Source organism: Leucoraja erinacea, chromosome 5 (assembly GCF_028641065.1).
Source record: "Leucoraja erinacea ecotype New England chromosome 5, Leri_hhj_1, whole genome shotgun sequence".
In the NCBI taxonomy this organism is placed as follows: Eukaryota; Metazoa; Chordata; class Chondrichthyes; order Rajiformes; family Rajidae; genus Leucoraja; species Leucoraja erinaceus.
The window spans coordinates 46,172,701-46,435,747 of record NC_073381.1 but is presented as its reverse complement, the minus strand read 5'-3'; the positions used below and the strand labels follow the sequence as shown (position 1 = coordinate 46,435,747).

General features: G+C 42.8%; 1 protein-coding gene and 1 non-coding gene across 2 annotated transcripts; both read right to left on the bottom strand.

Moving 5' to 3' along the window:
- Positions 1-91,903: 91,903 nt before the first annotated feature.
- On the bottom strand, positions 91,904-236,075 carry ift172 (intraflagellar transport 172). The gene is made up of 48 exons (XM_055635509.1): positions 235,558-236,075; positions 230,380-230,523; positions 226,819-226,931; positions 213,577-213,616; positions 211,209-211,274; positions 206,383-206,462; positions 205,844-205,931; positions 205,343-205,557; positions 204,612-204,735; positions 204,220-204,315; positions 192,918-193,079; positions 191,754-191,807; positions 190,471-190,574; positions 184,706-184,791; positions 182,173-182,285; positions 181,078-181,245; positions 178,341-178,477; positions 175,372-175,479; positions 172,172-172,256; positions 165,519-165,611; positions 160,774-160,851; positions 157,292-157,540; positions 154,921-154,999; positions 153,616-153,736; positions 153,304-153,448; positions 144,823-144,912; positions 143,933-144,030; positions 142,650-142,785; positions 140,609-140,725; positions 135,913-136,055; positions 128,207-128,300; positions 124,438-124,502; positions 124,171-124,351; positions 122,772-122,881; positions 121,060-121,189; positions 118,469-118,567; positions 116,321-116,430; positions 115,919-115,982; positions 114,095-114,181; positions 111,485-111,601; positions 108,238-108,348; positions 105,173-105,292; positions 104,607-104,702; positions 97,386-97,445; positions 96,141-96,239; positions 93,312-93,465; positions 92,607-92,698; positions 91,904-92,154 (listed from the first exon to the last, which is right to left on the bottom strand). Exons 1-48 carry the CDS (start codon positions 235,594-235,596, stop codon positions 92,065-92,067), a joined length of 5,250 nt encoding a protein of 1,749 aa, XP_055491484.1. The 5' UTR covers positions 235,597-236,075; the 3' UTR covers positions 91,904-92,064.
- Positions 236,076-236,311: 236 nt separating this feature from the next.
- Positions 236,312-236,383, bottom strand: trnaa-ugc (transfer RNA alanine (anticodon UGC)). Its single transcript has one exon. It is a non-coding gene; the product is annotated as a tRNA-Ala (tRNA).
- Between the last annotated feature and the right edge of the window lie 26,664 nt (positions 236,384-263,047).

Here is a 263,047-nt window from a genome sequence, read left to right as displayed (position 1 = left end):
AAATGCAGGAGAAGGGAAAGTTCTGATATACCATTGCCAAGAAATTATATTGAGTGGTGTTGTTTTTTTCAGTTCCGCATGAATAAATTCCAGTATTTCTTTTGAGTAAAATATAAATATACAACCTTTTTGCACAAATTGCACAGATTGTAAATTTGATGCAGCACCGCTGGTCACGGTATGCATTAACACACAAAAAAATGTTTGGTGCATGAGATCTGAGCAAATTAACTTCATTCATTGTGCAAATTTGGCAGCAAATATTGGGTCACATTTGACTGACCTAGAAGGATCATTGACGTCCAATAGAGAATATGTTTTTGTAGGATTTCTCTGCATTATTTTAAAGGGCTACCCTGTCATTTCATATTTGATTCTGCTGTCTGCCCCTGAGTCAGCTGGCTGAACATTCAGGGGGCTGCCACAAGCTAACAGATCGACTTTTTGTGAGATGCACTACTGATTTTCACTTATTACTTCTTGCCCTGGATGCTCTGTGATGCATTTCTATGTAATGTCCTTGATGTTCTGAGATAGTTCCACTAGATGTTCTGGGGAGTTTGAGATGACGGATCGGTGCCTGAGGTAGGAAAGATATCTCTCCTACCTCTTCATCAAGAAGAGCTTGTCTATATCATTCCCGCTCCACAAGAGTCTTCAGAAAACTATTCTCTAATCTCTAGCTCTTTCAAAAGCAATATATCCAGTTCATCCAATATAACATAATAATGTTGACGATCTGTGGACAGGACTTCGGCAAGCATTTTAACTGGATTGTTCTTCCCATAACAGGCAAGGTTACTGTCACTCTGACCTTTAGGGATCATTCCAAGCAGTAGCAGCTGGTCTTGTAGTACATTCATTTTACTTGAGCAGAGACCACAAGGCTTCCCAAAAGCTTAGAGACTGGTCAATTAATTCATGTGATGCTTTAGATTCCCCTCAGGAACATGGATTTGTAAATGAATCACAATGGCTGACATGTTTTGAACATTCAACTTATGTCAGACAATGGAAAACAATAGTCTGGTGGTTATTGCCATCTATACAGATAATTCATCTCATGAATTTTTACAGTCGACATTGTTTGCCCAATTTCAGTTGCCATAGCATATTGAGAGGTAGATCTTGGGGAACAGTGGGAATCTCTTTACCTCTCAGGTTCTCCTATCCATGCACCTGCTGGTTCAAACAGAGCATCTTTATAACCATTGCATGGACTACCAGCAGTCTTATGGAGAATTATACCAGGGTGCTCAAGATTTAAAGTCAGTGTTTTGCAGCAACACCTCATCTTAGTCTTCAGAAAGAATAGATCATTTATAATTTGCTGAATCCTTGGTAAACTCACCTGAATGTCTTCAGCAGGAGGTTCAGGAGGTTGGGACTGGACAGTAGGAGGAGAATCAGGCAGAGGAAATAACCAAAGAAGAAGATGGAGGTCAGTTAGTCAGTCATGAAGCAAGGAAGAGGCACCTTCTTTTGCTTTGTTGTCAAAATCAATAATTGCCAAGGGATGCTTAAGAAAGAACTGCAGATGCTGGAAAAATCGAAGGAAGTCAGAAACTCAGCAGGTGAGGCAGCATCTATGGGGAGGAGGAATAGACGACGTTTCAGGTTGAGACCCTTCTTCAGACTGATATTGGGGGGGCGGGAAAAAGAAAGGAAGAGGCAGAGACAGGAGGCTTGAGGGAGAGCTGGGAAGGGGAGGGGAAGGAGGGAGAAAGCAAGGACTATCTAAAATTAGAGAAGTCAATGGTCATACCAGTGTAAACTACCCAAGCGAAATATAAGGTGCTGTTCCTCCAATTTGGGCTGGGCCTCACTCTGGCAATGGAGGAGGCCCAGGACAGAAAGGTCAGATTTGGAATGGGAGGGGGAGTTGAAGTGCTGTGCCACCAGAAGATCAGGTTGGTTAGTGCAAACTGAGCAGAGGTGTTGGGTGATGCAATCACCAAGCCGATGTAGATAAGTTGACACCTGCAACAGTGGATGCAGTAGATGAGGTTGGAGGAGTTGCAGGTGAACTTCTGCCTCACCTGGAAAGATTGCTTGGGTCCTTGGATGGAGTCGAGGGGGGAGGTAAAGTGTATCATTTCCTGTGGTTGCAAGGGAAAGTACCCGGGGAGGGGGTGGTTTGGATGGGAATGGATGAATTGACCAGGGAGTTACGGAGGGAATGGTCTCTTCGGAAAGCAGAATGGGGAGGAAATGGGAAGATGTGGCCAGTGGTGGGATCCCGTTGGAGGATTATATGTTCTTCAGGAGCCTGCATCATTTAGAAGTGAGAAGTTAATTTATCATTTGATAACACTGGTGAAATCGTACTGAGCAATGTCTTACTTGGAAACGGAAATATTTGAATGGAATTGGCAGAGTTCTTTTGTGGCCTTGTATTTAGATCTCTTAACGTGCAATGACACAGATAGGGACAAGTTTAAAAGATTGTTCTTGGGAAATAGAATAGAATGATACCATATGATGTCCAGTGGTTTGCGCTCTCATCTTTATTCCTTTCACAGTTGAAGAACAAGGTTTTGATCATGTCAAAGCACTGTCCTTGTGATGCAGTGTTTAAGCAAAAACATTTATTTGGCATATGATTTATGCTACCTTCTTTTTTCTGACCAGAATCTCGATAATCCTCAACACGGGTGCTCCACAAGGATGCGTTCTCAGCCTCCTTCTTTACTCCTTTTACACCGATGACTGTGCCGCCATGTACAAATCTAATTCAATTTACAAATTCGCAAGCGACACCACCATTGTGAGCCAGATATCAAATAATGATGAGACGGAGTACAGGAAGGAGATTGAGAACCTCGTGTCCTGGTGTTGAGACAAGAAGGAAGTGAAGCGGTACACATATCCAAATTTGCATTGACGGTGCCGAAGTAGAGATGGTTGAAAACTTCAAATTCCTCTGAGTCAATATCACCAACAACTTATCTTGGACCACTCATATTGAAGCAATGATCAAGAAAGCACACCAATGTCTCTACTTCCTTAGAAGGCTTCGGATGTTCGGCATGTCCTCAACAACCCTCACCAACATCTACAGATGCGCCATAGAAAGCATTTTATCAGGATGCATCACAACTTGGTTTGGGAACAGCTCCATCCAAGACTGCAAGAAATTGCAGCAAATTGTGGATGCAGCCCAGACCATCACACAAACTAACCTCCCACCCATTAATTTCAGCAGCATAATCAAGGATGCGTTGCATCCTGCCCACCCCCACTTCTCCCCTCTCCCATTGGGCAAAAGGTATAGAAATGTGAAAACGCACACCTACGTATTCAGGAACAGTTTGTTCCCAACTGTTATCAGGCAACTGAATCATCCTACCACAACTCAAGAGCAATCCTGAACTACTGTCTACTTCATTGGTGACCCTTGCACTATCTTTAATCAGACTTTACTGGCTTCATCTTGCACTAAACGTGATTCCCTTATCATGGAACTGGACACTGTTTCCGCTGACTGGTTCGCACAAGCAACAAAAGCTTTTCAATGTATGTGACTACACGTGACAATAAACTAAAACTAAACTGAACTGAAAGTGAACTTTAGTGAACCATTATTGGACCTACACTAATTGTCTTACAGGATTAGAACTGGAGGCAGATTTTTGTGGTCCCTTGCAGTTACTTGAAGTTATATGATACTTTATATGACTTGTATTGTGATAGAATGGATAGGAGCAATGTGGGATGGAGCAGAGGATATTTTGGGCATTTGTTAAAAAGAATACATACTCTCAGAATATGACACTTTCTTTGTTATTGGACATCATGTGGATGATCTCGGTTCTCCTCCATGAATTAATGTACTGAACAAATAAAAGAAGAAGAAAGCAAATTCCTTTGAGCGTCCCACAATGTTCCCAGTTTTCCATTGCATTCAAGGTTCTATTTCTTTAATCTCAGGTGCAGCTCTGCCATTTACACCTGACTGCAGGAATGGCTGCCATCTTCCAACTTTGTGATTTAAGGAGATGCACTTAGACACTCTTGTTCCTTTGGAGTCTGCAGCAAGGAAAATGTAATTGCCATAAAGAAAACTTGTGGTTCTGAGAGTTACACTAGTCAATTTTTCAAAGGTAACAGATCGACCTCAGAGCCTACATATAGGTGTTTCTCAAATATCCTTTCCAGCTAAAACCAGTGACTTGATAACTCAGTCATTACTGAAAAATGCAAGAAATTCTGCTCACCATATATCCCTCAACCTTCACTTGGAAGCAAGCAGTTGGTCATCCACTCCTCGGCTTTTCTTATCCTGTATGATTAATACAGGCCACATCTGAACATTAGCATCAGGGGATGAGCAACTCCTCAATCCTACTCCACCATGCAATAAAAACATAACTGATCTGTTTGTCCTTAGCGCCACTTAACTATATTCTCCAAAACCCCTGACTGTTATCTGTAACATCAGTACTACTTGCAATTTCTCCTGTTGAATTTATTTGGGCAAATACATAGTTTTATCAGTTTTGGATGATGGGAGAAATGCTCAGAGAAACAAGGGGCTGATAAAGAAGTTGGAATACACAATCTGCCCGATCCTCATCGTCCTCTTCATCGTGATTGATATAGACAACAACTAAAAAAACCTTCCTTTTTGCTCCTCATCGATTTTATAATCCTTGCCATCCTCATCCTCCTTCTGCATTCTCCTGTTGCTCTGGCAGATCGTACAGATTCACTGAATTGTTTGGTACAGAAGGATGTCATTCAGTCCACTGTGTCTTTGACAGTTCCTTATGGAGCAATCCAGTCTATCACATTTTTTTTCTTTCACCAAAGCCCAGAATCTAAGTATTAGTTCTTGATTTTATTGAAAAGGTTAAAAAAATGCAAAATTACTATGTACTTCACAAATATGGCAGTGGAGATATTTGGACACCAGCCAGGCACCATAACAGTATTGTGATTACTTTGCTATCTTCCAAGTTAACAGCAGAGTGCCTCCCCACTGACACCATGGACTACCAGAAGGTAATTGCATAAAGGTTGGGAACCCCCTCTGCAGCCTGCTTCTGCCAGGAACGATGGACTAGTCAGCCTGCAATAACCAATAGACTGCTGCATCTTTCCCACAGCTTCCTTCTGTTACTGCTCCTCTTCATCCCCCATTATAATACAATACTGATTTTAACCACTGAGAATTTCATTCCAAATGTACTTTGTGATTTTTTTTAAGAGGCAGTGACAGCAGTTTGGTTCTGCGCTGTGTCCAACTCAATTTGAAGCTGTCAATAAAAATCACGGAGAAACTCACATCCAAACACTATGGCGATAAAAAACTTTGAGATGACTCATCAAGTAATAATATGTTGTTTAATTTACGATGTTTAACATATGGCCAGGTTGCTCTGTTCTTGCTGATTATCATAATGATATTGTTCCTGCTCAAGAACACCTAACTTAATTCCACATACACAACAAATGGTTGAAGCTGTTTGTATCTCCAAAGCTTGCTGGTATATCTTCCGCATCCATTGCCTATCTTCACTGTAATTTCCTAGTGAGTCCTGTTTTCTTCTCTCAAGCAGCAACATCTAGAATGTAAGCCTGTCGTGTCGTAGGCTCATCAGATGGTTAAATATAGATCAATCATTTGATTAGAATAATTTATCTTCCACTTTAGGATTTCCTACTTAGCAATAGTGTTTGCATTAGGAAATAATTAAATGATCCCTTACACATGAAAAGGCATTTTAATATTTTTGAAAAATTAAAATGGCTGTTGAATTTGCTTCTCATTGACATGTTTAGAAACTATGCAAGACTGGGCAGAGCAGGTGTTCATTTCAAATTTCATATGGCACTCCATCTAGTGATCCAGCTGAGAACTGATTATAGCCAGCCATGGGAACTAAGTTAGGGTGCCAGATTTAGGTGAACCTGTTTCTATTTGTTCAAAAAAAAAGGCTCTATATTCAGCTTCCAGTGATTTGTAATTCAAAAGATAAATGTTTCTTACATAAATTCACTCATAACCTCTTGTCTGAACTTGCTTTGCTCAAACTGCATTTGAAAAGAACAATTTATGACCAAATAACATTTTCCTTGAATCCCAAGTTGTCCAAGCTTGTTTCACGCAACACCCAGAGCAGAAAATACGTTTTCAATTTTCAACAAATAACAGTAGTTTGAAAATTAGATAATGGCATTGCAGTTGGAACATCAGCCAATTATTTGTCACAGAGTATACCAATACTTAAGCATAAAATAAAGCACCATTTTGTGCCAGATTCCTTGTGTTTCCTGGGATCTCTGTAGAATGAGTGCACAATTAATGAAGCCTTACACCCTTTGGTATCCAAGACATCGAATCCAAACCGCAACGATCTTTATTTTCAGTAAAATGGCCCTACTGGGTATGAATAAATGATTGCATTCTTGCATTCTATTCATTTGAGTTCTCGTTGTATCACCGTTTAATCACAAATCCGAGGGCAATCGTGTCTTGTTGACTTTTATCTTCAAGAAATAGATTGAGAGTTGCTTCATCTATTGTTGCTTGGAAACCTTAAAAGAGGTTCATACCATCTGTGTATGTTGGTTCAAGACCAGATCCATGTGGTGAAGTGGTGGTTTTCTAAAGCATTGTGTCAACTAGACCTCCTGTGATTACTTAAGCAGACTGCTTTCTAAAAGTAAGCCTTTTTTTTAAAATGTGGTTTAGTTCCATTTGTATTTATCTTAATCAGTTTTATTTCTTCTGTTCTTTTATTTTGGAGTGTAGATATCACAAAAGGCTTTTGGTCTTTGTGCCTAAATAAAATTGCCTAAACGTTAATGCCTTAATGCATTAGGCCCTGTCCTAATAATTCTTAAACGACGGTGGCAGGCAACATTCTTGAACTGCTATGGTTGTTCTGGCGTACTCTCGTAATCCAGCTGGACAGGAAGTTCTAGGTTGTTGGCCAATTCCAGGTGATGAAGGAATTACAATTTTCAAAATAAACTAGTGTGTTATTTGGAGGGAAGCCTGCAATTTGAGATGTTTCCATGCTCCTCATGCCTTGTCTTTCTTGGTGGAGACAGTACAGGTGCACAACCTTTTATCCGACGATCCAAATAACGAAAACCTCCGAATAGCGGACATTTTTTCGGTCCTTGAAGAAAGGTCCTTGAAAACGTTCACCGAGGGCGGCCCGCAGAGGTGACAGCGGAACCTCCGGTCGGTCCTCGAAGAAAGGGGAACTAAATCCCCATTCATAAAAGAGGTGAGGGTATATTGCGCGGGAGGGTTAATAATTGACAATATGCTGCTGCCTGCCCGCTGAGTTAAAAAGTTCCCACTGTAGACACGATACACAGTGTATCGTGAGTCTTGCGTGGGAACTTTTAAACTCAGCGTGCAGGCAGCAGCAAATTGTCGCTCCCTTCAGTTTCACCCCACCTACACCCCTCTGCTTCCCGGCCATGTGTGTGACCCCTTCCCTCCCCTCTCCAGCTCCCCGCTCATTGCACCGGCGCGGGGGCTTTGTACTGTCTTCACGACGGCGATGGCTGCAGGTCAGTGCAGTCACCAGAGACGTCAGGACCAATTGGACGTCGACCACCAGGCCCACCGCAAGCACAGAGATCCCAGAGACCCACAGCCAGCAGCAGCCCAGCCCAGCCCCGCTCCAACTTCTTCTGCCGGGATCAAGGCGCAAACTCGCGACCTTGCGGATATGAGCCGAGCACTCTACCACTGAGCCAGCCATTAAAATCTACGCAAAAAAATTTCCATTCCGAAGACCGACAAATTCTGAATTACGAAAGGTGTCTGGTCCCAAGGCTTTCGGATAAAAGGTTGTGCACCTGTATCTATAAGAGTTAGTACATCTTTAAAGAATGACTGTATTGCGTAGAAGAATTTTCAAGGCATTGTTTTTGGTTGGAAGCTTTCAATAATGGATATGTTGTTGCAACTATTTATTTGTCATTTGTCTTTGCAGCAGCAACAAAGTGCTTACAGACATGAAAGGCTTACATTCAGGATGTTGCTGCATGAGAGAAGAAAACAGGACTGGATGCGGTAGATATACCAGCAAGCTTTGGTGATACAAACAGCTTCAACCATTTGCTGTACATGTGGAATTAAGTTAGGTGTTCCTGAGCGGGAACAATATCATTATGATCCTCAGCAAGAACAGAGCAACCTAGCCATGTGTAAAAAAAATGAAAGGCAATATTCTTGCTTGCAATAGAGCCAGAGGCAATGGCATGTTTATTGGTGTAGAATTGAACTATGACAAATTCTCTTATGCAAATGTTTAAAAAGAATTGAAAAATAACTACCTACAGAAATTTGCATATTCAATCGCAAGGGCAAATAACAGGGGTGATAATGCACATCCCTGTCTATTGCCCCTGGATAGCTGAAATTTAGGAGAGAGTATATGGTTAGTCAGTATTCTGGCAGTCGGCTTATCATATAACAATTTTATCCATGAAATAAAATTTTCTCCCATCTGAAATGTATGCAGTACAGGTGCACAACCTTTTATCCGAAGATCCAAATAACGAAAACCTCCGAATAGCGACATTTTTTCAGTCCTTGAAGAAAGGTCCTTGAAAACGTTCACCGAGGGCGGCCCGCAGAGGTGACAGCGGAACCTCTGGTCGGTCCTCAAAGAAAGGGGAACTAAAGCCCCATTCATAAAAGAGAAGGTGAGGGTATATTGCGCGGGAGGGTTAATAATTGACAATCTGCTGCTGCCTGCTCGCTGAGGTTAAAAAGTTCCCACGGTAGACTCACGATACACAGTGTATCGTGAGTCTTGCGTGGGAACTTTTTTAACTCAGCGGGCAGCAGCAAATTGTCGCTCCCTTCAGTTTCACCCCACCTACACCCCTCTGCTTCCCAGCCATGTGTGTGACCCCTTCCCTCCCCTCTCCAGCTCCCCGCGCATTGCACCGGCGCGGGGGTTTTGCACTGTCTTCACGTCGGAGCTAGTGCCAGTCACCGGAGACGTCAGGACCAACGGGACACTGGCCCCCAGGCCCACTGCAAGCACGGAGATCCCAGAGACCCACAGCCAGCAGCAGCCCAGCCCCGCTCCAACTACAGAGGAACACGCTCTCCGCTGTCCCCGTAGGGACAGAAGCTGATGGCTCGGGCTGTGACGTCTCCGGCCACCCCCCTGTACAGGAGCTGAGACTAGGAACTGTGGGGTTGTTTGCAGTTGCAGAGGGAGGGGGCAAGGGCGGTAAAGTTCCCAGTCTCAGCTCCATTCCAGGGGGGTGACCGGAGACGTCAGGACCAACGGGACACCGACTGCAAGCACGGAGATCCCATAGACTCACAGCCAGCAGCAACTCTAGCCCAGCCCCGCTCCAACTCCAGAGGAACCCGGGTTGCGGATGAGGGGGCGCAGCTCGGGCTGTGGGCGAACTGCTACTTGGCGCTGTAGCGGCGCATCGGGGAGCGGGTTCCTGTTGGTCCTGACGTCTCCGGCCGTCCCTCTGGACAGGAGCTGAGAGACGTCAGGACCACCAGAAGCCGCTCCCCGATGGGCCGCTACAGCGACAAGTGGCAGTTCGCCCACAGCCCGAGCTGCGCCCCCTCATCGGGACACCGACCCCCAGGCCCACTGCAAGCACGGAGATCCCAGAGACTCACAGCCAGCAACAACTCTAGCCCAGCCCCGCTCCAACTCCAGAGGAACCCGGGTTGCGGATGAGGGGGCGCAGCTCGGGCTGTGGGCGAACTGCCACTTGTCGCCGTAGCGGCCCATCGGGGAGCGGATTCCTCTGGAGTTGGAGGGACAGGGAGACACAGCGGCTTTTGAGAATGGTGGGCAATCACTTCCAAAGCTCTGCCCACACAGTCAGTACACCTCTCCTACACTTGTCTCCCGCACTAAGATCATCTCGCAGAGAATGATCCCAGCCTAACCCTCCCTATTCTCTCCTATTCTGCAAGAAAAACCTACATTGAAGACTCAAACTCGCGATCGAGTAACTGCCAGGATCGAGGCGCAAACTCGCGACCTTACGGATACGAGCCGAGCACTCTACCACTGAGCCAGCCGTTAAAATCTACGCTAAAAATCTTCCATTCCGAAAACCGAAAAATTCTGAATTACGAAAAGTGTCTGGTCCCAAGGCTTTCGGATGAAAGGTTGTGCACCTGTACTGTGAAAAGATACTTCCATTCTACTTGGTCAAATGCTTTTTCTGCATCTAATGAAATAATTGATAAGTCTTCTTCTTTAATTCTGTGAGTACATTATGTTAAAAAAGCGTCTCAAATTATTAAACGAATGTCTCTTGGGTATAAACCCCATTTGATCCGAATTTATTAATTTATTAACGTATATACTTAATCTTCTTGCCAAAGTTTTCGCTAATATTTTCTGATCTGTATTTAATAGGGCGATTGCTCTGTATGATCCCGGGTCTTCTAGATCTTTATCTTTTTTGGGTATGTGTGAAAGTTTTCTCAGCTAGTGTTTGTGGAAATGTCTGTTCTTTAAATGCATATGTATAAAGATTGTATAAACGCGGGGAAATTACCTCGTAAAATCTTTTATAAAATTCATTACTAAACCCGTCTGGTCCTGGTGTTTTACCGTTCTTCAGTGAATTGGTTGTCTCTTCTATTTCTTTAATTGAGATCTGTGCTCTTAATTCCTCTTGTTCCAGCGGATTAAGTGTTGGAAGTTTACAGTTGTCAAGAAAGTTTGTATTTTTTCTGCTTTCTGTTAATGTTTAGGATGTGTATAAGTTTTGATAACATTGGGCAAATCTTTCATTAATGTCTTTTGGAAGCATTAAAAATTCATCTTTATCTGATTTGATTTTTAGGATAGTATGGTCCTTTTCAACTTTTCTCAGCTGGCGTGCTAAAAGCTTGTGTGGTTTGTCGCCAAATTCGAAATCTACCTGTTTTGTCATTTGAAATAATTTAATAACTCTTGCAGATAGAATTTGGTTTAGCTTAAATTTTAATATTGCTATCTTGTTGTGTTTATCTATAGTCGGATCTATCGCATTTTCTAAATCAAGTTGTCTGATCTGTACTTCTAATTGAAATTGTTCCATACTATTCTTTTTATTTTGATATGCTTGATAATGAAATGATAGAACCTCTAATAAAAGCCTTAAAAGATTCCCATAATAGGGAGGGCGAGATATCTGGGGTATCATTGGTCTCAAAAAAGAGTTCCATCTGTTGTTTTAAGTATTTACAACAATCCGGATTATTTAGTATTTGAGGATTAAACCTCCAGAACAATTTTTTATTAAACATTCCTTCTAGTTTTAAAGAGAAGGTTAGCAGTTAATGATCGGAAATAGTACTATTATGGTATTTAGGGATAGCTGTGAAGGGTATTAATTTAGTGTCCACTAGAAAGTAGTCAATACATGTATAGGTTTTATGTACTAATGAGTAGAAGGATTATTCTCTTCCAGAAGGGTTTGCAATTCTCCATACGTCTGTTATATTTGTATTTTTTATATACGTATTTAAAAGTTCACTGGATTTTGATTTTGTATTATGTCTCTTTTATTGAGCAGATTTATCGAGGTATTCATCCAAAATGCAATTGAAATCTCCCTCAATTATCACGTTTTGCTGGGTGGACTCTGAAATTATATTCAAGATTTTATTAAAATATTGTGGGTTGTCAAAGTTAGGAGCATAAATATTTACCATGGTAAGTGGGGTAGAATGTATCTCCCCAGAGACTATGACATCTGTCTTGATGGAGCTCCAATCCCTGAGTGTGCTCTCTGAACTCGATGTGCTACATCAACTTTAGGTCTTTCAGACAGCTTGAATACTTGTTGAAATAAGTTGGCAGTGAAAACCCGAGGGTCTTTTCCAGTTTCCTTCCCTTCGTTCACTCCAACAATTTATTAAGTTTTGTCGTCTGGACCGGGCTTAGAGATCGAGTCATTTGTCAGTCATTCTGGCCAGTTGCCCAGAAACTCAGTCTAGGTCTTCCTTCATTCTTTGCATCGTATCAGACATGTCCGTAGTTGTAGCTTCCAGATCTTTAATAGCTTTGTTTTGCTCTGTTGAAGTAAGGAGAACAGGCTCCAACTTTTTACTGAGATCTTCTTCAACCTGTTTGATTTCTTCTTGTAAATCAGTATTTACTTCTTCAATACGACCTTGTAGAATACCGATCTTTTCTCAAATATCATTGTTCCCGGCATCCATTCTTGTTTCTAACTTTCACAGCTGAGTGGACAGCTGGGAAAGCCACTTAGTCAAAATCTCACCAAAGTCCTTTGCCACAGCTTGTCTTAAAGATTGTTCTTGTTCTTTTACGTTTCTTCAATAGTAGCAATAAATCTTTGTCCTTCATATTCCTCCTCAGATTCTTCAGGGGTTGTTTTCTCTGACTCTTGAGCGACCCGCAGTTTGGTTTTTGATCTTGTCTGAGGTACCGCCGATAAAGTCCGTTTTTGCATTTAAAAGTACCGGTATCCCGTCAATTTGCAGCGATTTCTGATGATGTCACTTACACGATATCAGGTATTTCCCGGTGAGTGTTTTTAAATCGGTCCCGTTTTTCTTTTCAGGCTTTTTAGTGCTTTTCAGGAGCTAAAGCGGACACGTGCTTCCTACTCCATGGCGCCACCGGAAGTCTTCGTCTAATTTTCAACTGTTAGTTTTTGAAAGTGGAAGAACCAACTTTCTATTTAACAATGTGAAAGTATAAACCACAAAGCATGTTTATTAGAATTACAATAAAATCATTATCACTCAGAAGAAAAACATTTTTAAATTACATTAATAGCTGAAATATTTTGTTTAGCAGTTTAGATGGTGTACAGATCCTTATGGGTGATTCTTCGAGAGATTCTTCAGTGAACCTTACACAGGGAGGAGGAAGAGGAAAGGAGGTGTGAATAAAGAGCTGTACATGCAAGCATCGGCAAACTTGTCTTCCCTCATGTACTGCAGAGGTGATGGTTGAGCTGAGTAGCATCCTGCAATAAGACCTGTTGCCAATTGAAGTCAGTGTAGGTGTATTGACATTGTCACTGCACCCCTAAACCTTCTGCTGTCTGGCTCCAGTCAGCCTGCCAAGGAGTATGTTAGCAACATCAGTCAGTTTGCAGTACATGGCTGCATTAACAAGGTGACGAATGCCTCAAGCAAACACATTCATCACTTTCTTATGGACATCCAGAATCACATAAACAGTTCACAGGAATTTCACTGACTGCAGGTGAAACTGACTAAGGAAGCAATGTGCCTATGCCATTCTGCAAGTTTCACATTTTCTATTTTCACTCCACAGGACAGATTTAACAAATTGCAATGCCTTCTACTCTATAAACATGTAACTTGCATGTGATCATCAATCACACTTTAAGCTTATATATTGCATCAACAATGCATCCTACACTGCTTATACCAGCCCAACATTGTTAGTAGACAATAGACAAGGTGGAGGAGTAGGCCATTCGGCCCTTTGAGCCAGCACCGCTATTCAATGTGATCATGGCTGATAATCTCCATTCAGTACCCCGTTCCTGCCTTCACCCCATATCCCCTGACTCCGCTATCTTTAAGAGCCCTATCTAGCTCTCTCTTCAAAGTATCCAGAGAACCGGCCTCCACACGAGGCAGAGAATTCCACAGACTCACAACTCTCTGTTAACAATTGTTAAAGACCAGCAACCTATCTATCCCAAGCACATTTGATTCACATCCCCTCTCCGGAAATCATGCTTTGCTGTGGAAATTTGCTCTGTGCATCATTCAACACCTTCACCAAGCAGACATTCAACAAGTTTATATAGTTGGCAGATTATCAATATGGTCCAAGAACACCAGACTTTTAATGTGGTTTCCCTGACATACACAACAGGTTGAAAACTGCAGTTGTTATATTCCACAGCTTATTCACACAGCTTGGCCATTTTCTCAATGGAAAAGCTAAACCAAGAGCAGAATGCAGAATTCACCAGGGTCACAATGCATGGTTGGACTGTCCAGTGGCATTCTGATACACCACGTCCATAAATGCAGCATTAATTTCATACTGACGTGTGGCATCAGGCAAGACACTGATAATTGATGTTACAGTCATAAAGAGGCATAGAGTTGGACAACAGGCCCTTTGGCCTAACTTGCCCATGCCGACCAACATGTCCCATCTACACTCTTGCCTGCGTTTGGCCCATATCCTATCCAGTTGTATAAATTGTTGGCTAGGTTTCGCTTAGAGTATTGCATTTGCAGTTCCAGACACCACTTATAAGAAGGATGTGATTCAACTAGATGGGGTACAAGTAAGATTCACAAGAGTGTTACCTCAAATGGAAGGCATGAGTTATCCGGAGAGATTGACCAGGTTAGGTCTATTTTCACTGGAATAAAATAATCTGCGAAGTTACATGATTTTAGTATGTAAAATTATGATGCATAGATAGGGTAGGAGTCTCTAAAATGTAAACGAGATGTGAGAGTCAATTTTTTCACACAAAAATAGTTGGAATCTAAAATGAACCGCCAGAGGAGATGGTGGAAGCAGGAATAGTAACAACATTTAAGCGGCATCTGGATGAATGAGGGAGATGGAATTAATGCAGGCAAGTGGGATTAGTATAGATAGGCCAGATGGTCAGCATAACCATGGTGGGCCAAAGGGCCTGTTTCTATGCTATGCAACTATATCACTTTATGACAAGTATCACCAATTTACTCAGAATATGCACGAGTTATGCTAGGAAGATTAACTGGAAGATATTTACATATACATGCGAAGGAGGCCAGATGTTACATTGTTATCTTCCCAGTTGCAATGCAACGTGCCCGCAGCTCATTTTGGGAATACCAGGCAGGTAGTGGGTTTTCAGACACAAGTTCCTGATGCATAATCCTGACATATGAATCACCATGCCAGGGGCATAAACTCAGACATTATGCCCTTATGTAGAATCCACAGCATATAGTAAATAATCGCAGTATGAAAAAGCTGCAGCCTGTCAACATTTGTGTCCTTATCCTGTGCATGCTGTAAAGATGGTTGATATTACACTGAATGTGTCATGCATCCTGTACATTAATCTAAAACTAAAGAGCTGCTCAGAGCTGTGATTCAAACATGAAAGATATGCGTCATTTGCATTTTGCTTCATGCATAAATTAATGAGCCATGGAACTATATGCAAATCAGAGCTATTTATGTTTTATCATCTATGTTAGAATCACATAGTTGCTGGTCTTTTGGGAAGAAACACAGAACGACCGCTTCATCAAGGCCAGCAAGTGAGCAGTTTGCTAGTTTCAATTTTTATTTCACCACTGTCCTACAGACAGGGAGGATTAAGTGCCAGTGCTAATGTTATCACAGTGCAGTCACTGACCTCCACACCCTCCCCAGGGGCAGGCTCTAGCTAAACCAGCTGCTTTCCAGGCCTTGGGCTTCATTATAACCACATCACTGGACATCAGCTTGTACAAATGAGGCATGAAATGGAGATGTTCTTTCATTATATCTTTGAAGCTATCAGGTCTGTGCATTCAGAAACCAGAGCACAAGGTTACACAGCATCCCAAGTTCAGACAATGTAGATGTGGGCACAATAGTTGACATTTTTAGGATATCAGGAGCCAGAAGGTAGGTTAGCGCAGGAAACCACGCCTCTGATTCCATGCTTTGGAAATCTCACCTCCAGTTTCATATCAGAGCACGTTCACTTAGAAGGACCATTGGGCACTGAGAATCATAGAGATAAAGCATTGAAATAGGTCATTGAAACAGTGCCATGTGTCCATCACCCATTCATATATACATCAATACATTGGAAAAACTAGCAAAGAAAAAGGAGACAAGACATGCCATCCACCTTTATCTTCATGTTCCACTGATAAAGCCTGACTACTGTTGAACATGTGTCTTTTTAGCACTAATGAATAGGGAAAACCTGTGTCTATTAAAATGGGAATGTGAATTGATGGAAGTGAAAGTTAATGTTTAACTATAGAAATGTGCAATCGGACTCAGAGCTCCCATGGATTTTGAAGCAACAGCAACAAAGAGAAGCAGGAGAAAACACTGATTGGCTCTAGCCTGAGTGGGAGGAGAGTTAGAAGTGAGACGGAGGGGGAAAACAGTTGAAAACTGAGGAATTTGGTTTGTAAATTGGTAAATTAGGCAATCAGTCAAAATAAGCAACACGGCTCTTAGGGAGCGGCCTTGTGAGGGAAGTGCCCTGTGAGAAAAGTGTGAGAATTTGGCTCAAGAGTCTTGTGAGTAAAGTGCGAGTCTTTGGCTCGAGAGTCTACGGCGAGGAGGCTACGCAAAACGCTGGAGAGGGAGACGAAAGAAGGAGATGTCAGGCAAGCTGATTCTGTGTGATGCTTGCAGTATGTGGGAAGTCAAGGACACTACTGGTGCCTCTGGCTGCTACAATTGTGAGAAATGCATCCAGGTACAGCTCCTGAAGGACCGTGTTGGGGAAGTGGAGAAGCAAATGGATGACCTCAGGTTCATCCGAGAAACGGAGTCATTCCTCGACAAGTCCTACGGTAAGATTGTTACACCTAAGGTACTGGAAGAGAGAAGGTGGGTGACGGTGAGAAAGGGAGGGAAGCATGGAATGCAAACGTCCCCGGGAGTTGTACCTCTTGTGAAAAGGTTCACCCACCTAGAAGCTGTCGGGACAGAAGACATTATTACACTGAGCAGCGGACTGGCTTGCGAAGCAAATAGGGCTGTTGAGCCAAAACCAAAGAGGTCAACGTCAGGCAACGCCATTGTAGTGGGGGACTCCATTGTGAGAGGTACGGACGGGTTTCTGCGGCAACAGACGGGATTCGAGGATGGTGTGCTGCCTTCCTGGTGCCAGGATCCAGGATGTCATGGACAGAGTGCAGAAAATCCTCAAAGGCGAAGGTGAACAGCTGGAAGTGGTAGTGCATGTCGGCACAAACGATGTCGGAAAGAAGGGGATGAATATTCTGCAGCGTGACTTTAGAGAGCTCGGAAAAATGCTGAAAAGCAGGACCTCCAGGGTTGTTATCTCCGGTTTGCTTCCAGTTCCTCATGCTGGCGAGAGCAGGAACAGGGAGATACGGGACCTGAATGTGTGGCTGAGGAACTGGTGCAGGGGGCAGGGATTTAGATTCTTAGATCACTGGGATCTGTTTTGGAGTAAGGGGGAACTGTACAAAAGGGACAGATTGCATCTTAACAGGTGGGGGACCAGCATTCTGGCAGGCAGGTTTGCCACTACTACACAGGTGGTTTTAAACTGAATAAGGGGGGTGGGGAGTCAAATGGGATAGTCGAGGATGGAGTTAAAGGGAAAGAGAGTAAAGGGATGGTTAATGACCCCAGAATTAACGGGAAAGGAAGCTCACAAAGGGATAGGAGAGTATGGCCAAGTGTAATAGGGATCGATGTGAAAGGTGAGATGCGTAAGGAATTAAAAGTATTGTATATGAATGCGCGAAGTATAAGAAGTAAAGTAGATGAGCTTGAGGCTCAGTTAGAGGTTGGTAGATATGACATTGTGGGGATTACTGAGACGTGGCTGCAGGAGGATCGAGCCTGGTAACAATATTCAGGGTTATACATCCTATAGAAAGGGCCGGCGGGGGTAACTCTGCTGGTGAGGGATGGAATTCAGTCCCTTTTGAGGGAAGACATTGGGACTGACGAGGTAGAGTCACTGTGGATTGAGTTGAGGAATTGTAAAGGCAAGAAGACACTAATTGGTGTTATTTACAGACCCCCAAATAGTAGCCCGGATGTAGGGTGTAAGTTGCAGCAGGAGTTAAAACTGGCATGTAACAAAGGTAATGCCACTGTGGTGATGGGGGATTTCAATATGCAGGTAGACTGGGAAAATCAGGTTGGTTCAGGACCCCAAGAAAGAGAGTTTGTAGAATGCCTCCAAGATAGATTCTTAGAGCAGCTTGTAATGGAGCCGACCAGATAAAAGGCAATTCTGGATTTAGTGTTGTCCAATGAACCAAATATGATAAGAGAACTCGAGGTAAAGGAACCCCGTCGAGGTAGTGATCATAATATGATTAGTTTTAATCTGCAATTTGAGAAGGAGAACGTTAAATCGGAAGTGTCAGTGATGCAGTTGAACAAAGGGGACTATGAAGGCATGAGAGGGGAGCTGGCCAAAGTAGACTGGAAAGGGATCCTAGCAGGAATGATGATGGAACGGCAATGGCAGGAATTTCTGGGCATAATCCAGAAGACGCAGGATAATTTCATTCCAAAAAGGAAGAAAGATTCTAAGGGGAGTAGGAGGCAACCGTGACAGACAAGCGAAGTTAGGGATAGAATAAAACTAAAAGAAAAGATGTATAACACAGCAAAGAGTAGCCGGAAGCCAGAGGATTGGGAAACTTTCATAGGACAACAGAAGGAAACAAAACGGGCAATACGGGCTGAAAAGATGAAGTATGAGGGGAAGCTGGCCAGGAATATAAAGAAGGGCAGTAAAAGCTTCTTTAGATATGTTAAGGGAAAAAGAGTAGCAGTCAAATGTGGGTCCCTTGAAGGCAGACACGGGTGAAATTATTATGGGCAACAAGGAAATGGCAGAAGAGTTGAATAGGTACTTCGGATCTGTCTTCACTAAGGAAGACACAAACAATCTCCCAGATGTACTGGAGGACAGAGGATCTAAGGGGTAGAGGAACTGAAGGAAATTTTCATTAGACGAGAAATACTGTTGGGTAGGCTAATGGGACTGAAGGATGATAAATCCCCCGGACCTCATGGTTTGCATCCCAGGGTTCTCAGGGAGGTGGCTCTAGAAATAGTGGACGCATTGGTGATCATTTTCCAATGTTCAATAGATTCAGGATCAGTTCCTGGGGATTGGAGGATAGCTAATGTTATCCCACTTTTTAAGAAAGGAGCGAGAGAGAAAACGGGGAATTACAGAGCAGTTAGCCTGACTTTGGTGGTGGGAAAGATGCTGGAGTCAATTATTAAAGAGGTAATAATGGGACATTTGGATAGCAGTAAAAGGATTAGTCCAAGTCAACATGGATTTATGAAAGGGAAATCATGCTTGACTAATCTTCTGGAATTTTTTGAGGATGTGACAAGTAAAATGGATGAAGGGGTGCCAGTGGATGTAGTGTATCTAGACTTTCAGAAATACTTTGATAAGGTCCCGCCTGGGAGACTGGTGACTAAAATTAGAACACATGGTATTGGGGGTAGGGTGTTGACATGGATAGAAAATTGGTTGGCAGACCGGAAGCAAAGAGTAGGAGTGAACGGGTCCTTTTCAGAATGGCAGGCAGTGGTGAGTGGAGTGCCGCAAGGCTCGTTGTTGGGGCCGCAACTGTTTACCATATATATTAATGATTTGGAAGAGGGAATTAGGAGCAACACCAGCAAGTTTGCAGATGACACAAAGCTCGGTGGCAGTGTGAACTGTGAAGTGGATGTTAGGAGGTTGCAGGGTGACCTGGACATGTTGAGTGAGTGGGCAAATGCGTGGCAGATGCAGTATAATATAGATAAATGTGAGGTTATCCACTTTGGTGGCAAAAACAAAGGGGCAGATTATTATCTCAATGGGGTTAGTTAAGGGTGTCCTGGGTGTCCTTGTACACTGGTCACTGAAAGTTGGCATGCAGGTACAGCAGGCAGTGAAGAAATCTAATGGAATGTTGGCCTTCATAACAAGAGGATTTCAATATAGGAGTAAAGAGGTTCTTCTGCAGTTTTATAGGGCTCTGGTGAGATCACATTTGGTGTATTGCGTACAGTTTTGGTCTCCATATTTGAGGAAGGCCATCCTTGTGATTGAGGCAGTGCAGCGTAGGTTCACGAGATTGATCCCTGGGATGGCGGGGCTGTCATATAAAGAAAGATTGAAAAGACTAGGCTTGTATTCATTGAAGTTTAGAAGGATAAGGGGGGATCTTATAGAAACATATAAAATTATAAAAGGACTAGACAAGCTAGATGCAGGAAAAATGTTTCCAGTGTAGGGTGAGTCCAGAACCAGGAGCCACAGTCTTAGAATAAAGGGGCGGCCATTTAAGGCTGAGGTGAGAAAAAAACGTTTTCACCCAGAGAGTTGTGAATTTGTGGAATTCCCTGCCACAGAGGGCAGAGGAGGCCAAGTCACTGGGTGGATTTTAGAGAGAGTTAGATAGAGCTCTAGGGGCTAGTGGAGTCAAGGGATATGGGGAGAAGGCAGGCACGGGTTATTGATAGTGGACGATCAGCCATGATCACAATGAATGGCGGTGCTGGTTCTGGAGAATAACAGTCTATATTTTTCATCAATTTCAATTGGGTGGGGTGGGGATGTGGAGAAGAGACAGATGTAGTTAAGTCTTCATGGCTTGCATTAGTTGCTTATCATTTATGTCCAATGAAGCAGAAAGATACACAGTATCAAAGACGTCATGCTACTTACGCGCTCGGCTTGATTAAACAGCCTACGTTTCTTTCCAAAACACCAGCAACAATATGATTTAAAATGGATAGTAAAACATAAATAGCTCTAATTTCATATACAGTAGGTACAGCATTCTGTCAATAGTTCCTGAACCTGATGTTTGACCTTATTAATTAAAAGAAATCAATCCTGATAAGAGCAATTAATAATTTAACAATTGGAAGGAAGTTTTAGGGACAAATTGGTGCTTGGTGCTTGTTCAGGACATAATGAATCACCATTCTCTGGCTCTCAATGACAATTGCACACCATCAGCAGGTCCAGACTGGCACGTAGCCACAGCTATAATAGAAATTAAGGTGACGTTGCATTCAAGAAGAACTTAAAGAACATAAAGTCAAAAGACTAACACCCACTTCTGAAGTGGACATTGCTCTAGAGAATTATTAAGAAAATTGTTCTGGCAACATTTTACCCTGTTCCAGGGTTTCGATGTTTCAAACATGATCGAAAGGGAGGCAAAAGAGGTGGTAGAGTTGCACTACTGTTCAACTCATCTGCCATTTCCTTGTTCCCCATAATAAATTCACCCTTTCAGTCTTCAAGGGTCTAACTTTGGTCTTAACTAATTTTTCCTCTTCAAATACCTAAAGAAGCTTTTTATTATCCTCTTCTATATTCTTGGCTAACTTACCTTCGTATCTCATCTTTTCTCCCCGTATTGCCTTTTTAATTATCTTCTGTTGCTCTTTAAACGTTACCCAATCCTCTGGCTTCATGCTCATCTTCGCTATGTTGTACTTCTTCTCTTTTATTTTTATACTGTCCATGACGTCCCTTGTCAGGCACAGTCTTCTCTTACTTCCCTTGGAATCTTCCTTCCTCTTTGGAATGAACTGATCCTGCACCTTCTGTATTATTCCCAGAAATATCTGTCATTGTTGTTCCACTGTCATCCCTGCTAGGGTATCTTTCCAGTCAACTTTGGCCAGCTCCTCCCTCATGGTTCCATAGTATCCTTTGGTCATATTTTACCAATACCTGTACCTTGAGAAGCCTGCTGTAGGTGATCTCTCGGGAGCATATAAAAGGCCGGGGATCACCATTCCCCAGTAGACACTGAATTTTGTACCAGATCTGATGATCTCACCTTCTTACAGTTTTCTCAATCAAAAGCTCTGTTACTACATTGAATGTGGGGCAATGAATTCCTTCTTTGTTGCCTGCATTGAAAGAGAGGTGGTTTGTGAGATATGAGAACCGGTCTCGTTTTCCTACATCTTATGAACGTTCATTATTGGGCAGCTGGATGGACCAACAAGTGGAGTAATTGTAATTGGATGAGTGCATGGTCCATCCTCTCATTAGTTTTGTTGAAAGGGATCGAAAATAGCATGGAAAATCTTATGCATTCTGCAGTTTGAAAACTGATTGAGGTGTAGGTGACTTTGATTCTGGAGTACAGTCTCCGTTGGTTGAACAACTTGCAATGAGTTCTGACGATTAGCTCTATGGGAGTTTTGCTGGGGGTGAGGTGCAACTTTGCAGAAGAAACACTGAGGAATATTTTGGGGAAACTGTTCTAATTTCACTGTCTTTGCTGAGATTGGTTTTGTTTTAGATGTGTTGGAAAGTATCACAGCTTGCAAGTCATCATGGAGCAAATATAAGATGGAGATGAATTTCTGTGGCTATACCATTACAGATCAATGACTTACCATGCAGATCAATGATTAACAGATTGTGTGGAATAATGAATGACCTGTTCTGAAAAATATATTCCCTTACAGAGCAATGGTTTACCCAATGATGAACCCACAGAGCAATGGTTTATAAATGACTAACTGAATGGAACATTATTCACTAACCATATAGAATACTATACCGACTTCTGATCAACTGAATGTAAACAAGGTTGATTGACCCATCAAGCAGAGCGTTGATGAACGGTTACATGAAACACCAAAGGACCAACCATATAGATCACAGACTGTTCAACAACATGGACAGACAATCTACCCATTGTATGAAAGAGCAAATTCAATGACTTCTCAGAGCACAATCAATCGTAAAGAACAATATTTGACCATGTCTATGGATGATTGGCTGCTAAATGGAAAGGTGATTTACCCGTCCCACAGACCAATGATTAATGGAATCTAGGGAAGCCACACTACATGGAACACTGCATAACCACTGTTAGAATCTGTCATTGGCCAAACTCTTTAAATAATATTGTCACAAATCATGTTCCTCAAAAACTAATCAAGGGCCGTATGTGTCCTCCTTGGTTTTCGGCAAAACTGAAATGTCTCTGCAGTAAGAAAGAGAAGTTTTATATCCGTGCCAAAAAAAGGGGGTACAAAATTGGACTGGGACAATTTTACTAGCGTGCAAAAGCAAGTCGATTGTGCAATTAGGAGTGCTCATAGACAATATGTTTCCTCTATTCTTGGGGGAGAGCAACCCAAGGCTTTTTGGAGATATGTGAAATCCAGACGGACAGACAACACTGGTGTCCAGATGCTTAAAGTGAACAACTGTCTGATCACTGAGGACCAGGCGAAAGCAGAAGCTCTTGCAAACCAATTTCAACACATTTTCACCCGGGAAGATGTGGAGCCTTCATCATTTCCAGTCCTTCCGCCCAGCCCGTATGCTGATATGCCTGCTATTAAAATTGAGGTTGAAGGTGTCAAGAAGTTATTGCTCAACATTAATACCACAAAAGCAATTGGACCAGATCAGATACAGAATCAAGCCCTCAAGATCGCAGCCGAAGAACTGGCTCCAGTTTTGCAGATCATTTTTCAACAATCGCTTGACTCGGGCGATGTTCCGCTGGATTGGAGGAAGGCCAACATCACTCCTCTCTTTAAGAAGGGTTCAACCACCAACCCAGCAAATTATTGTCCTGTTTCACTAACAAGTACTTGCTGCCAATTGCTGGAGCATATCATTGATAGTAATCTGATGCGTCACGTGAGCAAACATTATATTCTTGCCGACAACCAACATGCATTTAGGAGGCATAGATCATGCGAGTCTCAACTTATACTGACGACAAATGACCTGGCCAAGCACCTTGACAGTAACGTCATCATGGATTTAATTGTGCTGGACTTTTCTAAAGCATTTGATGTCATCCCACACCAGAGACTGCTTCGGAAGCTTGACTTCTATGGTATTCGTTCCAACACGAAACGATGGATTTCCAGTTTCCTGACAAAACGTCTTCAGCGTGTGTGTGTGAACGGAAAGTGCTCCAATTGGCATCTGATGTTGAGAAGGTGCAGGATCAGTTCATTCCTAGGAGGAAGAAAGATTCCAAGGGGAGAAAGTGACGACCATGGCTGACAAGGGACGTCAGGGACAGTACAAAAATTAAAGTGAAGAAGTACAACATAGCAAAGATGAGCGGAAAGCAAGAGGATTGGGTAATTTTTAAAGAACAACAGAAGATAACCAAAAAGACCATACAGGGAGAAAAGATGAGGTACGAAGGTAAGCTAACCATGAATATAAAGCAGGATAGTAAAAGCTGCTGATGGTATGTGAAGAGGAAAAAATTAGTTAAGACCAAGGTTGGACCCTTGAAGACCGAAAAAGGTGAATTTATTATGGGGAATAAGGAAATGGCAGATGAGTTGAACAGGTACTTTGTATCTGTCTTCACTAAGGAGGACACAAACAATCTTCCTGATATAGTAGTGGCCAGAGGATCTGGGGTGGCAGAGGAACTGAAGGAAATACACATTAGGCAGGAAATGGTGTTGGATAGATTGATGGGACTGAAGGCTTATAAATCCCCACGGCCTGATGGTCTGCATCCCAGGGTACTTAAGGAAGTGGCCCTAGAAATCATGGATGCATTGATGATAATTTTCCAATGTTCTATAGACTCAGGATCAGTTCCTGTGGATTGGAGGATAGCTAATGTTATCCCACTTTTCAAGAAAGGCGGGAGAGAGAAAACGGGGAATTATAGACCAGTTAGCCTGACATCGGTGGTGGGGAAGATGCTGGAGTCAAATATAAAAGATGAGCTAGCCAATACATTTGCATAGTAGTAACAGGATCGGTCCGAGTCCGCATGGATTTACGAAGGGGAAATCATGCTTGACTAATCTTCTGGAATTTTTTGAAGATGTAACTAGGAAAATAGGCAAGGGAGAGCCAGTGGATGTAGTGTACCTGGACTTTCAGAAAGCATTTGATAAGGTCCCACATAGGAGATTAGTGGGCAAAATGGTATTGGGGGTAGAGTGCTGACATGGATAGAGAAGTGGTTGGCAGACAGGAAACAAAGAGTAGGGATTAACGGGTCCCTTTCAGAATGATAGGCAGTGACTAGTGAGGTACCGCAAGGCTCAGTGCTGGGACCGCAGCTATTTACAATATACATCAATGATTTGGATGAAGGGATTCAAAGTAACATTAGCAAATTTGCAGATGACACAAAGCTGTGTGGCAGTGTGAACTGTGAAGAGAATACTATGAGAATGCAGGGTGAGTTGGACAGGTTGGGTGAGTGGGCAGATGCATGGCAGATGAAGTTTAATGCGGATAAATGTGAGGTTATCCACTTTGGTAGCAAAAACAGGAAGTCAGATTACTATCTAAATGGCATCAAGTTGGGAAAAGGGGAAGTACACCAGGATCTGGGGGTCCTTGTACATCAGTCTATGAAAGCAAGCATGCAGGTACAGCAGGCAGTGAAGAAAGCGAATGGCATGTTGGCCTTTATAACAAGAGGAATCGGATATAGGAGCAAAGAGATCCTTCTGCAGTTGTACAGAGCCCTAGTGAGACCACACCTGGAGTATTGTGTGCAGTTTTGGTCCCCTAATTTGAGGAAGGACATTCTTGCTATTGAGGGAGTGCAGCATAGGTTTACAAGGTTAATTCCCGGGATGGCGGGACTGTCATATGCTCAGAGAATGGAGCAGCTGGGCTTGTACACTCTGGAGGTTAGAAGAATGAGCGGGGATCTCATTGAAACATATAAGATTGTTAAGGGCTTGGACACGCTAGAGGCAGGAAACATGTTCCCGATGTTGGGGGAGCCCAGCACCAGGGGCCACAGTTTAAGAATAAGTAAGAGTAAGCCATTTAGAACGGAGACGAGGAACACTTTTTCTCACAGAGAGTGGTGAATCTGTGGAATTCTCTGCATTGGAGAGAGGTTCTCTTAATGCTTTCAAGGGAGAGCTACATAGGGCTCTTAAAAATAGCGGAGTCGGAGGATATGGGGAGACGGCAGGAACGGGATACTGATTGGGGATGATCAGCCATGATCACGTTGAATGGCGGTGCTGGCTCGAGGGGCTGAATGGCCTACTCCTGCACCTATTGTCTATTGTCTATTGTCTATTGTCAAACACACAGACCAATGAGTAACTAACTTTACTGTGCATTTAGAGCAACAGTTGATCTATCATACACACTGACTATTCAATTATGGAAATGTAATTGAGCTACTGTAAGGTCAACAAAATACACCTGATTGACTAACCATATGGTATGATAATTGACAAAATGGACAGACTTTTGACTGACCAACTGTATGCAATGCTGTTTAACTGGCCATGGGCACAATGACTGATGAACCATGCAGAGCACTGTTTGGTTTACATCTGATTATTGAAAGATAAACCATTCAGGCCAATATTTGTGCAATAAACTAAATAGTTTAAGCAATGATGAACTGTCTATTTGAGCAGCACAGATTTATGACTGATCTAACCAATGGAGCACCAATGAAACTTTTCAGAACGCTGATCGTGCCACTGTATAAATTGACGACTGGCCAACTATGCAAGGTGAACATTGGTCTGGAGCGCTGATTCACGGTCCATGTAGAGTCTGATTCTTTGGAACACTGATTAACCCATCCCATCAAGTGCAGATGAACTGACAAATGGAGCGATGATTAACTGACCACATGAAACAATGATAGGTCATCCATATAGACTTCCAAGAACCGACCTACTGATCTGGAGAGTCATAATTGACTATGTATTGAGCTTGGAGTGACCAGCTGAGATATAATTAGAAACATAGAAACATAGAAAATAGATGCAGGAGGAGGCCATTTGGCCCTTCGAACCAGCACCACCATTTATTGTGATCATGGCTGATCGTCCCCAATCAATAACCCGTGCCTGCCTTCTCCCCATATTCCTTGATTCCACTAACCACTAGAACTCTATCTAACTCTCTTAAATCCATCCAGTGATTTGGCCTCCACTGCCCTCTGTGGCAGGGAATTCCATAAATTCACAACTCTCTGGGTGAAAACGTTTTTTCTCACCGCAGTCTTAAATGGCCTCCCCTTTATTCTAAGACTGTGTCTCCTGGTTCTGGACTCGCCCAACATTGGGAACATTTTTCCTGCATCTAGCTTGTCCAGTCCTTTTATAATTTTATATGTTTCTATAAGATTCCCCCTCATCCTTCTAAACTCCAGTGAACACAAGACTAGTCTTTTCATTCTTTCCTCATATGACAGTCCCGCCATCCCAGGGATCAATCTCGTGAACCTACGCTGCACTGCCTCAATCAAAAGGATGTCCTTCCTCAAATTAGGAGACAAAAACTGTACGCATACTCCAGATGTGGTTTTACCAGAGCCCTATACAACTGCAAAAGAACCTCTCTATTCCTATACTGAAATCCTCTTGTTATGAAGGCCAACATTCCATTAGCTTTCTTCACTGCCTGCTGTACCTGCATGCCAAATTTCAGTGACCGGTGTACAAGGACACCCAGGTCTTACTGTACCTCCCCCTTACCTAACCTAACCCCATTGAGATAATAATCTGCCCCCTTGTTTTTGCCACCAAAGTGGATAACCTCACATTTATCTATATTATACTGCATCTGCCACGCATATGCCCACTCACTCAACCTGTCCAGGTCACCCTGCAACCTCCTAGCATCCTCTTCACAGTTCACACTGCCACCCAGCTTTGTGTCATCCGCAAACTTGCTAGTGTTGCTCCTAATTCCCTCTTCCAAATCATTAATAAATATGGTAAACAGTTGCGGCCCCAACACCGAGCCTTGTGGCACTCCACTCGCCACTGCCCGCCATTCTGAAAAGGACCTGTTTACTCCTACTCTTTGCTTCCTGTCTGTCAACCAATTTTCTATCCACATCAATACTGAACCCCCAATGCCATGTGCTCTAATTTTAGTCACCAATCTCCCGTGCGGGACCTTATCAAAGGCTTTCTGAAAATCTAGATACACTACATCCACTGGCACCCCTTCATCCATTTTATTTGTCACATCCTCAAAAAATTCCAGAAAATTAATTAAGCAAGATGTTCCTTTCATAAATCCATGCTGACTTGGACTAATCCTTTTACTGCTATCCAAATGCCCCATTATTATTAGTGAATGCACCCTATGCCCAGAGTAGGGGAAATCAAGAGCTAGTAAGCATAGGTTTAAGGTGAGAGAGGAAAGATTGAATAGGACCCTGAGTGGCGAATGTATTCACACATTGTGTTGTGGGTATATGAAACTTGCCACCACTAGAGGAAGTGATTGAGGCAGGTTTAAATGGTATTTACAAAGGGACTAACATAGGGACTAGCATAGATGGGGTATCTTGGTCAGCATGGACAAGTTGGCTGAAGAGCCTTTTTCCATTCTCTATGACTCTATGACAAATTGGACTAGGTTTGTACCTTTTCTTACATTCTAAACATTAATTCCCTTAATACTGGATGCATTTGGTGACAAACGCAAAATGTTCCTCTCTCAGGCCACTGTGACAGCAATTCTCAAGCCCACAACCTCTGCCGCCACAAAGGACAAGGGCAGTAGGTTATGGAAATGTCCAATCCTGACTTGGAAATCTAATGTCATCCATTCAATGTCACCGGGTCTAAATCTCTTCTCTCTAAAGGATGTCATTACAACAGCTGGTCCCAGCATCCTCGCCATCCTCAACAGCTCTCTGGCCACTGGCACTGTACCTACCTGCTTCAAGCACGCGGTGGTCCAACCACTCCTGAAAAAAACTGACCTCGACCCCACCTTGCCAAGCAACTACAGACCCATTTCTAAACTGCCTTTCCTCTCAAAAGCCCTTGAAAAGGTAATTTTAAGTCAACTTATACCTTACCTTCACCAAAACACTATCTTGGAAACTTTCCAATCAGGTTTCAGGGCTCACCATAGCACAGAGTTTGCCTTGTTGAATGTACACAATGACCTACTACTCACCGTTGACTCGGCGACTGTGCAATCCTGCTCCTTCTTGACCTCAGTGCAGCATTTGATACTGTCGTCCACACCATCCTAATTGACCGTCTCCGGTATGGGGTTGGTATTGATGGCACTGCCCTGAGCTGGTTCATCTCCTACCTCAAAGGTAGGGGTTTCTCGACTAACATAGGCAACTCATTCTCCTCCCCAGCTAATCTCTGCTGTGGGGTTCCACAAGGTTCCATCCTTGGCCCCATTCTCTTCTCCCTGTATATGCTCCCCTTAGGCCGTCATTGAAAGGCACGGCATTTCCTTCTACTGCTATGCAGACGATACCCAACTCTACTTATCAAATTCGCGGATGACACCACGGTGGTGGGGCTCATCTCTGGGGGAGATGAGTACACCTACAGGGATGAGAGGACTGTGTGGAGAGGGTGGCGGATTTCCGCTTCCTGGGAATCCATATTGAGGAGGACCTGGCATGGAGCGTGAACACCACTGCGCTGCTGAAAAAGGTCCAGCAGAGACTGCACTTCCTGAGGGTGCTCAGGAAGAACAACATCACCCAGAGACTGCTGCTGGCCTTTTATCGGTGCTCCATTGAGAGCATCCTAATATACTGTGTATACGTGTGGTACACCAGCTGCACAGCGGCTAAGAGGAAAGTGCTCCAGAGGGCTATTGACAACGCCCAGAAGATTGTCCACTGCCCTCTTCTCACCTTGGAGGACCTACACAGTTCCCACTGTCTCAAGAAATCCCAGAACATTATAAAGGAAATTTCCCACCACGGATACTCCCTGTTTGAACTGTTGCCATAAGGCAGACGGTACAGATCAATGAGGACAAGGACAAACAGACTCAAAAACAGTTTTTATCCCACAGCAATAACTACACTTAATATAGCCACCAAATGAGCGCAGGTGCGCTACATACCAAAGGGATTGTGCAATCGACAGAAGAATGTATGGTTGTGCGTTTATGCTTGGTTTTTTCATGTTATTTATTTTAGTTGTTTATTTCAGATATTTCTCTTTTACGTATCATTAGCTTTTAGATAATGTGTGAATGGTGCACTGACTGGTTGGCATTTTTAATTTTGTTGTACATGTTTACATGTTATAATGACAATAAAGAACCTATACTATAACCTATTCTATCTCCCCCTGAAGCCCGAAAACCAATCAAATCTGTTTAACCTTACCCACTGCCCCGAGGATATAAAGTGTTGGATGGCCCAGGACATCCTCCAACTAAACGAGAGTAAGTCTGAGGTCATCCTTCTCGGCCCCTCGGACTCAATCAAAATGATAGCAGGCAGCCTTGGAAGCCTTACCCCACTACTCGAACCTCACGTCAAAAACCTTGGCGTGATATTTGACTCAGCACTGAAATTTGACAAACAAGTCAATGCCGTGGTAAAAGCTAGCTTCTTTCAGCTTCGGACGAGAGCTAAAATAAAAAAATTCCTCCAGTTTGATGACCTGGAAAAGATCATCCACACATACATCTCCTCCTGCCTAGATTACTGCAACTCCCTTTACACTGGCATCAGCCGATCTTCCCTGTCCCGCCTGCAACTGGTCCAAAACGCCGCAGCGAGACTCCTGACGGGCACTCAAAAAAGGGACCACATCACCCCGATCCTGGTCTCTCTCCACTGGCTCCCTGTGCAGTTCCGTATAAACTTCAAGATCCTCCTCCATGTCTACAAAGCCCTCAATGGGCTTGCCCCCACCTACATAAAAAGTCTTCTCACCCACCACTCCATCTCCAGGCCCCTCAGATCGGCCGACTTGGGGTTGCTGAATATCCCACGGTCTAGGCATAAGCTCAGGGGCGACCGCACCTTTACGGTTGCAGCCACTAGGCTGTGGAACAGCATCCCCTTTCCCATCAGAACTGCCCCCTCCATCGACTCTTTTAAGTCAAGACTAAAGACTTATCTATACTCCCAAGCCTTTCCTGACGTCCTCTGAGTGAGGGCTACATGTATATATGTATGTGGTTTATTTTGTTGTGCTATTCTTATAACAAATGTAAAGCACTTTGGCCAACGAGAGTTGTTTTTTAAATGTGCTATATAAATAAATGTGACTTGACTTGATTTGACTCTCCAAATGCATCTTCACTAGGATTGCAATGGTTCAAATAGGTGGTTCACCATCAAATCTGAAGGACCCTTAAGCTTGGGCAGTAAATGCTGGTTTTCCAGTGAAGCTAAGGACACAAGAAAGTGTGCTGCATTAACATAGATGAACTCTGCTTATAACAATGAGCTGCCTTGACAGATGCAAACACAAATTCGGACATATACATACATATACAGTCCGATGCAACAGCTGACATTTATAGCCAGCTGCTCTTAAAGCAACCCGTACATTGAAAATAGCGCCAAAACCTGGCGATTCTTGTATAATGTGTCAGTGGACTATTTCTATAAACTTTGTACTTAATCTAAGATTGTACTTACAAATAATATTACTTTACTGAACTGTATGCAGAAGGAATTTCACTCTACATTGGTATATGTGACAAGAAAGAACCATTGAACTGTCGAGATACGAAACAGTGAGTGATACGTTCTGCACTTCAATGGATGTTTTACATTTTCAAAAATGTGTTGTGTAATCAGAACAAAGTGCCACATTGACAGATGTAATACAGGGACAGAGATGTACTCCCCTGGCAGCAATATGTTGCACTGATGGATATGATCCACATTTTCAGAAATACGCTGCATTCAGAGAGATGTGCTGCATCATCTGAGATATGCTGCATTTTCAGTGTCATTCTGCAATATCAGAAGTACCTGCATAATGGGTGGCTAGAAAGACACATTTGCTGTGTTGTATTGTCAGAGATGTGCTGCATTGTCAGAAATGTTCAGCATATTTAAAAGTGTGCTACATTTCAACAGATGTGGTGCACTGAAAGGAATGTTCCCCATTGATGGAGGTGTGGTGTGGTGAGGTGTGGTGCACTGAAAGGGATGTGTAGCATTTGGAAACAAGATCTGCAGATTCAGAGGAGTTCTGTATTTTCTGGGAATCTCTACATTGTCAACGTTGTGTTGCATTAACAGAGATATATTTTAAGACATTTGCAACCGTGAAAAGGATATGGAGTACTTGAGGATGTGGTCTGTATTTCCAGAAATGTTCTGCGTTATCAGGGCTCTATAGCATTGGCAGAGATTTTCTTCATTTTCATGAATATTCTGTAGCGTTAGCGATATTCCGCATTACATTTAGATGTGTTACATTTACAGGGATATTCTGGACAAACAGCAATGTGTAGCATTTTCAGAGATGTGATGCTGTAATAGATATATTCTATCATTGCATTTGAATCACTGACGGACATTTTTGCATTTACAGAAACGTTTTTTGCCAGGTATGTCCAGCATTGATAGAATGTGCAGAGAAGACAAGGGATCGCTGAGGTGTCATATGTCCTGTCTTGAAAAAGTTTTGCATTTTTAAAGATTTGCTGCATTGTGATGTGTTGCATTTTATTTGATTTGCTGAATTTTCAGTGAATTCCTGCAGTGACAGCAATGTGCTGCATGAATGGGTGTTTTGCTTTTTCAGTCATCTACAGTATTATAAGAAATGTGCTGCAGTAACAGAGATTTACTGCCCTGGCAGAAATGTGCTGCATTATCAACGGTGTGCTGCTGAGACCAGGATATATGTTATACTCAGGATGGTGTTGTGTTATTAGAAAAGATCGACAGTGACAGAAATGTGCTGCATTGATAGAGACGATAGATATACTGCCGTGACAAAGATATGTAGACTAGATAGCTAAGCGCCGCATAATCAGAGGTGTGTTACAGTGGTAGAGTTGCTCTGGATTGAGATAGGTATTCTATATTCACAGAGATGTGCCACATAAATAGTGATATACTGCAGTGTCAGGAATATCTTGTAAAGCTGCAGATGTACACCGTTTACACGGGAGTTCTGTGGTGCTTCAGATATACTGCACTCTCGGGGACATGCTCCACTGATGGTCATACAAGAAATGTTCCGCATTAACAAGACATGTGCTGCAGTGTCAGTGATGGGCTGCACCAACAGGATTGATCCATATTTTTAGAGATGTTCTGCAATGCAGATATATCCTGCATTGTCAGAGATTTACCATACTATCACAGATTTGCTGTGCTGACAGACGTTTTCTGCATTTCCAGATATGTTCTACATTTTGAGTATACACTAGAGCAGCAGATATGTCCTGCATTTTAAGTGCAGACACTCTGCAGTTTCAGATATACTGCTTTATCAGAGATGTACTGTAGTGACAAGTGACAAGGGTCTCCAGCAGTGAAAGTGTGTTGCATTGATAGAGTAGAAACATTCAGGGTGGCATTCAAAACCTTGAGACAAGCATTGGGAGAACACTGGGGCCCTGTGCAAGCAACAGAGGAAGCAGACTACCTCACAAACCATCCACCTGCCTGCCCTATCTTCCCTATTGTGCAAGAGTTTGCCGTTCCCGCATCGATCTCATCAACCACCTCAGAGTCGACAAAATCCGTGGCAGCGAGTCATCCTCTTTCATTTTCAGGGATCTGCTGATTTATCAGATACATGCTGCGGAGACTGAGATGAGGTATCGTTATAATGATATTTTGCATTTTTTTTGTAAATGCTAAATTATTAGAAGTATGTTGCAGTGACCGAAATATGCGGCATTAACAAAAATATCCAGCCTTGTCTGAAAATTGATGCATTGGAACAAGTAAGCATGTTTATCAGATCTGACAGAGATGTGCTGCCATGACAATGGTGTACTACAGTTATAGGAATGTACTGCAGTGACAGGGAAATATTGCAGTGGCAAAAATGCACTGCAGTGACAGGGCAGTGCTGTAGTGAAAGGGATGCACTGCAGTGTCAGTGGTTTATTGCAGTGTCAGAGGTGTATTACAGTGACAGTAGTGTACTGCAGTGACAGGAATGCACTGCAATGAGCGGTGTATTGCTGTGACATGGATGCCAATGCATTAACAGTGATGTACTGCAGCGACACAAATGTACTGTAGTGACCAAATGTACTGCAGTGACTGTGGTGCATTGCAGTGACAGGAATGTACTACATTGTCAGTGGTGTATCACAGTGCCAAGGATGTGCTGCATTATCAGTTAAAGCTGCAGCAATCTCTGCATTTAATGTTTTTTATTCAGTGTTCTGTTGCTATGTTAAGGGCCTGTCCCACTTACGCCACCTTTACAGGCGACTGCCGACACCCATAATAGGTCGCCAAAATTTTCAACATACAGGCGACCTCTCACGACCATACAGGCGACCTCTGGCGACATGTCGCGGGTGACCTCTCACGCCCATAGGAGACCTCTCATGACCATGCAGCCTGTATTGTCATGAGAGGTCTCCTATGGTCATGAGAGGTCTCTAAAGGGTCATAGCATATTTCTGGTTGCCGCTGTATTTTCAACATGTTGAAAATTTCGCCTATCACAGGTGCCGGCAGTCGCCTGTAAAGGTCGCATAAGTGGGACAGTGTAGCGGCACCTGCTGGTGCGTGCCAATATCGAACCCTGCGGTCGGAAGCTGCGCGCACGTGACCCAGGAAGGGTTGAGGATTTTGCGCGGTTTTCCAGTACCCGCATTCAGTTGTTCGACGGCCACCATTGCGGTCAGTCGCGTGATCGGTGAATTTGTTTCGTAATAAATATTGTTCAAGAAAACCGATCGTCGTCTCTTCATCCACTAATTTGGTGACCCCGACGAGTCTAACGCTGTTAGACCCAAACGTGCAGGAGGATTATTTTCCCGCCGACTCAGCCAGCGCCCAGCAGGACTTACCTGGGTTCAGACTGCCAATTTTTTGGCCCGATCAGCCGCAAGTTTGGTTTGCCCACGTGGAGGCACAGTTCCACCTACATTGGATCGGCGCCATTGAGACTATGTATTTCCATGCTGTGGGGGCCCTCCCACAGGAGTCGGCTTTGAGATTGCTGCCATATCTGAAGGATCCGCCGGCAACCTATGAGGGCCTGAAGGCAATTTAGTTGCACACCTTTGGGCTCAGCCGCCGAGACAGGGCAGCGAAGATCCCGCACATGGAAGGGATCAGTGATCGGCGCGCTTCCACTATCATGGCGACGATGTTGGCCCTGATGGACGGGCATCGGCCGTGCTTGCTGTTCGAGCAAGCCTTCCTGGAGCAGATGCCAGATGAGGTCCGGTTGTTGCTCGCGGGAGTCAATTTCAGCGACTCCCAGCAGCTTGCGGAGTGAGCTGACGAGTTGTGGACATCCGGGCAGCGGGAGGTTTGTTCCTTTACCCACCCGGTAGCCACCGCTAGGGTGCAGCTCAGAAGACATCAGGAGGAAGGCCAGTCATTGGCCACCTCCGAGGATCTGCCACAGCCGACGGACACGTACAGCAGACGGCGTTGGTGTTATTATCACCTTTGTTACGGTGCAGAAGCCCGACGATGCCGAAGCCCCTGCTCGTTTCAGGGAAATGCCTCGGCCGATCACCTGTAGAGGCAACCGCATTAGGCCTAAACGAACGCATCTACGTCCGTGACCTACACTCTGGCCGCCATTTCCTCATCGACTCCGATGCCATCGCCCGCATCCTGCCACTGACCTCCCGAGATACCCGCGTGGGTAATGTAGGACCCGTTTCTCTCGGCCGTTAACAGAAGCGACATACGAACATATGGTACGCGGACCCATGACTTGGATTTTGACTCCCACCAGTACAGGTGGAGGTTTACCGTTGCTGACGTCCCTTCTCGTAGATGTGCAGGGCGGTCGGATGGTCCCGTTGTCGGACCTACATAATAGGTGAGTCGCGTAACCCATTAATGCCCCAACAGCAACCTGGCGAAGTAGCGGAGGTACAAGAGTCTTTTATAGTGGATGCATTAGTGATAATTTTTCAAAACTCGTTAGATTCTGGAGTAGGTCCTGAGGATTGGAGGGTAGCTAATGTAACCCCACTTTTTAAAAAGGGAGGGAGAGAGAAAATGGGGAATTACAGACCAGTTGGTCTAACATCGGTAGTGGGGAAACTGATAGAGTCAGTGATTAAAGATGGGATAGCAGCACATTTGGAAAGTGGTGAAATCATTGGACAAAGTCAGCATGGATTTACGAAAGGTAAATCATGTCTGACGAATCTTATAGAATTTTTCAAGGATGTAACTAGTAGAGTGGATAAGGGAGAACCAGTGGATGTGTTATATCTGGACTTTCAGAAGGCTTTCGACAAGGTCCCACATAAGAGATTAGTATACAAACTTTAAGAAAGCGAATGGTATGTTAGCATTCATAGCAAAAAGGAATTGAGTATAGGAGCAGGGAGGTTCTACTGCAGTTGTGCAGGGACTTGGTGAGACCACACCTGGAGTATTGCGTACAGTTTTGGTCTCCTAATCTGAGGAAAGACATTCTTGCCATAGAGGAGTACAAAGAAGGTTCACCAGACTGATTCCTGGGATGTCAGGACTTTCATATGAAGAAAGACTGGATAGAATCGGCTTGTACTCGCTAGAATTTAGAAGATTGAGGGGGGATCTTATAGAAACTTACAAACATTTTTAAGCGGTTGGGCAGGCTAGATGCAGGAAGATTGTACCCGATGTTGGGGAAGTCCAGGCCAAGGGGTCACAGTTTAAGGATAAAGGGGAAATCCTTTAGGACCGAGATGAGAAAAAGATTTTTCACGCAGAGAGTGGTGAATCTCTGGAACTCTCTGGCACAGAAGGTAGTTGAGGCCAGTTCTTTGGCTAGATTTAAGAGGGAGTTAGATGTGGCCCTTGTGGCTAAAGGGATCGGGGGGTATGGAGAGAAGGCAGGTACAGGATACTGAGTTGGATGATCAGCCATGATCATATTGAATAGCGGTGCAGGCTCGAAGGGCCGAATGGCCTACTCCTGCACCTATTTTCCTCGTTTCTATGTTTCTATGTTTTGCAGCTTTGTTCCCCGAGCTGCTCATGCCATGGTTCGATGGGGCCGCGCCTCGTCAAGGCATGGTTCACCATATTCCCACTGAGGGCCCACCGGTTCACGCGCGCGCGCCGCCTCCTGCCCGACAAGCTGCGCATTGCCCGTGACGAATTCCAGCTGGTGAAAGACATGGGCATTGTACGATGATCAGATAGCCCTTGGGCTTCCCCGCTCCACATGGTGCACATGGAGACCTTGCGGTGATCACAGGCGTTTGAATGCTGTGACCACGGCAGACCGGTACCCAGCACCCCACATTCATGACTTCTCAGCGCACTTGGAAGGCGCAACTTTCTATTCGAAGGTTGACCTCGTCTGGGGTTATAACCAGATCCCAGTCCATCCCGAAGACGTCCCTAAGATAGCCACCCCGTTCAGCCTTTTCGAGTGGCTATGAATGCCATTTGGCCTGAAGAACGCTGCTCAAGCGTTCCAACGGCTCATGGATCAGGTCGGGCGGGGTTTACCATTCATGTTCATCTACCTGGATGATATCCTGGTGGCCAGCAGTTCGCATGCGGAGCAAGTTAAGCACCTTCACCTTTTGTTTGAACGGTTACGTGAACACGGCTTGGTGATTAACCCTGCGAAGTGCCAGTTCAGATTCTGCTCCATTTCTTTCTTAGGGCACAAGGTCACCCCCCAAGGGCACCCAGCCGCTGCCCGAGAAAGTCGACGCCATCCGCCGTTTCCCCCGGCCGCTGATGGTCAAGGGCCTTCAAGAATTCATCGGGATGGTGAATTTTTACCACCAATTCGTACTGTCCGCAGCTGCGATCATGTGGCCATTGTTCCAGTGCCTTGTGGGTAAACCGCGGGATCTGGTTTGGTCGGACGCAGCGGACGTGGCTTTCGAAGGAGCTAAGGCTGTGTTAGCGAATGCCACCATGCTGGTGCACCCGAGGGCGTCTGCTCCCACAGCTCTCACCGTCAACGCTTCAGATGTCACGGTGGGCGCTGTTCTGGAGCAGCAGGTCGGCAACCGCTGGCAGCCGCTGGCATTTTTCAGCCAGCAGCTTCGGCCCCCGGAATGTAAGTACAGCGCATTCGACAGGGAACTCCTCGCGCTCTACCTAGCGATCAGGCATTTCCGCTATTTCCTCGAGGGCCGCGCGTTCAATGCCTTCACGTACCACAAGCCGCTCACATTCGGGTTAGGCAAAATAACCAACCCGTGGTCTGCCGGGCAACAGTGGCACCTCGCCTACTTATCCGAATTCAAGTCTGACATTCGGCATGTGGCGGGGAAGCTGAATGTCATGGCCGACGTGTTGTCCCGTCCAGCCATTCCAGCAGTTTCGGCTCTGGACCTGAGGGTGGACTACGTCGAGCTGGTGGTGAACCAGCAGGCCGACGCTGGCATGGCGAATTACCGTAACGCTGATTTAGGCCTTAAGCTGGCCAAGGTACCCTTGCGGAGCCACAGGCGTGCGGGTCCTTTGCGATGTCTCCTCGGGTAAGGCCTGTCCGGTTATCCTGGCTGATTGGAGGCAGCGGATTTTTGACACTGTTCATAGTCTGGCCCACACGGCCATTCGTGCCACTTCCGCCCTGGTAGCGTCCAAGTTTGTCTGGTCCGGTTTACGGAAGCAGGTGGCTGCCTGGGCTCGTGCTTGTATCTGCCAGCCAGTTCAGGATTTCACTGTGCCTGATGGCAGGTATCTGCATATCCATGTTGACCTGGTCGGACCATTGCCGTGTTCGCGCGGGGCCACGCACCTGCTTACTATAGTGGATAGGTTTACCAGCTAGGCGGAGGTAAACCCGTAGTCAGATACCTCCGCTGAGGCTTGCGCCCGGGCCATCGTTTATCCCTAGATCGCTCGTTTCAGGGTCCCGTCCGACATCACCACCAACCATGGGGCTCAGTTTACCTCGTCCCTGTGGTGCGGTTTGGCGCAACTATGTGGCGCGCCTACACCAGACAACTGCTTATCATCCGGAGGTGAATGGTTTGGTTGAGCGTTTCCACAGGCACCTTAAGGGGGCGTTGAAGACTCGGCTCACTGGCCCCAATTGGGTTGACCAGTTGCCCTGGGTCCTTCTAGGCATCAGAACCACGCCTAAGGAGGACCTGGACGCCTCCTCAGCCGAGCTCGTCTATGGCTCGGCTTTGCGGGTACCTGGGGATTTTCTGCCAGCCAACCGAGATCAGGTGGTTCTGGTTTCGGCGGTACTGGCCAACCTTCGTGAGCGGGGGGCGCGCGTAGGTCCAGGTTCCCACCTCCAGACATGTGTCAGCTTTGGTGCATATATTAGTGTCCTTGCAGGATTGTGCATAAGTTTTCCTTCATAGAGACGGTTACCACTCGCCGTTACAGCGGGTTTACGAAGGGCCGTTCAAGGTGCTGAAGACTGGTACCTTGACGTTCACGTTGGACGTAGGTGGCACGGAGATGTTTGTCTCCGTCAGTCGCCTTAAGCCTGCACACGTGGACAAGGACAGCCCGGCGACAGTGGTCACTCCGCGGCGTAGGGGTCGTCCACCGGCCGTTTTGTCGTCTTCTGCCCCTGTTGTTCCCGGTTTTGTTTCACCGGTCCCCGTTGTTACGCCCGCCCCTTGTTCATGGTTGTCGCGTCCCCCCCGGTTCTGTTTTGCTGGTCCTTGCTGTTATGCCCGTCCCACGTTTGAGGTCTACGCGTTCAGGCCGTACGGTTCGGCTACCGGTGCGTTTCCGTACCTCGGTTTCTGGGGGGGAGGCATGTAGCGGCACCTGCTGGCGCATGCCAATATCGAACTCTGCGGTCGGAAGCTGCGCGCACGTGACCCGTGAGGGGTTGAGGTTTTCGCACGGTTTTCCAGTACCCCGCGTTCAGTTGTTCGACAACCACCATTGTGGCCAGTCACGTGTATTAGACCCGTAGCATCCGTGAACTTGTTTCAGAATAAATATTGTTCAAGAAAACCGATCGTCGTCTCTTCATCCACTAAAACAGGCCCTTTAGAGATACACTGCATGACCATGTTGAGCAACATTTTCAAGGATGTGTTGTAGGGGGGCAGATTTTTCTGCTTTGTCAGGGATTTGCAGCACAACACATCTCTGCAAATGCACATTTTATCAGAAAATGTAATAGATCTCAAATAATGCAATGTATCTGTAATTAAATAATTTTTCTGAAAGTACACAATATACATATTACCAAAGATCATAGCTATATGATCTTTGCATATTACTGCAGCACATTCTGTCAATGCAGTACATCTGAAAATGTAGAATGCTGACATGTGCTGCAGAGAAATGGATCTGCTTCTGTTAATAGCAAATACATGTTGCTTTACACTGGCATGCTTCAGAGTCAGACATGTCTGTTGCAACGACAAAGATGTGTAGCTGAAACAGAGATGTTGAGATGTTGTGCTTTGTCACAGAAGTGCTGCCGCAGCAGAGACATGCTGCAGTGACGTGCTGCACTGATGTGCTACTGTGACTGATTTGCAGGACTGACAAAAATATTTTTCAGTTTTAGCTGTGAGTTTCAATGAGCCAAGCCATGAGCCAAGATGTGCAGCACTGGTAGAGATCTATGACATTTTACAACAGGTTCTGCATTGGCTAAGGTGTGCTGCATTGTTAGAGATTTACTGCAATTACATTGTTTATGACAAAGACATGTAAGATATGTGGTGCACTGGTAGACTTTTAATACATTTTCACAAATGTTCTACATTTTCAGGCAATGACAGTTTTATGTCTTGCAGTTTATGAAACAGTCTGCAATTCCAGACATATTACATTGTCATTTTCAGCTAAAATCTGCTTTTACAGAAATGTGCCGCATCACGGGTCATATTGTACAGTTACAGAGATTGCTACAGTAACAGGGACATACTGCATTGCTGGATATGTCTACAGGCAATGCCTGCATTATCAAAGAAGCACAGCTGTGACAGATTTTCTGCAGTGACTGATGGGGAAGAGTGTGAGATGTGTGTGTTATTAGTGATGTGCTGCAATGATAGTCACGAGCAGTGGCCAAGGTGTTCTATTTTGATGGGATGTGCTGCATTGAAAGCGACATTCTACATTGACAGATACTTTTTTGCATTTTCCAGCATGATGCCATGAGAGGTGTTTTGAATCCATGGAGCTATTCTGCAATAACGGTACCATGATGCACAGGCAAGGGCCTTCTGCATTTTTCGATGTTTAACACTTTTAGAAATATTCTGAATTTTCAGAGGGGTTGGCATTGATAGAGGAATGCTGTGTTGACAAGAGCACACTTGTTAAAAATGTATTGCTCTTTTTGAGATATGGTTCAGTGCTGGAGGTGGTTCGTATTTACAGGAATGTATTGCAGTGTAGGAGATGTATCACAATGAGGGAGACGTACTGTTTATACAGATGTTTAATAAATTATCAGATATATTCTGCATTTACAAGGATGTATTGCATTATTGTACAGTTGCAGAGATTGCTGCAGTAACAGGGGCATGCTGCATTGCTGGATATGTCTACTGCCAATGCAGGGCAAAAGCTTGCGGGGAATGGAAAAACTGAATCTAAAAACTTCTTTAGATATGTAAAAAGGAAAAGATTAGTGAAGACAAATGTAGCTCCCTCACAACCAGAGACAGGTGAATTTATAATGGGAAACAAGGAAATGGCAGAACAGTTAAATGAGTACTTTGGTTCTGTCTTCACTAAGGAAGACACAAACAATATCCCAAACCAAGTATCTTGGCATCAAATTGCAGAATGATCTGCGTTGGAATGGTCAGACTCATCATGCAACGGTGAAAGCAACAGGTGTCCTAACCTTTCTGAGGCGTAACTTTTATCATTGTTCAATGTCTGTCAAGGAGAAGCTATACTTTACCCTCATTAGACCTAATTTGGACTACGCAGTTGCAGCATGGGACCCATACACAAATAAAAACATTTCTTCCATCGAACGTGTCCAAAGACAGGCAGCTCGATTTGTTACAGTTTAAGGATAAAGGGGAAATCTTTTAGGACCGAGATGAGGAAAACTTTTTTCACACAGAGAGTGGTGAATCTCTGGAATTCTCTGCCGCAGAAGGTAGTTGAGGCCAGTTCATTGGCTATATTTAAGAGGGAGTTAGATATGGCACTTGTGGCTAAAGGGATCAGAGGGTATGGAGAGAAGGCAGGAACAGGATACTGAGTTGGATGATCAGCCATGATCGTGTTGAATGGCGGTGCAGGCTCGAAGGGCCAAATGGCCTACTCCTGCACCTATTTTCTATGTTTCTATGTTTCTATGTTACTAACACCTATGAGAGAGAAGCGAGTGTCACCAAACTTCTGAATTCTCTGGGGTGGAACCCTCTCCAAGACAGACGTGAAGCTCACTGTTTGACCTGTTTTTTTCAAAAGGTTAAATGGTCAGCTCGAGATAGATTACAAGACCTACACCAAGCCCAAACCAATTAGGAGCAGACGAGGGCATTCGATCCAATTTATGATCCCAGCTACAAAGACAGATGTGTACAGCAATTCGTTCTTCCCCCGCACAATTAAAGCATGGAATAATCTCCACCCTACTATAGTTACCCAACCAGATGCAACTAAATTTAAAGTAGCTCTTTCTTCCCAATAACCCTTCCTGCCTTGTCCTCCCTTCACCACCTCCAGTTTAAATTCCCTTTGGAATATTTTGGAGGACCAAGAAACCAAGAACGAAGAACCAAGAAATACTGGGGGTCTGAGGATCTAGTGGGAGGGAAGAACTGAAGGGAATCCATATTAGTCAGGAAATGGTGTTAGGTAAATTGTTGGGACTGAAGGCAGATAAATCCCCAGGGCCTGATGGTCTGCATCCCCGAGTTCTCAAGAAGATGGCCCTAGAAATCGTGGATGCATTGGTAATCATTTTCCAATGTTCTCTCGACTCTGGATCAGTTCCAATGGACTGGAGGGTAGCTAATGTAACTCCACTTTTTAAGAAAGGAGGGAGAGAGAAAACGGTGAATTATAGACAACTTAGCTTTATATCGGTAGTGGGGAAGATGCTTAAGTTAATTGTTAAAGATGTTAGAGCAGCGCATTTGGAAAGCAGTAACAGGATTGGTCAAAGTCAGCATGGTGTTTTGATGGGGAAATCATGCTTGACTAATCTTCAGGAATCTTTTGAGGATGTGACAAGTAATATGGATGAAGGGGTGCCAGTGGATGTAGTATATCTAGACTTTCAGAAAGCCTTTGGAATAGAAAACTAGAATGGATAAGGGAGAACCTAGGATGTGGTGTATCTGGACTTTCAAAAAGACTTTGACAAGGCCCCGCACAAGAGATTAGTGTGTAAAATTAGAGCACATGGTATTGGGAGGGTGGGGGGGGGGTGGGGGTTATTATTGACATGGATAGAAAACTGGTTGGCAGACAGGAAGCAAAGAGTAGGAATTAACGGGTTCTTTTCAGAATGGCAGGCAGTGACTTGTGGGGTGCCGCAAGGCTCGGTGCTGGGACCCCAGTAATTTACAATATATATTAAAGATTTAGACAAGGGAATTAAATGTGGCATCTCCAAGTTTGCGGATGACACAAAGCTGGGTAGCAGTGTGAGCTGTGATGAGGATGTTTTGAGGCTGCAAGGTGACTTGGATAGGTTGGGTGAGTGGGAAGATGCATGGCAGATGCAGTATAATGTGGATAAATGTGAGGTTCTCCACTTTGGTGGCAAGAACAGGAAGGCAGATTGGTGTCAGATTCGGAAAAGCGGAGGTGCAACGAGACCTGGGTGTTGATAGAATGGGTTAACTGGGGCTGTACTCACTGGAGTTTAGAAGGATGAGAGGGAATCATATAGAAACATATAAAATTCTTAAAGGATTGGACAGGCTAGATGCAGGAAAAATGTCCCCGATGTTGGGGGAGACCAGAACCAGGGGTCACAGTTTAGAATAAGGGGTAGGCCATTTAGATCTGAGATGAGGACAAACTTTTCACTAAGTGAGCTGTGAATCTGTGGAATTCTCTGCCACAGAAAGCATTAGAAGCCAATTCAATGAACATTTTCAAGAGAGAGTTAGATTTAGCTCTCAGGGTTAACGGAATCAAGGGGTATGGGGAAAAGCAGGAACGGGATACTGATTTTGGATGACCAGCCATGATCATATTGAATGGCGGTGCTGGCTCGAAGGGCCGAATGGCTTACTCATGCACTTATTTTCTATGTTTCTATGTTTCTATGTATCATGCATGCTGCAGGCACTACTGGTCTTTAAATGTAATAATTATATTTTGCTGTAAAAACAACTGAAAGTAACAAATTCACCTAATGGGTAAATTCCCTTGAATAAAAATCGATGACCAGCAATACATAGCAGATTCATCATTATGTTACATGAGAGAACAGGTGAATGTTTGAGGTTTAGATCCTTCAGCAGAATTCTTGGTTCAGTTATTGTGACGCCTGGGGCAGATGGCTACACTTTTCACATCAAAGAGGTGGGAACAGGTTTAAATACAGTAAATGTGCTGAAACAATGAAACTTAGAAAAACAGGTGTAGGAGTAGGCCATTCAGCCCTTCGAGCCAGCACCGCCATACAATATGATCATGGCTGATCATCTAAAATCAGTACCCGTTCCTGCTTTACCCCCATCCCTTGGTTCCTTTAGCCCTAAGAGCTAAATCTAACTCTCTCTTGAAAACATCCAGTTAATTGGCCTCCACTGCCTTCTGTGGCAAAAAACACAGATTCACAACTCTCTAATTGAAGAAGCTTTTCCTCATCTCAGTCCTAAATGGCCTACACCTTATTCTTAAACTGTAACCCCTGGTTCTGGACATTTGTCCTGCTTCTAGCCTGTCCAATCCTTTAAGAATTTTATATGTTTTTATAAGATTCCCTCTCATCCTAAATTCCAGTGCATACAAGCCCAGTCGACCCATTCTTTAATCATATATCAGTCCCGCCATCCCGGGAATAAACCTAGTGAACCTACACTACATTCCATCAATAGCAATAATGTCCTTCCTCAAATTAGGAGACCAAAATTGCACACAATACTCCAGGTGCAGTCTCACCACGGCCCTGTACAGCTGCAGTAGAACCTCCTTGCTCCTAAACTCAAATTCTTTCGCAATGAAGGCCAACATGCCTTTAGGTTTCTTCACTGCCTGTAGCACCTGCATGGTTACTTCCAGTGACTGATGTACAAGGACGCCTAGGTCTCGTTGCACATCCAGGCAACATCCGGGATGTCTCAAATGCCAACAGAAATGTTAGACTTTAGCCATTAATAAGCTCTGGATACTGTGGTACTCCTTCAAGTTCAAGTTCAAGTTCAAGTGAGTTTATTGTCATGTGTCCCTGTATAGGACAATTAAATTCTTGCTTTGCTTCAGCACACAGAACATAGTAGGCATTTACTACAAAACAGATCAATGTGTCAATATACCATGATATAAATATATACACACATGAATAAATAAACTGGAAAAGTGCAAATAACAGAAAGTGGTTATTAATAATCAGAGTTGTTGCAGTCTTCAGACTCCTGTACCTTCTACCTGAAGGTAGCAGGGAGATGAGTGTGTGGCCAGGATGGTGTGGGTCTTTGATGATACTGCCAGCCTTTTTGAGGCAGCGACTGCGATAAATCCCCTCGATGGAAGGAAGGTCAGAGCCGATGATGGACTGGGCAGTGTTTACTACTTTTTGTAGTCTTTTCCTCTCCAGGGCGCTCAAATTGCCGAACCAAGCCACGATGCAACCGGTCAGCATGCTCTCTACTGTGCATCTGTAGAAGTTAGAGAGAGTCTCCCTTGACAAACCGACTCTCCGTAATCTTCTCAGGAAGTAGAGGCGCTGATGAGCTTTCTTGATAATTGCATTAGTGTTCTCGGACCAGGAAAGATCTTCAGAGATGTGCACGCCCAGGAATTTGAAGCTCCTGACCCTTTCAACCATTCAGCGTTGGTATAAATGGAGCTGTGGGTCCCCCTCCTACTCCTTCCAAAGTCCTTATAAGAATTCGTTAAATCACTTTGGTCCACATGTGCTGCCAAAGTTCCCACTTTATTAGTCAGGATCAACAATGGTTTTACCAGTGTGATCTGAGTAAGGAAAAATTTAATCTAACCACCAAAAGAGGAACATCGAATGAGATTGACCATTCAATCAATACCCTGCCACATTTAACATTTCACTGGTGCCATTTGAAAGTAAAAAAGAGTGCGTATAAAATGGGTGACAGGTTTCAGGATATCTTCAGGGTCGCTGAAGATAACCCTCATAACATTTAAAATATTGCAATTTAAATCATAAGATGTTATAAACATTATATCTGTCTTGCTGTGCCTATTGTTTTCCTCTATTTGCTCCATCTTCCTTCCATTACCTGCTGCTTCTCTTATTATAGCTTTTCCTCATACTCATGTTCTTCTTTACTTAATTTAATTTAGAAAATCTAAACTTAATTATATTTCTTTAGCATACCTAAGTTGTGATTCATGTCATTGAAATGTCAACACCTATTTATTGAAATTCAGCTAATTAAGTGCAAAGACATTAAAATCGAACCTAAATATTTTCTTAATGGTCAAAATCACCATTTTATTTAGGTGACATCTCCCACAGTGCTAGGGAGGTCATCTTATTACTCAGCTGCACCAGTGCTGATCATCTGTAAGTGGTACCTGAAGTGTTAATGTTCCTGATACTCTGCTGAAATGCGCTTTTAAGACCTCAGCGTTAAGAAAACAGCAGCTAACTTTTTTTATTAATTTTGATAATGTTACTTGATTAGACATTTTGATGTTTGATTTGTGGCCATGAAAATTCTACTGCACCATAATTTAATTAGCTTTACCGTGGTATGGCAAGGAAAATAGCTATTAGAGAATCACAGGATAAAACTGCAATCCAAATCTTTTTTTTAAATCTCTAATTCAATTATATCTTAATGTACCAGTAGTTCAATTATCCTGGAATTCATTTTGATAATGAAAAACTTATCCAATCTGACCAAATTATATATTTTCTTATTTTAATTGTTCTTGATATTTCCCCAGCCTTCATTTTCCTCTTCACACCCATGATCTTAAACAGCAATCCACAGTGAGACCCAATATATTGTCTGAAGAATCAAAGACACTGGAGAAAGATGGGATCAGAATTTCCAATGCAGTTACTGCAATCTTTTACCAATACCTAGCAAGTAAAAACTTCTGGTTCACATATAAGCACATTTAATTGAGCAGAAATATTCAATGTCAAAGCAGACTAAGCAACAAATATAAAAACATAATTTGCTATTACCTTTTCTAAGTTTTGAACGAGCAGAGAGAGAGAGTGGGTGGTAATACTGCACAATGCTGCAAGCAGCTCGATAAAGCTAAACTGTTTTCATATTAACGGTTGGACAAGTGAAAACCATTTTCTACCAGCACTTCATAAATAGTAAAGATGCTCTTGAATAAAATTAAAGATGTAATCTTTATGTTATAGATTTGTTTGCTGCTTGGACATATCTCCAAATTCCATTTTGTATCAGAAATAGAGTTTACAGTTATCTGTGATATTGAAATCACATCTCTTTATTGGTTCACAGAATTTTTAAGCTTCCAAAAACCTATTCCTGAGAATTTAATGTCTGATGACAGTAATGACCTAACAGTTTCTTCAGGACTTCAAAACAGACACAGCATTTACTGTATAATAAAAGCCTCTTAATTACTGAAAGCCTAATCACAACAAATAAAAATAGAGTTCTGTTGTGATTAGGCTTTCAGTAATTAAGTAAACCTTCAGTAACCCTCTCCACTACTGGAATAGCCTGAGCAATGTTCCAATTGTGTTTGCAACATAAATTTAAAATATTTTTTTTTTTCCCTCTAGGTCTATTTATATGCATTAAGGCTATGAATTTCAATCAAATTGACATATCCATTGTAACTTTCCATTCTGTTAACATTGATTCTGTATTTTTTAAATCTCAAGATAGCAAAGACTTGGAAGAGTCGTTTTGTAAATACTATCGGCTCTCTCCATGAGGCAGGCTCTCCAACAAATGATTTCTGAAGGAGGCAACCACAGTATTGGGACTTGGAGAAAAAAGAACCACCATGAATACCAACACGAACCAGCATCTAAAACAGATTCCAGGAATGTTTTAAAAACGTAGCTGGACAATTGATTCCTGGAGAATGGAAGTGATGTTCCGTTGGCAATGAGGCCTCCATCATAGTTATGGTGTCCGCCAATGGCCAGGCACTAGATGATCGAGGTGTCATAGCAAAAGATGGAAGGACGAGCATTTCTGAGTCTAGTATTAGGGTTGTTAAAATGTATTTCGTTTGAAAAGCAGGGTAGGTGATGGTAACCCGAAAATCAGAATGTCACCAAGCTGCAGGGATAAACCTGTATTGTATTAATTTTCCAAATCGAACGAGTATACATCATGGAAGTGCAGTGGATATGTAGGTCAACACAAAGAGATAGAGCAGAATCCAGAAAGCTAGCCATCTGGTGCCCGCTGCAAGTCAGTCGTGTTTAGAGAAAGCCACGCGTGAGGCAGGCGACAAGAATGATCTTCTCAGTCCCGCCCCGGACACGGGGAACCTTGCCTGACCTCGGCCCCCCCGACACCGCGCACAATGGCAATCCTTCTCGCACACAAGATCTTGTGAAATAAAAAAAACACACAGAAAGTGAAAACTAAAGCAGAGCCAACAAAGGGGCAAGGGCATGGTAAATAGTAGGAAATTATCCCTATTGAATAGATCCTCCCAGATTAAACTGAGGAGGGGCTGTTGATGAAACGCATAGAAAGGGCGAGGAGACGGTGTCTGATTTTAAAGGAGATGAGCACAGATGCGAAGCCATATGGAACAGTGAGCTGTGCTGAATCCGATTTGTAGAGTTTTGAAATGTAATTTCTTAATATGCTGATGAAAGCTGTATGTGCATGGTCCGAGCTGCCTTATTCCACACAGAAGGAGCTTACAGCAGTAACCCCCATCACATTGAGACTGACAAGCACTTTAACCCACAACATTGCAACAATGCTCATCCCTCCCGGACAACACAAAGATTATATTTGCAATATTTTCATTGCCACACCTCAAGGAGATGGGGAATGAGAGAGGGGGTCTAGTGGCTCCGCCCTTCGCTTACCCTCTGTTGCCCCGGCCCGTCTTGTCCGCCCAAGAAGCATTTCCTCCTTTTTGAAGAAAGGCCCCGACCCGAAACGTCGCCTATCCGTGTTTCCCCCAGAGATGCTGCCCGACTCGCTGTTACTCCAGCACTCTGTGTCTTTTTTAATATTTCTTCCACGTTAGCCCACTGCCTGGCCGTGTGGTTTGGCGGCGGAGTGATGGCACCTACAAGCTGGTCCTTAAACACATTGAGGGGTCACCCGACCCCCTCCGACCCTCCGCCTGCCCTGGACCACCGTGGATGCAGCATCAAGCGCCAAGTGCCCAATGGCCTTGCTCTGTGATAAACGGAGCAGAGGGCTGGCTGTATGAGTGAGATGGATGGACAGGAGATCTGGGGTCACCGTAGATGCACGGTTAAATGTTTGAGGACTCGTCAAGTTCACAATTAGATTTGTAAACATTTTGTTATTAAACTGGAGGGGGGGGGGGCTCGTTCTCCACTATTTTGACACAACTGTAACGATTGAGAGGGGTAAAAGTGGCGCAGTGTTGAAATCATGAACGTTGTCCATTCTCTGCCCCGTGGCATATCTCCACACTTCGAAGATATGGTTTATATGTTTGGAAGGGGCGAATGCTGCAGAAACGTGTATCTTCGTTTTTTCATGTAACGGTTGCACCAGCTAAAACTACCATCATGCAATTGAAGATAGATAAGTATTGCTTCTAAATTAAAACGTCGGGGTTGGCGAGTGTATGTGCTACTTCGGGAGGCCAGTAAACCCCTTGGATTCATCTCGTTACCAATTTTTTTTCCAGCATCCGGATTGCCCATGGTTCAACAGAGAGCGCGATGCAATAAATGGTCAAAACATATTACTGGCAAATCACAGCTATCTCGGCTAAATGCATCTGCGAGGGACAATCCATATAAATAGGAAGAAAGGGAAATCATCGCATACATCAGTTTTATCATTCAGTAATGAATAATAAAAGGCGCGCCTGCGTGGCGCACCCTTGTTTGGTTCTTCACTCTGGTTAAATGTTCGCTTAATAAGAGCTTTAGAAAATCATCTTTCTTTCACAATATGGGCAAAGCGGTTTTATTTCTGGCAGTGGTTAATGGTGTCCTCGTGTTAGATCTCTTTAATTCAAGGACATCCTCCAATACATCGTTGAGAGCCGAGGGCACACGGGGCAGATGACGCGTGGGTCCCATCATGTAATCGGCTTGTGTCGAACCCAAATCAGCAGATGGGAAGTTTGCTGAATAATCCTTAAAGAAAGTAGATCAAGTGCACACAGAATAACTGGATGGGCTAGGACACTAACCACGATTAGAGCGGCTTATGATAAATTGAGGAGGCTGCAATCCTTCCCTCCCAGAGCTGCCCACGTTGGTGAAACTGACAACGGCGGCGCTCTGCGGCATCTCAGCACCATGGGTCGCTGGGCTTTTAGATGGCTCTCTCTCCCTCTTTACCTCTCTGCGTTGGCTGTATTCTCTTTTCAAGAGCTGCTGATCGTCTATTTCCGTGTAGGAGGAATAGCATTTACACTTGTGGGTGTATTGCTGGACTGTGTGTGCGGGTCACCCGCTCACTGTCTCCCCCCGACAGATTGCTTTCAGTCAGCTGTTCGGATTTGGATATTAAGCGCACACGGCTTTGTATGTTGTGGGACTCGCAGGATGTGGATGTGCTTTGTTGCCTCTCCCCACCCCTATAAACCTCCAGTTCCCTGGGCCCTGGCTCCATGTAAAGCGGAGCAAGCAGTAAGTTTGATGTGCGTTTTTTTGTGTGTGAGGAGAGGGAGAGGGAGAGAGAGAGAGAGAGAGAGAGAGAGAGAGAGAGAGAGAGAGAGAGAGAGAGAGAGAGAGAGAGATGAGAGAGAGAGAGAGAGAGAGAGCGAGAGGGAGAGCTCTATTTGATCATTAACATTTTAGCTTATGCAAGACTTGACAAAAAAAGCTGAGGAGCAGATGGGCCGTTTTGCACACTTGGGACCCGGGCAGACTGCGCAAATCTAGCACGGTTTCTTGGCCTTCCCTCTGGTGCCGGCTAACCATACAGAATGGCTCAAGGTCGGGAAAGGCGATTTTTGCCCATTAACCGTGGATTCTTTTTGCCAGCCCTTTTTTTTGTAGGCACCGCCATTGATGTGTACTTGGTGGTCCAGGGCGGACATGTTTTGGGGGAGATCGCCCAGGAGGTAAAGCAGATCATGAAGAAATTGCAATGCTTTGTGTGGAGCGGGCAGCTTTTTTCCCATTGTTGCCATTTTGCTCTTTGCAGTAGATGGAGATCGGGCCCGACTCTCCGTGTTCACGGCGGACCTTGATTTAATGTTATACAATTAAGGCACGCGGTGAATGCCAAGAGAGGATCCGCTTATCGTCCAGAGGAGATTTAAGCAGAAACCAACCCGACACAGCCTCTGGTGAGAACGAATTTACGTTTAGAAAAGGGTCTGCATGCTGCGCTCTCGGTTAGAAGTATTAGCCCCGTGGATCTTATTCATAGACCCTGGTCTAGGAAACATAATGCACCTGCTTCGCGGGCAGTGGCTCAATAGATCTGGTTTACTGGAGGGGGAAGGGGGAACTGTACCTTGTCACTACTCACAATATCCTTTTTGTGTGAGAAAAACCAAGTTAACGGACGAGCTGTTGCTATTTAAGATGCTGGCGCTATTTGAATTGGAAATTGTTTCTGAATTACAAATAAATTCATTCATGTTCTACCTTGTGCCGTTGACTAAGGTAATTGCCTCTTTTTGTAAACGTTTTTTGCTAGACAATTGTGTTTGTATTCAGCCGTGCGGTGGCCACGAACTCTGATTCCATCTCAGCCCACAACCCCGCGAGAAACTGCCCAGAAACTCTTAATGATGGACCATTTATTTTACTGTTATATGTTGAGCTGTGAAAAGCTCGCAGACACCTATAATCTAATGCACAATGTAAATTTTAATGGAACACTCCATTTGCTTAAAGAAGGCGACTGATTAAAATGAATATTTTTATTATCATTCTCTATCAACCTGCCATCTTAATCTAGAAATAATTCATATTGTACTGTTATTTATTTTTGTCTTCTCAGCAGCGAATGCATTCAGAGCAAATGTCAGTAAAATAAATCCAGCAGCGCTCAGTTACCGACACACGACAGCGGGTCGGTAAATTCCGGGCACTCTCACTCTCATACAGTTCATTGGCTTCAGAAGATTGAGTTAATATACGTTATATACAAAACAAATCCGAAGTACCCCCCACACCAAAACCCCCCCCCCCCCCCCCCCCCCCCCCCCCCCATCCATCCATCTCACCTGCTTCAGGCGAGGCAGAACGAAACTGAAGCGACCAAGGAACAACAACTAAGTTTGGTGGGTCACTAAATAATTCACTGATAAATCATGTGATGGACATGATTGTGTTATCTGCAGAAGATGATGTTCACCAACATACAGACATTACGGCAATCATCCTATCCGAGGGCTCCGATATAATGTTTTGAATTCAGCCTGTTATTTCTTGGGTCATCCACATCGCTATCTTTTTATTGCTGATACATAAAGCATCATGTCCAGAGTGTAGAGATTGTAATTTCTATAATGAAATTGTTATTTATGTTAATGTTGACATTCTGGCTGAATTGAGCACATTCTGGCTCTAATAATCGTATGTGTGTTGTCAATTCCCTGACATCAAATGAGAAAACTGGTATCTGTAATAATTTTTCACAGGAAGATTGAAACAAATACTTCAGTGTGGTTTCAGAGATGCTTGATTCCAATCTGCCATCCGCACGGTTCTGAATTAGCTCAGGCAAATATGCGCTTTAAATGTTGGAAATCATTTGGAAACCATAGCTAAAGGTTTTTATGGATTCATTTTTATTTCTTAAAAATATATATTTGCGATCCCTTAAATTTTGTAGGGCTCATTTTACCAAAGGCGAAATTTGGATAAGCCTTTGCGAGCAGAATCAATTAAAACAACCCCCTTTTGTTGGTAAACACCTTTTAGAATGATGTCAATGTAGCGAGCTTTGGGCACATCGATCGAACGTCTGGAACTTTCAAGGTGTGAACTGCAGCAATGATATTGAATTGCATTGTAACAGTGTGCAATAGTTGAGGATAAACAGATCTAAAGCATTGCAGTTTCTCATATAATTTATGCTCCTGGTTTTGTGCATCGTCTCATTTTGGATAAGAACGATTTAGGTTTGGACTCTTTTTATGCATCACCACGACATGTTTTCTGTATGTTATACATGTATTAGGTAAGTATTTAAGTAGCTCTACATTCCAATCGTTGACACGTTATACAGGAACTCTTGACGAATCTAGTTGTTTTGCAGTTTATTTTTTTAATTTCCGTTTAAGTTGGATTCCAGCAAGTTCGGATCAGACGTTGTATTTCAGATTGAATGCAATATTCATTAACCCGCAACACCATAGATACACTATTAGTCACTGCATCATTTGTACTACTGGGTTTGATATTTTTTAAATACGTTCATTTTGGGGGAAGACAATTATGGTTGTTATGGATGAACTGTGATAATGCAACCAGACAAAACTACCGGAATTATATTGCTATTGGATAGGATCGACACAAAATATTCGTTTACCCCGTGCTCACAAATAATAAAAAAAACTAATATTTTTCCTCCTCTTTAATTCAGTTCACCTTTTTCTTGAATCTAAAGGTTCAATTCATTTGAAACCAATGGCTTGCAGCAAATTTAATAAATGGCTTCAAAGCAAATTTGAAATGCCACACCGAATAACACAATTGGCCCATTAATAATCTCAGACTCTCCAATCCAGTATTTTGAAATACATATGAAAATGTTGGATTCGACTAACAGTTGTGAAGCTTAGCAAAGGCGGAAGGCAGAACATACCTACCTCATCTTAATGTGACTCGTTTTTCGGTATGAAAAACAGAATCGCGAAATTATTCCACTCTGGTTATGTAATGTAGCGTCTATTACAACGTAAATCAATGAATACATTGCCAGAATCTAGAATTTCAAATTATTTGCGAAGTATAGCACCATTTTATTTAATGCTCATCAGAGGGACAGTACATAAAATCAAATAGCTGAAAATACCAAATTGCGCAGAGTGATTCAATCTAAGCAAGTTTTCACCGGTTTTGTGTGGTCCACAATATTCGCCGTGGCAAAAAATGATTCTGTCATTTAAATCTCATCCAGTTCGAAGCCAATGTTGGTAATAACTCATATTTGAATTGGTACCAATTGGCAACATGTTGGGTTTAAATTGAGACACAATGTACTTCAGATGCTGGAACCTTGAGCAGCACACGACGTGCTGGAGGAACTCTGCGGGTCAGGCAGCATCTGTGGAGGAAATGGACAGACAACGTTTCGGATCCGAGCCATTCTTCAGACTGGTTTAAATGTTGTTAAGCATCGACAAAGCATGTGACATTACCATCTACCCCACCCCCACCCACCAGCTTTATTCTCCGTTCGCTTATTTCAATTTTCCCCCCGGGCATAATCATATATTTCGTGCCACAATAAAAACTTACACGAATATTAAAGTACTTTGAAACATTTGCTTTTCTCTACCTCATGCAAAACACAATCACATTTAAATCTAACGAGACACAGCACAACCAGTTTGGCTATTTTCGTCAAAAAGATTTTGCTTGATAAACTCTAAGAAATGAACTATTAGTTTTTCTGCAAGAAGAAATTCATTGAAACCATTTTTTACGTCTAGTTTATATGCAGCAGCTCATAAAAGTAGCAAGGAACAGAACTTAACTGTTGCAATATGGTTGGAAGTAAGCAATTGTTGGTCCTAAATTAAGGTTAACAGTCGACATTTTACCAAAATATTTTGACCTACAAGTCAATTTTATTTCAAACAAATTTATCAGAAAATAAAGACCAAAGCAAAGTAATTAATTCCATTAAATAAAAATCTCAAACGAGAATTAACGAATTGAAACATTAGGACTCAAAATGGAAATACCTTGGTATCATATTGATAGTTATTTGACTGTACCAGATGAATTGTCAATAAGTCCATCTTTGCATGGATTGGGGAGTTAATACTACTAAAAATGTTATCCACCTCACCAGGAGATAATTGTCAGCGTTGTGAGAGGATTAACCCTTTTAATAGCTGGTGTTTATCTGTAGGTTTAAACACTTAGTTATCCTTAAGCAACATATTTTTTCTCTGCAATCACTGGGGGTGGTGAAAAAATACAATTACATTATATTCAGGGATATAACTGAACTCTGGGGTGTGATTAGATTTCTGTGTTCTAATATGTTTTTTTATTTCTATATAAACGTTGAACATTGAACCATTATAAAACCTTGCTTTTTTTTCACACTGGCACACTGGCACACTGGCACACATTACAGTTTCAAACACCCCAGAAATAAAGAAACAGCGAGTATTTTAAGCCTAATAAACATATGGAAGTATTTGCAGACAATTTCATGTAATATGCAATCAGTTTAGCTGTCATTTCATGTGCTCACGAACATAGGAAGCTAATGGTTCCATAATTATAGGCTGTTGCTATGCCCTTTACAGCTTGAATTCAATGGTTGATACATTGTAAAGGAAGTCCAAGTTATATTTTATGCTAAACTGAAAGTCTGAAAATTACATTTTGAAAGCCAAAATATCAATATGCCCGTGAACATCAACCATCAATAAACTGAAGGGTGGTGAAATTAACAACATTGAGACAACTGAGCTGATATCGTTTGAATACAATTTCTGTAAAACAAAATGGTCTGCTTGCTACATTTCTAAGATAACATGAGACTAATAATGAAGATTAATAATGTGAAAAATAAACATCATAATTTTATAAACTTGGTTTAGATTTTTATCAAAAGCTACAGTCTGTGGTGTTTATTTAATATTCTGTCATTAGCTGAGCACTGTTTACATGTTTAAGAATTTATATCATGAAACAACGAGATGTGAAGGAATCAGGTTAACCACCAATTCGTCTACATTGTAATTGTTTTGACTTCACAGCATTACTTCCAAGTCTTTCTTGAATTTGTGACTTTGTGACTTTGTGAGTGCTTTTTATTTATGGTGATCAGGTGATAAAACAAAAGACTATGTGCTCATTTTCAATATGCAATGGATGTATTTTAGTTCAAATATTAAGTTACAACACAGAATTCCGTAACATGCAGCAAATTTATTTAACACACAATCTGATGAAACCATACCATACCAAAATGTAAAATTATAAAAATGAAGAAATTACGTGTCATTTCTTCGTTCAATATATTCACCTTCTGTTCTCGTCATTCATTTTGTCACATTCTTCTTCAAATTTATATCGTATTTCAGAACAAAATTAAATGATTCCAGAAATGTATAGAAGGACAGTCAAAATTAAAATAGAAAGTTATTTTTTCACTTCTAATAACTGGTCGTATTTGCAAAAAATAATTGTTTTTCTTTTTCGGATGGCACAATTGATGCAAACTCACAGCACATACAGAATTGTTACTGATTTTCTTTATTTGAATTTTTTTAAACTTCTACATATTATGTTCTAAATTTGGACATATTTGTCTTTCTCTATTGCTGCTCCTTTTATTTTCCTCTATTATTGTTTGCTTGGATGTCTCTTGAAATTAAACACGCTTTGTGCATTTGATGAAAATCACATTATAAATTACTTCCTCTGAATAGATTTTGGACTAATATGAGAGTTCAGACCACAGCTAAATCCCTAAGGCTTCTGCTACAATCCTGCTTCTAAATGTAAAATAAATATATGGCACTGGAATTTATTACTGAGAATTTTTTAAAGCAAATAATAATCACTGGTAAATACATTTCCATTTCCTGTTGCGATAATACTTGTTCCAGTATTGGTCACAATTGTGCAGATCTACAAATTTGACATGATCTTTCATTCAATTAAAGAAACATTTTGGTTCGATATTGCAATTTAAAATCACAATATTTATTGATTAAACCATGATCCTGGTAAAAATTGCTTTCGCTTATGAAAGAAGGACACAAATTTTAATTACAAAATGGAAAATCCCTTCTTAATTGCTGCCAATAATTATTGACCCAAAATATTGCTTATATAAATAATCTTGAACAAAGATGCCCCCCATCTAAATTTCTATTACTCAATTTGATCATATGAATATACTATTACATTTCATCTAAAGACATCAACCCATTAGGATTCTAATAATCATCATCCAAATAATCATCAGTATTCATAGAAAAATGACTCCAACATTGATTTACGTTTTAGCATTTAAATGTCTGAGGAGAATAATACGGTTTTGTTAGTTAATAATTTCTGCAGTTACTTGGTAACAAAATAACCATCTTATGCTCCAGACCATCAAACCCTCTGGTTATGTGGTAGCTTTCTTCAGAGCCAATTGATATATTTTTAGATTTAAAAGGTGCAAATTAGCTTTTAAAACTATGCACATAAAGATGAATCAAGTTAGTCAGCTGACATTTTAACTTCTTAGTTATCAGAAATGCCTTTTACATTGTGATGCTTTCCACCAATCTTTCAAAATTGACACAAGGAGAGATCACTGGACTCAATAGAAACATATTTTACCTGAGAAGGATCCAGGATTGCATTGGTGGAATTTGAGAAAAGGTGCAACAATTATCAAAAGTACTCCTAGATTAAAGTGAAAAAGAAAATATTCATTGGTTAACTGTGACATAAATTAAACCTCTGACCCAACTTGATCAATTAACCCAGCACCGACCAGGGATAGAACTAATTTGTACAATATCCAATTAGAGAGTTTATCCATGAAATATCAACCTCAATTGGGATATCAAAACCTTATTCCAGCTCTGATTAGAAGTCATTGATTTGTAACATTAATTTATTTCTCAACAGATGCTGTCTGGCTTGTTAAGTATTTCTGGCACTCTCTAATTTTATTGAAGCCTAAACGACATTGTATTGTTAATCATTTTCAGCTTCCCTTTTCTTTTCTACATGTAAGCATCAGCATGACTTAGTATAAATATGAGTTGCCAATTATTGTTTTAACCAATACAAATAGCTAACTGGAGATATAGGGAACTGCAGATATGAACAATGCAAAAGATCTGATTTTAAGAATGAGAAATAATTAAATAAATAACACTACAATGCAAAAGCACAGAGTGATTTTTAAGATTTATGGATTTTTTTTCAGTTCCCCCATAAAATAACTTGAAAATTACTGTTTTTAACAATTAGAGAACAGGCAATAGACAGCAATTGGACCCTAGTTATGAGCATGTTATTCGTCAAGACTGACAAGTGTACACATTTCTGAAACTGTTCTTTCCTATAAAGTTACTAACATACTCAAAATGCCTACATTTATTTATTTAAAAATAACTGTTTATCAGCATTTAAAGAGTTACAGCTCCACACTGGAGGACTGTCAAAAATAAACACTGCAAAGAGAATCAAAGTATCCTTTCACATATCTTAATTCTAACTTTCTGGTGTTTACTGGGTATGAAAATATCCTGTTTCTGATGCAATCCCAAACTAGTATAAATAAGTTCTGCTTTTTTTTTGCACGCCCAGTTATAAACTCCTTATACAGGAGAATGCAGAAAAGGGATGACAGGAGGCATCTGATTTCCAGGTGGATTCAAAGACACAGGTTGATGTAATTGGAATAAGATAGTGGCCCAAATACTGTTTTCAAAATACTGGTGAGACTAATTGTTGTTGTCATTATATGTGAAAAGCCCTCAGCAAAATTAGGGAGGAGTAGATGCACCAATCAAGAAGTTGCTGTCAAAGACATACTGCCCTGCTATTAGCTTTGCAAAACAACATCTTGCTATCTGACTCATCACTGCACCATACTGAAATACATCACGATCATGTGCATACATTGCCAATACTGTACCATGTTAAATCACCACTAAAAGTGAACTAAACATTTTCAAATTAAAGTAACTTTATAACAATGTGGTAAATGCCAATTATGCAGTCAACTTCTCTAGCATTGAAAATGTATTATTACTAGCATGGACTCTCAGAATTTTCAGTTTTAATTGTTGAGAACTTTTCATAAATTGCTTTTAATGTTTTTTCTATTTTTTCCCTGAAGATCATGGTTTCCTTTTCTTTTGTTTTTTTTTTTCAATCTACCCATTTTGACATTAATATCTACTGTAATTTACTGTTCCTTGTTCAGACCCTCTACTGCTCATGTCATGATTGATTAAGGAGATACATAATTGCTTGAACCGTTCACTTAGATCCTAGAATCACTGTGAAGAGTACTATGTTATTTCCAACCAGCACATCCAGCAACTTGCCATGCACATTTTTCAGAGATAAAATTATTATTGGCAAGTTCAACAAATGGGCGCCATCGTTCATTGCCTGTTTATAGATTATTTTTTTTAGGGTTCAAAAATAGAATATTAGTGAACCTGGCAGAGTTGGAATCACATACCTATCAATCACCTCTGCTAGCCATTGCAAATTGGTGTAAATGACTGAGATTGATGTTATGCACATTGTTTGTACAACTATTCTCCACTCACTGGATTTTTCTGTAATATATCCTTTCTTTTCTTGGGAGAAGTTGCTTTAGTTTCTGCTGCAAATTCTATTTCTTCTGCTCTTCAAGAGACCTCTTTTTGTGTAGATTGACTTAGAATACTCTGCAATCAATGGTGTTCTATCAACCCCGACATACAGCTCCCTGCCTGTACCATGGTGGTTGCCCAGTGAGTGAATACAAAACAGAATGGATTATGCTGCAAGATTTGTCTCATGCAGGATTGGGTCAAAAATAAATCGAAAGTAACAAATCGATGCGTGCATAGCGCAGATCAATTTCAACAAGGAAAGCAAACACCTCTGCATCATCTTAAACTGTTTTGCATCCATTGAGAAATCTCTATTGAAGAGGATAGAGGCAGATGCTTGCCATAGATCAGAAACATCATTATTCATTTCAGTGCAGGCCAGATGCAGGGTATTCTTCAACCTGTGACTTACGCATTGGCCATTATGGAGTCTCTCCCATCTAAACACACACAGTGATATATACTCAGTTTTGTGGATGGGAACAAAGCATCATCAACATCAACATCAACATCAACAGCATCATCCAGAACACAAATGCCCGGTTCACCATTCCCACAGCATATACCGGCCGGTACACTATGTTGCTGCACTGCCTTTACATCAGTACGTGTTTACACTGAATCTACAACAAATTTGATTCAATTAGGACCTTCATTATGATAAAAAAACATAAACAATATTTGCCACCGAGCACATTACCAAAAGCTCAGTCACTGATAAGTTTTAAGTATCTTAATTCAAGAGATAGGGGGAGGAGTTTATGCTGTGAGCTCATCACCCGATCATACAATTAAGAATGGAGATGCACAGTAGATCAGAAATGGTGAAGATAGAGAAGATTACTGAAATAGAAAAGGTTCCAGGGATTTGAAAGATAAAAGGCATTTTTTAATTGAAGAGTTGCTGGATTAGGAGCTAATATTGGTTGACCAGTACAGGGCAGTGGGATGAAAGTGACTAAATGTGAGTTACGTTATGTGAAGCAGAAATTGGAATGTTTCCTGGTGCAGGGAGAGGGGAGATGTAAGGCTGACCATCAGGTCAGGGAAAGATAGCTCAGACATTACAAGGGCTTGGTGGAAGTAGTCAGAGAGAAGAACTGAGGTAGGAGCATTGATTATAAAGATGGAAGTAGATAGTTTTGGTGATGGGATGCTATGTTTAAGATCCACCTTGGGGTCAAGTTTCACCACAAGGTTCCAAGAGAACTGCACAATGTCACAGCTTGTAGAACTGCTGCCTCATAGACCAAGGTTCGATCCTGACTATGAGTGTTGTTGCCTGTATGGAGTTTGTGCGTTCTCCCTGTGACTTCATGCAACAGAATGGTCTCTGTGCAGGCAAGGTGGTACAGATGGGAGCAGGGGGTGATAGTGCTTTATTACATTGCAGTTCTGACCTGATTGTGGATGTTGCAGACCAATAGATCCCCCCCCCCCCCCCCCCCCCCCCCCCCCCACTGTTTTGGGGGCAGTGTCCACTCTGGGTGGGGCAATATCCACTCTGCTTCATTGCAGGAAAGTTATTTGCAGGCATCTCTCCCCAAATCCTCTACTATGGCAGAAGGAATTATATCCTCACTTTCCCAGGATCACTCTTTGAACCCACCCCCCCCCCCCCCTCTTTCCATATGCATTATCTTTGGCAATAAATTGAAAACACATTTCATTTCCCATGAATGCTTGAATTCCAGCTCTACATTATCAACACCTCTCAACCCTTCAACCATATTCATTTTGCCAGACTGGTTGTCCACCAAGCAGTAATGGATGAGTAGTTATCTTTTCCTACTAAATATAACAAAACTAACTAATTTTCGAAACACTATTTCCTTTTCACAAATCAATGTGTCTCTGTCCAATCCTATTGTTATTTTCTAAGTGTTCAGGCACCCTTTCCATAATAGGATTCCAACATTTATCCTGCCAGTAATGTTCAGTCCAGATAATCTGAATTTTCCAATTGTTTTTTCCCGTCCTTCCTTAAATAGGAGTTATATTTGTTATCTTCACACATCATTTCCATAGCCACATCTTTCAAAATCCCACTGTGTGGGTCAACAGGTCAATAGACAATAGGTGCAGTGGTAGGTCATTCGGCCCTTCACCATTCGTCGTGATCATGACTGATCATCCACAATCAGTACCCTGTTCCTGCCTTCTCCCCATATCCCTTGACAGAAAAATTATCTTTAAGAGCTCTATCTAATTCTCTATTGAAAGCATCCAGAGAATCCACTGCCTCCACTGCCTTCTGAAGCAGAGAATTCCACAGATACTCTGGGTGAAAAAGCTTTTCCTCATCTCCGTTTTCAATGGCCTACCCCTTGTTCGTAAACCGTGGCACCTGGTTCTGCACTTTGCCAACATCAGGAACATGTTTCCTACCTCTAGCGTGTCCAAACCCTTAATAATCTTATATGTTTCAATAAGATCTCCTCTCATCCCAAATTCCAATGTATATAAGCCCAGTCACTCCATTCTTTCAACATATAACAGTTCAGCCATCCCGGGAATTAACTTTGTTAACGGTGACACAACTAAGGCCATCCACCTGCTGCCTTGATGCTTTACCTACCAACTTCTTTAAGAATGTTTTTGACTGCCTAGCAATAGACATACTGCAAATAGTTAACAGCTCTCTTCAATCAGGCAATTTCCCAAAAGCCTTGAAAACTGCAGTTATTAAACCTCTTTTAAAAAAGCGGAGCCTAGATGCCTCTATTATTAACAACTATAGACCAATATCAAACCTATCTTTCATAAGTAAAATCATTGAGAAAGTTGTCCTCCTGCAACTTAATCACTTCCTGGCTTCAACTGGCTGCTATGACAACTTTCAGTCAGGATTTCAACCTCTTCATAGCACCGAGACCGCCCTTATTAAAGTTGTAAACGACATCCGTCTAAACACAGACTCTGGCAAAGTTTCAATATTAATGCTATTAGACCTCAGTGCTGCATTCAACACTGTTGATCACTCAATACTTTTGGACAGGTTGGAAAAATGGGTGGGGCTTTCAGGCACAGTCTTAAGTTGGTTCACGTCATATTTACAAGATAGGAACTATTTTGTTTCCATTGGTGACTTTGTATCAGAACCAACCAACGTGACGTGTGGAGTCCCGCAAGGTTCAATCTTAGGGCCCTCTTTATTCAACATCTACATGCTCCCACTAGGGCAAATCATGCGAAATAATAATATTGGCCACCACTTCTATGCCGATGACACTCAAATCTATGTAGTGCTATCACCAAATGACTATCGCCACATAGATCTGCTGTGCCAGTGCATTGAGCAAGTCAAAGACTGGATGTGCCAAAATTTTCTCCAACTAAATAAGGACAAAACGGAGATAATTGTTTTTGGTGCTAAAAAAGAAAGGCTTAGAGTAACCCAACACCTACACTCTCTGACCCTGAAAGCGTCAAACAAAGCCAGAAATCTTGGGGTCATTATGGATTCAGATTTAAATTTCGACAGTCACATCAAATCAGTAACAAAATCGGCCTACTATCACCTCAAAAACGTAGCAAGATTAAGAGGACTCATGTCAGCTCAAGACTTAGAAAAACTTGTACATGCCTTTATTAATAGCAGGCTAGATTATTGTAACTTGCAGGTCTTCCTAAAAAAACTGTCAGGCAGCTACAGCTTGTTCAGAACGCTGTTGCTAGAGTTCTAACAAAGACCAAAACATTTGAACACATTACACCAATTCTTTAATCCTTACATTGGCTCCCTGTATGTCAGGGAATTGATTTTAAAATCCTGCTGCTCACCTATCAATCACTACATGGTTTAGGACCAAAGTATATCACTGACATGCTTCCACTATATAAGCCTTCTAGACCGCTAAGATCTTCTGAAACCAATCTGTTAGTGATTCCCAGAGTAAATACAAAACATAGGAAAGCAGGATTTAGTTACTATGCAACAAATAGCTGGAATAAACTTCCTGAAGATTTAAGACTTGCCTCAACTTTGACCACTTTTAAAACAAGACTGAAAACTTTTATGTTTACTTTAGCTTTCAGCTAAATCTTAACTACATTGCACTTTTAACTTTTGCACTTTTTATAATGCATTTTTAATTTTGCTTTTCTTTTCTTTTAGTTCTATTTTATTTCATTTTATTATTTCATTTTACTGTATGACATGTTTTTATGTGAAGCACTTTGAGTCTGCCTCGTGTATGAAATGTGCTATATAAATAAAGTTGCCTTGCCTTGCCTTGCCTTTGTGAACCAACGCACTCCCTCAATAGCAAGAATGTCCTTCCTCAAATTTGGAGACCAAAACTGCACACAATACTCCAGGTGTGGTCTCACCAGGGCCCTGTACAACTGCAGAAGGACCTCTTTGCTCCTATACCCAACTCCTCTTGTTATGAAGGCCAACATGCCATTCGGTATCTTCACTGCCTGCTGTAACTGCATGCTTACTTTCAGTGACTGATGAACAAGGACCCCCAGATCCCGTTGTACTTCCCCTTTTCCTAATTTGACAACATTTAGATAATAATCTGCCTTCCTGTTCTTGCCACCAAAGTGTATAACCTCATATTTATCCACATTAAACTGCATCTGCCATGCATCTGCCCACTCACCCAACCTGTCCAAGTCCCCCTGCATTCTCATAGCATCCTCCTCACAGTTCACACTGTCACTCAGCTTTGTGTCATCTGCAAATTTGTTAATGTTACTTTAAATTCCTTCATCTAAATCATTAATGTTTATTGTAAATAGCTGCGGTCCCAGCACAGAGCCTTCCGGTACCCCACTGGTCACTGCCTGCCATTCTGAAAGGGACATGTTAATCCCTACACTTTGTTTCCTGTCTGCCAACCAATTTTCTATCCATGTCAGTACCCAATACCATGTGTTCTAATTTTGCCATGTGGGACCTTATCAACAGCTTTCTGAAAGTACAGGTACATGACATCCACTGGCTCTCCCTTGTCTATTTTCCTAGTCACATCCTCAAAAAATTCCAGAAGATTAGTCAAGCATGATTTCCACTTCGTAAATCAATTTTTTGGGGGTAAAGGTCCTGGGGATTTATTATCTTTTCATTCCATTATTTCTCCCAAATTGGTTTTACACTTTTATTTTGAACTCTTCATTTGCCACAGACCAATGGTCCTCCAGTTATCCTCTAGTTTTGCTTGGAGGTTTTCCTTTTTGTTTTAAAGGGATTAAAAAAAAATGTCACATAAAGAATTTCAGACAAACCAACTACTGTTACACATTATGTGTTCTCCCATGGTTCACTAGTGACTCCAGGGCTGGGTTAACAATTGGATTCTGGAGTCAAAAGCCTGTCAGAAGAAAGTGGAGATATTTTCACATTATTTATGAATTATGTGAACAACAAGCCCCGTGGTTATTTGCCTTCATTCCTGCTTTCTGTTTCCAAAGCAGCTTTTTTATCCAATTAATTCTTACCCTACAGCTTTGATTATCCATTGTTGTCTTCATAGACTTCACAAGTACTTTCTTCAAATCCAAATCCATTGGATTACACAGAAATAAACAATTTGTTTGAACCAGATCGTAACATTTATATTCCACTCAAGCCACCTATTTTCCTTCAGCCAAATCTGCTTGTGTGATCCTCTTGCTTCCTCCTTCAGATACGTGTACAGCCTCCTCTTAAAAGCATCTCAATTTCACTTCAAACCATGCCTTGTGCTAGCATGTTGCACACCCTCACCATTTTTTGGAGCTTATTTAGCAGAAGTGTAACTCCAATAAATGAGTTAATTGAAGAATTTGCAGAGAATTTGTCAGAAATTCTTTCAGAGAACAATCCCAGAAAATAAAGATGAAAAAAGTGAGGCTGCAATCACTGACTCGGTCAGAATCATAAGGTTTCAGTTGTTGAACCATCTGTAGGTCACATTGCATACACATTATCAACTAAGACATACACTACTGGTTTCTATAGTTGGGTTCAGTCACAGAGTAATTCAGCGCGGAAACAGACCATTCAGCCCAACTTGTCTATGCCGACCAAGATGTCCCATCTAAGCTAGTCCCATTTTCCATCTTTGGCCCATATCCCCTAAACCTTCCATATCCATATACCTGTCCAAGAGTCTTGTTGTAACCCCTCCGCATTGTGCTGGAGAAAGTTTATAAAAATGATTGATTTTATTCAATACTTAGAAAAGTATAGGAACCTTTGGTATATAGTATATCTATTTTTTGGCTTCAAGGCTGCTTTTAGAGAAGAACATTTTGGTCAATATGAGAAATTCCAATTATGATCACTCTAACTAAATTGAATAATTTTGGTACTTTGCTACTTAATGATTTTCCATGCAGAAGAAAGGACAGAGTTTGAAAACAGTAAATTGGAGAACCTCCAATCTTGCCATTAATCATGAAAAAACATATTGATATCAGGTAAATGCAAAATAAACCACAGAAATAATTACAATTTGTGTCACTTTGCTTCCTGCAGGGAAATCTATGATTTTCCATTTGCAGTATTTGGAGCATTAGAACATAAGCAATTGGAAGCGGAGAAAGCCATGAGGACATTGCAATCTTCCCCGTCATTCAGTTAGATCATGGCTGACTGACCCGGTACTTCGTTAACTCGGCAAATCTACATATCCTAATTCCGTGTGTTCAACTTTTATCATCCTCAACTTTGAGTGCAATTAACACCTAAAGTTTCATAGCTCTTGATTACAAAGATTCTCCACAGATGCTGCCTTATGTCCTGCACATTCCAGCACATTGAAGAAGCTACAGATTTTATTTTTTCCAACATCTATAAAAATATTTGGAAATCTCCAGTGTATACAATGTTTTTTTTTTTCAGGTTCAGTGTTGAGATAAATTTCATTTAAGTTAACAGCTCCAAAAATTACAACTTGATTCTTGATTATTTTCCACACACAATTTAGAGCAGAGTGGGGAGATACATTCCAAAACTTTCTATAAATCGCATTAAAAATGTTGAGGCAACATGTAGGCAAAGGGAAAATAAAAAAAGCACCACATCTCTTCATAGCTCAGTTCTCCAGGATCTCATCCCAAGTTTTTCTGTGCAGGGCTTTGACAGTTACCTTGTGACCAGGATTGAATGCTGCACTCAAGCTGTGGGTTGACCAGAGCATAAAAAAACCTCAATCATCGTGGTGCTTTGAGATTTGAACTCCATAGTTGTGGCACAATAAAATATATTTTATAACTTTGAGCTGCTGTTATTGGTCTGTGTCGAATTTCAGATATGCTAGCAAATTATTATTTTTTTAAATGCAGACATTAAAAACCTGATTTAAAACGGAAGATGCTTGAAATACTCAACAGGTCAGGCAGCATCTGAGGAAAGGAAACATATTCTCTCAACGTTCTGCGACCTGAAACATTAACTGTGTTTCCCGCTCCAATAGATGATGCCTGGCCTCCTGCGTTTTTCAGAATTTTCTGCACTTAAGATGGTAATTGAACTGCTCAAACGACACCACGTTCAGATGGTGCACCACCAGACCACTGTTGGTGCACCAGACCACTGTTGGTGCACCAGACCACTGATGGTGCACCAGACCACTGTTGGTGCACCAGACCACTGTTGGTGCACCAGACCACTGTTGGTGCACCAGACCACTGTTGGTGCACCAGACCACTGTTGGTGCACCAGACCACTGTTGGTGCACCAGACCACTGTTGGTGCACCAGACCACTGTTGGTGCACCAGACCACTGTTGGTGCACCAGACCACTGTTGGTGCACCAGACCACTGTTGGTGCATCAGACCACTGTTGGTGCATCAGACCACTGTTGGTGCACCAGACCACTGTTGGTGCACCAGACCACTGTTGGTGCACCAGACCACTGTGTACAGCTAGTAATCACATTTCTTCTTTGTCTTCCAGTTTTCCAGATTTTCCCCCCTTCAATTAGCCTGATTCTGAGAAATATTTGGTCATATCTCAATCCTCAGTTTACCTGCTGAGTTACTTTATTGTCAATGATGAGTCCAAGAAACTGGATGAACTCAAGGGTCAAGGGATGTTGAGGTCCAAGTCCAAAGCTCCCAGAAAGTAGCAACAAAGTAAATAGAATGGTAAAGAAGCTAGCGAACATGTTTGCCTTCACTGGTTGGCCATTGAGTACAAGAGCCGTGTGTAGCCTGGTGAAACTTTGGTTTGGCTGCATTTGGAGTACTGTGTGTAATTCTGGTCCCTCCATTACAGGAAGGACGAGGAGACTTTGGAGAGAGTGCAGAAGAGGTTTATCAAGATGTTGTCTGGGTTAAAGGATATTAGCTACGAGGAGCTTTGGATACTGATGGAAGAGATATAAATTGAATAGGTAATTAGAATTTTTTTTTCAGGGTAGAAATATCAAATATCAGAGATCATAGCTCCCCTATATATCGGCGAGGCCAAGTGCAGGCTCAGCTATTGTTTTGCTGAACACTTCCGCTCAGTTTGCCTAGGCCTACGCAATCTCCCAGTTGCTAAACACTTTAACTTCCCTCCCATTCTCACACTGTCCTTTCTGCCTTGGCCTCCTCCACTTTCAGAGAGGCCCAATGCAAATTGAAGGAACAGCACCTCATATTTCACTTGGGCAGCTTCAACCCAGCCATATGAATATTAATTTCTCTAACTCCGTGGCCCTTGATTTCCCTCTCTCTCACTCCTTCCCCCAACCTAGATCTCCGACTAGTTTCACTATCCTGATTAATTTTACTGATTGGATGCCTCCTAGGCATGTTCGCCTCAGCCAATAATGTACCATTCTACATTTCCTTATCATCGTCTGCTTTGATCTGTTGTTGTGAAAACATATCTCGAGACGCCCTCTTCCCCGACTTTCAGTCTGAAGAAGGGTCTTGATCCGAACATCACCCATTCCACTCTCCAGAGATGCTGTCCATCTTCAACGTAGCTTCTAGGTGAGACAAGTTCAAACGAGATGTTCGAGGCAAGCTTTTTATATTATTTTCCACACACAATTTAGAGCAGAGTGGGTAGGGACATAATAACTCTGAAGAAGGGTTCCGCCCCAAAACATCCCACACGTCTGTGGTGATGAAGTGCTTAGAGAGGTTGGTTATGGTGGATATCAACTCCTACGTCAACAAGAACCTCGACACACTACAGTTTGCCTACCGTCACAACAGGTTAACGGAGGATGCGATCTCACTGGCTCTCCACGCTGCACTGGACCACTTGGACAATAAAAACACTTACGTCTGCAACAACCAGGTTCAGGAATAGCTACTTCCCCACAGCCATCAGGCTATTAAACCTGGCTCGAACAAAACTCTGATTATTAATAACCCATTTTCTGTTATTTGCACTTTATCAGTTTATTTATTCATGTGTGTATATATTTATATTATGGTATATGGACACACTTATCTGTTTTGTAGTAAATGCCTACTATGTTCTGTGTGCTGAAGCAAAGCAAGAATTTCATTGTCCTATACAGGGACACATGACAATAAACTCACTTGAACTTGAACTTGAATGTCAGGCTTTTGTTTATAGACAACAGCTCGGCGTTCAATACCATCATCCCCTCCAAGCTAGTTACCACGCGGAGACCTGGGGTGGAGGGTATTGCATCGAGGAGTTCCCCGTGCAACCTGTTTCTCTCGCGGTTCACAGACACGCCAGCCGCCTGCCATTTTTTGCGGGCTAAAGAGCCTGTGAGGCTGCAGCCCCTTTTCCACCATCTAAAAGGGCTGCTTCTTGCCTTCTGGCTGCATTTCTCACCCACCATCCTCATCTTTGGACACCCTGTGCGTAGGGGAGAGGGTAGGGCTGAAGATGTCCTGGTTGGGTTGCTCCTGGGCCTGGCCAAGCTGGCCATCCGCGAGTCATGGCGCCAGGTGGAGGCGGCGCCCGGGCTCTACCCGGGCCAGCTGCCTGCCCCTTTTCCGGGGTTACGTCCATGCCCGGCTGGGATTAGAAAGGACTACGCGCCCTGTCCACAGGGCACCCTGAGGGAGTTCAGGGACCGCTGGGCACCGCAGGGGTTGAATGTATCCTCAACAAGGATTGTATCATACTTGTATAATAGTTTATTATAATATATTTTTTGTATTGTATTATCTCCACTGGGGGCGCTGCCCTGGCAGCAGCCTTACCTACAGCCTGTCTGTAAATATTTTTTAAATTTTTTAGATTCCAAAAAAAAAAAAGGGGGAAAAAAGCTAGTTTTCTACGCGGGGGAGGGGGGGGGTAAGGAGAGTATTGCATCGAGGAGTCCCCGTGCAACCTGTTTCTCTCGTGGTTCATAGACACGCCAGCTGCCTGCCATTTTTTGCGGGCTAAAGAGCCTGTGAGGCTGCAGCCCCTATTCCACCATCTAAAGGGGATGCTTCTTGCCTTCTGGCTGCATTTCTCACCCACCATCCTCATCTTTGGACACCCTGTGTGTCGGGGAGAGAGTAGGGCTGAAGATGTCCTGTTTGGGTTGCTCCTGGGCCTGGCCAAGTTGGCCATCCATAAGTCATGGTGCCAGGTGGAAGAGGGCCCGAGCCGTCTGCCTGTCCGAGCCGTCTGCCTGCCCGAGCCAACTACCTGCCCCAGCCGTCTGCACCCGTCGAGGCGTCTGCGGCCCCCTTTCCGGGGTACTCGTAGGACGGGGGGCTGGTGTCTGAGAACGACGCTACGCGCTGTCCAGCCCAGGCACCCTGGGGGTCCTGGACATCGGGCCGCCCGTAGCTGCAACGCGGAGGGCTTGGGGGGGGGGAACAGTGGAGGATGAGACTGACCTTCCCACACAGGAACTTTGGTTCTGTAGTTTGTATAGTGTGTTGAATCCTTTATTTTTATTGTATGGCATATGGGAATTCATTTCACTGTTCTGGCACATGTGACAATTAAATTTATCTTGTATCTTGTATCTTGGTGGTGGATTCTCTTTAGGTTTTATTGTATTGTATATAATGTTTTAATATTTTTTGATTAAACATTTTTTTATAGCTGGTTGCCACGCGGGGACCTGGGGTGGAGGGTACTGCGCCGAGGAGTCCCTGCAACCTGTTTTTCTCACGGTTCACAGACTCTCCAGCCGCCTGCCACTTTTGCAGGCTGGAAGAGTCTGTGTACCACGTGTATATGGAGTGTGGGAGGTTGCAGCCCCTGTTCCATTATCTAAAGGGGCTGCCCCTTGCCTTCTGGCTGCACTTCTCACCCACGTAGCACAGACAGGACTGATGGAGACTGTGCACGCGTCTGTACTAGAGTGAGTCGCTTGATGATGCACCAATCCATCACGTACAGCTCCTGTCCACTGACCACTAAAGGCCATTTCACACTGGCGCCGTATAGACTTCGCCAAATATGACGTCGCTAAATATGCTAAATATACGTTGCTAAATATGCCATACGTGTATAATAAAATTACGAATATGAAATTAAACACAAAAATGACTCAAAAATGCATTTACATATGATTAGCCAATTTATCACAATTTCTCTCGGAACCCCTAGTGACGCTCTCGTGGAACCCTAGCGTTACGGGGAACCACGGTTGAGAAACGTTGGGTTAGAGTATAGAGAGTGTGTTTAGAATTTAGAGTGTAGAGATATAGCGTGGAAACAGGTCCTTTGCCTACGGGATCCGCACTGACCAACGATCACCTATACACTAGTTCTATCCTCCACACTCGGGACAATTCATCGAAAAACCTGCGCATCTTTGGAATGTGAGAGAAAATCCACGTGGTCACAGGGACATCGTAAAAACTCCATACAATCAGCACCCGTAGTCAGGATCGAACCTGGGTCTCTGGCGCTGTAAGACAGCAACTGTGCTGCGCCACTGTGACCGTGTTCTCGTCCCAGATGTCTGGGTAACCTTTATATGTATTACCAACAGCACTGATGTCTGCGGAAGGGCTGAGGACAATCAATCCTTGATATTTGCTGCTCATCTGGAAATCCTGGCCACCACCAGTAGCAGAACTGCAGTATAAACTCAGCATCAAATGAGTTCACTGGTTCACAAGCAGATGTTACATTTCCATATAAATCCAAAAGCTCCTTTGTAAACCAAATGAGATAATCCTGCCATTCAACTGTTCAAGGTATAAATCAGTCATCATTAATCTTCCTGAGTGTTTCAGATGCATTATTGAGACTATTTTAAGAACTGTATCCTGGATGATTTATTACTGGTAATAATTTCATTTATATCTGTACTTGCGCATGCATATAATGTATATTTTTGATCACATGTTACAGGTTGAAAAACATCACTCAACAAATTATATTTTAAATGCACAGCAAAAATGCAGAAAACTAAACGGTAGAAAAAAGTGAGGATAAATAATATAGGAGAAATAAAAGAATGAAAAGGTATATATTTACAATTGCTAAAATATTATGTTATGCTTAAGATAGCATACAAAAAATAACTTGAAACATCCAGGAAAATCTTTCCTTGTTGTTTTCTATGTGCAGTGAGATTTGGCAAAAGTTCTTGGTAATTTTATTACGTACGCTGCAGCAGTCAAATCTTACCACGATTTTGACACTTGTTTTGGGAAGGAAATTTTAAAATACACTCGACCAAATGCAGACACGTTGGGTCAGCTTCCCCAACGCAATATTCCACCACTCACGTAAAGCCCCCAACTGCACAGGAGCGGCTCATTTCCTCTTATCCCCCAGCACCCCACCCCCCCTCCTCTTCACCCTCCCTCTTCTTTCCCCTCTCCTCCTCCCCTTCCCCAATTCCTATCTCACCTCTCTCCCTGAAGCTGAAGCATGCTGGCCTCAGCATCCCAGTCCTGACATCATTTTACAGGTGTATGGTGGCGAGCGTCCTCACATCGTGTATCACAGTGTGGTACGGAAACTGCTCTGCTGCTGACTGGAAGGCGTTGCAGAGGGTGGTCAAATGTGCCCAAAAAAATCACAACTAACTGCCTGCCTCCCTGCCATTGAGGACATTTACATCAGCAGGTGCAAGAGCAGAGCCTCAAACATCATCACCCACCCGGCAAATAGACTCTTTGCCCACCTCCCCTCAGGGAGAAGGCTGCGCAGCACAAAGGCCAGGCCAACAAGGCTTAAAGCCAGCTTCTTTCCTGAGGCCGTGAGACTTTTAAACTCCCTACCTCACTGACTGAACCCTCACTACCTCAGTGAACTGTCTGCTGCTACTGCTGCTGCAATGGGCATTATTGCTGTCTTTTAACCATGTTGCTTTTATACTTTTTACTATTTATTCATAGGCTCATTATTATTTAGATTATATTGTGGAAGGTTTTTATATGTTAAAATTTATTGATGTCTTTACTGCAATTTATTGATGTCTTACTGCACTATTATGCTGCTCGGACCTGAGTACAAATTTCATTCATGATTCATGTGGAAGCATGTTTTTATCGAATGACAATAAATATTTTTCTTCTTATAACCATATAACAATTACAGCACGGAAACAGGCCATCTCGACCCTTCTAGTCCGTGCCGAACACATAATCTCCTCTAGTCCCATATACCTGCGCTCAGACCATAACCCTCCATTCCCTTCCCATCCATATAACTATCCAATTTATTTTTAAATGATAAAAACAAACCTGCCTCCACCACCTTCACTGGAAGCTCATTCCACACCGCCACCACTCTCTGAGTAAAGAAGTTCCCCCTAATGTTACCCCTAAACTTCAGTCCATTAATTCTCAAGTCATGTCCCCTTGTTTGAATCTTCCCTACTCTCAGTGGGAAAAGCTTTTCCACATCAACTCTGTAAATTCTTCTTCCCCCTACCCTCAGTCACTCCCTCCCTCCCTCCATAACTCCTCTCCCTACCCTGCCCCCTCCTATCCTTCTATCCCCCACTCCTCACCTCCCCCTATCCTCCCACTATCCTTCCTCACCTCCCTCACTGCCCTCCTCTCCCTCTATTCCCCACTCCCTACCTCCCCTCCTCTCCTTCTATTCCCCCTCCTCCCCCACTCTCTCTCCTCCCCTCACCAGGGTCTTTCCCTATCCTCCTCTCCTCCCCAATCCCTCCCTCATCTCTCCCTCCCTCTCCTTTCTCCTACTTTCAGTCACTCCCTTCCTCCCTCCATATAAAGCAGCAACTGAAGTTCCTTCCTCCACAGGTCATTCATTGTTAGCTGTGGTTTTGATCCCATTGACTTGACGATTGGACCAGTTTGCAGTGTGTGTGTGTGTGTGTGTGTGTGTGTGTGTGTGTGTGTGTGTGTGTGTGTGTGTGTGTGTGTGTGTGTGTGTGTGTGTGTGTGTGTGTGTGTGTGTGTGTGTGTGTGTGTGTGTGTGTGTGTGTGTGTGTGTGTGTGTGTGTGTGTGTGTGTGTGTGTGTGTGTGTGTGTGTGTGTGTGTGTGTGTGTGTGTGTGTGTGTGTGTGTGTGTGTGTGTGTGTGTGTGTGTGTGTGTGTGTGTGTGTGTGTGTGTGTGTGTGTGTGTGTGTGTGTGTGTGTGTGTGTGTGTGTGTGTGTGTGTGTGTGTGTGAGTTAACTAAAACTCCGCGCAAACTGCTAGGCCACCCTGCATCCCGACTCTGCCTCCCTCCCTCTGCCCACTCCCGCTCAGCCGCCGCTCGGCCCATCCCTGCCCTGCCTGCCTTGCCCGCCCGCTGGTGCCACTCGGCCCGTCCCCACCCTGCCATGAGGATGAGTTACTGCAGCAGCGGTGGCGCAGGAGACGGACGATCGCAGCCATTCACCCGGGGGGCAGGTAGACGGGCCCACCATTGCCGCAGAGGGCGGGTGGGGGAGAGGGGTGAGTGAGGGAGAGTGAGACGGGACCTGGGCCTCCACTGAAACAACCCCCCCCCCCCCCCCCCCCCCCCCCCAGCCGCCACCGGTGATGGGGGAGACGGTAGACAAGTTACTGTGAGGAGGGGAGAGGAGTTTGTGAGTGAGGCAGGACAGGTCTCGGTGCGGGAAGGACGTCGCCTTCCCGGCCGTGGTGTTGACTGACAGGAGAGGAGACCAATCTGCGTGGCGCTGACTGACAGGAGAAGAGACCAATCAGCGCATGCGCGGTTTTTAAGATTTTTAAACCTTAATAACTTTTAAAATATACGATCAATAGGAACAAAACTTGTTGCACTTACAGCACAGGAGGATGGTGAGTAAGGTGGCAACAAATTGCAGCACTATCATGTACGTTTTAGCGCAAATAGAAAAACCACGCAAACTGGAAGAGCACAAGATCTGAGTTTTTGTTATGTATAGATTCTAGAAGGCTTTAGTCCCTATCCTGTTTGTTCTATGTAAAATGGACATAAAAAGGAACAATTTGATGGTTTAACATCTTGCAGCTAGTCTGGAACCACCAACAACTACAAAAACTCACAATGCGCAGCTAAAAATAGTCATGTATTTACCACAGAAGAGACGGCAGAATCTGGAATCTTGAGCAAAAAGCCAAACTGCTGGAGGAATTCAGTGGATCAAGCGGCATATGTAAAGGAAAATAGACCATACACAATAGACAATAGGTGCAGGAGTAGGCCATTCGGCCCTTCGAGCCAGCACCACCATTCAATGTGATCATGACTGATCATCCACAATCAGTACCCCGTTGCTGCCTTCTCCCCATATCTCCTGACTCCGCTATCTTTAAGAGCCCTATCAAGCTCTCTCTTGAAAGTATCCAGAGAACCGGCCTCCAATGCCCTCTAAGGCAGAGAATTCCACAGACTCACAACTCTCTGTGTGAAAAAGTGTTTCCACATCTCCATTCTAAATGCCTTACCCCTTATTCTTAAACTGTGCCCCCTGGTTCTGGACTCCCCCCACATCGGGAACATGTTTCCTGCCTCAAGCGAGTCCAACCCTTGATAATCTTATATGTTTCAATAAGAACCCCTCTCATCCTTCTAAATTCCAGAGTGTACAAGCCCGGCCGCTCCATTCTCTCAGCATATGACGGTCCCGCCATCCCGGGAATTAACCTTGTGAACCTACACTGCACTCCCTCAATAGACAGACAACATTTCACTTCAGGACCCTTCTTCAGACTGATGCAGTAAGACAAGAATGCTGGAAAAGAAATCTGGGAGTAGGACAAAGTTGAAAACAATGTTGATTCTTCTGTGGTGTTCTGTGCAGATTCTGGAATCTTGAGCAACATAAAACAAACTAATGTAGGAATTCAACGGATTAGGCAGCATCTGTAGAGGGAATGGACAGATGACATTTTGGGTCAGGACCCTTAATTTCTACTTTAGCACTTTAAAATATTTGTCTCTAGTTTTGCATTTCTGGTATATTATTTATCTTCATAAATATGGGAGTCTCCCCACCTGAAACGTTGTCAATTTTCCTCCACGGATGCTGTCTAATCTATTAAAACCGTCTCCCACTCAGAAACTGGCAGCACTGAACAGAACAGATTCTGGACTGCAAAATTTATCCATTGTGGAAATACAAACATGGAAACCATCTGTTCTGGCCAGAATGAGGAAACCCCTACAGTACCGTTACTAGATTTTGATTTGTATGAGATAGTCCAGATTTGGGGTGGGTCCTCTGAAAACCTTTAAACTTTAGCCTTATATCAAAAATTATTAGTTGAAGCAAAACACTATTCGTTTAATTGCTTGTCTGAAGTCCCGACCCGAGATGTCATCCATCCTTTTTCTCCAGAGATGCTTTGCAACGCGCTGAGTTACTCCAGCATTTTGTGTCGATCCTTGGTATAAACCAGCATCTTCAGTTCCTTGTTTCTAACAATTGCTCAATATACCTTGATGTTGTTTTATTGGCTTATATTTATTCAATTATCAAATAATTCTCATCAGTGGAGGAAACAATTTACAACTAAGGTATCCACCCTAACAATTCATTTGCCATCCCGCCCCCTCTGTAGTTCAGACGTGAATAAAGATGACAGCTTTACAAACAGGCGACAATGCAAGCTGAACTCTCCCTTCATTATTTAACAACATATCACCAACCACAGCTGCTTATGCTGCAAATTGGGTGTTAAGGGGAAGGATATCAAAGAAATTGAAAAGGGAAAAGATTGGCAGTTCTCGTGAAATTAAATATTAATTTCAGGATCACCTGACATTTAGTAAGTATAAAACTTGAAAAATGGAGTAATGGATAAACATTGTCCATTTGGGCAAAGTAAAAAGCTGCCACTACATCTATTTGCTGATGCACCATCACTGAAATAATTCTTATGTATTCTCATTCTTTATTATTTATACGTCTGCTCTTTCTGCCATGAGCATTCAGTTCATCAGTTCCAAGATCAGTGGGAGATGTGGTGCAAATCATGGTGTACATTTGCCATCAAAATAGGAAGACTGCAAATCTAATGAGAATTCTGTAAAGGTTATAGTTTAGTTGCAAATGCATCCATACTACTCATGTTTGATCTATCAACTGTGAAATTGTATTTGCGACTGAAATTCATATTGATAGTATATCATTGCCCTGGAGTGAAGTACAAAATGTGAAATACAAAACACAATAGGCAATACACATATGGTGTCTATCATGTATAACTGCATTTCATGCCCCTCTTCTCTGGAATTCCTGTGGAAGTTACATGCATTTATCATTAAAAGGACCTCTGACTCACAATTGAATGCACGATCCCAATGTGTGATTGACTCCTGACACTTCCCATGACAGAGGACGTGCACCCAACTGGAGCTCATTTTAATGATCATAGTGGACAGCCTTTTGGCTACCTGTGCTCTTTATTAGTTTATTGCCTTTGTAGAAGCTCCAATGTTTTGCATTGCAGCACCAGGTAAGTTACACTGTGGCTGAAATGGGGCCTGGTTCACGTTCTGGAACTGAAGCTGGCTTAAGCTTCAAATGAATAACGCATGCTTTCCTCACACTGGCAGCTCTTCAACCGGGCAAGTCACATATCCCAACTATTACACGGAACAATCACTGTCACATATCCCTCCCTTTTGTACAAATTTACCCCCCATGGAGAGAGTGCATCCTTGTTGCAGTGGCCTTTGCAGCGCAGTGGTGATGGAAGACAGCAGCATCCACATATGACCACATTGGATTACAAGTGGATGCTCAAATCCCACATATGTTCTCTCAGGATGATAGGATTCTGCTTCAGTCACTCTTGCAGACTCTTTCAGCTGCTGGAGGTCTCTCCAGTAACGGGAATAAAAGCAGTCAGGCTACTGTGTCTGTGTAGCACTGGGACCTCAAAGCACTCAGAACAGGCAGCAGGAGGATGAAACCTAACATGTTTTGTTTTATAGATTTTGTTTGATTTTTTTTTTGTTTTGGGTTTCATGTTTCCATAATGACCAAGTAAATGGCATAATGGGCAGTAATAGCACTGTTCTGGAATGGAGGATATAATGCAGAAAGCCTTGGAAATTATACTGGGATTCAGTCCAATTAATATTGTCTTATGAAAGGAAAAGTATGTTTGATTAACCAACTACATTTATTTGGCTTGTAGAATATATCAGTGGTGTTTAGGGGTAATATGAGGGGGAACTTCTTTACGCAGAGAGTGGTAGCGGTGTGGAATGAGCTTCCAGTGGAAGTTGTGGAGGCAGGTTCATTGGTATCATTTAAAAATAAATTGGATAGGCATATGGATGAGAAGGGAATGGTGGGTTATGGTATGAGTGCAGGCAGGTGGGACTAAGGGGAAAAATAGTTGTTCGGCATGGACTTATAGGGCCGAGATGGCCTGTTTCCGTGCTGTAATTGTTATATGGTTATATGGTGTGGGGTGGGGAGAGGGGAAAGTGACACCAGTGGATATGATGTATTCGATGTGCTGTTGAATATGTTTGGGTTAAAGAATTTTGCTCAACTTTAATCGTGCTGTTGTCAATTCAGTATTGCACGTGGATTGACGATAGTCTGCCCACTGTCCACACTTTCTTTGTTGTGATAACACTCTTTACCAATATGGTGCCTCCTGCTCCAAATGTGCTTCCATGTTCTTGAATCATTTCACAGGTACCGTGCTCAAATAAAAATTGTCACTGAGCTGAGTTTTGCAGCCAGGATTCTCATGTGCTCCATGAACAGAAAGAACAAACATCAGGAAAGAGTAAATGTACAATTGTGTTTGACAGCGTGCCGAGAAACCCTAAGGTTGGTGCTTCATCACACGGCAGAAGGGCATACATTAAACATATTGATATGAAGGTTTACATGTCTAATTTTCTGCACTACATTTTGCATTTAAAATTTAATAAAAGAATGGATTTTGCATCGTCAACTAGTGCAAGCCTCATTTCCTTTACAAATACCGTGTGCCTACATGGTAAAATGTCCTGAAATCTTATGAGATTGTCTCCCACAGCATGGCTCTATTTTAAATAGTGCAAGATATAGGCAAAGAAACACAGCCCTTCAGCCCAACATGTGAATGAATGCTGCCCACTAACATCAATTTGGGCGAATCCGACAATAATCCTTTTTATAGGTTTTCCTCACTTTCTCCTCAACACCGCAGTCACTACGGCAGCCACTGTGTCGACAAACTACGCAAACCTACCACCTGGTCGACGTCAAGCTACGACAATCTATCGACAACCAGTGGACCCATTATGACATCCACACCTGCGACAATTTACAACCACACAGGGGACAACTTACGACAACCACAGTCAACCTACGTCCACCCACGACAAGCTATGTCAAGCAACGACCCTGTCGGCAACAACTGAAGACAATTCTGTCGCCGGTTGACATAGGTTGATGTAGGTAGTCGCCAATGGAATTCACCAAAGTCAGCACCTGGCGACAACGTCACCTGGCGACAACCTACGACAGCATCTACGACAGGAGAAGACAAGCTACGTCAAGCCCACAGTCGCCGAAATGTTTTGAACATTTCAAAATCCAGCGATGACCATTAAATCATTACGACTCTTTAGGCGACTTGAGGAGACTACTCACGACCATACAGGAGTCACCCCACGACCATGTGGTGACAGCCTAGTCAACTATAGTCGCCGAAAAAATTGCCTAAGTGGGACAGGGGCTTAACCTAGAAAACCTGTAATCTTTGGAGTGGACACTTGAACACTTAAGGTTGTATGATGTCTAGCTGTTTATCCAAAATGGAAGCACATTTCACTATTGTGTTAAACACATTTATGCCATGAAATATACCAAATAAGTGCAAAGAAATAATCATTGACGTCAGAAAAGAGATGTTCAGGAAATCATATAATAGTTCTCATTAGGGGGGGGGTCAGCCGTGAAGAGAGTTATCAGTTTCAAATACTTGGTGTTAACATCTTGGGTGGTCAGTAATGGACCCCGCACATGGATGTAGTGACAAAGAAGATATGCCATATCCTCTAGAGATGTACTGTAGGAAGTATCCTGATTGGTTGCATAATGGCCTAGTATGGCAATTCCAATGCATTGGAACGCAAGAGGCCACAAAGAGTGGTGGAATCATCCTGGTCCATCACAGGCATAGCCCTCCACATAATCAAAAGCAACTCCAAGACACAACGCCTCAATAAGGCCGCATCCACCATCATTGATCTCCACCATCTAGACATTGCTGCTACAACTGGGCAAGAGGTAGGGATGGCTTTAATCCCACACCAGCACGTTCCAGAACAGCTACTTTCTGACGGGTTACAAACCAACCTGCAAAATACTAATCCTACCTTGATGTAATGGACTTGTCCTTTTATTCTAATTGTGTTTTGCACTAATAGACAATAGACAATAGGTGCATGACTAGGTCATTCAGCCTTTCGAGCCAGCACAGCTTTTCAATGTGATCGTGGCTGACCATCCCCAATCAGTACCCCCGATCCTGCCTTCTCTCCATTTCCCCTGACTTCGCTATCTTTAAGAGCCCTATCTAGCTCTCTCTTGAAAGTATTCAGAGAACTGGCCTCCACCGCCCTCTGAGGCAGAGAATTTCAGTCACAACTCTCTGTGAAAAAATGTTTCCTCGTCTCCGTTCTAAATGGCTTACCCCTTATTCTTAAACTGCGGCCCCTGGATCTGGACTCCCCCAACATCGGGAACATGTTTCCTGCCTCTAGCGTGTCCAAACCCTTAATAATCTTATATGTTTCAATAAGATCTCCTCTCATCCTTCTAAACTCCAGAGTATACAAGCTCAGCCGCTCCATTCTCTCAGCATATGACAGTCCCGCCATCCCGGGAATTAACCTTGTAAACCTACGCTGCACTCCCTCAACAGCAAGAATGTCCTTCCTCAAATTAGGGGACCAAAACTGCACACAATACTCCAGGTGTGGTTTCACTAGGGCCCTATACAACTGCAGGAGGACCTCTTTTGCTCCGAAACTCAACTCTTCGTGTTATGAAGGCCCACATGCCATTCGCTTTCTTCACTGCCTGCTGTACCTGCATGCTTACTTTCATTGACTGATGAACAAGGACCCGCAGATCCCGTTGTACTTCCCCTTTTCCCAACTTGACACCATTTAGATAATAATCTGTTATTTGTCTTGTTATTTATTGCAGTCTTGTTATTTATTGGTCTTTTTTTTTTTACTCTCAGAATTTTCACATGTAATTATATATCTTTCATGCATGCTTTTCTGCATTTGTCCAAGTATGTGAAGCTGCTGCAAGGAAGATTTTTATTCCACCTATTCCTCACAGTTGTTGTGGATATAGCCATGATCCAATCAGTCAGGAGAGTTTCTATAGTGCATCTGTAGACGTTTGTTAGAGTATTCGGTGTCATGCAGAATTCCTTTAAACCTCTAAGAAAGAAGAAGTCAGGGGATATGGGGAGAAGGCAGGAACGGGGCGCTGATTGTGGATGATCAGCCATGATAACATTGAATACAATACAATACAATACAATTACAATACAATTTATTTGTTGTCATTTGAACCTCATTGAGGTTCAAACGAAATGTTGTTTCTGCAGTCACACACACAAGAAAAAGAACCAAGACACAACCCAATTTACACAAACATCCATCACAGCGCATCTGCTCCTCGCTGTGATGGAAGGCAAAGTCTTATCTCTCCCCTACACTCCTCATTTTCCTTCCGATGTCAGTCAACATCCCTGGTGGGCGATGGTAAATAAGTCCTACGGCCATTAAAGCCGCGCCGGGTGATGCAAGGCCGCGCTCCTGGTCTTGGTGTTGGAGCCCCCGGCGTGCGCTAGCAAGTCCTGCCGCCATTTAAAGCCGCGCCGGGCGATGATGCAAGGCCCCGCTCCAGGTAATTTTCAACCCCGCAAATCGGGCGGGAGAAGTCGCCGTTGCGGAAGCCCTGAAAAACGGTCTCCCACCAGGGACCCGTGGGCTCCCTGTGTTACTGTCCACCAGACCTGCGGCTGGAGCCTCCGAATCTCCGGGGTTGGGCCGCAGCAGCTCACCACCACCGCTCCTCCCGTTCCGAACTCGGCCAGCTCCGCGATGGTAAGTAGGTCCGCAGCTCAGCGACTGGAGCCCCAGGTCGTTACGTTTGGAGGCCGCTCCACAGTGCTAGGCCCCAACGACAACGGAGATCCGACAGAAAAAAGGTTGGGTTCTCCGCACAGGGAAAAGATTTTAAAAGTTCCCCCCCCCCCCGCCCCCCACACATATACCCAGTTAAAAAAATAAAATAAAAACTACATTCAAACGAGACAAAAAATAAAAAAAAGACAGACGGACTGCAGAGGCCACTACGACGTGAGGTGCTGGCTTGAAGGGCCGTATGGTCTACTCCTGCACCTATTGTCTAAGTGCAGGAGTCCCTTCTTTGTGATGACATTTGGGTAGAGAGGCCCAGGACAGGTTATCTGAGATGTTAAAGTTCAGAAATTTAAAGTTGCTAACTCTCTCTGCCGTCGACCAACTAATGAAAACTGCACATGGTCTCTGGACTTCTCCTTCTTTCTACAGCAACCACACACATTTCAGATGCAGGGTATCTGGACCTCTTATAGCTGTGGAAATACTTTTAATTTTCCATGCTGAAAGCTCATTTTCCACATGAGGGAGCTATAAGTCAGTGACATCAAGACAATAATATAAACATTAATTCTCCATGCATAATGTACAATGTATCTGTGTTGTGTATAATTTGAAATGTGTTTCCTTGAGGAATGGAAGGCAACAATAAATTAACGTTTGTGAAAGCCGTAGTTGTCCATGAAATTGAAGAGATGCTTTTGTTTTTTTTTAATGTTTTATTAGAAGTACAATAATTTACAGTAATACACACCACATATATCTTATTACATTTGTTGTATCCCTTCATTTTTTGAGCTTTAAGAAAGATAAAAATAAAAGAAGTAAGGAAAGTTAGAAAGAGTCGTGAAAGTGCAGGAAAGTGTTGAAAAAATAGAGCCCATTAGAGAGAGAGTTAGAGAAGAAAGTTAAGAAATAGACCCTAGAAAAGAAAGAAAGAAAAACAATCGCTCTATTATAAAAAACTCTGCATAAAGGGATATACCAACCATATTTTTCGTCCCCCGTTACCAGATCCTGGCACCATTTATTTTTTAATTTACTGTTGCACCTTATGCTTCTAGTAAGCTCATAAATGCAGACCACATCTTTTGGAAGTGGTCTGCTTTGCCTGCGAGGAGGAGTCTCATATCTTCCAGGTGTAATGTTACGAACACGTTTGAAATCCACATTTTTATTGTTGGTATAGGAGCGTTTTTCCAGAATTTGAGTATGCTTTTTTCCCGTTATTAGCCCGTAATTAAATAAATTCTTTTGAAACACGTTTAGTTCAGGGAACCTTCCGTTATTCCAAAAATAATCCATTCTGCTTTTGGTATCAGTTTTAGTTTAAATAATTTTGTGAAAATTTCAAATATTTTGTTCCAGAATTTTTGGATTTTTATACAAAAAACAAAAGAGTGCGCTATGGTAGCTTCTTGAGACTGACATTTATCACAAATGGGTGAGACGTTAGGGAGAAGTTTATTTATTTTGGTTTTTGGATAGTATAGTTTATGTAATGTTTTGAATTGAATTAGAGTGTGTCTTACGTTGATCGAGCATTTATGCACATATAGTGTTTATCCCAGCTCTCTTTTGAAATTTTTATAGCTAGTTCTTGTTCCCAGTCTCTTCTAATACCGTCAGTTGTAGGTATTTCTATATTTAAAATAGTTATATAAGTATGATATTAGGTTTGCTGATTCGGCCTTTGTCTTCATTGCTTTGTCCAGTAAGTCTGGAGGCATGTTATGATAGTCTTTTGTGTATTTTTTCAGATAGTCACACATTTGAAGATATTTAAAATATTGATTATTTCTCAAATTATATTTAAGTTGTAATTGTTGAAATGATAATAATTTTCCAAATTCATACGTCTCCGAACGTTTTGATTCCTATTCTTTCCCATTGTGTAAATGATTTATCTATGGTAGGTTTAAACGACGGATTATTGACTATTGGCGATAAAAGAGATAGATTTCTTAATTTTAGATTCTGTTTTATTTGTTTCCAAGAGATGCTTTTGTAATTGTAAAATTTACAGGAAATTCCTTTTTGCTTATTGATACTGTCGTGTTTGAAGGTAGACAAATCTCTGGGACCTGATCATATATAGCCGAGGACATTGCAGGAAACTAGAGAGGAAATTGCGGGAGCCCTGGTTGAAATTTATGAGTCGTCCTTAAGTACAGGAGAGGTGCCAGAGGATTGGAGGGTGGCAAATGTTGTGCCTCTTTACAAAAAGGGCTGCAGGGAAAATGCTGGGCTTAACATCTGTAGTTGCTAAGTTACTAGAGAGTATTCTGAGGGATAGGATATACAGGCATTTGGATGGGGCAAGGGCTGACAAGGGAGTCTGCATGATTTTGTACGTGAGAGGTCGTGTCTAACAAATCTGATTGTTTTGAAAATGTGAGCAAAAGGGTTGATGAGGGCATAGCTGTAGATGTTGTGTATATGGACTTCAGTAAGGCGTTTGACATGGTGCTGCATGGTAGGCCGCTCTGGAACGCTAGATCTCGTGGGATCCAAGGAGAGATATCTGAATGGATAGCAAATTGGTTCATGGAAGGAAGCAGAGAGTGATGATGGAAGGTTGCTTCTCAGAATGGAGGCCTGTGACTAGTGATGTGCCACAAGGTTCGGTGTTGGGCCCGTTAATGTTTGTCATCTACGTCAATGATTTGGATGAGAACATACAGGGCAAGATTAGCAAGTTCAGTGATGATACAAAAGTTTGTGGTTTTGCAGATAGTGAAGATGGTTGTGAATGATTGCCGCATGATCTGGATCGATTGGCCAGGTGGGCGGAGGAATGGTTGATGGAATATAATACAGAGAAGTGTGAGGTGTTGCATTTTGGGACGTCGAACAAGGGCAGGACCTACACAGTAAATGGTAGGCCTCTGGGTAGTGTTGTTGAATAGAGGGATCTAGGAGTACAGGTGCTTGGTTCCTTGAAGGTCAAGTCGCAGGTAGATAAGGTGGTCAAAAAGGCTTTTGGCACTTTGGCCTTCATCAGTCAGAGTATTGAGTATAGAAGTTGGGAGGTCATGTTGCAGTTGTATAAGACATTGGTGAGACCGCTAGTCGTGTTGGTGAGACTGCATTTAAAATATTGTGTTCAGTTCTGGGCACCAAGCTTGAAAGGGTTTAGAAAAGATTTACGAGGATGTTGCCAGGACTAGAGGGTGTGAGCTGTAGGGAGAGGTTAAGTAGGCTGGGTCTCTATTCCATGGAGCATAGGAGGATGAGGGGAGATCTTATAGAGGTATATAAAACCATGAGAGGAATAGATCGGGTAGATGCACAGTCTTTTACCCAGAGTAGGGGAATCGAGGACCAGAGGACATAGGTTCAAGGTGAAGGGGGAAAGATTTAATAGGAATCCAAGGGGGTAACTTTTTCACACACAGAGTGGTGGGTGTATGGAACAAGCTGCCAGAGGAGGTAGTTGAGGCTGGTACTATCCCATCGTTTAAGAAACAGTTGGACAGGTACATGGATAGGACAGGTTTGGAGGGTTATGGACCAAGCGCAGGCAAGTGGGACTAGGGTAGCTGGGACATTGTTGGCCGGTGTGGGCAAGATGGGCCAAAGGGCCTGTTTCTTGTATCACTCTATGACTTTATGATTAAAATAGAATAGAATAGAATGCCTTTTATTGTTATTCAAACAGACAAGGTTTGAACAAAATTTAATTCCTAGTCTTTTACATTACAAAAAAACCCAAGACACACACTTAACACAGTTTACACAAACATCCATCACAGTGAATCTCCAACACCTCCTCACTGTGATGGAAGGCAAAAGTCTAATCTCTTCCCTTTGTTCTTCTCCCGCGGTCCAGCAGTCCAACTGCAATGTCGAGGCGACTGGGACTCACGATGTTAAAGCCTCCGGCGGGCGATGGCAAGTCCCGTGGCCATTTAAGCCGTGCTGGGCGATGTTAGGCCCCACTCCGAGTCCTTTAAACCCCGCGATTCCGGCGGGAGAAGTTGCCGTTGCGGGAGCTCCAAAAAGCGGTCTCCAACCAGGGACCCATGAGCTCCCGATGTTCCTGTCCACCGGGCCTGCGGCCAGAGCCTTTGAAGCTCGAAGTCGGGTCGCAGCTGCACGCCAGCTTCGCGATGGCGAGTCCGCAGGCTCCGCAACTGGAGCCCTCAGGTTAGTTCCGGTTGTAGGCCGCCGCCGGCTCCACGATGTTAGGCCCAACGACACCGGAGACCCGACAGCGAAAAAGTCGGGTCCCCGTACAGGGAAGAGATTAAACTGTTTCTCCCACCCCCACATATCTACAACTAAAAAATAATAAAAACTAGAATCAAAAACATACATTTAACGAGACAAAATTAAAAAAAAACCAGACGGACTGCAGTCGAGCCGCTGCCGTTAGGCGCCGCTACACCCCAGCATTACAACGTGCAATTAGATTAACTGTCAGTACAGTCCTGTTAAATCCTGCATCTTAAATGAAGGCTTTTCCGTGTTATTTCAAGAACTTTAGTTTCATGAAACATTACTAGAAACCATTGATCACTGAACCACTAGAGGCTGCTCTGCAGAATATGTTGTCTACTACCTACAGAACTCTCTGCGTCCAAACCCAACTAAACGCAAAGTGCAGCTTTCCATCTCCGGAATCGGTATGCGAAACGTCAACTGCAGGTAGATGGAATGATGTCCTGTTGGAACACTGCAAAGCCCCAAAGTACCTAGGCGTGGGCCTCGATCGCACTTTATCATATCGCCAACATGTTGAGAAAACCAAGGCAAAGGTCAACACTCGGAACAATGTCATCGAAAAATTGGAAACATTTGGAAGTGACCCAACAACAATCCACACTGCAGTCCTGGTGCTGTTTCTCGTTGGCAGAATAGGCAAGCCCCATCTGGAGCTGCTCTAAACATGCACGCAAGGTGGACTCTGCATTGAACACTGCCTGCAGGAAAACCACAGGATGCCTGAAGCCGACAAAGGTTGAACATCTGTGCGAGCTAGCTGGCATCGACGAATCATCTCGAAGATGTGATTGGGCAGCTGCTGTAGAACGCTTCAATGCAGACCCCCGTCACCCCTTGCACAATCACCTACATGCCAAGAAACGCTTGAAGAGGCAGAACAGTTTCATGGAACTAGAGACAACCGTGCAAGGCACCAAAACCAAACAACAGATGGCACCAGGCCACCACCTGCCTTATACTACCTGGAAAGCCCCAAACCACATCCGCTCTGGAGTGGGACATTGCAAAATCAACTTGAAGAAGTGGGGCTTCTCGGACTCTGACAAGTGCAACTGTGGAGAGGTACAGACAATGGCCCACCTAATGACTTGTGGCGGAGAACCATGCACTGCGGACGATCTCTGCAGAGGCACAGATGTGGCACTAGCTGTGGCAAAGCGATGGCAGAATATCATCCGACACACGAGCGAACTGAACCAAATGTTCTTTAAAGGTGTGGGAAATGCAGATGCTGGTTCAAACCGAAGATATAGACATTTGTTCTATATCTCTCAACATCATCTATATTTAGTTTCCCTTTCCCCTGACTCCCAATCTGAAGGGTCTTGTCCCGAAACATCACCTATCCCTTTTCTCCAGAGATGCCCTTTCACCCGCTGAGTTACTCCAGCTTTTTGTGTCTATCTTCTTTCAGAGTGTATCCCTCCACACTGACAGTTGGAACAAACCACTAATGTGATGTTGCTACCTTGAATGAATGAATGTTTTGATGATAATAATCAATGCAATGTAAACATATTATTCTGTTGTTTGCAATTTGCAATAAAATATGCAAGGGGAGGGTGGCGATAAAATGAATTAACTGTGACATCAATGTATACATGGGTGGAAACTACACATTGTGAACAACAAACACCCATAATATGTATACAAAGATCTAAACAGGAGTATTCATTCAAATGTCTGCAATTATTGTTTTTACGTGATGGTAAAAAGCTTTTAGAATTAAAAAAAGAGTGATGATTTGTTATGTCACTTAATTATGTTCCCTATTTGTGCCTAGTACAGCACGGTGGTGCAGCTAGCAACGTCAGAGACCCAGATTCAATTCTCATCTTAGGTGCTGTCCGTGCAGAGTTTGTGCCTTTCCCCCGTGACAACATGGGTTTCCCCCCACATTCCAAGAACATTGGTTAATTGGCCACTGTAAATTGTCCCTAGTATATACTATGCGGTAGAATGTGGGGAGAGTTGACAATAATGTAAGAAGAATTTAAAAATAGGATTAATGTAGGATTACTGTGTAAAATGCATGGTTAATGGTTGATGTGAAATACATGGGTTGAACGGCCTTTTTCTGTGCTATATCTCTCTGTGACTGTGACCCTGATGGATGGAAGTTATTTTCATGCCTATATGTGACATGGTATCTGTTGGACCAGATGAAACATTGTTTAAGAGTCAAGAGTGTTTAGTTGTCCTATGTATTGGCACCTGAGCAATGAAATTCATACCTGCTTCAGCCTTCCAGGTCAATTAATGCGTTGACACACAAATAAATATATAATAATCAATAATGCAATAATTAATAATCAGTAATACAAGGAAGCCAGACTGTAATAGTGCAAAATCAAAGTATGTGGTGCAATCAAACCAAAGTCCATAGTAGATCATAGTTGCAGGTGGGGTTGTGGTTAATCTTGTGTTTTGTTCAAGAGCCTAATAGTTGCTGGGATGAAGCTGTTCTTAAACCGAAAGGTTGCAGTTTTCAGGCTTTAGATCGGTATGTGGTTAGATATTATCTGGAAATTATGCATCCCATAAGTTTGCCCAGAAAGTTGCCGAGTTATGAATGACTTTTGATTGGGACTATTTTGCTCCAAAGAAGTGACAGTGCAGAATAGGTTGACCAATTGGGCTAATCACCAGTCTTGGATTTCTGTAGACGATCTAGACTTTAAATTGTGTCATTTATTTCAGAATGGAATTAAATGATAGATCACTTATCCATGTAGGTGTTCTTTTTCCTGAATTAAAATAATTTAAATTATACATAAGTAAAATAAAAGGCAACAGGATAATTTGCTTTTAAATATGTTCTTCGTTTTTCCAAAGAAGAACCTTAATTTGAATAAATGAATTGTAATGCAAAACCGAGCAGAAAATAATTACGTAATAGTACCCATTCACATGCTAACATTAATAATCTTAACAAAGTTAAACAAACCCAATTGAAAGGTTGGTTTTAATATACCGTTTGTTCCATGCATTCAAAAAGATAATAGTTCTATTTGGGAGGCATAGCACAACTAACAAAGATTATGGACATCCTTCCACGGACAACCTGAAAAATGTACTGAAGTAGATTAAGTTTTATATCTGAATGAAAACCAGTTGTATAAGGTATTCACATTTGCCATTTCTGTTTGCGTGTGTGATTCCAAAAATAGACATACAAAATCAATAAAATAAATAGAAACTATTATATTTTAGAGGGATGTTATTCTATGTATCCACAGAAATTAAGTGGATGCAATGAGTAACATCCCAGCAAAAGATCCAAATTTCGTAGAAATTAAAGCCACAAAATTCCGTTGTTTTACAGCATAGGCACCTAATTACTTGTATTATAATACCAGTGCTGTCAAAGTGAAAGTAACTGGGTGTAAATTACACTCTCGCTTCCAGCTGAACAGTAGAGAGAACGGAAGAACGACCGCAAGTAATAATTTAATGTTTAGTAGGTTCGTATTTAGATGATTTCAATTGGTAGTTGCTACAATTCTAGCAATGTTTGATACTTGATGTTTAATACTTTCTGGAGATCTTTCAAACTAATTACGTCTAGGGGGATCTGTGGCAGATAGAACATAGAACAGGACAGCAGAGAAACAATGGCAGAAGGGCCTGTGGGCCAAGGATAAACTAATCTCCTCTGCCTGCACATGATCCAAATCCTTCCTTTCCCAGCATATACATGTGCCTTGCTAAAGGCCTCTTAAATGCCGCTATTGTTTATATATAGATATCCCTTCACCACCAGTTCCAGCCATCCACCACTCTCTGTGCAAAGAACCTGCCCTTTTTAAGAAAGGAGGGAGAGAAAATGGGGAATTATTGGCCAGTTAGCCTCACATCGATAGTGAAGAAGATGCTTGAGTCGATCGTTAAAGATGTTATAGCAGCGCATTTAGAAAGCAATGACAGGATCCGTCAAAGTCAGCATGGATTTATGAAGGGAAAATCATGCTTGACTAATCTTTTGACATTTTTTAGTAGAATGTTTTGGCATAGTAGAATGGATAAGGGAGAGCCAGTGGACGTGGTGTATCTGGTCTTTCAAAAAACCTTTGACAAGGTCTCATACAAAATTAGAGCACATGGTATTGGGCGTAGGGTATTGACATGAATAGAGAAATGGTTGGCAGATGAAGCAAAGCGGAGGAATTAACTGGTCCTTTTCAGAATGGCAGGCAGTGACTAGTGGGGTGCCGCAAGGCTCGGTGCTGGGACCCGTTATTTACAATATATATTAACGATTTAGATGAGGGAATTAAATGTGACATCTCCAAGTTTGCGGATGACACAAAGCTGGGTAGCAGTGTGAGTTGCGATGAGGATGTTATGAGGCTGCAGGGTGACTTGGATAGGTTGGGTGAGTGGGCAGATGCGTGGCAGATGCAGTATAATGTGGATAAATATGAGGTTATCCACTTTTTGTGGCAAGAACAGGAAGGCAAATTATTTGAATGGTGTCAGATTAGGAAAGGGGGAGGTGCAACAAGACCTGGGTGTGCTTGTACATCAGTCAATGAAAGTATGTATGCGCCGGTATGTTGCATGTTGGCCTTCATTGCGAGAGGATTTGAGTTTAGGAGTAAAGAGGTCCCACTGCAGATGTACAGGGCCCTGGTGAAACTGCACCTGGAGTATTTTAAGGAAGGACATTATTGCTATTGAGGGAGTGCAGCGTAGGTTCACCAGGTTAATTTCTGGATTGGCGAGACTGACATATGGTGAAAGAATGGGTCAACTGGGCTTGTATTCACTGGAATTTAGAAGGATGAGAGGATATCTTATAGAAACATATAAAATTCTTAAAGGATTGGACAGGCTAGATGCAGGAAAAATTTTCCCAATGTTGGGGGACCCCAGGCGAAGAGGCGATGAATCTGGCCGGCCGCCGCGGGGACTATTGGCAGCCGGCCCTGGTATTTCCCAGGAACGTGCACGGCTGGCGGCATTGCCATGCTGCAGCGCCCCAGCGCTGGTGGTAACAGCACCAGCGCCTCCTGCTGCTGGCGCTTGGAGCTTGCTGGTGCTGGACTGCAGGCGCAATACCCGCCATGGCCGTGGGGTGGCGATCGTACAGGCCTCCGGGATGCCGCTGTCATTCCTTCTACAGCTCCTCCGGCCCACCGGAGGAATTCAGGAGCTGCCAGAGTGACATCATCAGGGCGCGCCATCCACAGCGTGTCAGCGGGCCTGCCGACGGCCAGCGCATTGACGTCATCCGGGCGCGCCATCCCCTACCGAGGGCCCTGATGTCGCCGAAGGAGGCGTCCGTGAGCTGCAGACGGATGTAGGCCGGCAGCAGATGGAGGTAGGTGTACTCGAACAAAAGGCACGGCGTGTGCCCATCCAGGAGCGCAACCATCCGGGCAGGATACTTGATGGCTGCCAGTCGCCTGAGTTCCCTCCATATGAAGCATCCTGGCAGCATGCTCCATCCGGCTGAGCCCGTAAATCTGGAGCAGGCGTGAGGCCGGGCGGTCCAGAAGGTAGGTAACTTCACAGAGACCGCGTCGAGAGACAGGGCCGGGTCGGCCTTTGACGTGGAAGGACGGGCAGTTGTCTCCATCACGACTATAATGGGGTGTCAGGGGTCACCAATGTGGGGCGATAGTCCCGAAATGAAGGCGAGGAGCCAGGTGCTTCGGGAGGTATTTTTAATTGTGTCCTTCTTGTCATCAGAGGAGTCTGCAAGAGGAAGATGGCACTCAAACCCTTGCCTTTTATCCCTCTAGCTAAGGGCCGCCCCTGGACTCAACCATTCCCGTGCCGAGGGGTTTGATAGTGGGAATGGCCCGACCCTTGGGAGCCGCCACAGGGTAACAAAAATTCCCCATTTCCTATGCTTGCCTCTTTAAAGAAAACATAAACATTACCTAATTTATTTCTTAATTAACTGTTCGTAAACGAATGACAAGTACAGATATATTCTAATAGCAAAACTTTGCAGAGATTCAAAATAGTCAATGGCAGTAGTTAAGAAGTTTTATTTACTGTATAACTTGGCAAATAAATATGTCTTTAGAATAGAAAAGAACAATGAAGCAGACTATTTGGTCATATTAAGTTCGCACTCAATGGAAATACACTTAAAAATGGTTTTGAAGCATTTATTCATTTATTAATCTGCTTCACTGGAAGGAGAAACTAGCACTGGGAAGGCCTCCACACCACTGACTGACGAACTTTAAAACATCTTGACACTCGGGACTGTGAGTTGTCTAAAAATAAAATAAATACTTATTAATTAGAAATAATATATAAATCACGATTACGTAAACATTGACACTAATGTTTTAACTTCCAACTGAACTTTTAGTTAAGTATTTTAAACAATACACTGCATATAATTCTACAAATGGAAAAATCAGAATAAGAAGATCAACTAAAATCGTCATTACCTCAAAATAGAAACTTGTGAGAACTACTATTGACTGAATCATTTACTCTCTTCTGAATTAACCATCTGCACTAGCTTCATTACCAAAATGAGATTATGTTTTAATTGGTATTATCCTTGATTGAGAATAGGAACATAATTAATATCAATTGTATTAAGGAGGAGCCAAAATCTTTAGTAGCTCTCTGCAGATTATCAATATTGTTTGTTGCTCTTGGGACTTCAAACTTTCAAGCTTACTTGAATACTTTTGCAACTTGCTCAGTCACTTACTTTCACAGCCATGAGGAATTTGTTCCAGTCGTCTTTGTTTGCTGCTTTCCCAGGTTTTTTGAATTCAATTCTGTGTCGCAGTACTGGATAACCTGAGCCATGAGAGCATAAATGGTTTATCAGTATATGAAAATAATTGTTTCACCTCACATTCAGTTAAATTTGAGATGCATTCAGTTTTCAGATATATTGTGGTGCGCATGATGAATAAAGCAATCAAACATTTTCATGTGTTTTTAGTCATAAACATTATTTCCCCAGTACATCCAGAATGATGCAGTATGTGTACAGCAGATGGCCCAATACTGTTCCACTTTGTACAACAGGATCATACACTGACTTATTGGCCTAATTGGGTAAGCTCAGCCATCAGAATTGTTCTTAATTTCCTCACCTTGATTTTGCTCCTCCTCTCTGTTTACTTTCCATCTGTACCAAATAAATTATCTCTAGTTGATGATTTTTCATCTACACAAAGAACCAACCAGCACATTTGTACCTCCTAGATAATATCAGCTATTTATTGGCACAGCATGGGCTAAAACAACATTATTGAAGTAGCACATTTTACCATGCCTGTGATATAGATTGTAAGTAGCTGAGGTGTAATTGAAACACGAAGATAACAACTTCAATATTATCCAATTCTGTAAATATTTTATCCTAATGGGACACTTTTTAAACCCACATCGCAAAAAAAATCACCTGTTATTATACAAGGAAGAGAACGGATGCCGGTATTTATAGCTATTAATGAAGCTTCGTAAGTATCTCGTTCATCAGCTGGTAGGATCTGCTCAACTCGCTGGTCCATTGAAACAGTGAGCACCCAGTCCCTAATTTCTTCCCGCCTGTCATCCTGAAAGTAAACCATACTTTTAATGTGTCGCTGTGGAAGTAACTGTGAAATTAAATCAGTTATACTGGTGCAACTTTTCTTTTAGCAAGTGAATTCAGAAATGTTCAGCATTGATTATATATCAATGACAATAATTTAACAAAAATATCTCTTTACTTTTCAAGCATCGATGTAGAATTTACATTTTAACCAAAACAAGGGTCACAAAATTCTTGTGAAAGCTTAATAAATCTTTCAGCCTGTTGAATGGCTGAGCTATTGGTCCAAAGGTTACATAAGCACAGTAAGCTCAAAATTGCATCTTTGTTAGTTCTATTTGAAATGTTATTGCCATAATCAACTGTTAATCAGTATTAAGGAAGAATAATGTATAATAAGAATTGATTAGATGAGATCAAGTGATGGAAGTTCAAAGATTGCAATAAACATGAGGATTGTCCGTGAACTGAGTCTGCCCCTGCAACGGTATCAAAATAATATCTACCAATGACAGAGAACATCTCACGTGACTGTTACAATGGTAAGGGATCCCTCCTCAATCTTCTTCATCTGCCAACAACCTTTGATAGGGTTAACCACACTGTCATCCACCAATTACTCTCTGGGAGTTTTCCTCCAGGTTGGTTGGACTGCTGTTTCATTCTAATCTATTCAATCATTGTTGTTGTATCGTCTGCAATGGCTTCGCTTCTCACTCCTGTGTTGTTATCCCTGATGTTCCTGAGGGATGTATTCCTTGGGCTTTTTCATCTAACTATCACCTCTTAACAACATTAACAGAAAAAAATACCATCCTTTTATGTTAGGTCTAGTTCTACCTTACCATTAATTTTCTCACAAGTTCACTATCTCTAAATTGTTATACTTCTAGTCCTACATCCATTACAGGAGACGCAGGCATTTCATTCGACAAAATACTTGTAAAACCAAGGCAATTGTTTTAAATCTCGGCGACAACTTGTTTCCTTGCCAGACAGCTTCCCCCACAATGGCAAATATTCTTAGCAGACTATTTTGCAATCTTAATATTTGATAAGATAACAAACTTCTAAGTAATGTCACTTCATCATCTAGATTGTCTATTTCTACAACCAAAATGTGTACCTTTTTTTTGTTGAATCCATCTGCATTTGAAATTCTCATCAAGCCAGAAACCAAAATGTATAAAAATGGCCTTTAATAAAATCTGACAATGTGCACTTTAACCACATGTGGTTTTTTTTTTCTATTACAAATCTAAAATTGTGGAGTACAGAGGCAAATAAATAAATGATGGGTCTTTGTTGCAAACATTATGGAGGGCACTATACCTGGACATTCTGATTTTGAAATTCTCCTTGTTTGATTCAGATTCCTTTTCTCTGACTACTCTATAGTCTGATCCAGCCCTATAATCCTGCTAGACATATGCACTCCAGCAATATTCAATCTGTTGATCAACTACTATTGCTTCACTTTTTATTATTTTTTCCATTTATACTGGAAAAATCTGCAAGTCCAACTCCCTGCTTCCTCACCACAATTCTGCAAATTCTTTCTTTTCAGATATGTACAGCTCCCTTTTGAATGTTACAAATGAATATGCCTCCATTACCAATCACGCCCATACAGTACACTCATGTCTTAAGCTGAATGTGGAGCTGAATCTGGACATGAGCTTCAAAAGATGAACTGGAGCCAATTGAGTCCCAGATCAAGAGAGGTTCCTGTACCCAGGTCTGGTCAGGTTAATTATTCTTGACCAAGTTGCGTCAAGAGAGTTGAGCAAACCTGATTCTGATTGGTCATGGGTCCAGTGTCAAGTCTTTTTCTCAGGTCTAATTGGGACCTAGACATAGCACTGGCTGGATTGCCAGAGAAGCTGGGTACAATGAGAACAGATGCAGTTAAAAATAAATAGCAAATGATCTCAGTTATGCCACAGAGGATGAAAATAAGTTTTCTTTAACAAGGGATGAGTTCTGAAAACAGGAGTCTCTGTAACCTTTATATTGTGGCGTCAGCTGATGGTCAGACCACTTACATTCAGACCCTCGTCAGTGGTTATGAGGGCTGTCACGTGACATCATGGGTTAAGGGGAGTGTCCTGCTACAGAAGCAGATCTCACCTTGAGATCAGGGGTCGACAGGTAGCTGAGCTCAAGACCCTCGCTCAGCAGCAGCAGCAATGACAAAATGTTAGAGGACCAAACCTGCATGTACACCAACCATGTAATGTCTGAATAAAGCAACTGTGTGTTCACCACATTTGGTGCCGCTACAATATTCCAGTATATCCGTGTTAATGTTGACTATTTCAAATACTGAATTAAGGATACAAGATACAAGATACATTTATTTGTCACATGTGCCAGTTGGCACAGTGAAATGTGATCACCATACAGCCATACAATAAAATTAAGAACACAACCCACGGTAGAGTTCAACATAAAACATCCCCCCACAGCAGAAACAAAAGTTTCCCACTGTGAGGGAAGGCACCAAATTCAGTCCTAAAGGCACCAAAGTCAGGAACGTAAATAGAACTATGTCAGGCTTTAAAAGAAAAAGCAATTATCATTAACAAATCAAATCTATAACTCAGGTTTGGTACTTAATTTAGAAATTTGGAAATGATACATTGCTAAGGACAGAATGCAGAATAGATAGGGCTACCATGTTTGCTTTGAACTTACCAAAACATGTTGCTTTGCAGGGACAGGTATTTCAAATGGAATATCTGTTTGTTGAAAATCAGAATGATCAAGCGCATCAAGATTCCCTTCCTCGATTGCCTATAAACAAAAGATGAACTGGGTCATCAGAGCAATTTGTTTTGTAATTGGCAATTTCCTTTACCATTACAGGGTAAAGGAAATCCAGTGTTTATCTTCCTAAACAAAATATTTTAAAGAATAATTCAAAAATGTCTTATTTCAAAAGAAATAAATAATCTCTGTAGTCCAACTGTTGAGTACTGCATTCCCTGATCTGATACCTACAGGCTACAGGATTCACCACTTAATTCAATAGTATCAGATAATCAGCCATTTTCAGCCTGCAGCTTACATTCCCACCATCCAGCACATTTTGCCTTCTCTCATCTATAGACGTCAGATTTCATTTATGTCCTCCTATTTGCACTTCTTTTGGATGTACTCTTATTACTTCTTTCAACGGGCACCATCACCAAGCGTTATTCAATCTCTGCTGATCGCCATCCTATCAAAGACCTTTCCTCCTCATCTCCAGCATTCCCACTTATTATGCAACTTAAACCTTGTTCATTGCGAGCATTTACTTAGTTCAGATGAACACTTGAGAACCTGAAACCTAAACTCTGCTTCTCTCCCATTGTGCTGCCAAACTGTTGAATACCTCCATTATTTTCTTGGTGTATTTTAAATGTTGAACCAATTGTACAATTCATCCCAATAGGGCAAGTGGCCGAATGATCTCTCCCCTCATCAAGAAATATACCTAACGTTAAGGAAGTAGTAGTTGGTGGACCATGTCAGGGGACACAAAACATCTCACTAAATCAAAAAACTCCTAATGATTTTATCCATCTGACATCTATCTTTCCACACTGCAATCTTCAAGTGTCATTTATATGTTATTTTGGTTGGTATTCAATCCTGTAATTGTACACTGTATCTCTTCGCTGTAGGAATTTCCACTCTCAGCTGTGACCCGTCAAAGTCTCATTTGGGATGGACATTCTGCTATCAAAGGCAAAGCAACACAAAACAACACAAAACCAAGATCAGCGATCCATTGACCTGGCTAAACAAAATTCACTAGGAAGGAATTTTGTTGGGAATATAAACATTAAGTTTATGAAAGTATTGCTCTAAATTTCATTTTGTTCTTAGATATGCTGATACACAAAAAATATTTTCCTTATAAATAGTTTGAAATTAGAACAATGGATGACTTACATCACTAAGATCCAGGAAACGATTCAGGAATATAAAAGCCATGTTCTCCCATCCGATTGTCTGCAAAAGTAAGATTTTTTACTAAAGTTCTGGGTCCCATTCACAGTAACCATTTATTACCCCCCTCTACACTTGACTCAACCTTTAGACAATGGGGTTTGAATGGTCTTATGTGCATTAAGGATTTATACATCATCAACATATTTGATCGTTTTAATAACCTTTACATAAAATATGGCCTCCCACATAATCATTTCTTTAAATATCTTCAGATCCACCACTTTGTCATGAAAGAATTTCCCTCCTTTCCTGATCTCCCGCCTGTCACAGTGTTGGATAAACTGACTCTAACCTTTGCAAATAAAGGACTCTCTGTATTATATTCTCAACTGATGTCTTTAGGAGATCAAAGCCTGAACAAAGTTAAAACTAGGTGGGAGGATGATCTTGGTATGGATTTGACTGAGGAATGCTGGACAGAAGCACTGAAAAGAGTCAATTCCTCGTCATCACTTTTACTCAGATCTCCAGTGGATTTTGAAGCAAAAACAACAAAGAGAGGCAGGAGGAGTTTTAGAAGTGAGTCCGAGGGGGAAAACTGAGGAATTTGGTTTGTAAATTGGTAAATATAAGCAGTCAATATAAGCAAGACAGCTCTGAGGGAGCGGCCTTGTGAATAAAGTGTGAGTCTTTGGCTCGAGAGTCTTCGGCGAGGAGGCTGAGGAGAGGAGGCTACGTAAAACTCTAGAGAGGGAGAGACGAAAGAAGGAGATGTCAGGCAAGTGTGATGTTTGCAGTATGTGGGGGGTCAAGGACACTGCTGGTGCCTCTGGCTGCTACAAATGTGAGAAGAGCATCCAGGTACAGCTCCTGAAGGACCATGTTGGGGAACTGGAGAAGCAAGTGGATGACCTCGGGTTCGTCCGAGAAACTGAGTCGTTCCACAAGTCCTACACTAAGATTGTTACACCTAAGGTACTGGAAGAGAGAAAGTGGGTGACGGTGAGAAAGGGAGGGAACCTTGGAATGCAAAGGTCCCCGGGTGTAGTACCTCTTGTGAACAGGTTCACCCACTTAGAAGCTGTCGGGACAGAAGACGTTATCGCACTGAACGGCGGACTGGCTTGCGAAGCAAAAAGGGCTGTTGAGCCAAAACCAAAGAGGCCCACGTCAGGCAATGCCATTGTAGTTGGAGACTCCATTGTGAGAGGTACGGACAGGAGTTTCTGCGGCAACAGACGGCATTCAAGTATGGTGTGCTGTCTTCCAGGATGTCACGGACAGAGTGCAGAAAATCCTCAAGGGCGAAGGTGAACAGCCAGAAGTGGTAGTGCAAGTCGGCACAAACAATGTCGGAAAGAAGGGGATGAATATTCTGCAGCGTGACTTTAGAGAGCTAGGAAAAATGCTGCAAAGCAGGACCTCCAGGGTTGCTATCTCCGGTTTGCTTCCAATTCCAGAGGCGAGAGCAGGAACAGGATCTAAGGGGGTAGAGCAACTGAAATAAATTTTCATTAGGCGAGAAATAGTATTGGGTAGGCTAATGGGACTGAAGGATGATAAATCCCCTGGGCCTGATGGTCTGCATCCCAGGGTCCTTAGGGAGGTGGCTCTACAAATAAGGGAAGCATTGGTGATCATTTTCCAATGTTCAATAGATTCAGGATCAGTTCCTGTAGATTGGAGGATAGCTAATGTTATCCCACTTTTCAAGAAAGGAGCGAGAGAGAAAACGGGGAATTACAGTCCAGTTAGCCTGACATCGGTGGTGGGAAAGATGTATTAAAGAGGTAATAATGGGGAATTTGGATAGCAGTAAAAGGATTAGTTCAAGACAACATGGATTTATGAGAGGGAAATCATGCTTGATTAATCTTCTGGAATTTTCTGAGGATGTGACAAGTAAAATAGTTGTAGGGGTGCCAGTGGATGTAGTGTATCTAGACTTTCAGAAAGCCTTTGATAAGGTCCCGCACGAGAGACTGGAGACTAAAATTAGAGCACATGGTATTGGGGGTAGGGTGTTGGCATGGATAGAAAATTGGTTGGCAGACCGGAAGCAAAGAGTAGGAGTGAATTGGTCCTTTTCGGAATGACAGGCAGTGGCTAGTGGAGTGCCGCAGGGCTCGGTGTTGGGGCCGCAACTGTTTACCATATATATTAATGATTTGGAAGAGGGAATTAGGAGCAACGCCAGCAAGTTTGCAGATGACACAAAGCTGGGTGGCAGTGTGAACTGTGAAAAGGATGTTGGGAGGTTGCAGGGTGACCTGGACAGATTGAGTGAGTGGGCAGATGTGTGGCAGATGCAGTATAATATAGATAAATGTGAGGTTATCCACTTTGGCGGCAAAAACAAGGGGCAGATTATTATCTCAATGGGGTTAGGTTAGATAAAGGGGAGGTGCAACGTGAGACCTGGGCATCCTTGTACACCAGTCACTGAAAGTTGGCTTACAGGTACAGCAGGCAGTGAAGAAAGCTAATGGAATGTTGGCCTTCATAACAAGAGGATTTCAGTATAGGAGTAAAGAGGTTCTTCTGCAGTTGTATAGGGCTCTGCTGAGACCACATCTGGAATATTGTGTACAGTTTTGGTCTCCTAATTTGAGGAAGGACATCCTTGTGATTGAGGCAGTGCAGCGTAGGTTCACGAGATTGATCCCTGGGATGGCGGGACTGTCATATGAGGAAAGATTGAAAAGACTAGGCTGTATTCACTGGAGTTTAGAAGGATGAGGGCGGATCTTATAGAAACATATAAAATTATAAAAGGACTGGACAAGCTAGATGCAAGAAAAATGGTCCCAATGTTGGGTGAGTCCAGAACCAGGGGCCACAGTCTTAGAATAAAGGGGAGGTCATTTAAGACTGAGGTGAGAAAAAACTTTTTCACCCAGAGTGTTGTGAATTTATGGAATTCCCTGCCACAGAGGGCAGTGGAGGCCAAATCACTGGATGGATTTAAGAGAGAGGTAGATAGAGCTCTAGGGGGGTAGTGGAGTCAAGGGATATGGGGTGACAGTGAGGCTTTGCCTGCTAGTAGCTGTATTCGGTGTAGCAGATGAAACTTTGGGTTTAAATGCAAACTAGTCTGACATCATTGCATTCACATCGCTTTTGGCCCGTAGGAGAATTTTGCTGGTTTGGAAATCTACCACTCCTCCATCTGCTGCCGCATGGCTGGAGGACGTAAAGTTTTTTCTAAAACTAGAAAAGATTAAATTTACACTGAGGGGGTTTGTGAAAAAGTTTTATTCAAAATGGGAACCTTTTTTGTCGAGAGTTTAAAAGAACTACCCGCTGACTGAGGGCACTTGATTGTAGTTCGGAATCTGCCTTTACTTATGTTTTACTTTTATTTATTGACTAATTTTCGTTTACATAAATGTTGATCACCTCACTGCCAAGGGGTGTTCAGGGAGGGTGGGTGAAGCTAACTGTTGTTATATATAAAAAACAAAATGGAGGGAAATGTAATGCATTACGTCAGCTGAACTGTATCTTTCCTTCAATAAAATTGAAAAAAAAAGTTCCGGATTTCTCATGGAATAAAGATTAATCTTTCACCATGTATGTTGTCGTGGATCATTCACAAACATGGTGTCAGAATCTCTGTGCCACGTCTCCAACTCTTTTGCCTGAATTTATTTTAGTTTGTTTTTTTTAAACAACGGACCATCGCTCTGTTGTCATGGCAGGATCGTTTCGTAAACCCGATCCTTTGGTATTTGACAGTAAAATTGCCTGAATGTTGGCGCATCTTCGAGGTGGAATTCAGAATTTTCATAGATGCTGCCCACCGTTGCATCAATTCTCCTCAACATAACGGGCACATAGGCTGCCCTGCAGGCACAGGATTTTCACTACGCCCTAGAACACACTGATGCGGTAACACATGTTGTGACCCCAGCAGAATCCATTAGAGACCCCACCTGCCTCCTACGAAAGTTCCGAGACCTGTGCCAACTTCGCAATAACGTTATCATAGAGCACCACAAGTTATTTTCCCGTAGCCAGCAAGGGGGCGAGATGGGCCCCTGAAGAGCATTGCTGCAAGATGCCACTTCCAAGGCGCGACGTCTTGTTCATTAACAAGGTGGGAAATTAACTATTCCGGGATGAGAAGCTTACACTGATATGGTTGAATGTGCCTGCCGGGTTGCAGAGTACACTGGCACCCATACCAAAGCCCTGGGATCGGGACCACACTCTGCCTACGATGTCCATGCCTTCTATAGGTCCCCGCGACAAATATTAACAACCCCTCGACAACCACCTACAGCCCCAGGGAGGGTAAGCGACCCTCTGGTCCATAACTGTGGTAATTGCGGTGGCTCACACCCAAAATTCCGTGAGCAATGCCTTGCTTCTGGCAAAACGTGCAACTACTGTAAAAAGAAAAAACACTTTGTCCGGTGCTGCCACGCTCGTGGCAACAGGGCCCAGCCACAACAATCTCTCTATGCGCTCGAGCCCACACTTTCCCACGAGGCACTGACAGAAATAGCAGTTCCAGCAGAACCACGACCGCAGCACCTGCAAGAAGGCAGCCAAAACATACATTCCAATATACCCGACACCGTCTAAAAACAGTGATCCCATGACAATGCTCAGTATCAACAATACCAAAATCGTTGCATAGATAGATATCGGGGCACGATGCAATGTCCAGTCCTTATCAGACATCCAAAGAATTCACAACAACGAAATTGTCATGAAAACAAACTCCAAGTTATATCCATTTGGTTGGGGGGAGGTGGGGGAGGGGGGGAGTCATTCTGGGGTCAGCCGCAGAGCCACGCTCATACCTGCTCAGTGTTGACAACGGCATCTATCAATGCACCCGCCAACACCTCCTCCCGGTTAATGAACCGGCACCTCCACGTCCTTACCCTGACTAGCCTTATGGTCTTCCCTCACGCTCCACGAATGCCACTCCAGCGATTCCTCTACAGGTGTCAGCGCCATCCCTGCCTTCCGTGGTGCCCCTATCTCCAGCGGTGCCTTCTACTCCGCCTTCACCCGATAAGGGACTTTATCCCTCAGAGAAGGATGAGGTGCACGAGGGGTACTACCATACACGTGCAAGCCAAACCCACTGATTGGAAAGTTCACCGACTATACTTGAACTATGCATGACCCGTTTCGTTTTATGTGCTCACATATGCACAAGCATGTACAAGTAAATTAAGAAATGCCCACACCCTATACTGGTGTTTTACAATATGCTCCACTAACCACTCTATATAGGCTTTGCTTCTTTAAGAGGAAGGATGTAGACTAACCCTTATTAATCCATGCCATTTGTACTCTCCACTACACATATGTGCATGCCACCCATTACATGGTATTACGGTACTACACGGTTTTACACTAACAATGTCAGCCGGCTCTCACAAGCCACGCCAAGCTGGATATGAATGACTGGCAGTTTAAATGTTCCGAATTACTCATGGAATAAAGATTAATCTTTCACCATGTATGTTATTGTGGATCATTCACAAACACCACCTGTCTGTCTTTTCGAAAGGAGGTATACCCTTGAATATTCAGTTCCCAGCCCTGACCCTCTTGCAGCCATGTCTCTGTAATTCCCACAACATCATACTTGCCAATTTCTAACTGAGCCTCAAGCTCGTCCACTTTATTTCTTATACGTCGCGCATTCATATACAACACTTTGACCTCGGTATTCATCTCCCCTCTCGCACCGCTCGCAATTGGCCCTGACCTTACTCTCTTATCCCTTCTCGAATTTTCCTTCCCATGAATTCGAGAGTCTTTTGTAACTTTTCCTGTACACACTTCTCTTTCAACTCCATCTTTATAGTCCCAATTTGTCAATCCCTCCCCCCCACTATTTAGTTTAAACCCACACGTTTAGCCCTAGCTAACCTGCTTGCCAGAATGTCGGCCCCCCTCCAGTTAAGGTGTAACCCGTCCCTTTTGTACTGATCACCCCTACCCCAGAAGAGATCCCAGTGGTCTATAAATCTAAATCCTTGCTCCCTGCACCAGCCCCTCAGGCACAAATTCAGATCCCCTATCTCTCTGTTCCTGTCTTCACTAGCACGAGGTACTGGAAGCAATCCAGAGATAACCACCATTGAAGTCCTGATGTTCAGTCTTCTTCCTAACTCTCTGAACTCACGTTGCAAATACTCCTACCTATTGTTTCCGATGTCGTTTGTGCCTACGTGCACAACTACTGCCGGCTGTTCACCTTCCCCTCGAGGATGTTCTGAATTCAGCTCTTGACATTTTGATTATTGTTTCTCCATCAGGCTGAGAAGATATATCCTATAGCCAAGAGCCCTTATTTCTTCTTCCTCCTCATTCTCATACCAGCAAAGTTGTCTGCTCTGTATGTACTCTGTTGACTTCCCCAGTTATGAATGGCTCCAAAGGGAAGGTCCATTTGTGCACCAATGTCCAGAAGCATTGGCTTCCAAGTTATCAAAACATCACCAACTACTTATCACACCATTCCCTGCATACTTCCACAACTTGAAGCCAAAAATGTAAGAAATTATAGTGGCAATTAAAACAAACATAATATGACAGTGATGGCGTCATGTCAGTGCTGCACTCGGACATTATGCTTTCTCTTCAAGCTTCCTGTATTGTTAACTGAGCTCAGGCCTCAACAAAAATGACAACCAGCATGGTCCAGAATATATACTCACATGACTTGGACATCATTCCGAAAATCCAAGTATACACACAGCACCTAAAAACGGACACCAGCAAGCCCAATTTCTCATCCTTTCTTTGATCATAAATATCAAAATATCCTTTATCACAAATATTCAGCCAAGCAAAATGTTTAGAGGGATGTAGGTTAGTCATGGGCAAACGGGACCAGGTTGGATAGGGCATCTTGGTCAGCGGATGGGTTGCTCCGGAGGACTTGGTTCCTTGTTCTGTGACTACATGTTTCTAAAACCAGCATTAATGTTATCCTTGTTTTAATTGATCCACATTTCTTAACACATTAATCCTGGACATCATCACATGCCGCTATAGCCTTTCTTTAAGAGTTAAGGGAATTTCAAAAAAAAACATACAGTTATCTTTCTTTCAGGAAAAAAGGGTTTTCTCCAAAATGAGAATTATTATACACAGCTATAATTTTTTAATGTTATCTTTTCATGCTCACTGAAAGCTAAGCTTAGCAGTTACCCCAGTATTATAAAATCAGAGAGAGAGATTTTATACCTTTGCTGCCATGCCGGCTTCATAAAATGCTTTGTCAGCAGGGATGACGTCTGTGTGTCGCAGCAAAGAGATAGATAATTTTGAAGCAACCATGTCCTAAAATTAAGAATCATTTAATACGTTTAAAGGTGCAATAGATTAATTTTGTTTTTTATTCCCGAAAACATTTACATTTCCTGTTCTAAGTATATCAAGAACATATAATGCATCAATTAATGAAAATAAAATTGTGCTAACTACTAATTAGACACTTGACTAATTTGTAAATACCATACCTGCTATAGACTATGCATTGGTAAATAATAATGTTAAGAACTGTGGAAAACTATTGGTGAACTCTATCACTGATAAAAGCTAATAAAAGCCTTATCACTTAACAACAATGTATGATTAGAAAGCAGAGTAAAATACATCCTTGGCCAATATATTTAAATAATAAATAGTTGATGAATTAATAAAAACTCATCTAAATCAATGTACCCAAAAATAACCATTGTGTCAGTATCTGGTGACACACAAATCTTTGATAAAACATTTTAGGATGGTTATATCATTCACAAACTTACCAGCTGATTGACTCCCAATGAAGCTGCACGAGTGGCATAATAGTGTGCAATCAGTAGCATCTGCTCAAATTCTTCATGGGCAGGAGTATTAGCCTCTGAAGATTTAACTAGATTTTCACACTAGAAAATCACAAAAAAAAAAAAATCAAAAAATCAAACACTACTTCTGCTATAAAACAAAACAAACTGAAAGGATTGCAGAATTACAAATTAATCATAACAAATATTTCCTCTTCCAATTCTTAAAGGATGTAAAACGGCATCTTGGATTGGTGTAATAATGACCAGTGTCCTAGAGAAGGTATAAAATTAAATTCAATTCCTGTTTGAATTTAATTCAATGGGCTGAAAGACCACAAGTGCAGATGAGTCTCAGAAGTATCAAATAGAAAATGGTGGCACGGTGGCACAGCGGTAGAGTTGCTGCCTTACAGCATCAGACTCGGTTCAATCCTGACTAGGGGTGCTGTCTGTTCGGAGTTTGTACATTCTCCCCATGACTTGCGCGGGTTATCTCTGGGAGCTCTGGTTTCCTCCCACACTCCAAAGACGTACTGGTTTGCAGGTTACTTGGCTTGGTATAACTGTATGTAGTGTATAATGGATAGTGTTAATGTGTTGGCACAGACTCGGTGGGCCGAAGGGCCAGTTTCCACGCTGTATCTCTAAATTAAACTAAACTGAAATGCAGAAAAATACATTGCTCCCTTGGTCAGACAGCAAAGGGACCCGGCATTGTTTTGGGACAAGACCCTTCTTCAGACTGATTGTTGTATGGGAGAGAAAGCCGGAAAAGGGGCAGGCAAATAATAGGTGGATACAGGTGAGGGTGGGCTTGATTGGCAGATATTTGAACAAAGGCCAGAGATGAAAAGACAAAAAGCTGTGAGATAAGATTAGGAGGCCCAAGGTAGGGGATATATATGGAAGTCAATGGGAGAATGGGGAAAGGCGCTGGGATTGTGGGAAAAATGGGTACACATCCATGTGGTGGACAGGGATAATGGGGAGGACGGGCATATTTTGGAGAATTCAATGTTTGTACCATAGGGATGCAAGCTACCCCAAGTGGAATACGAGGTGCTGGTCCTCCAGTTTGAATGCAGCCTCACTCTAGTAACACATGAAGCCCAGGACAGAAGATCAGTAGGGAATGGGAGTGGAAGTTAAAATGGTTAGCAACCGGGAGATCTTGATGGACTAAGTGAAAGAATATGTAGAATGTTGTCTCAATCTAAAGAATTCCTCTGAATCCTAGCAGTTAGGTACAACTTTAGCCAGCAGCAGAGTTAAGCAGTTAATTTACCGACTGTCAAAAATTACAACCGTCTCTCTTCAAAATTGAACTATTTTTGAAAAGTAAAGCAAATTTTTATGAAAATCAGTACTTTACCCTTCTTTACACATAATTCCGACGACAATTTCACTTTTTTCTCACACTAATTCTTGTCGCTAGTCCTGATGTTTGTGTGTGCAGTTCAAATGTTATTATTTGTTTCTCCTGGAAACTGAATTTCTCTAGAATGCTCCCAGTGTATGACAATTAAACACTCTTGAATTGGCATTTCATTACAATAAAGTTTGAAAATTTGGATCCCCACAATTTTTTTCCCAACCAATTTTGAAAAAGCTTTGGTGTCAAAGCTGTTGGAAAGTAAAAAGAATCGTCAAAACCAGCTGAATGATATGTTCTGAGAAAATAAAGATGCTGCTCGTAAATAAATGATGCAATCCTAAGTTAGTTCAGAATGTGGAGGTGAGCCTTGGAAGAGAGCTCAGGCATTCTACTGAATGCTGTTACCAATGCATGAAAAGCATAAAATTCAGTTTAATTGAACTTTCCTGGTCACGTTAGAATATTTTTATGTTTGGAACATTTGAAATGTTTATGTTTGGAAACATAATACTTCAGTTGCAGAGGAAAATAGCAGAAAAATAATCAGTTTTGAAACCTATGAAAAAAAAGGATTGCATTATTTAAAATAGAAGTAAATTGCACACAGTGACATATTTACAAAGCATAGCCATCACATACCTGGACAATAATGGAAAAAAAACATGACAAACAATGGTAATAAAATAATGATATAGAACATCAGCTGATGCAAATAGGAAGAAGCATGATACAATTTTATTCATATTGTACTAAATTATAATTTCCTTTTCTTCCATGGAAAATTCAGATGTTTGATGATGTGGAAATTATTTTTAGCATACACATTCGCAGTGTCATGAGAAAATGCTAAATTACAAGCAAAAAATAATGCTTAAAATAATTTCTATTCATGAAGTAAACATTGCGTTTATCTTTTGGTTGTAAAACACAATTTACATTACAGTGAAAATTATTTAAACGTCCCCGCCCTGCCCACCCGCCTGCGCCCTGCTCCCTGCTGCCGGGGGAGCAGGCGGGGGGGCACCACGAGTTTCGATGAGCTGGTGGAGAAGATCTCCTCCAAGAAGGCCGTGAGGGTGAGTTACCGCAACGGCGGCGGCAGACGAGACGAACCGGGAGGGGACGGGTAGATGGGACCGTCATTACCACAGAGGGCGGGCGGGGGAGAGGGGTGAGTGATGAGAAAGAGAGAGACGGGACCAGGGCCCCCCCCCCCCGGTCGCCGCTGGTGGTGGGGGAGACGATAGACAAGTTACTGTGAGGAGGGGAGAGAGGAGTTAGTGAGTGAGGCGGGACAGGCCACCGCTCTTAGGGCAGGAAGGGGCATCACCATCCCGGCCATGACATTGACTGACAGAAGAGACCAATCTGCGTGACGCTGACTGAAGGAATCTGCGCATGCGCGGCTTTTAAGATTTTTAAACCTCAATAACTTTTACAATATACCACAGATCGGAACTAAACTTGGTGCACTCACAGCGTGGGAGAACGGTGAGTGGCCTGACAGTTTTTGCGCAAATAGAAAAACCCCGCAAACCGGAATAGCACAGGATCAAAGTTTTAGTTACGAATCGATGAGTCAATACTCCTTCACAACCAGATAACTTTCATAAATCTCAATTTGTGTCAGTTTTTTTCTGATTCAAAATTAAGTTTATGATGCACTAACCAGATTGAAGAGTATGTTGCGAAGATCAGCCCATATCCTGTAGGCATCTGCACTGTTTATATCTGGCATATTTATAATATCCATGAAAATCCGTTTGTATATATTGAAATTCTGTAAGAGAAAAAAAATAAAGTGAACCCAAAAAAGCTAAACAACACCAAAATGTTCATCATGTAGGCTTATTTCCATTTCCCCATGCATATACAAAAGGCTATTGTGATCTCTTGAAAGTGCATACTTTCAATTAAAAAATCTCACAGGCAACTGCTAACTCAGCTACCATAATAATTTTGCTGGCAACAGACAATCCATTGGAGAAACTCAGCAGACCAAGTAGCAGCATCTGTGTGTGGAATGAAATTGCTGGCATTTCAGGTCAGAACCCCACATCAGTTCAGAGTGCAGAGGCGAGATTGCCAGCAAAAAGAGAAGAGGAGGGCTGAGGTAGATGCCAGAATGTGATTGGTAGACCAGAGGGGTGATGGATGACGGGCAAGTGGAGCTAGGCAGGAGAGCGAAAGTAGTGGGATTTAGTTTTGAGATAAAGCATGGAAACAGGCCCTTTGGCCCATCGAGTCCAAACCATCACGTGATCCCCGCATATTAACACTATCCTACAAACACTAGGGACAACTTACATTTATAGAAAGCCAATCAACCTATAAACCTGTATGTCTTCGGAGTGTGGGAGGAAAACCGTAGATCTCGGAGAAAACCCACGCGGTCACGGGGAGAAGGTACAAGCTCTGTACAGACAGCACCTGTAGTCGGGATCGAAGCCGGGTCTCTGACGCTGAAAGCGCTGTAAAGCAGCAACTCTACCGCTGCGCCACTGTGCCGCCCAATGGAGTTGGGAGACAGAGGCATGTAAATGAGAGATGGAGGCAATCAAAAAATGTCTGATGTTGAGGAAGATAAAGGTGAAACCAGCTAGGAGGGTATTAAACTGGAACACATAGGCTACCAGTGCGGGATATTGACATTACTTATGAAGGTGATAATGGGGACTACGAGGGACGAGGTGAAGGCCACATAGAACTAGGACCAGACAGGGGCAGGGGGAGTGGGGTTGAGTAAAATGTGTTGGTAGTAGGTGGATGGAAGCAGAAGTGAAGGGGTGAAGTGTTCTAATCCATTTATCTGCAGCCTCGCACATTTGCTTGAACCATCTCCATTTCAACAGCCTGAACCTTCTTGGATAGGTTGATGTGTTCTAGCTTGCATAGTATTAAGGACCTTAGAAAGCCACCTAGCTAGGTGGAAGAAGAATTTTCGGTAGCTCGTGGGTCAGTGGATTGGGAGTTGTGAGTAGTGGGGATGGATGTAGATACGAGATTTGAGGAAGGAGGCCAGGAAAATAACATTTCATAAATGGTTTATGGATGCAAGGAGGTGTGTCCACTGGGACTCCAAAAATATTCACCACCACTTGTCTGGTTTTGCATTTGTGATGGATGCTCGAATACGTTCAGGTTATATCCCCCAAAATGTACACCAACTTGTTTCAGGATCCAGCCCATCAGAAATTGAAATAGTCAAAATGAGATGTGTGTATAATGCTTCAATTTAATCCTGTCCAAACTTTTTTTGCAGAGAATTGAAATTGACTTCTCTTTCTTGCTTAATTGGTATTTATCATTAATCACTCTACATAGAAACATAGAAACACAGAAATTAGGTGCAGGAGTAGGCCATTCGGCCCTTCGAGCCTGCACCGCCATTCAATATGATCATGGCTGATCATCCAACTCAGTATCCCGTACCTGCCTTCTCTCCATACCCTCTGATCCCCTTAGCCACAAGGGCCACATCTAATTCCCTCTTAAATATAGCCAATAAAGTGGCCTCAACTACCCTCTGTGGCAGAGAGTTCCAGAGAATCACCACTCTCTGTGTGTAAAAAGTTCTTCTCATCTCGGTTTTAAAGGATTTTCCCCTTATCCTTAAGCTGTGACCCCTTGTCCTGGACTTCCCCAACATCGGGAACAATCTTCCTGCATCTAGCCTGTCCAACCCCTTAAGAATTTTGTAAGTTTCTATAAGATCCCCTTTCAATCTCCTAAATTCTAGAGAGTATAAACCAAGTCTATCCAGTCTTTCTTCATAAGACAGTCCTGACATCCCAGGAATCAGTCTGGTGAACCTTCTCTGCACTCCCTCTATGGCAATAATGTCCTTCCTCAGATTTGGAGACCAAAACTGTACGCAATACTCCAGGTGTGGTCTCACCAAGACCCTGTACAACTGCAGGAGAACCTCCCTGCTCCTATACTCAAATCCTTTTGCTATGAAAGCCAACATACCATTCGCTTTCTTTACTGCCTGCTGCACCTGCATGCCTACCTTCAATGACTGGTGTACCATGACACCCAGGTCTCGCTGCATCTCCCCCTTTCCCAATCGGCCACCATTTAGATAATAGTCTGCTTTCCCGTTTTTGCCACCAAAATGGATAACCTCACATTTATCCACATTATACTGCATCTGCCAAACATTTGCCCACTCACCCAGCCTATCCAAGTCACCTTGCAGTCTCCTAGCATCCTCCTCACAGCTAACACTGCCCCCCAGCTTAGTGTCATCCACAAACTTGGAGATATTGCCTTCAATTCCCTCATCCAGATCATTAATATATATTGTAAATAGCTGGGGTCCCAGCACTGAGCCTTGCGGTACCCCACTAGTCACTGCCTGCCATTGTGAAAAGGACCCGTTTACTCCTACTCTTTGCTTCCTGTTTTCCAGCCAGTTCTCTATCCACGTCAATACTGAACCCCCAATGCCGTGTGCTCTAACCTCTCTATTACTGCTAAATTCATTTATTTAGGCCATAATCATATATTCTTCTAAATAACAGTTGAGAAAAAATTGTTCATGAATTCAATTCTAGTATTATACTTGCAACACGCATCTTTGAAATTGTGACCTTCATGTTGGACCTCAAATCATAGAAACATAGAAAAATAGGTGCAGGAGTCGGCCATTCTGCCCTTCGAGCCAGCACCGCCATTCAATATGATCATGGCTGATCATCTAAAATCAGTACACCATTCCTGCTTTTTTCCCCATATCTCTTGATTTCTGTAGTCCTAAGCGATAAATCTAACTCTCTTAAAATCCCTACATAAGTGTTAGTTTAGCTTAGCACATACATCATTCTTCAAAAATTGATTCCTCACTGAATCATATATGAGGAGATTATTTGGAAGATCTATTGTATGAAATTAGTCTCATTATTTTCACTTACTTGTGTATTAGCAGGAGCACCATGTTGAACATATAGACTTAATGCCTTTTCCGGATGATCTTCTTTGATAAGATGTGTAACGTACAAAGCCACATACTTGTGAAGAATTTTGTAGTTCTAAAACAAGTTTATACAAGTTTTAGCATGTATTATAAATGTTGAGAAGCCCAGCATGCAAAAAACAGAAATAAATTACTTGTAAATTTAATTATTTATCTCCTGGACTTCTGATTCTGATTATACAAAGAATTGCAAGAATTTATATTACAGGAAAAAAACCCATGTGACCCAAATGGTCTAGATCATTATTTATATCATGTATGAGTCATCTTCCAAACTATCCACTCATTCCTATTTGACCTGATGTAAATAAGTATAGTGGTTTTCCAAGAAGCAAGTATAGAAGTATAGACGTTGGGATGTTAAGTTACAATTGTCCAATTGTATAAGATGTTGGTGATGCCACATCAGAAATATTGTGTTCAGTTTTGGTCACCCTGTTATAGCAAGGATGTTGACAAGGAAGACCCTCTTCCACATCACTTCTAATGGTTTCAACAGCACTGTTGAATTAAAGCATTGCCCTTGTTCCAAAATTTGTATAATAAAACAATATTTAGTGGGTATAATGGGCCTGTCCCACTTAGGCGACTTTTTAGGCGACTGCAGGAGACTATGCAGTCGCCACATGTTCGCGGGTGGTTGCCGGAGAGTCCCCTTCATGGTCGTGAGGAGTTCCCGCATTCTGGGAACTCGTCGCGGCCTCATTATGGTCGCCATGAATTTTTCAACATGTTGAAAAATTAGCTGCGACTAGAATGAAGCCGCCATGGACAGCAGCGAGAATTCTCGAGCTGTAGGTGGGTCAGCAGGAGGTCCTAGTGGGTTGCCGGGAGGTCGAAGGTTCTCGGAGGTTCTCGTAGGTTGGAGCCGGTGCTGACCTGTGAATTTCATTGGCTCATTGGGACAGGCCCACAAGGGGTGTCACGCGCACCCCCATCCATATTAACGGGACGGAGGTGGAGCGTGTTTCCAGCTTCAGGTTTCTGGGGGTCAACATCTCTGATGACCTCTCTTGGACCCACAATACCTCAACACTGATCAAGAAGGCTCACCAGCGTCTCTTCTTCCTGAGGAGACTAAAGAAGGTCCATCTGTCTCCTCAGATTCTGGTGAACGTCTACTGCTGTGCCATCGAGAGCATCCTTACTAACTGTATCACAGTATGGTATGGCAACTGCTCTGTCTCCGACCGGAAAGCACTGCAGAGGGTGGTGAAAACTGCCCAACGCATCACCGTTTCCTCACTCCCCTCCATTGAGTCTGTCCAGAGCAAGCGTTGTCTACGAAGGGTACGCAGCATCGTCAAGGACTGCTCTCACCCCAACCACAGACCTCCTCCCATCTGGGAAGCGCTACAGGTCTCTCCGTTGCCGGGCCAGCAGGTTCAGGAACAGCTTCTTCCCTTGTTACCTTGCTTAACTCTGCACCTTGGTGATTGCCCGTCACCCCTTCCCCCCTTCCCTGACACTCCTTCCCCCAGTGACTAATCTCCCCCCTCCCTGAAAATTGCACTACTGCTACAGTATATACATATATATATTTTACTGTTCCATTATTCTGTGTTAGCACTTCTGGGTGAGATGCCAACTGCCTCTGTTGTCTCTGTACTTGTACACTGCACAATGGCAATAAAGTTTGAATCTGAATCTGATATAATTCTCTAGAAAGGCTGGTATTTATTGCCCATCCCCAGTTTGCCTTAAATTGAGTGGCTCATCAGGCATTTCAGTTAAGAACTAGCTGCACTGCTACAGCTTTACTCAAAGGAAGAGCTAATGTTGTATTCCAAAGATCTTAAATAATAGAACATTATTTAAAAACCACATGACTCGGTTAAGTCTCCACTATAATTGTATAATTTAATTTGTTCATGATATATGTATTTTATTTCTATTTACTTGTTGTTATTTGTACTGCACACTGAACGGACACTGGTTGAGCAACGTTTTTTTGTTTCCTCTGGGTATGTGAGTACTCAGGAAATAACAATAAAGATATACTGATACTGATACTGATATGACACATTTACCTTGATAGTTCACTGTAATCTCCATACAATATCCATTGTGAGTATCGTATAACTTAATACTAATAAAATTCATTAAGTATACCAACAGAACCAGGCGCCTTTACAATTTCTTCAGATTAAAGATTATTTACATTGGGACATTCTAACATTGTATAAACACCTCAGAATATTATGAAAATATTAAAAAATATATTATAAATATTGAAATGGTATTTAAAGATTGAGGTGTAACATCATTTGAATAGATGGGAAATTTTCACCAATACTATCAAAAGACCATCCATCAACAGCTTATTGGAACAGCAGGAAATGCGTGTTCACATAGAAATCCTTAAGTTGGGGGCAGTTATGCAAAGAATGAATGCAGTTATGCTGATATTTTGCCACAACATTTTAAGTCCACATGTTTAAAATGTTATTTTGAAGCTTGAACACATGGCATTTGAAAGCAGAGGCAATAGTTGTGCTTAAGTATTATTTCAACAGTAATATAGGTGACTAAAATAGCTCCACTCCACCTGCTTATTAGCAGTTTCAATGCATTTTTCCCATTGTCCTCGTTCAACATACATGTCAAGTGCCGCTATCACATCCACTCCAACCAGCTGTAAAACAATTAAATATGTACAAATTATATGGTGAGACTATCAGGAAAGCTGGAAGAAACAATTGTAAATTACCAGACTTCATTTTCCTTGAAAAGCCAATAGTTCTCTTCGAAGGAAATTTAGAAAAGGCTTAAAACCCAACACCACCTTGGACATCCAATTCACCAAAAGGTACCCCATTCACTTAAGTGAAATTGATTCAATCATGAGGTTAAAACTATCAAAACTTTCCCCTTCCTTGATGACCACATCTTAACCCAGACCCATTACCACAGCCACGTTTGCTTTCTTGGGACTTGCTTGCACCTCATTGACATAGAAAAATAGAAAATAGGTGCAGGAGAAGGCCATTCGGCCCTTCGAGCCAGCACCACCATTCATTGTGATCATGGCTGATCGTCCCAAAGCAATAACCCGTGCCTGCCTTCTCCCCATATCCCTTGATTCCATTAGCCCCTGGAGCTCTAGCTAACTCTCTCTTAAATCCACCCAGTGATTTGGCCTCCACTGCCCTCTGTGGCAGGGAATTCCATAAATTCACAACTCTCTGGGTGAAAACGTTTTTTCCCACCTCATTCTTAAATGGCCTCCCCTTTATTCTTAGACTGTGGCCCCTGGTTCTGGACTCGCCCAACATTGGGAATATTTTTCCTGCACCAGGCCATTATTTCAAACACCATCACTGGCTTCATCGCCTCCGGCTCCCTGCCCTCCCAAGCCTCCAACCTCATCGTTCCCCAACCCTGCACGGCCCAATTTTACCTTCTCCCCAAAATCCACAAACCTGACTGTCCTGCGAGGCCATTTTTATACATTTTGGTCTCACCATGTAGCAATTACAGCAGTGTTTATCCATAGTCCCCCCATTTCAGGGCAGCATAATGTTTGGGACACAGCAATGTCATGTAAATGAAAGTAGTTATGTTTAGTATTTTGTTGCAAATCCATTGCATGCAATGGCTGCTTGAAGTCTGCGATACATGGACATCACCAGTGTGTCCCAAACATTATGGTGCACTGAAATGGGGGGAACTATGTATAAACACTGCTGTCATTTCTACATGGTGAAACCAAAATGTAAAAAAATGGCCTTTATTAAAATCTAACAATGTGCACTTTAACCACATGTAATATTTTCTATTACAAATCTCAAATTGTGGAGTACTGAGGCAAATAAATAAATGATGGGTCTGATGAATAATGTCCCAAACATTATGGAGGGCACTGTAAGTCTTTGTCTTGAAGGTCTCCCTTTGTTTTGACTCTGATTTACCTTCATGTAGCTGGTTCTATTCCACATTTGTTAGATCTCAATTTGATAACTTGACCCACTCCTCTTTTGTCTTTGTCCTTTCCCATAAGAATGTGATCAACTGAATTGTGATCATAACCACATAATGATCTTCCACTAATATTCCTTTTCCTTAACTCTTGAATGTACTTTCCCTGAAAGTAAATGGAGAATCTCCCGATTCTCACCATACCTCATACCGTTCCCGCTGGACTTAGTATATTCTGACTATATCAGGAATTTCATGTTCTCTATACCTTTTACCCAGATTAGCAGTTCATATTAGCAGTTAATATTAGGATATTTCTTCATATCTCTTCTACATATTATAGAAACTTCAGGTTTTAATGCCCAAAGTACTCAATAGGAATAAAATAAATCAATACAAAATGCGTAACGAAAAATAATGTCATGTCAATGTACTACACAAATCAATTTCTCACCGAATCCACTTTGCCTTGATTTTTCAAATGTTCCTTATAGCATTGATCGACATAGTCCTCAAATCTGAACAAAATAATGAAGAAAATTGGATTTAAAAAGTATGTGCATTTAAGCAGTGCCTATCAGACTTCACAATGCCCCAATACTCTTCACGGCTATTGAAAGTGCTTTACGGTTGCTTTTTCTATATACATGCAACAGTCAACCCACACACTGTATTGTCACATCAATGAAATGTGATATATCTAGGTTGGATGGTGCGGTTAAGAGATACATTTGACCAGGACAAAAAACCAAGAGGACTGAATGACTTATTTGTCATATATATATAGCATGATTCAAAAGTATTTTAATCATGCTGGAATACTTACTGTACCAAAAAGCAGCTTAAAGGTTGTTACCTGGGATCAAGTTCTTTTGCCACACGCTTGGCTTTGTTCCATTCTTCTCCTCCTATGAAGCAGTCAATTGCTTCTTTTATGAGATCCATGTTGAGGTACAATTCCGCAGCCTAGGAAACAATTATTCTAATCACAATATAACACTGATAATCCCCAAGCTTTGCTAACTGTCAAAGTTGTTTCCAATATCTTTGTCATTCAGGAACATTATTGACTGCTAAACGACAATTAAAAATAATTTAAATTTATAATTATTAATTATTAAAATTATTAAAATTCCCTAAAAATCAAAATTGAATTGCCTGAAATATATTTAAAAAATACTTTTTAACAGTTCAAGAAAACTCAATTGATTAAAATAAATGTACATTATATTATACATGCTGTTTCTTTTTCACAATCATCCCTTTCCATTCAAATGAATGGGCTCATTCAGCACAGTTACCAGCAGTAAGCTTGTATTCTGCCACTCAACGGCATGTGGAGCGCAACAGGAAAATTGGCAAAGTGATTCAGCCAGGACGTTTGGGATGTCTGCATTTGAGCAGAGATCATTAAAATCCTAACACATTTTATTAAGTAAATGTTGGCAGTTCAACATGCCACTGTCAACAATCCCAGCATTTCTAGTCCAAGGTCACACACTGCAGCCTGTGAAATAAACCTCTGAAATGTTCACATTACTTTGCAAAAGCCAGTCTATGTATAAATGTGATCTGAGCTAACATTCTTAAAAAGACTTGAAAACATAATTGTCAACATATTTTATGTGAACAAAGAATTTAATTACACCCTGGTGGGTATGACAATAAACTAATCTAAATCTGAAACATTGTGCATTATGTTACGCTATTTAATGTTCTTAGTGCACTAGTTTAATATAGGTCATTATGTCATACAACATTTCTGACCGCCTCACTCGATTGGTATATGTAACTTGACTCTTAAGTAAGATTTTATAGTATAACCTCTTGTTCAGTTGTGGTAAAACTTTCAGAGTATTTCTCGATCGTTTAAAACGGTATTTTTCAACTTTTAAAACATGATCTTCCTTGGATTTGGAGATAGAACTGCTTGATCAATATTCATAATTCTCTAATTAATGGTCTAATATACATTTTTATAAAATAACACCTACTGAGAAGGAATAATTTCCAGCAAAACAGTGGTTGTTGTGATCTTGAGTAAATAATATGAATCTAGTTTCACAATATATTAACAAGGACATGGAAGAATCAATGTTACATGGCCAGATCTTTTCTTTCACCAATCTGAGGTCGATCAAAACTAAAATTGACGAAATAAATCTAAGAGATGTGAAATGTATTTTCAGTACAAAGTCCACATAAGTCACTGGCAGAGCATGAGCGAGTGTAACAGTATCAATATTTTGTAGGTTACTCCTATTCATAAATACATGTCCAATTAGGAAATCATGGGGGAAATAATCTGTAAAAATCTTGATCATGTTGGCAAGGCTTCTTTCTATTTATTCTCAGCATTGCTGATAAGGCGGCATTATTGCCCGTGCTACTTGACTTTAACAAGATGGTACTGAACCACTTTGATTCAACTGAGCAGCTTGCTACGCCTAGAGGGTTGATAAATGTTAACCACATTGACTTGCGACAAGAATCACAAAAGAGCTCAAAAGTAAAGATTGCTTGTTTATTTTGCTGACGGATATTCATAAAAACGTTTTGGCTTTTATGACAACCTGATAGTTTCAAAGGCAACTCGACTGGAGGGGAGACATGAGCCTGCAGGTGCTGGAATCTGGGGCAAAAAATAAACTGCTCAAACAGGCAGCGTCTGAAGAGGCAAAAGGATGGAAAACTACTTTACTACTTACAACTTTTTAGAAATAATATTGTGAGTTAATTTTATTAATATTATTATTATCCAGGGACACAGATTATTTGTCAAATATTATGGTCTCCATAGCATCTATAAAGAATTACCTACAATAGATATCTTTCCAAATTCTAGATTTCTAATCTGTTTTATTATCTGGAAATAGTTTGACATCCTGTCTCGATCCAAAAAATTTATATTTTTCAGATATTTCTCTGCATTTGCAGTGTTTCTTTATTAAATTAAAGTTAATTTTAAATGTACAACATAATTTAGATTAATCACAAATCATACCAAATTGTATTTCTGTATTTCAATCAACCGAGGACCAACTGTCTGAATAACATCAAGAGCTTTCTCCTGGTTTAAGAATTTGATGGACAATTCTGCAGCCTGGAAAACAGAGAATCCATTAATGCAACAAATATTTGTATGAGAGGTATAGTTAACAAAAAACACTGAAACAGATAGGTGGGGCTGATATACTTAAAGATATGACTGTAAGAATCTAATAACTGTGAAATATTTAGATACAAAACAGGGAGATTAATTAAACCAGAAACAGAAAAATAAGAGACAATCAAAAAACAGCAAAATAAACAGCTTGACTAAATGCTAGGGCTGAAATAAAACAGAAAGGCCGATGAATGCAGACATGAATTAGCACCCAGGGAAAAAATCCTACCGCGTAAACTTCTAATAAAGGATTACAGATTTTCGCTTCTAATCTTTCATTTTCGAAGTGATAGCATCAACCATGACACAAGTTCAATGGGTCACATTTAATTTAGTTTAGAGATACAGCGCGGAAAACAGGCCCTTTGGCCCACTGAGTCCGCAACGACCAGCAATCCCCGCTCATTAACACTATCCTACACACACTAGGGACAATTTACAATTATACCAAGCCAATTAGCCTACAAACCTATACGTCTTTGGAATGTGGGAGGAAACAGAAGATCTCGGAGAAAACCCATGAGGTCATGGGGAGAACGTACAAACTCCGTACAGACAGCACTTGTAGTCAGGATTAAACCCAGTTTCTGGTGCTGCACGGCAGCAACTCGACCGCTGCGCCACCGTGCCGCTCTATTTATCAACAACAGTCTTTTAGCTTTCATGAACGCAGTAGTGTATGGAGTTACATATCTTTAATTTTTCACTTATAATATTTAACTACAACCACAACCACAATGTTGTTGTACAAACAAAAATAATACCTGCCTATCATTTAGCAGTTAAATTGTTTTATATTAACAAGTTATAATTCAGTAAGAAAATCCACCAAAAGGAATTGAACCAATTAGCTGTGAGCTTCCTGAGTGAACATCAAAAGTATTGATTCCTTTTATTATGTGTCTACTGTTGTTCATGGATGGTCTTCCTGCTGAACTCTTCAAAGCAGCTGGCCTCAAGACTCTGGATGTAGTCTGTGAAATCTTAACCAGTATTTGGGAATAAGTGACTATGCCACAAGACTTTCAAGATACTACAATTGTCTCCCTCTTCAAAAATAAAGGAAATATAGCAGATTGAGGCAGCTATCGAAGTACACCCCACTTATCCATCCTATCAGAGCACGGTTGTCCCAGGAAATTCATCCAGATCATTCGCCTTTCACATGATGACATGGTCGGTCTTGTCCTCTCCAGCAGTTACACTTCAAAAACATTTAACATTTCAAATAACATGAAATATAGTTGTGTACTTGTTCCAATCGTGTTCAACTTGATTTTCATGAGTGCCCTGCGTGACCTTGAAAGAGGAATACACTTGAGATAGACTGCACAGCTCGCTCTACGATCACTGCAGACCAAAAGCATGACCCAAACACCTGAGAGACTGATCTCAGAGGCACAATTTGCACTAACAAGTTTGCCCAAGACCTCAGTTTTACCATCACCTCAGTCTCAGCAAGACCAAGGACCAATACTAACCTGCTTTGGGCTCTGTAACCTATCCTTTCAGCATATGCATCAATGAACGCTGAAGATTGCCGTTCACTTCAAGTACCTGGGAAGTGCCATCTCTTCTGATGGCTCTCTCGACATGGAAACATCAGCTCAATGCAGCAAGGCTGCTCAGTCACTTAGCTGCCTGCACTCTTGTATGATGAATTACAGTGCTGTCAATCAAGATTAAAGTGTACAAAGCAGTCGCACAAACAAGCCTTATAGGACACCTTACAGGAAACTCATCAAACAGGTTTAGTGTTTCCACATGAAATCATGAGGTCACACAGGACAAAGTAACAAACTTGGAAGTTCTGGACAGGCCCGGTTAGGTCAGCATTGAGACCATGAACCTAAAGACGCATTGAGACCATGAACCTAAAGACTCTGAAGAAGGGTTTCGGCCCGAAACGTTGCCTATTTCCTTCGCTCCATAGATGCTGCTGCACCCGCTGAGTTTCTCCAGCTTTTTTGTGTAACCTAAAGACTCAGTTGTATTGGCCAGGCTATGTAATCCATGGACAGTTCTCGTGTGCCATGCCAGGTCCTCGTGAAGTTCTTCTAAAGGCCACTGGAACCAGGGATGTCCCAGAAAGGGATACAAAGATTATATCAAAGATAGCCTCAAATACACTGACATTCTGACAAGAGTCTTGCGCCCAGGTCGGATCAAGCAGGTGTGCATTGAGCATGAAGGCCTGTATCTACTTTGAAGGCAGATGATGGGACCAAGTCACCAGAGCCAGAGAATGTAAGAAGGACTCAGCATTTTACCTGCCATCTTTCCTGAACCCCCACTGTTTCAGTATGCGTGCTTCGAGGAGTGGTCTTGCCAGCCACATTCAGACTCACCAATGAAGATTGCACAACTGACATCATCAATATCAATGTTCAACTGACCATACTGAACTTAATTTGCAGCACATAGTTTACCTTCATCCAGCATTTCTCCATCAGAGCCAGATTATTTGTCTCCTTGACTTTAAGGTAAAATTCCACAGCCCTGATATATTCTCCTGACTGCTCCCATTCTCTTGCTTGTTCAACTATTCCTTCAATTCCCCTGTGAAATAAAATAATGACATTATTGAGTATTAAATCAATAGGGCAGAAAGTACTTTAATGCCTCAATAGAAAGTTGTGCACTGTTTCAGGAAACCATAACACTTGTTACCCTGTAGTATAATATTGCTTTGAGTAAGTGGAAAAATAATTTAGAACTTCATATAACACATTAACAATTATACATTATCCTAATTTCTGTTCAAAACAACCAATTGTCCAAAGATCTGAAGAAGGGTCACGACCTGAAACATCACCCATTCCTTCTCTATAGAGATGCTGCCTGTCCCGCTGAATTACTCCAGCATTTTGTGTCTGTATCCAAAGATTAAACTACATAATGACCAAACTAAGAAATACATTGAAGAACAGTAGCTGTATGGTTGATAGCATATGTGATGTTCCTAAAAAGCCTGCAAATGAGACCAGGGACTTTATTGTAAAAATTTTCGATAAAATCTTAAAGACTAGTGATTCTGAAGGCAGGTACTTTTACACTTTTGATAAATTTCAGTTTATATTAGTTAGAGGACCATCAAATTCAATAATCTTTACTTTGTGCCAATTAATTAACTGCAGCTACTGAAAATAGATGATCATTGGCAAAGGCTTCTCCAACCATTATGCATATCTCCACGATAGTATACATTGAATTCACTTTGACTACAGCTATTAATAAGGTTATGATATGAGCAGAATTCATCAATTATCTGGAAAAGAAGCAAGGTAACCTGCAAATCACCTCTGTTCAGTTCCAGAGGGTGACACTGAATGTACAACCCCTCCTGTGACTAATACCCCTCCCAGTCCCATTCTGTATTTCACCTTTTACACTGCTCCAAGGAAATACAACGTGAGCTTTTTCACCCCTCAGCACTCAAAAATGATTTCAACAATTTCTGATAATCACTTTCCTGAAAGAAACAGGATCGGAGCATACAGCAAATTATTTTACTTGAGATTGCCAACAACTTTGGAGCTTTGTATCTCACAGTTCCAACACTGCATTTTTACTTCCTCATTCGCATTCATCTTTTATTTATATCTCCCAGTCAAATTAGCTTTAATTAACCATACATTGTCATATTTTGCCAGTGACAGCACCTTCATTTGTGTCATTAATTCTATTTTCATTTCCATCCATTAACAGTCATATCCTTTGTTCTCTCCAACCACCCCCATTTAAAACATATCCAAGTTTTACATTTCCTAGTTCTGAAGAAATGTTATGAATCTGGAATGTTATCTGTTTCTCTCTCCATAGTTTCTACTTGTCCTGCTGAATAGTTTCAGCATTTTCTATTGTAATTTCATATTTCCAGCACATACATTTTTTGGCTTTTCAGTACATTTTCAAATGTCGCACAATTTAAGCTCTTCCTTTCAGGAACTTGGGACTCCAATTAGCAAAGGACTTTGATCAAAATACATGTACAACCAATTCTCCAAACAGAAAATGGTTCATGCATGTGCGCACGCATGTTCACACACACATAAGAAGTTATATACAACATGATATAACATTTTTGCTAACAAAACTTAAAATGACAAACATTTGCATAATAAACAGGTCACATGCTCACTTTGCTCCTTTCTTCATTGCTTCCTGTTCGTATTCCTCCTGAAGCTGTTCCAGCTTGTTGGGAATGTATTCTTTACAAATTTTAATAGCATCACTCCACATTCCAACATCCTGCAGCAAAGATTTTCAAGTAAAAAAGGCTATAATCCATTAAAAATAGGATAGGCTTGAGTTTTGGTCTCAACCCAAAACGTCACCCATTCCTTCTATCCAGAGATGCTGCATGTCCCACAGAGTTACTCCAGCATTTTGTACCTATCTTTATGATTTTTAGGACTGATCAGAGTGAAACAATTTGTGGTGTGCCACCTTCAATACTCAAAAGAGTGCATTTATGAGTTGGCAATCGTTTTGTCAAACAGTTGCTTTCAGTTCACCTAGGCCGGCTGAATCTCCAGGTTGCTAGCCATTTTAACCCCTTCCCATTCCCATATGGATTTATCTATCTTGGACTTCCTCCATTGGCAGAGAGAAGCCACACGTAAACTGGACCTCATATTCCGCTTGGATAGCTTCCAACCCAACTGTATGAATTCTCCAATTTTGTATAACACCCCCCCCCCCTTTTATACTCCCCACCCATTTCTCCCACTATCTCGTCGCCCCTTTCCCGTTTCCCCTGTCCACTTCCACCTATATTCTCTCGGCTTTACATTTTATTCTTCACTCTCCTTATCTAACCCCCTTCCTTTCCATCTCTAGCCTTTGTCCACCCATTTGCCAATCAAACCTCGCTCATCTATATCTACTTATTACATGCCGGGCTTTGTCCTGTCCTCACCCCTTATTCAGTCTGAAGATAAGTCCCAATCCAAAACGTCCCCTATCCGTATCCCCCAGAGATGCTGCCTGACCTGATGAGTTACTCTAGCACTTTGTGTTTACTCAAGAATCCAGCATCTGCAGTTTCTGGTGTCTCCATGGGTGCATTCATCATTGGGAACACACAATCCTTGGGAATCCTGGTGCATGACCTACAGTATCAGCTATGTTCTGCCAAAATATAGATTTAACTTCCCTTGAGAAGATTTAGCTGTACTTGCAGAAAGGTTATTATCATCCCAGTAATAGTTTTGAAATTCATGGCTACTGTAATTTTCACTGGAATTGGCAACATTGGTTTCATCCTTATTTTACTTTAGTCCTCGGACAGAAGTTGGAGAAATATTCCCTAAAGATACTCTCCGATTTTGAACACTTGCTACTACGAAATCTGAATATAACAAATATGTGCAAAGGATACATTAATTATTGACTTTTTTAAAAATGGCATTTTAACGTTGTGAATTATAAATAATGTGCTCATGTATAAAATTTGCACCTCTTGTGCCTTTATGGCAATCCCTGATAAATTATGTTAATTTTCAATGGTAATAACAAAATGTATTAAAAAATCTGACCTTGTAATATTTCACAGCCAGTTCTGGTCTTTGAGCCCTCAGGAGGAATGCCTCAGCCTTTTGATATTCTTTCTGGTCAAAGGCAAATCGTGCCTGGCCAACCAGGACGTCAGCTACACTGTCTGAGTCATGTGCTTCTGCCACTCTCTGTGCAGCATCCCAATCCTGGTTGTGTACATACCTTAGAAAAGCAAACTGAATGTTACGCTATACGAAACAAAATATATTCACTAATGTCATGAAAGATCTATAAGACGAAAGACTCACATGAGGACAGCCTCTTTAGACTTTCCCGCTTTAATGAATTCAGTTTCTGCCTCTTGAAATTTACCCTGGAATTGTGAAACATGATAAATATTGTAATGCAAAATTAGTAAACGTGTAAGCAAAACCATCTTTATGATGCGTCTGCATTTTTCTTTTTTAATTTATTAAATTTAAAGTGTTTCCACAAGGTTTACAACAAATTCTGATATCATTTTGATAATAAGACCTGTTGATTGATTCGTGGCATTTTATAAACTTCTGTGGGAGAATAAAAACTGCTTTTGGTTACTTGTGCGAAACATGCATCTCTATATAACTAAACAGTGTGTGTGTGTGTGTGTGTGTGTGTGTGTGTGTGTGTGTGTGTGTGTGTGTGTGTGTGTGTGTGTGTGTGTGTGTGTGTGTGTGTGTGTGTGTGTGTGTGTGTGTGTGTGTGTGTGTGTGTGTGTGTGTGTGTGTGTGTGTGTGTGTGTGTGTGTGTGTGTGTGTGTGGGTTAATTCCTATCTTCTTCCAAACGCTAGGCCACTGCCTTCCCATTTTCACACATCCGACTGACATTTTTCTCCTGGTGGCGATAAACATCTTCCCGTCGCATTTCCCCCTATATTTTCGAAGTTATTAATCGTTAAAATTTAATAAACAGCCAAAACCGCCTTCTCAAAGACAGTTTCCAGCCTTCTCACAGTGATGATGTCACAATGCCTCAGTGCACCAATCACAATGGGCTCTCAAGCTGACTGCCGACTGCCACAATGACATCACAATGGGACGATGCCAATGATAACAATGGGCTCTCAAGCTCATCGGTCGTCCCCCCCCCAACCTATCATAAAGGCCACATGATGCAACCTTCTGAAACTTGGCTCCCATTAATATCATGCAAGGGCTTTTAGCATAAGCAATCAAGGACAAATTTGCTATCCTATCCTTGTTTACTCCTTGGTTTCTTCGTGTATTTCTTTCATGTATTTTCTTTCATGTAATTTCATAAATTTCTTTCATGTATTTTTACTTGTTTCTTAGTTATTTTCTAATGGTATACTATCAATATTTGATGAAAAAACCATCAATTAATTAAAAATTAATGGCACCATAAATTTGGGCTCATTGGTTTGGATGTACCCCCAAAATAAAAATGTTCAGATGTTATGTTACTCTCACAAACAGCTATTGTCCACCCATACGGATAACAACGCATCCACAAGAAATTCAAGAAAATGTGAAATGACGAAACATTTTGGACGTGTTATCCATTGAGCGTGTCTAGTGACCTCAGCCATCAAATTTATTGTACTAGACAATAGACAATAGGTGCAGGAGGAGGCCATTCGGCCCTTCGAGCCGGCACCGCCATTCAATGTGATCATGGCTGATCATCCCCAATCAGTACCCCGTTCCAGCCTTCTCCCCATGTCCCCTGACTCCACTATCTTTAAGAGCCCTATCTAGTTCTCTCTTGAAAGTATCCAGAGAACCGGCCTCCACTGCCCCAGAGAATTCCACACTCACCACTCTCTGTGAGAAAAAGTTTCCTCGTCTCCGTTCCAAATGGCTTACCCTTTATTCTTAAACTATGGCTCCTGGTTCTGGGCTCCCCCAACATTGGGACTCGTCTCAGCATGTCCAAACCCGTTCCCCTCTGATCCTCCAGAATGGCTTACCCCATTCTTCTTAAAAACTCCTATCCCGCCCCTGGTTGTAAACCTACGCTGCCCCAACATCCTTGGAAACTCATTTTGTTTCCTGCACATCACATACGAGCAGTGTCCAAACCACTTAATAATCTTATAACACACATGTTTTTTCCCGGATAAGATTAATAGAAGGAAAAACGTTCTGTATCCTGGTGAGATAGGCAGAGTCCGAATTTCCTCTGGGAAGAGGCCAGCCCTTACTCCATTCTCTCAGCATATGGAAGTCCTGCCATCCCGGGAATTAATGTTGTAAACCTACGCTGCACTCCCTCAACAGCAAGAAGCCTTCTGTCCTTGGCAGAGCTCAAAACCAGATGGTAATGGACCAAAATAGAAGACTGGAGGATCTGCACACAATACTAAAGGCAGGTGCCTTACTCACCCTGGTCTCAAAACCTCAGATGCCCTATACATCTGGATCCCCCATTTATACTCAGAAGGACCTCTTTGCTCCTAAAGCTCCTTCGTTTTTTCTGATGTTCACTCCTGGCAACTTAGATCAGCCACCTCTCACAAAGGCCAACATGCCATTCGCTTTCTTCACTGCCTGCTGTACCTGGGGCGATCATGCTTACTTTCATTGACTGATGGGGCCTGGCAAGGACCCCCCGAAGTTGATGTGCAGATCCCGTTGTAGCTTCTTCCCCGATGTGATTTTCCCAACTTGACACCATTTAGATAGTGATCTGTTCCGAGGGACCAAAGATGGACACCAGCCTCTCAAAGCATTTTTGACCCAGGTAAGGGCATAGTCAATCAGGCAGGCTGGGGAGGCATTTTTTGGTACCGGTACAATGATGGATTTTTTGAAGCAGGCAGGGACCACGGACTTGTCCATCTGCCACTGGAGCTAGCTGCGTAGCACAGGACTTGAGTACTCGCCCCGAGATGCCATCGGGGCCTGCAGCTTTTCTCGTGTTCACCCGTGTCAGTGCCCTGCTCACGTCGTGCTCGGACAGCGAGAATGTGTGCATATTCCTCCCTTCAGCTTCTGTAGCCAGCCTGCTGTCGGTATTGTCGATAGTCGGCAGACCTGGAGTGGTGTTGCCCCTCTCGAAACGAGCGTAGAAGGAGTTCAGGTCGTCAGCTAGGGAGGTGCCCTATACACACAACACTCCAGGTGTGGTCTCAAAAATGCCCTATACATCTGCAGAAGGATCCCTTTGCTCCTAAATCAACTCCTCTTCTTATAAAGGCCAACATGCCATTCGCTTTCTTCACTGCCTGCTGTACCTGCATGCTTACTTTCATTGACTGATGAACAAGGACCCCCAGATCCCGTTGTACTTCCCCTTTTCCCAACTTGACACCATTTAGATAGTAATCTGCTACCAAAGTGGATAACCTCACATTTACCCACATTAAACTGCATCTGCCATGCATCTGCCCACTCACCCAACCTGTCCAAGTCACTCTGCATTCTTATAGCATCCTCCTCACAGTTCACACTGCCACCCAGCTTTGTGTCATCTGCAAATTTGCTAATGTTACTTTGAATCCCTTCTTCTAAATCATTGACGTATATTGTAAATAGCTGCGGTCCCAGCACCGAGCCTTGCAGTACCCCACTAGTCACTGGCTGCCATTAATCCCCTCTTTGTCCCTACTCCGGTCTGCCAACCAATTTTCTATGCATGTCAGCACTCTACCCTTAATACCATGTGCCCTAATTTTGCCCACTAATCTCCTATGTGGTACCTTATCAAATGCTTTCTGAAAGTCTAAGTACACTACATCCACTGGTTCTCCCTTGTCCATTTTCCTAGTTACATCATCAAAAAATTCCAGAAGATTAGTCAAGCCTGATTTCCCCTTCGTAAATCCATGCTGGCTCGGACCGATCCTGTTACTGCTATCCAAATGTGCCGCTATTTCATATTTTATAATTGCCTCCAGCATCTTCCCCACGACCGATGTCAGGCTAACTGGTCTATAATTCCACACCATTTATGAAATAAGAACAAATTATATTATACTATATTGTTATAGTGATGAGCACACATATAAAAATTCTAAATAACATTTCCAGTAGAACAAAATTAGTTAAACCTAAATAAAGAAAATAACCATTTACCTCATCTTCCAGATACATGGCATATTTGAGATGAATATCTGGGATTTTATTTTTCATTGACAATCGTGACAATTCAAAAGCAAACTCGAAAGAACTGAAAGCAAATGTTGTAAATGATTATTCAACATCAACATTCGGCTTCTTAATAATTTTTTTAAATTGCAATGTATAAGTTCTAATCAGATAATTCAGATAATTCATGCCCTCCAACCCCAATAATCACCTCAAAATTATTTTTAGCAAGCTTACATTATTCCTGCAAAGCTTGTGAATTATTTTATAGATTAACTATACATTTATATATTCCGCCAAAGTACTTCTATACCATAGTGTTCAGTTCGATTTGCAAATTACTGGCACTAATACATATCAGTTGACTGCGTAACTAGCAGTTAAAGGTCCATCTCTAGTAGTAAATCTGGAGATTATGCTTTGAGGAGGGAATGATGTATAAAATGGAAGGTTAGGCAGGAGACTACTAACCACTTCATTGTTTGTGGCCAAGGCAGGCCATGGCTTCAGCTGTTATATTATATCAAGCCTTCCGTGAAGGTCTTTTGCATCCAGCCACCAGAACCACTGATCAATGGCTGCAAGGGGTCAATATCATGAGTAACTAACCAGATTTAACTAACTAACTGACTAATCAGACTCTCTTTGATTTAAACCAGCATCTACAGCTCCTTCCTAACCAGATTTAGAGATGGCCAATGCTACCTGAGACAGCCTTGTCCTTCAAGAGGGAGGAGTATTGTGGCTAGAGCAGTTGTTCATTGAATGCATCCCGAAAAAGGGAAGAATGACACTTCAAGGGAGATAACAGACAGAATTTGTTAGATGCTGCATTGGAATCCTCATAGAGCCTGGTATCTTTCAAGTTACTGAAGACCCTTAAGATCACAGTGGAAGTAGACAGGCCAAAATATCGGTGCCCTAAATTAACTCCCAAGGATCTGGATGCAGGATCAAAATAAATTTCATCAAGATTTATTGGTGTACATGAATACATCTTCAGAGACCATATTATATCAAATGCACACAGTCTCGGACACCGCTCAATTCTCCACATATCTATTGTTTTCCTATGAGCAGACTTTCACAAACATCATACTTAATATTCACATCCTCCATTGTCTCCTCTCAAATTTAGCATGTCACAGAATGCATGCACATTGGCAACAACTCAATCATGACCATTAAATGACCAAAACATAGTGAAGACATTCACTGATATCCTCACCTCTCCCTTCCATGTACAAGCAAAGATAAAAAGAAATAACTGGAGGCGCCCAACTACATATTCATGTCCTAACTTCCATAGAGGAGAAAATAGGAGCCTGTTAATAAAACAGCTGAAGCCATAGCCTGCCTTGGCCACAAACAATGAAGTGGTTAGTAGTCTCCTGCCTAACCTTCCATTTTATACATCATTCCCTCCTCAAAGCATAATCTCCAGATTTACTACTAGAGATGGACCTTTAACTCAAACTTGCACTCTGATTATCATTATCCTACCCTGTGCTCTACCTCCTTTCAATTTAAAAAAAACAAAAAACTTCCAGGAAATTTACTTTGATCAAATTGCAGGTCGAGCATGAAGGCAGTGATGAGAAATACAAATTGTTACTTGATTTCACACTTGAAGTTACCAGCTCAGATAGTGATATTGTGCATAATTTAGGGATGTTTGGGACAAAGACCCATCATTTATTTATTTGCCTCTGTACTCCACAATATGGGATTTGTAATAGAAAAAATCACATGTGGTTAAAGATTGTCAGATTTTATTAAAGGCCATATTTGTACATTTTGGTTGTACCATGTAGAAATTACAGCTGTGTTTATACATAGTCTCCCCCCCCCCCCCCCCCCCCCATTTCAGGGCACCATAATGTTTGGGACACGTGACTTCACAGGTGTTTGTAATTGCTCAGGTGTGTTTAATTGCCTACTTAAGGCAGGTATAAGAGAGCTCTCAGCACCAAGTCTTTCCTCCAGTATTTCCATCTCCTTGGAAAACGTTTATTGCTGTTTATCAACTTGAGGACCAAAGTAGTGCCAATGAAAGTCAAATAAGCCATTATGAGACTGAGAAACACAAATAAAACTGTTAGAGACATCAGCCAAACCTTAGGTATATGAAAATCAACTGTTTAATCATAATCATACTTTATCATAATCATAATTTATTGCAACATATGAGGAAATTGATTTGCCATATAGTCATACTAATATAAACCACCAGAACACAGAATTTACAGAGATAGGTTGAATGTTACAGAGATAGGTTGAATAAGTTAGGTCTTTATTCTCTGCAGCGCAGAAGGTTGAGGGGGGACTTGATAGAGGTCTTTGAAATCATGATGGGATAGACAAGTTGATTTGCCATATAGTCAATATAAGGGACCTTTACCAGAATAGGAACACACAAAACATGATTTTAAGGGACAGAAGTTAAATATAAACATTTCTTTACTCAGAGAGTGGTACGGTGTCCACAGCTTCCAGTGGACAGTGATGGAAGGCAAAAAAAAAAAATTGGATAGGCATATGGATGAGAAGGGAATCTCTCAGGCAGGTGGGACTAAGGGAAAAAAAATTTGTTCGGCACGGACTTGTAGGGCCGAGATGGCCTGTTTCCGCGCTGTAATTGTTATATGGTTATATGGTTATAACACACAAAACACATTTTAACATAAACATCCACCACATTGACTTCTCCACATTCCTCACAGTGATGGAAGGCAAAAAAAAATTAAATCTCTCTCTTCTGTGTCTTTCAGCAGTCGGGGGCCTCTAACCCTCTGTTGATGGGACGATCTTATTCCCATGACCTCCTCGTCGGGTTGATCAAGCTCCTGCTTTGGGTGGGAATTTCAGCTCCCCTGCGCCGGGTGACCGACCCCGGGTCGGTGCTAGTCGAATGTCGTGTGCTATTGGAGCATCCCGACGTCGGTCTCAACCCGAGACTGCAAGCCCTTGATGTTAAAGTCGATCCCAGGCAAGGAATCAGCTCAGATGGTAAGTCCACGCCCTGTGGTGGGGCTCACAGTCAGTCCAGAGCAAGGCCTCCAGCTCCATGTTAGGCCGCAGGGCGACCAGAGATACAATCCGGAAAACAATTGCATCTCCGACAGGGTAAGTGATTGAAAAAAAGGTGTCGCCCGAACCACCCGCCCACCCACACACATAAAACAAACCAGAGAACATTGACACATAGTTTTTAAACACACTAAAAATAACAAAAAAAAGACAGACTGTAGGCGAGGCTGCCATCAAAGCGCCACCCACTGGTATGGAACATCATTAAGAAGAAAGAGAGCACTGGTGAGCTTACAAATCTGATGGTATACCCGGTCGTGTTCTAAAAACCTGTGCGGACCAACTGGCTGGAGTTTTTACGGACATTTTCAACCTCTCAATTCTGAGGTTTGAGGTTCCCACCTGCTTTAAAAGGGCATCAATAATACCGATGCCCAAGAAGAGTAAGGTGATGTGCCTCAATGACTATCGACCAGTGGCACTAACGTCCGTGGTGATGAAGTGCTTTGAGAGGCTGATCAGTGTAGGTATGTTACAAAACCTACCTGAATCGTCATTGGGAATCTGCCCTCAGCCATGGCCGCGATTTTGGCGCTGTTTGGAGGGGGCGGGTTTAAAACGCGATTTTTACTAGGCTGTACTAATCGCACATGTTCAGCCTAGTAAATCATTAACGAAAAATCGCTGCAAGACCCGGTCGCAAAAGGTATTATTAGTTTTATAGGCCTCGATAATATAGTTCTAATAGTTTTAAAATTACCGTTTCATTCCGCAACCTCTCGCAGCCCCAGGGTTTTATAGAGCAAACAATTAAAGGTATGTACCTTATTTTTACATTAAATGGGGCATATATATAACCCTATATATCAAGTTATCTATAGCGAGTAGCTCATTTTGGGCTTTTTATATCCAGCAGTATTTTTCTCGGCATTTGAGGGCGCTAATCCAGCGCTATGTCAACGTTCTAAACCAGCGCGTTCCACATGAACCCACTAGAAAGACGATTTAAATGGGCATTTATTTACAGCAATTGAACACTAAATTCCTTCCATTTGGCCTATAAATTAATGTAAATTAGATATAAAAATCATGTTATATTGTGAATTATTTGTGAATAATCTTTGGACACTTAGGCTATTTAAAAATGTTAATCTTTCCTTAAGAAATGGGCTTTTGATTATCCAAGATCACAGCTTTTTTGTAATGTCCATTGAAAATCAATAGGGAACAAGATGCTAATTTCCGAGTATGAAAATGGTCATAACTTTTTTAATACTTGAGATATGAAAGTGAATTTGGTGTCAAATTAAACTTATTGTTATGCTTTATCTGATGGGATAAATTGCAGACTTGATTTTTTAAATCTCAAAATTTTGTAACATTGCTAATCATTGCGCAAATCAACTCCTACCTTGACAAAAACCTGGACCCACTACAGTTCGCTTACCAGTACAACAGATCAACGGTGGATGCGATCTCACTGGCTCTCCACTTGGCTCTGGATCACTTGGACAACAAAAACTCATATGTCAGGCTGTTATTCATTGACTACAGCTCGGCATTTAATACCATCATCCCCTCCAAGCTGATTACCAAGCTCTCAGATCTGGGTCTTTGCGCATCCCTCTGCAATTGGATCCTCGACTTCCTCATTCACAGACCACAGTCTGTCTGTATTGGTGGAAATGTGTCGTCCTCGATAACAATCAGCACGGGAGCACCTCAAGGCCGCGTGCGTGCTCAGCCCCCTGCTGTGCTAACTCTATACTCATGACTCCGTAGCCGGTCATAGTGCGAACTCCATCATCATGTTCGCCGACAACACCACTGTTGTGGGACGTATCACTGATGGGGACGAGTCAGAGTATAGAAGTGAGATCGACCGATTGACCAAATGGTGCCAGCACAATAACCTTGGTCTCAACACCAGCAAAACCAAGGAACTGATTGTGGACTTTGGAAGGAGTTGAATGGGGACCCACAGTCCCGTTTATATCAATGGTGGGAAGGGTCAAGAACTTCAAATTGCTGGGCGTACATATTTCTGAAGATCTCTCCTGGTCCCAGAACATTGATGCAATTATAAAGAAAGCACATCAGCGCCTCTACTTCCTGAGAAGATTACGGAGAGTCGGTATGTCAAGGAGGACTCCCTTGAACTTCAACAGGTGCACAGTAGAGAGCATGCTGACCGGTTGCATCGTGGCTTGGTTCGGCAACTTGAGCGTCCAGGAGCGGAAAAGACTGCGAAAAATTGTAAACACTGCCCAGTCCATCATCGGCTCTGACCTCCCTACCATCGAGGGGATCTATCGCAGTCGCTGCCTCAAAAGGGCTGCCAACATCATCAAGAACCCACACCATCCTGGCCACACACTCATCTCCTCGCTGCCTTCAGGTAGAAGGTACAGGAGCCCGAAATCTGCAACATCCAGGTTCAGGAACAGCTTCTTCCCCACAGCCATCAGACTTAAAGACAACTTTAAACAAACTCTGAACTATAACAGCCTATTGCACTTTATCTGTTTATTTATGTGTATATATATATATATATATTATCTATGGTATATGGACACACTGATTTGTTCTGTATTTATGCCTACAATATTCTATTGTGCTGCACCAAGCAAGAATTTCATTGTCCTGTCTGGGACACATGACAATAAACTTTCTTGACGACTTGACTAATCACAAAGGGACTGACAGGTCAAGGAAGACCTCCACAGCTGAAGACAGAAGAATTCTCCCTACAATAAAGAAATATCACCAAACACCTGTCAGACAGATCTGAAACACTCTTCAGGTGTGGATTAGTCATTGACCACTGTCCGCAGAAGACTTCATGAACAGAAATACCGAGGCTACACTGCAAGATGCAAAACAATGGTTAGCCGCAAAAATACGATGGCTAGGTTACAGTTTGCAAAGAAGTACTTAAAAAAGCAACCACAGTTCTGGAAAAATGTCTTGTGGACAGATGAGAGACAAAGATTAACTTATATCAGAATTATGGCAAGAGCATATGTATGTAGGAGAGAATTAACTGCCCAAGATCCAAAGCATACCACCTCATCTGTGAAACATGGTGGTGGGGGTGTTATGGCCTGGGCATTCATGGCTGCTGAAGGTACTGGCTCACTTATCTTCTTTGATAATACAACTGCTGAAGGTAGTAGCATAATGAATTCTGAAGGGTATAGACACATTTCTATATAGACACATTTTCAGTTTCTTACTTTGCTGGAGATGCGAGTGTTTTCCGGGTCGCATCTCTGGTCACTCGGTGGCCGGAGATGCGACCGGAGATGGAGTTGGAGGCCTCCTCGGACTGACATTGAGCCCCACCACAGGGCATGGACTTTAACATCAGAGTCGATCCCTTGCCTGGGATCACTCCAACCATGGCCTGCGGAATTTACATTGAGTTCGTCTCGTTAACGGAGGGCTCGAGGCCCCCGACCGTGGGAGAGCAAAGAAGGGAAGAGATTTGAATTTTTTTTTCGCCTTCCATCACAGTGAGGAATGTGGAGGAGTCACTGTGGTGGATGTTTATGTTAAAATGTATTTTGTGTGTTCCGTTGCTTTTTATTTGTATGATTGACTTGGCAAATGAAACTGCAGGTGTGTTGCAAAATATACTTGGCTAATAAAGTATTATAGTGATTGTGTGAATGGAGGGGACTATGTATAAACACTGCTGTAATTTCCACATGGTGAAACTAAATGTATAAAAATGGGTCTTTATTAAAATCTGACAATATGCACTTTAACCATGTAATTTTTTCTATTACAAATCTCAAATTGTGGAGTACAGAGGCAAATAAATAAATGACAGGTCTTTGTCCCAAACATTATGGAGGGCACTGTAAGCATTGAGTCAGAATCTGCATGAGAAGAGTCCCCAGATCGGCTATGGTTGTCGTGCAGCTGCAGTGGAAACTCAGATTGCTGTCCCATTCACATATGATTGCCTTGTTGTTTAACCCTTATTTGATTTGAATAACCCCCCTTTTGGGATGGGCAAACCGAGTGAGTCAAGTTCCTCCCTGTGTCACACACCACCTTGATTTGCAAATATTTTGCTGTTCCTTGCCCTGGTCATCATGGCTAACACTGGCCAATGTGTCAGAAGGAACTGTAGATGCTGATTTACACCGAAGATAGACAAAAAATGCTGCAGTAATTCAGCAGGACAGGCAGCATTTCTGGATACAAGGAATGGGTGACGTTTCGGTTGATCCAAAACATCACTCATTCCTTCTATCCAGAGATGCTGCCTGTCGCTGAGTATTTTGTGACTGGCTATGTGTCTTTTGATTGGCTTTAAGCTTGCAGCTGTGACTGTTACAGTCAGCAGATTTAAGTACATACTTATCAAAGCACAGAAGTAACAACATTTAACGCCCAACAAAAATCTATTCTCCTTCTGAGAGCTTTTTTGTGCAGAATGCATGATGAATGCAAAAAACATGTTTACCATTTACCAAAATAAATTCATTATGTTCCAAGGTTTAAGAATTGACTCACTCGGTTTGCCCATCCCAAAAGGGGAGTTATTTATTCAATCAAATAAGGGTTACACGACAAAGGAAGGTAGGTGGGAAAAGTCATATAACTTAGCACAAATGGTAATGTGAAAGGATTTTATTTTGAGCATATCTCACCAGTTATCGGCTGCGTAGTCAATTGCTGTTTCCAGAAGACCAAATTTATTCAGCAATTTAACTGCTGACTCTCCTCCCAGATTTTTAGCCCATAGGTAGGCAACCTGTTTATGAGCATTTGCACCCCCATGGGCTTTAGAGACCTTCACGAAACACAAACAAACATTCTTAAATCAATTATCACATTACACACATTGTGGAGATTTTTCAATTTTCAATGAAAACTTACCAAGTACAAATGGGTACTGATGTTTTCTCAGAAGAAAAAATAATTTGCAGTCTACTTTGGAACTTTTCAATTTAGTACTTAGAATACCACAGCAAAAAACAACGCAACCCAATCAGTTATCTACTATCAATTAATTTAAATAAAAGGTTATATGCTATGTTGAATAATTTCCCCAAATTGCTCTGATTAGTGCATCCCTCCTCCCTTTACTAATGTCCAATTATATATTTCTCCATTCTGAAATTTTTGTTGCCTATCCAATTATGCCTCTATGTGAGGGTAAATGCACGGATGGATAATAGTCACAGGGAGAAACAGAGAAAAACAGTGTATGACCAAGAGGATAAAGACATGAATAAATCCACTAAAGAAATCATTGTACTCATGTAGAATATAAAGACACTGAATCATTAATTTGTCTTCTGCAGTGGTAAATGAATATAGAATCCTTTGGATGCTTTATCGAGAAAAGGGTCAAGAGATAGCAAAATGGTTAGAGGAAAGGATGGAATAAAAGCTGAGATACAGGGAAGAATGGAAAATGTTATTTAAAGTAATAGACCGGATAAAAGATGGACGCATGCTAGAAAGAGGGAGCTTGAGCAGAATGAATGTCAGAATAGAGATGTGATGAATGAATGAATGAATCTCTTTATTGTCATTGCACATGGTACAACGAAATTTAAAAGTCAATCCCATGGTGCGATTCACAAGAGCAATTTTAAATATATAAGAAAAATAAAAATATATACATATAAAAACTTTTTACAGATAAATAACAATAGCAGCTGAGGTAGAACCATTCAGTTGAATGTGAGTGTTATTTCTTATTTTGCATTGTTAAGTTCACGTCTGGCTATGGGGTAGAAGCTGTCTCTGAGTCTGTTTGTGCGAGTTTTGAAAGACCTGTACCGTCTGTCAAAAGGCAGCAGGTGGAACAGGTTGTGTCCAGGGTCCTTCAGGATGTTGGCTGCCCTGCCAAAGCAGCGAGAGCTGAAGATGTCCTGCAGGGAGGGCAGTGGGCAGCCAGTGATTTTTTGTGCGGTGTTGATGACCCTTTGAAGGGCTCTCCTGTCCGCTGCAGAGCAGCTGGAATACCATGTGGTTATACAGTACGCCAGCACACTCTCGATGGAGGAGCACTCTCGAAGGACACCAGCAGCTTCTCCTCCAGGTTGTTTTTCCTGAGGATCCTCAGAAAGTAGAGTCGCTGCTGGGCCTTCTTGACTGCGGTGGTGGCGTTGTAGTCCAGGAGAGATCCTCCGTAATTTGTGTGCCCAGGAATCTGAAGTCTGAGACCCTTTTCACACAGTCCCCATTGATGAATAGGGGTTTGGGGGCTGCACTGTTCTTACGGAAGTCTATGATAATTTCCTTTGTTTTTGTGGTGTTTAGGATGAGGTTGTTATCTGAACACCACGCTGCCAGTCTTTGGACTTCCTCCCTGTAGGCTGTCTCATCTCCTCCTGAGATACGTCCAACCACAGTCGTGTTGTCCACAAACTTGACGATGGCGTTGGTGGAGTGGGCGGGGGCACAATCGTGGGTGTAGAGGGCGTAGAGGAGGGGGCTCAACACACAGCCCTGTGGGGAGCCGGTGCTGAGTGTGATGGGGGTGGAGAGGTGATGGCCCAGTCTGAAGGTCTGGGGGCGGTTAGACAGAAAGTCCTTGATCCAGAGGCAGATGGGTTGGGAGAGTCCTAAATCCATGAGTTTGGTGACCAGTCTGCTGGGGATGATGGTATTGAAGGCGGAGCTAAAGTCAATGAAAAGCATCCTCACATAGCTCTCCTGGTGTTCGAGGTGGGTCAGTGCAGTGTGAAGAGCAGTGGCGATGGCATCCTCAGTGAACCTATTTGCTCTGTAGGCAAACTGGTGTGGATCAAAGGTGGGCGAGAGGCTGGCTTTGATGTGCTGCTGGACCAGCCTCTGAAACACTTCATGATGACTGGTGTGAGAGCGACCGGTCGGTAGTCGTTAAGGCCGCTGATAACAGGCTTTTTTGGTAGTGGGATGATTGTGGCAGACTTCAGGCACGGTGGGATGATGGATTTGGACAGGGACAGGTTGAAGATTTTCGTGAAGACCTCGGAGAACTGGTCTGCACATTCCTTCAGAACCCTTCTCGTCACGCCATCCGGGCCGGCAGCCTTCCTCGGGTTCACCGCCCTGAGCACCCACCTCACTTCATGCTCCTGCACAGTGAGGGTGTAGTTGTTGTTGTTAGGGGCTGGTGGGAGAATGGTGACGAGCTCTTCTGGTTCTGCCTCGAAGCGAGCAAAGAAGCAGTTCAGCTCCTCTGCCAGTGAGGCGTCGCCTTCGGCCGTCGTGCTGTTACTGGGCTTGTAGTGATATGCTGGATGCCCTGCCACACCCGCCGTGGATCGTTGTTGTTAAAGTGGTCCTCTATCTTCCTCTTGTGGGCCGCTTTGGCATCCCTGATGCCTTTCTTCAGGTTGGCTCTAGCAGCGCTGTACAGGGCTCTGTCGCCAGACCTGAAGGCGGTGTTGCGGTCCTTGAGGAGAGTTTGGACCTCTTTTGTCATCCACGGCTTCTGGTTGGGGTACACCCGGATGAGTTTGTTGATGGTGACGTTGTCGTTAGGGTTGGTTCTGGATGTAAAAGAGTACCGTGGATGTGTACTCCTCCAAGTCCTGATTTCCAAAAATGTCCCAGTTTGTCCTTTCAAAGCAGTCCTGTAGCTGTGAGGAAGCTCCTTCAGGCCAAGTTTTAACAGTCCTGGTGGTGGGTTGAGCTTTTCTCCTGAGGGGGGTGTATGCTGGTGCTAAGCGAATGGATAGGTGATCCAACTGGCCTAAGTGTGGTAGTGGTGTGGCTCTAAACCCCTTCTTGATGTTTGAGTAGGCCTTGTCTAATGTATTTTCTCCCCTGGTTGCACATTTGATGTGTTGTTCAAACTTGGAGAGAACTCATTTTAAGTCTGCATGATTGAAATCACCAGCTATGATATGGGCTGCTTTGGGGTAGGTGTTCTCTTGTTTGCTGATAGTGCTATGGAGGTAGCTTAGGGCTATGCTAGCATTAGCATCCGGTGGGATATACATAGCTGTAACTATGACCACGGTAAACTCACTTGAATAAAAGAAAATGAATGAGAAACAATGAGGAAAAGGAAAAGAGCAGAGCGTGAAGAAAGGAAACTGAAAAAATATATTATAGGAAGGGATACGGTTGCAGTGGTGTGGATAAAGGGAGAACTGAAATAAGAAACAATTGGAAATCTGGTGGAATACATCAAGATGTCTGAAGTTTGTTTTGGGGGAAAAGTGCAATTACCAATTAACCTACCAATATAGGGTGGCACAGCAGTAGAATTGCCACTTTACAGCGCCAGAGACACGGGTTCGATCCTGACTACGGTTGTTGTCTGTATGGAGTTTATACGTTCCCCCTGAAAACGTGTGGGTTTTTTCTGGGTACTCCAGTTTCCTCACACATTCCAAAGGCATGCAGGTTTGTAGGTTAATTGGATTTTGTAAATTGCCCCTTGTGTGTAGGATGTGAAACTGAAATAACATGGAATAAATGTATGGGTCGATGGGCCAAAGGGGCTGTTTCCATGCTGAATCTCTAAACTAAACTACTATATATTTGGGATATGGAAAAAAAAAAACTAGAGCATTTGGAAGAAACCCAGTGGACATGAAAAACACTTGTTGTTACTGTGAGACAGCAGTTTTTCTAGCTACATCACTATACTGCCTCTTCTTGCCTCCGAACATACACAATTATGAGGGAAACCGTTGGTCCATAATGGGGACAAGTGTTATGGCAACAAGTATTAATGGATCCGAGGTCAAGATCAGCCATGATCTGTTGAATGGTCAAAAAAGATTCAAAGATCACATTGATTGACACATGCTCCCATTTTTCATGTTTAGAGATACAGAATGGAATCTGGTCCTTCGACCCACCAAGTCCACATTGACCATTGTTCACCCAGTCAGACTAATACTATGTTATCCCACTTTCTTATCAACTCCCTATACATTAGGGGCAATTTACAGAAGCCATTTAATCTACACACTCGTACATCTTTGGGATGTGGGTGGAAACTAGAGGATATGGGTGGAACCTGGAGGAAACCCATGCAAACAGCCACCGAGGCAAGAATCGATCCTGGGTCTCTGATGTTGTGAGGCAGCATCTCTACCAGCTGTGCCATTGTGTCGCCCTATTTCTTTTTGTTCTATTATTGATCACATTCTGGATAACAGGAGGGTATAGCATTAAAATAAAAAATTCAGGGGATCTATTTATTTTGACTGAATTGTAACAGACAAACAGGTTTTACTAATATGTTTTGTAATATAAAGATATTTCAGTTTATTAGAGCCATTTGATGTTTTAAGTTTCAACATTTTTGAGTGGTCTTTATAAACAATGGATTTCATGTATTACAAAATGAATGCAAGAATATGCAAATGAACAAGCTGATGTTCTCACCCTATACGCTTCATCCCACATGTCATTAACACGGTACATATTCACAATTGCTTTCCATTCTTTCGCTTCCAAGTAATGATACTCAGCTTCTCGAAAACGGCCTTGACTTTCCAGTTCCTATAGCAACACAATCATATCAGAACAGGTTGCACCAATAAATCCAAATGATAGCTAGAAATATATTAACACTACTGTAACTTGATTGAAGCTATCTAACTGTGGAGTAATAGATGTTAGCTTCAGATTTCAGTTGAGAAAAATAATGGCCTAGAGTTTGCAGTGTTTTGCAGCAGAGCAACCTGCATTTACCCACTTCAATGCCAGCAGATTCTGGACAGATCCATATTAAACCTGGAAGCCCTGAATTTGTCAGCATCTTCTGAATTTTCAATCTATCACTTTGCATGAAGTTGCTTGAATTCCCCAGTATTTAAGCTTGTGGAATTTGCTCACAGATTCTGCAGCAGGATAGAGATGGTACAAGATCTGTAAGCCCATTCATGTGATTGAAGATTTTGTAGTTGTGAGGAAGAAAAGTAAAATCATTTTTGATTCTATGTTTTTGTGGTAAAGTGTAAATTTATTTGGAAGGCCCAGGCATGATACAATCAACCTTGTCAGGTATGCCCAATAGGGTTTTGTCCAGCAACCTTTGTGAAAACCCATATGGTAAATGTGAGACAATTGAGGGTTTCATCGGCAGCAGCAGTAAGGAAAAAATGGGCCAAGTTGCCAAATGTTCATATCATGTTGCATCAAGATTCAGATTACCTCTGTACATTTGGATTTATGAATATAATTTTAAAATCAATGTCAACATAACATCCTCTCCTGCAATATTGGACAAATATTTTTAAATTATAGATATAGTCATGGAGTCGTACATCATAGAAGCAGGCCCTTGGCCTCACCGTGTCTCGGCTAAATATCATGTCTACCGAATCTAATCCCACTTGCATGCATTAATTCTACATACCTCTCTGCATTGACCATTCAAGTATCTGATGCTTTTGAAATGTCGTTACTGTTCCTGTCTCCACCCCCTCTGGCAGCGCATTTCAGATTCCAACTACACTTTCTGTGAAAAATGTACCCCCCTCCCCAGATCTTCTTTAAACTTCCTCCCTCTCACATTGAACCTATGGCCTCTAGTTTTAGACACCCCACCATGGGAAATCAACTCTGGGTATCAACCCTATCTATGGTCCTGTAATTTTATTTGTCACCTCTCTTTCTCATTAGCTCCAGGTAAAACAGACTCAACCTACCAATCTCTCCTCATAACTCAAGCCCTCCAATCCAGGCAATTTACTTGTGAATCTTTTCTGCAACCTTTCTAGCTTACTTACAAATTTCCTGCAATTTGGCATCCAGATTACACCTAGTGCAGCCTAAACAACATTTTGTACAACGTCCCAATTCCTGTATTTAATGTTTTGGTTGATGAAGGCTCGCTTGCCATATGTCTTCTTCACCAACTTGTCTATTTGTGTCACCGTTTTCAGGGGTCTGTTCCTGTACCTCCAGATTTCATGGTTCAACAAGTCCCCAATGTCCCGCCGTTCACTGTGTATGTCCTGACAAATTGCTGACATCCACAAACTTACTAATAATGCCGCCTTCTTTCTCATCCAAATCATTTGTATGAAACAAACAACAGTGGACCCAGCACCAATCTCTGCGGTACATCACTGGTCACATATCTCCAATCTGAAAAACAACTATCCACAGCCAACAAGCCAATTTTGTATCCAATTAATTAGCTCACCCTGAACACCATGTGTCTAGCCTTCCAGATCAGCCCACTGCTAACATTCAAGTAGACTATGTTTACCACCTAGCCCTCATCGATCTTCTTGGTGATGTCTTCAAAAAAATGTAATCAAATTTGTGAGAAATTATTTCTCATACACAAAACCATGTTGACTTTCTCTCAGATGTCCTCACCTTTCCACCTGCAAATAAATACAGCAGTAGCACAGTACAGTCAGACAAAAAGATACCATTTTGAACACAGCTACGTGCACTTATTTTCCCATACCTTTGCAAGATGAAGGTGGGTGTCAGTAAGTAGTTCTTTATGATATTTTGCCACCAGCCGTATCATGTCATCATACATTTTAAGCTTCTTGTACATTGTGATTGCTAAATCAGGTTCATCAACTGTAATGTATAATCTGCAGCAAAAGATTATCATAGTAAGAGTTCAAAATAAATTAATCAATTTTCTTCCATTAGGTCAGAATACTAGCTGTAAATACAGTGGGTAGATACAAGATACAATGGCGATAAAATTACACCTCCTACTGCTTTGCCATGCTGCATCCTGGATCTCTTAATCCTTTCCAGCCTCCCAGTGGAATATCATAAACATTGTTTGGCATTGGTCTCATCAGTACTTGACAAAGACCATGTGATATACTGAATGTGCACAGGTTAATTTATCAGCATTTCACAAATAGTTATGAATCCATGAATTAAGGAAGTAACATATCTATTGCCTTATTTGCTAAACATCTTCACTTTTAGAATACTTAAATGGATGACTCCCAAGCAGCAAACAAGCAAAAAACACAGAACATGAATTACCCAAAGATTAGGATTTGAGATATTCCAACCATCCCCCCAAATTGGGACCCAAGGTTCTAGTCCATACCCCAGGACTTTGACATGGAACTCAACTACACAAACCCATGACTGAGACTCTCTTTATCCATTCACTACTAACCATTTGCCACCCACATATTCAAAACTATGACTTGACATATTGAGACCTCCATCTGAGACTGCAACCCCTCTAGCCCAAATTAAAAAAAAGATGAAAGGAACTGTAATACAATTTTCTTTCAACACTAAATGTCACTTATTCAAACTGCATTATAGTTGCCATTGGACTGAAATAATGTACTGAAATATTTGATTACTACAGTGCATGCAGTGATCAATATTAAAGCGATATTTAATTAAGCCATTGCGGGAATACAGAAAGTCAGCTCTACCACTGGAAACATGGCATCATGCAGAATCTGGATATCATTCAGTTGTAGCACTGACAATATTCCAAATTCCTAAACCTGGGAGATATCATTCTTGACTGACCCCAAGTGGATGTAGTAATGCAAAAAACAACTGGAGTGAATTGTATCTGTAATTATCTATATATTTGGCAATACCAGCACCAGCACTGAGATCAATATTGAACATTTGCAGAATATCATAGGAACATTTGCATTATTGCATGTGTCAAGGCAAACAATGGACAATTTGGGTCAAAAGCTTCTACATCATCTAATAATGCCTACAGTATTGTATTCAATATGTTACCTTTCAGCTTCTTTATATTTTCCATTATTTTCCAATTCTTGTGCTTGATTTATATACAAAACTGCAACTTCTTCCTGCTTCATGCACTTCATAGCCAACTGTAAGTTTTAAGAAAAGTTTTGCTTTAAACTGACAATTAATCTGTGAAAGTTGCAGAATTATCATTGCATCGAACAGACAAGTCCAAAGCTAAGGGCACTGATAGGGTAGATAGTGGAAACATTTTCCCCATTACATAAGTGCTTAAAGTAGAGGGCTAATCGGTCTGTTTCTATGTTGCATGAATGTGTAATTATGTATATTTTGTTATAATATATGATTATGTCAGAAATGGCAATTCAAAGGTGAAATGACTAACCGTATAAACAGCCTGATTGTCAAATTTATGCTTTTCATAAATTTGTAGTGTCATTCAATGGTGTCATTTTTACATTCAAGCTAAGTAGAGTGTTTGCTGGAAAACTCAGAGATAGACATTGTACATCAAGATGGTAAGTAGGACAGATATGAAAAACATATATCAATATTTTACAGCCAAACACTATGCTGCGGGGACATAGCAAGTGCAGAGTAGTGCTCAAAGCAATCAAAATGGAGTCCGCCAAATTTTCTAGGGTCAGCTCTATCCCAAATGATCCCCATACGAATGATAACTATCTATGGAATCAGGAGATCTTGGACATCATTTTTAATCAATACAATATCCTTGAGTACAAGTTGTCTGTTTCTGTGTAAGTGTGTTGGGTTTCTGTTCCCCTTCCTACAAGACAAAATTATACTTCGACCAGTGTCACAGGTGAATTGTGCTGCATAAACATGCTTCCTAAACAGTTTCACAGAGAAATGCTTCCTAAATAGTTTCATTTTATAATCAGAATTCAGCACACAACCTTGTGAGCCTTCTCCCAACATCCCACTTGCTTGTACATGTCAATGGCATCCTTGATTTGGTCAGCTTTAATGTACAATTTTTCTGCAGTCTAAAACATAAAAGGAAAAGCCATCAATTCAGGTTAACAGAACCATAAACTATATAAACCTCGTCAATAATATTTGATTGCAAGATGTGGGGATTTTTCGTGAATATCTTTGGGCAAGATGACATATAACGTGTGTAGAAAAGAACAGCAGATGCTGGTATTTTCCGAAGATGGAAACAAAGTGCTGGAGTAACCCTGCTGGTCAGGCAGCATCTTTCGAGAAAATGGATGGGTGACATTTCGGGTCGGGACCCTTCTTCACACTATTACAGTCTGAAGCAGGGTTCTGACCCGAAATGTCACCAATCCTTTTTCACTAGAGATGCTGCCTAACCTGCTGAGTTACTCCAGCATTTTGTGTCTATCGTAGTGACAAAGCCCACCACAATTAAGCAATCACCAAAACATATAATCATGATAAATCATGATATCGAATGGCATGCAACACAAATGTGACACATGCAAAATCACTTTGGAGCTGAATGCTCTAGTCAAAATGTTACATATATGAACGCAATGCAGGAAATTAATGTTTGCCTTCATTACATAGAACAAAAAAATGGGGTGAGGCAGGAGATTAATCCAGTGCCATTTTACATACAAAGTTCCACATACACACATTGCGAAGTTCACCGATTTTTCATTTGTATCGCAGTGTTCCAAATTGTAAAGATTTAACTTGTAGCTTAAAATATTGATATGTTGATTATAGAATCAAAATGAATTAAAGAAATGGTAAAATTGGTAAAACAAAGCCACAGAACTTCCATTTTTCAAATACAACCATTTATTTCTACATAAATTTATTACAGTTTATAATTTTCTTCAAGAAAATAACAGTGTAATATATCACAATGGTCTCTAGATCCAGCTGGCTACAATACTCAACACTGTGATCTGTCATGAAATGCCTCTGTCTATTGCATTGGCAGCAACACCTCTCAGAACAAACACATGGACAGAACCAATTAATTTGGGGGCATATACATCCAAATGAAATGAAGCTCAAATTCTACCTGGATGAAACTTGGTGGTACAAAATCTGCCTTTCCCCCTTTGATGCTCACCTATCTTTTAAAGCCAAATGAACAGCAGCCTGTCTGCAACCTAAATTCCACGTTAAATAAAACATTAAGCACCAAAGAAACAATACATATAATGCTAACTATTCTATTTTTATCTGGTGAACCTGACTATAAAGTTCTTTGGTTACACAAAAAAGCTGGAGACACTCAGGCGGGTGCAGCAGCATCTATGGAGCGAAGGAAATAGGCAACGTTTCGGGCCGAAACCCTTCTTCAAGAACCCTAACAGTGTAATATTCGGCCCGAAACGTTGCCTATTTCCTTCGCTCCATAGATGCTGCTGCACCCGCTGAGTTTCTCCAGCTTTTTTGTGTAACCTTCGATTCCCCAGCATCTGCAGTTCCCTCTTAAACAATATAAAGTTCTTTGGTTTGCTCAAACACATTCTGGGAAAGAACATGGCATCCTGCCAACATTTATTGTTTTTGTTTTTGCTTTTTAATTATTTGTTTGCATATTTTGCTTTCTCAATGAAACAACAAAAAGCTCATCAATATTTTTCATGAAAGCAGTGCCCATTAAAACGAAGTAAATGAAATTAGAGCATAGCATGGTGGTACATTGTCTGTGGCACTGATGACATACAAAGCACTACAATGCTGAGAACTGTATTCTGTACCCTGTATCTTCCCCTTTGCTCTATTTATTGTACTTAATTCTAACTATCAACTCTCATATATATGGTATATCTGATCTGTTTGGATAGCATAAAGCTTTGCATACTATCTCAGTAAAATTGATAGTAATAAACCTTAATCACTTTGTGACCCCAAAGCTCCAGAGGCCCAGCTGAAATTATGACCTTGGGTGTGGCCTCAATAGAGTTTATGACTTCCAGTATAACATTATGGGTTTCCTTCAGGTGACCTTTCTGTTCTGTTTCTTCCCATGTGCCATTGATGTGCTAGCGGATAGGTTGATAGTTTACAGTAATCTGCAGGTGGCAGGAAAACTGAGTGGAGGTGATAGGTATGTGAGAGGAAAGGTTGGATTAGTGGAAATGAGTGCATGATGGTCAGCATGGACATTGTGAGCTGAAGGGGTCCTTGTGCTATATGCCATTTTAGATGGGTACATAGATATATGGGGAATTTACTGGTATAGATCAAGTACAGCAGAGGGGATTAATTTAACTTGGCATCATGTTTGCATGGACATTGTGGGCTGAAGGCTCTGTTCCTGTGCTATACATATGTTCCTATGTTCTATGACACTAAATTACAACTATCTTAAGGCATTCATCAGAAGAATCTCCTTGCAAAATCAAACATATTAAGGCCAAATATACATGATTAAGATGTTATACAATTTTTCTGTAAAATCACAATAAAAGGACAATGTGGTGACACAGAATGAAGCAAGCAATTGTGATGCAAGAACAAGACCAGAATACTTAACATCAGATAGGAAGGGGAGGTAGGGATAAAATCTAATTTAGGATGAGACTAACTGCCCCATTGCTGGCATTCCATGAGAAGATAAATGCATTAGTTAAAAACACAAACTCAAAAGCACAGATGCTAGAAAGAAGGTATGATTACTATAAATATTAGAAACAAGATGACCAAACTGAAAGTGTTTTTACTGAAACAGAGATTCATTAATAGGCATGGGATTTATGTGGCCAACATCTATTGGTCAACCCTAATAACCTTAGTGGTTGTGAGGTGATCTTAAACCACTGCAGTCCCAGTGGCACAGATACTCATACAGAATTGTTGGATATCTAAGATCTTGGCTGAAAGTGAGCACTGTTGAGATCCGAATGTTGACAAATTTGCAGAAATTTTGCAACACACTGAATTTTAGAAAGTCTGGAATAAAAATAAATCGGTCAGCAAATGAATAAAGAACAAAAAATAACCTCTAAAGATGTCAAGGAGAAAAATAAAGTATACAGTGCAATTGATAAAAGCACGTGGAGAAGCAACTTAAAAGGAGGAGCAGAAGAATACAGCTGGAGGCAAAATGTCAATTAAAAAAAAGGTTTTAGTACTTGAAGTGTAAGATAATAATCACAGATGACTTAAGAATGATGGCATATGCAAATAGACAAAACAGAATAGAGCAAATATTCTGAAAAAATGCTTCTTCAAGTATTCACAAGGGAAAAAAAATCAGCACATTGCCTGCAGGTATGAACAAAGTTAGTGACCTTGTTATAAATTAATTGGGAGCTTGCATGATAAAACAGGAACATGTGGGGATATGAAAGATGCTACAGTTAATGCAACCTACTTGTAAGCAAGTTGTATTGGGTTGGAGGGAAGTAATGAGTGCAGTGCCCCAGGGCTTAGTGTTTGAACCATTATTGTTTCTAGACTTACATCAATGACCTGAAAACAGAAAAGTCTTTACAAATTTGTAGTTGGTTCTAAAAACAGGAAGGACAATGGAATTAAACTTCAAAGAGCTCTTGGAATCCTTGCATGTTTGACACTTGGTGCATCCAACAGTGAAATCAATAAAGTCAGCTAATTATTGACAATATAGTAAAAATGATCTAGAACAAATAAATATGTTGTCATCAAATCTTTTGGTCAAGCATCATGAATTCATGATGAAGGCAAGTAAGTGGCAATGCAGAGAAAACCCACAAGGCTAATCTCTTACATTAAACTATTAAAACTTGAGTTTTAATACTGTACTAATTTGATGTTTTGGGCTCTGAGAAATTGCATTCAAATCAAGGTCTTAAATTGTGTACGCAAATTAGAAAACGGCATGGAAAAGACATACAATATTACTTTAAACCAGACTATGTGGTATCTTTTCCTGAATATGCTAGAAAGACAAAGACAATTTGGACTTTTAAAGAAACAATGGGATAATGCAATTTAGTTTTTAAGTAATCAGAGCGGGTGGAGCAATGATGGAGGATGTCTCCAACTTTGCTTGGTCAGGCTGATCCTGCATTGTTACAAGGATAATGGGCCTTCATGCCAGCTGCAGTTAAAGCCTTGGACTTTGAAAATGGTGCCAAAACTAGGCCATTTTTGTAAATGGTCTCAGTGGACAATTTCTTTACACTTTGCACTTAATCTGGGAATGTGCCTATGTATAGTGATAATTTACTGAACTGTATGGAAACAAAATCACTGTATCTCTGTACATTTAATAATAATAAAGCAACATAGAAATCAGAATAATTTAATTTAGCTGGTTTAAATGCTTTTGTGAATCATAATTATCTTGTAAAATTGCGCACACCACACATTATCTTAAAATAGCTAGAAATTATTAACATAGAAAAATGGGTGCAGGATTAGGCCATTTGGCTCTTCGAGCCAGCACTGCCATTCAATATGATCAAGGTTGATCATCTAAAATCAGTACCCCGTTCCTGCTTTTTCCCCATATCCCTCGATTCCTTTAGCCCTAAGAGCTAAATCTAACTCCCTCTTGAAAGCTTCCAGTGAATTGGACTCCACTGCCTTCTGTGACAGAGAATTCCACAGATTCACAAGTCTCTGGGTGAAGAAGTTATTCCTCATCTCAGTCCTAAATGGCCTATCCCTTATTCTTAAACTGTGACCCCTGGTTCTGGACTTCCCCCAACATTTGGAACATTTTTCCTGCATCTAACCTGTCCAATCCTTTAAGAATTTTGTATGTTTCATTAAGATTTCCTCTCATCCTCCTAAATTCCAGTGAATACAAGTTCATCATATGTCAGTCCCGCCATCCCGGGAATTAACCTGGTGAACCTAGGCTGTACTCCCTCAACAGCAATAATGTCCTTCCTCAAATTACGAGACCAAAATTGCACACAATACTCCAGGTGTGTTCTCACCACGGCCCTGTACAACTGCAGTGGGAACTCCTTGCTCCTAAACTCTGCCACAGAAGGTAGTTGAGGCCAGTTCATTGGCTAGATTTAAGAGGGAGTTAGATGTGGCCCTTGTGGCTAAAGGGTTCAGGGGGTATGGAGAGAAGGCAGGTATGGGATATTGATTTGGACGATCAGCCATGATCATATTGAATGGCAGTGCAGGCTCGAAGGGCTGAATGGCCTACTCCTGCACCTATTTACTATGTATGTTTCTATGTAAACTCAAGTCTTCCCGCAATTAAGGCCAACATGCCACTAGCTTTCTTCACTGCCTGCTATACCTGCATGCTTACTTTCAATGACTGATGTACAAGCACAACCAGGTGTCGTTGCACCACCCCTTTTCCTAATTTGGCACCATTTAGATAATAATCTGCCTTCCTGTTCTTGCCACCAAAGTGGATAACCTCACATTTATCCACATTATACTGCATCTGGCATGCATCTGCCCACTCACCCAACCTATCCAAGTCACCCTGCAGCCTCATAGCATCCTCATCGCAGGTCACACTGCCACCCAGCTTTGTGTCATCCGCAAACTTGGAGATGTTACATTTAATTCCCTCATCTAAATCATTAATATATATTGTAAATAATTGGGGTCCCAGTCACTGCCTGCCATTCTGAAAAGGACCTATTAAGTCATACTCTTTGCTTCCTGTCTGCCAACCAGTTCTCTATCCATGTCAATACCCTACCCCCAATACCATGTGCTCTAATTTTGCACACTATTCTCTTGTGCGGGACCTTGTCAAAGGCTTTTTGAAAGTCCAGCCACAATGTGCATGTTGTTCCTTAAATATTACAAATGTGCAAGCATTCGACTACAGTTGTCTGTCATTTTTTATTTTTGTCTTGTTAAATGTATGTCTTTGAGTTAGTTTTTATTATTTTTTTAGCTGTGTATATGTGGGGGGTGGTGGGGACTATTCCCTGTCGGGTCTCGGATGTCGTTGGGCCTAACATCGTGGAGCCGGCGGCGACCTCCGGCCGGGATTAACCTGGGGGCTCCAGTTGCAGAGCCTGCGGAACTGTCATCGCGGAGCTGGCCAACTTCGGAGCGGGAAGAGCTGTGGTGGCGCGCGGCTGCGACCCGACTTTGGAGTTTGGAGGCACCGGCCGCAGACCCGGTGGACAGGAACATCGGGAGCTCGCAGGTCCCTGGTGGGAGACTGCTTTTCCGAGCTCCGCAACGGCGACTTCTCCCGTTGGAATCGCGGGTTTAAGGACATGGAGCCGGGGCCTAACATCGCCCGGCGTGGCTTAAACGGCCTCAGGACTTACCATCGCCCGCCGGGGACTTTAACATCAGAGCCCCAGTTCGCCTCGACACTGCAGTTGGACTGCTGGACCACGGGAGAAGGAACAAAGGGAAGAGATAAAGACTTTGCCTTCCATCACAGTGAGGAGATGTTGGAGACTCACTGTGATGGATGTTTATGTAAACTGTGTTAAGTGTGGGTCTTGGATTGTTTTGTAATGTAAAAAAAACTGTAGAAATGATATTTCGTTCAAACCTAGGTTCGAATGACAATAAATTGCATTCTATTCTATTCTATTTTTTTACAGCTCCATTCACAGGAACCTGGGCTGAACTGATTGTCTGTCCTCTTATGAGGTCTGTACTCCAGAGAAAATGTGCATTTTTTCCTTAAAGTAAATGGAATCATGTGACAGATACTAATGTATTGTTGCTGAAATAGAGTTTGCCAATTCATGCTTCGTGCTATGCGATACAATCCTATGTGTCTTTTTATAAATGTACAATAAGTAAAATAATTTGCATGTAGCATAGGATACAGCTAAGTTTACGACATGCTAAGGAAAACTTGATTAAAAGTATCAAAGTCAAACAAACAAGGAGCATGTTCTCCATTTAAATATTAATTAACAGCCGATGTAGTGTATCATTGAATCAGCTAGAAACATCTTTTAGTTGGATAAAATAGTCAAGGAAAATAAAACGAAATACACTTAATTTCCCACTTTTCCCATTTCCCTCATGTTCCACTTCATTTTAGTGTATTTTGGAAAAGCCTTCAATCTATTTTTTCAATGGATTGGTTATTTAAATCAATAGGGGAATCCGGTGCATGCTGTAAGATTTGTGATTTGCCCATATTCTGAATCAATGTGGTATAAGCTCTTATTAACTTATTCCTGCAAATAAACGCAAAGGGTCTTGAGACAGACCTACCTTTAAGAAAAGAGCATTTTAAATGATTAATTTGCTCCATTTCTTTTTCAATCAATGACTTGACAATAATTAATGAGTACTTGTTATGCACTTGGTTGCTGGGCATTCAGCGCATCCTGGACTTTGAAGGACACAGATATAAAAGCAAACCTTTCCTCCTTTTCATATTTTGATGACACATTTTCTTTATTTTCACCAGGGGAGAGTCATGCAGTGGGATTAGTTGTATTTGCCTACCCTGACTAAAATTATAATATGATAATTATTAAATAAAAATAGTAAAGGCATGGGAGAATTATGCCTACTTAGGTAGGCATAATTCTCCGTGCCTTTCATGCGCAGTACATGTAATAGGTAAAATTCTGTGCAGCCCATGTGCCGTCAACGTTGCTTCAAGGCTTCACGACCAGGGCAGCTGAAATTCTGCCTTTCCACTACGCTCTATCATCTTTGCTCTTGAGCTGGTCCCCACACTGTTCAGACAGAGAGCACTGCCAGAGGTGAGCTGGCTGGCGGAAAGTGCTGAGGTCCCGGCGGTCACTCGCAGCCGCCCGAGCTACTTCCCGTCCTGTCCTGGCCACAATGTGGTGGCTCCGCACCCGGAGCGCCGCGGTAGCGGTGAGTGAGTGGGTTACTGGCATGATCCCCGACCTCCACGCTCCTGCCCTCCCTGCAACTTTAACCCTGGCTAGGCTCCCCACATGCTGTGAAAAGAACTCTCCCCCCAATTGGTCCCTTGAACTAGTATTGTCATTCAATAAGATCACAACTGATTCAACATCCCAGTGTGCTCCCATTTTCCCCTCCATCTCTCCACCTGCCGTCACCCTCCACCTCCCACCCATCTCAGTAATTCAGAATGCAGGAGATTTGGAAGCCTTGGGCAAATTGAATTGTTCCTTTCTTTATTTTAATTTTTAATTTTTACGGAGAGCAGAACAATCTGCGCATGCGCGGTTTAAGACTTTTTAAAAAGCCGACTGACTGCCTACCCTGAGTAATTACTCACGGCACGTGCCTGATTCAGTATCCATATAACTGAAGAATACGAATCAAGTTGCTTTAATTGGGACATGACCATTTGACCAACATCATAAAGCTATCGCACAATGAACGCAAATGAAAAAATCACAGAGAAACAATAAACAAATAAAACCTCACTAATTCAGTGAAAGTGAAAGTATGAATTAACTAGTATGAATAATTATAAATTAAAAAATTCTAATGTGACAATACAGGTTAAATGAAGAAAATCACACATATGGTGAGTTCCTGACCTCATATTCTTGAATGGAGGCATAGTGCTGAGCTATTTTATGATAATATTTGTAAGTTGCTTTGTCATCTTGAAGCTCCAGAATATGGACTGCTTTTTTCCACTGCCGTGCTCCGATACTTGCTTCAATTGCCTTTACAGAACAACTGGAAACAAATTATTAACAAATCAAAATTTAAATATAATTCACAAAGTAAATCAACATATAATTTAATAAGTTTCATTGCAGATACAAATTTCGACACTTGAATCATAAGGCTTATTAATTGTAACTGGCTGAAGGCCTCCTTTTGGTTTATTTAGCTGAACTTACCCAGCTTCAATAAAATGATTTATTGCAGCATCCAACTGTTTCTGTTGTACAAGATAGTCTCCCCAGACTTCTTCTAATTTCACAACCTCTGACGGATAAACAGTTCTGGACAATTCCACCGCTGAAATATAGATTAAAAAGAATACTTTGGGCAAAGTAATAGCACAAACTGACCATAAAATGAACAAAATAAGAATACAAATATATTGGAAATACTCATTAAATCAGTGGGAAAAGAAACAAGGTATATTCTTTGATGGCTTTCCGTCCGAACTTTGATGTCTATTTTAGTTTTTGATCTGCAATATTTTTCTTCATGAAGTGAAATAACAAGGTTCCAAAAATTGTTATTTCAACCACAAGTAATAACTTTCAATAATAAAACATTAAAATCCATATATTTAAGTATTTTTCATAATTAATTCATACAATTTCTCTAACAATTTTGGAGCCATTTTTCTAATTTTGCACTCTGTCACAAATTAATGACCATCATACAAAATATTAGTTGTACTCAAATTATTTTGGGCAGAACTTTACAATTCAGACTGCTTGCTTCCTTTTGTCATAAATAATTTCACCGTTTTGAGTTTGTACATCAACAGCTTTCAGATACTAAGGTAACAGCAGGTTTTGAGGAGAAGACTAACAGCACAGAAGAACCTAAGGGGAGTGACAAATACCTGACAGAAAAGAGGGGGATACACAGGTGATGGCAATAGATTCAGAGAATATGACAAAACTTGTATAAAAATTCTATGCAAATTGATACCCCAATGTTACCTTAATGGTTAATATCATAGACACGTGCAACCTGTAAAATTAATTAACTGTCTAGATCGTACTGATCCAGGCCCACGAGATCAGTTGGGATAATCTTTCAACAACCATACTTCTTTGGTTCCAATATGGAAGGCCTACATTAATGGCCTGAAGTGTTCCCGACACCCATGGTGGCCTGAGGAATGCAAGGCTTCCAACATCATCCCGAGGAAGCTCTAACCACCCAAATCATGCTTGAAAACTTTCACAACCAGCAGAAAACCACACCCTAACTTTGCCAGCTGCAAAGGCTCACTACTGATGCAATTGCAGTAATGATAAATAGTGACAGTAGTGATGCACTCATAGAATTATAGTAGAGACCATTTAATAATTAAGTAAATTATCTCAAATAATTAAACATTAGATCTAAGCCAATCTTTTGCAACATGCACTGAATCCCATTTAATTTGTCTTCCAACCTTCGACAATAATTCATTTTACATCACAAAGTACTTATCCCTACATTAATTTCCCACATACCTTTCCTAAAGGCACTTCCCTTCCGATAACAATCCAATGCTCTTTGGTAATTCCCGACTTTTTCATAGAGATCTCCAGCCTGGAAAGAAATTCAAGTGCAAAAATAAATCTTTGTTTATTGAACTTTGTGATTAATTTGTGTAATAATATACAACGAATGCGAATAAAAAATAAATCAAAATCAATGAACGTTGGTAATACCTGGATAACCTCCATATTGCTCAACACTATTGTTCCAATGCAATCTGCATACTATCATATTTTCCACTTCCAAAAAAAAAAAATGTATAATAGTCCTCCATTAATCTATTTCAAGGCTATTCCTTTCTTCACATGAAATTAGTAACTAAACGGATAAATCCCTCCAGTTGTTTTCCAGCTATCATCACGTTGGCTGTGCCGAGTGACTAAATCCAGTTCAATTTTCACCAAGGCAAGAATTCAGTAAAACTGCAATACTCTGCTGCTCTCATAACATTGGGGGTGCCAGATGAGATCTTCTAGACCACCATATTCATATTAATACATTAAATACATTTTTAATTCTTTTTTTAGATTTTACATTTTATTATAATTTACCAATTTAAGTTTATAGGCTGATCAAGAAACATGACGCTGGTCGTTCAAAGAGTGCCTGATAAATGGAATTCCAGTGAGTTGAGTGGGAGCATAGGAACCCAGGCCCAATTGTGAGAATTGATCAGAGTGGGAAGAAAGGTGCTGGACATTCAAACATAAGAACAGGAATGAGGCCCTGGTAAGGCAGAAGGGGATGCAGGAACTGTGGGCCCAGTGAATAAAAGAAAGCACAGAGATTGGGGCCCTTGCAAGTCAGAATGAAGTATGAGAATTGGGGTTTCTGAAAGATGGAAGAACAATTGGTGTGAGAACGGGGTCAGATGCCGAATCATCATGATTTAAAGATTGACAGATACCGGATTATCAGAAATTTATTGTCGAAAAGTTTAAACACTGGGAAAGTTTAAACATCTGCGCATCCCTCTGCAATAGGATCCTCGACTTCCTCATCCACAGACCACAATCTGTTTGAATTGGCGGAAACACTTCATCCTCAGTAACAATTAGTACGGGAGCACCTCAAGGCTGTGTGCTCAACCCCCTGCTTTATTCACTCTATACACATGACTGTGTAGCCAGTTATGATGCGAACTCCATCATCAAGTACGCCGATGGAACCACTGTTGTTGGAAGAATCACAGATGGGGCCAAGTCAAAGTATAAAAGTGAGATTGACCGACTGATCAAATGGTGCCAGCACAACACCAAGGAACTGATTGTGGACTTTGCTAGGGGAAGGAAGACCCACAATCCTGTTCACATCAATGGGACGATGGTGGAGAGGGTCAAAAACCTCAAATTCCTGGGCAAGCCTATTTCTGAAGACGTTTCATGGACCCAGCACACCGATGCAATTGTAAAGAAGGCACATCAGCAACTCTACTTCCTGAGAAGATTACGGAGATTCGGCACGTCGAAGAGGATTCTCCTAAACTTCTACACGTGCACGGTAGAGAGCAATCTGACTCGTTGCATCGTGGCGTGGTTCGACAACTTGAACGTCCAGGAGTGAAAAAGACTACAAAAAGTTGTGACCACTGCCCAGTCCATCACCGGCTTTGACCTCCCCACCGTCGAAGGGATCTATCGTAGTCGCTGCCTCAAAAAGGTAGCCAAAATCATCAAAGACCCACACCATCCTGGCCACACACTCATTTCACCATTGCCATCAGGAAGAAGGTACAGGAGCCAGAAAACTGTAAAGTCCAGGTTCAGGAACAGCTTCTTCCCTACAGCCATCAGGCTATTAAACACAACAACGAATAAGCTCTGAGCTCTGAACTGCAAAATACTATATTATTATTGGAGTATATTTGTTATTTATTGAACTTTTTCTTTTTTTCTCTTCCCCCGTTATGTACTATGTTTATATATTCACATATTCCGTTGTGCTGCAGCAAGTAAGAATTTCATTGTCCCATCCAGGACATATGACAATAAAACACTCTTGACTTGAATTTCAATTATAAAGAACCAGTATATAGAATCCTATTTTCTTTCCCTTCCTGTAACATGCCTTCATTACACAAGTATGACTGGAATCAAAAAGAGCTCACAAAGTAAATCAAAATGAATATTGAGATTGACAAGGACATTAAACAAAAGAACTGCTGAAAGTAGTTTGCTTTGTTCAATAAGATTTTAGTAATCAAACATAAAATGTCCTCAATTTGGCTTTAAAATAATTTAAATCTTATTTAATTATCAGCAACTGATAAGTAAAATTGATCAGTATAAAACTGATGTCTGTAAGTACAACTGCTTAAGAAGTATTGACATTATTAATACCAACCCTTTCATAAAAATCCCCTTTAATCAGGGCAGCAGCAATTCGATTCAAAACATCATTGTTTGCTAAAAGTTCATTCCGACTTAATACTAAACGGGCAGCCTTTGCAGGGAGGCCAGCTTTCAGATAGAGATTGACAGCGCCAGTGTAATCTCCTTCATTTTCCTTCACTTCTCCTGCTTTTTCATCCTGATTTGTCTCCATCAGCCATTGATAATAATTACGTCTAAGACTATCCAATTCTGGGTGACCCTGAAGGAATAAGCAGAACAGTAGTTAATACTATACAAGGTTGCTCTGCCCAATGAAGATTAGAAATGGAGATATTACGTACACTCCTTTGTGTGAAAAAATATCATAACCAAAACATTATCTTTAATCCTAACATTAGGTTGCTATGTTTTTGTTGACAAGACTATAATTGTACCTCAAGATCACAATAGATTAAGAGTAACCAATGCAGCGGTTACATTTTCATTTAAAACCTTCCAATATTTCCTTAGTTGTAACTTGTTGATACTTGCAATTGAGACAGGGGAGGCACAGTTTAAAATTTGATTCTATTATCTACTTAATGAAATATACTTTAAAGAAAAAGGTTTTGAGCCCAGATGATACAGTCATGGAGCATAGAAACAGGCCCTTCAACCCAAAGCATCCATGCCGCCTAAATTGCCAAAACGTGTTTTTCCCACTTTGCCTGGCCCATACCACTCCAAACTTTTCCTATCCATGTCCCTGTCCAAGTATCTTTTAAATGCCGTAATTGATACCAATTCTACCACTTCTTCTGGCAGTTCATTCAATACGCACAACACCCTCAGATCCCTTTTAAATCTTTCCCCTCGTATCTTAAACCAGTGTCCTCTAATTCTTGACTCCCCTACTCTGGGGAAAAGACTGTAGCTATTCATCTTATCTTAGACCCTCGTGAGTTTATAAACCTCTGAAAGGTCACAATTTATTAGTTGCTGTCAGCTTTCTGTTAGTTAGCAGGCTGCACTCCAAAGCTGGAAAAGGGTTGCACTCCAATGATTTTAATGGAAAAGAATAGTTGTGAGCGTTTCTGGTAATCTTGATTATTTAAAAAGACTTGTGGGTTTAAAGATTCTCTATTAAATATTTCCAAATTGGTTTCAAAATTTCTAATGGTTTTTTTTAAATATTTAATGTCTTGAACAGTTTTTGGTGTCCTTTTTAAAGTCTTTCTAAATAAAATTAATTAACCAGGTTAAGTATTTTTATTTACACAGAAAAGCTGGAGACTCAGCGGGTGCAGCAGCATCTATGGACGAAGGAAATAGGCAACGTTTCGGGCCGAAACCCTTCTTCAGACTGATCGGGGGGGGGGTGGGTGGGGACAAGAAAGGGAAAAGGAGGAGTAGCCAGAAGGCTGGAGGGTGGGAGGAGACAGCAGGGGAGCTGAGGAAGGGGAGGAGACAGCAAGGACTGTGAGCGTTTCAGCTGTTTTGTAGATATGAAAAAGCTGCTCGCTGTGGCCATGGAGGAGACCCAGGACAGAGAGGTCGGAGGCGGAGTGGGAGGGGGAGTTGAAGTGCTGAGCAACCGGGAGGTCAGCTTGGTTATTGCGGACCGAGCGGAGGTGTTCGGCGAAACGATCGCCCAACCTCCGCTTGGTCTCACCGATATAGATCTGCTGACATCTAGAGCAGCGGACGCAATAGATGAGGTTGGAGGAGATGCAGGTAAACCTCTGTCGCACCTGGAACGATTGCTTGGGTCCCGGAACGGAGGCGAGGGGGGAGGTAAAGGGACAAGTGTTGCATCTCTTGCGGTTGCAAGGGAAAGTGCCCGGGGAGGGGGTGGACCGAGAGGGAAGGGAAGAATTGACAAGGGAGTTATGGAGGGAGCGGTCTTTGCGGAAGGCAGATATGGGGGGAGATGGGAAGATGTGGCGAGTAGTGGGGTCACGTTGGTTTTGAAAGGTGAGGACTAGGGGGACTTTTTAATGGGGAGACAGAGAGCAGTTTTTTAGACCCTGGTGCGAGCCTCATTTATGGTGGAGGAGGGGAACCCCCGTTCCCTGAATAGTTAACATTTCAGATGTCCTTTCCGTGGAGCAGATGCGGCGTAACGGATGAATTGGGAGTAGGGGATGGAGTTTTACAGGAAGCATGGGAAGAAGTGTAGTCCAGATAGCCATGGGAGTCAGTGGGTTTATAAAGAAGTCTTTGCAATGGAGATAGTGAGGTCAAGGAATGGTAGGGAAGTGTCGGAAATGGTCCAGGTGTATTTCAGTGCCGGATTTTGGTGAAGTGGATGAAGTCAACCTAGGTTTCGATGTAACGGAGGTATTACCCTGGTATGTATTTGTGTTACAAATTAGCTGAATAGTTTGTAAAAATTATAACCTATTTACATATTACATATTTGTGTTTTTGAATGTTTTAAAAATCAGAGCTTTTTGTAAATTAAAACTTTGTGAGTTCCAAGAATGAGAACTAGCCATGTGTCTTTTTTTTTTACCAAAATAGTTTTGTCATGGAGAATCCTCTTGACAGCTAATATTTGATCGTAACAAATTACATTTCCATAGAATTTCTATGGTTTTTATGACCATCAGCTTTTAAAAGACGACATCTAAAGTTGGAAAAAGTTGCCATATTATTTTCTCCATGATAAAAATTACAATCCTCATCTCAGAAAATAAGTTTTAACATGTAAGAAAGAACTGCAGATGCTGGTTTAAATCAAAGGTAGACACAAAATGCTGGAGTAACTCAGCGGGACAGGCAGCATCTCTGGAGAGAAGGAATGGGTGACGTTTATGGTCGAGACCCATCTTCAGTCTAAGGAAGGGTCACGCTGAGTTACTCCAGCATTTTGTGTCTACCTTTAATTTTTTATTTTTTACTTTTTTTTTGTTAAATTTAGTTACAGTAGCAACATATTTTGTTACAGACAGGTAGATTGCCATGTTTCATTCCATACTTGTATTTTGTAAATAAAATTATAGTCATACAAATAATGGAATTTATTGATAGAAATAAATCACGTTGGCCAAAATGAAAGCTACTTGAGGTAATGTTACTTCCCAACTCTCAGCCTGAACCTCTGTATATCCTGGTTCTTGAAGTACTTACCTCCTTTCACTTTAAAAATGCAGAATGTTCACTCTTCTGTAATTCTCTCTTGTACTCCCTCTAGTACTATTACATCCTTCCTACGATTTGGGGAATTGAACTTACTACACCTATATTCATACAGTACTAGCATAACCTTCTTGCACTTATGTTCTATGCCTAAGCCAAAAAAGAAAAGTAGTTTATGCGACATTCTAACCATTTTTTCTGTATGTCTTTATTTCTTCAGCGATCTATGAATACCTACTCCATTTATCATGTTAAGCACAAAAAACGTTTTACTCCTTTTACCCTTATTTCCTAAAAGATAAATATGCAGCCAATCCTCGTCCAGTACTTTATTACTGACAGTGTTAGTCCCAATTAAAAAAAATATTTTACCTTGGCTTCCGCAACGTTAATGCATTCGTCCCACATGTGTAGCTCCTGGTACATATCCATGGCTTTATCAACAGCATTCTAAAATGATATTGAAATAATATTCTAAATTGCCAACACCCAAAGACAAAGAATACATCAATATCCAGTGATAACATACAATATACAGTGTTACTTTACAAGCAATAATGTCACTTGTTAGATTTAAGCAATTACATTACAAATAACCTGATCTCATTAAGTCTCACCTCAACCTTTCCTATTCCAAAGAAAACAACACCAGCCTACCATTATTTACTCATTTCAAAAATTATCAAATAAGAGAAACATCCTTATAAATATCCTCTGCATCAGTGAGTTTACACCTTTCCTAGAGATAGATACATATAGCACCACCCAATAACACTAATCCTACATAGCAGTCATTTAATGCAATGGTAAGGAGTGACATTAGCTTGGATGCTTTTAACTCTGCAAGGATAGAACTGCGAAATAGCAAAGGGCAGAAAACACGTTGCAGTTGTGTACAGACCACCAAGCAGTAGTAGTGAGGTTGGGGATAGCATCAAACATGAAATTAGGGATGCGTGTTGCAAAGTTACAGCAGTTATCATGGGTTAACCAAATTGGCAACAACACTAAGGCAGAGGATTTCCTGGAGTGTATACAGGATGGTTTTCTAAACCAATATGTAGAGGAACCAATTAGAGGGCAGGCCATACTAGACTGGGTATTGTGCAATGAGGAAGGATTAGTTAGCAATCTTGTTGTGCAAAGTCCCATTGTTGGGCGCAGATTTTCTCCGGGCGCAATCTCTTGATCAACCCGAAGCATGGGGTCCAGCATCACATTCTCAGTTCGGGACCACCGCTTCACGCCCGCACCCGCAGACTGGCCCCTGACAAATTCCGGCCTGCGAAGGCGGAGTTTCAAAAGATGGAAGCAATGGGAATTGTTCGACGCTCAAACAGCCCATGGGCTTCCCCTTTGCACATGGCGCCCAAGGTCTCTGGCGACTGTAGGCCTTGTGGTGACTACCGCCGCCTGAATGACGCCACAATTGCAGACTGGTACCCCATGCCACACATTCAGGACTTTACTGCCCATCTGGCTGGAGCTAAAATCTTCTCCAAAATCGACCTGGTCAGGGGTAACAATCAGATCCCTGTGCGAATGGAGGATGTGCCCAAGACCGCTATCATCACCCCCTTCGGGCTCTTCGAATTTGTGCATATGCCCTTCGGCCTTAAGAACGCCACAAAGGCATTCCAATGCCTGATGGACTGTGGGGTGGGGGCTCGATTTGTCTTCATTTATTTGGTGGTGAGTCGTTCGCGGCAGGAACATTGCGCCCACCTTCGGTTGTTGTGCCAGTGCCTGAATGAATTTGGGTTGGTAATAAATCCGCATAAGTGCCAGTTCGGCCTTCAGTCCATTGACTTCCTGGGCCATCGTGTGACGCAGCACGGTGCAGTGCCTCTACCAGGCAGGGTGCAGGTCATTCGCCGGTTGGTGGTGTGTTGGAACAGTTTGTTGACGCTACTGGTGACCTCTCATCTTTTTCAGCCGCCAACTCATCCCGGCGGAGCATAAATACAGCACTTTCGCCGCCAACTCAGCCGGCGGAGCATAAATACAGCACGTTCGACCGGGTGCTGCTCACTTTACCGGTTAGGCATTTCCGTTATTTCCTGGAGGGCCGGGAGTTTGTTGCATTTACTGACCATAAGCCCCTCACCTTCGCCAAGGTTGCCGACCCTTGGTCCGCTCGGCAGCAGCGCCACCTCACATATCTCCGAGTCCACGACGGACATCCACCACATCGCCAGAAAAAGTAATCTGGTTGCGGACGCCTTGAACCGCTTGGCTGTTGTGGCCGTTCTCGACGTGGCCCTGGGAATTGGTGGCGCAGCTGGTGGACAAGGAGATGAGGGCGTACCAAACTGCCATCACAGGACTGGTGCTCGAGGACGTGCCTTTGGGTTCCGTCGGCATCACCGTCGTGTGTGACGTCTCCACGGGGCAGCCGCGGCCTATTGTTCTGGCGGCCTGGAGTCGTCGGATTTTCGACACCATTCATGGTTTGGCCCACCCATGAGGCGACGTTGCCGTTGGTGGCTGCAAAATTCGTCTGGCACGGGTTGTGGAAGCAGGTCGGTCATTGGACCCAGACTTGCATTCCCTGTCAAACATTGAAGGTTCAGCGGTATGTCCGGGCGCCAGTTCAAGATTTTGCTGCGCCTCGCCGGCATTTCGACCACGTCCATGTGGATATCGTGGGACCGCTGCCTCCGTCCCGTGGCATTTCATATTTGCTTACGGTGGTGGACTGTTTCACTCGGTGGCCGGAGACCATCCCGCTTGTCGACACCTAAGCCATGTCCTGTGCGCGTGCCCTGGTGGCCTATTGGGTTGCCCGTTTCAGGGTACCGCTGGATATCTCGTCCGACCGGGGTGCCCAAGTCTCTTCGCAGCTGTGGTCTGCAATGGCTCGCCTGTTGAGGACTCAGCTTTACCACTCGACGGTCTATCACCCTCAGTCAAATGGGTTGGTGAAACGTTTCCACCGCTGGCTTAAGGACGCTTTGAGGACTCGCCTCGCCGGTCCTGGTTGGATGGACTAGTTGCCGTGGGTCCTGCTAGGGATCCGCACCGCCCCTAAGGAGGACTTGCAAGCTTCATCGGCCGGGTTAGTTTACGGCATTCCACTACCCGTGCCCGGGGAGTTGATCCCAATCGTTGGCGGCCCCCAGGAGTCGCCGTCATCCATGTTGGTCTGTCTGCGGGAAGGTTGGTGCCCTGTCTCCTGTCCCAACGTCTCACCATGGTGTCGTTCCATCTCACAGCTCTTGCGGACAGTCAATATGTCTTCCTCCGCCACGACGCCCACAGGTCGCTCTAACAGCGCCCTTATGAAGGTCCTTTTCGGGTGCTACGGCACGGGCCCACGACCTTTGTATTGGACATGGGGGGTCGGCAGGAGACCGTGTCAGTGACTCGCCTGAAGCCGGCCCATTTGGACCTGAGCGAGCCAGTCCAGGTGGCCCAGCCTCGCCGTCAAGGGTGTCCGCCGTCTTGGGTCCCACCTAATTTGTCCTTACGGGAAAAAAACCTTTGCGTGGGGACGTATATACAAGGTCTGGCCGCCTCATTCGGCTGCCCGTCCATTTTTGTGTCTCCGGTTCTGGGGGGGGGGGGGGTGTACCCCACCATAACCTTCAGCTCTGGGGGGGGGGGGGGGGGTCACGTGTCCCGGTGACGAGAGGTAGTGGCCACTGTGTGGTCACGGGTGCCCCTGGGGAGTATTTAAGGTGTTAATCGCGCGCATGGGGTTAGTGGAGTTAGGAGTCTAGTAGGACAAACTTTGTGTCCTGCCTCGTTCTTTAATGGACAGCTCCATGTCCGCTACAAAGGGATTAAAAGTAACATTAGCAAATTGTTTATTCTCATTTACAATTTACAATATTGCCACAGCTTCCTGCAATCTAAAGGTTTTCTTATCATTGTCAAACACTAAACCAATTGCTAACTAATTTTAATGCTCCCTACATTTCATATTAAATTATTAATGTATGATTAAAAGAATTCGGAGCCCTGTGAAATTATATGATAATGGCCCTCCAATCACAAAAAAATCAATCGTTGCTGCTTGCTATTGACCCAATTACAGATCCAATTTTACATTCTCCTTTGGGTCCCATGTGTTTTTACTTTTTTTTTGACATCACCTTCCTGTAACCAGGGAAGATTGAATATTGTTAAACAAATCCACTGTAGATGTTCTCACTTGCTTTTTTAAGTAGACTGGATATATTTCATCCAGGCGTGGTGATTTATCCATCTTTGAAGCAACTCCCTCAATATTTTATCTTTTCATATGCTTATACCCACTTGGTCTAGTAACAACTAAAATTGTCATTTTAGTTCACCTTTTTTATCATATTTATAAATAAAGAGGAAGTTTTATTAAATGCAAGTTACAGTAGTTAGAAGTAAATTACAGAGTTGATGTGGACAAGCTTTTCCCTTTGAGAATAGGGAAGATTCAAACAAGAGGACATGACTTCAGAATTAAGGGACAGAAGTTTAGGGGTAACATGAGGGGGAACTTCTTTACGCAGAGATTGGTAGCGGTGTGGAATGAGCTCCCAGTGGAAGTGGTGGAGGCAGGTTCATTGGTATCATTTAAAAATAAATTGGATAGGCATATGGATGAGAAGGGAATGGAGGGTTATGGTATGAGTGCAGGCAGGTGGGACTAAGGGGAAAAACATTTGTTCGGCATGGACTTGTAGGGCCGAGATGGCCTGTTTCCGTGCTGTAATTGTTATATGGTTAAATGAATGGAAAATATTTTTATGGTTGTCAGTGATAAGGAAACAGTTGAGAATTTTAGAGGATATCAGATGTATAAACAAAAGATTGATATATGTATGTATATAGAAAAATACCTTCTGTGTAAAGTTTAAGAAGATAGAGTAAAAATCAAGCTTTCCACGGAAAAGTTAGTAATAGGATCAATTATTAATCTTCAAATGAAATATTAATAATTGCCTACTCTGACGATGGAGAAAGTTTTGGCTTTACATAAAAATTGTATAACCAAGTACATGATTGTTAAGAGCAAAGGATACAATAAAACATTAAAATTGTGTATTCCCTTGATATTCAATATTGATGTGGTTGTACAACAGTGGAGTTTTGCAGTGTTAATGGTTTAGAATTATTTAATGATTTTGTACATGTACCTGTTCCAGATAGTAATTTTCTGCTAATTTGTAGTTTTTCTCCAACATAGCCAATCGTGCACGAACAAGGTAGTTGTCTGTCCCATCACCCCCCTAGAAAAAAGAGAAAAAATTCTGCTGCTTTATTGTTGTATAATTAAAAACACAATTAAATAGTATCTTCCATACAATTTTGTAGAAACAAAGCAGAAAAAGCTATAGTCAGCAGATCAGATAGCATCTTAGGATTCAGAGTTAATATTTCAAGTTGCTGATCTTTCATCTTTAGAAAATGTTATAAATCAAACCATTTGTTTTGGTTCTACAGAAGGTGATAGTGGAAAGGACAAAAGGAATGACAGAAATTCTGTTGGTTTCTTTGACTTTAATGTTCAATAGGTACTTGAATATACCAACATAGAATACAGCTGAATTATTAAAGTCATTTTCCAAGTTATGCTGTACCCAGTTTACAAACATCTGTAACCAAATAACTAAAATTGTCCTTAATTCTCCATTTGTTCGATTGTTTGTTATCTCCCAAAATGGAATTGTATGTGCGTCATACTGGAGGAGTTGAACCAATGTGCTATTTCTTTCATTGGCCTACATAATCATGAACTTCAAGGTTTTGCAAGTTGGTTTTATTTGTGCAAAGAGGGACTGCAAAATTCCCACCATTAATTGAGCCCAGCACCCAACAGCAGTGTTAAGTGGTCAAATGGAAATTCCAAGAGAGGTGCAAGAACATGAGAAGCTGAAGCAGGCTTTACAACCCCTTGAACCACATGACTTTAATAAGCATTGATCACAAAGATTCTCACATTTTAAAGGAATATCATGGCAGGCTCTGATTTTACATGTTTTTAAAACAATTTGTGTGTCGGATGCACCTATCTATATATCAGTGGTCTTCATACTTATTTATAGTATAACCCAGTGTCAAGTAGTTTATTATAGGAAGTAACTGCAGGTGCTGGTTTAAATCGAAGATAGACACAAAATGCTGGAGTAACTCAGCAGGAGGCAGCATCTCTGGATATAAGGAATGGGTGACGTTTTGGGTCATGACTCTTATTCAGACTAATCCCGAAACGTCACCCATTCCTTCTATCAAGAGATGCTGCCTGGTCCCGCTGAGTTACTCCAGCATTTTGTGCAACGTAGTTTATGATTGCTGAGCAATGACAGCTACATTCCACCTAATAATCTTTCTTGAGAGAACAAATAAATGAATGAAACACCAAAACAAGTACAGATTCAAAGAAACCAACATGAAGAATAATGGTGCATGAAGGAAGCTGCTGGCTTACTTAATCCATACTATGAAACTTCCGTAGGTCATCTTCTTACAGTTTCGGTTGTGGATGTTGTTACTTTCGGTATTTTCAAATTGCCTTAAGTATATCAGTACTCCTTGTCAAAAAGGATCATCCTCAAAATGCCGTTAGTACTCAACAGAACAGGCAACAAAACTGGATGTTTCACGTCATCAACCTTTTTAAAATTGTGATGAATGCACAGTGGCTTGGAATATTAGCTGATCAGCATCTCAGTATGTCAAAGATTACTGTATTGTGATTATATGTTAACAGGTACGGAAATAAGGGAAAAAGGCTAAAGAGATGGTCTAAGTATAAAAGCTTTAGATTCCTGAGGTGTGGGACTATTTCCAGAGGCGGTAGGATCACTAAGCAAGATAGCTTGATTCACAACAGGAATGCTCCAATATCTATGTTGGATGGGAGTGGGACTTTCAGGGTTGCTAATAACTGGGGAAGATTTACACTAGCCTAGCAGGGAATGGTAAACTGAGATAGAATCTGTAGAGGGAAAAACTAGGCTGGAAAAAGATTGACTTCAGGAGAAGGATACTTAGGAAGGCAAAGAGAAAGATAAAAGCAATTTGTGCAGGGCAATGAAAAGAATAATAAAAAAGTGCAGAGGCATAAGAGTGCACCAGCAAATAGTCAAAGGAAAAAAAAAGTTATATTACGCAATCGTTTTCTGAATATATACATCATAAGTAAAACGATATATAAGTTTACAGCACAAATAGAAATAAATTGGACATCCATTAATGAAGAATAATTATTCATTCAGACATTGAGGAAGCTGACAGCTCTGTAGTTGAAAACACTCCTGAACCAAAGTAACAAATCAATTTTACTGAAAATTATTTTGTTCCCAATCTGGAAACGTCTCAATGCTGTTGGGGCTAGAATAAATCGAAAGCAATGATGAATAAAGTCTGCCATCTGCTGGTGTAAATATAAATTCCATTGAAGTTCTAATTTTAGCGTCTGTATTTATTGTGAAATATAAAGGCAAATGAGCCATGTGTCCATGCTCTGTTTTTCAATAAATTGGATTTATACCTCAAGGCATTTACCACCAAAGTTGCATATTCCTTGACATCCCTGAAATCTGTCGATCTCAATCTTGAAAATTTAATTGATCCAGAATCCATGGCCTATTGTAGGTCATTTACTGATTAAATGTATCTTGCTACTAAAGTGCTTTCCCTGTTAGCTTAAACGTGAACATTATGTTCATAACTAATCCACCTAGAAGACATAATTTGCCCGGGCCTCTGGAAACAAACCATCAATTGAACCATCTGCAGACTGAAATTAATATTTTCATTCATACACCATTTTACCCTTCCCACATAATATGATATGTTTCTGGAGTATGACCCGTCACTGCACTCCGGTCATTATTCACATGTATATATTTTGGCAGCAGGGAAGAAACCACTTATCTAGATAACAACAGATGTATGACCAGTGACCACAAATGAAATCCGTCCTACAAATTCCACTTTGACCTGAATTAACTTTAATTTGTTGATGTATAAAATCTCTTCCTGTAAGGACTCCATCTCCCTACTCCCAATTCCTCCGTCCACACCGCATCTGCTCCCAGGATGAGGTGTTCCACACCAGGGCATCTAAAATGTCCTCATTCTTCAGGGAACGGGGGTTCCCCTCCCCCACTATAGACGAGGCTCGCACCAGGGCCTCTTCCATACCCCGTAACACTGCTCTCTCTCCCCATCCCCCCACTCGCAACAAGGGCAGAGTCCCCCTTGTCCTCATCTTTCACCCCACTAGCCGTCACATACAACAAATAGTCCTCCGTCAGTTTCGCCACCTCCAACGTGACCCCACCACTCTCCACATCTTCCCATCTCCCCCCCCCCGTCTGCTTTCCACAAAGACCGCTCCCTCCGTAACTCCCTTCTCAATTCTTCCCTTCCCTCCCGTACCACCCCCTCCCCGGGCACTTTCACTTGCAACTGCAAGAGATGCTACACTTGCCGTTTTACCTCCCCCCTCGACTCCATTCAAGGACCCAAGCAGTTGTTCCAGGTGCGACAGAGGTTCACCTGCCTCTCCTCCAACCTCATCTATTGCATCCGCTGCTCCAGATGTCAGCTGATCGACATCAGTGAGACCAAGCGTGGGCTTGGCAATCGTTTCGCCGAACACCTCCGCTCGGTCCGCTTTAACCAATCTGACCTCCCGGTGGCACAGCACTTCAACTACCCCTCCCATTCCGTATCCGACCTCTCTGTCCTGGGCCTCCTCCATGGCCAGAGTGAGCACCACCGGAAATTGGAGGAACAGCACCTCATGTTCCGCTTCGGCAGTCTGCATCCTAGTGACATGAACATTGAATTCTCCCAATTCCGTTAGCCCTTGCTGTCTCCTCACCTTCCTGGAAAGGAAAAGGAGGTGGGATAGCGTTGCTGGTTAGAGAGGAGATTAACGCAATGGAAAGGAAGGACATTAGCTTGGAGGATGTGGAATTGATATGAGTAGAGCTGCGAAACACTAAGGGGCAGAAAACGCTAGTGGGTGTAGTGCACAGGCCACCTAACAGTAGTAGTGGAGTTCGGGATGGCATCAAACAGGAAATTAGAACTGCGTGCAACAAAGGTAAAACAGTTATAATGGGTGACTTCAATCTACATATAGATTGGGTGAATCAAATTGGCAGGGGTGCTGAGGAAGAGGATTTCTTAGAATGTATGCGGGATAGTTTTCTAAACCAACATGTAGAGGAACCAAAGAGAGAGCAGGCTATTCTAGACTGGGTATTGAGTAATGAGGAAGGGTCAGTTAGCAGTTTTGTTCTGCGTGGCCCCTTGGGCAAGAGTGACCATAATATGGTTAAGTTCTTCATTAGGATGGAGTATGACATTGTGAATTCAGAAACAAGGGTTCTGAACTTAAAGAGAGGTAACTGTGAGGGTATGAGACGTGAATTGGCCAAGATAGACTGGCAATTGATTCTTAAAGGATTGACGGTGGATATGCAATGGAAGGCATTTAAAGACTGCATGGATGAACTACAACAATTGTTCATCCCAGTTTGGAAAAAGAATAAATCATGGAAGGTAGTGCATCCGTGGATAACAAGGGAAATCAGGGATAGTATCAAAACAAAAGATGAAGCCTACAAATTAGCCAGAAAAAGCAGCCTACCAGAGGACTGGGAGAAATTCAGAGTCCAGCAGAGGAGGACAAAGGGCTTAATTAGGAAAGGGAAAATAAATTATGAAAGAAAACTGGCAGGGAACATAAAAACTGACTGCAAAAGTTTTTATAGATATGCGAAGAGAAAGAGATTAGTTAAAACAAATGTAGGTCCCTTGCAATCAGAAACAGATGAATTGATCATGGGGAACAAGGACATGGCAGACCAATTGAATAACTACTTTGGTTCCGTCTTCACTAAGGAAGACATAAATAATCTGCCGGAAATAGCAGGGGACCGCGGGTCAAATGAGATGGGGGAACTGAGTGAAATCCAGGTTAGCCGGGAAGTGGTGTTAGGTAAATTGAATGGATTAAAGGCCGATAAATCCCCAGGGCCAGGTAGGCTGCATCCCAGAGTACTTAAGGAAGTAGCCTCAGAAATAGTGGATGCATTAGTGATAATTTTTCAAAACTCTTTAGATTCTGGAGTAGTTCCTGAGGATTGGAGGGTAGCTAATGTAACGTCATTTTTTAAAAAGGGAGGGAGAGCGAAAACGGGGAATTACAGACCAGTTAGTCTAACATCGGTATTGGGGAAACTGCTAGAGTCAGTTATTAAAGATGGGATAGCAGCACATTTGGAAAGTGGTGAAATCATTGGAAAAAGTCAGCATGGATTTACGAAAGGTAAATCATGTCTGACGAATCTTATAGAATTTTTCGAGGATGTAACTAGTAGAGGATAAGGGAGAACCAGTGGATGTGTTATATCTGGACTTTCAGAAGGCTTTCGACAAGGCCCCACATAAGAGATTAGTATACAAACTTAAAGCACACGGTATTGGGGGTTCAGTATTGATGTGGATAGAGAACTGGCTGGCAAACAGGAAGCAAAGAGTAGGAGTAAACGGGTTATTTTCACAATGGCAGGCAGTGACTAATGGGGTACCGCAAGGCTCAGTGCTGGGACCACAGCTATTTACAATATATATTAATGATTTGGACGAGGGAATTGAATGCAACATCTCCAAGTTTGCGGATGACACGAAACTGGGGGGGCAGTGTTAGCTGTGAGGAGGATGCTAGGAGGCTGCAAGGTGACTTGGATAGGCTGGGTGAGTGAGCAAATGCATGGCAGATACATTACAATGTGGATAAATGTGAGGTTATCAACTTTAGTGGCAAACACGGGAAAGTAGACTATTATCTAAATGGTGGCCGATTAGGAAAAGGGGAAATGCAGCGAGACCTGGGTGTCATTGAAAGTAGGCATGCAGGTGCAGCAGGCAGTGAAGAAAGCGAATGGTATGTTAGCATTCATAGCAAAAGGATTTGAGTATAGGAGCAGGGAGGTTCTCCTGCGGTTGTACAGGGTCCTCACACCCGGAGTATTGTGTACAGTTTTGGTCTCCAAATCTGAGGAAAGACATTCTTGCCATAGAGGGAGTACAGAGAAGGTTCACCAGACTGATTCCTGGGATGTCAGGACTTTCATATGAAGAAAGACTGGATAGACTCTGCTTGTACTCGCTAGAATTTAGTAGATTGAGGGGGATCTTATAGAAACTTACAAAATTCTTAAGGGGTTGAACAGGCTAGATGCAGGAAGATTGTTCTCGATGTTGGGAAAGTCCAGGACAAGGGGTCACAGTTTAAGGATAAAGGGGAAATCCTTTAGGACCGAGATGAGAAAAACATTTTTCACACAGAGAGTGGTAAATCTCTGGAACTCTCTGCCACAGAAGGTAGTTGAGGCCAGTTCATTGGCTATATTTAAGAGGGTGTTAGATGTGGCCCTTGTGGCTAAAGGGATCAGGGGGAATGGAGAGAAGGCAGGTACAGGATACTGAGTTGGATGATCTGCCATGATCATATTGAATGGCGGTGTAGGCTCGGAGGGCCGAATGGCCTTCTTCCTGCACCTATTTTCTATGTTTCTATGTTTCCTAGCTCTCCCTCAGCCCTCGGGCTCCTCCTCCTCCTTTTCCTATCTTCTCCCCGCCCCACCCTCCATCAGTCTGAAGAAGGGTTTCCAACCGAAACGTTGCCTATTTCCTTCGCTCCATCGATGCTGCTGCACCCACTGAATTTCTGCAGCACTTTTGTCTATATTCATATAGAGCAATCTTTCAGTTGGTATTCATTTCCTTTTGTCGTCTAATGCTAATTGTTCCAGTTATTACTTACATATTCTTTTGCTGCTTGGTCTGCAATCCGGTTAGTCTCACAAAGAAACTGAGCTTTAGCTACATCCCCCAGAGCAGCAAAACACCTTAAAAAAAAAGGAATATATGATTTAAAAAAAAAGGAATATTGGTCAAATACAAATGCAATCCTCTATTTTTTTGTTTGTTCCTTTTCATAATTGGGTCAATGTTGGAAACTTAAAGAGTGTTTTAGTGCTTCTATATCTAATTACGTAGAATGATATTAAATTAAACTAAGTACAGACAGTAGCACTATAGTGCTATATTTACATTCCTAAGGAATCTTGTGTTATAGAAAATCACATTATAGCTGTACAGGCCACAGGTGCCTTCAAAGTACAGATTTAAACAGGATATCCCAATCATCATTGTACTATATCTACTTTGGTCTGTGCAATGCAAATAGTGTTCCTTAATCCATCAAAATGGCAATTCATATTATGGAAACATAAATTACACCACAGCTCCGGGACTATTGTGCTATGCCCAACAATATTAGTATCCTACCCCAAGTCAAGCTTATCCAATAAATCTATGGCAGCAGCATTGAACCGGCAAAATGAAAACTCCTACTTGTACTATCCACCGTAATCTGATGTAACCCACCCTCCTTTCTCAACTAGGCTCCTTGCAATCATCAGCAAAGCGTTGGAAAGAATGTTCAAAGGGAACATTAATACATTTTTATGAACAAAGTAACCACCTTGGGATTCCGGCATCTTTTTAGAAGTACCTAAAGCTCATTACCGCCCTATTCTGCAACTAAACAACCCCACAGTTCCCACTTTGTATGAGTGCTCATTCGAGGATTGAAATAAAAAGCTAAAAGTGAGATGATAATGGTTACTTGGCTGTGGGTCTCAATATCCGTGCTTGCATATTTTGACAGGGGTGGCACTAGCTCCGAGTGAGCACAATTGAGAAGAAAGGGGAAAATCCACCATGGCCTGGGCAGAGGGGTGTAGGTGGGGTGAAACTTAGAACAATGATGCCTGAGTGCAACAGGAATGCACTTGTGATTGCTTAAGAATGGTCAAAGTTCAATAGAAACCCTCAGGACAGGATACTTTGCAAATCATTTTCAGCTGCTTTATCAATTATCTCCCCTGTGTTAAAATAAAAATGAAAGATCGGACAGCATGGTGATTATTCTAGTGTTTAGTTTTGATGAAAGATTCTCCACAATTTGCCAGGACTGGATAAAGACAATACCTAGACCTGGACTGACAAAAGGCAGGTAAAATTCATATTACACATGTCCAGAAGCAGAAAATTTGCAACAATGCCTCCCCAACAGCACAAATCAGTCCCTACCACCATCTTCCCTCTTCCAAATAAAATTGCTCTGGTGTAATATTTACCTTGAAACATAACTGAATTAATAAACGAAAAAGTAGAAGAACCATATTTTGCCAAAAATTGACACATCATTATCCTTAAATCTCAAATCAGGAATATTTATAGTTCACTTTAATGAATGGAATTGAAACACTTAAGAAGCTCATCAAATTCAGAACATAGTTGATGACCTCTACTACCAAGATTATGAGCAACAACATTAGAGAAATATTACCAGCCCAAAATCATTCATCATGACATAGACACCTGTAGCCACTTGGTTCTCAGCAATGTCAAAATCCTAGAATTGTTATCATTGTGGGACACAATATCACCCAAATATAGCATGTCAAAGATGCAACATAACCACTTTTCTATCATTCTATAATTGCACACCAACTGAGAAGATTGTTAAAAGTCAACCTCTTGGAAGGGGCTAGTCACAATTTGGTCAGAATTGTTAACAATAGTCCCCCTATTCTTCCTGTTAGGGGGACTAGATGGAATTTTATAACAAATCCAGCAGTTTCATTATCACCATTACACCCATGCAGATTTTTTTAAATTCCATATTTATTTAATGCAATTTTTCTAGTTGTTAGTAAGATTTAATTTGTGCTCTGCATCAATGTCCAAGAGCTAGTCTAGTAACTTAAGCATTAATATATAGAACCCTGTGCCATGTCCATTTTGAGCCACCATAGTCTAGGAATAATGTGAAAGCTTTTGAAAGGATGCAGAGCACATTTATTAGAATGATTCCAGGGAAGAAGGAATCAAATTAGTGGAAAGTCCCAGAGAAGCTGGGGTTGCTCTCCTAGTAATAAAATAAGCTGAGAGAAGTTCTGAAAGAGGTATTAAAAATCATGAAAATTTAAACAAAATAGATACAGATGAACTGTTCCAAATGATGACAGTCTCAAGAATCAGAAGACAACATGTGAAAACAACTGGCTGAAGATCTCAAAGTAGCACAAGGGAAAACTTGGTTTTAGTGCAATTGGTTAGAATTTGGAATGCATAATGGGATAATGGAGGGAGATTGAATGGTGGTGTCCCGTAACAGAACTGGATTAATACTGGAAAAGAAAAAAGAATACCGGGCCGATGAGGTGAAGGCAGGAGAGTGCGACAAACAAGATTAGTGTTCTATTAAGCTAATACTTACTCAATATTTGTGATTTGATGAACACGGATGAAAGCAGAAACTTTTTATTTTTTAATGGGTAATTTTATTCACTGAATCCAAACACTTATATAAATCAGTCACTTGCATTTTACATGCAATTTATTTGCTTATGGACAGTGAACGGGCACCATTGTGAAATCACTAGGAATATCAAACTGCATACACAACAGCGGCAAGATCTGAGATATTTAGTCCAAATGTACTCAAGCCTGTTCTTCTTATCTACTCCCATATACGACAGAGGAGCCACAATTTGACACAATTAAGGATGAGGAGGAAACTATTGATTGATACCAGTTGGTTCCTAATGGAAACCCTCGTGCGGGCATGTTTGAAGCATGAATGGATTCAACTACATTGCCTTCCTCTCCAAGCTCAAAAATCCTGCAACTATCCACTCTTCCATTCAAATAAAATATGGATATTCTGGTGAAACACGAATGCAAATGCTGAAGGGAACCAATCGCAATTTTTATTTTTTTTTCATTTCATACATTCTATAACCATGATATATCACTAAAAGAGAGGCAAAGAAACAAAGTTATGAAAATATAATGCTTATGAGTGCCACGGTTTATATTTCTTGGTCTATATTTTAATGAAAAGTACAATGTAAAATTCCTCTTTGGTTCCCCGAATACACCAGTTATTACCTCTCTGCAATATGTAATTGCTGGGCTTCCAATGAAAGTTTGCTTAATGTTTTCCACATAGCTTCAGTCTCTGAAGACATCTCCAATGTTTCCAGAAAAGCAGTAGCCCTGGCAAAAAAAATCAATGTCTAATAATCACATTAAATGAAAACTAGTGAAGTACCTTTCCAAATAATAACTTTCTCCCCTCAATTTTTAGCCCAACACATTATCAGTAAAGTACTAAACATTCATTTGCTCTACCACTTCTTCACTGGCTTTTGAAAGAAATAGTCTTCAGTAGGGAGTGTCGCAACTGCTATCTCACTATTTTTATTCCCTTTTTGAGTTATGGGGTGCAGAGGACGCCAAGGCTAAAAGCTATTGTTTTTATATATATGGAATGGAATAATTGAAGATTAGTACTTGAAATTTTGCACTCATTCCAAATTTTGTGTATGGGGTAGTAATGACTGTCCTTTAAATATTAGAAAAGAAAAATATTAGAAAAAATAATTGCTATTTCCTTTTCCCATCTTTCAATTAGTTACTTCCATCTATATTCCTTTCTCTAGCTTTAAGCCCCTGTCCCACTTTCATGACCTAATTCTGTCGAGTTTTCCCTTGACTCATACTCGCACCATAGTCGCCATGAGGTCGTAGGAGGTCGTAGGTAGGTCGTAGTAGGTCGTGATGCTAGTGGTAGGTAGTTGTGGCATTAAGTAGGTCGTGGCATTTTTTCTAGCCTGATAAAAAATCGCCACGAGTTAAAAAAAAAAGGTCCGCATGGAAAAAAATCAATACTTTTTACTCGTAAGTAGGTCGTAGTAGGTCGTGATGCTAGTCGTAGGTAGTCGTACGTGGTCGGAGGCAGTCGAAGGTAATAGCTCCGGGGTGAAAAAAAGGTCAGTAGAAAAAAAGGTTAAACAGCAGAACGTCACCTCTGTCACTCCAAGGCATGTTCATTCATAGCTGGAGAGTTTTTTGGAGATGAGACGTGTTTTAGAGATGGCACCAAAAAGGCAGCAGCGCAGGGGGAGGGTACAACCCTAAAAAAAAAACAGCCATGTAGGTGTTGTCCACCCAAGAGGATGAGTGGCAGGTGATGCCACAAGAGGTAGCCCTGCATGAGAGACCCCTGGAGGAGGAGACCAGGGTGGTAGTATACATCCCCACCAGCACCCCATCCTTCACTGCCTCATTTGAAGGCAACAAAGCAGCCCTTTCTCCTGTGTCTGACACAGCATCAGAGGTAGATGCCCCATTGGTGGTGAGGGAGGGCTGGAGGAAGGTTATGCCCTACACCTTCACCAGGCAGCAGGAGGGGGACCTTGAGGAATGGTTCCAGCAGAATGCCATCCTGTACAAAAAAAGAAAATGAGTGGTACAGGAACAGGGACAAGAATGACATGCTTGCCATGTGTGCTCGAAGTTCCATCTTTTCTCAAAGCCCAGCGCCAGTCTCTTCCAGTCATCTGGTGTACTGGGATAGTCCATCACATCATCTCCATTCACCCATTGAGACTTCTTCTTGTGCTTCCTCTTTACCCTTGCTCGTCCCCTTCTGCCTTTCTTAAAAGCTGCTGAAGCAAAAGGGCTACTACAAACAGCAGTAAAACGTACATGGTCGAAGCCAGTCTTCAACATAGTTGAAGGAGGTCAAAGGAGGTCTTCTTCATAGTTGTGGGAGGTTTTCAACATAGTCTTTGGAGGTCGTAGACATAGTCGTGGAAGGTCGTAGGAGGTCTTGAAAGTGTGACAGGGGCTTTACTATTCAGTTATTCTATCCTTATCTCACACCTTTTATCTTTTCATTTCTAGCCTTTGTTCAACTGTCCACTTGTCAAAACCCCCCATTACCTGTGGTCACCTACCACTAGCCAAACTTTGTCCTGTCCCTCCTCTCTTCCAGCTTTCTCCACCACCATCAGTCTGAAGAAGGTTCCGGATCAAAACATCACCAATCCATGTTCTCTAGAAACGCTGCCTGAATGGCTAACTTACTCCAGTATTTTGTGTCTTTTTCTGGATAATTCAACCTCTGTCAACCATGCCCGGTCCCCACATTATTGGAAGAGACATATTTTAAATATTATTTATATTTAACTCGCCTTTAATGATTCAATTTTCCCGCAGAAATAACCTCACTTTTAACTGGAGAGGTGGCTATAGATTGCCTCGACTACTGTTAAAATAGATTATTGATTAAATAAATTAACATTCTTGTTGAGCAGAAGACTCTTTGTTGGGCATCATATCCCACCCACTTCCAATTGTGTCAGGCATAGTGTTGGCATTAGATCAGTATTAAAAGCTAGATGTGATTGTCTGCATTGCACATCAGTGTGCAAAGAATGAAGAACATCAGATTGAGTACAAATTCTCAAATCTAACTAGTTTAGAGGATATCCTGCTTCTACATGAGAGGGATTGATTCAGATAAGAATCATCACAGTTAGAACCAGATAATGAAAACCAGCATGGTTATTGAGATTTATCACATTTAAAAGCTCCTCATGAGGACCATTTAAGTAAGTACAAAATTATTGAACATTCAGTGAAAAGACATAGTTAATTTTTTGGTGTATTTATAATTAGGCCCGCTAATTTTTTTTCTGAGGATCCAAAAATGAAACGATCAAAATTTTACGTAAATTTAATTTTTAATACTGTCAGAAGAATGTCTATTAAGTATGACACATATAAATAAACTATGTATTTCCATTCAGTAAATTAGTTTGCACTGTATTTCAAAATATTGTCATTAAAACTCCTTGATACAATAGAAACGATCTGAACCCATTTTTCCCCCGCTAAAATTACATTAAAATTATTTGTTTCTAGTACATAAACTGTGCAAACAATTCCCAAATATACCATCAGTTCATTTCAATCTGAATATAATCCAAGAGAAATGAAGCAGCAGCTTTTAGAAAATAAACAATTTCAAAAAAAACTTTTTCTTATAATAAGTAACATTCAGCACCAACCTATTATAATCTCCATCATCAATTGCTGTGCCAAACTCAATCAGCCCTTCATCCAGAGTATAAGAAATAGTATTCACTCCCTCAGTGACTATTACTTCTGTTTTACCATTACTTCGCTCCAGATCTACAATATCTCCCTGTGGAAAAAAGATTACAAAATAAGGAAAAGGTCAGCGTTTTTGCTTGGTGGGAAGTGGCAGGGTGCATTCAGGAGAGGATCCAAAATAGATAAAACCATGCAAGGGTTTTACTGGACAGGGATTTAGCCTGATTATTCTGGGAATGGCCATCAATTGTATGGGGAATAACGTTGTCCCATTTGCCCCAATACAAAAAGTGTGACAATTCCTAGAAATGCCAGATTGAATATCCAATGATGTGTAAAATTATCAGGAAATTGTCATTACCGCATGTCACCTGTTCTATTCCCCTGAATGTGTTCACAAAAGTTTTCTTAAGTAATTTGTAGAGGGCCCTTCAAGGAAGACAGCAAAGCTTGACTTAGAGAATTGGGCAGGGCAAATAACTGAAATGTCAATAGACAAGCATTTAGGGACCAATGACTACAGTTCTATTACAGGCCAAAGAATTAAATCTTGGTTTTATCAGACTAGAGAATCTTGTTTCTCATGCCTTTTGGCAAACTCCAAGCGGGCTGTCATGTGCCTTTTACTAAAGAGTGGCTTCCATCTGGCCACTCTACCATAAAGGCCTGATTGGTGAAATGCTGCAGATATAGTTGTCCTTCTGGAAGTTTCTCCCATCAGAGGAACTCCGGAGCTCTGTCAGAGTGACCATCGGGTTCTTGGTCACTTCCCTGACCAAGGCCCTACTCCCCCGATTGCTCAGTTTGGTCAGGCGGCCAGCTCTATGAAGAGTCCTGGTGGTTCCAAAATTCTTCCATTTAAGAATGATGGAGGCCACTGTGCTCTTCGGGACCTGAAATGCTGCAGAAATTGTTTTATACCCTTCCGCAGATCTGTGTCTTGACACAATCCTGTCTTTGAGGTCTAGGGACAATTCCTTCGTCTTCATGGCTTGGTATTTGCTCTGACATGCACTGTCAACTGTATGACCTTATATAGACAGGTGTGTGCCTTTCCAAATCATGTCCAATCTTTTTAATTTACCACTGGTGGACTCCAATCAAGTTGTAGAAACATCTCAAGGATTATCAATGGAAACAGGATGAACCTAAGTTCAATTTTGAGTGTCATAGCAAAGAGTCTGAATATTTATGTAAATGTGATATTTCAGTTATTTCTTTTTAATTACTTTGCAAACATTTCTAAACACCTATTTTCGTTTCTTCATTCTGGGGTATTGTATGTAGATTGATGATTTAAAAAATGAATTTAATCCATTTTGAAATAAGGCTGTAACGTAATAAAATGTGAAAAAGGTGAAGGGGTCTGAATACTTTCTGAATGCACTGCATATGCAATGGTATTAATATTATTATTAAAATTGCTATTCATGCCTGCATCCCACAAGTAAAAATCCACTTCTCCCACACCAATCTTTGATCCACGCTTTCAATTCTTGTTCCTATTAATCATATGCCAATTTCTTTGTGGCTCAACTAATGATCCAAAGATTATTTGCACCCTTGTGGTGCTGCTCTATAATTTATAATTTAATCCCTCCCAAATGGCTGGCCAATCTGCCGGTGGTGGCCTCTCCAACTCAATTCAGCAGATGAACAATATCATTCAATTTTTAAATAAAAGTTAAATGTTTTATCTTAATCAATGTTTCTACTCAATTAATAAAGACTTCTAAAACAGCAAAGATTTTGTTCTGATTTTAGCATCATGTATTTATCTACATATTATAATTACTGTTAAAATATATCCAGGTTGAAATAAAAACACTTCATAAGTTCATAAATCATAAGATCAGAATTAGGCCATTCAGCCCATTTCGTCTACTACTCCGCCTTTTAATTGTGACTGATCAATCTTTCCCTCTCAACCCCATTCTCTTTTCTCCCCATAACCCTTGGCTCACTTACTAATCAAGAATCTGTCAATGTCCGCCTCAAAAGTACCCAATGACTTAGCCTCCACAACCATCAGCGGCAATGAATTCCATAGATTCACCACCCTCTGACTAAATAAATCTCATTTCTAAAGATCCGCCCTTTTATTCTGAGGCTGTGTCCTCTGGTCATAGACTCTCATACTAGTGGAAACATGCTCTCCACATCACTGTATCCAGGCCTTTCACTATTCTGTAGGTTTCAATGAGGCCGCCCCTCAACCTACTAAATACCAGCGAGAACAAGCCCAGTGCCGTAAATAATATTCATCATACGTTAACCCAATCACCCTCGGGATCATTCTCATAAACCTCCTCTGGACCTTCTCCAGCTAGCACATCCTTTCTTGGATAAGCTGCACAAAACTGCTCACTATTTAATATTATGATTGTGATAAATAAAAACAATGGTTTTGTCAATTTAAAAAAAATATAGATGTTGCAGTAAGATTAAGATTTCATATAAAAACTGAAAATACTGGAAACATTCAATAGGTAATGTTAACTATGTTTCTTTTCCCACGGGTAAATGTTTCTCCCACATTCTGTTTATATTTCAAATTTCCAGGATCTGTAGCTTTTTAATTTTCAGTACATTTCAGTTTAGTAATGTCTACAAAACAGTCCTCTTAGAAACGTTACATTGCTAGCATCACAAATTGTTCAAATTATTTCCTAACATTTTTTTTTTAAATACCTTAAGTGGAAACATCGTAATTCGCTCAGGAGAATCAATATTGTACCATACACACAGATTTCCACGATTTTGGGCCACTGCTACATCACTACCTGGTACCCATTGAACATAGGTGCAATAATTCAAGATTGTTGTCTTTGTGTTGTCTTCTATATCAAATAGGTGCAGCTGCAGGGCAGAAAAGAATTCTACGTGTTATGAAAACAGGTAAAGTTGCAATATGCTTTCAGAATTTCAGTTTTAATTACAATTTTAGTAAGTATGGTCTGTGCATTCAAAGAGAGATTATTCTCTTCACCTACCTGTTATTTGGTTGTGTACTTTTTAAGCAATAGAAATCTTTTAAGCAATAGAAAGGGCCTGTCCCACTTAGGCTATTTTTAGGCGAATGCCGGCGATTGTCATAGTCCTAAGCAGGTCGCTGAAAAACCGGCGACTGGACCCCCCCCTTCGACATAAAATTTGAAATATAATCATAACTTTAACAACAAAAAAAGTCAGCACTGGCGACAACCTACGTCACTTGGCGACAACCTACGTTAACCTGGCGACAACTACGACAGCACCTACGACACGAGAAGTCAAGCTACGCTTATCGGCGTCAAACCGACTGTCGCCGACTGTCTCCGAAAAATTTCCAACATGTTGAAAGTCCAGCGGCAACCAGAAAGACGCTACACAACTCTTTGGGCGACTGAGGAGACTACTCACAACCATACAGGCGACACCTCGGCGACCATGTGGCGACAGCCTAGTCGCCTGTAGCTGCCTGTAGACAGGCCCTTAAGGAATGTCTGTCCTTATTTCTCTACCCTTACAGAAGCATCATGTCAGTGTGAAGACATCGCCACAGTCGGTCTTTCCCAGTGCATTAACAAATATTTCAAATTGCTGCACTGCAATACCACACAATCAATTTTATGTAACTAATTTCTGGATAGAAGAGGCAGTGCAAATATCATGCAAGTTTTATTCATTAAAGCCAACATTAAACAAAACTGATAATTATATTACTTGCCACAGTGCCTGTTGTATGAATGTGAATCTTGCAGATATTAACCTATTTTACATTATGTAAAAAATAGCAGAACTTACACCGAGTTTTTTGTCTCTGAAAAGCAGCTTGCGGCCAGTCTCATTCAGCTCTAACCAGTCAATCTTTGTATCATGGCTGACAGCACCCAAGTTATAACCAGATAATAGATCCACTGGGGAAAAAAAACATAATATTTCAGAATATTTTAAGCACTGCCTGTTGCACACCTTGCTTCAGTGAAGGGAAAAGTACCGTATAGGCAAGACAAGGTAGAGGGGGTGGGTTGTACAGAATGGGTTGTGTGGGTAAATTGGCGATTGAGGGATAGGGCACAGATGGTGACTGATGACCAAAGACTTAGAAAATTAAAGTGGACCATTTTGAGTCAGCTTCCCAGGGCTAGGCTGGAATCTGCCCCTTTAAATCATACTGCTACGTCAAGCAGCACTCAATTATTTGTAACTGAAATTGCCTGGTTGAATTTCACAAGTAGGGCAATTCGATTAAAAGATTAACGCACCTATTTTCCTCTGAAGACGTGAATGATTTTCAGATGCACAACGTTGAAGAATACAATGCTACACAATTAAATCTCAAGGCCTTTTATCTTGTATTATGCTCCCCCTCCTCTTAAAGTCAGTCATTGCAAATCATTGCCCAAGTCATAAATATTCATGGAGTCATACTGTTTTTGACAGTCAAAGAAATATTAAGAAGCTCACAATTTTTGATTTGAGAATTAATTGTCATTAGTTACATAAACTAAGCAATTATCCTAATGAAATAAACTATATTAGTCATTCAGCATGGAAACAGGGCCTTTGGCCCAACATGCCCAGACTAGTCCCACCTGCCTGCGCTTGGCCCATATCCTCTAAACCTATCTTATCATTTTACCTGTACCAGGGGGGGTAGAGGGAGAGATGGGAGGGGGGGAGTGGGGGAGGTAAGGAGTGAGAGATAGAGGGAGAGGAGGGCAGTGGGGGAGGTGAGGAGGGAGAGTGGGGAAGTGGGGGTGGAATAGGGGGGAGGTGAGGAGTGGAGGTGCAGGGAGATAGAGGGAGAGGAGGGGGGTAGGGAGGGGAGAGGGGTTATGGAGGGAGGGAGGGAGTGACTGAGGGTAGGGGAAAGGAAAGGGAGGGAGAGGTGAGGGAGGGAGTAGGGAAGAGGAGGAGTAGAGGGGAAAGAAGAGGGATGGGTGAAGAGGAAGGGGAGGGAGTGCTCGGGATGAGGGGGAATGGAGGAAAATATGGGTTGGAAGAGGGATGGCGTGACTCAGTCGGGGGTGGGTTGCTGTGACTCGCGTCACAACAGGGATCTCTGGCGTCACAACGGGAACCCCTCAGCCGCACCTGCGCCGTTTGGGGCTATGGGTCAATGGTGGAATATTGCCTTGGGGGACGGGCCCAACGGATCCACACCTGGTGTAGAATCCTCCAAACCTATCCTATCCATGTACCTGTACAAATATCTCTTGTTGTGATTGTACATGCAGCAGCTCATTCTCCATTCTCATGCTCCAGCAGCCCTTTCCATATACCCACCATCCTTTATGTAAAAAAGTTACCGCTTAGGTTCCTATGAAATTTTTCGTCCCCCCTCACCTTAAACCTATGTACTCTGGTTCTCGATTCGCCTACTTTGGTCAAAAGACACTGTACATTTATCCAATCTATTCCTCCCATGACTTTGTATACCCCTATAAAATCACCCCTCATCCTCCTATGCTCCAAGGAATAAAGTCATAGCCTGTTCAACCTCTCCCTATAGCTCAGGCCCTCGAGTCCTGGCAACATCCTTGTAAATCTTCTCTGCATCCTTTCCAACTTGACACTTTTCCTATAACATGGTGATCAAAACTGAACACAATACAATAATTGTGGCCTCATCAACGTCTTATACAACTGTAACATGACCTGCCAACTTCTAGACTCACTAAGTGTCCAGAATACAAAATATACATTCCAAGAAAATAATTAGAATAAAGGCAGTTCAGATATGCAGGCGGAGGTTTTCACATTCCTGTGTAATATGTATTATACCAGTGGTTATGAAAAATAATGGAAAATCCCTACATAAACCATGTAGGATTTACACACAATTAACACTACCCAAGCAAAGAATAAAGGCAATTGGGAAGTTGTATAATATTCTTGTTAATGTTTGTGCTGAAGATAAATGCTGACTGCAAATATAAACAAATAACTAAGGCAAACAAGACTAAAACTTAACTGAACATTGGCAGAAGGAACGTATGACAAGTTCAGTTTTACTTGATAACTTTTAAGAATCAGTAAAATAGGTTGGAGTGTTTTATTTTCTCACTGGTTTTATTTGTGCTTGGTGGTTTTCTCCTGAGGAACTCTAATTATATTGGTTGAATCCATAATGGGGTCAAGGCTTATGTGAGGGTTGCACCTGGTGAGCCAAACGCTAAATTCTTGAGAGTTTATTTCAAACACAGGGTCACGTTTTTAAAGCTCCATGCACTGAGAGGTATAACTACAAATGTTACTTACTGAACTAGAAATAAAATTACCCTTAAATAAGTTGTTAATCATCAAATTAAAATATTATTTTGATAAGACTTACCAATTGCTATTGTTTTAATATCAACCAGGTATGCCAATTTCTTATTATCTTCTATCCCTCTTTGTTTGCGTTCATTCAAACGGACACTGTAAAATCAAGGAGAAAAAACAATCCATCGAATTTGAGATTATGACCAGTAAATCTCAAAGAAAGGACTGACAGAGCGAGATGAAACTGATGGGCTAAAGTGTGTTTATTTTGATGCAAGGGGTATTGTGGGTAAAGCAAATGAACGTTGGAGCCAAGATCAGTGCTTGGAACTATGATGTTGTGGCCATTACGGAAATGTTGTTACAAGAAGGATATGACTAGCAGCTCTACATTCCAGAGTTTTGATCTTATAGACTTGATAGAGAGGAACGCAAAGAGCTGGAGAAGTTCTCTTACTAATCAGGGAGAATGTCACAGTGACACTCAGAGTGGACATACTGGAAGGTTCTTCCACAGATGCAACATGGATAGAGCTAAAAAATAAGAAAGCTGCAATCATTCTGATCATGGGATTATACTATAAACCTCCCAATAGTCAATGGGAGATCGAGGAACAGATATGGAGACAGATAACAAATCTACACAAAATCACCAAGGTTGTTATAGAGAACAATATGAACTTTTCCAATATTGACTAGGACTTAGTGTAAAAAAGCTTAGACGAAGCATATTTTTTTAGGTACATCCAAGAGGGTTTCCAGAAACAGTATGTAGAGAGTACAACTCAAACAGAGACCATACTGGACCTTGTATTGGGAAACATACCTGGCCTGATGACTGGTATTTCAGTTGATGAACATTTTGGGAACAGTGATCATACGTTTTAGGATAGTTATGAATAAGGATAAGTCTGGACATTGGGAGCAGTTGTTATTGGCTAAATCCGACATGTGGAAGTGATTTAAAGACCAGCTAATCAGAGTTCAGGACCAGCGTGTTCCAGTAAGGAGGAAATGAACCCCACATCAGTGGTTGCGACTTATTGGAGAAGGCTCTTCAAGTTTAGGATTTACTTGAATTTGGAAGGGAATGGTCTAATTCAGGATGGCCTTGTCCGAGGCAGATCATGTCTTATGAACTTGAGTGAATGTTTTGAGGAGGTGACAAGGGTGATGAAGGTAGGGCAGTGGATGTATACATGGATTTTAGTGAGGCATTTGAAAAAGTCCTTTATGGTAGGTTGATCCAGATGATTAAGATGCTTAGATTCGATGTGGTGTTGGTCATTTCAGAACTGGCTTATTCATAGAAGACAGAGTGTTGTGGTGGAAGAGTGTTATTCTGGCTGGAGGTCTGCGACCAGTAGAATTATGCAGGGATCCGTGCTGCGATCTCTGATATTTGTAATATATATAAATGACATAGACGTAAATGTAGATGGGTTTATTCATACGTTTGCAGACAACACCAAAATGGGCTGAGTTGCAGACAGAGAGGAAGGCTTTCAAAGTATAGTTCCAGGAATGATCACAGAATTTTCAAACTGAGTTTAATCAGAACAAGTGTGAGGTGTTGCACATTGGGTGGTTGAATGTAAAGGGAAACTATACAGTTAGTGTCAAGACCCTTAACAACATTGATGTATCTAACAGAAATATTGTGAGTGGGGAGACAGAAAAAATATGAGTGGGCAGGGAGTCAGATTATTTTTCCCAGCATAGAAATGTCAAAGACTAGAGGCATAGGTTTAAGGTGTGAGGGGTAAAATTATACCCAGCAAGTGGTAGGAGCCTGGAAAGCATTGCCCGCGGTGGTAGTGAAAGCAGATACAATAGTAGAATTTAAGAGGATTTTAGTGAGGCACATGGATTTACAGATAATGGAGGGATATGAATCAAGTGTAGGCAGAGGTGATTAGTTTAATTGTGAGCAGAAGGGCCTGTTCCTGTGCTGTACTGTCTTATATTCAAATAAGAATGTTACATTTGTCTCTTATCATCACTGACATTAATAATGACTAGTTCACAACACACATAATTAATAGTCAGAGGCATCCATACAGCCATTCATCAAATCTCATGATACTTGAAAGGATAAAGGGTGGTTTGCAAAGTCCATTCAAGTCAGAAGACTACCTTCCCCCTAGTCCCATCTAAGCACTCGGTCTACTCCTATTCCTTTCCCGTTTATAACTATCCAATTTATTTTTAAATTATGGCCTAAACATATCATTCCAGCTAACCACTCTCTGAGCAAAGAAGTTCCCCCTCATGTTACCCCTAAACTTCTGTCCCTTAATTCTCAAGTCAGGTCCTCTTGTTTGAATCTTCCCTACTCTCAGTGGGAAAAGCTTATCCGCATCAACTCTGTCATCCCTCTCATCATTTTAAAGATGTACAAGTCCCCCCTTAACCTGCGCACCAAAGAACAGTGTTCAACTTTTCTCTGTACCCCCAGGCACATTCAGTAAATCCCTGTGGCATCCCAAATTAGGCGACCAAAATTGTACACCATACTCCAGGCCTCACCAACCAATTTTAACATTACAAATTTTAACAGCCACCAAAAGCTTTCTTTACCACCCTATTACATCCACCTCAGGGAACTGGCCTATCCCTCTGTTCAACTGCATTCATCAATCAGCCATTTACCATGTACGTGTTGAAGATCCATCTTGCCATACTTCCAAATGGCATAAATCTCTCTGTATTAAAATACCATTATCCAACACCACCTTCTTAGTACATCTTCTTAACCAACCTTCCATGAGGACCCAACCCCTTGTCCCAAAGTCCTTCCTAAAACAGCCATCCACCATTACTCTCTGTCCCATATATACACTCCACATCCACTGCTTCTTACCAACCTTCATCAAAGGCCTTCCTAAAGTCCATATATACAACATCCACTGCTTTACCCTCATCAATTTCCAGAGTAACCTCTTCAAAAAATTAAAGATTAGTCAAACATGACCTTCCAGGCACAAATCTGTGTTGACTGTTCCTAATCAGACCCTGTTTATCCAGATGCTTATATATATTATCTCTAGGTATCCTTTCCATTAATTTGCCCACCACTGACGTCAAACTAACAGGTCTATAATTGCTAGGTTTACTGTTAGAACCCTTTTTAAACAATGGAACAACATGCGCAGTACGCCAATCCTCTGGCATTATTCCCGTTTCTAATGACATGTGAAATATTTCTGTCATAGCCCCTGCTATTTCTACACTAACTTCCCCCAATGTCCTAGGGAATATCCTGTCCGGACCTGGAGACTTATCCACTTTTATATTTTTCAAAAGTGTCCGTACTTCCTCTTCTTTGAATCTCATAGTTTCCATAGCTACTCTACTTGTTTCCCCTTACCTTACATAATTCAATATCCTTCTCCTTGGTGAATACCGAAGAAAATAAATTGTTCAATATCTCCCCCATCTCTTTTGGCTCTGTAGATAGCTGTCCACTCTGACTCTCTAATGGACCAATTTTATCCATCGTTATCCTTTTGCTATTAATATAACTGTAGAAACTCTTTGGATTTACTTTCACCTTACTTGCCAAAGCAACCTCATATCTTCTTTTAGCTTTTCTAATTTCTTTCTTAAGATTCTTTTTACATTCTTTATACTCCTCAAGCACCTCATTTACTCCATGCTCTCTCTCTCTCTTTTTCTGAACCAAGTGTCCAATTTCCCTTGAAAACCATGGCTCTTTCCAATTTTTACTATTTCCTTTCAACCGAACAGGGACATAAAGATTCTGTACTCTTAAAATTTCACCTTTAAATGTCCTCCATTTCTCTTCCATATCTTTCCCATAAAACAAAATGTCCCAATTCACTCCTTTTAAATCCTTTCGCATCTCCTCAAAGTTAGACTTTGTCCAATCAAAAATCTCAACTCTAGGTCCAGTTCTGACCCTCTCCATAATTATATGTTCTGGAGAATACAAGATTCTCTCAAAATATTACTGAATCAAAATATTCATAACTTGGTGGAGATACATAATAGTATATTAGGACACCAGGTGGTTAAAGTGCACATTGTCAGATTTTATTAAAGGGTATTTTTATACATTTTGGTTTCACCATGTAAAAATTACAGCTGTGTTTATGCATAATCTCCCCATTTCAGGCACCGTGATGTTTGGGACACATGCCTTCACAGGTGTTTGTAATTTCTCAGGTGTGTTTAATTGCCTCCTTAACACAAATATAAGAGAGCTCTCAGCACCTAATCTTTCCTCCAGTCTTTCCATCACCTTTGCAGACTTGTATTGCTGTTTATCAACATGAGGACCAAAGTTGTGCCAATGAAAGTCAAAGAAGCAATTATGAGACTGAGAAACAAGAATAAAACTATTAGAGACATCAGGCTTACCAAAATCAACTGTTTGGAACATCATTAAGAAGAAAGAGAGCACTGGTGAGCTTATTAATTGCAAAGGGACTGGCAGGCCAAGGAAGACCTCCACAGCTGATGACAGAAGAATTCTCTCTAAAATAAAGAAAAATCCCAAACACCTGTCCGACAGATCAGAAACACTCTTCGGGAGTCAGGTGTGGATATGTCAATTACCACTTTCCGCAGAAGACTTAATGAACATAAATACAGAGGCTACACTGCAAGATGAAAACCACTGGTTAGCTACAAAAATTGGGTGGCCAGGTTACAGTTTGCAAAGAAGTACTTAAAAGAGTAACCAGTTCTGGAAAAAGTTCTTGTGGACAGATGAGATGAAGATTAACTTATATTGTAGTGATGGCAAGAGCAAAGTATGGAGTAGAGAAGGAACTGCCATAATCCAAAGCATACCACCTCATCTGTGAAACATGGTGGTGGGGGTGTTACGGCCTGGGCATGTATGGCTGCTGAAGGTACTGGCTCACTACTGATGGGAGTGGCATAATGAATTCTGGAGTGTATAGACACATCCTATCTGCTCAAGTTCAAACAAATGCCTCAAAACTCATTGGCCAGCGGTTCATTCTACAGCAAGAGAATGATCGCAAACATACTGTTAAAGCAACAAAGGAGTTTTTCAAAGCTAGAAAATGGTCAATTCTTGGGTGGCCAATTCAATCAACCAATCTGAACCCAAATGAGCATGTATTTTATATGTTGAAGAGAAAACTGAAGGGGACTAGCCCCCAAAACAAGCGTATGCTAAAGATGGCTGCACACAGGCCTGGCAGAGCATCGAGCATGAATCGAAGACTTCAAGCAGTTATTGCATGCAAAGGATATGCAACAAAATACTAAACAACCTACTTTCATTTACATGACATTGCTGTGTCCCAAACATTATGGTTCCCTGAAATGGAGAGGACTATGTAGACACACTGCTGTAATTTCTACATGGTGAAACCAAAATGTATAAAAATGGCCTTAAATCCGACAATGTGCACTTTAACCACATGTGATTTTTTTTCTATTACAAATTTCAAATTGTGGAGTACAGAGGCAAATAAATAAATGACGGGTCTTTGTCCCAAACATTATGGAGGGCACTGTATATGTTTACCCTGTGAGCTTTGAGTTTCCTGTAGTTGCTCAATATCCCAAACATGTGCTAGACAATTGGTTGGTGTAAATCACTCTTAATATAGGTGGGTGCGAGGATAACAGGGAGGTGTTAATGGACATGCGACAGAATAGGTTATGGAAAGTAAGTCAGGAAAAGGGATGGTTGGGTTGCTCTAAAAGCTAGCATAAACTCATGGTCTGAATGTTCTCCTATGTCTTAAGGAAACATAAAATATGAAAGGCTTAGTAAGGTAGTTTAAACAGAAAAAAGACAAACACCAAATTAAAAGTCTACATAAATTGTACCTAATTAAATGTGGGTTCATGAACTCAGTTCTAACTGATCCCAAAATGTCATTGTTGCCATATTCAACAAGTGTCAATTCACCAACATTGAAGATCATGCAGACCTGCAAACAAAAAATAACCATTCATTAAAAAGCCAATCAACATCTTCTAATAGAAAATGAAAATAAAGGCAATAAAGAGGCTTGCAGCAATTGGGCCCTTGCTGCAAATATCAACAATGCCCAAGGCCTTCAAACAAGGCACCAATGGAGAACTGCAAAATTAATAGTAGGTAGAGGCGATCAGATTTCTGATTAAATTAAGTAGCCTCAGGTGGTTCAGGGCCTGAAACCTATGAAAATTGGCTGTGAGCGTCATGGACCATTTGGACAGCCTGAGAAGGGTTGATGGAGGCGCTATCAAGGGTCAGAATGAATGGGTCAATTAATCTGGGTGAGATGGAATGAAGGTGACATTTTTCCCACCAATGCATAATTCAGCACAGGATTGAATGTAACTTTTAGACATGCTAATTATGTTTGCATAAGCCTGTAGTATTATCTTGTTCTGGACAATAAATTGAATTTTTTCCTTAATTTTACAATTAAAGAAACATATCTATATATCACAAAGAACTGCATGTGGTAGTTAATGCACAAAAGGACACAAAGCGCTGGTGTAACTCAGCGGGTCAGGAAACATCTCTGGAGAATATAGATAAGTGTCGTTGGGACCCTTCTTTACTGTGTGTGATTTCACCTTATCACTCGGTGTAGATGACATTGGTCTGCACCAGCTAGTCATTCTTAAAGAACGGGTGAGAGAGCTGTTGTTGCGACTCATGTTGTAGGCCAAGCGACAGGAGCGGGGAGTGGACAAAGCAACGGTCAACAGTAAACTGCAGTAGGTGAGAGGGGAGGGAGCCCTACATTGACCAAGCGCGTTCTGCTGGTGGCAGCAGCCTGAAGAAAATGCTATCGCCAGGGGCTACAAAGTTATCCGCAAAAACAGTTGTGTCACCAGACCATGCGGGTGAAGAAAGACTCTCTTCTGCGCCTTGCGACAGGAGTGGAGTCAGAAGCCGGGGCTCTAAGCGGTCGGGGAGAAGGTGCGCGTCAAGGGTGGGTCTGCAGATCCGTCCGCTATCTCCAAAATCCATTATATAGGAGTCCGTTAAAAGGAGGGTTTACTGTATCTCGCTAAAACATTCCAGAATAGCATGTACTTTATTTATGAAAGTACAATGTTTTGTGCCCAAACACATATTTAATGTAAAAAGTTCCAAATCAAGAAAAACTTACATTTTCATTATCAAAGTAAAGCTTCTCGTTTCCACCAGACCCTTGCCAAGCAACCTAAAATAAAGTTGAAATTAGTAATGTTTGCACTTGAAATTAGCTTATTACTAAATTACTGAACAGGAACCTGGAGTTACTTTGCACTTATAGATATGATGGTCCACAAAATATCAAAAATAAATTAAATTCTCCACTTGAAAGTATCACTTGAATTATTTGTACATAAATAGTTTATACAATTTTAAAACATTCCAAATAAAAAAATTTAAATATCTGAGAAAGTAGATTTCAAACCAATACATTTGTATCACATAATTTTGAAACCCAATTAATGAAACTATTTATCTTTAAAATAGGGTATTTTAATTCTCCCTTGCTTCCCCATTCCAATATATTTTCAATAATAATTTATTCGTGCTGCGCATCTATCTATTAATATATAAAACTCAAATCAGTCCGCCTGCAGTACGGATCCCTTCCTGCCTTTTGATTCGTTGACGGCTGCTCCTTCCTATCAGCTTCCAACACACTTCGAAACAAAGTTGCAAGACAGGAACACTGAACTTTTCACTGCTGCAGCAGGCAGGGGAGGAGCCATTGGATTTTTTTTTTAAAGAGGCAGGGCAGTGCTGGAATCTTACTTTTGAGAACGGCTTCAGTTCCATTGGAGGAGACGGGTGCATGGTGGAATATTGGGTTGGGGGATCACACCATTGGGGGAGCAGACCCAACGGGTCTGCACTTGGTCTAGTATATATATAAAACTCAAATCAGTCTGCCTGCAGTACGGATCCCTTCCTGCCTTTCGATTCGTTGACGGCTGCTCCTTCCTCAGCTTCCAACACACTTCGAAACAATGTTGCAAGACAGGAACACTGAACTTTTCACTGCTGCAGCAGGCAGGGATTTTTTTTAAAGAGGCAGGGCAGTGCTGGAATCTTACTTTTGAGAACGGCTTCAGTTCCATTGGAGGAGATGGGTGCATGGTGGAATATTGGGTTGGGGGATCACACCATTGGGGGAGCAGACCCAACGGGTCTGCACTTGGTCTAGTTACTACTTAAAAGTGCAAAAGATTCAGGTTTCAAAAGAAAGAATTTACCTCTCAAAGCTTTAAAATAATTGATAACTTTAATGCTAAGGTAGATGTTAGAATTCTCACAATACCTCACTAAGTTTATTGGTAGCCAAGTCTCCGAGAAGCAATGTGTCGGTAGTATGAGCCACCAGGAATCGATCTTTACCCATGATCTTCACTTCATCAATTTCATACCCATAATGAGATTTCAGCACCACTCTGGTACCAGTGGAAAGATTCCTTACTATAACCTGAACAGAAATGAAAATCAGTAAAATGTGCCCTAAATTTATGTTGTTTATACTTTAAAAGAATACTTAAAATAAACAAGCACCGTTACAGGACAATATAACATGAAGCATTGTATGCTTTTTACCATTTATTTGGACATTTAATAACTTCAAGTCATGATTCACAGAATCTTATGTTTGCACCATGTATGTCCATGATTTAGAATCTATCTATACATAATTAAAATTCTGATCTTGTGCTCTTCTGGTTTGCGGGGATTTTCCATTTGCGCAAAAACGGTATATGCGATAGCACTACGATTTTTCGCCAGGTTACTCATCATTCTCCTGTGCTGCGAGCGCAACAAATTTCGTTCCAATCAGTGGTACATTGTAAAAGTTAGTTTAAAAATCTTAAAAACCGTGCGTGCGCAGATTCCTTCAGTCAGAGCCACGCAGATTGGTCTCTTCTCCTGTCAGTCAATGTCAGGGCCGGGATGGTGACGTCCCTTCCTGTCCCGCCTCACTCACAAACTCCTCTCTCCCATCCTCATAGTAACATGTTTATCTTCTCCCTCAGCACCGGTGGTGGCCTCGGGTGGGGGGTTCAGTGGAGGCCCTGGTCCCGTCTTTCTCTCCCTCATCACTCACCCTTCTCCTCCACCCTCCCTCTGTGATAAAGGCGGTCCCGTATACCCGTCCCCCCAGGTCCTTCTCCTCCGCCGCAGCCGTTGCGGTAACTCACCCTCACGGCCTTCTAAGAGATCTTCTCCACCGGTTCATTGAAACTCGTGGTGCCCACTGTGACGAACACAGACTCAATCCCCATCCCCCACCGCCAGGTGGCGGCAACGAGCAGGCAGGCAAGTGGGCAGAGACAGGCCGAGCGGTAGCGGCGGGCAGGGCGGGGACAGGCCGAGCAGCAGCAGTGGGCGGTCAGACAGGACGGGTCGAGCGGTGGCTGAGCCGGAGTGGGCAGAGGGTGGGATGGAGAGTCAGGTTGCAGAGTGGCTGTGACGCTTGCGCAGAGTTTGACGCACACACGATTGTTGAGGATTTTTGAGGATGTAACTAGGAAAATGGACAAGGGAGAGCCAGTGGATGTAGTGTACCTGGAGTTTCAGAAAGCATTCGATAAGGTCCCACATAGGAGATTAGTGGGCAAAATTAGGGCACATGGTATTGGGGGTACAGTTGGTTGGCAGACAGAAATAAAGAGTAGGGATTAACAGGTCCCTTTCAGAATGGCAGGCAGTGACTAGTGGGGAACCGCAAGGCTCGATGCTGGGACCGCAGCTATTTACAATATATATTAATGATTTAGATGAAGGGATTACAAGTAACATTAGCAAATTTGCAGATGACACAAAGCTGGGTGGCAGTGTGAACTATCAGGAGGATGCTATGAGGATGCAGGGTGACTTGGACAGGTTGGGTGAGTGGGCAGATGCATGGCAGATGCAGTTTAATGTGGATAAATGTGAGGTTATCCACTTTGGTAGCAAAAACAGGAAGGCAAATTATTAACTAAATGGTGTAAAGTTGGGAAAAGGGGAAGTACAACGGGTCCTTGTTCATCAGTCAATTAAAGTAAGCATGCAGGTACAGCAGGCAGTGAAGAAAGTGAATGCATGTTGGCCTTCATAACAAGAGGAGTTGAGTATAGGAGCAAAGAGGTCCTTCTGCGGTTGTATAGGGCCCTAGTGAGGAGTATTGTGTGCAGTTTTGGTTTCCAAATTTGAGGAAGGACATTCTTGCGATTGAGGGAGTGCAGCGTAGGTTCACAAGGTTAATTCCCGGGATGGCGGGGCTGTCTTATGCTGAGAGAATGGAACGGCTGGGCTTGTACAGTCCGGATTTGAGAAGGATGAGAGGAGATCTTATTGAAACATATAAGATTATTAAGGGTTTGGACACACTAGAGGCAGGAAACATGTTCCCAATGTTGGGGGAGTCCAGAACCAGGGGCCACAGTTTAAGAATAAGGGGTAAGCCATTTCGAACGGAGATGAGGAAACACTTTTTCAGAGAGTTGTGAGTCTATGGAATTCTCTGCCTCAGAGGGTGGTGGAGGCCGGTTCTCTGGATACTTTCAAGAGAGAGCTAGATAGGGCTATGAAAGATAGCGGAGTAAGAGGATATGAGAAGGCAGGAACAGGGTAGTGATTGTGGATGATCAGCCATGATCACATTGAATGGCAGTGCTGGCTCGAAGGGCCGAATGGCCAATTCCTGCACCTATTGTCTATTGTCTGTTGATGCAAACTGGTCCGATCGTCAAGTCAATGGGATCTAAACCGCAGCTAACAATGAATGACCTGTGGAGGAAGGTATGTGCAGATGCTGCTTTTTATGGATGGAGGGAGGGAGGGAGTGACTGAGGGTAGGGGAAAGGAGAGGGAGGGAGTGGTGAGGGAGGGATTGGGGGAGGGGAGGAGAGGGGAAAGATCCTGGGGAGGTGAGGAGGGAGTGTGGGTGGTGTGAGGGAGAGGAAGGGGTAGGGAGAGAGGGGGGAAAGTGGGGGAGAAGGGGAATAGAGGGAGAGGATGGGGAGCGTGGGAGGTAGGGAGTGGGGAATAGATTCAGTCAATTTTTATTTCTAAAGCACATTTAAAAACAACTCATGTTGACCAAAGTGCTTTACATCAGTGCAGATACCAATGTGCTGCATACAATGGTACACACAAACAATACATACATAAACTGTTTAAAACTGTTTAAAACGCCCCCTCAGAGGGCTTAAAAAAACTCTAGGGAATAGAAATGGATTTTTAATCTTGACTTAAAGGAGTCGATGGAGGGGGCAGTTCTGATAAGAAGGATGCATATCCACAGTCTAGGTGCTGCAACCGCAAAAGCGCAATCACCCCTGAGCTTAAACCTAGACCGCGGGATAGTCAGTAGCCCTAAGTCGACCGACGAGGGTCTGGAGGCAGAATTGTGTGTTAGAATATTTTTGATATAGAGGGGGGAAAGCCCATTAAGGGCTTTGTATACGTATAAGAGGAGCTTGAAGTTGATTCTGTACCGTACTGGGAGCTAGTGGAGAGAGGCCAGAATCGGGGTGATGTGGTCCCTTTTATGGGTACCCATTAGAAGTCTCGTTGCGGCCTTTTGGACCAATTGCAGGCGGGACAAGGATGATTGGCTGATGCCAGGGTATAGGGAGTTACAGTAGTCAAGGCTGGAAAAGATGAATGCGTGGATGATTTTTTTCAAGGTCGTCGAATTGGAATAATGTTTTGATTTTAGCTATGGTGCGAAGCTGGAAAAAGCTAGCTTTTACCACAGTTGCCTTGATTGCCAAACTTTAATGCAAAGTCAAATATCATGCCGAGGTTTTTGACGTGCGGTTTGACTAAAGAGGTTAGGCTTCCAAGGCTGCCTGTTATCGATTTGATGGAGTCGGGGGGGACCGAGTAGGATCTCAGACTTGCTCTCGTTTAGTTGGAGAAAGTTCTGCGCCATCCAACATTTTATGTCCTCGAGGCAGTGCATGAGACTGATTTTACTTCGGAGTCACGTGAGTGACTACGTGAAGAAGCCCGCCACGACGCATGCGTGTCATATCATTTTCACGCTTGCGAAACGACAGGCGGGGTGGAGCGTTCCCCCGCAGCGGTAAGTTTGAAACCGCGACCTGCAGGTAAGTGATTTACTCTGCGGTAGTGTTTGTCCCCGCGCTGTTTTACACAGGGGGGGAAGCTGGACAAAATAGTGTCTACAAGTGCTGCGAGTGAAGCTGGCTGGGGAGGACCGCGAAGTTGCGGGAGCCAGCAGCAGCTGAAGGCACAAGCCCCGTAAGGGATCAGCTGTGCCGACCTTTGGTCTCGCGCCGGCCAGAACACCACGGCCGGGCGGGAGACTATTCAGAATGGGGCCATCGACTTTTGACAAGTCGATAACGGCAGGAGGCGGGGTGGAACGACGTTCCCCCGTAGCAACAATTTAAACCAGGACCTGCAAGTAAGAGCTGCGGTCTTTTTGTGTTTTCCCATGTTGATTACAGGTGGAGAAACAAAGAAGACAAGGTCTGCGACAAAGCTGGTGAGGGAGGACCGCGGAGCAGCGGGCAGCCAGCAGCAGCCAGCGGCACTCGGATCACCGATAGTGGGATCAGCTGTGCCCGATGTCGCCTCCGCACCGGCCAGATCCACGCGGCCGGGCGGTAAGGCTAGACACAAAAACAAACCAGGTCGTGGACTCAGAGGAGTCCGACTTTGAACAACCACGGGCGGCCAGCGACCGAGAGCGCTGGAGCCGGATGGAGCGGTGTGTGGAGCATTTGCTCCAACGTGACAGACTCCGGGAGATGGAGTCAGGTCACTGTGGGCCCTATGATAAACCAACAGCAGTACGTGCCCTCCGCTCCCACCCTTGATCATATACTTAACTGGTATCTCTTCTCTAATCTTACTATGTTTAGTCATTACAGTTATCTGTGGTTTCACACCGCTGCTTTGAAGAATGACACGCATGCGTCGTGGCGGGCTTCTTCACGTAATCCCTCATCGTAACTCCTCATAAAATACAGATCAAACTTCAAAGTGTTAAGTTCTCGTTTAATCTTACTATTAAATTAGACCGGTTTTGGGTTTTATAGGGAGATAGAGCTGTGTATCATCTGCATAGCAGTGGAAGGAAATGCCACGCCTTTGAATGACTTGGCCGAGGTTGAGCATGTACAGGGAGAAGAGAATGGGGCCTAAGATGGAGCCTTGTAGAACCCCGCAGAAAAGGCTAGCGGGGGTTCCACAAGAGAAAGAATTGCCTATATTGGTAGAGAAACTCCTATTTTCGAGGTAGGAAACGAACCAGCTCAGGGCAGTGCCATCAACACCAACCCCGTACAGTCAATTAGGATGGTGTGGTCCACTGAATCAAACGCTGCGCTGGGGTCGAGAAGGAGCAGGATTGCACAGTCGCCAGTGTCGATGGCGAGAAGCAGGTCGTTGTGTACCTTCAACAAAGCAGACTCTGCGCTGTGGTGGGCCCTGAAACCTGATTGGAAACTTTCCAGGATGGTATTTTGGTGTAGATAAGGCATTAGCTGATTCAAAATGACCTTTTCAAGGACTTTTGAAAGGAAAGGCAGTTTGGAAATAGGTCTGTAGTTACTCGGCAAGGTGGGGTCAAGATTAGGATTTTTCAGGAGTGGCTGGACCACCGTGTGCTTGAAACAGGGTGGAACAGTGCCAGTGACCAGAGAGCTGTTGATGCTTGGATCGGATATTGCAATGACATCCTTCAGAAGGGCAGTAGGGACACGTCAAGGGGACTGGTTGCAGGTTTCATAGTGGAGACAAGCTCTACAAGGGAGTATAGAGTAACGGGTTGGAAACAGTCTAATTTTGAAGAACAGACCAATGAGACAGCTAGGTCACGGGTGGGAGGGGAAATATTTGTTCTAATGTTCTGAACTTTGCTGGTGAAAAATGTAGAGAATTCTTCGCACTTAGCAGGGGGCCCAGCTAAGCTGGTACTGGGGGAGGAACATATGACAGAGGTAATAGTACTAAATAGGACCTTGGAATTATGAGCGTTTTTTGGAAATAAGGTCGGAAAAGTATTTAGTTCTTGCAGACTTTACTGCTTCCTGGTATTTGAGAAGATTGTTTTTCAGCAGTTTGAAAGAAATTTGAAGTTTATCATATTTAAACTTCCGTTCTGATTTTCTGCACTCTCTTCTTAGGTTGTCATTGAGCGAAGTCCAACCTTTAGGCTTTGGCTTTTTCATTTTAAGATAAGCAACAGAATCCAGGATGGAAGAGCAAGTGGTATTGAATAAAGAGATGCGATCGTCAGTGCTGAGATGGTGCAGATGTCGGGAGCAGCTATGAGAGCCTCAGAGAACTTACTGGTAATCAATTAGTTTATGTAGCGGGAATAGCGAACAGGGAGATGCGATCTTGAGGGATAGAAAGGCAGAGATGCATCAAATATAATTGTGCTATGATCTGACAGACAAGCATCAATCATTTCTATATTACAAATTGGGAGACTGGACGATAGCACCAGATCGAGAGTATGGCCAAGCTTGTGAGTGGGTCCAGTGGTAAGTAGTCAGATTGAAGAACTCAACCAGGTGCATAAATTCACTCACAAGAGGCTTAGTAGGCCAGCAGACATGAATGTTGAAATCACCAAGAATCAAGACCCGGTCAAATTTGGACAAAACGGTAGAGATAAGATCAGTAAATTGGGTGATAAAGTCCTTAAGCATTTTTGGTGGAAGATAAATAAGAACAATTAAGAGGGGATAGGCTAGACCTACTATAATTAGTTGTACTTCGAAACTGTAGAAATGATCAGCGTTCAAGAGGCGGCAGTTGAAATGTTTCTTAAAGATAGGCCCCCACTGCATCCGGAGAGCCTGGGCCAGCTGAAAAAGTTACAGTTATCAGGACAGAGTTCCACGAGTGGAGCAAGATCATCAGGATTAAGCCAGGTTTCTGTGACCAGTAAAAAATCCAATCCACGGGTGGTGAAGAAGTCGTTGAGAATGAAGGTTTTGTTCGATAAGGATCTTGCGTTGATCAGGGCCACTTTAACAGGGACAGCAGGTAAGTTGTGGTCCGTTAGCAGCTCACACGTCAGTGGCTGGAGGTTAAGGGAGACCACGCCGCTGCATTTCACAGATGGCCTAGCTGGGAGCCCGCAGGCCGACAGACCGGGGACCAGAAAGATCGAATGGAGAGAGGCATACCTGCGCTCGAGGGACCGCCGATGGATGGAGCGGTAGGGCCGACCAGGTCCGACTTCGCAGCGCTGAGCGAGGTAGGCTGATGTTGTACGAGCGCGGGCGAGATTCTTCAGCTTTTCCAGGGCGCCCGCGCGTTTATTCCGCCTCCTGGCTCGGTTCGTACGGCGACGACTGTAAGGCTGGGCCCGCACACCTACCGGGAGTTGAGCAAGGAGCGATCATTGGAGGAAGTTTTGTCCGGGGCCTTGGATGAAGAAATCGACGACAGAGGGTCGGATGTTTAGGAGAGCGTGGCGTTCGTAGGCTAAGACTGCCTGCAGATTATGCGGATGCCCAGACGAGCGACGACGGGCAGCCAGACACAACGGCGCGGCCATCTTGAAATAGAGGGAGAGGAGGGCAGTGGGGGAGGTCATGAGGGATAGTGGGGGGGATAGGGGTAGGTGAGGAGTGGGGGACAGAGGGATAGGAGGGGGGTAGGGAGGTGAGAGGAGTTATGGAGGGAGGGAGGAAGGGAGGGAGTAAGGGAGGGAGTAACTGAGGGTATGGGAAAGGAGAGGGAGGGAGAGGTGAGGAAGTGATTGGGGGAGGAGAGGAGAAAGAAGAGGGAGGGTGAAGAGGAGAGGGAGGGAGTGCTGGTGGATGAGGGGAAATGAGTCGTGCTTGCGCAGTTAGGGGCTATGCGTCAGTGGTGCAATATTGCGTTGGGGGACGGGTTGCGTTGGGGGAACGGGTGACTGGTTGTATATTGCATTGGGGAACGGGTTGCGTTGGGGGACCAGGCCACCCGTGTGACAGAGACCCAACGGGTCCCACTTAGTCTAGTGCAATACTAAAATTATTTACAGCGCAGTTTCATTGCCAATAACTTAAACATTCAAAAAAACTTTTGAATTAACAATTTTAGAGAAAAGATTTGACTGATAACGTTTTGTAGTCTATTTTTTTATTAAAATAAAAACAAAAGTAAGAACTTCTATTTATAAAGTACATTAATGTACCAAAAACAATAATAGGGCAAAAGACAAAAAAGTCTTGTCAAAGAGCCAGGTTTCAAAGAGCATATGGCTGCCAATAATGACAAAGTGGATTTGTAATGGGCCTGTCCCACTTTTAGGCAACTTTTTAGGCGACTACAGGAGATGATGCGGTCACCACATGTTCGCGGGTGGTTGCTGGGGTGTCACCTGCATGGTCGTGAGTAGTTTCCTCAGACTCGCAACAAGTCGTAACGGCATTCTGGTCGCCGCTAATTTTTCAACATGTTGATAAATTAACGGCGACAGTGGTTTTGACGCCATGGAGCGTAGCTTGAATTCTCGTGACGTAGGTGCAGTGGTAGCGGGTCGCCAGGATGACATGGGCTGTCAGGTGATGTCGGTTGTTGCGGGTGCTGACCGGTAAATTTGATTGGCACATTGAAAAAACGTAAGTACACAGCTCCACGTGGTGCACTGCCTTAAAAAGCAAATTATTTTTATATATTGTGATGAATAAAACATACACAAACACAAGCAATGCGCTGCATTGAAAAGCAAATTATTTTATATATTTTTAATGAATTAATTAGTTAATTAATATTTATTGGCCAAGTATATTCACATACAAGGAATGTGCCTTGGTGCTCCACCCGCATGTGACAGCATGACATACAGTGATAGTTAGGAATGACACATAAAACATTAAACATTAATAATAAAAAATTATCGATTAAACATGTGAATGAAATTAAATACCAGAGCAAAAGGGGCTACAGATTTGTGGTTATTGAGTAGAACTACTATTCGTGGGAAAAAGCTGTTTTTATGTCTAGCTGTGGCAGGTCAATAAAACAAAAACAAACACAAGCAGTGCACTGAATTAAAAAGCAAATTATTGTTCTATATTTTGATCACTAAAACAAATACAGACACAAGCAGTGCACTGAATTTAAAATTAAACACTTTTGGGAGGATGTGGGTGACCCTGAAATGGGGCTTAACTTGTGGTCTCTAGCGGGCTCTCTTCCTGGGTGGTGGACTTGGTTTGTGGTGAGGGATGTTTGCTGCTGGTCTTCAGATCATGTCGTTCTGCCATGGTACACTGCCTAGTTCGGAGTTGCAGTAAGTGCAGAGATAGTTTCTCTGCTCCTTGGCTCTCTTTTTGCCAGTGGTTCCTGGCAATCTCTCCAGTGGCACTATAGGTGCAGCCTGTCCTCCAGTTCTCCATGAGCCTGGTGTGATGTTGCCTGTCTGGCAAGGCGACATCCACTCAGTCACCCTCCTCCATGGCTGCTGCTGTTGCTGCACTTCTGTTACGGATCAGGTTGTGGAGGACACATGCTGCGTACACAATGGTCTCCACATACTTGGGCTCCTGCTCCATCGTAGTCAGCAAGCATCTGAATCTGCTGCCGAGGATGCCAAAGGCGTTTTCCACGGCCCTCCTAGCCCTGGTGGACAGTCTGTAGTTGAAGATGCTCTGCTCCTTTGACATCTGCCTGTGAGGGTATGGCTTCATCATCCATGGCCTGAGTGGGAAGGCATCATCAGCAACCAGTGTGTCGTGGATGTCAGGGTTGTCTTCTCCTGGCAGAGGTTCTGGATTAGGAAAGCCTGCTGTTCCTTCTTCCAGTGCTTGGCCAATGGAGGTCTCTTTCCAGATCCTACCCTCTGCGACACTGCCAGGTGTGCCCACGTCCACAAACAGGAAGTTGGAGTTTGCATCCACCACAGCTAGGAGTACGATGGAATGGAACTTCTTGGAGTTGAAGTAGATTGAACCTCCCTTTGGTGAACACCTGATGGCCACATGCTTGCCGTCAACTGCCCCACATGTGTGCTGGAAGTTCCATCTTGTGTCAAAGCCCTGCATCACTCTCTTCTACTCATCTGGTGTACTAGGGCAGTCCATGACTGAATCTTCATAAGCATTGATGATGGCCTCACAGGTCTCTCGGACAATCTTGCTGATGGTGTTGTGGGTCACAAGGAAGTTGTAGGAGAGGCTCTTGTAGGAGTCCTCCTGATGCCAGATAGGGGAGGGTGATGGCTAGGCACAGGCCTGGCTCCAGTGGCTTCCTTTTTCTCCAGGAGAGGGCTTTCGGCTCCTGAAACAGCTCAGGAGGTTTCTAGTGAAGTTTCTGAAAGCAGCCTGATCTTCTTGCTGGAGCACAGCCATCAGGTTCTCATACTGGCCCAACCTGGGTCTCCTCTGGAACAAGGGCTTCAACCACACAGTCCTCTTAGTGGGTTTCTTCTTCACCATTCTTCTTGTCCTTCTGTCTTGCGGATCTATAAGCGTGAGGGCTGCTGCAAGCAGCAGGGATTCTTTTTCTACTGAGAGCAATGCCCTCTGAAGTTTCTTCATGGCAGTCAACGCTCAGAATGATTGGAAACCCCACCCTGCAAACCCTTTAATAGTAAAATAGGATGATGTCATTGCTTTGGTGGTCATTGTGACCCCTACAGGGCCGTAGCTGTAGAATGATGCCTACAGGTTTGTAGCTTGTCATAGTTTGACTTTAGTTGTCGTAGGTGTAGTCGTAGGTGTGTCGAAGGAGGCTGTCCTCTTCTTCTTGCGAATGAAACATAAACCAAAGGAATAGTTAGATCTCAAGCCGGGTGTTGAGCAGCCAGGTTGTTGTCTCTGCGTCAATGTCTGCCAGGCCCTGCTGATAGCCTGATGGAGGAGGTGATCTGGGTCCAAGGCACGACGAGATAGTGCCAGAGTTGCTGCTTGCCTTCGGATCCCTGCAGGCAGAATGCCTGCAAGTATAGGGAGATATCCTAAGTGACTACTATTGGGTCGCCGGTTGCCAGGAGCTTACCGTAGCATGACTTCGACTAGGTTGTAGGTTGTGGTAGGCTGTCGTAGCTTGTAGGCTGTCGTAGCTTGTCTTAGACATAGTCGTAGGATTGGGTACAGTTGCCGGTTTTTACATGATCTGACAAGACTATGACAGTCGCCGGCCGTCGCCTAAAAAATTCGCCTAAGTGGGACAGGCCCATAAGGAACAAAAAACAAGAATTGAAGAAACACAAACACCTCACCAAATTTTAGCCTTGATGGGATGATTGACTGAATGAAAACAAAGAGATTTTAAAGTCAACGATGCGACTTTTAAAATGAAGTTATTGCTCAACTAAAACCCAGCACGGATCATCAAAGGGGGGCTGGACGACTGAAACTTTAAGTAAGCCAGTACACCAGCAGCAAAGTTTTTGATGACCTTCTGCTTAAGGCAAAACCAAGGTGGTCTGACAGATATTTGCAGGAATAGTCAAGTCTTGAAGGTAACAAAAGAAGGAAAATGCATTTCAGCAGCAAATAAAACCATCATATGTTGCTGGGTGAAGAGACTGGATTAGTCGTGCTGGTAATAAACAATTTTAGCCATTCGCTTATAAATACAAAATTAAAAGTTTAGTACATGCTTTACAGCAAAATGATTTTAAAAAAGGCAATTTTTTTACCAACCTGACTGAGGCCAACATACGTCATTTCAAATTTGTTCTTATAAATAGATCTACGCAGGCAGCAATCAAATTGTTCAACACCTCCACAAAGTGTGCCCTGTAAATTAAGATCGGGGGTTAGATTTTCATCTTCAGTCATTTTTAATAAAAGGCTGACCTGAATATGAAATAGAAACTTCCTTACAGTCATTCAACTTTTCAGTAAAATACTATAAAATGAATCTCAATGTAAATGTAACGGGGGGAAGAAGTTACACAAATTTTCAAAATATCTTATTGGTGAAAATAGGTTATTGCACTTGCTCCATATCCAAAATCAGATTTGATGACAGATTTACTTTCTAAGCTCAGAAATAACTTGTGATGAAGCAAATACTTTGTTTGAATACTAACCGCACACAGTCTTGAGCCATCCTTTTTCCATGCTAGGGCAGTAATAGTATAAAGGTTTGGAATCTCCTTTGTTCTAGACTCATCCCAAGCACTTCTGCGAGGACTCCAATTTAAGACTCTGAGTCTGCAAAAAAAACAATTGATTTCAACCATACAATGGAAACAACATAGTAACAACTGTTCTAACACACAATATCAAAATTATGAAGGGATATTTCCTCCCTTTAAAAACTTATTTTCACAAGAAAATTAATAACAAATTCATAAATCACAATTCCAGGATATTTTATTTTGTTATATGGAATTGCTTGATCAATTAGATTGGATGCCCACTGTAAAGCCCATTAAATCAATTCATCCGGAAAAGGAGAAAATAGTTAAAGAAAATAGTTGCATGAGAGAAGAAAATAACATATCATACTTGCACAACACACACGTTTTACTATTTATGTGGATTGAGAAATAAACAAACTTCAATTAGGAAATGTGTGGTACAGTGGAAAGCTTTGTTTTGCTTGCTATTCATTCATATCAGATAACACTTTATGTACATACAGTCGTCAAACTTAAGGTAGAGCAAAAAGGAAGGTACAGAGTGCAGAATATCACCAGGGAATGTTCAGTGTTTTTCTATTGCCACTGAAGTGAGATTTAACTCATTTAAATTATCCAAGGGAATAAATTTGTTTAGCAAAATAACAAAGCACCATTTATTTTGTTCATGATAATACCTGTCATAACTCCCTATAACGACAGACTGTCCACTTGGGCTGGTGGCAGCTACCGTGAATTCTTTTTCTGCAGAATCACGGCCATAATCAAATTGTTGGATAATGTGGCCTTCCTTCCCATAGGCAATGATTTTCTTATCACATCCAGCAGCTACAATGCTATTTAAAGCCCAAGCTAAGGCATAAGGTGGACAACTATGAGTAGCTAGTTTGCCCTGAAAGAAAAAAACAATTTACAGTTTAATTGGGCTACTTACCATTTATAAGCATTTTTGTTGCATAGATATATAGAAAACAGGTGCTGGAGTAGGCCATTTGGCCCTTCAAGCCAGCACCACCATTCAATGTGATCATGGCTGATCATCCACAATCAGTTCCCCGTTCCTACCTTCTCCCCATATATAAGTGACTGGATTGTCACCATGGACAAAAGCAGAAAAGTCAATTAATTGATCAGGCCTTTTCTCACTATTCAACTTGCCATTCAACTTACTACCATACCTGTGAGTCACCTGCTCCTTCATCATCAAAGTAGTAACGCACAATAGTGCCGTCTGCATGGCCAGACAGAATCCCTTTACCCGAAGAGCTGTGAAGAGAGGATATGAAAGTGGCAAAAAGTCCAGAATTTAGCATCTTATTTTTTATGCTTCTCAGTAAAAGTGTAAAGAATATTGTTCTGAATATTCATGCACCACTTAAAATCTGAGATGTTAACATCAAAAGAATCAAAAGTTAAAATTAATTTTGGCCATTAAGTAAAAGGGCCCATAGATAATCAGTACCAGTCATCTACTTTGCACTTTACACTATGTTCTAAATAATGAAAAAGGAAATAAGTAGCTTGTAAAATTGTATACATTATCACAATTTCTCATGTGTTGTTACTGGCCAAGATTAACATACACTAATACATCAAATTTAAAGTAAGAATCCTTATTTATTGAAAGAGTGTTTTATGTGTAACAAAGCTATTAATCCTTTTTAAAGAAATTTGCAATGTCACTGTACATTCACAGCCATTCACAGAAAAGACTTACTTTGAAGTTAACGAAACCACATAAGAATCTGTTCCATATATGGTTGAGGACTTGTTTGTTTTTGTGTTAGCTAAGCGAACCTATATTAAACAGAATAAATGTCAACAGAGCACATCAAAATCCACACAAATATTAATTTTAATAACAAATTTACAAACATTTCTTATAAATCCTTCGATCAGAAGCTGGATTAGAAAATAACTCTTTTAAAATACCACAAAAAGTGGCACAATTTCATGTCGGAAATGTGCCCATTTAAGATATAAGCACATCCACAAAAAGTGGGAGAGGTCCACCTTCGCTCTTTGCTGCCAAATCAGCCTATTGATTTAGCAGCAAAATGATGAACAGCAAAGCAATGAACAGTGTTGGCAATATATTATCAAGCAACATCTTGTGCTAAATACCTGCTCACTGATGCCCAATTTGATTTGCCTCAGAACCATTCAGTTCAAAACCTCATCACAATCCTAGTTCAAACCTGGATCCAAGATCTCAATTCTGGATTCAGTGATTGTTCTTGATAAAGGACAGCATTTGATTGAGCTGCCCATCAAGGTGTCCTAGTAAATCTGAGCATTAAGCAATAAAATCAATGAGCATTAATCAACAAAAAAAAGTACAATGAACACTGCACAGTACAGCACGGAAACCGGCCCCTCAGTCCATGATGTCTGTGCTGACATGATGCCAATCTAAACTAATCCCATCTGCTTGCACGTGGTCTCCATTCCCTACATCTTCATCTGCCTGCCTAAATTACATAAACATAACTATTGTATCGGCTTCCACCACTTCCCCAGGTATCTACAGCACTATGTAAAACATCTTGCCTCGCATATCTCCTTTAATCTTTGCCCCTTTCACTTAAAGCTATGCCTTCCAGTATTTGTTATTTCCATCTTGAGAAAAGACTATGACTATTTGCCCAATCTATGCCTCTCATAATTTTATATACTTCTATCAGGTCGCCCTCAGTCTCCAAAGCTTCAGAGAAAATAATGCATGTTTGTCCAATTCTCCTTAGAAACTAACTTTCTCTACATGGGGCAACATCATAGTGAACCTCTTCCACGTCCTCTCCAAATCCTTCCTGATATATGGCGACCAGAATTGCACACAAAATTCCAAATGTTGCCTTACCAAAGATTTATACATCTGCAACATGACTTGCCGTTTTTTTAATATTCAATGCCCTGATCGATGAAGGAAACAATACCATACACCTTCTTTAATACCCCATCTGCTTGTGTTGCCTCTTTCAGGGACCTATGGATTTACACAAGATCGCTCTGTACATGAAAATGCTCCTGTAAATTATTCTATACTTTCCTATTGAATTTGACCTCCCAAAATGCAACAACTCAGACTTGTCCAGATTAAACTCCAACTGCCATTTGTCTGCACACATTTCCAATTTATCTATATCCTGCAGTATCCTTTGACGACCTTCCTGATTATCCAAAACTCCGCCAATATTTGTATTGTCTGCAAACCTGCCAATCAGCCTACGTACATTTTCATAAAAATCATTCATATATATCATTAATGGCAGTGCTCACAGCATTGATCTTTGTGGAACATCGTTGGTCAGACCTCTAGTCAGAATATCGACCAAGTCACCATGTGCCTTAATCTGTTAAATTAACCTACCATGAGCGACCTTGTTGAAAGCTTTACTAAATTCCATATTTACAACATCCACTGCCCTATCCTCATCAATCATTTTTGTCAGTTCCTCAAAAATCTCAATCGGGTTTATAAGACATGACTTGCCCTGCAAAAAGGCATGTTGACAATCCGTAATAAGTCCATGCTTTTCCAGTTTCGAGTAAACCTTATCCACAAGAATCTTCTCTAATAATTTCCCTACCACTGATATAAGGCTCGCTGGCCTATAATTTGCTGGATTATTCCTATTGTCCTTTCAAACATCGGAACAACACTGTTATATTCCAGACGCCTGGGACCTGGCCTGTGAATAAAGGGGAATACAGAGATTTCTGTGAAAGCCATAGCGTTTTCCTCTCTTGTCTCTCTCAATAATATGAATAGATCCTGTCAGGATCCTGTCAGGGCCTGTGGAATTAACCGTTCTTCAAGAAACCAAACACCTCCTCCTTCTTGATGCCAACATGTCCTAGAAAATCAGAATGGCCCTCCCTAATCACACCACCATGTCTTTCTGCCTGGTGAATACTAGATGTAAAGTACCTCACACAGTTCTTCCTGCTCCAGAGTAGATCCATGATTGGATCATGTCTCCCACAAAGGAAGATAGATCTGGTTATTTGCCCCAGTGCAAAGATATCCGAACAGAAATTCCTCAGGATCATGTCTCAGGCCAAACTATGTTTTCAAAACAGCTTATAACTAAAGCTCAGGTGTGCAGGTTCACTGAGGGTGTTTCCAGTAATGGGAGAGTCTGGAACCAGAGGGCACAGCCTCAAAATAAAAGGACAGACCTTTAGATGAAGAGGAATTTTTTTTAGCCAGAGGGAGGCAGATTTGTGGAATTCATTGTCACAGACAGCTGTGGAGGCCGACATTGGGTATTTTTAAAACAGTGGTTGATAGGTTCTTGATTAGATAGGGCATCAAAGGTAGAAAGTAGGAGAATGATCTGTTGAGAGGGAAAAATAGATCAGTCTTGATTGAATGACGGTGTAGACCCAATGGGCCAAATGGCCTAATTCTGCTCCCATGCTTTACACTTTATTAAACAATATGAATAAACTAATTGGTTTGAGACCTTGTGGTTGTTAATCAGGAAAGACAAACACTACACCACAATAAGAAATGTACTTTTTATGCTGACAATCATATAGTACAAACATATCCACTGAAAGATCTAGACCAACTGGACACTTCTAGATATGCCGAACAAAAACGAAAATCAAATAGTGAGGGGACACCTCAACAAGGTATAACAGCCAAAGAGACGAAATCAGCATTTAAGTTAACCCCTTCCAACAACAAAAAATAAAACAAAATTCTTGAGTAACTCAGCAGGTCAGGCAACATGGATAGGTAACGTTTTGGGTTGAGATTGAATGTCTGAAAAAAGGTCCAAATCCGAAATGTCATATGTCCATTCCCTCCACAGATGCTGCCTGACCCACTGAGTTACTCTGGTACTTTGTGTTTTGCTCAAGATTCGACCATCTGGAGTTCGTTGCGACTGCAACAAAAAATATAAAGTTAGCATTCCAACCTCAACTTCCTTGTTAATCTGTGAACAACTTAATAATAACTACGATGTAATAGCAACTGGAATCAAGCAACTTGATTAATTGAATTTCCAACAGGGTTTCAGGGGTTAACGTTATTTCTTATGTGATGCATCTTTTGGAACATCACAGCAGAGCTTAAACCATATGGTCCTAGTGGTGCCCTTCACTGCGCACACTGGGTTCGGCATAGTCTTAATTCCGTTCTGCCAGTTAGGGTTCATGCTAATAGGGAGATAACATTCGCTTACATTGACTTCTCTAACTTCAAATAGCCCTTGTTTTCCCTCTCTCTCCATCCCTTCCCCTTCCCAGTTCTACCACCAGTCTTACTGTCTCTGACTACATTCTATCTCTGTCCCGCCCACTCCCCTGATATCAGTCTGAAGAAGGTTCTCGACCCGAAACGTCACCCATTCCTTCTCTCCAGATTACTCCAGCATTTTGTGTCTACCTAATATTAACTTATACCCAGCTGCCCTGAAGTGCCATCACAACCTTCAAGCAAATAACATCCCTAATCTCTCATCCATCTCTTCCTTGCAATTTATCCCTCTTTGCTACCGTTGCCAGTTGCTCCTGACCCTACACCTTGAAACCTGCTATAAACCATGTCAGCCTCCCTGAATGGCCCCTGTCCCAATGCTGCTGCTGACTCCCCAAACTCACCCACTTTAGCCTGGTTTCACTCTACCCCTTCCCCTCAAAATATTGTGCAACTTCACAAGCACAAATGCTCGGGCAATCTCTCCTCATCCCAACCCTGTACAGTACTTCCCAATGCCAAGGTGTCCACCCTTCTCCATACATTCTGCAAAATATATCAACGTTGTTAGATATGAATAAAGACAAATAGCAAAATTAAGCTCCCTGCATGAATAATTTTTCAATTAATTTCTTGAGCTCTTCACTGCATTTTCAGCACTATAAATTCCTCTATTAAAGTAAGATACAGATAGAGCACACTACCTGCCTCTGAGGCTGCAGTTATAGTGCAATTACAGACCTCCACTCAATAAATTTGCTAAACTCTGTTTCAAGTTCTGTGTCAGACTTTTAACATTGAGAATCCCGGATAGAATTTCAAAACATTAAAAAAACATCTTCATAGCATAATAATATAAAATCTACGAGTCTATTTAGCTCATTGTCTCTATGTTGGTTTTGCAGATGTTGGTTTAAACTGAAGAAAGTCCTTTCAGTCTGAAGAAGCGTCTTGACCCGAAACGTCACCCATTCCTTCTCTCCAGAGATGCTGCCTGTCCCACTGAGTTACACCAGCTTTTTGTGGTCTATCTTCAGAATTAATCAGTTCTACACTCCTGTGAACACTCTATACCACAACACAAAGATATTAGTATAATTGATCCGATGCAAATCTTCCAATATCATTTCAGATTACGAAGAAGGAACCCATTCATTCTAAGAGTCTGCTTATGTTTGTATAACAGTATATGGCTGTTAGCCGAGTGTCTACTCGTAAATCTCACTATTCCTTTTCCACGAACATATGCAGCGTCTTGCTATACATGTTTTAATACAATGAGTATTAGTTTATTCTTGAAGATATCAGGATGGTGAATTACAGGGACATACCTTTCCTTCAGCTAATCCAAAAACAATCGCTTGCTCTGTTGGCCAATTCAGACACGTAACAGCACTCTGAAATACAAATGTACATAAAATAAAATTCAAAAGGAGTCCTTTGCTTCAATATTTCGGTATGAATTGCAATATCAGGATCATAGAATTTTGTCCTGTACACAGATACCAAAAAGAACAATTGAAATGTCTCTGGCTGTGAGGGGACCAGGTTGCTCAGAATCATGCCTTAGAAATTGGCCATTGTCTCAGAAGATATTGTTTTTTGTCCTTTCCAATCTCATATGTCTAACATTCCCATATCCTTTCATTCCTTCTTATATTTCTAATGTACTTTTAAAAGCCGGCACAACCTCCAGTTCAAATACTAACCCATTATTGCATCACATAGCTTCACTTTCCTCCATGTAACACTTTTCTCAAGTGTCAAGAATGTTTAATTATCATATGCACCAAGACAAGAGAAATGATTTTGATGCAGCTTTATAGGCAAATTAATAGAACACAAAAAATATAGAATAAATAATAATACTACAAATTATCAATTATACTAGGTAAGCAGACCATAATGGTACAAGCTGAAGTACATTGTTCCATGTTATATAAAATCCAAAGCAGTTTGGTACTGAGGCAGGGTTGGGGTTAGGACAGATTCAGGATGGTTCTAGAATACAAATGGATCTAGAATACAAGATGGATCAGCGAAGGAAATAAGTGACGTTTCGGGTCGAGACCCTTCTTCAGACCTGAAGAAGGGTCTCGACCCGAAACGTCGCCTATTTCCTTCGTTCCATAGATACTGCCTCACCCGCTGAGTTTCTCCAGCATTTTTGTCTACCTTCGATTTTCCAGCATCTGCAGCTCCTTCTTAAATAAAAATAAAAGGATTTGTTCTACAAAATTTGGATTCATTCAAAAGGCCGCTCTTAATGGCCTAGAAGGCCGCAGGTACCCCACTCCTGGCCAAGGCCATTATTTGTTTAAATCAGGTCTTCTTAACTTTATACACCACATTACAGGTTAGGTATATTCCAGGTTTTAATACCATTTGCGTTCAGATCATCGCGATGAAATGGTATGGAAAATTGCTCACATGGGGCACAAAAGGGAAATTCCTCAAATATTCCTTATGCAGATTATTTTAACCTGAATGCTGCTATAAAGATCTACTAGAACTAGGCAAAGTACAACACAGGAACAGTCCCTTCGGCACAAGAGTTCTTTGCCGAACATGATGCCAAATTAAATTAATCCCATCTGCCTGCTCATGATCCATACCCCATCGGTCCCTGCATATCCATGTCCCTATCCAAAATCCTCTTAAACACCTCAATCATATATGCTTCACCACCACGTGCAACATGTTCCTTGCACTCACCCATCACTCTGTAAAAAACTTCCTTCACACATTTTTTAATTTTGTGCATTTTTACCTTAAAGTTATATTCTCTGGTCTCTGGTTCTGACTGTACACCCTATTTATGCTTCTCATAATTTAATATTCTTCTATCAGTTTCTCCCCTCAGCCTCCGATGCACCAGAGAAAACAATTCAAGTTTGTCCAATGTCTCCTTACAGCTGATACTAAAACAGGCATAATTCTGGTAGACATCAAATTCATGAAGATATTATTTAATAAAGTAAAATAAAAACAAAGAAGGCAAAAATAGAAGAATTTAATTCTAATGGACAAAACAAAATAAACTTTCTTGACTCGCATAACATGAGACAACTTCAAATATGCTGACATGATGAAAACTGACTACCTAAAGGATTAAAATCTTGCATAATCTATCTATATACTATCAAAAGTCTCGACTTGTTTGGCTGTATGTCTGTGATTTCAGGAGCTACACAAAACGGTACACAACAGCGCAAAATGACATTTGATGTCATATTTCACGTTATTGATATTTCAAGGTTTAAAAAAGCCAACTTTAAGAAGATTTTTATGGTTAAAATCCTTCCTGCCAGCTTCCAACAAACTTCAATACAAAGTTGCAATACAGGAACACTCCGTGCTTCCACCATCTTTTCACCTGAATGGGATTCCACAAGACATTTGCAACAATGTTGCCATCATACAACACTTACTCCAGCTCCTGGCAGGACAGGAGTGGGAGGATGAATTGGTATTGCAATTGGGAAAGTGCAATTGGAATTTTTTTTGAAGTCCAGTGCTGGGGGAGGCAGGGGACTGCTGGAATCTTATGTTCAGCAACGGGTTGAGCTGAAGGACGACGTCTCTCTAAGATGATCTGATGTGATGCTGACAGCTGCTGTGTGATTTGTATATCTTGTTTGTACGTGTACTTTGTCTTGTTAATAAATGTTGAGTGCAAAAAAAAAAAGATTCTCTTACCGTTTGTACGAACTTGTTACAGATAACTTTCTTGTCACCCCTAAAGAAATAAATGCAAAATCAATAATCAGTAAACGTTTAACTGCAATGAAGGACATATCAATTGGAGCACAAAATTAGGATAACCTCTGCTTTAAATTAATCAGTTTAAATTTATTATAAATTATCCCGCGGCTCCAGACCGGAATATTGCATTGGGTGAACAAGGCCAAACAGGTCCCACTTGGGGTTGGGAGGGGAGAGGGGTTATGGACAATGTTAAAAATGACAGGACTCCAGTCCAATGAGATTTGTAACATTATTGTAAGGAGAGGGAGGGAGTGAGGGAGGGGACGAGTAGAAGATTGTTGTTTAATTGAGATGGGGCGGTAGGGAGGGGAGAGGGGTTATGGAGAGAGGGAGGGAGTGACTGACGATAGGAGAAAGGAGAGGGAGGGAGAGGTGAGGGTGGGAGTGGGGGGAGGGGAGGAGAGGGAAATGAAGAGGGAGGGAGAGAGAGAGTGCTGGGGATGAGGGGAAATAAATCACACCTGCGCAGTTATGGGCTATGGGTGAGTGGTGGAATATTGCGTTGGGGGAACGGGTTGCATTGGGGGAACGGGTGAGTGGTGGAATATTGCGTTGGGGGAACGGGTTGCGTTGGGGGACCAGGCCTCCCAACGGATCCCAATTGGTCTAGCATATATCACTAAAACTCTCATCCCCGCGGGCCCGCCCACACCGGCTTGAACCACAGCTTAGGGCCCTAATCGCTACTGGACACAGACATGGACACAGACACGGACAGGGCCCGGAGCCACGCTCCTCCCTCCCCCTCCCGTGGCTCCAGACTGGAACATTGCATTAGGTGAATTAGACCCAACGGGTCCCACTTGGGGTAGGGTGGGGAGAGGAGTCATGGACAATGTTAACAAAGACAAGACTCCCAGTCCGATGAGATTTGTAACATTGGTGTAAGGGAGGGAGTGGGGGAGGAGACGAGGAGAGGATTGTTGTTTAAAAGAGGGAGAGCAGGGGGATAGGGAGGGGAGAGGGGTTATGGAGGGAGGGAGGGAGCGATTGAGGGTAGGGGAAAGGAGTGGGAGGGAGGAACGGAGTGGGGGAGGGGAGGAGAGGGGAAAGAAGAGGGAGGGTGAAGAGAGGGAGTGAGTGCCGGGGGATGAGGGGAAATGAGCCGTGCCTGAACAGTTGGGGGCTATGGGTAAGTGGTGGAATAGTACGTTGGGGGAACGGGTTGCGTTGGGGAAATATTACGCTGGGGGAAACAGGTTGCGTTGGGGGAAACAGGTGAGTGGTGGAATATTGCGTTGCGGGAACGGGTTGCGTTGGGGGAACAGGTGAGTGGTGGAATATTGCATTGGGGGAATAGGTTGCGTCGGGACCTGGCCTCCCGTTTGACAGGGACCCAACAGGTCCCACTTGGTCTGGTATATCTATCTCTATACTTATAAAACTCTGATCTTGGATGTGTATATATTTGTGTGTGTGTTTGTGTGTAATCACATCTTCGCGAAAAAACGACGCAGTAACAGTAAAATCTTTACATATTTCCGGTATACATTTTTTCCAGTGGCGTCCAAAATCACCTTATCTGAAAATTTCATACTTTATTTCTCGAGTTATTACTGAAAATGTTCAAAAATCTGACAAAACTTTGAATTTAAAAACGACTGCCTTTCGCTGATGACGTCACAATGGGTCTGCTCTGCGCCGTCTTACTTCCACGCATTGCGAGTGACTTCACCACCTCCCCCCCCCGGTTATTCAAAAGATGGCACCGGATTTGAAGTCGAGCCCTGGACCGAACTTGCAATCCTTTGGTCGACGCCCGACCGCCCGCACGACCACCGGTGCTTCCACACCTCAAAAATATTTTTGCAGAAAGTCCCAAATTTCCTGGAATTTGATGGTATTTCTTGAAATTTTCAAAATGCTTCCTGCATGCAATTTGTTGTTTTTCTTTCGTGGGCACACGTTAACAACACAAAGAACAAGGCAAAGAAAATCTATGTATCTACACCATAGCTGCCTGCTTCTGTTACTCACTTGTACAATGTTATGTAAGGCATAAGCACTGTGCACATATATGATGTAGCCCAGCCTGCATGGTATGCATATTGTGTGCTCATTGAAGTGTGTGCCTGGAATACAGTCACAAATAACTCAATACAACGATCAATCAAATTATTTATTTGTCACGCACCAATTAAGATACTGTGAAATGTGAGTTACCATACATCCTCTAATTAGCCTCAAACTAAACTACTGGGTTGTGACGGCTCCTTCCCCCCTCTCCCCCTCTCCTCCCTCTCACTCTCTTCCTTCCCCCTCCCTCTCCCACCACCATCCCTCCCCCCCTCCTTCTCTCCTCTCCGCTCCCTCCCTCGCAGCGTTGGAGGGCCCGCGGCGGCGGGGGCCCTGCTGGAGTGGAGCCTGGTTTTGCGTCACGGCTGCTGCTGCCAGGACTGGGTTCAGAACAGTCCCCCCAGACTGACGGACCCGCTCCCTGGACGCCAGGCTAACCGGCGGCGAGGCTCCGACGCCGCGGCTTGAGGTAATGGAGAAGCTTGACACCCCTGATAAAAAAACAGCCTCCCCCACCCCCAACACAATATTCCACCACTCACCCAGAATAGACCCGAGGCGTCGAGGCAATGTATGATTGTGTGTAGTGAAAATGGTGGTGATCTGATCCCGACTGGGCCCACTGCGCACGCGCGGGGAGACGGCATCATTTTGCGTAACTACCGCGTCACCGGCCTCCCCAACTGCGCAGGCACGGATAGTCACAAATATTTCTTCCCCCCCAAATCATCCCGCGGCCAGATTTCCCGAAATTATATAATTTCCCTAAAACAACCAGAATTTCCCGAATTTCAAATAATTTCCTTCAAAGTGAACACACGGCGCCCGACCAACCAACCGCCCGTTCGACTGCCCGCTCGGCCACTCGCTCGCGCGACGACGTAGTTGGGGGCTATGCGTAAGTGGATAGGGCAAGGGATGGGGTAAAAGGAGCGAATTAATAATATTAATATATCAGGGGGGGGGTTGGTGTGTGTGTGCTAGGGGTGGTTAGTGTGTGTGACGCCGATCCCCCCCCACTCCCCCCCGACCCCCGCCACCGGGTCCCACTTGGTCTAGTATATTACTAAAACACTCATCTTGTCTGTCTGTGTGCATGCGTGCGTGCGATTCTTGGCCTGAATTACGCCAAAACGGTACATGATAGCACTACAATTTTACCACCTTACTCACTATTGTCCTGTGGTGTGTTGTGTCAAGTTTCGTTTAGATTGATGGTATATTTTACAAGTTATTCACATTTAAAACCTTTAAAATTTAACTTAACTTCTTTTTTTTATTTTTTATTTATTTTATTTTTTATTAGTACAGTAAATTACAGTAATACACATCACATAAATCTTATTACATTTTGTTGTACCACTTCGTTTTTCGAGCTTTAAAAAAGGTAGAAATAAAAGAAGTAAGGAAAGTGAGCAAGAATCGTGAAGGTGCAGGAAAGTGTTGGGAGAAGAAAGCCCCTTGGGGAAGAAATTAGAGAAGGAAGAAAGGAAATAAGACCCTAGAAAGAAAAGAAGAAAAAAAAGGAAAAACAATCGCTCTATTGTAACACAAAACTCCGCAAAAAAGGATATACCAACCGTGTTTTTTTTTAAAATTTATTTTATACCCCCCGTTACCAGATCCTGGTACCATTTATATTTTAAATTACTATTGCACCTTATGCTTGTAATAGTTCCGTAAATGCAGACCACGTCTTTTGGAAGTGGTCTGCTTTGCCTGCTAGGAGGAGTCTCATCTCTTCCAAGTGTAGTGTTTCGAACATGTTTGAAATCCACATTTTTATTGTTGGTATTGGAGCATTTTTCCATAAATTTGAGTATAAGCTTTTTTCATTAACAGCTATCATTAACAATTAAAATGTGGATCGTGGAAATGTCGGAGACCCTACATGTGGAAAGAATTAGACTTGTCTTAATGGACAAACAAGAACTTTTTGTTAAAATATGGTCTCCATTCATTAACTATTTGAAGGGATAGATTGGCTCGGCACGGAAACCTAACTAAAGCTTGAACTCTGGAATTTACGAACCTATCTCCAATGACGTATTATTAGTAATTCATTCCACTCTTTTTTCTTTTTTGACTTTGTAATTCTTTTTTTTTCCTCCCTCTTTCTCTCTTATTTACTATCTATATTAAAAAAAAACTAGAAGCTGAATCAATCCACAATTGAAAATTTTAATAATATATGATTGATATACATGAAAAGTTAGTCTAACATCAGTAGAGGGGAAACTGCTAGAGCCAGTTATTAAAGATGGGATAGCAGCACATTTGGAAAGTGGTGAAATCATTGGACAAAGTCAGCATGGATTTACGAAAGGTAAATCATGTCTGACGAATCTTATAGAATTTTTCGAGGATGTAACTAGTACAGTGGATAAGGGAGAACCAGTGGATGTGTTATATCTGGACTTTCGGAAGGCTTTCGACAAGGTCCCACATAAGAGATTAGTATACAAATTTAAAGCACACGGTATTGGGGGTTCAGTATTGATGTGGATAGAGAACTGGTTGGCAAACAGGAAGCAAAGAGTAGGAGTAAACGGGTCCTTTTCAGAATGGCAGGCAGTGACTAGTGGGGTACCGCAAGGATCAGTGCTGGGACCCCAGCTATTTACAATATATACTAGACCAAGTGCAGACCCGTTGGGTCTGTTCCCCCAACGTGCGGTTGTGGGGGGGGGGGGGGGGGGGAGGCGGCATGCAGCGTCACACACACTAACTTTCCCCCCCCCCGCACTCACGCTAATTACCCCCCTTGATATTATATTAATATTATTAATTTGCTCCTTTTACCCCATAACCACCCTATCTACTGACGCATGCAGGTGCAGCAGGCAGTGAAGAAAGCGAATGGTATGTTAGCATTCATAGCAAAAGGATTTGAGTTATAGGATCAGGGAGGTTCCACTGCAGTTGTACAGGGTCTTGGTGAGACCACACCTGGAGTATTGTGTACAGTTTTGGTCTCCAAATCTGAGGAAGGACATTATTGCCATAGAGGGAGTGCAGAGAAGGTTCACCAGACTGATTCCTGGGATGTCAGGACTTTCATATGAGGAAAGACTGGATAGACTTGGCTTGTACTCGCTAGAATTTAGAAGATTGAGGGGGGGATCTTATAGAAACTTACAAAATTCTTAAGGGGTTGGACAGGCTAGATGCAGGAAGATTGTTCCCGATGTTGGGGAAGTCCAGGACAAGGGGTCACACCTTAAGGATAGAGGGAAAATCCTTTAGGACCGAGATGAGAAAAACATTTTTCACACAGAGAGTGGTGAATCTCTGGAACTCTCTGCCACAGAAGGTAGTTGAGGCCAGTTCATTGGCTATATTTAAGAGGGAGTTAGATGTGGGCCTTGTGGCTAAACGGATCGGGGGTATGGAGAGAAGGCAGGTACGGGATACTGAGTTGGATGATCAGCCATGATCATATTGAATGGCGGTGCAGGCTCGAAGGGCCGAATGGCCTACTCCTGCACCTGTGTTCTATGTTTCTATGTAATTATATTTTACCATAATATGTTTGCTTCTAATAAAAATATTTAAAAAAACATTGTTTAGGTTATTTCAAAGAAAAAACGCGATTTTCAATGAGAATTCCATTTTTTTTTTAATCGTGATTTTTATTGTGGGGGGATGGGATGGGGGAGCATTTGTTTACAAAAAAAAAAAAATCACGAAAAAAAAATTCTAACTGAGTCTCAAGCTCTTCCACTTTATTTCTTATACTTTGCGCAATAATATATAATACTTTGACTTTGGTATGCACCTTCCCTCTCACACCGCTCACAATTGGCCCTGACCTTACTCTCTTATCCCTTCTCGAACGTTCCTTCCCATTAATTCGGGAGTCTTTTGTAACTTTTCCTGTACTCACTTAAGAAGTTAACTCATCCCTTCGCACCCAAATCACCCCCTCCCCAGGTACCTTCCCCTGCAACCGCAGAAGATGCAACACCTGTCCCTATACCTCCTCCCTTGATTCTGTTACTCCAGCTTTTTTTGTCTATCTTAGAGTCATACAGGGTGGAAATAGGCCTTTCAGCCCAACTTGTCTATGCTGACAAAGATGCCCTGTCTACGCTAGTTCCATTTGGTCTATTTCCCTCTAAACCTGTCCAAGTGGCTTTTTATATTGCCTACCTCAACCACCCCCTCTGACAGCTCATTCCATACACCCACCACCCTGTGAGTGAAAAGTTGTCCCTCAGGTTCCTATTGTCTTTCCCCTCTTACCCGAAACAAACATCCTCTTGTTCTTAATTCCCCTTGATTTGACAGTCTCTGTGCATCCAACCTATCAATTTCCTCATGTTTTATACACCTTCATATGATCACTACTCAGCCTCCTGCGTCCCAAGGAATAAAGACCTAGCTTGCCCAATCTCTCCCTGTAGCTCTTGCCCTCGGATCCTGGAGACATCCTTGTAAATCTTCTCTGCACTCTTTCCAGCTTAATGATGTCCTATAGCAGGGTGATCAGAATTCAACACAATACTTCAACATCTTATACAATTGTAACAGAACGTTGCAACTTATATACTCATTACCAGACAGATGTACCAAGAGCAATCTTTACCACAGTATCTACCTGTGATTCCACGTTTACAGAACTGTGCACCCCTGAACTCCCAAGTTCCCTCTGCTATGCAACACTTCCCAAGGTCCTACCATTCACTGTGAAGGTCTTGCCCCGATTTGACTTCCCAAAATGAAGTTGCTTTAAAACAATTCCATTGTCTTTCACGGTACATTGGGTAAGAACTTTGGTAAATTTTTGGTTATCATTGATTAATTAGGAGTTAATTACATGCCCTTTCTTAAGGTATCTGCCGACATCTCTCCTCTCACTTTTAGGAGATATCTCCTTTTGGCCAGGCAAAACTGTATGTGGAACCTTAAATGTTTTGATTATAAAGGTATTGACATGGGGTTGAGGAGAAATAGCTATTGGGTATTTGCCTGCCTTCGTAGGTCATTTGAATGAAGTACTGATACAGTACGGAGACTCGCAAGTACTGTACCTTTAAACACCGAGTAGGGCTTCATGGAGTACGGAAACGTGGCCATCGAGCAAGACTACAAGTAAGACTGAAGCGCAGGGGACGTCGGCTCGATCTCCCTACCATCCTACTGGCCAACATAGTCACTAGAAAACAAAGTGGAGGACTGAAGGTCAAGGCTGCTTTACCAAAGGGAGCTGAGGGAATGCTCTGTATTCTGTTTCACAGAGACATGGCTCACCCCCAGCTCCCCCGACTCAACGGTCCAGCGTGAAAGATTCTCCATCCACCGTATGGACCGTACGCAAACATATGGGAAAGGGAGAGGAGGGGGCATCTGCCTCATGGTCAACTCTTCGTGGTGCTCAGACGTAGCAGTCCTATCCAACTCCTGCTCTCCACACCTCGAACACCTGGCGGTGAAGTGCCGTCCCTTCTACCTACCGAGGGAATTCTCCTCCATCATCATGACCGTGGTCTACATCCCACCCCAGGCTGATGTCCATCTGCACTGGAGGAGCTGCACGCCGTGGTCAACAAGCACCAGACGGCTTACCCCGAAGCATTTACCACCTTAGCCGGGGACTTCAACAAAACCAACCTGAAGAAATCGCTCCCTAACTTCCACCAACATGTCTCCTGCAGCACCAGAGGATCAAACACCCTTGACCACTGCTACACGACCATCAAAGACGCCTATCGCTCTATCCCTCGCCCTCACTTCGGAAAATCCGACCATTCAGCGGTTCTGCTTCTTCATGCATACAGGCAGCAACTGAAGAAAGCATCCCCAGAGGTGAGGACTGTACAGAGATGGTTGGGGGAGGAACAATTCCAGGACTGCTTGGAGTATGTAGACTGGGCAATGTTCAGGGACTCGGCAACGGACCTGAATGAATACGCCACAGTCGTTTCAGACTTCATAAGGAAATGTGTGGAGGACTGCGTTCCAACAAAAACCTTCCGAGTGTTTCCTAACCAGAAGCCTCAGATTAACCATGAGATCCGCATTCTTCTGAAGGCAAGATCACGGGCATTCAGGTCTGGCGATGCTGAGGTCTATAAGAAGTCCAGATACGACCTTGGTAAGGCCATCAAAAAGGCCAAAAGGGACTTCTGCTCTAAGCTGGAGGATGAGACGGATGTTCGGCAACTGTGGCAGGGCTTGAATGGCATCACCTCCTACAAGACGAAATCAGGAGGCGGCTCAAACGACAGCGAAGCATCACTCCCTGACGAACTCAATGCTTTCTACGCACGGTTCGATAGGGAGAACACTGATGTGCCTTCCCGAGCCCCTATTTGCCCTGACGGTATTACAGTCATAGTCACAGAGGGCGACATCAGAAGATCCTTCAGGGGGGTAAACCCTTGGAAAGCGACTGGACCTGATGGTATGCCCGACCGTGTTCTAAATACCTGTGCGGACCAACTGGCTGGATTTTTAGACATTTTCAACCTCTCACTTCTGAGGTCTTAAGATTCCCACCTGCTTTAAGAGGGCATCAATAATACCGGTGCCCAAGAAGAGTAAGGTGACGTGCCTCAATCACTATCGACAATAGACAATAGATAATAGGTGCAGGAGTAGGCCATTCGGCCCTTCGAGCCAGCCCTTCAATGTGATCATAGCTGATCATCCCCAATCAGTACCCCGTTCCTGCCTTCTCCCCATATCCCCTGACTCCGCTATTTTTAAGAGCCCTATTTAGCTCTCTCTTGAAAGCATCCAAAGAACCTGCCTCCACCGCCCTCTGAGGCAGAGAATTCCACAGACTAACCACTCTCTGTGAGAAAAAGTGTTTCCTCGTCTCCGTTCTAAATGGCTTACTCCTTATTCTTAAACTGTGGCCCCTGGTTCTGGACTCCCCCAACATCGGGAACATGTTTCCTGCCTCTAGCGTGTCCAAGCCCTTCACAATCTTATATCTTTCAACGAGATTACCTCTCATCCTTCTAAACTCCAGAGTGTACAAGCCCAGGTGCTCCATTCTCTCAGCATAAGACAGTCCCGCTATCCCGGGAATTAACCTTGTAAACCTACGCTCCCATCACTCAATAGCAAGAATGTCCTTCTTCTATTTCGGGGACCAAAACTGCACACAATACTCCAGGTGTGGTCTCACTAGGGCTCTGTGCAACTGCAGAAGGACCTCTTTGTTCCTATATTCGATTCCTCTTGTTATAAAGGCCAACGTGCCATTCACTTTCTTCACTGCCTGCTGTACCTGCATGCTTACTTTCATACACTGATGTACAAGGACCCCCAGATCCCGTTGTACTTCCCTTTTTCCCAACTTGACGCCATTTAGATAGTAATCTGCCTTCCTGTTTTTGCTACCAAAGTGGATAACCTCACATTTATCCGCATTAAACGTCATCTGCCATGCATCTGCCCACTCCCCAAACTTGTCCAAGTCACGCTTCATTCTCATAGCATCCTCCTCACAGTTCACATTGCCACCCAGCTTTGTGTCATCTGCAAATTTGCTAATGTTACTTTGAATCCCTTCATCCAAATCATTGATGTATATTGTAAATAGCTGTGGTCCCAGCACCGAGTCTTGCGGTACCCTACTAGTCACTGCCTGCCATTCTGAAAGGGTCCCGTTAATCCCTACTCTTTGTTTCCTGTCTGCCAACCACTTCTCCATCCATATCAGCACCCTAACCCCAATACCATGTGCCCTAATTTTGCTCACTAATCTCCTATGTGGGACCTTATCAAATGCTTTCTGAAAGTCCAGGTACACTACATCCACTGGCTCTCCCTTGTCCATTTTCCTAGTTACATCTTCAAAAAATTCCAGAAGATTAGTCAAGCATGATTAGCCCTTCGTAAATCCATGCTGACTCGGACCGATCCTGTTACTGCTATCCAAATGTTCGGTCCACTGCTTACTGCTATCCAAATAGCCAGTCGACCAGTGGCACTAACGTCTATGGTGATGAAGTGCTTTGAGAAGTTGGTTATGGTGCACATCAACTCTTACCTCGACAATAACCTCGACCATCTACAGTTCGCATACTGCCACAATAGGTCAACGGTAGATGCAATTTCACTGGCTCTCCACTCCACACTAGACCACTTGGACAATAAAAACACCTACGTCAGGCAGTTGTTTATAGACTACAGCTTGGCGTTTAATACCATCATCCCCTCCAAGCTGGTTACCAAGCTCACGGAACGGGGCCTCTGCGCATCCCTCTGCAATTGGATCCTCGACTTCCTCATCCCCAGACCACAGTCTGTTTGAATTGGAGGAACCACTTCATCCTCAATAACAATTAGAACGGGAGCACCTCAAGGCTGCGTGCTCAGCCCTCTGCTTTACTCACTCTATACCCATGACTGCATAGCCGGTCATAGTGCAAACTTCATCATCAAGTTCGCCGATGACACCACTGTGGTTGGACGAATCACAGATGGGGACGAGTCAGAGTATAGAAGTGAGATCGACTGACTGACCAAATGGTGCCAGCACAGCAACCTGGCTCTCAACATCAGTACGACCAAGGAACCGATTGTGGACTTTAGTAGGTGAAGGATGAGGACTCACAATCCTGTTTATATCAACGGGACGATGGTGGAGAGGGTCAATAACTTCAAATTCCTGGGCGTGCATATATCAAAAGATCTTTCCTGGACCCAGCACACCGATGCAATTGTAAAGAAGGCACAATAGCGACTCTACTTTCTGAGAAGATTACGGAGATTCAGCATGTCGAAGAGGATTCTACTAAACTTCTACAGGTGCACAGTAGAGAGCATTGTGACGGGTTGCATCGTGGCCTGGTTCGACAACTTAAACGTCCAGGCGCGAAAAAGACTACAATAAGTTGTGACCACTGCCCAGTCCATCACCGGCTTTGACCTCCCCACCGTCGAAGGGATCTGTCGTATTCGCTGCCTCAAAAAGGCAGCCAAAATCATCAAGGACCCACACCATCCTGGTCACACACTTATCTCACCACTGCCATCAGGAAGAAGGTACAGGAGCCTGAAGACTGCAACGTCCAGGTTCAGGAACAGTATCTTCCCCACAGCCATCAGGCTATTAAACACAACAAATAAGCTCTGAGCTCTGCAAAATACAATATTATTGATATAAAAGACTATACTACTGCTGCGCCACTGTGTTGCCCCAGTGATCTCTTTTTGAACCTTGGGATACAGATTCTTACATTCAGTTTTAGACCGGAATTTGTACGTTCTCCCCGTGACCTGCGTGGGTTTTCTCCGAGATCTTCTGTTTCCTCCCACACCACACTCCAAAGATGTACAAGTTTGTAGGTTAATTGGCTTGATAATTGTAAAAAAATAAATTGTCCCTCGTGGGTGTAGGATAGTGTTAATGTGCGGGGATCGCTGGTCGGCGCGGATCCGGTGGGCCGAAGGGCTGTTTCCATGCTGTATCTGTTGCACTTTATCTATTTATTTATGTGTGTATATATATATATGGTCTATGCTATATAGACACACTGAACTCTTCTGTATTTAGACTTATAATACTCTGTTGTGCTGCAGCAAGCAAGAATTTAATTGTCCTATCTGGGATACATAACAATAAACTCTCTTGATGAACTAAACTAAACATCCTGATTTTTCTGGTACTTTCGTTTTTATAGTAATGATTTATAGTACAGGTGCACAACCTTTTATCCGGTGTTCCGGAAACCGAAAAACTCCGAAAACCGGCCATTTTTTCCAGGATGTCGTCTGCACGCCAAAGCTCGCGTTTGGCGACAAACTTGACCCGAACGACCCACGGTCAACCCAGGTCTGTACAACTGTAGCGGCTGCCTCCTCCCCGGAGACCGGGGATACACTTAAACATCTGTAAATCGTTGCTTAAATGTTAGTCAGTTAGTTTGGAGGGCTTTTATGTGAAGGGGGGGTGAAGGGATAAACTTTAATTCTTAGTCCCCTACCTGGTCGGAGAGGCGGGGAGCGGTCAATGCCTTACCGGGTCGCCGTGCAGTAAGCTCCGCAGCGCTGGGGCTGCAGGCGTCCGGCCGCGGGCGGCGCCAGTTGTAGCTCCGACCCCGGCAACTCTACCCCTGGCTGCGAGGCGCTCCAAATCCACCGCCGCCCGCGGCCGGACGCCCGCAGCCCCAGCTCCGCGAATGTTGGGTGTCGGCGGCGTCGCAGCGCTGGGATACCAGCGGGGAGCGGGCAATGCCTTACCGGGTCGCCGTGCGGTAAGCTCCGGAGCGCTGTGGCCGCCGACTCCCAACATTCGCGGAGCTGGGGCTGCGGGCGTCCGGCCGCGGGCGGAGCTGGATTTGGAGCGCCTCACAGCCAGGGGTAGAGTTGCCGGGGTCGGAGCTCCAACCAGCGCCGCCCGCGGCCGGACGGAGCCCCCAGCTCCGCGATGTTGGGAGTCGCCGACCAGGTAGGGGACTAAGAATCAAAGTTTCCCCCTTTACCCCCCCCCACCACCACATAAAATCCCTCCAAACTAACTGACTAACATTTATGCAATGATTTACAATGATTCCCCGGTCTCCGGGGAGGAGGCAGCCGCTCCAGACTTTTCAAGCCGCCCGCGCTACCTTCCAAATCTACGCTAAAAATCTTCCATTCGGAAATCCGAAAATATCCGAAATCCGACAAGTGTCTGGTCCCAAGGCTTTCGGATAAAAGGTTGTGCACCTGTACCTTTATTTGTTACATATATTGTGTTTTCTGTAGTGAATAAGATAACTATTACCTCATCTATTTAAAACAATTCCTCATTATATTTCCTGTCAAAGTCTCTGTGTTACATATTTATTTTTGTTAATCTTCCATTTTTACATCATTAGATTGATCGATCGAGAGATCTAGCTCACTACTGTAACCCACAGATTACACTTTTCATTGGAAATAGGGAATTTTGTTTTAAAAACTGTATATAATGCCTTTAAGGCCCCAACATGGAAAGGGACATGCAAATAGATAAACATGAAAATGTAACAATAATCTCTATTAGTAATCTGCAAGCTATTTGTTAGCTAAACCCCATCAGAACATCGGTACACAGTAAACAGCTGTACACAATAAACCTCGCCTACCCTCTCCAGACTACAGCAAAGTGAAATCCCGCACACTTTTTGCCAATCTAACCATCATTCAGCTCATTCCACTCAGTGATAGACTTACCATTCTTCCCCAATTTTATAAACATAAATGATACTGTCTGTCTGTCCAATGGCTATTTTGGTGGAGTCTGGTGAAAAGGCCATACCTTTGACCACATAGCTTTTCTTGCCATACTGAAATAAAAAATAATAATTTATAAAAATGTATGTGAAAAGACAATAATATACCAAAAGCTTTTCAGAAATCTCATCTGATCTTATTTCACACTAGAAAGTAAACTATGTTTAAAAAACTATGTTTACATTGAACAGTTTGCAGATCTGTGATTAACCAGTCCTCTTTAAGTTATAAATTCAGAAGATTAATATTAGACCTGGTCATAACTCTGCAGTAAGCACAGGTTGTAGAATGCAAACCAATAAATCAGTTATAATACTAGTGTTAAATAATCAGGTGCAATTTATACAAATTTTTGCTTTATTTTTGATATTATAAATGAAAGAAAATATTTTAATTCACAAGAAGAAACAATGATTGTTAACAAAATAATTATTTGCGATCTTTCCAAATAAAATTGGGGATGATCAGCCATGATCACATTGAATGGCAGTGCTGGCTCAAAGGGCCGAATTACCTACTCCTGCATCGATTGTCTATTGTAAAATTTACCTCCCATTCATCAATCTCAATAGCTTGTGATGAGAATCCTAGCTACTAGCAGCAACTGAACCAAGTGGGACCCATTGAGTCTCGTTCCCTCAACATGCAGTTGCGGGCAGGGCCGGACTTATGTATAAGCTTGACAAGCTTAAACTTAGGGCCTCATCATCTAGGGGGGCCTCGCAGAGCCGGATTTACCACTAGGCTTCATAGGCTGAAGCCTATGGTTTCGAAATCTAGGGGGCCTCAGGCCAAGGCCGGACATCTGCCGTTCAACTCTGGGTGGGCCCACGTCTCTCTCTCTCTGTCAATCACTCTCCATCTCCGCCCGCCATCCGTATCCATGTCTGGGCTGCCGGGCTCCGCTCATCACTCGCTCCTCATCCCCCGGCACGGCTGGCCGCCTTGCACATGCGCACTGCTACGGCCAGCACATCCTCCCCCTGCACATGCGCACAACCACGGCCAGCACATCATCGGTCGCCCCGCGCATGCGCACTGCCAAGACAACTGGTCGGCGCTGGGCACTTTCTCCCTCGCTTTGAATTGTGGGAGATCTGGCCGTCATTGTTGTCCGGTCGCCGCCTTGCTGCGACTGCTGAAAACCAACGCAGAATCATTCCCTGACCCTGGATCTGGAGTAACTCCCTGCAGTAACTCTTGCTTCTGGTTTCCTGGTCCTCCATAAATATTCTAAATGGAATTTAAACTGGAGGTGGTGGAGAGCTGAACAATAACAGCCTATTGCATTTTATCTGTTTATTTATTGTGTATATATATGGTCTATGGTATAGAAACACACTGAACTTTTATCTCCTGTTCTGTATTATGTTTACATATTCTGTTGTGCTGCAGCAAGCAAGAATTTCATTGTCCTATCTGGGACACATGACAATAAAACTTTCTTGACTCTTGACTTGGACTTAAGCAAAAAAGGGTTCTTGGGAAAAAAAGGGGTACCTTAAATGTAGTTGCGTCTGGTTGGGTAACTATGGAAGGGTGAAGACTATTCAATGCTTTAATTGTGCGGGGGAACTCCATGGAGCAGCCAGCAACTCTGGATAGAAGAAATTGGATGACGTTTCGGGTAGAGACTCTTGGTTAGACCAAGCGTAGGCTTGGCAATCGTTTCGCCGAACACCTCCGCTCGGTCTGCATTAACCAACCTGATCTCCCTGTGGTTCAGCACTTCAACTCCCCCTCCCATTGCGAATCCGACCTTTCTGTCCTGGGCCTCCTCCATTGCCAGAGTGAGCACCACCGGAAACTGGAGGAGCAGCACCTCATGTTCCGATTGGGCAGTCTGCATCCCAGTGGCCTGAACATTGACTTCTCCAATTTCCAGTAGCCCTTGCTGTCTCCCCCACTTTCTCAGCTCTCTCCCAGCCCTCTGGCTCCTCCTCTTCCTTTCTTCTTCCCGCCCCCCACCCCCCTGCAACAGTCTGAAGAAGGGTTTCAGCCCAAAACGTTGCCTATTTCCTTCGCTCCATGGATATGCTGCCGCACCCGCTGAGTTGCTCCAGCATTTTTGTCTCCCTTCTTTAGACTTCCTCTGGTTTTAGTCTTTTTAGTTTAATTTCATTTAATTTAATACAGCATGGAAGAAGGCCCTTCGGCCCACCGAGTCCACGCTGACCACCGATCACACTTACACTATTTCTATCCCACAGATTAGCGGAGTAAGTCAAGAGTGTTTATACTCTCATGTCCCAGTTAGAACAATACATCGAAGTCCCTCACCCTGAGCACAGGATCGCCCCAGGGTTGCGTCCTCAGCCCCCTATTGTACTCCCTGTACACACATGACTGTGTGGCTAGATTCAGCTCCAACTCATTAATTAAGTTTGCTGATGACACTGTAGTGGTGGGCCTGATCTCAGACAACGACGAGAAGGCCTACCGGGAGGAGGTGGCTGATCTAGCACTCTGGTGCCAGGATAACAGCCTCCTCTTGAACATCAAAAAAACGAAGGAGCTGATCATGGACTTTAGGAGGGCACATCATCCGAGGACGTACACTCCATTGAGGATAAATGGGGATCCTGCGGATAGGGTGAACTGTTTTAAATATCTGGGAGTCCACATCTCCGAGGATATGACATGGGCATCACACGCCGCAGCACTCGTGAGTAAGGCAAGGCAGCGCCTTTACCACCTCAGGCAATTGAGGAAATTCAATGTCTCCGAGGATCCTCCAGTGCTTCTACACAGCGGCGGTGGAAAGCATCTTGTCCGGGAACATTACCATCTGGTTTGGGAATTGCTCTGCCAAGGACAAGAAGGCTCTGCAGAGAGTAGTGCGTTTTGGCCGAACGCACTCTGGGAACTTCACTTGCCCCCCTGCAGGAACTATACATCAGGAGGTGCAACTCCAGAGCCAACAATGTCATGAGAGACCCCTTTCCACCCCTGCAACGGACTGCTCCAGCTGCTACGGTCAGGCAAACGCCTCCGTTGCCATGCTGTGAGAATGGAGAGGTTGAGAAGGAGTTTCTTCCCAGAGGCCATTCGGACTGTAAACGCCTATCTCACCAGGGACTAACTCTACTGAACGTTTTTCCTTCCATTATTTATTATGTAAAAGAATATGTGTGTTTATAGTTTGTTTGGTTGTTTGGTTGTTTGTCTTTTGCACAAAAGCGCGCGAGCATTGCCACTTTCATTTCACTGCACATCTCGTATGTGTATGTGACAAATAAACTTGACTTGACTTGACTTGAAATCCTTACTTGCAGCAGCACAACTGAAAATGTAAACATAGTACTACTCTGCAAACAATGTTATAGACAAGAAAACAAATCACTTCACACATCTATATCCTTCTGCAAGCGCTTTATGTCCTATTTACATCTTTGCTACAGTACAATCTACTGTATAGTCTACTGATGATGGAACTTCCCTAGAAATAAACATTAGCACTGAACATTATTACATTTATTTAAAACTACAATTTTCTTTTACCTTGGAGTCAGCAGGTTTAGTAGAGAATTTGTCTCTTCTTTCTCCATTTTCATCATAGAGCAAAACAACTCTATCTACCGTGCAGACGGCAAACTTGGTGTTGTTGGGTGCCCATGACATACACGTAACTTTGGCAGCACCATCCTGAAAGAAAATGACATTAGCATGATAGTTTACATTAGCATTGCATTTAATGCATGAGAAACATTCATCTCATTTGATATAGTGCTAAATTCTGGAATTGTTTTGTTTTTTTTTAAATAGAAGTTATCTGACAACTTAAGCACCCACCTCCCCTTCTGATAATCTTCAGAATAACTACATTTTTTCAGTTCTGATATGGAAAGAGTCAAGTTTTTTTGTCATTTGTACTGAAACAGAACAATGAAATTCTTACTAGTTGCAGCACAACAGGTTTGTAAACACAGTACTCGATAGATAATATAATAAACAAACATAAAGAAATAAGTTCAATAAATAATTTAAAAAAACTATTTGTGCAAAAATAACAAAACAAAGCCCAAAGTTCCAAGTGCAATCAAGGTAGTTTGGAGTTTGCAGTTTGGTTGGAGTTGATGACATTCAATAGATTCAAGATTTGAAACTTTTTTGTCATTGTGCAGTGTACAAGTACAGAGACAACGCAATGCAGTTAGCATCTCACCCAGAAGTGCAAACACAGAATAATAGAACAGTAAATAAATATATGTATATACAGTAGCAGTAGTGCAATTTCCAGGGAGGGAGATCAGTCAATAGACAATAGGTGCAAGAGTAAGCCATTTGGCCCTTCGAGCCAGCACCGCCATTCAATGTGATCATGGCTGATCATCCCCAATCAGTTCCTGCCTTCTCCCCATATCCCCTGACTCCGCTATTTTTAAGAGCCCTATCTAGCTCTCTCTTGAAAGTATCCAGAGAACCTGCCTCCATAGCCCTCTGAGGCAGAGAATTCCACAAACTCACCACTCTCTGTGAGAAAAAGTGTTTCCTCGTCTCCGTTCTAAATGGCTTACTCCTTATTCTTAAACTGTGGCCCCTGGTTTTGGACTCCCCCAACATCGGGAACATGTTTCCTGCCTCTAGCGTGTCCAAGCCTTTAACAATCTTATATGTTTCAATGAGATCCCCTCTCATCCTTCTAAACTCCAGAGTGTACAAGCCCAGCTGCTCCATTCGCTTAGCATACAACAGTCCCGCCATCCCGGGAATTAACCTTGTAAACCAACGCTGCACTCCCTCAATAGCAAAAAATGTCTTTCCTCAAATTAGGGGACCAAAACTGCACACAATACTCCAGATGTGGTCTCACTAGGGCTCAGTACAACTGCAGAAGGACCACTTTGCTCCTATATTTGATTCCTCTTGTTATGAAGGCCAACATGCCATTCACTTTCTTCTTACCTGCATGCTTACTTTTATTCTGTTGTACTTCCCCTTTTTCCAACTTGACACCATTTAGATAGTAATCTGCCTTCCTGTTTTTGCTACCAAAGTGGATAACCTCACATTTATCCGCATTAAACTTCATCTGCCATGCATCTGCCCACTAACCCAACCTGTCCAAGTCACCCTGCATTCTCATAGCATCCTCTTCACAGTTCAAACTGCCACCCAGCTTTGTGTCATCTGCAAATTTGCTAATGTTACTTTGAATCACTTCATCCAAATCATTGATGTATATTGTAAATAGCTGCGGTCCCAGCACTGAGCCTTGCGGTACCGCATTAGTCACTTCCTGCCATTCTGAAAGTGACCCGTTAATCCCTACTCTTTGTTTCCTGTCTGACAACCACTTCTCTATCCATGTCAGCACTCTACCCCCAATACCATCTGCCCTAATTCTGCCCACTAATCTTCTATGTGGGACCTCATCAAATGCTTTCTGAAAGTCCAGGTACACTACATCGACAGGCTCTCCCTTGTCCATTTTCCTAGTTACATCTTAAAAAAATTCCAGAGGAATAGTCATGCATGATTTCCCCTTCGTAAATCCATGCTGACTCGGACCGATCCTGTTACTGCTATCCAAATGTGCGGCTATCTCATCTTTTATAATTGACTCCAGAATCTTCCCCACCACCGATGTCAGGCAAACTGGTCTATAATTCCCTGTTTTCTCTCTCCCGCCTTTCTTAAAAAGTGGGATAACATTAACTACCCTCCAATCCACAGGAACTGATCCTGAGTCTATAGAACAATGGAAAATTATCACCAATGCATCCACGATTTCTAGAGCCATTTCCTTAAGTACCCTGGGATGCAGACCATCAAGCCGTCACTGGGGGAAGGCGTGTCCGAGGGGGGGGGGGATGACTGACAATCACCAAGGCGTAGAGTTAAGTAGGGTAACAACCGCAGGGAAGAAGCAGTTCATGAACCTGCTGGTCCAGGAGCGGAGAGACCTGTAACGCCTCCCAGATGGGAGGAGGGTAAACAATCTGTGGTTGGGGTGAGAGCAGTCCTCGACGATGCTGCGCGCCCTTCGCAGACATCGCCTGCTCTGGACAGACTCAAAGGAGGGGAGTGAGGAACCGGTGATGAGTTGGGCCGTTTTCACCACCCTCTGCAGTGCCTTCCGGTCGGAGACAGAGCAGTTGCCATACCATACCATACTGTGATACAGTTGGTAAGGATGCTCTCGATGGCGCAGCGGTAGAAGTTCACCAGAATCTGAGGAGACAAATGGACCTTCTTCAGTCTCCTCAGGAAGAAGAGACGCTGGTGTGCCTTCTTAATCAGTGTTAAGGTATTGTGGGTCCAAGAGAGGTCAACAGAGATGTTGACCCCCAGAAAGCTGAAGCTGGAAACACGCTCCACCTCCGTCCCATTAATATGGATGGGGGTGTGCGTGCCACCCCTATACCTTCTGTAGTCCACAATGAGCTCCTTGGTCTTCTTGGTGTTAAGGGCCAGATTGTTGTCAGCATACCATGCTGCTAGGAGCTGGACCTCCTCCCTATATGCCGACTCATCGTTGTCACTGATGAGGCCAATCACCGTTGTATCATCTGCATACTTGATGATGGTGTTAGTACCATGTACAGGTGTGCAGTCGTAGGTGAAGAGGGAGTAGAGGAGAGGGCTCAGCACACAGCCTTGTGGAACGCCTGTGTTCAGGGTGAGGGTTAGGGAGGTGACATTGTCTAACTTAACAGACTGGGGTCTGTTGGTTAGAAAGTCCAATATCCAGTTGCAGAGGGAGGGGTCGATGCCCAGGTCGTTGAGTTTGGTGATCAGTTTGGAGGCGATAATGGTGTTGAATGCTGAGCTAAAGTCGATGAACAGCATTCTCATGTGGGTGTCTCTGTTGTCGAGGTGGGAGAGAGCGGAGTGAAGTGCCGTGGAGATGGCATTCTTCGTACTCCTGTTTTGGTGGTAGGCGAACTGATGGGGGGTCCAGTGTGGGAGGTAGGCAGCCTTTGAGATGTGCCAGGACCAGCCTCTCGAAGCACTTAATGATGATGGGAGTAAGTGCAACTGGGCGGAAGTAGTTGAGGCGCGCTACAGTGGAGTGTTTTGGCACCGGCGCGATGGAGGTGATTTTAAGGCATGTGGGGCAGCTGCTTGGCCAAGTGACAGGTTGAAGATTTCAGTCCAGACGTCTGTCAGCTGCGCAGCAATAGTCTGATGGTACTTGGAAAGAAGGTGTTCCTGAAACTGGACGTTAGTTTTCAGACCACTTTACTTTTGTCCCAATGACAGGATTGAAATTAGATCGTGGTGTGGGCCTTTGAAGAGGCTGGATGCCTTTTTGAGACAGCGCTTCCTGTAGATCCCATCGAAGGTGGAGAGGTCAGTGTCCGCGATGGACCTGGCAGTGTTCACTTTTTGTAATCTCTTTTGTTCCTGGCCATTCAAATTGCTGAACCAGGCCAAGATGCAACCAGTCAATATTCTCTCCACTGTACGTCTGTAGAAATTCAAGAGAGTATTTGTTGACATACCTAATCTCCTCAATCTTCCAAGGAAGTAGAGGCATTGGTAGACCCCAACCATGGACTGTTTGCCCTCCTCCCATCAGGGAGGCGGTACAGGAGCCTCAGGTCACGTACTAGTAGGATGAGGAACAGCTTCTACAATAATACAATTACACTGCTGAACTCGGAGTCCCGCCGATAGATTTCTCCGGTCCCTCCGTCCCCATTGTTTAATTATTCTGTATTTTTTGATTATTCTGTATCTTCTCTCTTTCTATTTTTTTATTTCTTTATGCACAACTACTACGGACTGACGCAAAACTGCATTTCGTTGTACTCATACTTGTATTTGTGCGATGACATTAAAGTTGAATTGAATTGAATTGATGGTCTTGCTTTACGATTGCATTAATGTGCTGAATCCAGGACAGATCTTCAGTGATATGTTTGCCCAGGAACTTGAAGTTGTTGACTCTCTCCACCACCCATCCATCAATGAAGATGTGTGTGTGGACCCTCGACTTTCCTCTTTTTACTCTTCAATGAATATGTTCAAGCCCTCCAAACGCTGCTTTTAAATGTCAAACTTCATGACTTTTTCTTTAAAATGTTATTTACACTTATAAATGCAACATATCTAAAAATTTAAAAAAAATGTCTGGTAAGTGATATGTGGAACCTAGGAGAGTGAAGATGGTTGTTCTAGTGTAAGTAAAACTGACGGGGTCCTATGACCTGAGATCTGGAATAAATAAGCAGGGCATACTTGGGTGTGAGAATCGAAGTGGCATATTATTGCAATTGCCGTTTGGCGCTTTGACATGAAGACGATGAACGCTGGTACAAAAGTGTGAGCTACTGAACTAATTCGTGCAGGGCCATCTTTATTAGACCCGAAATGGAGGTTGATCAGCAGAAAACACTGACTGAGAGTTGGGGACTTGCAAAGATCGAGTGTGATGCAGATCTTGCATCTGACCATATTGCAAACGTGGCTGCGTCAGTTCAGTAGCGGTAACGCGCTTTGCAACGGCACCGAAATCATGAAATAAAAGCAGGTATTTCTTCTGCTTTCGGAAGTCACGAAAATAGTCAACCCCATCCTTTGGTTAAAAGCCAAGTTATAGCTGACATCGGAACCAGGAAAAAATTCCCCAAAACAATATGCAGGCCCAGGTCTCTCTCTCCATTCGGCCTACGAACCCGGGCTGGGTGGCGTGGCCTGGCCCTCCCTCCCACTCCCACTCCCCAATCGTACCTGCGGTGTGAGCAGGGTTTTCAGGTGCTTCAGCTGCATTCTGCCGCCTCGCTGTGTTTCCTTGCGGTCGCCGTTGCCCTAGTTACAAACTTCCGTCGCATGTGCTCTCGGTCGCCAAGGTAACCGCTCCCTGCCTCCGGGTGCGGCGGCGATGACGCGATTTGGGCCGGCGGCGCGATGTCCGGACAAGGACAAGGACAAGGCAGGGCCGACGCACCGCACCGGGCCGGGCCGCACCGTCTCTGGGGAGAGCGAATGGGCGACCTTTCGGGCCGAGACCAAAGATACTAGAGCTCCTCTATAATCTTTGGTCGACACCTTTCTTCAGACCGAGAGTCAGCGGAGAGGGAAACTGGAGATGTGGAAGAGTACAAAGAGTAATCACAGGGGGGAGCAGCGAGAGAGAGAACTGGAGAGTTTTGCAACACCCTCTCTCGCTGCTCCGCTCTGTGATTGCTCTACACATTCATACCTGGTTTCCCTTTCCCCTGACTCAGTCTGAAGGGTCTCGACCCGAAATGTCACATATTCCTTCTCTCCAGAGATACCACCTGCCCCGCGGAGTTACTCCGTCTATATCTTTGGTGTAAACCTGCATCTGCAGTTCTTTCTTACACAACCGGGTATTTAAATAATTTCAGAAAGCGAGGCATGATTTATTGAGGTATCCGCTTCCTTTCCTGTGGTTTGGTTTTAACAAGCAATCGATAAGAAACAATGGTTTTTAATAATTTTAGCGAATGAATGTAAAATGTGGAGATGCCGGGGATTGAACCCGGGGCCTCATACATGCAAAGCATGCGCTCTACCACTGAGCTACATCCCCACAGCTGCTCAGCGCTTTACCGATGCGTCTTTGATATGTAGACGTTTCGGTCTTCCCTAATTTTTGTCTAATTTGTGTCCGTTTTCAGATGTTACCAACTTTTGTATTCTTTTCTGCAAGAAGAGTCCCACCTTTTTTTGTAATCTCTCATGTCCTCAAATCATCGCGCCAACTTCTAAAAGCACATATTCTAGCAATGTTACAAAATGTTGAGGTTTTTAAAATCAAGTCTGCAATTTATCCCATCAGATAAAGCATAAAGGGAAGTTTAATTTGACACCTAATTCACTTTCATATCTTCAGTATTAAAAAAAGTTATGGCCATTTTCATACTCGGAAATTAGCATCTTGTTCTCTATTGCTTTTTCCATTGTGACTTAACACAAAGGCTGTGATCGAGGACAGTCAAAACCCCATAACTTTCTTAAAAATTAAGAGAACCGAATGACATTTTCAGTTATTATAGATTGAAGCAGTCCGAAACAAATATAAAACATCTTACTTGGATGACCTGAAATTAAAGCGTATAATTAGTTAATTACCTAATTGTAGTCATTTACAAAATTGACTGTTGTGATGGAAATAGTAATAAACACCCAGACTGCCTTGAAAATTCAAAAATGTGATATTCTCAAGATCAGAACTTTAATATTATTGTATTATATGCTGTAAGTCCGTAACAGATAGGTAAATAAATTACAATTTCTAGCAATAGACCAAGTCTTTATGGAGAAGATCAGTTGCTAGCTGGTACATTGGCATATCATAATCAGTAGCATCATCATACTCCTCAGATTGTAACCAATAAGCAACTCTGTACACATTGTTTTCCCTCAACTTTTCAAATTCGGCATTGTAAACTACAAGTTTTTGCTCTTCAAACCACGCATCACATGCCTTTCTCCCACTACTTTCCCATTAAGAATGTCCTGTAGATTCCATTTTTTAAGAAAAGGATTTTTTTTAAATAGCCTAAGTATCCAAATAACAAACTAATCCCATTCACACAAGAATTCACAATATAATATAATTTTTAAATCTCACTGTCATTAAAATAAATGCCAGATGGAAGGAATTTGCTGTTTAATTCCCATAAATTAATCTAGAAACATCCACTCAATAACACAAAATATAGTCCTTGCAGATCAAAGAGAGGCTACAGATTTTTGGCTGTTTAGAGCAAATACTCGTGGATAAAAAGTGTTTTTATGTCTGGCTGTGGCAGCTTTGACAGTCCGGAGTCGCCTTCCAGAGGGAAGTGATTCAAAGAGTTTGTGGCCAGGGTGAGAGGGGTCAGAGGTGATCTTGCCCGCTCACTTCCTGGCCCTTGCAGTGTACAGTTTATCAATGGTGGGAAGGTTGCAGCCAATAACCTTCTCAGATGATCAGATGATTCGCTGCAGCCTCCAGGTGTCGTGCTTGGTGGCTGAGCCAAACCAGACCATGATGGAGAAGGTGAGAACAGACTACGATGGCCGTGTAGAATTGGACCATCATTGCTTGTGGCAGATTGTGCTTCCTCAGCTGCCATAGGAAGTACATCCTCTGTTGTGCCTTTTTGACTGTGGAGTCGATGGTATCCCCCCACTTAAGGTCCTCGGAGATGATGGTTCCCAGGAACTTAAAAGACTCCACAGATGTGACTGTGGTGTTGTTGAAGGTGAGTGGGGTGAGGGGAGGGGGAGCTCTCCTAAAGTCTATGTGCTGTAGGATGAAGTGCAGGCCCAGGTTAACTGCATTATCCACAGATCTATTTGCCCGATATGCAAACTACATAGGGTCCAGCAGGGGGATCGTGATATTTTTCAGCTTGGCCAGCACAGCCATTCAAGTGTCTTCATGACTGCAGAGGTCAGTGCGACAGGTCTGTACTCATTAAGACAAGTAATCCTTGCCTTTTTGGGCACAGGGACAATAGTGGGGACTTTGAAGCAGGCAGGGACAGTACACGTTTGCAGGCACTGGTTAAAAATGTCTACAGACCGGTGCCAGTTATTTGGCACAGAGCTTGAGAGTAGAGGGGTTAGGTCCTGGAGATTTCCGGCTTTTATGTCTTCTGAAAAGACTCTCCACCTCCTCTATTTTTATTGTTGATAAAGTGATGTTGTTCATCAAGGTGGGTGTCGGTGATTGGGTGTGAAGTGGTGATTGGAGGGGATTGGGTGTAGAAGGGTCCAGTCTTTGCAGACTGAGGTCAGGCTGTGAGTGGGTGTGAAGTGTTGGTTGGGGTGGGAAATGGTCCAGTCTTTTCATAGAAATATAAACATAGAAAATAGGTGCAGGAGTAGGCCATTCAGCCCTTCGGGCCATTCAATATGATCATGGCTGATCATCCAACTCAGTATCCTGTACCTGCCTTCTCTCCATACCCCCTACTGCTGTCTTGCCTTAAGTAGGTGTGAAGTGGTGAATGGGAAGGAGAGGGTGCAGGGTCCATTCTTTGTAGACTGGGGTCTGGCTATGTTGGTTGGGGAGGGGGGGAGGGGGTACCAGGGTTTACGTTTCTGATTTTCAAACCTGAAGTAAAACTCATTCAGGTTGTTGGTCAGCTGATGATTGTCCCAAGAGCGGTAGGCTTTCCTCTCGTGGCTGGTAATTTCTTGCAAGCCCTTCCAAACAGAAGAAGAGTCACTAGCTGAGAACCTGCTCCTCAACTTCTCAGAGTACCTTTCCTTGGCAGCTCTGATTCCTCATCTCAGCTTGTACTTGGCCTGCCTGTAGAGGTCTGCATCCCCGCTCCTGTAGGCCCCCTCTTTAGACTGTCGGAGCTGTCTGAGTTCTGCAGTAAACCAGGGCTTGTTGTTGAACCATGTCTGGGTCTTAGTTGGAATGCAACTGTCCTCGCAAAAGCTAACATATGTTGATACAGTGTCCGTATACTCATCGAGGCTTGTGGTTGCTTCCCTGAACACATTCCAATCCGTGCAGTCAAAGCAGGATTGTAGGTTCTCAATGCCCTCGCTTGTCCACCTTTTCGTTGTTCTGACCACAGGCTTAGCAAGTTTTAGTTTCTGCCAGTAGGTTGGAATAAGGTTAACTAGACAACAATCAAAGACCCAGACCCACCCGGGGAATAGAGCAATATGTATTCTTGATTGCCGTATAACAGTGATCGAGTGTTCTCTCCCCTCTGGTGGGGCAGGTAACATGAAGTCTGTATTTTGGAAGGTCACGGCTGCGCTTAGCTTTGTTAAAGTCCCCCAAAACAATGACCATGGAGTCCAGGAAGTTACTCTCTACCCTCATTACCTGGTCAGCAAGTTGCGTTTGCTCCTCACGTACGCAGGCTTGGGAGGGAATGTAAACTCCAACTAGAATAAAGGAGTTAAGTTCCCTCAGAGAGTAGAAGGGTTTGCAGTTGATAAAGAGGGATTCTAGGTTGGGAGAGCAGAAATTTGACATGTCACTGCACCAGTGATGTCGCTGCACCAGTCCTGGTTGGTATAGAAGCATATTCCACCGCCTCTTGATTTCCCCGCTGCCTCCACTTCGCGATCCGCTCTGTGAAGTTTGGAAACCAGCCAGTTGCAGCGCGTTGTCCGGGGTCGACTCACACAGCCAGGTCTCGGTGAAACACAGGGCAGCAGCTCGAGAGAAGTCCTTGTTTGCTCAATGCAGGAGTTGCAGTTCGTCCACTTTGTTCTTGAGAGAACGTACATTTGCCAGGAATATGCTCGGGAGTGGTGAGCGTGATCCTCTCCGCCAGAGTCAGGTGATTGCTCCAGAGCGCTTTCCATGGGTCCTCCTCCATCTCAAGACCTTGAACGCAGCCACAGCCCCGCCGACGAGTATGTCCAAATAATCCAGCGAGTGAGAGAAATCTGAAACGATGTTTGGAGGTACCGAATGTCCGATGTTTATGAGTACCTCTCTCGTGAAAGTAATCTTTGTAGGGTTTTCACAGATGACACAAACGAACAAACACATACAAAACAGCAAGGAGCAGTACACCGTGGCAGCCATCGTCGGCGCCAGCAGCAGCAAGCAGCAGCAGCTATACTGCAAGCAGCTACACTGCAAACAGCTACGAGGATGTAGCACAATCACAGTTCCAACTACTGTACCTTACCACCGCAGGTTCTATCCCTGTATCTGCCTGATCAAGCCCTCTTGGCCTCGCTCAAACAGAGACACTCCTGTGGGTCACGCGGTCCAAAGTGCTCTCCCAGATGTACGAATGCTGTTCATCGATTACAGCTCAGCATTCAACACCATTATTCCATCAAAACTGATCACCAAACTCGGTAACCTGGGCATCGACCCCTCCCTCTGCAACTGGATACTGGACTTTCTAACCAACAGACCCCAGTCTGTGAGGTTAGACAAGCACACCTCTTCAACCCTCACCCTGAACACCGGCGTTCCTCAGGGCTGTGTGCTGAGCCCCCTCCTCTACTCCCTCTTCACCTATGACTGCACACCTGTACATGGTACTAACACCATCATCAAGTATGCAGATGATACAACGGTGATTGGCCTCATCAGCAACAACGATGAGCTGGCCTACAGGGAGGAGGTCCAGCACTTAGCAGCATGGTGCGCTGACAACAACCTGGCCGTTAACTCCAAGAAGACCAAGGAGCTCATTGTAGACTTCAGGAAGTCCAGAGGCGGCACGCACACCCCCATCCACATTAACGGGACGGAGGTGGAACGTGTTTCTAGCTTCAGGTTCCTGGGAGTCAACATCTCCGATGACCTCTCTTGGACCCACAATACCTCTACTCTGATCAAGTAGGCTCATCAGCGTCTCTTCTTCCTGAAGAGACTGAAGAAGGTCCATTTGTCTCCTCAGATCCTGGTGAACTTCTACCGCTGCACCATCGAGAGCATCCTTACCAACTGCATCACAGTATGGTATGGCAACTGCTCTGTCTCCGACCGGAAGGCGTTGCTGAGGGTGGTGAAAATTGCCCAACGCATCACCGGTTCCACGCTCCCCTCCATTGAGTCTGTCCAAAGCAAGCGCTGTCTGCGGAGGGCGCTCAGCATCGCCAAGGACTGCTCTCACCCCAACCATGGACTGTTTACCCTCCTACCATCCGGGAGGCGCTACAGGTCTCTCCGTTGCCGAACCAGCAGGTCGAGGAACAGCTTCTTTCCGGCGGCTGTCACTCTACTCAACAACGTACCTCGGTGACAGCCAATCACCACCCCCCCCCCCCGGACACACTTATTATTATTTATTCAAATCGTTTGCTATGTCGCTCTTCAAGGGAGATGCTAAATGCATTTCGTTGTCTCTGTACTGTACACTGACAATGACAATGAAATTGAATCTGAATCTGAATCTGAGAAGATAGATGTGGCAGCGGACTTTTATATGTCCCTGGACCTCGAGGGGCTGAACCACATGGAGGTGGTATCTTTACAATCCAATTACAAATATCGATTAACCCCATACATGATGGACATTTCTCTAACGCAATAAAACAGTGGCTAATACATTGTATTCAAACAATGTTTCTCAGAGTAAATGAACATTGCAACATGTGCCCTGATATGCAAGAACACCAGACAAGGCTCAATACTTAATCCAATCAACATCCAGCAAAGTAAAGCTTTGCACCATTATTTACAATGTGCATATCTGGTTTGCATTCATCTAATCTATTCTGTGCATTTTGCACCTAATTGTCAGGGTCTGCAGATGTTCCCATTCTCTTCCTGCAGCACTGATCTAGGTTCTAGACAAACTGGCACCATTCTGCAGCTTGTCCCATTTCTACAGAAAGCACTTTTATAAAGCCTTTACTGGATTTTAGGGTCCTGGCCTCTCCAATTTGGCCAGGATTAACATTCCTTCCTTCTTTCATATATGATAAACCATCATTTATGATAACTAAGTAGTCAGATAACCATATGTACATATATGTGTCCATTACATTTTCCATCTATCAACAACCACAAGATGATGATGTTTCATCCCAGAATCGTGTCAAGCTTCCTGAGTTTTCGTGGGCGTAGCTTCACAATTTCTGTCTAACATGCTGACCTACTACGACTAAACCTATAAAAAGTATCGATTTTATCCATGGCGACCTTTTTTTACTTTTTTTTTCAAATATTGAAAAAAAAGCCACAACCTAGCTAAGGCCTCAAGTACGCGGAGACCACTCTCAAGCAGGACTGTATCGTTTCCTCCTGCTTGTTGATTCCTGTTTTGGGGGAGCAGGGCCGGCCTTAGAAGGTGCGGGGCCCAATTGGAAACAATTTTCATATAAATATAAATAAATAATTATAAATGAGTCACGTGTCGTGAGTAATATGACAGTCAGTCGGCTGTACCAATAGCATAACCAAGAGAGATCATGGCTCCAATAATCTTAATTTTGCTTTTCTTTCACTATACAATGCACGAGTTCTTAGTGAGATGAACAAAGGATCGGTTGCCAAAAAATATAGCAATTAACTGTGGACCTTGAAACCACTTTAAACACGTTGCAGAAACTCGTCAATCTAAGAACCAACTATTGATCTGAGGAGAATGTTATCCAGCAATCATTATTTAATTGCTACAAGGTTTGAGATATCGATCAAGTGCTGCAGCGATAGTGATAACACTCTTCAAAGAAATATTACACTGAAGCTGTTTACCCTCCAAGATGGGTATAAAAAACCCCATAGAATTTGAGTATTGGTGGTTCAGGGGTAGAATTCTTGACTCTCACATGGGAGACCAGGCTTCAATTATCAGCCAATGTAAAACACACTCATCCTTTGCTTTGTGCCTGCTTTCACTCATGGGTATATGGAATGACCTGCCAGAAAAAGTAGTAGAAGTGGGTACAATTATCTACCTAAATACTATTAAAAGTCTCGTCTTGTTTGTCTGTCTGTGAGATCAAGGAACTATGCCAAAACGGTACACAGTAGCGCAAACATTTTTGCAGAATCTTACTCAGGTTTTTCCCGTGGTCATTAGTATCACGTTTCTTCACATTTGATGTAAAATTTCAAAAGTTATTGATATTTAAAGGTTTAAAAAAAGCCAGCTTTGAAAAATGTAACTGCCCGTGAGCGGGGGACGATTCTGGCAGATGATGTCACAATGGCATCTCAGTCGTCCAATCACAATGGGATCTAATTTACCCAAGCTGCCGTGAAGATTCCGAAAACCGAAAATGACATCACAATGTGATCTCTGCTGCCAATGCACAAGCTATGAGAGTTGACGGAGTGGGGGAGGGGACGAGAATAAATGTTATTTAAACATTGTCTTTAGTGGGATGTGCGAAAGGGGCGAGGTGAGAGAGGGAGTGACTGAGGGTAGGGAAAAGGAGAGGGAGGGAGAGGTGACAGAGAGACAATGGGATCAGCAGCTTCAAGGGAAGTAAGGTGAGAGGGAGATTTTTGCCCCCCCCCATGTGGGAAGGATTGATTGGCTCAAGGGAGTGTCAACGCTCTCAAAAGTCGGGTCCATTCATTGACGCCGACCTAAATGTCCAGTCAATTCATTGGCTCCGGGTCACGCCCCCCCCCCCCCCCCCCCATTGTGAAGGATTGATTAGCTCAAGGGAGCACCGACGTTGACCCAAAAGTCGAGTCCATTCACTGGCTTCACTGATAAGTGCCGACTGTCCCCCTCCCTCCACATGGGAAGGATTGATTGCATTGGGAGAACGGGTTGCGATGGGGGAAGGGGTGAGTGGTGGAAACGGGTTGCGTTGGGGAAACAGGGCCCAACGGGTCAGGTGGGGAAGGGAGGGGAGAGGGGTTATGGAAGGTGGGAGGGAGTGACTGAGGGTAAGGAGTGCCTGAGGGTAGGGGAAATGAGAGGGAGGGAGAGGTGAAGGAGGGAGTGGAGGAGGGGAGGAGGTGAGGGGAGAGAAGAGCGAGTATGAAGAGGAGGGGGAGGGAGTGTTGGGGGATGAGGGGAAATGAGCCGCACCTGTGCAGTTGGGGGCTATGGGTTAGTGGTGGAATATTACGGTGGGCGAACGGGTTACGTTGGGGGAACATAATGGGGTGATTAGCTCCAGGCGGCGCCTGTCTGCGGGGTGAGCGCGATGCCGCGTTCGGGGACCAGCTGCTCCACCCTCCCATCCCCACGTTGGGGGACAGGGCCCAACGGGTCCCACTTGGTCTGCTCTAGTCTGTCTGTCTGTCTGTCTGTCTGTCTGTCTGTCCTATTAATAAAACTCTCATCTTGACCACTTCCGGTCTGCGTTGCTTTTACATTTGCGCAAAAATGGTGCCGTATATTTAGGTATGTTGCAAAATGTACCTGAAGCGTCGCTGAAAATCTGTTCCAGCCCGTGTGCGCGATTTTGGCGACGTTTAGAGGGGGGCAGGTTTAAAACGCGATTTTCCCTAGGCTGTTCAAATCGAGGTTTTTCAGCCTAGTTAATTATTAACGAAAAATCGCTGGAAGATTCCCTCGCTTGAGCTATTATTAGTTTTAAGGGCTTTATTTAATTGTTATAGTACGTTAAAAATTAACCTCTAAACTCCTGACAATGGGCCAGATCTCATACAGGGGAAAACGGAAGGTAGGCTGTTTATTTTTACGTTAAAAAGGGCTTCTTAAGATCCCTTTATAGAAAGTTTAATGTTGCGAGTAGCTAATTTTGGGCACATTATATCCCGCTGTATTTTTCTGGGCATTTGAGGGCACAAATCTACCGAAATGTGAACGTTCTAAACGTTCTAAACCAGTGCGTTCACAGGATCCCTGATTTAAATGGACTTTAATTTACAGCAATTAAACACTAAATTCCTTCCATTTGGCCTATAAATTAATGTAAATGAGATTTAAAAATCATATTTGTGAATATTATTTGGACACTTGGGCTATTTAAAAATGTTAATCATTTATTAAGAAATGGATAGATGTTTAGATCTAGTGGTTGAAGTTTGGAATTAGCTACAATTAGGTAACTAACTAATTATATGCTTTAATTTCACGTCATCCAAGTATTTTATATTTGTTTCAGAATGCTTCAATCTATGATTACTGAAAATTTCATTCAGTTCTCTTAATTTTTAAGAAAGTTATGGGTTTTGACTGTCCACGATCACAGCTTTTTTGTTATGTCCATAGTAAATCAATAGGGAACAAGATGCTAATTTCCGAGTATGAAAATGGCCATAACTTTTTTAATACTTGAGATATGAAAGTGAATTAGGTGTCAAATTAAAGTTATTTTTATGCTTTATCTGATGGGATAAATTGCAGACTTGATTTTTAAAATCTCAAAATTTTGTAACATTGCTACTCTATTGCTCGGAGTTGTTTGCCACCTTACTCACCGTTCTCCTCTGCTCCAAGGCACCAAGTTGTGTTCCAATCGGTGACAGATTACAAAAGTTATGAAGGTTTAAACAATCGTGAGAACTGCAGATTGGTCTTCTCGCCTGTCATTCACCATGAAGGTAACGCCCCTTCCGGCAACCGCTGGAGAATAAAGCACTGGAGGCGGGGCTGAGCATGAGCACATCCAGAAACCGCCCGTCCAGAAACCGCCGAGTATAAAGCTGAAGCAGCGGAGTATGGGCTGTGTTCCACGGGCCGGAGTGGGCTGTGTTCATTGGCGGGGGTGGGCTGTGCTCGCGGGCGGGAGTGGGCTGTGTTTGCTGGCAGGGGCTGTGAGTGCGACAGGCGCTGGGGATGGGAGCAGCTGAGTGAGTCCACAGTGGTGGAAGTTAATTTGTGTTTATTGTATCGTTATTTATTATTATATGTATGACTGCAAGCAACGAAATTTCGTTCTGACCGAAAGGTCTGAATGACAATAAAGGAATCCAATCCGAATCCAATCCAATCCAGCCGGGTCCTGGAGCCAGAAGTGCGGTCGGAGCTGAGTCCAGGAACCGGTGAGCCCACACACGCCCCTTCAACTACACCCCCCCCTCCTCTTCACCCCCTCCCCACACACCTCCTATCCCACACCCCCGCCCTCCCGCACCCCCACCCTCCCCCATACCACCCCCTACACCCCCGCTCCTCCATCCCCCCCTCCCCCAACCCACTTCCCTACCCTCTCCCCAACCCCATCTTCCGCAACTCCCCTCCCCCACCCCCCCCCCTCCCCTACACCCCCTTCCCCACGCCCCCCTTCCCACACACCCCCACACCCCTCCCCCCACACACACACACCCTCCCTCAATCACACCCCCATCTCACACTATCCACCACCCCCCCATCCTTCTCAACACCACCACCCCCACATCCCTCCCCCCCCACACACCCCCCTACCCCACACACACCCCCTTTTTCCGCCACCTTACTCACCGTTCTCCTCTGCTCCAAGCGCAACAAGTTTTGTTCCAATCGGTGGAATATAACAAAAGTTATGAGGGTTTAAAAAATCATGAGAGAAGCTGCTGTGGGTAGTCAGGGAAGCATCTTTGTGGAGTTGTGGACGCCGCTAAGTGGAGCCGGGAGGTGCTGTGTAATGCTGCAGCCGGTGGCCGCTGAGTGGAGACTCACCCCCCACACACACACCCCCCTCTCCCCCTCCACACACCTCCCCCTCCCCCCCCCTCCACCCCTCCACACCTCCCCTTCCCCCTTCCCCCTCCTCCTCCCCACACACCCCTCACCACCACACACCCACACACCCCTATTCTTCCCCCCCCACACTACCCCAATCCCCCACACCACCCCAACCCCCACACCCCCGACCCCCACAGCACCTCCCCCCCGATCACATACCCCCCCACTGCCACACCCCCCCTCTGCCAAACCCCCACCCACACTAGCCCCCGACAGGGCCTATCTGAAGCCGTCCACTCCCCTGGCTGCAGGACACTTCCCGCCTGAAGCCGTCCCCGTCCCCCGGCTACAGAATGCTCCCAACAGGACCCACATAGTCTAGTACTATTATTAAAACTCTCATCTTGTCCTCTTCTGGTTTGCGTGTTTTTAAAATTTGCGCAAAAACGGTACCCTATATCGCTAGGATTGTTTTGCCACCTTAGTCACCGTTCTCCTCTGCTCCAAGCGCACCAAGATTTGTTCCGATCAGTGGAATATTACAAAAGTTATGAAGGTTTAAAAAATCGTGAGATCAGCAGATTGGTCTTCTCGCTTGTCAGTCACCATGAAGGTAATGCCCCTTCCGGCACACGCTGTCAATCACCGGGGTGGGAAGAATAAATCCCTAGAGGTGGGGCTGGGTCTGTGAGCCGCGCTGATTGAGTGCACAAGCTGTGCTGATTGAATCCGCAAGAGTGGAGTCGGGGAAGTCACTGTGTGGTGTCGGGGAAGCCGCGGTGTGGTGTCGGGGAAGCCGCTGAGTGGAGCCGGGAGGTGCTGTGTGGTGCCGCGGCCGATGAGTGGAGTCCCTCCCCCCCACACACCCCCCCCTCTCCCCTCACCCACCTTCCCCCCTCTCCTACACACACCCCCCCTCCCCCCCTCCCCCATTCCTCCCCCCTTCCCCCAACACCACACCACCCACCCCCACCACACCACCCCATCACTTTACCCCTTTTATTGCCTATGATGCATCAACTGCACCAACTTCATGTGAGAGGGAAGTCCATCAATGAATCTTTCAATTTTGTGTTTTATAGGCGTTGTGTGCAAGGTGCTTATTGTGGTGTGAGGCATGTAGTAACACTACTGAAGTGAGGGCAAGGAATAGCTTGTGAGTGTTCGGTATGAGTTCTAAATGACAGACGTTTTTGGTAGATAATTGTTGGCAATGTGTTGAATAAAGCAACACCTGTGGCTGGTGGTGCAGTCGGTAAGATTTGACGGCGATTCACTAATTTTGACCATTCAAGTAGGATTACTAAACATCCACAGGAATAGGCCGGTCTCCTAACATTGTTGGGCATTGCAATTTATTTAGTGGCCTGACAACACCTTCCAAAGTACCTCTTGTCTCATCATGGATACCTCTTGTCTCATCACTCCTCTTCACAACCTTCTTCACCTCAAGTTTGCAGATGACACATAAGTGGGTAGTATTGTAGATAGTGCAGATGGTTGTCAAAAATTGCAGCAGAATCTTGATCCCTTGGGCAAGTTGGCTGAGGAATGGTTGATGGAAATGGAAAAATATGAGGTGTTTTTTGGGAGCACTAACATGGGCAGAGAATGTACTGTAAATGGTAGGGTTCTGGGGAATGTGGTAGAGCAGAGGGATCTAGGACTACAGGTACATAGTTCATTGAAAGTGGTATCACAGGCAGATAGGGTGGTCAGAAAGGTTTTTTGACACATTGGCCTTCATCGTTCAAAATATTGAGTAGAGAAGTTGGGAGGTCATGTTGCAGTTATATAGAACGTTGGTAAGGCCGCATTTGTAGTATTGTGTCCATGTTATAGGAAGGATGTTGTCGAACAGAAAAGGGTGCAGAGAAGATTTACAAGGATGTTGCCAGGACTCGAGGGCCTGAGCTATAGGGAGAGGTTGTCCTATCAAAAGGACAGACAGGTGGGCAGAGGTAGCTCTGTTGGTGAGGAATGAAATTCAGTCCCTTGCGAGGGGTGACATAGAATCAGGAGATGTACAGTAAGTATGGATAGAACTGAGGAATTGTAAGGGTAAAAAGAACCTAATGGGAATTTAGATAATTCCTTCTCTACAGGCCCCCAAACAGTAGCCTGTATATTGGGTGCAAGTTTTGATTCAACTTGTTAAAAGTTAAAATTGGCATGTCGTAAAGGTAATGCTACGGTTGTTATGGGAGATTTAAGGTATACTGGGAAAATCAGGTTGTCTATTGGACCCTAAGAAAGGGAGTTTATGGAGTGCCTCCGTGATGGATTCTAAGTACTGGAGCCTACCAGGCTCTTGATTTAGTGTCGTGTAATGAACGACACTAGGGATATAAGGGACATAAGGGAACTCAAGGTAAAGAAGCCATTAGGAACATAATATGATAAGTTTTAATCTACAATTTGAAAGGGAGAAGGGAAAATCGGAAGTGTCAGTATTACAGTTGAACAAAGGGGACTATGGAGCCATGAGGGAGGAGCTGGCCAAAGTTGACTGGAAAGATACCCTAGCAGGGATGACAGTGGAACAACAATGGCAGGTGTTTCTGGGAATAATACAGAAGGTGCAGGGTCAGTTCATTCCAAAGAGAAAGAAAGATTCCAAGGGGAGAAAGGGACGACAGTGGCTGACAAGGGAAGTCAGGGACAGTATAAAAATAAAAGAGAAGTACAACGTAGCAAAGATGAGCGGGAAGCCAGAGGATTGGGAAACTTTTAAAGAGCAACAAAAGATAATTAAAAAGGCAATATGGGGAGAAGATACGAGGCTAGGTAAACTAGCCAAGAATATAAAGGAGGATAATAAAAGCTTCTTTAGGTATGTGAAGAGGATAAAAATAGTTAAGACCAAATTAGGACCCTTGAAGACTGAAACAAGTGAATTTATTATGGGGAACATGGAAATGGCAGACGAACAGGTACTTTGGATCCATCTTCACGAAGGAAGACACAAACAATCTCCCTCATGTACTCGTAGCCAGAGGGTCTGGGGTGATGGAAGAACTGAAAGAAATTCACATTAGGCAGGAAATGGTGTTGGGTAGACTGATGCGACTGAAGGCTGATAAATCCCCACGGCCTGATGGTCTGCATCTCAGGGTACTTGAGGGAGCGGCTCTAGAAATCATGGATGCATTGATGATCATTTTCCAATGTTCTATAGATTCAGGATCAGTTCCTGTGGATTGGAGGGTAGCTAATGTTATGGTACTTTTTATGAAAGGCGGGAGAGAGAAAACAGGGAATTATAGACCAGTTAGCCTGACATCAGTGGTGGGGAAGATGCTGGTCAATTATAAAAGATGAAATAGCGGCACATTTGGATAGCAGTAACAGGACCGGTCCGAGTCAGCATGGATTTACAAAGGGGAAATAATGCTTGACTAATCTTCTGGAATTTACTGAAGATGTAACTAGGAAAATGGACAAGGGAGAGCCAGTGGATGTAGTGTACCTGGACTTTTAGAAAGCAATTGATAAGGTCCCACATAGGAGATTAGTGGGCAAAATTAGAGCACAAGGGGTAGGGTACTGACATGGATAGAAAATTGGTTGGCAGACAGGAAACAAAGAGTAGGGATTAACAGGTCCTTTTCAGAATGGCAGGCAGTGATTAGTGGGGTACCGCAAGACTCGGTGCTGGGACCCCAGCTATTTATAATATACATTAATGATTTAGATGAAGGGATTGAAATTAACATTAGTAAATTTGCAGACGAGGATTTATCTCCGGTTTTCTTCCAGTTCCTCGTGCTGGCGAGATCAGGAACAGGGAGATACGGGACCTGAATGTGTGGCTGAGGAACTGGTGCATGGGGCAGGGATTTAGATTTTTAGATCACTGGGATCTGTTTTGGAGTAAGGGGGAACTGTACAAAAGGGACGGATTGCATCTTAATGATGGGGGACCAGCATTCTGGCAGGCAGGTTTGCCACTGCTACACGGGTGGTTTTAAACTGAATAAGAGGGGTGGGGTGTCAACTGGAATAGTCGAGGATGGAGTTAAAGGGAAAGGGTTTCTTAAATGTGTGAGCGGAGAGACAGAGTGGTGTAAAATGAGGGTAGAAGCAATAGGTAGCAAGGTGAAATGTGGCAGGCAGACAAATCCAGGGCAAAAATCAAAAAGGGCCACTTTTCAACATAATTGTATAAGGGGTAAGAGTGTTGTAAAAACAAGCCTGAAGGCTTTGTGTCTCAATGCAAGGAGCATTCGTAATAAGGTGGATGAGTTGGATGTGCAGATAGCTATTAATGACTATGATATAGGGATCGTGGAGACATGGCTCCAGGGTGACCAAGGCTGGGAGCTGAACATCCAGAGATATTCAATATTCAGGAGGGATAGACAGAAAGGAAAAGGAGGTGGGATAGCGTTGCTGGTTAGAGAGGAGATTAACGCAATAGAATGAAAGGACATTAGCTTGGAGGATGTGGAATCGATATGGGTAGAGCTGCGAAACACTAAGGGGCAGAAAACGCTAGTGGGAGTGGTGTACAGGCCACCTAACAGTAGTAGTGGAGTTGGGGATGGCATCAAACAGGAAATTAGAAATGCGTGCAACAAAGGTAAAACAGTTATAATGGGTGACTTCAATCTACATATAGATTGGGTGAATCAAATTGGCAGGGGTGCTGAGGAAGAGGATTTCTTGGAAAGTATGCGGGATAGTTTTCTAAACCAACATGTAGAGGAACCAACGAGAGAGCAGGCTATTCTAGACTGGGTATTGAGTAATGAGGAAGGGTTAGTTAGCAGTCTTGTTGTGCGTGGCCCCTTGGGCAAGAGTGACCACAATATGGTTGAGTTCTTCATTAGGATGGAGAGTGACATAATTAATTCAGAAACAAGGGTTCTGAACTTAAAGAAAGGTAACTTTGAGGGTATGAGACGTGAATTGGCCAAGATAGACTGGCAATTGATTCTTAAAGGGTTGACGGTGGATATGCAATGGAAGGCATTTAAAGACTGCATGGATGAACTACAACAATTGTTCATCCCAGTTTGGCAAAAGAATAAATCAGGGAAGGTAGTGCATCCGTGGATAACAAGGGAAATCAGGGATAGTATCAAAACAAAAGATGAAGCATACAAATTAGCCAGAAAAAGCAGCCTACCAGAGGACTGGGAGAAATTCAGAGTCCAGCAGAGGAGGACAAAGGGGTTAATTAGGAAAGGGAAAATAGATTATGAAAGAAAACTGGCAGGGAACATAAAAACTGACTGCAAAAGTTTTTATAGATATGTGAAGAGAAAAAGATTAGTTAAAAGAAATGTAGGTCCCTTGTAGTCAGAAACAGGTGAATTGATCATGGGGAACAAGAACATGGCAGACCAATTCAATAACTACTTTGGTTCTGTCTTCACTAAGGAAGACATAAATAATCTGCCGGAAATAGCAGGGGACCGGGGGTCAAATGAGATGGAGGAACTGAGTGAAATCCAGGTTAGCCGGGAAGTGGTGTTAGGTAAATTGAATGGATTAAAGGCCGATAAATCCCCAGATAGGCTGCATCCCAGAGCACTTAAGGAAGTAGCCCCAGAAATAGTGGATGCATTAGTGATAATTTTTCAAAACTCTTTAGATTCTGGAGTAGTTCCTGAGGATTGGAGGGTAGCTAATGTAACCCCACTTTTTAAAAAGGGAGGGAGAGAGAAAACGGGTAATTACAGATCAGTTAGTCTAACATCGGTAGTGGGGAAACTGCTAGAGTCAGTTATTAAAGATGGGATAGCAGCACATTTGGAAAGTGGTGAAATCATTGGACAAAGTCAGCATCGATTTATGAAAGGTAAATCATGTTTGACAAATCTTATAGAATTTTTCGAGGATGTAACTAGTAGAGTGGATAAGGGAGAATCAGTGGATGTGTTAAATCTGGACTTTCAGAAGGCTTTCGACAAGGTCCCACATAAGAGATTAGTATACAAACTCAAAGCACATGGTATTGGGGGTTCAGAATTGATATGGATAGAGAACTGGCTGGCAGACAGGAAGCAAAGAGTAGGAGTAAACGGATCCTTTTCAGAATGGCAGGCAGTGACTATTGGGGTACCGCAAGGCTCAGTGCTGGGACCCCAGCTATTTACAATATATATTAATGATTTGGACGAGAGAATTGAATGCAACATCTCCAAGTTTGCGGATGACACAAAGCTGGGGGGCAGTGTTAGCTGTGAGGAGGATGGTAGAAGGCTGCAAGGTGACTTGGATAGGCTGGGTGAGTGGGCAAATGCATGGCAGATGCAGTATAATGTGGATAAATGTGAGGTTATCCACTTTGGTGGCAAAAACAGGAAAGTAGACTATTATCTGAATGGTGGCCGATTAGGAAAAGGGGAGATGCAACAAGACCTGGGTGTCATGGTACACCAGACATTGAAAGCAGGCATGCAGGTGCAACAAGCAGTGAAGAAAGCGAATGGTATGTTAGCATTCATAGCAAAAGGATTTGAGTATAGGAGCAGGGAGGTTCTACTGCAGTTGTACAGGGTCTTCGTGAGACCACACCTGGAGTATTGCGTACAGTTTTGGTCTCCTAATCTGAGGAAAGACATTCTTCCCATAGAGGGAGTACAGAGAAGGTTCACCAGACTGATTCCTGGGATGTCAGGACTTTGATATGAAGAAAGACTGGATAGACTCAGCTTGTACTCGTTAGAATTTAGAAGATTGAGGGGGGATCTTATAGAAACTTACAAAATTCTTAAAGGGTTGGACAGGCTAGATGCAGGAGGATTGTTCCCGATGTTGGGGAAGTCCAGAACAAGGGCTCACAGTTTAAGGATAAGGGGGAAATCTTTTAGGACCGAGATGAGAAAAACATTTTTCACACAGGAAGTGGTGAATCTCTGGAATTCTCTGCCACAGAAGGTAGTTGAGGCCAGTTCATTGGCTATATTTAAGAGGGAGTTAGATGTGGCACTTGTGGCTAAAGGGATCAGGGGGTATGGAGATAAGGCAGGTACGGGATACTGAGTTGGATGATCAGCCATGATCATATTGATGACGGTGCAGGCTCGAAGGGCTGAATGGCCTACTCCTGCACCTAATTTCTATGTTTCTAAGCTGGGCGGCAGTGTGAACTGTGAGGAGGATGCTATGAGGATGCAGGCTGACTTTGACAGGTTGGGTGAGTGGGCAGAAGCATGGCAGATGCGGTTAAATGTGGATAAATGTGAGGTTATCCACTTTGGTGGCAAAAACAGGAAGGCAGATTATTATCTGAATGGTGTCAACATGGGAAAAAGGGAAGTATAATGAGATATGGGGGTCCATCAGTGTTCATCAGTGACAGAAGGTAAACATGCAGGTACAGCAGTCAGTGAAGAAAGCTATTGGCATTGATAACAAGAGGAGTTGAGTATAGGAGCAAAGAGGTCCTTCTGTAGTTGCACAGGGCACTAGTGAAACCACACCTGGAGTATTGTGTGCAGTTTTGGTCTCCACATTTGAGGAAGGACATTCTTGCTATTGAGGGAGTGCAGCATAGGTTCACAAAGTTAATTCCGGGATGGCGAGACTGTCATATGTTGATAGAGTGGAGCGGCTGGGCTTGTATACTCTGGAATATAGAAGGATGAGAGGAGATCTTATTGAAACATATAAGATTATTAAGGGTTTGGACACGCTAGAAGCAGGAAACATGTTCTAGATGTTGCGGGAGTCCAGAACCAGGGGCCACAGTTTAAGAATAAGAACGGAGATGAGGAAAAACTTTTTCACACAGAGAGTTGTGAATCTGTGGAATTCTCTGCCTCAGAAGGCAGTGGAGGCCAATTATCTGGATGCTTTCAAGAGATAGTTAGATAGAGCTCTTAAAGATAGCTCTAGATAATCAAGGGATATGGGGAGAAGGCTGCAACGGGGTACTGATTGTGGATGATCAGCCATGATCACAGTGAATGGCGGTGCTGGCTCTAAGTACAGAATGGCCTACTCCTGCACCTATGGTCTATTGTCTATTCCATGGAGCGCAGGAGGATGAGGGGTAATCTTACAGAGATGTACAAAATCATGAGAGGAATAGATTGGGTCGATGCACAGAATCTCTTGCCCAGAGTAGGGGAATCGAGAACCAGAATACATACTTTTAACGTGAGGGGAGGAAAGATTTCATGGGAACCTGAGGGGTAATGTTTTCATGCAAAAGGTGGTAGGTGTATTGAACGATCTGTCGGAGGAGGTGGTTGAGGCAGGTCAATATCTCAATGTTTCAGAAACATTTAGACAGGTACATGCATAGGACAGGTTTAGAGGGATATGTGTTAAACTGGATTATTTTCCCCTCGATCTTTCCTCAGTAAATATACTGAACCAACAAATTCTTTGCTTCAACAAATTTATTCGTCACCCCAGGGAACTTAATCTGGTCCATGATCTGACAGTCTTCCCCAGAGCAAGTGATTTACAATAGGCATAGTTCAAGTATATAAGCAGTGGCAAGCAGAATTGAATTTCCTTTATTGTCATTCAGACCTTTCAGTCTGAACGAAATTTCGTGTCTGCAGTCATACATACAATAATACAATAATAGACAACAGAACAGACAGTAAACACAAATTAACATCCACCAAAGTGAGTCCACCAAGCACCTCCTCACTGTGATGGAGGCAAAAATCTTAGGGCTGCTGTCTCTTCCCTCCTCTTCTCCCTCTGCGCTGAGGCGATACCCCACCGGGCGATGGTAAATCAGTCCCGCGGCTCACTGAGCTCCGTGAACGGGCCGGTTCAAACACCGTCCTCCAGTCCAGCGGACGCAGCTGTTGACGATGTCGTCCACTGGCCCGCGGCCGAACCCCGGACTCAGGCCGCTGCCGCCAGAACGCCGTCTCAGCCACCGGAGCATTGTTCCAGCCCCGAGCCGGGTCGCCCTCACGTGAGCGTCTCAGCCCCGCGCCAGGCCGCCCTCACGGGAGCGCCGTTACCCTCGAGCTGGGCCGCCCCGACGGGAGCGCCGTTACCCTCGAGCTGGGCCGCCCCGACGGGAGCGCCATTACCCTCGAGCTAGGCCGCCCTCACGGGAGCGCCGTTACCCTCGAGCTGGGCCGCTATCACGGGAGCGCCGTTACCCTCGAGCTGGGCCGCCCTAATGGGAGCGCCGTTTCCCTCGGGCTGGGCCACCCCGACGGGAGCGCCGTTACTCTCGGGCTGGGCCGCCCACATGGGAACGTCTCAGCCCCTCACGGGAACGCCGTTCCAGCCCCGAGCTGGGCCACCCTCACAGGAGGGAGCCCAGGGCGAGTCCTGACTGGCTGCCTCCGGAGTCTCGAGGCCGCCAGCTCCACCATTAGGCCTCAGCGCAGACGGAGGCAGAGAAGGGGGATACGACAAAAAAGTTGCATTCCCCCGAAGGGAGAGACAGCAAGCCCCGTTTCAACCCCCCATATAAACACAACCTAAAAAACCAAAAACTTAACTAGACAAAACGAAAAAAAAAAAAACAACACAAAAAAGTAAAAACAAACAGACTGCAGGCGAGCCGCAGCCGTTCACCGGCGCCGCCACTTCCGGACATTTGACATGCTTTCTTGGTCCTCCAATCATATCATGTCATATTATGTGTGTGAAGGCAAAGGTCAGGTTCCTCAGGACAATTGACTCGCAAGCGCATGATCTCATGATCACCAATGATCAGGTTAAATGACTCAAACGATTGACCCGCACATTATCACCAATGATCAGGTTCCTGAAAATGAATGACTAACTTCGTCATCACAGCTGCAACAGAATCCAGCATTTTCCCATTCAACGCTGTAATTTTCCACTAACTTACATAGCAAAAGCCAAACTCGTCATTTGGGCCAAATGCAGGCAGATGGTACATTATATGGGGCTGGTGTGGGCAAGTTGGGCCGAATGGACTGTTTCCACGCTGTAAGACTATGGACTTGGGAGGGCATACATTAATGATCGGACTGTTTAAGGATCAGGAAGGAATTGATGCTGGAAAAAAGAGCAACTAAAATTCCAGGGTTGTGTATGTAACATATATGGGTGAAAGGTAAAAATTGGGAAAATAGTCTTTAGACTGGAGTAACAGCCAAATGCTCACAAAAGAAAGTTTGAAATTCTCCAAACCAGGTTCTTTTGACCCAGTCCACCTTGTTCAATAATTCAATAGAAGTTTTTAGACAAGTCATTTCACTTCATATGATATCAACCAAACTGGATACAGCAAAATAAATTGTTACAACATTCTATGGCTGTGCAGAAACATTGCGCTCCAAGAGGAACTGCAAATCTGTCCAAGCTGTTCCAGTTTGGTTGCAATCTATCCAACAAAGGCAGTTAACAAATGGCAATAAACATTGGGCTTGCAACATAGGCCCACATATTTTGAATGAATAGCTTAAAATGTTCAATTTTTTGGTAGAAAATAGTATTTATCTCCCAACCGTACGAACTCCAGGCAGATTTATTCTCAAAGACATGATAACTGCTATTTTTGCTTTGTATCAAGTATCGCCTCATATTTAATTTACATCTTAATCTTGCTGATCCTACTCCTCTCTGTTAACCTAGTTCAAAATTATCCTTTATAACATACATATTATTCTTACCTTCCCTTCACCATGTCTTGAGGCCTTCCTGCATCCAGAAATGTGATCAGCATACTAACACTTCCTTCTTCTTTACTAATCACACACACCCTGCCTCAACTAATTGGCTATTAAAATATAACCTTTATATCTGCAATCTCAAATTTCTAGCACCCTTACCTAAAGGATTTGCATCTCTGGAACCGTTAGAATTACAGACAAGTGCAGCTCGGAAGATTCTCTGAGCAATTATCTCACTTTGCATAATTCGATATATGATTCCAATTGTTGATAAGCTTAATCACTCTATCACCTTTACCTGTGAATACCCATGTCAACAAAACTATCACGATCAGAAAAATCTGCTACTTGGTTCCCTCAAGTATAAGTAGTAGGCATTTGATTAAACACAATTCATAGCGGCTCAAGCCATCAACTGCAACTCCAGATAACCATATTGTCCTGCACCCTCTTTAGCCTAAACAGTCATAATTCCATATTCCCGTTTTTGGTAACTCATATCCCATCTTCTGATCCCTGGTATCTCACTTACCAATTCAAAGGAACTCATAGATTATTTTGATGTCAAGATCAAATTTATGAAGAATCGTCAATAGCAGACACTTTATAGATTTTTACATTTGCACATTAACAATTTATATGTATAGTTCTGCCAACATTCGTGGAACTTAAATGAAAATCTCGGTGGACAGTTGCAAACAAAAGGGATATGGCACGTTGGTAGTGTCAGCATCTTCCTAAAGTGAGGACAACAAGAGTGATGTCACAGCAATTGAATTACCAGACTAATGGCCTGAACGAATTATCCTTTTATCTGAGCATATCCCACCATGATAGCTGTGTAATTTAATTTAAATTAATAATCTGGAATTTGCCACAACTAATCTTAGTCTTGCCACAAAAACCATAGTTTTTTCATAAGAACCCACATGGTTCACTGATGTCCTCTAGGGGACATCTACCTACTTTACTCAGCCTGAACTATGTGCAACCTCAGACCTGCATCATATGGGAATACCCTCCGCAATAGCCCAGTATGCTACAAAGTTGTAGGTGGCTCATCTCTCTCTTCTCAAGGGGCTTTTAGCGATGGAAAATAAATAGTTGTATTGCAGCCTGGAAATGAATAAATTAGAAAGAAATGTAAACCAATGTCAGCCTTGAAGTGTGTAATGTTGAACGGTGAATGTGTCGAGATTACAATATCTTTAATCATGAGTGGTCCAATGCCGCCTTTGTAATGTGTACAATTGTTTTGTTCTATATAAACCTACTACAGTTTCTGATTAGAATTCTAATCTTTGGGAAAGCTTATCTATGAAAATTAATTCTCCCTGCTTCTTTTGGTTAAAAAGGTCACTGATTTTACAAAAACAAGATATTTTACTTTCAGCAATTTCTGCTGGACAGCATTTTAACTGTTGCAGCATACTTGCACAAAGCAAATATTGCCTCACATTGTTTGATCACTTATCAGAACAACTACCTTATGTCTGTCCAAATAGTACTTTTTATTGCTTCTTTTTGTTTGTAAATGCCTAACCTTATGGTGTTCAAAAGAAAACCATAAGGTATGTTTTGCTGCAAAGTTTCTCTTATTTCTGAGAAGCTGTTTAACATACGCCAAGGCCTGCTGGAGAACAGTTGCACTTGGCCTGCAAGATCTCCTGGTTGGTAACCATTTTAACTCCCTTTCCCATTTCCATACTGGCCTTTCTGTCCTGAGGACAGGACATAACCTTCTGTTCTGAGACCATACACAAACTGGAGGAAAACTTCATATTTCACATCTTTTCTCCTAATCTCATTATCTCCCCGCTCACCAGTATCCACCTATCACTTGCCGTCCACAGAGACCACTCCCTCCGCATCACCTTGGTACACTCATCCCTTCCTACTCAAACCACCTCCTTCCCAGGTACTTTTCCTTGCAACTGGAGGAGAAGTAACATCTATCCCTATTTCTCCTCTCTCACCTCCACCTAGGGACCAGCAGTACTTCCAGATGAGACCAAAATTCAGTTGCTCCTCATGTAACCTCATCTACTGCATCCGGTGTTCCAGATGTGGCCTCCTGAACATAGTCGGTAAGACCAAGTGTAGACCATTTTACCGAACAATGTCACTCGGTCCGCCAAGGCCTACAGGATTTCCCGGATGGTAACCATTTTGACTTCCCTTCCTATTTCCATACTGACCTTTCTGTCTTCGACCTCCTCCAATGTCAGAGTGAGGCCACACGCAAACTAGAGGAACAAGTCAGTAGCATGATGAATTACTGTGGTACTTGATTGGAAGCATGTTGCTCCAACATCTCTCGAGAATAAAAACACCAAATTCTGGAAATATACTGCATGTCAGGTCACATCTGTGAGAAAAGAAACAAAATTAACATGTCAGGTCACATCTGTGAGAAAAGAAACAAAATTAACATTTCAAGTCAAAACACTTCATCAGAACTGCCAGAACTTAGTCAGGATTCTCGATAAACTCAAAAGCATACAAAGCAAAGTGGCCCATGTTGTTGGAACCCCATCCCCATAAACACTCATTTACTCCACTACTGGTCTGCAGTGGGTATCATATACAGTAGAACAAATACTATAGTTATTCACCCAAGCTACGCTGACAGCACATTCCAAACTTCACTGACTACACATCAAGAAAGACAAGGGCCACAGCCATGAAGAAACACTACTGCATGTAGAAAGACTACTGCAAAGTGCTGGAGAACTTTGTGGTTCACACGGCATCTAGAGGGTCTTTTCTTCCGAAACATCACATGTCCATTCCTTCCAAAGATGCTGCCTGACCCACTGAGTTACTTCAGCACTTTGTATTTTGCTGAAGAGCACAACATCTGCAATTCTTTGTTTCTCCAGGGAACACTACTACCTTTGAGTTCCTGTCCAAGTCATACACTACCGTCATTTGGAAATATATTGCCAACCTGTCATTGTTATCTAATTCCTGGAACTCCCCCACCAAACTGCTTAGGCAGAATTTCAAGAAGATGACTCACCAGCACCTTCATAAGGCCATTAAATACAGGCACGAAATGCTGCCCTTGCTACTGCCGAGGTGAAGCAGCCATAGTGAGAGCAGTAATAGTGAGAGTGAACAGAGTAAGAGTGAGGCATTGAGGCTTTGGCTCACGAGGCTTCAGCATGAGGAGGCTTCGGCAAGGGTGTTTTCAGGATAATGTTTGGTCTGTCACTTTCTGTCTGTGTCAGAGTGCAACTTGATCCTGGTGTAGGAGGGGTGGAGTCATGGAATGCTCAGCTTGTGAGATGTCCCATTCAGGGCACAGCAGCAGCAGCGACGTCTGTGGCATTGGGCCTGGCTCTGAGGTAGGGTGAAATCAGGCAGAGCGATAGTGATAGGGGACATAAGAGTTAGCAGGACAGATAGTTAATGGCAAGACACTTAACAGCAGTGACGTGCAGTTGGATCTTGGAGTCCAAGTTCATAGTTCACTGAAGGTAGAGTACAAGTAGATCGGGTGGTAAAGAGGGCATATGGTGTACTTGCCTTCATTGTTAGTGGCATTGAATATAAGAGTCAGGAAGTCATGATGCAAGACTTTGGTTAGGCCGCATTTAGAGTTTTGCATTACGGGAAAGATGTGGAAACTTTGGAGTAGCTGCAGAAGAGGACTATCAGAATGCTGCCGGGTTTAGAGGGTTTCAGCTACATGGATGGATAGACGACCAGAATGCTGCCTGGATTAGAGGGTTTCAGCTACAGGGATTGTTTTCTCTGGATCTTTGGATGCTGAGGGAAGACTTGATAGAAGTATATAAAATTATGAGAGGCATAGATTGGGTAGACAAGCAGAGCCTTTTATGAATATTTATTACGTCATTTGAACCTCAGTGAGGCTCAAACGAAACTTAGTTTCCACAGCCATACAACCAGAGACAATTCTTACAAGACATACAAACAATTCAATTTACACAAACATCCATCACAGTGAATCTCCTCCTCACTGTGATGGAAGGCAAAGTCTTTTCTCTCCCCTGCACCATTTCTCTCCCGATGTTGAAGCCCCAGGCGGGCGATTTTAAGTCTCACGGCTATTTTAGGCCGTGCCGGGCGATGTACGGTCCCACTCCAGGCCCAAAAGTCACAAAGTTGGAGCCCACGTCGGGCGCTGGAATTGCCCGCGGCCATTAAAGCCACGCCGGGCGATGTACGGCCCCGCTCCGGGTCGTTCCAACCCCGCAACACGGGCTGGAGAAGTCGCATTGCGGGAGCTCCGGAAAGCGGTCTCTCACCCGGACCCGCGAGCTCCCGATGTCTCAGTCCATGAGACCTGCGGCTGCAGCTGGAGCCTCCGCGCCCCGAGGTCGGGCTGCAGCAGCGAGCCGCCACCGCTCCCCATGCTCCGAGGCCGGCCAGCCCCACGATGGTAAGTCCGCTGCTCCGCAGGCTCCGTGACTGGAGCCCCCAGGTCGTTCCGGTTGGAGGCCGCTCCACGGTGCTAGGCCCCAACGTCAACGGAGACCTAAGCATTTTCGTTGTCTCTGTACTGTACACTGACAATGACAATTAAAATTGAATCTGAATCTGAATCTGACAGGGAAATGTCGGGTCTCCCGTGCAGGGAAGAAGTTTTTAACAGTTTCCCCCTCCCCCCACATGGCAGATGAAGATCAGTTTCTAGGCATCACGTTTAGCACAGACATTGTGGACTGAAATGCCCATTCCTGTGCTGTACTGTTCTATGTTCTATGTACTGCCACCTGGAATATGATAAATTAATGCATTTTAAAAATTGACCTCTTTAGGCAATGCAGTCAAGGTATACTTGCGAGGGTACACAAAAATGCTGGAGAAACTCAGCGGGTGCAGCAGCATCTATGGAGCGAAGGAAAAAGGCAACTTTTCGGGCCAAAACCCTTCTTCAGACTGATGGGGGGTGGCGGGGAGAAGAAAGGAAAAAGGGAGGAGGAGGAGCCCGAGGGCTGAGGGATGGGAGGAGACAGCCCGAGGGCTGGGGAAGGGGAGGAGACAGCAAGGGGGCTAAGGAGAATTCAATTAGCTCGCAGATGCAGACTCAATGTTGCTGCCCACAATTTCCAGTGTTGCAGGCACTCCCCCCAGGACAGAGATATGAGGGATGGGGTTCCTCCAAGTTTCCGGTGTTGCTCACTCGGAGGTGTTGGGCAATGGAGGCCCAGACCCCGCTTGGACACCGATGTAGTCGGACTTGGGGTTGTGTTCAATGGGAGGGGGATGCGCCGTTGTGAAGCTGCTGCAGCCGTTGGTCAGCTTGGTTTTTATGCGGACCGAGCAGGTGTTTCTTGGAGGTGTTGGGTGGGGGAGGGGAGTGAAATCGCCCAGCCTCCGAACCGCTTCGTCCTCTCTGTCTCACGAACGATGTAGATCAGCGACTTGCCGGGACTGGCTTGCGGTGTTCAAGTCTACAAGGTCACAGTTTCCTTGCGGTAAGCTCCGAGACCGTCGACAACGAAGCATCCGAGATGCCAGTTGTGGGTGATCACAGAAACTTTGGGGCAAATGAGATTCAGTCAAATTTGGTTATTCTATACGCCGATGAAATCCGATTTGTTGTTCCTCAACAGGGCCTGAAGACACCGAGGTTGAGATGCAGATATAGGCCCCGACCTCGGTGGAGAGGGGGAC

Coding starts and splice junctions, on each gene's coding strand:
- ift172 (XM_055635509.1), bottom strand. CDS start 235,596: ATGCAGCTGAAGCACCTGAAAACCCTGCTCACACCGCAG. Junction 140,726..142,649: donor CCCACCTTCATCTTGCAAAG/GTATGGGAAAAT, acceptor GTGTTGCTATAG/GAACTGGAAAGTCAAGGCCG. Junction 115,983..116,320: donor GCAAAAGAACTTGATCCCAG/GTAACAACCTTT, acceptor TATTTTGTTCAG/ATTTGAGGACTATGTCGATC.